Genomic DNA, 219891 nt, shown 5'->3' with positions numbered 1-219891 from the left:
CTTTCTTGCCAAACTATCTTACAACTTTTTGAAATAAGTTGCATAATCTCTGATAATGTTATTTGATTATGAATTTCTATTTTGTTTGATAAAGCTTTTTTTGCGCAGGAGTCTGCTATTTCATTTCCTTTTATTCCACAGTGACCAGGGATCCACTCTAGGTATATATCTAAACCTTTATATTTGAGTCTTGTAGTAATAGTCAGAATTTCTGTGATAATAGGATCGTCTTTCCGATTCTGTAAAGATAAAAGTGCACTTAATGAATCACTGAAAATAACAACACCTGTATATATATCTAAATGTTCTATCCATTCCAGTGCAAGAATAATCGCAATCAATTCCGCCCTGTAGGAGGAGGTGAAATTAGATAACCTTTTGCCTTGGTAAAAAGAAAAATAAGGTACGTAGAAAGCGGCTGAACTAATTCCCTTTTCAGGAGCTTTGGATCCATCAGTGTATATATGGAGTTGGTGTGACCATTTTGTATGTATCAATTCCAAACTCAGTTGTTGCAATTGTATTGGATGGTCCGATTTCTTAATTTGTGAACTTAATTCAGTAGATATAACTGGTGGACAAAATAACCAAGGGGGAAAGGCTGGAGAAATAATATTTTCAATACTAATTTCTTTTCCTATCTTGGATTGAAGCCTATAACCAAACGGTTTACTAACGTTCTTACCTTTGAGATAATCGAACTGCCAACATGGTTTGATACGTGTTATTAATGGGTGATTACTATGTCTTTCTATATTTTGTCTGTACTTGCTTGATAACATTTGCCTTCTTAAATCTAAAGGAGGTTCTCCCATTTCCACCTGCAGAGAAACTAGCGATGTCAACGGCAGCCCGCCAGCACATATTCTGAGTGCTTGATATTGCACCGAGTCTAACAACTTTTTTGTAGTTACTGGAGCACTATCATAAGCTTGACAACCATAATCAAAAATTGATCTAATAATTGCCCTGTAAACCATGAGTAAGGACTTAGATGAACTTCCCCATTTAGTTCCTGTTAAACTTCGCAATATATTTAGTTTCCTTTTACTTCTTGAAACTACGTTCTCTATATGGGGAAGCCAAGACAATTTACTATCAAATATCATTCCTAGGAAACGGTGATTATTTTTATAAGTGAGTATACTCCCTTCAAACTTGACTGTTGGAGGTGTAACGTTTGTAAGCTTAGTGAAAAATACCGGAACAGTCTTCTCAATAGAAAAATTGAATCCCCAGTCTTTAAACCAGGTACATAATATATCTAGATAAGTTTGTATCCTTAATCTAATATTCTCTACATTTTTTCCAGAAAACCATATTGCACAATCATCAGCATATATGGATATTGTCACTTCAGGATCAATTGGAATATCTCTCATCATGACATATAAAAGGGGGCTCAGAACACTCCCCTGGGGGAGTCCGTTATGGATTTGGAATGTTCTGGATTCAGTATTTGTAACTCTTACCTGAAAGGTACGTTCTGTTAGATAATTTTCTAAAAATTGTAACATATTTCCTCCTATACCACATTGAGCTAGTTTGTACAGTAATCCATCAATCCAAAGACTGTCATAAGCCTTTTCGACATCCAAAAATACTGCAAGAGTGTGCTCACTGCAATTGATGGATTTTTGAATGTCATTTTCTAATAAAACAATATTGTCAGTTGTACTACGACCTTTTCTAAAACCGCTGATGAAATTAGGCAATAAGTTATTTTTATCTATGTACCACTGCAATCTATTTTTTATCATACGCTCTATAACTTTGGCAAAACAAGATGTAAGTGATATTGGTCTGTAAGAGATAACGTTTTTTGAGTCCTTACCAGATTTCAAGATTGGCACTAAAATTGAGTGTTTTAGAGAACTCGGGATATCCCGGATTCCCATATTCTATTAATAATGTTCAACATAATTTCTTTTGTGTTTTTTGGCATATTTTCGTATACAATGTATGGAATATTATCTTTTCCTGGAGCAGCAAATTTAGTAGATTTAACTGCTTTCTCAAATTCATTCATCGAGAACGGTTCATTAATGACATGTTCATTTTGGTAGAAAGAGTTTTGTACTTCCTTGGTTAATGTTTTATTGATATCTTGTTTTTTGTGTCCTAAGGATTGGAAAAAAGTTCCAAAAATCTCTACTCTCTCTGGTAAGGACGTAATGGCTTTACCTTTCTCAATCAAAATAGGCATATTTTGTGATTTTTTGACAGGTACGCCATTCAAACGTTTTATACATGACCATATCTTTGTCTCTGGCATGAATCTGTCTAGTCTTCTGCAAAAAGCTTGCCAATATTCTCTTTCCGCTTTCCGGAGAACTCGTTGGGCTTCTGCCTTCTTTTTTTTGTATTCGTTAATTCTATCAAGTGTAATTTTTCTTGATAGATGGTTTCTTATTCTATTTCTTTCTTTAATCTTTTCAGTACATTCCTTGTTCCACCATGGGACAGGATTTTTTCCTGTCTTTCTTTTTTTTGGAATTGCTTCATGAATACATTCTTTCAAGCGTTCCATAAATGTATGAAAAATGTTCTGAATATCATCTTCAGAATTAATTATTTCATTTTTTATAATATTTTCACATTTGTATGCAAATATGGGCCAGTTAACATTCTTAAAAGAGATATGTTCATGAGACATGTTATCTTTGGCCTGATTACTTAGATTTTCATGATTTTTTTCTTTCTTTCCAAGTGTTATTTGAATAATAATTGGAAAATGATCACTCCCAAAAGAATCTTCCATAACTTTCCATATCGCCTTACCGGCCAGTAATGGGGAGGAAATACTCAGATCTAAGCACGAAAGCTTTCCAGTACAAGGATCAAGTCTAGTTCCTGTTTTATCATTCAATACTATGAAGTTATTCTCATATATAAATTGCTCAATGGCTTGTCCATTTCTGTCGGTTTTGTCACTGCCCCAGAGGGTACTATGGGCATTGAAATCACCTAAGATTATTAGGTTATCTGTTTCATTAACATTTTTCAACAATGTGTTTAGAATTGATTCGTTTAATTTTTTGCATGGATTATAAAAGTTGATAATAGATATTATTTTATTGGTGACATATATGTTAACTTGTTGTAATTCTAGACTTGGATCATTGATTGGATCTTCGTACTTAATCCTATCGTGGATATATATTGCACAACCCCCTCTTCGCTGACCTTCCCTATTTCTTGGAAGGCATGTATAATTTGGAATACAAAGTGAACTATTATCATAAAACCACGTTTCTTGAACACAAATTAAATCATATTCTTTATTTGTTTTTAAATGATTAAGTAGCTCTTGTCCGTGCCCTAATAAGCCCTGAGAATTCCATTGAAGGATGGAAAGTAGGGCAAAGAAAGCGTTAGTTCCTGCGTTGTTGAGTTATGATTTCCTTTTTTTGTTGCCGCAATCTTCTTGCAGCAGTTAAAATTAAAGCATTTATTTCTTCTTCTTCTCTACCTTCAGTTAATGACATAATTAATTGACATATAAAAACAACAATTTGTTCATCACTGGCTAAACTTATGAAATTAGGTGTGGTATTCTTTGTCGATGTACCAGCTGACCTGTTAGCCTGATCTTTAACTTCAGACAGTGGTGTATCCCTTTGTTGGGTGTTGACAGGAAAGTTAGTCTCCATAGGTAGTTCGCTTGGAACCGTTGCTACCGGTGGATTTGTAACTTTACTCTGGTTATCTGTTACATATGTTTTTACTCTTACCTTAGGTACTGATTGGGAAAATCCCTTAGCATCATCAGTGACTGTCTGTGTGACTTTTTGTTCACTTTGTGTTTTCCAGACCTGGGATGCTTCAGCATATGTTAGCTTTCTTATTATCTTTATTTCTTGTACTTCTTTTGCTTTTTTGGCCTGCTGGCATCCTTTGAATGCTGCGGAGTGTTCACCTCCACAATTGGCACATATTGGTGTCAATTTCTTCTGGCATTGATCAAAATTATGATGATCTCCACACCTAACACACCTAATCTGAGATCTGCATATGTCAGCAGTGTGACCATACCTTTGACACTTAAAACATCTGGACACAGGAGGGATATATGGTTTTACTGAAAACATCTGGTAGCCTAGATTGATATTCTGAGGGAGATCTGCCAGACTGAAAGTAAGAATCACACTCCTCATAGGAATAAAAATAGGCTGATTATTATCAGCACCTTCTCTTTCTTTGTCATTTTTGTTTCTCTGGTCTTTCTTTACTATTCTTTTTACTGCTGTCACTTTCTGGTCTCTCAATTCTTCAAGAATATCCTCTTCTGATGTTTCAGTTGGGACACCATATATCACTCCTTTAGTTCCCGACCTACTTTCCGTGACCTTTACTGGTATATTGCCTATGTTTTGAATCTGTGAGATGGATTTCATCTGCTTTAGGTTGATACATTTTACCAGCAACCCGGTGCTAATGGGTTTAATAAACTCTACTGGTTGTGAAGTCACATCTCTGATCGCTTTTTTTACTTTTAAGGGATCAATATTCCTTAAATTCAATTTCTTCTGTCTATCTATAGGTGCTATAAATAACTTGAAATCAGACAATCTTTTGGTTGAAGTAAAACCTGGAGTACGATATGATTTATTCGAGTCAGAATCTGACGATGCGTTTTGATTGATATTTTCAATTGTAATATCGTCACTCTTTTCTCTTTTTCTTTTTTCTGGTTGGTACGAAGTGCTTTTTTTTCGACGTGGTCTTTGTATCATCCAGATTTCTTCATCCGTACTCGTTATTGTATGGTCCGGCTCGGATGTCGCCGGCCCAGTCGCCATGATTGGCCTTTGGTAAAAGGGCGGGAAATTTGAATGTTAGTACGGTACGTATAGGTGCGACCTACGACATAAAGTAAGTGTGAAGTGCTCAAAAAAGCCCACAAATGCTCGCTTACCCTGTCACTTGACCATAGGAAGGATGTTCCAAATGCACAATTTAGTCTAACAGCGCGATATTGGTAATTTATAGAATTTTTCTGATATTTTCAGAGATAGTGAGTTGCACGTCCTACTATAGTGAGTTGCAGTGCGAAAATCTCAATCAATTACAAAATGTAATTACGGTATCTTCAAGTACCGGTACCTGTGGAAATTGATACGGTTTACTCCCTGTAGGCCTTTATGTAATTATAATATTGCTAAACCTTTGTACGTGTAATATGTTTAAGCCTATATTTGGCCCATGGAGCTAAAAGGCGTTCTTTCAATAAAGTTCAAAATTCAAGTAAATTCTACGTCTTAGTCACCTTGTCAATTAATATAGTGTAATTTTCGACCAGTTTAATTTTCCTTCGATCACCAATGCACATTTTCTACACTAGCTGGCAGTTTTGTACAAATAAAGTAATAAAGAAAAAAAAAACAAGAACATAAAGAAGATCTACAAAACAAGACAAATCAAAATAAAACAGATTAAGAAAACGAAACAATTAAAGTTAATATGGTAAGCTAATTAATGCTATATAGCATAGCTAAACTAGACTGAAATGAACTAAAAACTCTGTTAAACTAAAAAAACCTAAACCTTAATCAAACTAAACTGCTACACTAAACTATTTTTTAAAATCAAATTGACGCACGTGCCGTAGGAAGAATTTTTGTACATGCCATTTTTTCAAGAAAATTGACAGCAAGGGTGCAGACGAGCACTGTCTGAGCCTGCTATTAGTTCATGCTGGACTATACTTTTGTGAATATTTTCAGTAAAAAAAATAATAATGCCCCCCCCCCCCTGCGTACGACCAACCATGAATTGACGCCATATAAAGATCAAGTCCGCCCCAGACACTGAAATGTTGATTTGAATTACAGAAAAATCAAATAAGCATAATGTTGAAAATTTCATAAAAATCGGATGTTACTGACATTTTAAAATTTAAGTTTAGGCCTACTAATTCATGCACAAAACAGTATGCACAACAAAGTCGATGTCCCTCACTATTTTTGTTTTTTATTGTTTGAATCATACAAATTCAATTTTTGCAGATTCACTCCAATTCAGGGAGAAACTTTGATTTGTTTCACAGGACAGAGAAAATTAGAATATTTCCTATAAGTGAGTGACGTCATCAGTCCCCTCGTTTGCATACAGGCCAGCATGTGCATAAATAGTGAAATTAAGCAAAACTTCAAAAATGTATAACTTCTTATTATTTACATCCGATTTTGATGAAATTTTAGTGAATTATATACCCGGAATTGTATATTGTTGGGATTTTTCTCATAATTCAAATAAACTTTTATTGGGGTGGACTTATCCTTTAACTCTGTGAAGGGGACACATACAAGAAGTGGATAAGTATTTCACCTCACAGTCTGTACCCCCCCCCCCCCCCCGTTCCCCCCATAAAAAATAAATAAATACTGAAAAGTGGGCGTGGCTCTTCCGAAGGAGTTTTCACTTTGATGGCGCGGCTGCATGCCCTGAATTATGGCGTGCCAAGTGTACGCCAGTATATTCTGTGCAATTCAAGCAATTCCGTACACAAAATGTGTTTTTATTCAGACGAAAATCTTTTTGTCATGACGCTTTTCTAATTTCGTACACGAAATTTATTTTGTGTCACACAAAATCATTTTCGTCTCGACGAAATGCACAAAATAAATTTCGTTTAGACAAAATGTAATTGCGTCCACAAACTTCATTTGGCGTGCCATACAAAATGGCGCACCAAATGTCCGATGGTAAATTCCGTCCAATTCACGTCATTCCGTACACAAAAGTTTTTTTTGTTCGTATGAAAATGATTTTGTCATGACGCAGTTTTATTTCGTATACAAAATTATTCTTGTCACACAAAATAAATTTTCGTCGAGACGAAATGTAATTTCGTCCACAAAATTTATTTCGTACACACAAAATGAATTTTGATCTAACGAAATAGCACCCCAATTTTCCAAAGGAAAATTCTGTAGGAAAATATGTGTTTCACTCCAACGAAATTCATTTCGTCATGATGCAGTTTGATTTCGTATACGAAATTTATTTTGTGTCACACTTATAATCAATTTCCTCGAGACGAAATAAAATTGCGTCCTCGAAATTCATTTCGTTGCGATGCAAATATTTATTCCGTCAACGAAATGATTTTGTGTCACATCACAAAAAATTCCGTCGACGAAATGATTTTGTGTCACATCACAAAAAATTCTGTCCATGTAAAATAATTCTGTCTCCTCTTTCTGGCAGGGAATATGAGATCGTCGCTGATTGGCTGCACCTTGCTCAAGCCGATATCTTCGCTCGATCGATATCCGGGCGCGGGACGGTCACACTCACAGGTCGGCATGTTGGTGAACCTTTCTTGTTTAGCTTAGATTTCACGTTATTCATGTCAACGAGAGCTGCAAACAACTTCTCTAATTGGTAGAATGTGGACGGACATTGCATTCGTAAGTTTAGCTATGTTTTCGACTTCAAAATTACGTTGAAAACAAAATGGGAATTCGTTAGTCGTTGCCAAACTTGCATTTGCAAGAAGCTGTGCAATTTATAGTCCCGTGTATTCAAGTTTGTGTAGGGTCCTACTGTAGTCGACCATGCCCATGCCAGGCCAGGGGGGATTGGTCTTTTGTGCACAGCTAAAATGGTAATGAATTATACAGGCTGATATTTAGGCCTAGATTTTGATAAATGGTGTAAAATTCATACTCAGACTGACTCAGAGCAAAATGCATGTTGAAATTGGAAACTTCATTGGATGACAAATTTTATATAAGTATTACTATTGACTGTCTGAGTCAGTGATTGAAGTGATTTTATTTTTAGATTATTAAAAACAGCTTTAGCTTGGGCACCCACACGCATTGCGAGGTTAGTATTAATACTGGTAAATTAAACCATTGAACCATGTTTGGCAGTGGATTTCGAATTGACAGTTATTAAATGAGTTAGTGGGTCGCGCATGCTGGCTTGCTGCGATCCCACTTCTGCAAGTGATGTCCACGTCCATCATGTCCATAAGGCATTAAACACACCACTTCTAAGTAATGGCTTGGTTTTTCTGTGCGCTGTGGCATGTCGGGGGCGGATCCAGCTTTTATAAAGGGGGGGGGGTTGGGGTGGTATGTGAGGGAGCGTAGCGACCGAGTCCAAGCGAGCGGAGCAAGCGAGGGTGTTTGGGGGGGTGTCCCCCCTCCCACGTAGGGAAAATTTTTGAAAATCTGTGTGTGAAAATGGCGTTTCCTTGCATCTAAAACACCACTATTTTTGATATAGAGGTCGTTGCCAAATTAACCCCCATGAAAATTTGTAAAATTAAGTTGCAATCCCCCATTTTTTTTTTTTTTAATGGGGGGATTTTTGTTTGGGGATGAGAATCGGCAACCCTGGCCTAGATTGTCACTTCCGCGGTGGCCCGTGTCCTCAAAAAAGCTGATGGGGGGGCAAAAAGGACTATGTGACATTTGTTCGCCCAACCCTCCCCCCAAATAAATAATAATAAATTAAATGAATACATAGAAATAGAATAAAATAAAATTACAAGTTTTTTAAAAAAGATGAGATTTAAAAAAAATGGTCCCCAGATTTTTTTTTTTTTTTTGGGGGGGGGTTGCAACCCCCCCTCTAGATCTGTTTCTGCATGTAATGAACCCTTGACTATGAGTTGGGCTTGTCCGTAGACTCTAATGTTAGAGTCGAGGCCTATCTCGGCTCGGGCCCAAAGATGCGCCACCGCGCACAGAAAAATCATGTGGTATGGACACCAGAAGTGAGAATGAGATCCCATGCGCGACCCACTGACTTAGATATCCACTGCCAAAACGGTTCATGGTACAGGGTATAGGGCAAGTCCAAGAAAAGGTCACCCTAGAAGGTAAAATTTTATCTCCAATTTAAGAAGTTATCTTTGGAGGGGTAAGAAAGCCTATCGCCTGTTGTGGTAGCCTAAGTATGTTTGGCCTAGGTCCTAGCCCCACTCATTACTAGTACAAGTTTAGTTACTTCGAGCGATGTTTGTGCCGGCTCCACTTCACCACCACTACTATACGCTCCATCTGGCTGAACATCGTGTCCGTTAAGTCGATCTGATATTCCGAGTGACAAAGGTGGGATTTTATGGGGAAATATAAAACTCATGGAACATCACGATCTTTAAAAACAAAACTAATATAGGAGGGGGTCCAGTGTCCGGACATGTTATCTTTTGGTTACACTTCGTAATTCAGAAGGTTCGTAATTCCAAAACACGTGAATTCATTATTGCCTGAACCACAATGTTCGTTAAATCGAAAAAGGGTTCGTTAATCCGAACATTTGTGGCGTAATTCCGAAGGTTCGTTAATCCGAAAAGGAATAATGAGTGATAATTCCGAAGGTTCGTTAGTCCGAAAACGAAATGAGGTTCGTTAATCCGAAAACGAAATGAGGTTCGTTAATCCGAAAGAACTAAATGAACAACGAACCTCATTTTTTTTCGGACTAATGAACCTTCGGAATTATGACTCTCATTATTCCTTTTCGGATTAACGAACCTTTGGAACAACGAACGTCATTTCAATTTTTGGATTGTCGGACCTTCGGAACAACGAACCTTATTTCGCTTTCAGATTAACGAACCTCCGGAATATCCAAACCTTCGGAATAACGAAGCTTCGGAATTATGAATGTAAACAATCTTTTTGAAGCCTTCCTTTTTGTCTTTGGATTACACTAAAAATATGAATTCAATACTTGTAATCATCTTCTATTTTGTTCTTTATATTTCCCAACATTTTGTACTAAAATTTGATGAAACTTCGCTTCTAACTTTTTTCAAATGACTTTCTAACATTGATCGTGTGGACACACAACCTGTACGGACACACAACAACTGAGTGACCTGAAACTCAGGCAGGACGTTTAGCAATACTTGATTAACCTTATGCCCAAATTTCATGAACTAGGTTTCTAAGTTTTCATTTAAAAAACACAACCTTTTGTTAAAATTTGGTGTTGATGCCGCCACCGTCAGAAAAACAGCGCCTATAATATAATTTTACTCTCCTATGCAGGTGAAACAAAACGGAAGGAAAGAAGGGAAAACACAAATTTTGTGCATTTTCATGTATTTATTTTCAATAGTCTCGGCAGTGCAGCCGTCCTTGCATGGTAACTATTATATAAAGATTATCCAGCAGCTTGCAAAGGAAAGTCAGTTTCAAAGTAATTTCTTCAGTGCACAGATGAGGCGAGGGGTCTTCGGGCGCTTGCTCCCTCTCCTCTCCTACAAAAATAAATTATGACCAAGAAAGTAGAAAAGAAAATGGTGAAATATATTTTTTCTGAATATTATGCTTTCATTGGATATTTATAAAGTTAAATATTTTTATTTTTTTTGCTCGCTCACAAAAAAAAGATCTGCCCAATTATTCATATCTAGCCCCTTCAAAACTTTGGCTCACTTCGCCACTGATTTGTTTCATCACACTTCTATGCAAATACTTACGCCTATAGAATAGAATACATTATATCCTACAGCTTGTTAGAGTAAATCATGTATAGTACTATTGGTTCAAGTAGCATCATGTGACCGAATATATTTCAACTCTGACGTCATACCTCGATATATTTTTGGATACTAGTATATCGAGGTCTGACATCATTATTTCACAAAACTGGATCTAGCTAAACTCTCAGGCACACCGGCCAGCGCGCTCTCTCTCCTGGGCAAGTCCAGCGATGTGTCGGCACAGGCACTGATCTGCGTTCTGCTGAGCACGATGGCTCAGAGAAAAGTAGGTAATTCAACTCAAGTAACCGGACTTTGCAAGCTCATCACATAGATTTTGGTTATAAATTATAAAAAGTTGGATAAAAAACAAATATATCAGGCGTTTCATTCGAAAGCATAGTGGGAATTATTAATCCTCGGTTGGACTGGCAAAACTACTATATTTCCCTCGGGGCTTCGCCCCTCAGGAAGTAATTGTCAGACCAACCTCGGATAAATAATTCAACTATACTTTCTCAAAGCCTGATATATTTGTTTACTATTTCTCATAATTCCATATGGCTTTGTGTAATTATTTTGTGTCCAGAATTACTTCATTAATATGAAATTTTATTCAGAATCACAAAAACTGCAAGCTCTCTTTTTCTCCTAATAATCAGAGACAAAATGAGCCCAAGATTTTGAGGGAGTCAGATGTGTCATATCAGGCAAAATTCAATAGAAGTTGTGAGCGAGCAAGCTTTTCATTAAAAAAAATCACATTTTGTAGCTTGACATAAAAATATTCAGAAAATGTTATATTTCATTTTTCTTTCCCTTTTTTTTTTTGGGGGGGAGAGCATCCCAAGCCTCCCCCCCATCTATGCACCTCTGTCTAGTGTCTATATTACTGTTATATTGTTATTTCAAGACTAATTTTCATAGAAACAGAAAAAATATTAAAAACACATGCAGCCTTTCATGGAAAGTTCCCCCGGTTGTCCCGAAAAGGTGTGTTTTGTTTGACTTTCCTCCTCAACCCACCCTTTCGAGAAAAGCTCTCGCGGCATATCTCAACGTCCGTATGACATATTTGTCCTGCCCACCAGAGGTGAAGGCGAGACTAAGGGATCCAAATGTCGTCTGTCAGTCCGTCACAAACCTGTAATGACACATAACTCCACAACCGTAAGTCGCTTTTAAACCAAACATGGATGGTAGATGGACCTGCATGTTGAGCTGCAGTCAGAGGTCACATGGTAAGGTCAAAGGTCATTTTCAGGTCAACGTTAAAGTTTACATGCAACACTTTTATGACACCTAACTCCATAACCGTAAGTCGCTTTTCAACCAAACTTGGATGGTAGATGGACTTGGGGGACCTGCATGTTATGCTGCAGTCTGAGGTCATATGGTAAGGTCAAAGGTCATTTTCAGGTCAACGTTACAGTTCACATGCAAGACTCTTATGACACCTAACTCCGCAACCGTAAGTCACTTTTCAACCAAACTTGGATGTTGGATAGACTTGGGGGACGTGCATGTTATGCTGCAGTCAGAGGTCACATGGTAAGGTAAAATATCATTTACAGGTTAAAGTTTACATGCAAGACTCTCTTATGACACCTAACTCCGCAACCATAAGTCACTTTTCAATCAAACATGGATGGTCGATGGACTTGGGGGACCTGCATGTTATGCTACAGTCAGAGGTCACATGGTAAGGTCGAAGGTCATTTTCAGGTCAACGTTAAAGTTTACATGCAGGACACCTAACTTCGCAAATGTAAGTCGCTTTTCAACCTAACATGGACAGTAGATGGACTTGGGGGACCTGCACATGTTACGCTGAAGTGGGAGGTCACATGATAAGTTCAAAGGTCATTTTCAGGTCAACGTCAAAGTTTACATGCAAGACTCTTATGAAAACTAACTCCGCAACCGTAAGTCACTTTTCAACCAAACTTGGATGTTGGATAGACTTGGGGGACGTGCATGTTATGCTGCAGTCGGAGGTCACATGGAAAGGTCAAAGGTCATTTACAGGTTAAAGTTTACATGCAAGACTCTCTTATGACACCTAACTCCGCAACCTTAAGTCACTTTTCAACCAAACTTGGTTGGTAGATGGACTTTGGGGACCTGCATGTTATGCTGCAGTCAGAGGTCACATGGAAAGGTCAAAGGTCATTTACAGGTTAAAGTTTACATGCAAGACTCTCTTATGACACCTAACTCCGCAACCGTAAGTCACTTTTCAACCAAACTTGCAGACTTATGCTGCAGTCGGATGTCACATGGTAAGGTCAAAGGTCATTTTCAGGTCAATATTAAAGTTTACGTGCAAGGCTGGTATGACAAGTGTTATTCCATCCCAGTAATTTCACAATGAAGTTTTGATATAATTCTTGCGTGCCCTCGCAAATCACAATATTTCTGGTTATTTTCATAAGTGGGCGAGACAAAAATTGCTTTTGCCTTGTTTTTTAGTCATGTTCAAAATGAATTAGTGATGATTTCATTTTTCTCGGCATTTTAATCCCCAAGTCTGCATGGTTTAATTATGTTTGATGCATGTTTTGCCTTTAGTAGACAGCTGGCAGCCCTCTGTCTCGAGGAGTATTTTTATATCTTTTTCTGTATTTGGTGAGTGAAGCCAACGAAATTCAGCTGAACAACCAACATAAAGGCGTGGTCACACCGGCCGAGCGTTGTTGGAGCGGTAGGGAAAGAGGGTAGAATTTTTCTCTCAAAATGGGGGAAAAAATCGAAAACAAAAAAACTAAAATCGAACTTGAAAATGGCAAACGGTAGCGAGCGGTGATGATTTTTTTTTCTCTCCGCTCCACGACCGCTCCAACAACGCTCGGCCGGATGCCTTTACACTTAAGGGGAATCCAGCCTTGGTCATAAAATATAGTGTTGGAAAGGAGAAAATTAGATAAAACAGAATGGTGAAAGTTTGAAAGAAATCGGACCAGCAATAAGAAAGTTATGGCTGCTTTAAAATTGAAATCCCTATGATTATGTAGATTTCAAAGTGGCAACTGGGTAAGTAAATTATGACAAGAGGCAAGGACAACTTTCCCATAGGCCATGTACTTAATTATCAGGGATTTGTGTTTTTCTCCTAACTGCCCTTCCCCTGGGGCAGTAATCTAAATATAACCCTGGTAGTATATTGTTTTATGTCTTCATGTGAAAGAAAAATAAAAATTTGAAGTAAAACATTTGAAAAAATGACATATTAGCCATTTTATGTATTGGAGTACATGGAAGAGTAGTCCTTGCCTTACATCACTGTGACATCACATATGTGGCCAATTTGCAGTCTCGTGGATCTAGGGATTACCAATATTCACAACTTTAAAAATAACTTTCTTATTATTTGTCAGATAGTGTTCAAACTTTCACCTATCAACTTGACTGATTTTTCTTATTGTCTCACCTGCGAAGCAAGTGAGACTATAGGCGCCGCTTTTCCGACGGCGACGGCGGCGGCGACGGCGGCGGCGGCGGCGGCGTCAACATCAAATCTTAACCTGAGGTTAAGTTTTTGAAATGACATCATAACTTAGAAAGTATATGGACCTAGTTAATAAAACTTGGCCATAAGGTTAATCAAGTATTACTGAACATCCTATTAGAGTTTCATGTCACATGACCAAGGTCAAAGGTCATTTAGGGTCAATGAACTTAGACCATGTTGGAGGAATCAACATCGCAATCTTAACCTGAGGTTAAGTTTTTGAAATGTCATCATAACTTAGAAAATATATGGACCTAGTTCATGAAACTTGGACATAAGGTTAATCAAGTATCAATGAACATCCTGCATGAGTTTCACGTCACATGACCAAGGTCAAAGGTCATTTAGGGTCAATGAACTTTGGACGAATTGGGGATATCTGTTGAATTCCCATCATAACTTTGAAAGTTTATGGATCTGATTCATGAAACTTGGACATAATAGTAATCAAGCATCACTGAACATTTTGTGCAAGTTTCAGGTGACATGATCAAGGTCAAAGGTCATTTAGGGTCAATGAACTTTGGCCGAATTGGGATATCTGTTGAATTCCCATCATAACTTTGAAAGTTTATGGATCTGATTCATGAAACTGGACATAATAGTAATCAAGCATCACTGAACATTTTGTGCAAGTTTCAGGTCACATGATTAAGGTCAAAGGTCATTTAGGGTCAATGAACTTTGGCCGAATCGGGGATATCTGTTGAATTACCATCATAACTTTGAAAGTTTATTGGTCTAGTTCGTTAAACTTGGACATTAGAGTAATCAAGTATCACTGAACATCCTGTGCGTGTTTCAGGTCACATGTCCAAGGTCAAAGGTCAATGAACTTTAGCCGAATTGGTGTATCTGTTGAATTACCATCATAACTTTGAAAGTTTATGGATCTGATTCATGAAACTTGTACATAAGAGTAATCAAGTATCACTGAACATCCTGTTCGAGTTTCAGGTCACATCATCAAAGGTCATGTAAGGTCAATGAACTTTGGCCATGTTGGGGTTTTTTGTTGAATAACCATCATATCTCTGTAAGTTTATTGGTCTAGTTCATAAAAAGAGGACATAAGAGTAACCATGTATCACTGAACATCTTGTGCGAGTCAGAGTAGTATGCAAAGTCAGCACTGCTGCTATATTGAACCGCGTGATGCAGGTGAGACGGCCCGAGGCATTCCACTTGTTCCCCTAAGAACAAGTTTTTATTTGGGTTGGATTCCCCTTTAACAGAGACCGAAGCTTTTGTTCTAGTTTTGGCTCTGCTATTTTTTTGATTGGATGTATTTCCTGATTTATCACAATAATTGCAAGTTTTATCATAATTTAACTTTTTGAAAATTATGCTATTATGTGATTAAGGCTACATCTCTTGTACTTTCTACCGATAGTCTCAATATAACGTTATTAATGGATTATTTCTTGTTAAAAATCCTAAAGATAGGAACTAACTCTGTGGTTGGTAGATAAATATGACTCACTTGTCCAGGTGTTGATAAACGGGCCGCTGCTGAGTAGGCCTAGAGTTTTCTTAATTATATATAATTGATTTCATGACATGTGTTTACATTTGCTGCAGATTCCCATTCAGCCGTTGGACTGAACTGGTACTGTAACACAGTATGGATGGTCAATATGAAGCAAGCTTCATCGAATTCCTCCAAGAGCTCTGTACTCTGTTCTGATCATTTTGAAGATGCTTGCTTTGACAGGACTGGGCAAACGATTCGTCTAAGACAGGATGCTGTCCCAACCACATTTAATTTGCCGCCTCGTCATCAGAAGGTAGAGTAGATCTATATCATACGTGTTTTAAAGAAATATGATCTCTGTATTATCTATCTACCTTTGGTTTGACAGAACAATGTTTTGAATATTCCATTCTCAGTAGCCAAAGAGAAATGAAAATTATCCTATTCGGAGGGTCACCATGGACCTCGGCCTATACTGTGTACCAGGGGACTGTGTATTTTAAGTTAACGCTTACTAAATGATCAAACAAATTAAAAATTTGGTTTAGCCCTACATAATTAGCATGAGCTTCTTTGAAATTGCAAAGCTAAGGGTGTATTGCTGATTTTTCATAATTTATTAAAATTCATTTTTGATAAATTATTTTATGCATAAATAGAGAATTCTCTGCTGTACAGTTAAGTAAATCTCTAAATAAGTTCCCAAGTTCTACAGTGCGTATGAAAAAATGGGATAGATTTGAAAAGTCTATAAAATTTTTGTTTCAAATTATGATCTCAATATTTTGGTGTCAATATATGCTATGGAGTCTTATCCTTCAAATGCTATTAAAATAATTTGGTTTTGTTCGTGCTTACGCAAACACAAATTTTGTTTTGTCTGGGGTAAAAAAGGAAGCTTGCGCCAAAATGGCATAATATGATGGTCGGACTTCTTGCTATCAGCAGAATTCCTCTTAACCTTTTCATTATCTTTGCCATAATTTTCGAATTATGCAGTCAAAATTCATTTCCAAATCTACTTATTTATTTGGATAGTTGTGGTGTTGTTCCTTTTTAATATGTTCTCTTTTAGTTTTGAATATTCCTTCCTTAGGCAAGAACATTTTTTTAAACCAAATTATGGTAGAGCGTGTTTTTTTTCGAATCCTTTCATTGTGTTCTGCAAAGGTTATGATGCCTTTGAACAGTGGCATACTGAGGGGTGGGGGCTCGGGGTGCTCCCCCCTCCCAATACAAAATTATGACCAAGGAAAAAAGTGGAAAGAAAAATAACAGAAAACATAGAAAGTGAAATATGATATTCTGAATATTATGTCAAAATCACAAAATTGGATATTTTAGTAAAAACTGGAAATTTTTGCTTGCTCGCTTCACAACTTTTTAATGCATTTTACCTGATCTGCCACATCTTGCTCCTTCAAAATTGACTCAATACACCATTGCCATTGAAAGACATGAATATTTTCTTGTTTGTCCTGTCAAGCACATAATTAAACTTGGTGAAGGATTCAATGACCCCTTGAAAATAGGATTCATGTCTTTTATAGGTACCATTACATAAATTGTTTCACATAATTATTATCAAAGGTACCATAACATAATTTGTTTCACATAATAAAAAGGATTTGAATGATTACAAATTCTCCCAATTTAAAATGCAAATCTTCTCACTTGGGTTGACAAGAAAGTCTCTTCTTACTTATGAAGGAAAATTCAAAGGTAAAAGAAGTTCAAATTAAAACCAATGTAATTCAGGTAAATGAATAAATTTATTAGTGAAATTTGACAGCATTTTTCGAAATTAATGGCAAAGATAATGAATATATTATAAGTCTGCTGATTAGCCAAAAGTCTAAAAGTATAAAACGTCCCCTGTTCGCTCAAGCATGAATTTACTTTTTAAATGCCATTTCAAAGATAAGATCTTAGAGCATCTATTAATATCAAAATATAGATATAATATTTTGAGACAAAGCAAAGATTTTATAATTTTCAACCAAAAAGTGCAAGAATAATGATGCATTTGTCATTTATGATTTAAAATAGAATTTCCATTGATTAGATTTGTAAGAAAAATAATGTTTTTTGAGCAATTCTAGGTCCGACATGAACTCATACATTGTTGCATTTAAAACATAATAGATGGAGACCAGCAGCATGGCAGCAGGAGCTAATGTTGGTCGTGATGAGGCATATACCACCATCAACAATGCTGCAATTGCAGTCACCACCACCAAGTCTGCTTCTGTCACTGCCATCACCATTGCCACTGCCATTACCAAGACCACTCCTGACACAAAGCCCCCAAGTCCTCAACTGACCAGATATTGCAGCTGGAGAAGGATATACCAGGAACTTCAAAGCCAGGGCTTGCCAGTCTCCTACAATAAGAAAAATGCCATGGGCCCATCTAATGAACTAGTAGTAGAATATTTGGCCACAGTTGTAGAAATGCAGAGACTAACATACTGCCACAGGTAAAAATCAATGTCAGATATGATGGATAGTCTTTGAAATATGGGTTGCAGAATGAATATCAGTAAAACCCATCATGATGTGCTATCTGATTTAACCCTAAAAAGGCGGTGGGAGCCCAAAAATTTTCACGATAAATCCACAACGTGAAAGATTGTGCCGCGTCATTATAAAGCCTTTTTTAAAAAAGTTTATGAGTTTTCAGACAAAATTTGTGACACCTGGGTACCCGGTTCTGCAATTATGCAACATTGTGCATTGTGTAAGTACACATGTCAGAATTGCACTAAAATGTGATTTCATGGACAAATCCAATGCAAAATCTGTTTCTAGCCAGAATTCATAATTGTATCATACCGGTTAATGTTTATTTTTACTGATTAAAATCAATTAATTTCATTGTGCTTATGATCAGAAAATTTTGTCAACAATATAAAAAAAGTAAAAAAAAACAAATACTTAAGAAAGGAAAAAAATACATATGAAAGGTATTTGATATCAATTAATTTTTATGTGTCTGAACAAAAACTTCAAGGGCTGTGTTTATAGATTTCCAGCCAAATTCTAATTTCATGCATGATTTAGTAAAATATATAATTCTAAATAATTTTAGAATGATCAAATATACAATTTTTTCATCTGTGGCAGGCATTTTGCATTTCTTCACAATTGCGCAATTAACGGTCAATCTTGAGGGCCCCCACTCCCCTTCCGCCCATCTTTCCTGCCTCCAAAATACCCTGGCAGTCTTATTAGGGTTAGATTAAGTCTACATTAAGCAAACATAAAATTCTTACAATTGAATTCAGTGGCGTAATGAGCCAAATATTTTGAGAGGGCTAAATATGGCGAATGGAACAAGTTCTCCAAAGAGAGCAAAGGGAGTGTGCAAAATTTTAGAACTTTTTAATACAGAAATCAAAATTTGGAAAGATTTTGACGTAATAATATCCAGTAAATACTCTCTATTTCACCCTTTCTCGTTCGCTTTCTTTCTTTTTTTCTCTCCTTTTCTTCTTGGTCGTTAAACATTGGGGGGGGGGGGGCAGTCAGACCGCAGGTCCCTATGCTAATGAGCAAAAAGTCCAGATACATCCAAATCATCTTGTGGCTGAATCCTTGCAAAATCTTGTGATTCGTGAGATTTTCTTTCTCGAGTCTAAGAATTTACCTGTTTTAAAGAGAAATTCCAGTATTGGTAACGATCTCAAAATGACTTTTTACAGAATCTAATATAATGACCACCCAAGTGTCTGTTTGTATGAATAAAAAATATGTGCCAAAGGATTCTGGAAGAAATTGTGTAATTGCTGAGAAATAAGCAAAATAAGCTCATATTCCAGCAATAATAATACACTGTCCCACGTGTGCCTATCTGTGTTGGTGATCTTCAGTGTGAACATTTTTCAGCGTAGATTTCAAGATTTCACAAAGTTCAGTTTATGTAACTTTACCAAATCTAGATCCTCGATGATATACTGACAATTAAGCCAGACTTTCTCATGAAATCAGTGTTTACTGCAACTACTGGCATTTCTTTTTAACCTCAAGTTAAATTAAATATTATTGCACTATCAGATAGAGTAAAAGTTACTCTTTCATATTGGTCATTTATTTTGTATACAATATTTTGTTAAATAAGTAAATTTCTGGCCTGAAAGTGTGCCTCAAAACTTAATTTTCTTCTTCCATTTTCTTTTGCACATTGTGCAAACTTTTTATTTTGAGCCTCAATGATATCCATATCACCATAAAGCTGAACTTCTTTTCTTTCTCACAATGCCACTCTTGATATGCGGCACCTTTTAATCGGGTCAAGATCACACTTTTCCCACTAAGGTACAATACGAGATTTCTGTAATTTTGTACTTGCATGAAATCCAGAGTTCTGATTGGCTGGATAAGGTTCACAGAACAACAGGCACAGGGTATTTGAGGAGATTACCACATGGGAAGTGTGACCTTCCTACGAACCCTGGCACTGGAACCGTTGGAATTTGCCACTGGGTGGTCTATTTGACCAATCAGAATGCAGTATTCTTGTTTTCAAACTGCTTTATGTACTTGGCAAATGAAAAGTGTGATCTTGACCCGATTAAACCAATTCTTATTTTGAAACCTATATCGTTTCAAAGCATACATATTCAGCTTTATCATGATATAAAAATCATTTGGGCTCAACACAAATAAAGTGTGAAAATAGCAACTTTTGTCAGGTGAAAATATTTATTTTATAGCATATTTTAGATCAAACTTTGAACCTATATTACAAAATCTTTGAATAAATCCAAACATATGACATGAAAGAATGATTCTTCTTCTTTACAATGGTACCAAATTCATGAAATTCGATGCACAGTTAGAGCAGCAATGACCGAATGAAAAGGTGTTATGGTCCGCGTCAAGCTCATTAAATATACAAAACATCTCAAGTCATGAATATCATTTGGATGAAAGAAGCCACTCTCTTGGGACCTGCAGTCTGACTGGGGGCATGGCCCCCATCTATACATCAGTGATGGATTTAATACTTTTTGCATGTACGATGACGATGCTCGCTCTCTCTCACCCATCCTCACTATGTGTATATGTGTGTGCAAGATGAATTATGAGGAATAATTGCATGAAGTGACGTTTTTCAACCAGAGATTGATCCTTATATATTATTTACTATTGCATTTTTGTTCATCATATTGACCCATCTTGACCCCTTTACCCCCCCCCCCCCCCTGACAAAAACCTAATAGTCAAATGAAGTTTCCTTTTTTTCTTTTGATATACATGTAATGTATTCATGTGAGAAAAAAAATTATAGTGCCAAACATTTTTTGAAAATTTTAATTTATTCCTTCAGGTGAGGTTTTGTCCACAGTTCCAGAAGGACACAAAATAGTATCAGAAAGTCATGCCAGAATCAACAACTGAAGGGTTTGAAGAGCCAGATAAAGAGCCTAGAAATGTGATTTAAACGTAAGTTAAACTTATTTATAATTCTGATTCATTTTGGCATAGAAAGTAAGTCATAATAACAATTTGAATGATTTTTGTCTTCTTGATTTGCTCTTTGTCAGGAATCCAAATTTTAGAATTAAACTCTTAGTTTGAGGTGTTGATGATTTTTTTTTCAGCTGCAAAAGTAACAAACCAATATCAATCATTGGTCGATAATGTGACTTGCTTTCTCTTGCCAAATTGGTACATGTACATGTATATTCTGCATTTCTATAATGATTGACCCCACCACTAGCACATAAGATGCAACATGTCAAATAACTGCCAAACTCACTTCATCATGTATTTAATTATTAATATTTCATTAAAGGAGTAAAAGGACTCAGAAAGATTACCCGAAAAAGCTCACAGAATTTTTTTACTGGTAGACCCTTTACATTCATTTGATGAATTGAGTTCATGCAAAATCAACTGAATGTTATGAGTACAAAATCCTGTTAATACACCTTACTGTGAGGCTATTCTGGTAGGTCATCCCGGGAGTGCCTGAGGATCTTGTCCATTTGGATAAATCTTGCAAAGTACCAAGAGGTGCCTCCACCCCCCCCCCCCCACTCTATTAAGGTTAACAATGAAATTGAAATTAGGAATAAGTTTAGTATCTTGCTCATATGCATTATAAATTAATTACTATTTCAGGTACTTCAATCACATGCACAGTAGGAGCAAAAACAGCAGCAAACACACAGGAGATGTAACACTACATTGACCAACAGCAACAACTACAGCAGCATCAACAATTTCTGCAGGAGATGCAAAAACCACACTGGCAACCTCAACAACATCAAGGTGTCCAACAAGCACTCCGGGAACGTTAACAGCAACCACAGCTTCAGCTGGAGTTTCAACAAACACATCAGAAAAAAACCAACAGCAGCAAAAAAAACACTTATGAATAATGAAATGAATCTAATTGAAACTCAAAAGCCAATGACGCAACATCTTTGACAAACTGAGACAATTATTCATTCTTTACAGGATAAAGAAATACTTTTTTAAAGTGTAAATTTGCAGGAACACAATGGATGTTCCTATGTATCTATTTAATGAAATAAATTTGACTTTAATAAATTCAGTAAATTCAATTCAATAAATTTAGTGATTCAATAAATATCTACTTTTATTTGTCAATGAGTGAAAATACCTGTATTTTCTATTTAGAATGACAAAAAGCAATTTATCAATTCAATATCATCAAAAACTTTAGCAATATGGTTGTTAGGCCCTCCAAATTGTTGATATTTTGATGAAAAAGCCGTTTCTGCTGCAATATTTGACGCAACTCAAATAGATCAAATATTGTCGCAGAAATTGTCATTTGCCCCTGAAAGTATCTGCGGCAAATATTTGACGCAGCTCAAATAGCTGCATCAAATATTGCCGCAGAAATTGTCATTTGCCGCTGTTTTGAGATTTGCCGCAGAAAATGGGAGTTGCCGCTGCGGCAAATGTTTTATGAAACGGGCCCCAGGTCAATCAAAATATTTTCGAATTCGTGCTGGTGAGCAACACGTTCACTCCCAGCGATAGGGACTTGTTTAAAAATGGCATAGGAAATATGCATTTTCTAAGTATGGTAAACTCATAGTAGAATTTAGGTGTTGCAAGAATTAAATTGTGAATGATCTGTATTGGTAGGTAAGACATGCGTAGAGGATTATTTGTCTTTATCCATTTCTATTTTCCACATTTTTCTTTTGTTTGACTTTATTTTCTAGGGGGAAGCCCCACTCCCCCATTCCTGTGGATGCCAATTGGTTGGGGGCTTGGAATAGTGCAAGTTAAAAGGGTGAACCTGAACTTTATAGATATCAAGAGAGAAAGAATTGGAAAGTTAAAATGAATAAAAACAAAGATGGAGAGAGTGAGAAAGATGGTGGACTTTCAAGGGGCATTAAAAAATCTCATATTAAAATTTTTGTTTTTGTAATTATTCTATTTACCCAGGGTCAGTCAAAATATTAGCATCCACAGGAGGGTGGGATCCTTCCCGCCTTAAAACTGAAATCTAAAGAAAAGTGTAGAAATGGATAAAAGACAAAGATCCTCTGCGCATGATTTACCAGCAAATGCAGCTCATTCAGAATTTAACTCTTAGAGCACCTAAATTGTACTATAGGCCTACAATATGTGTTTACCATGCTTAGGAAACACATATTTCCTAAGCTATTTTAAAACGAGTCCTACTGCTCGGAAGTGAACAAGTTACTTCCTTACTCATATTCAAGAACGTTTTGACTAACCTCCTTTTTTAATTGGTTGCTTTGCTCCCTCACATACCCAACAATTTGTTGTCCTCTACATTTCTTCTGCTTGGTCACTTCGCTCCCTCTTACATATTCCTCAAATCTCTTGGCCCCTGCATTTTCCTTCTGTCATTTTGCTCTCTCGCATATATCCCCCCCCCCACAAAATTCTGCTCTGTCGCATTCGCTCCCTCGCACATATCCCAAAATTGTTTTGCCCCACCCTGCATTTTTTTTCTGCTGACAGCCATGTCCTGCCCAACCTCTCTCCAATACCTTGAAATGATGGGGGGGGGGGGGGTAACTTTAGATATGAGAGTGGACCGAACAATTGTAAATCAGTGAAATATTTGACTTTTCTTTTGATTAGTTAATATTTTCTGTGAGAGTGATTATTGCAAAGGATTATACCCCTTTCTGTACACAAAACATACCAGTATTTTGAGAAAAAACAACAGAAAAAAGACCACATTCTTCCTGACTGTTCAAATCCTTAAAAAAATAAAATATGGTAATTTTTACTTTCTCAGGCATTCATCACAGGCTCCCCAATTCCTGTCTCTATTTCTCTATCACCCCCATTCTTAATTCATCTTTTTGTCTCTATCCAACAGCTCATTTATAACTGTGGCCTTGTTCTATCCTACATGTATTCTATTCTTCTGTCAGCTTGCCGTCATTCCTACTTTTCACAAACTTTTTTCTCTTCTGACATTCAAATCAGAATGAATATACTGTAAGACATCTTCAAATTCAATGAATTCATTTTTGTTACATGCCCAGTGATAAACGTTTTCATTGAGCTATTTTAAATAATCAGAATCCACACAGCGTAAATTTTTTGTTGTAAAGTTGTGCAAATCAATGTTTGTCCAAACTTAAAAGCAAGTAATGTATAAGGTAGGACTTCTGTGTGGTTTTCAGCCTCTTCTCCAAGTTTTAATACAGTCCATTATTGTTGTTGACTTCCACTTTACCCCTCTTGGACTTTCTGGTATTCAGTAGGAGTGGTCTTCGAGAAATTAAGGTGCTGAAGACTTTGGCACTGGTGTCTTTGCAGTATCTGGGAGGTTGTTTGCTGAATCGAAAAGTCTTTTGGGAAATACCTTGGTTTGGGTGAATTCTGTAGGAGACGAATTAATAAAAAAATAAGAAAAAAGAATATTGAACAAAAACAGATACAAGAATGAAAAGATAACTATTCAAAGATAATTTTTCAATCAAATATTCGATTATCCATGAAGAACAATATTCGTTTAGAAATCAAACCTTTTGCAGTGACTTGCAACAAGATAATTTTTTTTAAAATATACATGATGATATATAAACCCTATCAAGCCCCGGGGGGGGGGCTTAATAAGCTCCCCTCCCCATCCACATTTTTCATGATAAGTCCACAATGAGAAATGAGGTACCATGATTACTTTTGGTCAATTCTGCAGAGCTTTTGAGACACCCGGATATTCAGTTACGCAACATTTTATGAGTTTATGTCCGACCAAAAATTGCTCAAAAATATTATTTTGTATACACATTTAATCCAATGGAAATTCTATTTCAGTCATAATTGACAAATTTATCATTATTCTTGCACTTATTGGTTGAAAATAATCAAATCTTTGCTTTTTATAATCAGAATAGTGCCATGAACAGATCCCATTAAAAAAACTATAAAATACATAAGGCCCCAAAACAAAGAAATACATATGGAATTATAGAAACAATAAAATACATAAGATTAGAAATGTCATTTACCATTTATTTTTGAGCAACTTTGTTAGAAATCATAGAATTTCGGGAATTCTTTAGAGATTAACCTTTTAAAACAAAGAATTCTCTATTACGCATAAATTAGCATTACTAATTTATTAACAATAAATAATTTATTAACAATAAATTTTAATGAATTCTGTAACCTTTAGTTCCATGCTTGCAGATTACATTGATGTTGATGTGTGCATTGGTTTTCGTTTTGATCAGAGGCAAGATCTGAAGAGGGGGACCAAAAAAGCCCACCTCCCCCTCCCTGGGCTATGCAATCTCAAAGTAGCCCAGGATTATGAGTTAAACCAAATTTTAAAAAATATATTTATTTAGTAGTTTACTGTAAATACACAGTATAGGCCCCGGTCCATGGTTATCCTCCTGATTAGGATAATTTTCATCTCTATTTTGCTACTGAAAATTGAATAATTAAAGCAATGTTCTATCAAAACAAAGGTAGATAAAACAGAATATATATTTCTTTAGAACGCATGTATGATATAGATCCACTGTACCTTCTGAAGACGAGGCGGGAAATCAAATATGGTTGGGACAGCATCCTGTTTAAGACGTATCGTCTGCCCAGGTCAAAGCAAGCATCTTCAAAATGATCAGAACAGAGTACAGAGCTCTTGGAGGAATTCAATGAAGCTCGCTTCATATTGACCATCCTTACTGTGTTACAGTTCCGGTCTTGGTACCGGTTCAGTCCAATGGCTGAATGGGAATCTGCAGCAAATGTAAACACATGTCATAGAATCAATTACACATAATTAAGAAAGTTTGACGTGTCCAAAGGAAACAGATGCCCCCGCAGAATTGTAGTACAAAATGTTTTTTTATTGTTTTATGATGCAATTTTCTGTAAATCAATTAAACTATACACTAAATAAAATAAGATTTCAGTTCTTGATGTTTTAATAAGAGATTACCACAATTTTGTTTATGAATTTTGAACAGAAAAGTTGATATTTCCCCCCAAATTACTAAATCATGGAAATTGAATGCCTACAAAAAAAAACACTTTATAAGTAATATGACATTTCATTCCTAATACATGATTATATACGTGTTGTCCCTAGGTATCTTGAGTCTTGTCAATCGAGGGGGGGGGGCGAGGGGAATTTGCACAATGGAAAAATTGATATACATTGGGTTTCAAAGCTTAATTTCATTTCGGGTAAATCAATATGCTTTATTTCATTTGAATCAATTATACCAATTTTAGGGCATAAAATACAAATTCAATTCAAACCTATAAATATAGCCCTTGAACTACTTATTTTTTTAATTCAGGAATTCTGATCAAATGTATATTAAAAACAATCAGTAGGCCTATATAATGTTTTTAACCTTATGAGACTGGGGGCTGATTTACCCCCTTGTCATATTTTGCAATAAATCCACTGCGCAATTTTTTTTTACCGCATCACTCACAGACTTACAGCATCACTCACTCACTTTTTCGAGTCTCGCGCAACTTTTGAGACCAAAATTGCGACCCCCTGGTATGTGTTTTCGAAATTACACAACATTTTGGAAGTGCATGCAGACCAAAAGTTGCTGGAAAAATGTGAATTTGCGTACAAATCTATGGAAATAGTGTTTTTAGCCATAATTCATAAATGTGCCATTATATTTCCTTTTACTGATTAAAATCAATTAATTTCAACTTTTTTACGGTCAAATATGGTCCCCGACTATTTCCATTGAAACAACAATAAACACATAAGAAAATAAGTGTGATGTTGAAATATATTGAGTCTGTGAACCAAAAGTGATCATTTCAGGGGCATTATTTAGTTAATTAGAGCAAACTTTTGATTTTACGCATAAATTAGCAATGAGATTTAGGCAAAATTTGATTATAGTTTTTTAGAATATACCATGGGTAATGCGTTTGCCAATCATCGCTGTGATCCCATGATTGACTGCCCAGATCATAAAGCCCCCCCCCCCCCCAGTCTTCTTAGGAAATGAAATAGCCCAGTCTATGTAGGTTACTGGTAATGTTTTTTTTTTTACTTTTTCATTTTTCTTATGTACAGATTTTCAAATTTATTACCAATAGAAATTTTCAGCAATTTCTGAAAATAATGATACAGATACAAATTTTGGCAATGACTCACATTGAGTTGTACATGAAATCAAGTTTTTAAGCAATTCGGGATCTGATAATATGCACTTGTGTATATCATAACTGTGTAACCATGCATGCATTCCAAAATAGTCTTGAATGTTGTGTGGCCCTGCCATGTTTACGAATTTATTGTAGATAAAAGTGAGCTAATTACATAGATTTGTTTGTTAAAATGATATTCTTAATATTGATTGCTGTGCAAGATTGAACAGGAGAAGAGGAACATGACAAAGCAATCAAGAAAGAGTAAAGGGGGAAGAGAAAGAGGATTTATTTATAACACACAAGTAAAAAAAATGTGTTTTAAAACACACTGGTTAAAACGTGCCAACCCGGGCCCCAGTTAACGCGATCAGAAATCCATTCAATATGATTGAACTTAATATCATGCAGAAATCAATACGCATATAAATATAATCAAAAAAATAAATTTTGAACCAACTTGCATAATGAGCTGTGAACTTAGCCTGTATTTTGGTGACATCTACTTACACACCAAATTTTTTAAAATCCATTGAATGTTTTTCAAGTTATTGCGCGGAAACCAAGGGGGGGGGGGGCTGACAGGGGCAACACTTAATGCCCCCTCCGGGCTTCATCTGCAGGGGCATAAAAACTCTAGGCCTACTCATCAGCAGGGGCCCGTTTCTCAACACCTGGACAAGTTAGTCCTATTTATCTACCAAACACAGAATTAGTTCCAAAATTACCCAAAAGGATTAACTAGAATCCATTAATATCATATTGATACTATTGGTGGAAAGTACATACCAGACGTAGCCTTAGTCACAAAATAGCAAATTTTCCAAAAGTTGCAAAAAATAGAGGCAAAATATGCTTAAAAAGTACTTAAATATGCAGACATGGGCATTAAATTTCTGAGGAAATGAAATTAACACTAATTCATATCATGATAAAAAAAATCACATGTAAGTGGACATTGAGATATTTATCCCAAGATATAAAATTTGAATAGTTTACGTAAGTAAACCATAAGGCTTTCTTCCTAACATGATGGTTTCTAGTGTTGCTGTTGGATGTTTGTGGTCTATATCATGGTTGTTCCACTTTATATGTTTGTCATTTTGCCTCCGACGAAGATTCTGCTAGGATCGAAAGCTTAGGCCCCCTTTTGACTCTCTAATTTACTCCATTGGCTCTTTTTTTTTTAGATAAGCAGTTTTCAGCAGCTTCTTTTTGCCTTTAACATGATGATAATCAAACAGATTTTCAGGATTCCAAACATCATCAAAAAATATATTATCATGGATTGTTAAACTCTTTAGATTTTATGAATGCTATGCGTATATTAGAGGAAGAATTTATTAAAATTTTGATAAGGGTCTGAAAACGAGTCCAATTATGGATGACCTGAAGTGGTAGAATCTTTGTCAATTCAATTATTTTACTACCTTAAATTAACACTTGTTATAATTTCTGTGCATTACAATTACTATTGAATGATTTATCCCACTTGTTTGCTATATAATTCATTTTTCTTTAAATTATTACGTAATAAAATTTTCAAATTTCGAGGCTCATTTGAATGTCACAGTCTATCCACATGATATCACTACATAAAGGACAAGTCCACTCCAACAAAAACTTTATTTGAATAAAAAGAGAAAAATTCAACAACCATAACACTGAAAATTTCATCAAAATTGCATGTAAAATAAGTTATGGCATTCTAAAGTTTCGCTTCATTTCACAAAACAGTTATGCACATCTCGGTCGATATGCAAATGAGAAACTGATGACATCACTCACTATTTCTTTTGTAATCTATTATATGAAATATGAATAATTTTTATTTTCTCGTCATTGTCATGTGAAATGAAGTGTCATTCCTCCCTGAACACGTGGAATTACATTATTTTAACATTTTGTGCTTCAGGCAAGGAGGTCCTAATTGTCAAATTTGTAAAAAATGAAATATTGTATAATTCAAACAATAAAAAAAACAAAAGAAATAGTGAGTGACATAATCGACTCATTTGAATGTAACTGGCTCGTTAATATAACTATTTTGTTCAAAATAAGCGAAACTTTGAAATGTCATTAATTTATTATTTTACATCCGATTCTGATGAAATTTTCAGCATTGTGCTTGTCTGGTCTTTCTCCATTGATTCAAATCAACATTTTTTCTGAGGTGGACTTGACCCTTAAGAAAGAAGTTATGACAGGTTTGGAGATGTCATAACTATTTGGTCAAGTTGTCCCCGATCTTGGCAAAGAGGGATTCGTGAAACAGTTCGCTAACAGGTAGCTAACTATTTCCAATTTAGTTAAGAAGTTAGAAGACTTAACGGTGTTGAGAAACGGGCCCCAGTCTACGCAAGCAGAACCAAACAGAATCAGTTTGCCACACTCAAATTCCCAATTTGCACTCGCATCAATTATTTAGTTACGTACCTATCATTTTATGATCTAGTGCATAGAACAAATGACCATTTTTTTTAGGTCGGAATGTCAACAATTTTCAACTCGTGCTTCGCATTCCCATTATTGAAATATGTACCATCCTCATGGTTAAACAGTCCTTAACAGGATCATGCTAGAACACTTATTAAAAATTATGTTCGTGCTTGGCATTCTCAGTAATTATCTAGAACACACACATCTTGTTCAGGATCACAAACGGTGCCTAGAATGTTAAATTTTCAGGACAAAATACATCCTAAATACATATATAAAAGTTCCAAAAAAAGTAAGAAAAAAAATTGCTTGCCTTTGCACTTTTTATATAAGGCCTACGTGATTATTTCATATTGATGTTATTTTATAAGAATAAAGCTAAGAAGTGACTGATCAGGGAAAATATAGACCTGAAGATAATTTTGGGCCCCATCCCCTATTGGCGAAAGTCTGATCCACCCTTGTGACACATATACACACACAGAGAACAAAATGGTGCCCCCCTGAAAAAGCAAGGACCCCAAGTTGACCCCCTCCCCCTGAGAAAAAAAAATCTTATACCCCTTTCATAAACCTATCCTCCAATTAGCCGCCTAAGAGTAATGCGGATAATTCAATAAAAATTGTGTTCATAAACTCTGAAAATAATCCGTACTATTTTTACAAGCGCCCGTCCTGAAAAAGGAGGATAATCTTCATGGCAATTGCACACACACACCCCCTCCGATGCGGTTGTTTCGGAAAAGGGTGACCTTGTGACCGCTCCATGGCAATTATCCGCATTTAGAAATGCGTTCATAAAGTCAAAATCTGGTCCCGATGCTGCTGCAGATAATTGCAGCATCAAAATAAAGCGGATAACTCTGGTCCTCCTCCGATTTTACGACCAAATTATACTGCTATTAGCAAAATAATTGGGTTTATGAAAGGGGTATTAGTTACGGCACTGGTCTGATCCCTTCATCCCCAAACCATTACAAGACAAGCTCATAATTTCTATCCAGGATGTAATTCAATTCTTGAAAGAGCATCAATCTGGAAGTCTTGCCTCTGGCCGGGCCAAGTAGAACAATAGGTGTTAGTGCTTAATAGGCCTACATGTAACATTATTCCAATACCAACATGATTGCTCCGGGTTGAAGATATTCATAATTGATTATGTCTCAAGAAATAGAGTAAAATTCACAGAGAAAAATGCTGGAAATTTGATCAAAATCGGAAAATAGCACAGTTGTTGAATTTAAAATATATTCCTGTGGAACAGTTCTGGGCATGCATGAATATTCAGTGAGCAAACTGATGTCATACCCCCACTTGTTCTTTTGCATTTTGTATGAAATTAGGTTTATTAAAAAAAGTAACAATTGGATCACAGCAACTTACTTAATTAGAATGGAGACATATCAATTACACATGACAAAATGAAGCAATTATAATTTTGTGTACAATATTAACTATCAAGGAAAAGGAAAGTGGGATGTGATATCATCAGCCCATGTAATGAATATTCATGACAATTGTGACATAGTCCTCGGGCTAGGCCACTCAAGGGTACTTTTTATGCCGCCGTGCAGCAGAAAATCAAGGTACATGTATGACACATGCAACTCTCTTTATGAGCTGATCTCGCATAGCCGTTAATTAGCTTCGACCGACTCTTAATTCGATCTCAGCCTGTATTTTGGTGTCATCTACCTAAACACCCATTTAAAAAAAATCTGTTGAATATTTATAAGTTATTATGAGGAAACCAACTCGCATATTATGACCCAGTGTAGTGGTCCACCTGGATACCCCCAACCAGTAATTGGGAGGAGATACCTGCGGGTCACAGTTCTGTGTGCGCACCCTTGTAGGCGACCCAGATTGGCTGGCTCCTCCAATACGCCTTGGAATGTCTTTAACAGATATATGGCACTATATAAATGCTGTGCATCATCATCTACCAACACACCCAAATTTAAAAAATCTGATGACTTTTTGATAAGATATCGTGAGGAATCCAACTCGCATATTTAATGAGCTGTGATCTTTGACCAGCATATTCCGAATTCGAACTTAGCCTGTATTGGTATCATCTACCTACACACCCAAATTTGTTCAAATAAGTAGAATATTTCATAACTCATAAAAAAGACATCATGCGGAAACTAAATTGCATATTTAATGTGTTTTGACCTGCCGACTCCAAATTCAAACTTGGCCTGTACTATCAGAGGGTCGTGTGTTCGAATCCCGCCATGGACTAGCGTCCTTTGGCAAGGCGTTAATCCACTTTGCCACTCTCCACCAGGTGTTAAATGGGTACCTGGTAGGATGTGAAAGCCTATGTATAATGTAGTATGCCTAGCAATTGAGTCTTGGAACTCTTGTTGGAGTGCTCCCCAGGGAGTGGAGAAGGTGCATACATTGTACGCAGGCATACAAGGTTCTGATGACCGTGGTAATACTGAGTCTGGAAAGCGCTTAGTCTCTTAGAGACGTCGTTCCGATGCATTAAGCGCTATATAAATATGTGGAATATTATTATTATTATTACTATGGTGTCATCCACTCCTATGGTGTCACCCACTCCAAGCTGTGGGGAAGTTACACATTGATGCAGAGGTTCGAGCCCTGATCACGTCTTTCGGATTGTGACATTAAAGGTCGGTCCCAGACGTAAATAATCAAACCTGATTGATATACGTCTGTCAAAAACTCAAAATACACACACACACTCCTAGTACCAATGATTAATGTTAATGTTTGGACCTCATAGGCGACATTACCCAAAATATGGGTTGCCGGTTGGACAATGCTGTTCTGAATCTGATTTCAAACCCAAGACTTTGGTAAATGTACGCCTTAATACAAATTGGAGTTATGCGATATGACTTTCATTTGGTGGGAAGACATTTAATACTTTATAAAATTAGTTGAAATTAAAATGGATTATATTAATGCTCACTGTTGGTGAGCATTTCTACACGATCCCCCTATTGAGATTTATAGTAAATATTTTGGAATTATATTAGTTATGCGACCCCTCCCTTATGATGATCACAGCATTATTTGTAATGGGGATATATTTCGTTCATATTCTTGTCTCTTCTTTCTCTTTTTAGCCTTTTTTTTGCTTGTTAAAACCTTTTCATTTTTTTTTGGGGGGGGGCTTGCCAAATTTTATGTGGGTCAAAATTACATTCATTTTTTTAGTGACAATCTTATTTTTCATTTGTCAAATTTTACGCAAGACAAAATTACCTTCGATCATTATTACAGTTAAAACCTTTTTTTTAATTTTAATTTTTTTTTGGGGGGGTTGCCAAATATAACATGGACAAAATGACTTTCCCTTTTCTTATTTATTTTTTTGGGGGGAGCTTGCCGAATATCACGCGAACGAAATGACTTTCATTTTTAGTGACCATCACTTCACGTGAGACAAAATGACCGGTTTTTTTTTTAAGTGAGAACCTTTTTTGGGAGTTGTCTAATTGTACTTGAGAAAATTCACCCCACTCCCCCCCCCTACTTTGGAAAATCTTGGATTTACCTCTAGTTTTAATCATGATTAACCCTAAATAGACTGGGCTATTTCGATGCCTAAGAAGACTGGGGAGGGGGCTGATTCAGCGCCCCCTTATGATCTCGGACGTCGATTGCGCGATCGCGACGAAAATTGGCACACATTACCCATGGCATAATCTACCAAATTATCACATCAAATTATGCAAAAAATCTCATGTTTCATTAATTATGCTAATTTTTGCGTAAAATCATTAGTTTGCTCTAATTAATAAAAAAATGCCCCTGAAATGCTAATTTTTGTTTCACCTACTCTAGATAGGCATCTGATCAAATTTATTTTTTAAAAATTTCAACATGTTTATTTTCTTATGTATTCTATTGTTTTCTAAATTTCTTATGTATTTCATTGTTTTTCGACTTTGTTTTTCATTGTTTTTTCAATGGAAATTGTCAGGGACTTTATTTTGACCATGAAAAAGATAAAATAAATTGATTTTAAGCAGTAAAAGGAAAAATAATAATACATTTATGAATTTTGGCTAAAAACACTATTTGTATTGGATTTGTACACAAATTCACGTTTTTGAGTAATTTTGGGTCTGCATGCAGGAACGAAATGTTGCGTAATTTCGAAACTGTGTACCCGGGGGTCACAATTTTGGTCTCAAAAGTTGCGCGAGACTTGAAAGTAAAAAGTCAGCGAGCAACGCGGTCAAAAAGATTTGCGCGGCGGATTTATCACGAAAAATGTCGAGGGGGGGGCTGATTCAGTCTTTTTAGGGTTAAGATCATGCGTATACCACGGCAGAGGCGTAAACCGCTGCAGGGGCATGCAGGCTGGCCCTTGATCCCTAGTGGATTTCACCGGAAAAAAAATCCAGATAAGAGAAAAGGAAAGAAAGAAAGAGAGAGGGGGGGGGGGAGAAAGGGAAGACTGGGAAATAAACGGCCATAAAAAAGCAAATGAAAGAAAAATTCATGCGAGAATCATCCCAAATGTAGTGTCAAAATATATCACAAAATTGATATTTGTATTGGGTGACAAAAGTTTTGCTCGCTCGTCTCTTTATTTGGTGGCGCATGGCTAGGGGTGGTGCCCCCCGAAAAGGTCCCCCCCAAAAAAAGGAGGGGAAAAGAGAGAAGAAAAAGCGAAATCATTAAAGGGGTGTATATTATAACTTCGTTTATAATTGTTTTTCCTTCTTTTATGGGGGGGGGTCAAAAAAATAAAAACCTTAACGAAATGTTTTTCTATAATTACATTTAGGTCTACACTCGCGATTTAATAAAAAATAGTAGCCATCTATATACAAATGATGCGTTAGAGTGGGTCAGTAGGAACTCTGTGTACAAGGTAACCACATGCACACAGTTCCACTGACCCACGAAAGAAACCCATGCATCATCTGTTTTATAGAATGGAATTTTTTTTTAATAAACCACAAAAATTAATGATTTACTGGATGCATGATAATTTCATGCGTCCGGTAAATTTAATTTACCGGACACATGATTTTTTTTACCGGACGCATGATTTATTTACCGGACGCATGATTTATTTACCGGATCGATGCATGAAAATTCCAAAATCTAATGCAGCATGCAGAGCGCAGACACTTTGATAACCCTGGACAACATAAATATGGGCTTAACTGGATAATGTTGCCACAAAGATATTGTTATACCCAAAATGCCAGATACATACAGCTTTGCATTGACTATATCTTGAGCAGTTGAGGCAGCCTCCGACCTCCAATACATGTAGCTGTGTGTGTGTATGCGGGCCGCGCCGGGGGCCAGCGCCTGCCTGGGCCTGCAGTGGATATTTGGCTGTGCACAGCCAGCCCAGGGCAGTATAGATCTAACGTTAGATCGTACATGTATGTCTGGACTTCTCAACTAACGAGTATGTGGGCAGTTTTAATCCCAATGACAATTTACGGTACCGTATTTGTACTTACAGATCATTTTGCATCCTTTGATTCATTCTGCTTTGATCGAAATTCAAATTTTGACGTAAACAAGTGACGGTAACAGTACATGCGCGATGACATCACAATGACCTTTTCGGGCGATTTTTTGGAAGAAGAATCTGGTACTCCTGACCCAGTTCCTAATGCTAACCAGTCCCCCTCCATCATCTCTCCAGTAGAGCAGTTAGAGCCAGAAGGGGAAAAATTACTCAAGAAGAGTAATAATGTCAATCAAAGTCAAGACTCTTCAGATTCTACAGGTCCCTGCACTCATTGTTTCAAAATGAAAAAAGAAAAAGATCGATTGAGAGAAGACCTCAAAGTTCAGAGATCACTTACTAGCCTGACCATGAGCGAAAATGAGAGTCTTCACAGGCAGATGGGGGAGTCTACCAGAGAAATCAAGCAGTTACAAGATCTGCGTTTTAATGATCAGAATCTACTTAAACAGAAAGATCACTACATTCATAAATTAGAGAAGGCTGTAAAAGATCGGGATGATACAGTGTATGACTTACAACTTCAACTCGACTTCATATATGCACAGTGCCTTCAACAAGGAGTTGATCTTATGATGAATGAGAATCCTCCCCTGCAACATACCTCAAAGTCAACTTCTAGAGTCAGAAATGAGCCTAAAGGTCAGATGAAAAGGAGAACATCTACATGTAATACTAGAGATAGAATACCCATCAGGAACTCATTTTCTCCATTGATTGATGAATGCTTCTTATCTGACGATACCAGCTCAGACAAGGCTTCTAACTATGATACTAGTATTCAGGCTCAACCTCCCTTCAGTGTGAAAAAGAAACACCCAGAATTCATCAGAAGGAAACCAAACCATCCATATGTCAGCAAAGGAATAAATAATAATAACAGGAAGAGTCAAAACACCAAGTTCCATTCAAATGAAAGAAGGCAAAGTGCAGTCAACTATAATGAACAATGGCCAGCACAAACAAGTTATGTAACATCAAAAACTCAACAGGATACAGCAAGAGAGATAAACGATATGCAGGCACAGTTTGTATCTTATGCAGACAAGGTTAAAGATGGTCAAGAGCAGAGTAACTCTCGTCATGATACCAATGATTCAGATCTACCTCAGAGAAAGAAAAATAGAAACAGCCACTACCACACCTCTAGGCCCCTCAGCCCAATATCTCTTCAAGAATGCCTTGAATTACAACAGCCCAGGAAACAACAGGATAACAGCATCACGAAAGATAGATCATCAGTCACTCAAGAACTGAATCAGGAGGCCTCCAACCTAACACCTTCACCAAAGCAACAGGATTTTCGGCAGGGCCGAGCCTCAACCGCCGACCACAAAACTCTAATGGAGAACACTTACCAGGCAGTGATGTATACAATAAATCTTCTAGCACTACCCCTATCCACTACAGACCCTGTCATTCGCCAAGCACTGAGAGCCCAACACCAACAAATACTACACTTAACCTCCACAAGTCTCCACTTACTAGAAAACAACAAGGAAAACAACTAAGAATGGGAACCTTCAACTGCAGGGGGGCACAGTCTAACAATGCTTTCATATCACGTCTATTAGAAGAATTGGATATCCTATTAATTCAAGAACACTGGCTTTACCATTGGGACCTTAATGAGCTTGCTAATATCAATGATAACTTCCAAGTCTTTAGTATATCACAGCAAAATAACTCATCGTTACCACTACCAAGAAGGAGAGCAAAGGGTGGAGTAGCTACATTCATCAGAACATCAAGCTCTTGGAAAGCAACAAAGATAGAATCTCAATCACAAAGATTAGTCATTACAGATCTACTCCATGAGCCATCAAACTCGCATTTAATTATCTGCAATGGATACTTTCCGTGTGATGTTGATGCCAATAGTATTTCTGAGTATCATCATATGCTCTCTACCATATCCCACATCGAAACAACTCATAAAGAGGCCTTGATTATACTTGGTGGAGATCTGAATGCTGATCTGACAAATGCATCGTGCAAGAAACCTACAAAACGTATTCTAAAGGAATTTCTGATTAGTGAGAACATGATTAACTTGTCATCTCTCCAAAATAAAAAGGAGCTGTACACCTTCCAATCAGATGATGGTTTACGACATTCATACATTGATGACTTTATAATACCTGCAAAACTAGAAAACTGCTTCTCTGACCTTCTTATTGAGCATGATGATCCTCTAAACACCTCTGACCACACACCGGTTAAAGTGACATTTTCACTACCACTTTTAGCCAATTATCAAGTAGATCATGATATACCTGATCGCATTACTGGAGGATCTGGAAAGTCTATACTTCGTCCTAAGATATTTTGGCATCAGTGCAGTGCAGACCAGCGGCACCATCTCTATACTCTTCCTATGGAACAAATATCAAAGAAACTTTTCTATAATCTTCCTACAATGTGTTTGGATCCGACTAAAATTGACTTGTTGCTTGATCAACTTAGCAAAGAAATGCTGAAGGTATCACTAACTCTACCACACTCAAAGGGCCGTCAGAAAAGAAAAAGGAAAGGGAAAAGAGAGTGGACAAAAAAAGGTAGAGGCATGTTATAAACAATCTCAACATTATTGGCGTCTCTGGAGGGCCAGCGGGAAACCAAAAGGCAAGGACCCTCTCTGGATCAAGCATATATATACCAAACGTCTTTTTAGAAGTAGCATCAGGCAAGCACGGAGGATGTGTCACAATAATCTCCTTTCAGAAATTGAGGATGCTAAAGGTAGCAATGACAAACTCTTCTATAGGCTTGTCAAACGCACCAAAGGATCTCGGTCTACCGACACACTGTCTTATAGGGGTACAACGTATGAAGGAGAGGCAGTTTTAGATGGCTTCAACACATATTTCTCAGATCTTGCTAAACCGGATTATATAAATGCCTCTTCTCCGCCTGAAATAGATGAAGCCTTCCCCACTCGCCCGTTCCAGGACAATCTGAATCAACCACTTCAACCCTCTACTTCAAAAGATCTAGATGAAGCTATTAACTCTCTCAAGAAACAAAAAGCTGCAGGACCTGATAATATATCTCCTGAGCATCTTATATATCTTGGCCCAATAGCTCGGAAATTACTCCTCGCCCTCTTCAATCGATGTATATCCCTAAAGTATATTCCTGAACCTTTGAAGTCCGGCCTTATAGTCCCAGTTCACAAAGGAAAAGGAAAAGATGTTAAAGATCCTTCAAACTACCGAGGCATAACAGTTTCTTCAACAATTGGTAAAGTTTTGGAAATGCTCATCAAATCTCAACTAGAAATTCCACTTGCAATAAATGATGTCCCAGACCAGTTACAATTTGGATTCCAGAAAGGCAAATCTTGCCTCCTTACTGCATCCTCACTGGAATTAATAATCCAACTGAACTCTGCCAAGAAATGCACAACATATCTTGCTCTTCTTGATGCACAGAAAGCATTTGACATCGTTTGGCATAAAGGCCTATTTTCTAAGCTTCAAAACCTAGGCCTCCATGAATCTCTGTTATCTACACTGGAAGAATTCTACAATGGTAGTACCAGTAGAGTCATGTGGGAAGGAAAAGTCAGCTCTCCTTTTCAAATCCTTCAAGGTGTAAAACAGGGAAGTGTGCTCTCTCCCACCTTATATACAGTCTTCATCGACGGCCTGATCAAATCACTAAGGAATGCTTGTCTAGGATGCTCTATTAACGGTTGCTACATGGGAGTGATAGTACTAGCAGATGATGTTGCTCTTATCAGTACATGCCCTCGTGAACTCCAATCAATGCTGGACCTCACCTTCAATTATTCCTGTGCCTGGAGATATAAAATTAATCCACAAAAAAGTGCCGTAGTAGTAATAAACAAAAAAACATCAACCAGTGTAAGTTCAATCGAGTGGAAAATGGGAGGAATGACGATCAAGGAAAGCAGAGAGCACCCACACCTTGGCATAATAAAAAGCAATTGTAATATTGATCACACCAATGACATCATATCAAAGGGATATAACACCTTCTTCTCGCTTACTGGAACAAAGCAAGGAACTCTACGCCTGCTGCCACCAATATGTACTCATCTTTGGAAAATGTTCTGTATACCAAGAATGCTGTATGGGATTCAGATTATCCAACTTACCAACTACATGCTGTCCCGTCTGAACAAGGCTCAATCTTTTCTTTTTAAAAGAGTGCTTGGTTTGCCAAGGAGTGCGGCTGACGAAATTGTTTATTTATTGCTAGATATCCTTCCAATGGATAAGCGAATCGACTATGAAATTCTTCTCTTACTTGGGCAATATGCAAGCCTTTCAGACGAGCGCACTGAAAGAAGAATCCTATTGAATGGTATAGCAAACAATACACCATTGGTAAGACGCTGGATAAAAATTCTCAATAGTTATGAGCTTCCAAGTCTCACTAACATCCTTAGAGAGCGCATTCCATATAAAGTATGGAAGAAGCTAGCAATGGGAAAAATTTATAAACAACACTATGCAGCCCTTGAAATTGCAGTTGCTAAAAAATCTTCTCTAAGTCTATGGTCGGGCATGACCCAACGTAATAAAAAGAATTATTACCCAAAGCAAGTCTCCAGCGTTCTCTCTTGAGGGAAGCTATATCCATCAGAGCTCAATTATCCTGCAGTACATACCCAACGAATAGAAGATTATTCTCTCTGAATCAAAGTACCACAACGTCCTGCAAATTCTGCCACTCCGAACTGGAAAGCGTTGTACATTTTGTTGGAGAATGCCCAGCGTTTAGCACACACAGGAAAACACTTCTACACTTAATAAAAGAAGACGAGGAACTGCAGTATTTTTCTGTGTATTTCAATGATCAAGAACCACAACAATTTACCACTTCCGTCCTGTTTCTACCTGACGTCGAATTAGCAGATTCCTCCAGAAACGACCTTAACCTACTTGTCTTAAATTTCTTGCATAAGATTCACCTCTCTCGATCTACCTTACTCTCACGTCAAAATATGTAACGCTACCATTAATGCAGTATCAAACTGCGGATCTCCGATACAGCGGAGGAAGGATACAGAAGAAGAAGAAGAAGATTGCTTGTTTACAGTGGATATCGTTGCGTTTTGATTATCGGGATATCGTTCATGCAGCCCAGTAAAATTTTTGCATTGCTCTCAACCAATCAGATTGCAGGGATTTTCTCATCCATTCTATAAAAAGTTTTAAAATTGCTAAATATCCAGAGATATCAAAACCCACCTGCTGATTTAGCACTGGGGTACACAAGCCAGGGTTATGCCCAGTGCATGCCCCCCGAATGTTCTACGTACAACCAAGATATAAAAAAATGAAGGGAATTAAAGAAACCAAAATTAGGAAAAGTGTAAGGTAAGATATCTGTCTCAAATTTAGATTTGCACGAAAGGTTTTTTCTCGCTTGCTTCATTCGCTTGGAACATATAAAGCAACTTCATTCCCACGTGCCATATGTTTCGGCCTCTTTCTTTCTACTATTTCATTTTTTTTACTCATCATGCTCCTGCCACACAGGGGTTTGCCCTAATGCATGAACAATCATTAAAAAATATCATTTTCAATCCATGTGACTGGGAATTTTTTGCTCTACCCCTCCCCCCTCCTCGATCCCTGTATCGATTTGACTTGACATGGGCCTATACCTGATGTATTCTGCTTCAATATAAAATCATAACGGATAGAACGCCTTGAATACAGGCCAAACAGCCTAACGACACACACACATTGCCGTGTCACGTGACAATCAGTATTAAACAAGGATGTGTACAACCCTATGGCGACAAGGCTATTCGCAAAAGTTGAGCAAGTTCTGGACGAATAGGCTTCAATACCCCAAGAAAAGAAGTAGTATCTAGGGACTAATTAAAAATAGTTTTCTTAATGGAGTTCCATGTTAAAATCTAGTAATTTAAGTCCAACTTTTAATTCGCGTGCACTCACTTTTTTAACACAGGAATTAATAGGCACGGTGCCTAGAGTGTCATCTACCAACACACCTAAATTAAAAAAAAAAACAATCAAATATATTTCAATTTATTGCACTGAAACCAAGTGGGGGTGGGGGGGAGGCAGGCAAATCAATGGACAGGTGGAACGCTTTTATATGCCCCCTCCGGACTTTGTCTGCGAGAGCATAATTACAGAGGAGCTGAATTTGAAGAGGGCCTGAATCAAGACTGAAACATCGCAATACGTGTAAGTGGAGTAGCCTAGGCTAGGGCACTCACACTAGTACGAGGCCCGGGGGGGGGGGCACTCAGTATATAATGCATAGTGGGTATGTGCCGCGGAGGGGACCCCCATTTTTACACCCAAATTTCCGTTCCAAGCCAAGGCATAGCATTTTTGTCTTATTGAGAAAAAAACAAAGAAAGCTGCTCCAAGGCAAAGCATTTTGTTATCTAGAAAAAAGAAGAAATTCGCTCCAAAGCTTCGCATATTTTTCGTTACGCCATTCCGGTTGCATTGATCTGCAATTTTGGTGAAAAGCGGCCACAGAGCGCTGTCCGACCATCGTCTCTGAGCGAGCGCACCCGGCGGAGGCTGCGCTAGCTGCATCACGGATGCCCGTTCCATAGGGATGCATACGCACGTACTCACACGCTGGCGATCGATCCGTTCCAACTTCCAAGGACCCCCATTTCACAAAATTTTAGTTCCAAAGACCAAACCCCGTTCCGAAGACCCTCCTTTTTACAATACGCCCGCTCCAAGCCCAAGGCCCCCGTTTTTGTCTCTCCTGCGGCACACCCCCACCACTTTTTTGTTCAAGTGCCCCGGCCCCGGGGTACGAGGTTAGTGAGGCTGGGTAAACTTGCGCCAAGTTGCGGCCAAGCCCGCCCAACATGCCCAAACTGTTGAATAAATTTGTTCTTTCAAATTAAAAAAAATATATTTGTCATCTGATTTCAATGAAATTTTCAGCATTTTGCTCTGTATGAATTTTACATTATTTGCTAAGTTCTAGGCCAAAATATCTTCAGCCTGTATAATTCCTCACCATTTTAGGTGTGCAGAAAAGACCAATCCCCCCCCCCCCCTTTGTCTGACTACAGTACACAAACTTGAATACATGGGACTATAATTTTTACAGTACACAGCTTCTTGCAAATGAAAGTAGCAGGTATGGCAACCACTACGATTTCCCATTTTGTTTTCAACGTAATTCAAACATAGCTGAACTTACGAATGCAATGTCCGTCCACATTCTACCAATTAGAGAAGTTGTTTGCAGCTCTTGTTGGCATGAATAACGTGAAATCTAAGCTAAACAAGAAAGGTTCACCAACACGCCGACCTGTGAGTGTGACCGTCCCGCGGCCGGATATCGATCGATCGAAGATCGGCTTGAGCAAGGTGCAGCCAATCAGCGACGATCTCATATACCCTGCCAGAAAGAGGAGACAGAATTATTTTACATGGACAGAATTTTTTGTGATGTGACACAAAATCATTTTGTCGACGGAATTTTTTGTGATGTGACACAAAATCATTTCATCGACGGAATAGATATTCGCATCGCAACGAAATGAATTTTGAGGACGCAATTTTATTTCGTCTCGACGAAATTGATTATAAGTGTGACACAAAATAAATTTCGTATACGAAATCACACTGCATCATGACGAAATGAATTTCGTTGGAGTGAAACACAAATTTTCCTACAGAATTTTCCTTGGAACGCTTGGGGTGCCATTTCGTTAGATCAAAATTCATTTCGTGTGTACGAAATAAATTTTGTGGACGAAATTACATTTTGTCTCGACGAAAATTTATTTTGTGTGACAAGAATAATTTCGTATACGAAATAAAATTGCATCATGACGAAATCATTTTCATATGAACAAAAAAACTTTTGTGTACGGAATGGCGTGAATTGGACGGAGTATGGCACGCCAAAAAAAGTTTGTGGACGCAATTACATTTCGTCTAGACGAAATTTTTTTCGTTGAGACAAAATTAATTTTTTGTGACAAAAAATAAATTTCGTGTACGAAATAAAACAGCGTCATGACGAAATGATTTTCGTCTGAATAAAAACAAATTTTGTGTACGAAATAGCTTGATTTGGACGAAAATACTGGCGGACACTTGGCGCCCCATACTGAATGTGCAAGCACGTGCGTGCAGGCTCGCTATCGATCTCGGCGCAACCGCGCTCGCACTCTGTCGCGCCGAGCTTTCGGGCAGGTTATCAATATCAGTCAGCACAGACTGAGCTGAGAAGTATAAAGTCGCATATCTTTTTTGTAATGATGATAAGGTGTCTCATCACCGTCATATCATTATTTTCTGTCTAAGAGTCTGAATAAATCTTTTTTGTTTTTGTTTTAGGTGTCAATCCTTCCCTATCCCCTCTCTTATTCGAGTGACGGAGCGCTTTTTAATTTTTTTTTCTGAAGTCCCTGACCGCACCCTGGTGCTACTTGCAGCTTGTGCTTTGACACTAGTGGAAGCCGGAATTCTGGGCCGGGATTCATCATTGAGATTTGAGGACTGCCACAATTACTGCATCACTGATCTGACAGTAAAATGGCAGCAAGCAATCTATTGGCTGGTAGAGTTGCTATAATAACTGGTAAGAAGATAATTGTCATGATTGTTGGAGTAACTGCAAATCCATTCTCGGTCAGTCTGCATCTGCAAGCCCAGGCCGTGGCCATATGTTAATGAGCAAGATTTATCCTAGACAGCTGGCAGCCGTCTGTTTCGAGGAGTTTTTTACATTTTTTTTTAAATTTCTCCTTGTACACAGACGGCTCGCTATCGTGCAGCCACCATTAGGGGACTTGCAAGTTGCAATGCAAGTAGCATAAAAATCTAGAAAGCAAAATTGTCACTTTTCAAAAGTCACAAGCCAAATATCCTGATTTAGATTCCACTTTTTTGGAACGAATTCCATATTCTCATCCATAAAAAATAGAAGGCTTGTCTAAGGTACATTCTAAAAGACGATACAAGTTTTTTTGCTAAATTTCATGGTTGAATAAACACGTGTTAAAATTTGCTATAATTGGATTAATTTCTATCAATAAAAATGATCGATTATGATGACGGTTATTTTTGGGAAGAGTATCTTCAACTGCATACATTCATAATTCCAAAGTTTCGTTATTCCGAAGGTTCGGATATTCCGAAGGTTCGTAATTCCAAAGGTTCGGATATTCCGAAGGTTCGTAATTCTGAAGGTTCGTTAGTCCGAAAACGAAGTGAGGTTCGTAATTCCAAAGGTTCGTTAATCCGAAAACGAAATGAGCTTTGTAATTCCGAAGGTTCGTTAGTCCAAAAACGAAATGATTAATGAACCTTATTTCGTTTTCGGACTAGCGAACATTTGGAACAACAAACCTTATTTTGTTTTCGGATTAAAACTTTCGGAACAACGAACCTTATTTCGTTTTCAGATTAACGAACCTTCGGAACATCGAACCTTATTTTGTTTTCAGATTATCGAACCTTCAGAATAACGCCACAAATGTTCGGATTAACGAACCCTTTTACGTTTTCGGATTAACGAACATCGAGGTATAGGCAATTTACTTGTTTCGGAATTACGAAGTGTAACCACCTTCAACAATATTCATCATTTCACGAATCAATGAACATTTAATGAAAGCAAAAAATACAAATTTCAATTATCGTAGGCAAGTATTGTTTCATTTTGGTAACTGAAATGATTTTTTCTCAACCTTTTTTGTTATGATCATGACCAATTAATATGATTCAAATGCGTTTAATTAAACATTCATGCTTGAATGAGGAATGTGATTAGCTTTTTTTTATGTTTGTGAAAAAAATGCAATTGCTAACTATTGATAACTGTCACAAACCTTGCATAGTTCATTTGATTTGATTTTTATGAAAATCCTGATATCTAATGCTCAGTGAGCACACAATATTAAAAAATTATGCAAATGAGAAGAAAGTTTAAGGCCTTGGCCCCACTCTGCCATATCGAATAATTATTTAGGTGTGCACGCCTATTGGATAGTGTTAATCTAAAGTCATGTGCGAAGTTTAATGAAAAAATTGTTAGCAGTTCAGTAACAAAAACCATCCATGAAACAAACCATTTCATTTTTGTTAAAATTTTGACTTCCTGGATCCACCCCCTCCCCCTGGTCTATTAAACCCTATAAGCTTTCATGAAGTCTCAATTTCCACACAGGTGGAGGAAGTGGAATAGGCCGTGCAACCTGCCAGCTTTTTGCCAAGAATGGAGCAAGCGTAGCTGTAGTTGATCGGACACAGAGCAGCTTGGATGAAACTATTGCAAGCCTGCCATCGGACATAGATAATCAGAGTCATGAATCTTTTGTGGCGGATGTCAGTGATGGGGGTGCAGTACGGGATCTTGTTGCCGGGATAGCGGACGCCTTCAAGAAGCCTGCCACCATTTTGGTGAACTCTGCAGGAATCACGCGAGATCAGTTGATGCTGAAAATGAAGGAAGAGGATTTCGACGAGGTTATCAAAGTTAACCTGAAGGTAATCAGAATTTCACACACATTGTCTCTTTCTATTGAGTTGCTTGAGGATCCATTCTATACTTTAGAATGGGGTTGAAGATTTTGACCCTTTAGGCGGTATATTCTTTGTCCAACGTTTAGATCATTAACCAGAAAAGATCTAACTTAAAAACCAATTAATGCTCCAAGGCTTCCATTTCCACTTTTTTTTCTAGGGATATCATAATGTTAAAATCTCCATAATATTAAAAATGGTGTGTGATACCTTGGGTGCCATTTCTTGAGACCATGGGAGGTTTTTGAGGCATCCCAATCAATTAGCTGTTCTAGTTTTCAGTTGTGATTTTTGTTAAATGACATTTGTTTGAAAAATTGTTAGTTGGGAGTGATGGAAGTTTACTGATACTAACATGACCTTTGACCTCTGATTTTGCCTAGGGCACCTTTCTGATGTGCCAGGCAGTTAGCCAGGCTATGGTGAAGAGTAAAGTTACAGGAGGAAGTTTCATCAATATCAGCAGTGTTGTAGCAACGGTGAGTTGAAGTTTAACTTCACAACAAAGTTTGCATTTTTGGTGAGGGTCCACACCACGGGGACTTGGTTTTGGTGGATTATTGTATTACTGGGAGTGCTTAGCATTGTCAATGCACCCCAACGAGTAACAATAGATCATCCTCCTCGGCCAAGTTCTTGCTGCACCAGTGTATTTTGATGAGATGGGCAAGGTTCAACTACAAGTCTTCAGACTTACCACTCAGGAATATCTTCCTACCAGCATTTGGCCCTGGGAGGAGGAGGGGATGAAGACACGAAGTATGTTAATTACATTTGAGCATTACATTTGCTTCCTAGACGGATCAAACTCTGTCTTGCGTTTGCGAAGTCTATGCAAATCCCCACGTCTAAACTGCATCATCTTCTACCTCAAAATAGGACTTGTCAATATCAGACCAGAAGCTCGACTGGAATAGTAGAGATGCGATGTCGAACTTCACGATATAGAAATAGCCCCTTGCCCTCTTTGATTCGTCACCTAAACTCTAAAAGAATTGATTACAAGGAGTAGTTTTGTTTATATATCTTCCCCTATCGTTACATGTATAATAATATCAAGCTATTCAACATTCATTGGACTCTTTAAATAGGATATCATTAAAAGATTGTTGCTTTTTGTAAAATGCAGATTATATGTACATAATAATTCTAATGTTGAGCTCTCTTTATGTTGGAGAACTCAAGTTTTATTTCATCTCATTTTACTTTGTTAATCAAAATATTTTTCTTCCATATGAGCAATTATTCACTGATATCTAGTCGTGAACTTAATATTTTAATTGAAATCACAAAAATCTGCCAAAATATGTATCATTGCAAGTATGTATGAAAACATGTGACCTAATTGCTTTTTCGCCCTTTTCTCTCAGCTTCCCTTTCACTATCAATTTCTTCTCTTCTCTCTCCCCCTCTCTGCTTCTCTTCTCTCTTCAACTATTTCTCTTCATTTCTGCTTTCCATTTCATTTCCTGTATCCACTCATATTTACATGTATTTTGAATATTTTCCATTTTTGTTTCATTTATCAGTGAGTATTGATTTGAATTTCTTTATGAAATACTTTGTTACACATATGTCTATATTGAAATTTGTCCGTAGTACTCTAAGTTATTTTTACCTTGTTATTGATGATTTTGTTTGAAATGTAAACTTTCGCAATTCGGCTTTGGCTGCAAAGAAAGGATTTTTAATAAACCATTTTGAATTGAATTGAATTGAATTGTTGGAGGTGGAGGAGTTTTCCCTCCATGTGGACCAAGAAAGCTATTATAGTGGTGTTAGACCATTTAATAATTTATGATTTAATATTTGATCTGCTTTGCATTTTTTACCCCTGATTGAGCAAGTTCAAAATGAATTTCCCTTTTATGAGTATAAAATTAACATCAGCTGCTCAATAGCTGCAGTGAATCATCTGTTTTACTTTTGTTAAAATCATGAATCTTTAATTTAAGAATTATGATATCACAATATACATGTAGCATTCTCTTTTTTTCCTACCCCTACACCGGTACTTTATTTTCAAAATGCAGATGGGTAATATTGGCCAAGCCAACTATTCCGCATCGAAAGCTGGCGTTATAGGAATGACCAAAACCATGGCCCAAGAACTGAGCAGGTAAATTGGATTTTAAATTGCCACTTGTTCTACACCCACTTTGTGTACTTTCAAGTCTTGGGATTATTTAATCAAGATACTAGTACTTTGCTGGATGTTAGGAATTCAACTCTAACTTAAAATACAAGGTTTATAATTCTTACAGATTGATAATTGAAAAGTTTGAATATTCTGATCTAATTAAAAAAAATAGACAAAAGTTTCCATGGAAAATATATCACTTAGTATATAATTTATTTTCTTAAAAATCAAGTAAGACTTTTCATGTAAAACAAATATCCCCTATAATAATTGCCTTTTTTTTAATTAAAAAAATGTACATTAAATTCCATTTGTTCAAACATTTTTCATTTAATTTAAATTTTTCTTTTTAGATTTGAAATCCGATGCAATAGTGTTTTACCTGGTTTCATTACAACACCAATGACTGACAAGGTTCCAGAGAAAGTCATTAAAATGGTAGGTGAAAACTGGGCCACAAATTTGTATCCAGTTTATTTTTTTTATTTTATTATACTACTAGAATAATTCCAACTTAACCAGAATTTGCTCAAATGATTGCGATGGAAAATATGACAGAAAGCTCTGATTGTTTCTTGGTCAGTGAGTAAAAAATCATAATGAAGTAAAGTGAAAAATCTACCCATCAAACCTTTTTGCAATGTTTAGCATTTGTTTGCCAAGCTGCATGGAAACTTCTGTTTTCCGTGAGACTTGCTTCACATTTTTTTTTTTTTTCACAGAAGAACAGGGAGTGTGATGTAAGGAATAGTGAATAGGGCTTCCAAATATTACTAATTTTCAGTAATTAGTACTGATACATGTGAAGAATTCAGATGGTTTCATGCAATATACTGATTTCTGAAGGGGTATTTGTTGTCCTCTGGTATTTCTTTGAAAATACTGATTTCCTTACCAAAATACTGATTTTTTTTATGCCTTTGAAATACGAAATGTGCTCGTTCAGGTCCGCAGCTCTGACTGATGAATATTGAATTAGCAATTTAAAAACAGAAATCCTGGGCCTCTAACCTATATTTATTTTCCTTGTAAATTCTTGTCGACCAGATGTTACCCATGATCCCTCTTGGTACCCTTGGTGAACCCAATGATATTGCAGAGACCTGTCTCTTCCTGGCCTCAAACAAGAGCAAGTACATCACTGGGGCTAGCATCGATGTCACTGGTAAAAAGCTTTTATTACATGTATATCCTACACAAGTTAAGCATATTTTACAGCATCATGTGACCAAACATATTCTAGCAATGATATTAATAACGTTGAAAACAAATCACACATGACGAAAATTCTGCAATTTCTCAGACGTGCCAAAACAGCAAACCTTGTGATACTACAGTACAGACACTAGTGAGCTTCTGCAGGTTAGTCATCACATAATTTAATCAGCAAGAAATCCAACTGCAATATCTAATTAGGATAGGAGCTAAAAAACATTTCTCAGTTGAAAGAACAATTTATTAACATGTCAGCAATGATCCCTTGTTAGCAAAGATTGTAGCAGTTCGATTAATGGCACAATAGTGCATGCCAATGATTATTTGTTTTATTCCTCCAGTGGAGTAAGTTTAATTGTGGATATGTATTTCTTTTTTTCTGTAGGAGGGTTATGAGATGGAGATTTCGAACTATAGGTAATCAAGGAGCAGAGGTTCAAATGGATCAAGACATCTTGGTACATCTACCTGGGAACTGCTTTTAAGGGATTGCTGTAACAATTTCAAGACATCTGATGATTCTAGTCACCTGATGGATCAAGATACATGTAATAGCTAATGTCTGAAAATGAGCTAATGATATTGATGATGGTGGTGTATGGGATGAATTTACTGATGCTGCGGATGTTGAACATGCCAGTGAGAAAGATTGACATGTGTATGGAGACCAAATATGCCCTACACACTACAGAAGGTGTTTAAAATTTGGCAAAATATTATGAGAAAGATATTTTATATTGTACAAAAGTTTAAGAATACATTTAAGTGACCTTTTTCTTTGGTGTTTTAGATGAAATTTTTTATCTCAATTTTTTATATCGTCTTTGACTGCAGAGTTCATGATTAAGAACTTCATGTCTTCAATCCTCTTAGCCGAGTTAACTCTAGATTTATAGAAATGTCTGTGAACAACAGTTCATAAAGATAATTTTTTCTATTTAATATAGCACGTAATACATTACGATGGCAGCTCCGAGTGCTTTTATTACCCCAATCATGGAATCCTAGGTAGCCTGCTTACAATGTACTTATATGCACTTCTGCATTCCCTTGGGAGCATTTCCACAAGAGTTTCCAAACTAAATTGCCATACTAAAATATTCTTTTGCATCCTATTGGATAACCATTTCACAACCGCATGGAGAGTGGCAAAGTGTGCCTTGCCAAGGATGCTAGGCTGCAGGGGAATTTGAACACGCGACCTTGCGATTATAAGGCATGAGTCAGAACCGCTATGCTGCGACGCACCCAACTAGTCTACTTGCCCAAGACATTTAGCAAACACACATTTACATTGGATTGCCAGGTATACATATATCTCGTGCTGATGTAATGGAGCAAAGTCATAATGTCCTCTACCACTGGTAAAAGAAACTAGTATTCTATTTCATGTTGAGATTTGAGTTTGAGAGATAATTACAAGGATACCATCAAGTATGCGTTGCTACATTTTTTCTAGAAGGGGTGGGGGAGAACATTAGATATTTTGTATGTTTTGCTGTGCTTATATCTGTTTTTAAATTCATATCATAGTTCATGCTAATTGTGAGAAAAAGCTCATGCGTAGTTGTGAAAGCAAGTCTAATATGTAGCTCCAATGCCTCAATTGTGTTTCTCATTTTGTTTTACTTGAGATTTCAAACTGTGGCTGTATAACACAGATCGATAAAGACACAGAGGAAGTTGCCTTTACCAGTAATGGCTTCCAAACCTTTGTTTTCACATTCATTTGACCAACTCGATTTCAGCAGGGGGAGGGGAGCATATTGTATAATGCTTTGAGTTTAATTGATTTTTTGTCCGTCTTCTGTCTTATCGATTGTTTGATCATACAGGCGCAAATGATTGGCAAAGATGCTGCTCAACTTCATTACTTGTATTGAAAATTAATTTTCCCCTCCATTATTTTGAGTCGGTACACCACTCTTTCCCAATCTTGAGTAATTGGTATTGAGAGTCATGGCATTAGCTTCTGGTACAATGAAGTGATGCATCTTAAAATGTTGCATTTGTCTCTGATCGAGGCTTTGTCTCTGCTTCCTTCATGTAGGCTGCCGTGCCATTTCTTGGCATGCTCTCAGCCACAGTTCCAGTTCTGAATGTTAGTCTTTTTCCAGTTCTATTGGTCAGTTTAGTTCCAGTACCAGTTCTGATCACAACCACCTGTCATCTATTAATAGTGGTGGTATGTTTCAACTCGATTTTAATTAGATTCCATACAGGTGAGAATCACTATGTATGTGATTAATGTGATATGGCTGCAGCATATTGTATTGGTTTTGTTTAAACAATAAACAAATATATATTTGTGATCAGTGTGGTAATGCTTTCAGAGCTTTCAGACGGCTTCTTTCAATCTCGCCCTTCTTGAGACGGACTCTGCGAGAGTCAGTAATAAGGTCAATGACCGCTTTATCTGTGTCTTTTCTCCTCGATTACTACTCTTGAGCGTTCAGCTCCCTCTTCAGCCGCTTGATCTCTTCATTCTTCTGGGATCAAACATCAACCAAATTACTAGTTTTCTTCTCAGAAACCTGTCTGCAACTCCATTATCATTGCATCTTGGTGGTCTATAGCCTCTCTAAAAGACTGCCGTCTTTTGTTGACTTCTTGTAACAAAATAAACAAATCCATGCAAGTGAGAAACTCTTATGAATGTGATCAGTGTGGTAAGGCATTGTGACAAAGAAAACCACATTGGTAAGAAACCCTATGTATGTGATCAGTGTGGTACGGCATTGTGATAAACAAAAGAAAACTGGTAAGAAATCTATGTATGTGATCAGTGCGGTACGGCATTGTGATAAACAAAAGCAAACTGGTAAGAAATCTATGTATGTGATCAGTGTGGTAAGGCATTGTGATAAACAAAAGCAAACTGGTAAGAAATCTATGTATGTGATCAGTGTGGTAAGGCATTGTGATAAACAAAAGCAAACTGGTAAGAAATCTATGTATGTGATCAGTGTGGTAAGGCATTGTGATAAACAAAAGCAAACTGGTAAGAAATCTATGTATGTGATCAGTGTGGTAAGGCATTGTGACCAACAAATCCAGATTGGTGAGAAACCTTATGTATGTGATCAGTGTGGTAAGGTATTGTGACAAATCCAGATTGGTGAGAAACCCTATGTATGTAATCAGTGTGGTAAGGCATTGTGGCCAACAAATCTTTATTGGTGATAAACCTTATGTATGTGATAAGTGTGGTTAGGCATGGTGACAAATAAATCCACATTGGCATTGTGTTGAACAAATCCTATGTATGTGGTAAAACATTGTGACCAACAAATCCACATTGGTGAGAAACCCTATGTATTTGATCAGTGTGGTAAGGCATTGTGACCAACAAATCCATATTGGTGAGAAATCCTATGTATGTGATCAGTGTGGTAAGGCATTGTGATAAACAAAACCACATTGGTGAGAAACCCTGTGTGTGATCAGTGTGGTAAGGCATTGTGATAAACAAAACCACATTGGTGAGAAACCCTATGTATGTGATCAGTGTGGTAAGGCATTGTGACAAATCCATTTTGGTGAGAAACCCTATGTATGTGATCATCAGTGTGGTAAGGCATTGTGACAAACTAATCCACGTTGGTGAGAAACCCTATGTATGTGATCAGTGTGGTAAGGTATTGTGACAAACAAATCCAAATTGGCGGGAAACCTTATGTATGTGATTAGTGGGGTAAGGCATTGTGACAAATGAATCCACATTGGTGACAAACCTAAATGTATGTGATCAGTGTGATAATAGCGGCTACCAGACATGCCAACCATTCCCTTTTTAGAGTATTTGTTCCTCTTGGTATGAATATGCCAATAATTTTTTTGTATGATTTGTTACTTTTTTAAAAATTTCCAATCATGGAGTATGTATTATACACAGCGTGCGACACTAGTCCGACGGTCCCAGACTGGTAAAAATCACTGTCGGGCCAGTAACTTGTTGCATGAAAAGAACAAGTAAATTCTTGCCTACAAACCAATGTTTAAAACAGTGAATTATGAAGTTTTCAAGTAGAGTCATTTTACATGTTTTTTCACCGATCTCACTACAACAGGCTGGCGATTGTTATGTTGAGATAAATTTTTAAAAATACTTTTTTTTTCTTTCTGAGAATACTTTTGTTGTTGCAGAAGGTTGGCAGGTCTGGGCTACTATGCTTTCCCCACTTTGTCAGTTTAAGGGGGGCTGAATCCAAAAAACTTTGGTTCCATTTTTTTTTCGGCCATGTCTTGGGTGGCCTTTTGACATAGACATTTGACCAATTCCATGAACGCCTTTGGTGCTGGAAGAACTCCAAACACTTGATTTCACAAAATGTTCCGTCTGGGGAGAGGTCCCATCCATTTCTATCTTGAGGGGGCAGCGCTGGTTTTGGAGCTCTGTGTCCCTTGTTGACTCTGTCTACAAAGTTTGCTCTCTGGATGCTAGGTGTCAATGATGCAATCATTGGTGGGAGGTTTTCTGGCTCAAATATCTCCCATCTTAGCTCACTTTTGTGATTTTACTGTTTCTTGCAGATATTATTAAAGCATTTTAAGTCTGATAACACACTTTCTTAGTTGAAATCTTTGTCACTAAAAAGTCTGGAATGCATAAACTATACCGCATTCTGGATCAAGGATTAAGTACTGCTTGATCCATCTGCCTTTTGAGATGCCTGCAAATTTATCACCTCAATTGAGAACTGCTGAATGCTCGAAGACCAAGCAAACCTTTGCTTCTTTCACAACCATCTACAGAACATCTCTCCGCAATGTCGATTGTACGTTTGGCATTTCCTTTTCCAGTGATGAATCAAAGATGACCTAAGATGTTGTAAGAAGAGCAAAGATCCATCAGTGTCTAGGGAGTAAACATCAAAACTATAATGATCTCTGCTGACACTGAGGTACATGTATCCTGTATATCCAAATGAGTATGTTTCCTCATATGTGTGATGGGTGAATTCTGGATCAAACACATCTGGCTTGTTGGAATATGTGTCATTTCTGTAGACCACTACATTGTTCTTGCCACTGTTTTATTGGTATACCGGTATGCATGCTGAAGAGCCTTTCCAAGATACTCTGTCAGTTGTGACTTGGTGTAATTGTGAGACAAAAGAGTCTTCATTGAGACAAGCATAAAGTCAGTGTTGTCCTTGATATCGAATTTCACAGGCTCAATACCTGCAGACCTTTTCCCTCTAGTCTGTGCCTTGAGGGAGTGATCAATGGATCTATCAAAGTCACAATATCCTCTTTCTCTAAGAGCTTCCTATGCAAAGTGGCAGACTTGCAACATTGCACAACTTGATATCTATGTTGATTCTCAAAATAATTTCCAAAGTTGCATCCTCCTGATGAAGTCAAGCTACAAACTGGGCTACATTTTCTCCCTCTTTCCGACAAGTCTCGAAAAATACATAGTGCTGGAAGGTTGAATTTCCTCTCACTACATAATGATTTTTTAAGGCCCTCACAGCTTTAGGATGATCAGCCTTTCCTCCAGTGTCTGGCAAGTTCTTGAAAGTCTTCCAGGCAGCAGCTTGGGCAGTGTATAGTAACAATACCTTCCAAGATCACGTCACTTGCTCTGGCATCGCCACTGCCCCGGCCTCATTACCAACAAACAACCCTAGACTGAGTCAAAGTCCTCATGTCATATTCCCATCGCATGGATCAGAATAAGAAACGCTCTTTGATTCTTTGAAATTCAAAACCTTCAGTTGCCATTCTGCCTCAAAATGGCTTTACACCACATAATACATGTAGTTCTCATCGTGATATTAACACATCTCTTTTATTGCTTTACATTCATATCGCGCACACCCTTGCATAGTGCACATGCTATTCGACACAAAGGTCAACTCGTTCATTTGAATATTCATGACATCACTCCCTCCTCTCTTCTTTTTCCTCACTGCATTTTTGTCTCTGCCAAACCTTCAATAGTTTAATAAGAGGTTGTTCCTTGAGGTTTAGTAAATACGGGAACATAAAAAATGTAACAGAAATAAATTCAATGACTTTATCACCATATTTGACCCAATACCACTGTTGTTCAATCAAACAAAACTTTGGGAAATACTTACAAATACTTCTATTGCAAAAAAATTACTAAAACATCTAAAAGATAATCCAAAAGCCATCCATAAACAATTGCTTTTAAAAAGTCGCAAATGTAACAATTGCGATTTAATTTACAAAAAAAAACATTAAAAGCACATTTATGTTAGAGGTAGCTAAACCTGTAAGATTATTCATAACACAACCAACAATCACAGAATTTAATCGAGAGGATCTTCGGCGACATTCCCTACTGCCTGACAGAGGGATGACATACTGATAGGTGGGAAGACGCTATCAGATCACAACCAGACCCTCCAACAAGTACTACAAAGAGCTGCAGACTTCAATGTCACCTTTAACAATGACAAATGCCAGTTCGCTGTTGAAGAGATTGAATTCTACGGATACATGTTCACGAAAGATGGTCTGAAACCGACTGAGGACAAGGTGAAGGCGGTAAAAGACAGTAAGAGACCAGAATCGAAGGGAGCAGTAAGGAGTTTTCTTGGGATGATTGGATATCTGTCAAAATTCATACCCAAATACTCTAGTCTGACCGCACCACTGAGAGAAGTGACTAAGAAGGATGTCAAATTTGTCTGGGGAGACAAAGAGGAGGAGGCATTTCAGAGATTGAAGGACAGCATCACGAGTGAAGACACAATCACATACTTCGACCCTTCTAAGGAGATTATCCTTCGTACTGAAGCTAGTTTCCATGATGGACTGTCAGCAGGATTGTTCCAATATACCAATCGAGGGATTCAACCGGTGCACTACATCAGCAGAACTATGACGCAAGCTGAGAAGAGGTACAGCCAGACGGAGAAGGACGCCCTTGCCATCCACTGGGCTAAGAAAAGGCTGAGAATGTATCTTCTTGTGCACACAAAGATTCAAAATAGTGACAGCCCACAAACCCATTGTACCCATGTTTAACAAGCCAACAGCCAAGCTACCACCAAGAATAGAGAAATGGGTAATGGACATGCAAGACGTGGACTATGAACTAGTATATGAACCAGGCAAAGATGAAGCAGATCCACTTGACTTTCTGTCTAGACATCCATTGCCAGAAACAGGATCCGACAAGACAGAAAAGATGATCAAGCAAATTGTCATGGATGAACATGCAGTTATCCTTGACAAGATCAAAGATGAAACTACACAAGACCCACAACTGAGCAAACTCAAACAAAAGATCACCAGAGATGACTGGGAAGAATTCAGGAAAGATGATGACATCAAGCCATTCTATCCTCTTAGACATGAGCTATACATTGCTGAGGGTATGATCTTCAGACTGAATTTGATTGTCATACCAGCCAAACTGCAAAGAAAAGTGATCAAAGCTGCTCACAAAATGGGACATCTGGGCATGACAAAAACAAAACAAATGCTCAGAGAGAAATATTGGTTCCCAGAGATGAATACACTGACAGAACAGATGATAGGCCAATGCTATGAATGTCAAGTCACCACTAAACAGCACAGGCAGGAACCAATCAAAATGACCACAATACCAGACAAACCTTGGGATGTAATCGCAGTAGACTTTGGAGGTCCATATCCAGATGGCCACTACAACCTAGTTGCTGTAGACAAAAGAACGAGGTATCCAGAGGTAGAGACGACTCATTCTACTTCCTTCAAGGCAACAAGAACCAAGATGAAAAAGATGTTTGCCACCCATGGGATACCCAACAGAGTGGAAACAGATAATGGACCACCTTTTAATTCCAAGGAGTTCAAAGAGTTTGCAAAGGAAGAGGGATTCGAGCATAAAACGGTCACACCAGACCATGCCCAAGCCAATGGAGAAGCAGAAGCTTCCATAGGCTGGGCATCGTTGACCTTTGACATGTTTGTCATATCCACAGTATGTGCATCTTGTCTGCTTTCTCTCATCTGTTGATGCTGTTAGTTTCTGATTCTTCTTGTCTGGTATCCATCTTTTCTTTTGCAGCTTTGCTACATGTTTATCATTTGGGGTTTCATTCCTCATTTCATTCATTTGCATCTTGACATCTTCCAGTTATGATGCTTCACTAAGCAATTGTGAGAGTGTCCACTGCTTCCCAATAGCTTTCTGAATTAGTACTGGATTTTTGATTGTTTGGATAAGGTGTTCCATTATTCTCTCATCTGTTGTTGCCCCAAATTCACATTCTGCTGCTTTTTCTCTCTGGCAGCATAGGCAATCGTGGATTCCCCTTCATCCATTCTTGTTTTGAGAAAGATGTATCTGGCATGGTGCTTATTTCTCTTTGGTTTATAATAGTCATCCAGTTTATTCTTGATTTTACTGTAGCAATCTTGACTAGCACCGCCTTCTATATCTGGCAATGATTTGGCTAATCTGGAAATTTCCTTGCCCCCGTAAATCATTAGTGCATCAGCTTTATCTTGAGCCTCAGTTATCTTGAAATATCTAAACTCTCTTTCCAATCCCTCAATCCAATCCTCCCACGCCTTACCCGTGGTCATCTGATTATCTGTATGGACAAACGGACCAGTCTTTAGGTTTCTCGTCTCCGTAATAATCGTAATTTGTTCTGCCATTCTGATAGACACACAAAACTCAATGGATGGGACTGTATGGTACTCACAGTGCACGTCACCGAGGTTCAGGCCAACCTCCGTCGGGCAAAATCAGTCAAAACACCAAATCATCATCCTTCCGTAGTTTGCAAGGGTCGCCAATGTAACATCTGACATCTCAGTAGGATCACTATTCGCATAGTTAATCACACGACTAACTAATAATGACTCTGCAGACGGTTTCTTTACATGATAACTCGGTTCACTTGTATAATCTGTTCTCTCTATTGCACAACATCCAAACATCGTACAATACCAGTGGCACTATTCTCGCTAGTCTAATTCCAAGACACTACAATATTGATTCCATTATGATTGGTAAAGTTATTGACGACAACAAAAAAAAAATGTATATGTAGTTGAAGAGTTCAATATGCCTATTTTATTCAAATTCAAACCCTGTACTAATACATTACCCCATAATGCACCACACATCTTATGTTATTCCGATTAGTGAGTACACACTTATGTTATTTTCAAAACCGTCATTGAAATATCTTGCCTTTTTCATTGTAATATTGCATGATTATTGATCAAGATTAACCCAAAATGAATTTCCAAATATGTCTTTCACTCTTTGTTTAACATAAGTATCAATATTCATCTTTCCTCTAAAAATTCTGCTAGACTTTTTCCATTTACCGGTACTTAGAATAAGAACATTATTATCAAACACAATTCTTATATCTACTGGTACTGCCAAACGTTTGAACGCTTTTGTCAGAAGAAATACACAAGAACTGACATATTATAGATCAAATAGAACATTGAAAACAGTCTTACTAGAATACACTCCTTATACGTATGAATTATGCAGATTCCATTTTGTCAGTAATTACCCCCCCCCCCCATCCTCCACCCTCAAAGTAAATAGAAATATATCATTGGATAATGGAAATGAAAAATTACATCAGTGCTTGTTTTGATGCTGTTCCAGACTCAGTTTTAAAAGATAACATCAGCAAGCATCTACATGTACATATGTGCAATATCCAATTTATTTTTTCCTCACAACTGGGACGGCCCCAGATAATGTGAAGATTGCTTACTGTAATTGTGCCAAAAATAAAGTTTTTGATGATCGCATTGTTTCATTATTTATGTTTCAGAGATTCCCACAGCACACCGTCAAAAGGAATGTCAATTATCACATAAATGCCATTTCTGGTGTAAATGACAAAGTCACAACTATCAACTGCGAGAACTCCCATCTGTAGTTGGGATGGAAAGTACCAGGATGATGTCTCCTTTAATCGAACCTCTCCATTAGAAGATTCCAGATGATACGAAGGGTCCATCACTGGAATTTCTGCCATAGACAAATTCTTATGCTTCAAAGCACATTGATCTCGACTACTTTCTTTGCATGGCATGTACATGAAGATATGCCATCTGGAGATGCTCCCAGAAATGGTGCTTCTGGTAGGACACCTGTCGTGTTGCATTCAAAGTCCTTGTGTTTTTCCATTTCACTAGAATATATCTGTCGAGCAACACTTTCATACACATGACCATAAGCCATCGCTTTTGTCTGGATCCTTGGTGCAGTACCCATGGTTCCCTGTATTACTGTCTTCCCTTTCTGAAGTGTCTTTCAAACTGGGAACGTCAGTAGCAATGATACGACCCATTCTGTTCATCCAACCACTCTTCATCATCTTGACTGAGGCTGCGGAAGTAGTCTGATGTTCATCTGAGGTTGCTTTACTGATGAATGCAACAATGCTTTCATCATCCGATGAATAAAATCGAGCACACAATTCTGGCATTGATGGAGGCGTGGTCCTAGGTGGTGGTAGTAATTTGGTTAATACAATCACATTATGTCCACTTGTCGCACAATAAGCCACAAGTTTCTCCCGTATTTTCAATATTGCTGCATTGTCAATCGCCGAGACTGGTTAAAATGATGTGCAAGCCTGTTTTCGTGGTTTATCCTTGTTGTGACGATAGTCCAACTCTATTCTTACTGGCATAGATTCATGTCAAGTCTGGTTCCACTTGCATTGCTGATCAGTGCCCACTGATTTCTAGCGGTATTCTTTCTGTCCGCAGAAGCAGTTCCTTGCTTCTTATGAGGATGTCGATGGAATGCCTTTGGAGAAAGTCTAAACCCAAGAACATCTCATCGGCTATTTGGGCGGTGTAGATAAGAACAATCTCAGCTGACAAACCACTAGATCCTGCAGGGAATTTTCTTCCAATTTTAGATCCTCTAACTGGGTGGGAAGAATATTAAATTCCTCCTCCCCTCCAAGGAAATCATTGTTTAGGGACTGGTTCCGGCTCCTTAATCCCCACTTTGACACAGCCTGCTGGTTCCTCTGGCTGGTTGGCAAGAACGGTGCATTCCTCTACCAGGGAATTACCATCAGCTAAGGACTCTGGTTCCAGCTCCATACCTTCTTAGGCTATGCCAATGTAGTTTGATTAGCCTTCAAACTCAGATACAAAGATATATATATAGAGCTATATAACTCAGTAATATTAGTATATTTTATAACAGCGATAACACTCACCTTCAGGCAAATATCAATAATGAAAAAAATACAGTCAAATTCAGCACAATGATAATAAAATGAATCCAACAGTTGTCCATAGATTTAGTTCCAAGAATAAAGTCAAGTTGTCTCTCGGTGTGCCGCTATAACTACATAACTACACGCAGCGCTAGCGCATTATACTACATGTACTGTACGTAATAACCGGAATACGAAAACGAACTACCTGAACATGAAAACTGGCTTGTTTTCCGACTCCTGGACAAGGTCCCAAATATGGTACGTGGCCAGGACCAACTCTACATCTCAGCACACAACAACCTCAACTTATCCAACTCCTAAGTCACCCCAAACCCTCACAATCGATGACACATCTTTTAAAGACAGGGAAGCCGTGTTTGTGTATTTGATCTCTAGCTGCGAACTCTTTATTACTGCTAGTCTACATTCAGACCTGGGTGCGTCACACACGTGCCGAGAAGATTGCGCCCCTCCCAGTCAGCATCACATGGCACCAGATCGCCTCCTCATAGGTGCATCCAGCCAGACGGACAAATATATTATCCCACAGGGGAGGGCAGAATGGCGGACTATACCAGTAGTGGACCTAAGTAGCTGAAAATTGCGAAAACCATAAGCCATTTCCACAACATGTAATATTTGTATTAACAAATAAAAAAAGATCACTTCTGGTGTACAATAACCTGTGGGCACTTTGATATTTCAGACGTTTTTTATGCTAATTTTTGTAAATGTATTTCTTTTTAACAGTATATTTTGTTATATAATGTTTGGTTCTGTTTGCTGATGTTATTGATAGGAGATATGACAGACCATCACAAAAGAGAAACCGCTTCCAAGGATTACACTATCCCCAGTTTTCAAAAAGCAGACTGCACATTTGACGGGACCTTCGGAGAAAAAAAAGATATGGCTTTACAATGTTTGTATAAAATTGTAAGCACAACTTATTGTTATGCAATAAAAGTCTATGTTGTCACTCACTAGCTATTTATTTTTATATATGAATTGATGGAGCCTGCTATTCCTGCCTGTCCAATAGATCCTTGATGAAGAGGACTGCATCAAGGACTTCTCCTTTGAGATTAGGAATCTTTTCTGGCAGCTTACATATGTCCTTATTAAGACTGCACCATAAGAAAATCATAATCATTCAGGATATCTTTTTACAGAGGTGTTCCTAGGTTTTTTTTATGAATCATAAAGGTTACTTTTTTACAGAGGTTTACCTATTTTATATTTATTGTGATTTTTTTTTTAATAATTTTTGACCTTGCTAATGTTTAAAGACCAATAAAAGCTAATTTGATCATTATTCACTTGTCTAATTTGCTCATTTCACTATGGATTTGTTTAATATTGTACACTATAGTTAGTTGCAATTGGTTAATTGAAGTTGATATCCTTTTGCTGATTGGTTGCTTTATTTATATGTAGTTTTGATGATAATTTTGTGATTCATTGATTGCTGTTACAATGTATCTACTATCGATTTACCCATTCTCTTGGTGACATTCTATTTTAATGACTTAATTTATATAAATGTATCAGTCCCCTTTGTAGAAAAGTCAACAGTATAGACTTTCCATGGGTGTTATATGTGGGGCCTTTTCACATGTGAATCTTGAATCATTGTAATAATGATTGCAATTCACACGCTTTCAAACGCTCACTCGAAAACTGTGATTTGAATTCGAATTCCCGAGCGAAGGCGGTATGTGTCCTTAGCTTGTCAATCTAAGCACCGCATCGCAAATACAAACTACGATGAGTTCATTTCAATTTTATTTTCTACAGAATTGCTTGTTTAAAGGTCACATAAGCTCAGCCCCCGAAAAGATGTTTTGGTGGTTAAGCCTTTGACACAGAAAATTTGTACCGTAATTTGAGTAGAATTTGTGATTCTAGTTTGGTTTCACACGTGCTAAAAATTTGTCACTAGCCTTATTTTTCACTGGAGTCATCATTCAAATTACGATTTTTTTACCATGTGAAAGGGCAGATAGTCTCTTCAATTAATAATATAACAGTGTAAACTCATTATTCCATTTTGTGTACGTTTCTTTGTTGGGAATTAGGAATAGGGTTTTCATAAATGTTTTTCATGGATACAATTCTCAGAGTCTAGTTTGAATAATTCTTGCTTATGGCGCAGTCACATTCCATCTACTATATGGGCCGTACAGCGAGTTGAAAACGGCGGTTTTTGTAATCTGCACCAGCTTTCATATGATTTGGTTTGTATAGAAAACGACTGTTTTTTACTCACCGTGCGGACAACATAGGGGTATATGACTGCAGCAGAAGTCAGTCTAGCCATGAACATTGCTTCAATGTTTAAAGTATTGAAGGTCATTCCCCAACAGCAAAGTTAGCAACAGGTACAATGGTATGTAATACAGATAAACAAGCATGTAAGTTTCAAAAACACAATTTATTGGTTTTCAAATATTTTTTTTGTTCACATCGTTATCGATCCATTCATAATTTGTATTCATTACAATAATTATATAAAATGAAGAAATTTATTAAATGAATTTAGTTTGTAAATATTACCTACACATGTAACAGTAAATACATATATTAATCTTCCTCTTCCTAAAATCCTCACCCTTGGAACAAGTTAAAAACTTAAAATAAAAAGAAACACTGTAAGTTCTACAAATGGACAAACAATTGACAGGCGATCAGCATTTGAATGTCAAGATTACAAATGCTTTGGGGATCCTCCCAACGGCAATGCAATGAAGATTTGTGGTGTTACACATGAACAACTCTCCCAGTTGCACATATGGAAAATATACCCTATTTAACATCCGTTTGCTCATTTTATATTTTGTAAAACCTAGATGTATTATATTATATTACATCTTGCAGACCTTCTATCCAGTAAAGTGGAAAGGGGTGGGTTTACATAAAACATCTTGGTCCATAACATGAGTGATCCACAGATATGTTCCTGACTACATTGTATCTTACTATTTGTCCAATTGTTTTATAAGTTTCCTTTTATTCTTTGATTTTTATGTTTTCACACAGGCAACCTGTAACTTGTTCCGCTGGTTTCATTACCTTTTACGGACCCATGTAGTCCAGATTTTAATTTGCAATCAAAGCTGATCAAGAATTGATACTGATTGGTACACAATGCTGAATACACCAAAGCTGCCATTCAAAAGCATTCAAATTTGTAGATTTAAAAAAATATAATTTCAATTGTAAGATCAATCCTTTGAATCAGAGCAATGCTAGTGACCCCCCGGGACCGGAGGATGAAGCTTTGCCACGGCTGACAACTTGTTAAGTGTCTCATTGATAAACAGGTGCAATGTCAGGCATGAGGAAGCATCACCAGCCATGCAAAGCATGTTATTCTATAAGCCAGTTCGTAGTTACACTCTGCGCATGATTAGAATATTCTGCGCATGATCAGAGGAAGGTCATTGGTACTACAGTGACATGGTGGTTTAAAATTCAACGAGATAAGCAACAACTTTGATGTCTTAATTATGCATATATTCTTTTGAATTGTGTTTTTCATTTACATCCACAAAAAACAATGATGCATCCATGAATGACTGGTATTTTACAGTTTGCCAAGTACATTGTACAACAAGCTCCATGTATGCATTTAAAGTAGAAATGCAACAAATACCTTCATATAGTATTTGTTGGTGTGGTATTCTAGTCACCTTGTCTATTCAATTTCATCCTGCTATGTAAGGCAAGCTTATGTAATATCTTGCTTTTGAAACCTGCCTATCACAATGAAAGAAATGAAAGGTCAGTTGACCGAAATTGTCCATGAAGTAATTACGAACTGGCCTATTGCTATCATGTGCTGAACTTTGGGAAGTTCCATACCATTTGTCTATTGTAAAATGTTAGTGATTCTAATTAGAATTGACCGATGTTCATATAGCAATTAGAAAAGTATTCAGAAACTTGAAACATGAGTTGTAGACACTGTGGATCAATAGGATTAATGGAATCGTATCAATGATAGCACAAGAAATTTAAGGTACATGTACTGGCTTTTTTTCACACCGAGAAAGGCAGTGGCTATCTGTCCATTGAAATGGAGAGAAAAGTTTAAAAATTGAACAACAAAGCACGTATAATGAGCATTTATATTTGTATGAAAAAGTATTATCTAAGGCCTGAATAGAGAAGTTGCTACATGTAGGGCCTCCATTGCTAAAGGCATGTGAGCATTTATGCAGTAAGCCATGTACATGTATTAAAACAGATAAGGCATAAGCACATGAATTATGATTACATAATGTTTACAGGGTGTACATGTAAGCTTGAAACAGAACTGAAAATAAAAATCAATGTCAACTTCAGCTCGGCTCCATACACTGTAAAAGGAAAAGCTGTAGCTGTAGAATTCAGACCTATATACATGTATGTTTTTCAAACAAATATAGCGGCAGCCAACCAACATTACACATTTGGAAACTAGCAAAGGTTAAGTTGTTAGGCTGGTTCAAAGAGTGCATACATAGATATATTCAAGTTATTCAAAAGAAGTGAGATTCTTTTTCACAACCACCTTTATACCTATTGCAAAAGGCCCCTTTGTTTTACAAGCTCAAATTAGGAAGACATATTAATGCCAGTGATAAATGTTTCGAAGCATTTTGATAAAAATCTCCATTACCTCACACACATAAAGAAATGAAAACAAATAGCACATTTTAAAGATCAAACATAAAAAATAAACATGATCATAGGATGATAAAATGGAATAACAGAAAACACAGCAACATTCTGGTCGCCTCAGTTAAGTGTAAAATTCTCAAGAATAGCCCCCCCCCCTTCTTTACAAAAAAACCCTCAATTTTCCTTGATTTTCTTTTAAATTGTTAAGTGATAATCACATCAGTTTATAAAAACCCATATTTGGCACTGTTTAAACTCAATACTTAAATAATATAAGGTGAACCTCATGCAATGGTTCTGTTTTATAAACAAGCATTTTAGGAAAGGTGTTGTTTTCATGAAACTGCAAGTCTGGACTCGCAACATTTCAATGCCGTACGGCCATTTTGAATACATATTCTCTAACCAAAAATCGGTACATGATATCATTACATGTACAATGATTCCTTGTATTAAAGATCCTGTGATCATATTTATTAGCCATGTAAAGTTTAAATAGCACATATTCCATAACCAAACAAAAAATATATATTATCCAGCACATTAGCAAAAAAATGCATACAATATTATGTGGCTTGCACTCTATCACAACTACATATCTACATGTACTGTATGCATGCAAGCTATATCACATTATACAAACTATGCGGTATGCTATTTACACAAGCCATTCCATAAATTTCAAACAAAATTATTGCAGTGTGCGGTAGTCTGGTGCAAAAATCAAAACTGGTCACATGTACATTTAAAATGACCAGGGGGTGTTTCACAGAGATTTAAGTATGACTTAGAGTCGCACTTAAATGTCTAGTTGCCCGCTGTAAGAAAGGCATGACCACATTGGTCAGATCATATCAAGAGGACGTGCACTACTGCGTATTGATCAATAAGATTGCGCGTTGCATATCGTGTACGCTTTGCCATTTAAGTGCGACCTAAATCATACTTCAATCTTTGTGAAACACCCCCCAGGTAATACTTCTGTAGTAACTTAAAAAAAACAATGCCCTGTTATTTATTCCACTTTGTGATAAAAGATGCATATGAAGATCTTTGAATACTGTATGTAGTATTTATAACATGCTTAAAGCACAGTTTCTATGCACTGCATGATATTATCTCGGCTTTAGCATGGCTTCCCTGATCTGGCGATCAAGTATTCCTACATCTGGGTGAAGGCCAATGAAGACAAATGCTGAAGTGGGTTTTGAACCATGGAGCATGTCGTCCAAAGACATCAACTGAGCCACAAAACCTCCATATTGACATACATTGCTTTCTTTTGGTTTGTTGGCTGTATATGTTTCTGCCTTTACTTTTATAAAAAGTATCAGTAGAAATTCATCCATTTGAACAGGGAAAAGTGATCTGGGGTTTCCAATGCCTGTTAGTCTTAAATACTGGAAAAATAAAAGTTAGTGAAATATTGATTAGAGCCCCACCCCCAAAAAATGTATTAATAATTGTGATCAAACAAATTGGTGATAAGAGGAATTTGGTCATACCCTTTTGTTCTGATCTGAAAAAAACCCCACCTCATACCTGTTACTAGTACATCAATATTGCCAAAATGTTTTGATAATACTGGACTCATGATAATAATACTAAGATCAATATAGCACACTGTATGTTAGAATACGAGGCCCAAAGCGCTTAAAAAAAGACATTACATATTCAATAACTTGAGCATTGAATGCAAGTCAACTGGCTAATGTGGTGTCCAACTTTTATCCATCCACATGTGGAGGTTACAAACGAATTGAGGAGTTCATAGTTTGAACCCAAGAGACACTTCCTGCTGTTAAGGGAAAAGTTAAGTGATTTACAAACTTCTGTTTAAAATCTCAAATCACACACATATCGATATGAATATGCGAACACAAATAAATACATGTAACTTTGCAGCAAATGCTTCAATATTGACCAAAAAATATATGATTGGTTTATATAAGCCTGTTCACGTTTGTTAACTGCGCACAAGCAGAAAAAGGTCATTTGAGATAAACCATGAAGGTGGCTTTCAAATTCACTGACATAGGCATTTGTGATTTGATGATTATTCATGTATTCCTTTCAAAATATTCATTTTATCACATCCAAGCTGAAGAGTAATAAATAGAGCCTTCATAATCACTGGTATTTGACAGTAGCCTAAACAATAGTCAAATGTGCCAAAGGCAGACAATAAAGATTTCCAAACTTTATCCCTGATGTACTATTCTAGTCTGGTCTATACAATGCCTTTGTTCTTAGAATTTGAATACTCTACCGGTAAAGCTTACGCAACATCTACATTTGAAAATGATAGTGCTTATCCTTATAAAAATCACAAAGGTCATTTAAGAAAAGTTGATCATGAGCTAACCGTGAACTGGCTTATTCACCTGGCCTATAAACAGTTGGTCTCATTCTAAAATAGTCTTTAACCACATGGGCTAAACCAATTTGGTTTACTCTCAATTTGGTCTGATTACTCTTTGGTCTACACTACACTTGGTCTAGTACCCACTTGTAGTCTAATTCTCATTTAGTCTAATAGTTTAGTCTAATGGCTAGCTGGTCTAAATTTTCATGTTGTCTACTAATTATTTTGCACACTGCCAAATGATCATTTGATTTTTAATCAAATTAACCATATTCACTAAATGTTGTTAGGCCTAGTGGATAGGAGACCAAATTGATAAAACCAAACTTAATTAAAGACATCTTAATCATTTTTATATATTTTTCTGGCATTGTGTAAACATCTACAATTCAGTCTGTGACTGCCATTCATGTTGTTTGCAATAAACCTGGATTGAATTGAATATTTGAATTGCACATGGAAAATGGGCATGATGTCAATTATACCTGGGGCCCGTAGCACAAAGCTTAGCAATGATCGTAGAACATTTTTCTACAATTGATTGCATTGACTACAATGTACAATTAATCGTAAAAATCAAGCTTACGATTAATCTCTAACCTTTGTGTTATGGGACCCAAATGGTGACAAGACAAGTTGTACCAGCTGCACAGAATCATTGTAAGCTTAACAATGCACTAGCAGAGACCTGTTACAACCGGCGAGGTGACAACAATGCCTGATGTCACAACAACATGTTATTTACATCTTGGATCAACATTTGACATCACAATATGAAAGAATGTGACTGGGCCTACTGTTGTGGTTCTCTGCGTGGTCTGTACAGGATGTAGATGAACTAGTCTTATGCCATGTGGTATTAGACAAAACGGAAAGTACATAAAGTGGATCTAAACCAATCAATAATTTAATGAGATGTTCCCCAAGTTCATGATAACATTAATATTTGCATTAAAACAATATGATATTTGCAATACCATATAAATCTTGCCAAATTATAAAAAGGGGAGAGAAAACTTTGCACAACACGATAACAGGAATGAATAGACCATAACACAACCAGGAAACCTATTTGAAAGTATTTTTTTCTTTCCTTATTTTTAAAATATATTCTTTATATTTTTTATTGATATTGATGTTTTTAGAGTAAAATTTTGTATTTTAGATTCCACTTCTGCAGTGATATGTAGGGGAAGGCGGGGTAAGTTGAGCATAGGGGCAAGTTGAGCCACCAGCCCCAGGCTAATAATGAATGAGTCAGACATTGTGGTGGTGTCATATATTGATGACCCATAGCATAACCCCAAACCCCACCACATTGTTTTCAACTTTGAAACAAAAAGTAGTTTTTTAGAGGGAAAAATATGAATTTCAGCCAAAAAAGTAAAAAAGTGTGTGAAATAGATAAGTGCTTTATGAACACACACGTCTTTAAATATAATAAAGACATGATAACAACATTATTAGTCCAGGTATGGATCTTCATTCTTGTCATAGTCTTTTATATGATGGATGCATAATAAATGTGTGGATACAAAATTATCGCACTAAGTTCGGACTGGGGTAAGTTGAGCCAAACAGCATGGGGCAAGTTGAGCCATGGTAATTCCTATGGTAATGTATTTTAAAAAACAAACAAACCATAAAAATCGATTGAAATGCTGGCTGAAAGGAGCAAATTTACATGATTGCTCTTTTCCTTTCAAAGGATACTAGTATTTATAGAGAATGAGCAAGTGAAAAGACTTTAAACAAAAAATTGACATGCTGGTTCTCCCCTTATACATTTTGTACATAGTTTTTGTGGCTCAACTTACCCCAGAAGGCAGCTCAAACTTACCCCATATATGGGGCAAGTTGAGCCATTTGACATCGTTTTTTTTCAAAGGTCACAATGACTTTCAGTGTGGGGGTAGAAAGTTATGTATAGGTGGAAAATATTTCAGAAGAATTAAATTTCAAGGCAAGGTACTTATTTTGACAAGATTATTAATCATATCAATTCTAACATGCAAAAAGCAAAAATTGTCACAACTTACCCCGCCTTCCCCTACTTATCTTTCAATAATTCATTTGTTTTTTTAAATAGTTTGTCAAGTCTTCAAAGCGTTTTGTACATTTCATAAAAATCTAATGACAATCTGTACCTCATAGGTCCATACAATATAAATTTGGGTTAAAACAGGTATGAACAATGCAGCATGTTGTATGAGACACACAGAGGAAACATACATTGTACTTCAAGTGTATACCAACAAGAGACACTTTATCTTTTCTTTATTTCAGAAAATTCTGCAGCTCTGCAAGGCCCCTTCCTATACATGTATCAATCACATAACGATAAACCTTCACGATATATTCCAACTGTTGAACTATCATCCCACAAGTTTTCTGCGGTAACGTTCTCCAAAATTCTGTTTGGAATAGATCACTTCTTCCGTTATGACTTCAGTTGGATTATGACTTCTGTTTGGAATAGATCACTTCTTCGTTATGACTTCAGTTGGATGTTGTTTCCATAACAAGTACCAAAGAGATGGAAAATCCTGCCAAAATACAATTAACTTCACTTTCCATGATGGTTGAGGAGTACAGGGAAGTACCCCTAGCCATGAAACCTCAAAGTGACCCATCATATTTCAGCCTTGAAAAGAGTTCCCTTCAAAAGAAAATCTTGTCTGTCCAGAACTCTTGACTCTAATATTTTCAAAAACAAAGCAGGATTCTCCTATAAAAGTTCTCTTCAATTTCATCACTTTTAAAAAATGTTGGAATACAAAATATTTCCATCTCAAGGCAGGCTCCAATACCCATTCTTACTCACTCTAATTGCACTTTTCTTTCCACAAATATATTAGTTGTAATTGTTGCTATGACTTCCAGAGACTCATCGGAAGCTCTAACCTTTGTCCAAGCAGCTCATGAATTTATGCCCTAAAGCCTTTGAACTACTCAATTACTTGGCTCCAACAGACTTCACCCATTGACATGAGGAAGCAAATTCCGTCATGTGTCTTTCTTTACTTCTTTCTTGTTATCAATGATGATGGTGCTTGATGGTAAAGTTGTAATGTTAACGATCACTTTGGCTGCTATAGTTACTTGAACGAGATGGTGAGGACACCGAGATGCCGCAAACTTCATACTTCTATATCAAAGGTCAGATGAGGCTGTAGTGAGAGAAAGAAAGAAAAAATAGTTTTTGAAAATATTGGAGTACTACATTGTGCCAATATTCTTTGTGCATTTCAGCACTTTCATTACCAAATTTATGGTAGAGCATGATGAAATCCCTCCACACATCAAATTTGAAATGAATTAGATGGGGTGGACCACAAAGTATGGAAAGTATAAGAAGCTGTAAATTTTGATCTCTGCAATCACAATGAAGATTTTAACAATAGTTTATAAGTTTTTATGAAACGGGCACCTGGTATCCTTCGGGCAACATTTAACCCACAAGCTTCGCTTTTTAGTTCCCCCCTTTTTCCTCATCTACTATATTATTGTACATGAATTATGAAATGCATTTTTTTTCTGCTCTCTTTATGTATGTAAATATTTAATGCCTTAAAAATGCATTTATAATTTATGTGTTGTAAATATGAATTTGATTTTTACTGATATGAAAATAAAGACATTGAACTTGAACCTGGTATCCCATTCTGAGCCATTCAACACAAAATACCATTATGTAAAATATCTTACATTATTTTTGCTAAATTTGAGTAGGAATTCGTCATCGGAATCCGATTCAAGGTGACTTTCATCTAGTAACATGGATTTCATTTCAAGTTTGGTTCTTCTAGATGATTTCTTATTATCTTTGCTTCCAGATGAGTTGTCGTCTTCATGGCCCACTTGTTGCTTGGCAAACGTCACAAACACCTGCAAAAGATAATTTTTAAACTCATTTGTTGTTCTTGTTATTGTTGCCATTTATTATAATTACTATCATTATCATAATTATTCTTTTCAACATTATTACCATTAGTCCATATTTTTGAAGTAATACCTTTTATGAGCCGACCTCAAAATATCTCGGATTTTGACAAACAAGGTTTTAACATCCCAGTGACAACAGCAAATACAAGATTAGTTTGATTTCAAAATAAGTAAAATAGTCACAGGGACAAAAATAGACATTAAATTGTATATCAATTTAAACTTGGAATTCAATCACATCCAGCCAAAAAAAAAAACGCCGAGATGAATGTTTAATGAAGCAAATAGTAAGTAAATGCTAATTCTTAATTTGTGCTGAGCCAATCAGATGCAAGGGTTTTAGTAGCTTATAACAGCTATTAGTGTAAAGATCCCACATTTTGGAATATGTATAATCTCTGTCATTAAATTGAACAGGAACATTATGAATGGCCAAACACAGTATATTAACCCTATCGAGGCTGGGGCATGTCGGACCCAAAATTGCTCAAAAATATGATTTTGTGTACAAAGTCAATGCAAATTGTGTTTTCAAGCAAAATCATAAATGTATTATTATTTTTACTTTTGCTGGTCTAAATGAATTCATTTTATTCTTTTTATGATCTCAATAGGGTCCCTGACAAAGTTCAATGACAAAAAAAAAAAAAAAGGTAGAAAAAACACAGAAATACATCAGATATTGCAAAAAAAAATAATACATGAGAAATTGATCTGACATTGCAATATTTTCATGTACATTTGCAAAGAACACCAAAAAGAGTTTCTACACCAAAAATTACAACTTTTGGACCTTTATTTAGGGAGTTAAAGGAAAGAGTATGATTTTGCATACCAATTCAGCACTTTTCATGATATATATTATAAAATTTGTAGATCATGTCTAAGGCAATGCCAATTTTCGGCACCATCATGCAGTCAACATCAATCTATTTTCATGACATTTTTCTACAGAAAATGGCCATTAATGAAAGAAAAAAAAATTACATGACTTGAAGACACAGACAGAGTCAATAATATTGAAATACTTACATCATCCAGTGTTGTTTGACTGACGGAGTACTCCTTGATGTTGAGTAAGGCTCTTACATCTTCTATTTGACTGAAGATAGCGGCTAGATCTACATGCTCTAGCTTTATACTATATTGCACCATATTAAAATGTTCCTCCTGCAAAATAAAGTTGCACATAATTTCAATAAATATAGCTTTACTCATCCATATTAGTTACAGAATTTGTTTACTTTGAAAAAAATTGTATGATTGTTGATTTCAATGACACGGTTAAAATTATGGAAAATTAGGGACAAGGAAGAAAATCCATGCAGCCTTACTAGCGGATCTGTGCAAAATAGGTTTAACACGTAAATAAATATTTTCATAGATAGCTTATTACTAAAATATTTTTGATGGGATATAATAAATATGTACAATAATGATAAGTTTTACAGAATACATTCATATCTACTATAGATGATATTAGAAGGGAAAACGAAGAGGGAAAGACACACATAGGCAATTTCATAAAAGGATCAGCCTTTTTGTAAATCTAACCCCCCATTTTACTTCACTGCATAACCTGACCAAGTCATGATACAGACTGTCATAAGAACCAGAAATCAGAGTCAGTAAATTTCATGAAGGTCCCACATATGGGGGGTCAGACGTATATATTGTATGGAATTGCCCACATACAAACCTTGCACTCGGGTATTTAGAAGGAACAACTCAGAAATTTTTAAGGAGCAAGATACAATCGATAGAAAATAGATACACAGAATAGTAGAGATAAAGACATAGAGACAGAGGTAGAGAGGAGAGATAGGGAAAGAGACATAAAATAAAGATAGGGCAGACAGATGGGGGCAATTCCATAAAATGATTAAGCTTTTTGTATGTCTAACTCCCATCTTTCTCAAGTCTTACTTTACTTCACAAAGTGATCAAGCCATGATCCTTTGAGAACATTACAGACTGTCAAAAGAACAAGAAATCGGAGACAAAAAATTTCATGAAGGTCCCACAAGTAGGGGTAGGACATGCATATTTCATGGCATTGCCAATCGGTAAAGGTAAATACATAGGGACAGAGAAAGAGAGGGTCAGACAGAGAGAGAATAAATATACCTTGAGGTCTGAATGTGGGAAGGTATGGCTAAACCACCTCGTAACCGGTTTAACATTGGGCCTCTCCCCTCCCACCTTCAGCGTCACAGTGTATCCGTCGCCATAACGATTCTTCAGATGCTGGGCGGATCCAAGGCACTTAAATTTACCATTAACCATGATGGCTAGACGGCCGCAGAGGACTTCGCACTCCTCCATGCTGTGCGATGTGAGGATAACTGACCTTTGACCTTCCTGCACGATGGAGAGGAGACAGTCCCAGAGGAAACGTCGGGAATGCGGGTCCATCCCTGTTGTAGGCTCGTCCTGTGTTGTACAGAGCAATGAAAGAGTGATCGTCAGATTTATTAAACTATAAATTAACTCACTGACTCATTAAGTAATTCATTTATTACACAATTCATTCATTTGTTTCTTTGTTCACTAGCCTGGGTCATGCAAACATGTAACAAGTGGAATGCCTCTGGCTGTCTCAACTGCATCACGCAATTCAATATAGCAGCAGTTCTGACTTTAAAAACTACTGCAAAATAACTATTCACAAAAAACAGCATTCATATAATTATACGATACTACGTTCATTGACATTTGACCTTGATCATGTGACATAAAACTTGTCAGTGATACTTGATTACAATTCCTCAATATGAATTTTGAGATTTTCATTGAGCTTGAGATAGCACATCTGAAGCTTTCAAATGATATCTAACTTGTCAAAACTGATAAGAAAAATAACTCTCACAAGTGCTTGTTTGAAAGTAGAAGATATTCAGCATGAGATACCCAAACTAAGTAGAAAACATGGTTTGGAGTCAAAGAGTTAACTAAAACATGAGATCTCTACAGTTGTATTTCATTCAACTTTGGACAGTACAAAGAATTACAAGTGGAATGCCTCTGGCTGTATCAACTGCATCACGCAATTCAATATAGCAGCAGTTCTGACTTTAAAAACTACTGTAAAATAACTTTTCACAAAAAACAGCATTCATATAATTATACGATACTACGTTCATTGACATTTGACCTTGATCATGTGACATAAAACTTGTCAGTGATACTTGATTACAATTCCTCAATATGAATTTTGAGATTTTCATTGAGCTTGAGATAGCACATCTGAAGCTTTCAAATGATATCTACCTTGTCAAAACTGATAAGAAAAATAACTCTCACAAGTGCTTGTTTGAAAGTAGAAGATATTCAGCATGAGATACCCAAACTAAGTAGAAAACATGGTTTGGAGTCAAAGAGTTAAAGGTAAATGCTAGTTTTGGTAACGATATCAAAATGAGTTCGTACAGAATCCAATGAAATGACCACCAAAGTGTCTGTTTGTATAAATAAAACGCATGTGCCAAAGAATTCTGGAAGAAATTGTGTAATTGCTGAGAAATCAGCAAATAAGCACAGGAATCGGGTAGGGCGTCGGGCCCGACGCCCTAAGCAATAATTATACATTGTCCCACGTGCGCTTATCTGTGTTGGGGATCTTCGGTGTGAACATTTTTCAGCGTAGATTTCAAGATTTCACAAAGTTCAGTTAATGTAACTGTACCAGATCTAGATCCTCGATGATATACTGACAATTAAGCCTTGTTTTACAGACTTTCTCATGAAATCAGTGTTTACTGCAAATACTGGAATTTCTCTTTAATTAAAGCATTAGATGTCTACAGTTGTATTTCATTCAACTTTGGACAGTACAAAGAATAACAAGTGGAATGCCTCTGGCAGTCTCACCTGCATCGCGCGATTCAATATAGCAGCAGTTCTGACTTTAAAAACTACTGTAAAATAATTATTCACAAAAAACAGCATTCATATAATTATACGATACTACGTTCATTGACATTTGACCTTGATCATGTGACATAAAACTTGTCAGTGATACTTGATTACCCCTATATCCTCATTTTATACACTATATCTATAAAGTTTGAAAATAATGACAGCAATCTAACAATTACCTCTAAAATGGCCAAAGTTCAATGACATTAAAGGACCTTTAACTTTGGTCATGTGATCTGAAACTTGCATGAGATGATCAGTGATACTTGATGACTCTTATATCCAAGTTTTATGAACTAGACCAATATACCTACGGAGTCATGAGGGTAATTCAACAAATACCCCTAACATGGCCAAAGTCCATTCACCTTTGACCTTGGTCATGTGACCTGAAACTCGCACAAGATGTTCAGTGATACTTGATAACTCTTATGTCCACGTTTTATGAACTAGACCAATACACTTACACAGATATAATGGTATAGTGTAATTCAACAAATACCCCCAACATGGCCAAAGTTGGGATTGACCCAATCAACCTCAACTATATGGAAATCAATCAATATCATAAGTTTTCCTCAATGAAAATTACACAGTGTCCCTTTGTAAACAAAGAGGAGTATGCTGAATTGTCAAGAAAACAGATGTATGAATATATACATCATATCTAGAAGACATTTTCAACAAACATGAATTTAGATGTTGACATTGCTGGCTTTCTATAGTTATGGTTGATCTGGGGAGTGTTTCATCAACATTTTCATCCGACAAGTTGTCAGATCTGACATCTTTCTCTGATGTTGATTGGCTGAAATGTACTGTTAATATGGTAACTGTCGGATAAAATGGGACTTGTCAGATAAAACGTCCGACAAGTCCTTTCATGAAACGCTCCCCAGATCAATCGCAACTCTTTGTAAAACACCGCCCAGATCTCCATCCTACCATGAATATGATCTGAGGATTGCCTAGAAGTGCGATGGCAGTCGACAGTTTCCTCTTGTTCCCTCCACTGTACGTCCCGACGGGTCGGTCTGCGTACTGCATCAACGCCATCTTGCGTAATGCCCATGTTACAACCTGAATCAAGAGGAAACAAGAAGAGAAAAGAAAATATGAATTTTTTTTTGCAACAAACCATTCAGATCACCAGTCATGCATAATTTACAAGCAGTTTCATAAAGTGGTCATCATGGTCCTGTAACACAAAGGTTAGCCATTAATCACTAATTTGAAAGAACAATTCCGATTGGTTCCTAGTCAGTCTACAGAGCAAAATGCAGATGCAACGACGATCCTGATAGGCCATTTCATTTAGTGATTAATCGCTAACCTTTTTATTACGGGTCCCTCGGTGGTGTTTCATAAAGCTTTTCGTAAAGTTACGCACAACTTTACGCACGACTGGAACCTGTTCTTAGGTGCTGAATCAGTTACATAGGGATATCATGTAGCATAAGAAAGGGTAACCAGTCGTGCATAAAGTCATTTGTAACTTACGAACAGCGTTATGAAATGGGCCCCTGGTCTATTTCTTCAAGACACCCTTTTATCAAACATGTACCTGTTTTTCATCTTTTTGCTGGACCCCCTTTATTCTTGCATAGAGTAGGAGATGTTCTCTCGCTGTGAGCTCATCAAATAGTGCATCAAACTGAGGACAGTATCCTATACATTTATATGCCTTCATCTTCTTCTTGAATATACTGTAAAGAAAACAACAAAAATTATGTTTATTGATAATAAATTATGACATTTATTAATTATAACATACAACTTAGCAATCTTTTAAAATACACTTAAAAGAGAATTGATCTGAAACATAACAGACAACTTAACAACTTGTTTTAATATACGCTTAAAAGGCAATTTCAATCTAAACTAGAACAATTGCCCTCTGCATGTAACAGGAACTTTCCATTTGATTTTCATCATTAAGCACAGTTTAGAAAATGAGAAAGGCCTTCACAAAAAAATAATTATAGGCATTTATACGATACTATCTATCTAGAAATACATATTCCAAGGCACACTATTACTGTAACATGGACTTTAGCTTGAACTGCAATTTTCAGTGCTTCATGCATTCAAGGAATTAACCATTTCCGGAACCCATTCACCCTGTTTCAAAGTCTGTAGACTAATCTACTGGACAACAATGATGTGCTTAGACTCACCTATCTTTATTTATGTACGCATCTCCCCCAGTGATTCCTAAATCACCACAAAGCATTTTAAATGTAGTCGTCTTCCCTGCACCGTTTACGCCAAGGAGACCAAAACACTAGAAAACAAAAGAAGCAATACATCATCATTTCAAATTATTTCAATGATCGTTGCATAAAGTTTCAATAAAATTATTGTTTTTCAATCTTTTAGGATACCAATCATCACTATAATAATTAGTCATTGTTATCACCATCATGATCAGCACTATTTCAACCACCATCATCATTCTAAATATCATCATCATCACCACAACCACAATCATCATCATTATCATCATCATTCTCAATATCATCATCATCATGACCACCACAACCACCATCATCAAAATCATCATCATTCTCATCATCATTCTCAATGTCATCTTCTTCATCACCAAAACCACCATCATCATTATCATCATCATTATCATCATCATTCTCAATATCATCATCATCATCATGACTACCACAACCACAATCATCATCATTCTCAATATCATCATCATCACCACAACCACTATCATCATTATCATCATCATTCTCAAAATCATCATCATCACCACCACAACCACTATCATTATCATCATCATTCTCAAAATCATCATCATCATCACCACCACAACCACCATCTTCAAAATCACCATGCTAACTTGTAATCGTTACTGCCATGATCACCACTATTACAATAATCATGATTTTTCTCATCATCATCCTTTCTATCACAAATTACGAGCTTGGCATAATTACCAGCAAAATGCTGTTCTGCTAAGTTCCTACAGGAGTTACCATAAACAGAAACAGAAGTTTAAGATTCTTGATTATTATGACTACTCTTACCTCTCCTTCCGGCACTCCTAAACAGAGACCATCCACCGCTAAATGGCTCCCTAATCTTCTAGTTTTATATATCTGGGGGAAAAATGGAAAGAAAATTAAAGAATACAGTATTTACATGTAGATTGCACATTGCACCCCCCCCCCCTAAATTGCAACACCCTCAACTTTCTAGACACATATTCTGCACATTTCAGAAACTCTCAAAGAGAATTATTATTCAATATTTAATAAGATTGTAGAATGGTTTGCAGGGGATATCAAATTTTCAGAATGTGTGAAATTTCCAGAAGTATTTTTTAATTGTATTACTGAATTGAACTATGCAATCAGAAACAGACTAATATTTAACATATATGAGTAGAAAATAATATTTTGAAAAGTAAATAATTATGTTCAAGATATTGTTGTTAACTTTCCACTGTGTCCATGGCTCTTCTCCCCAGTACCTCATTCACTGATCAAAAGTTATACCCCTTCAAGATCCTTACGTTCCTCCTTTTCCAATTCTCTTGTTACCCCCAAAGTTTCTAAAACCTGGGGGAAAGATAATTTGTTTACTCATCCTCTAAGGTATGGAATAGCCTCCCTGAAAACATCAAACAGTGCTTGACATCTGAAACTTTCAAACATTACCTTAAAACATTTATCTTCAATTCTTCTTAATTTCTTTTATTTCCTAAAAAGCACCTTGAGCACTCTACAGAGTGGATTTGGTGCGATAAAAGTCAAATTATTAATTATTAAAATACCATAGCACAAGAAGTATATTTTTAATGAAGTGGTTGAATTTTGGGCAATTTTCTGTTGGTCTTGACAGAAATAACCATTAATTTTTGGACTCGACTTCTATGCATGGCAGACAAAGATCAATGCACTTACCTTTGTAAGGTTTTCTATTCTCAGTAAATCTTGGGACGCTTCTCCGACTAATACTCGCTGTCTCTCCCTTAAAACATCTTCGTCTTCGCTGAATAGAAGACTCTTATCAACTTTTTTTCTTCTACAGCATGGCAATATTTCTCTGTGAAACGAAAGAGATGTAAGACAACGATGTTGTCATCCCACTAAATGTGCATAAGGTTTCTTGGATGCTATAGACAGGACTCGATATTAAACAAAAGCTATGTAAATATGCGCTTTTAACAATCCATTACATGTACGTAAAATACGTAGACTTTTTTCCACCTTTTGCCATGTAACTAAACACAAAGAAAATTTTGACGGAGTTAAATGAGACCTATGCCACATCTGAAATCACTTCTATTTCAATTAATTTGATAATAATAATGTCATATTTCACCCACGGTAGCCACTTCAGTTCTGAAAACTGTTCTACCAGTGGGCCCTGCTTAAGATGATATTGTTATTATACGCAAAACAAAGAAGTATCACATATTGCCATGTTCCAACATATTACAAATATATCACTTAAATTTTTCAAAAAACTGTATTGTTATATTTACATTCTTCTGATGATGTATCCATATTCACATAGGACGGTAAATGCAAATGCCAGGACGCCCTCTATGACCATCACAAAAAACATTCTGTTAAGCATATCCCATCTGAACGGTGACTGAACTTCATCAACGGCACCTATATAAAACAAAAACAGTTGAAAACAATATATACATCATTGTGGCTAGCAGGAAGAGTTTTTTTATTTGGGCCCTTATTCAGAGAGGTGGGCTTAGTCAACCTACATATTAAAAGAAAACATTGCATTGATGATCTAATGTCAAATGAAATATTTAATCCATGGATCAGCTTAACATAGTCTTCTTTTGTAAAACTCAAATACTAACACCTAGGATTTTATTTAGCCAATGAGTTAAATGACTTCCAATGACACATTTTAATCATTGGATTGAAATTAACAAAATGAACCAACTTTGGGGAATTTAGGTCTACGTGCTTCCCTTCCAGTGTACCAAGTATACATTTCATATGACCAACAGAAGTGGTATCCTCCAAGTATTTCTTTTTTCATCAGGATCTCACAAAAATAGAGAAAAAACAATTCTTGCTCAAATTACAATAGATAAAAGTTGAAGAAAGATAGAACAAACAAATGTTCAACCAATTCTTTACCTAACAGGGCTGTCACAACCAGACATGCTAGCCAGCATAGTACGTTTGAAGAGCCGTTTTCTTATTCAACACTGTTTTGTATATCAAAAATTGCCTTTGGTTATACACAAATTTAATTGAATCGATGGGTGGTGGTGATTTTTTACCTGATTGCTAAGAAAGCATGAATGCTTGTAAGCAAGTAACCAGAGGACTGACGGCTAAAGGTCCTCTTCATGGGACCTGGAAATGAGGATAAATGCCTTACCAAAGGGTGCTAGCACACCAAGTGGGAATCGAAAACAGGACACTAGAATCTGAAATCCCCACTCTACCGACTGAGCTATCGCGCCTCCTTTCTTTTATTTCTTGATAATTATAAAGAATTTGATTTGATATTTTGTGTCATCAATAAAAGGGAATTCTTGAAATAAAGAGTAGAATGCTTAATATCAAGAAAGAGGATTAAATGAGATGACATTCTGCCACATGCATGTCAGCATACAATGGCTTAAAGGTCCACATGTGGCAGCCCTATAAGCAACTCTGACCACATTAATGTTCTGACTCACCTATTTTGGTGTAATACTCATTCATGTAGTCATTATAAGCAAGATCCATGAGCCCACGTCCAAGACAATAGTTAGGAAAGATGACAAAGACAGAGTACATTGTATCGTACACCTTCTTTAAACCCTGTTCAAGATTCAAGATTGTTTTATTGGTCCATGAATGCAAAGCATACAAAGAAATTTAGTTTCCAGTGGCTTCACATAACATATACACATAAATGCAAAATAAAATATATCATAACAATCTAACTCTACATAAACAATACAACTTAGCGATAACTCTTCTGCAATAGGTTGATAACCCTTAGAATTCATAATTCGAAATTCATGTATTATCAAAAAAAAATAGGTGATAAGATGTCTGCATATTGCCAACCCCACCCGCCCCCCCCCCCCCCATCCTAGTATGCAGTATATGATCATCATATATTGTGAGATAAAACGATAAACAGCGAACACTCAACCTCATGTTATTGTCAAATAAATCTCAAATAAATGGGCTAGGTGTGATCTGAAAATCAGACTAAAAGATATCATATATACTGTAGTAGATATAAAATACTTGTTCAACACAAGTTAATCAATATTTTGAAGAGAAAAAAAAGCCCCCACCCCTAGTCTATTAAAAAAACAGTTAATTAGAGATTTAATAATAATATCCACAAAGGTCCTGTGATGCAAAGCTAGCGATCGATTATTAAACAAAGTTTCACGATTGATTGTACATCATGGACAGATGCAATTAATCATAAAATCTGTTCTATGATCAAACACAATGGTTTGTGAAACAGGGCCCAAGGCTTGGAGCAGAAAAGACACATACCTCATCATCAAGATTGAAGAGTTCAACGAGGAAACTTCCACAGATTGTTGTGATACCGATGAAAAGATTGATAACAATGAGGCACACGTAGGCAAGACTAGACTCCTTGAAGATGAGTGAGGCTGGGTACATCATTGGTGTGATGGAAAAACTAAATCAAGGTAAAAACACAATGAAAGTATAAGGGCAAAAAAACATGTAATAATAATAATACTAACATGCAACATGGATATAGGGCTTAATACTTGAAAGTGCTGCATACTAAATTTGTTACCGTCTTCTGCATGGCTACCTTGATCAGTTGCTCAAGCAATCAAAGAATTCCTTCCTACCGAGTACCTATGTAATTGTACTACACCAGGGGCCCGTCTTTCAAAGAGTTGCAATTGATCCAATCAATCGCAACTATGGAAAGCCAGCAAAGTCAAAATATGAAATGCATGATTGTTCCAAAAAAAATTCTAGATATGAATGTATATTCATAAAGTCATTGAGTTCTTGACAATTTTGTGTGATTTCCTTTGTTTACAAACGACAATTTGCAAAGTTACTGTTGATAAAATGACACTGATGGATTACCAGTTACGATTGATTGGATCAATCGTAACTGTTTGTAAGACGGGGCCCAGGAGGGAGGGTGCCATATGTAGAGGAACATCTTGCAAGAGCTGCAGTGGGAGGAAAACAACATTCAATTACCACCAAACAAAAAACGAAAGGTGACAACACTACCCTTCATCCTATTGTGATTTTTGCTTACTACCAGATAAATTCTAATTTATTAACATTGCTGAAGATACCATACCCATAAAGCAAGAAAAGGATCACAACAGCTGGAAGGTTGGTGGCCGAGGAGTAAGCTGGAATATCAAAAGCTTTGAGGATCGTCACACAGCAAGCTGCTGGTATCAAGTAGTTCATCTACAAGAAACAAAAAAGTAATAGGAACAATGAGAATTGTGTTATTTTGGGCAAACTATTCACGCAGTCAACCATGCGGCGCACAGAAGGATACATATATTGCTTATCACTTGACTAGAACTTTATGACGTCACAGTGGTTATTAGTAAGTATTTTGCTTAGAGTTGGCCTGATAAAGTTAAATAAGTAATCAGAATACGAGTATAATCATTATGCTAAGCCAGTACAATACTAAGTAAGTTACTTAATAAATCAATTATTTTAATTGAATACAGGCCCAGGACAACAGCCATGATGGAAGGCTAGGAAGGTTTCGTGCCACTCACCATGTCCCAGAAGAAATTGGAGAGCCAGTAGACGAGAGGGTTGACCCCACTGACAAACTGGAGATGCTTGGCTTTGGATGCCCTCTCCGCCACCACAAAGACTACAAAGCTAGCTGGTACAAAGGACATGGCTACGATGATGAACATGGCGATAAGGACTTGGGATGTTTCTTGAAGTCTGAAATGATAAATAAAAAAGAGAATAACAATCTCAAATCATAGCACTTAATAATAAACAATATAAAATGAACAATGAAATAAGTAAGAGAACTGTAAGCTTTTTGAGCTCTTTAGCAGACAGATCTAAAGGCAAATTCTTGGATGTCATCTCTGCTGCAAGACTACAAAGCTAACCAGTACAAAGGACATGGCTACAATGATGAACATGGCAATGAGGACCTGGGATGTTTCTTGAAGTCTGAAGAATGGGATGGTTAAAGTAGACAACCGAAGAATCAAAAGTATTTTATAATGTCTTTTTGTGGTCATCATTATAAAGGGGAAGTATTACTAATCAGATATATAACTTCACTTTTTAAAATAGTGATTAGAGTTTGCAGAAATCAGCTCTCAAAAATGACTTATTTTCATGGCATATTTCTGCCTTCGTCCGTCCTCTGGCGAGCTCCAGCTGAGTGACGTCACACCAAGAGCAGTGAGCAGCTGAGCTGACAGCAGCCCATTGAAGACGATCTTTCCAATCAGCGTTTTTTGCTCTTAGAATTGTTTATTCCTCACAAGATTGGTCTTATTACATAGATAAAAGTTTGAATTTTCTGAACAGTAAAATGAAATGCACATTTAACATATTTTGGTAACCGATATTTAGCTTAGAAAAAATTATTTGTTTTCAAGAAATATACGTGAATAAACAAAGCATATTTTCACTTAGAAATCATGCTTGCACCGCATTGATATTATTATCAATATAAAACATAGACATTCGTCTTCACGACTGAATAAAAATTATGAAATTTAATTACGTAGCAAGTTCAGGAACCACAAAAAAAAAGCAATATCCATCGCGAAATGATTGGAATTGCAGTTGGATTGCCGAAGCATTGCGAGGCAACAGCAGCGAACGCACTTTGTATATATATCATTATGAACCCGGAAACGATATAGAGACTCTCTGTGGACAAATCTGTACGCACGTAGTTTTTTTTGTGAGTGCGGGGATCCTGGTTCGAAACTCTTTGATTTTTTTTGGTTCGGGATTTTTTTTTTTTCAATTATATTCCTTCCCCGTTCCTACCAGCTCTTTTTTCTCTTTTTATTTTCATGTGAGATTCTGTTCAGTCCTGTATTTATTAAATCTTACTTCTTAATTGCTGCTTTTTATTTTCAAGTTAGATTCTCTAGGCCTACTTTGGGCAGCGACTCCCTCACGGTAGTCACTTAAGAACCAAGTTTGAAAGGACACTCGTAAAATTACGTCACTCTCGCCGATGAATATTCATTAGATCGTGGTCGTGCGTGTTCAATACAAACTCTCTGCATGCATGCACTCAGTGTGTATTGAACACGCACGACCACGATCTAATGAATATTCATCGGCGAGAGTGACGTAATTTTACGAGTATCCTTTCAAACTTGGTTCTTAAGTGACTACCGGTACCCTGATCACTCACTGACTGGAGTGGAGCAACACAATGACGAATGCAGTAGACAAAATCGGTCTTTACAGTCCACAATTCAATAAAAACGGGCAAAGGAACACAGTTCTGATTCACGTTTGGTCTGAAGTTGTCGAAAACAGAAATTGAATGTCACATAACATGAAGAAAACGGTAAATTCGGAAGATATTGAACAGGTCAGTAAGGTGATTCAGTGCATGATGCACAGAGAGCTGATGAGCTCGTCGATTGTGTGACGTCATTATTCTCGACCGTTTTTGGCTGCGTGATTGTCGGTCTGGGGGGCTGAGAAGGGTGTCTAATAATTTCATTTCTTGCATTTCCACGACATCTATAAGACTTTTTAGTGATATATTTGTGTATAAAAAGACAATACCTTTCCATCCATATATAATTTGTCTATAATCATCACTTTCGTGAATTTTCTTCGTGTGTATCCTTTAAAAAAAAACAGTAAGTTTTTAGAGATCTTTGACAGATCTTTAAGCAATGTCTAATGGATGTCATCTCTGCTACCACAAAGGCCATAAAGCTGGCTGGTGCAAAGGACATGGCTATGGCGATGAGCATAACAAAAGGACTTGAGATGTCTCTTGAAGTCCGAAGAATAGATTGATAATAATGAAAGAATGGTGTGCTTTTTGTAGTTCTCTCACCTATTAGAAACTGAGCCGGCATGTATGTGGCCTGGGGTCTAGGAAGAATGTGTGTTACCTATCCTTTAAAAAAAAATCTAGATGGAAAATATTCACAATTTTCTAGCCAGTTTTCAAAAGGAGATATAAAAAAGCAAGTTGCTCACTGAGGAGAGATAGATAGAGGTGGAACGGAAGATATTATGTTATGTAAATGCAATGAAAATTGGTAAAACTACAACTACATGTATGATTTAATAGCAGACACATGTACCAAATTTTCAAGACCCAACACCATGTCATATCAGATAGGACTCCAGTGCTTGTAGACTTACGTGTAATCATCCAACATGGTGGAGCTTGTCTTGTTCATTGGTTGGTTGATGACAGAGATACCATAGGCTGATGGGTTACCATGTATCTGTGGGTCAAGGTTGGCTCTCAGGATCGCATTGTTCATCACACTGAGATATGTTGGCAGGCTGTGAAATCCTTTATGATTGTGCCATGTCTAACAAGAAAATTGATAACGATAATGGTAATTATAATGATAGTTCCATTTTCATGCAAAACAGTTGCTGCATGCATATACTCAGTCATCCAGGTTTTAAATCCAGTTTAGTCCCGGACTACGGAGGTGGCCAGATTCTCCTTGCATTCATCGAGATCTTCATCACCCTCTCCCTCCACTTTACACTATTCAGTGCATCCTCCTCCCTCAACCTAACACTCATACCCTCCTCCACCACATACGTCTTCCATGTCTTCTTTTGTCACCCCCCCCCCTTCCCCTCTGACCAGTCATCTCAAACTCGACTCTACTGTGTACTGAACATGTAGCTGGTCCACCATCCAGGCACATATTAAGCATTCAAGGAATAAATCCTAATAAGTACCATTCATCTCACCAAGGTCAAGTTATTAACACATGTTGGATATCAGGGGGGGCGTTTCATGAAAGGACTTGTCGGACGTTTTATCCGACAGTTACCATAGTAAGAGTGCCTCTCAGCCAATCAAAATCAAGGAAAGATGTCAGATCTGATAACTTGTCAGACAAACTTGACAAAATGGAAATCTAGTCAGTTTCCAATTTGAAGACTCACCATTGCAGCGTTGCGCACAGCGATCTTCTTATAGATGGTGGGTACATCGTCATTGAACTTTGGAGGAACAAAGTTTCTAACATTGCCAAAAGACAGAGCTCCATACCTGTAAAATGATGAACGATATCAAGGGAAATTTCACTCATCAAATCTGATCAAAATTGTAATTTTAATATTCAGTTGTTGTTTTCTATGCTTTGAGGAGCACTGGAATGCAAGAAATGAAAACAAAGAGTCAGTCACTTTGAACGATAACAGTTATTATCTACTGAAATCCTTGCTTTATGAAACACTCCATCGATACTATACACAAAAATGTAGTACAAACTCATTTGTGCAAAATATAATAAACTTACAAAAAAAATATAATACATTAAAATAGAATCCAATCTATGTAAAAAGATGTTTGAAAAGAAAATACAATAAGAAAAAAAGCAAATTGGTCAATATTTGAACCAAAGCCTACAAACAAGGAAAAAGTTATTACCTTAAATATTTGTAATCACTATACATTATGGGGAAATCAAATTGGCCACATTCACATTTTTTTCTTGGGGTAAGGAGAACACTTATATTTGTTGATGACCCCCCCCCACTCCCAGTGTGTCAGCCAAATCAATGACCTTGGGGACTATGAATGCTGATGATCATATTTTAAGTTCTGACTCGACCACGACCAGACAAAACATGACAAATAACGCAGGACAAAAAAGAATTTCCTGCTTACCTATGAAGTCTGAACCTGTTCGTCGTGTAGAGAAGATATTCAGAGAGATTCCTTCCACTGACGTCCATAAGATTGTCACTGGTGATGACCTGCAAGAGCGGAGGGTCAGGGGTCCCAACGTTCTTGGGGCACTGGAAGTTCTTGCGATCCTCGGAACATGAGCACTTCACTTCTTTGATGTGGGTCCCACCATGGGCTTCTGTATTCATTATTAAATAAATACATTTTGCATTATAAAATGTAAGCGCATCATTACAGCCATGGTCAATGAACTATACAAGGCCTTATATGCTATGCATGGATTTAAATCTAAATCTCTATTTGTCTTCTTTGTACCCCAAAACTAAAACAGCCAATGGACTCCCATTCAATTTTATCAACCAACATTTGTCCTGATCCCCTGTTTTAATGGCGATTATTCCAATCAATCCTAACTTTTAACAAGTAGAACGTCTCTGGCAGTCTCGCCTGGATTACGCGATTCGATATAGCAGCAGTGCTGAAATTAAAACAGCTACAATGTATTGAATAATTAATCACATGCCCAAGTTCATTGATCCTAAATGACGTTTGACCTTGGTCATGTGACCAGAAACCAAGGCAGGATGTTCAGCATTACTTGATTGCCCTTAAGTCCAAGTTTCACAAACTAAGTCCATACACTTTCTAAGTTATGATGTCATTTCAAAAACTTAACCTGAGGTTAAGATTTGATGTTGACACCGTCGCCATCGGAAAAGCGGGCCTATACAGGAAATACATGTACACGCAATCTTTTGGAAATAAAAAAGATCAAACTAATTTGGAGCATATCAGTCCTGAAAACATTGGATAACAAGTTATGTGATGTTCTTGTGATAAATAAATGAAAGTGACTTGAAAAGTTGAACTGTGTCAATAAAATATTAATAAGATATAAACAGAAATGGATCCTCTTCCTTGGCAACCTTGGCTTTCCATACATGTGATTGAAGACCAATCGCAACTCTTTGAGAGACATGGCCCTAATAGAACAGTTAAACAAAAAAAACTTGTTCAAGGTGGGTGTTTCACAAAGATTTAAGTATGACTTAGAGTTGCACTTAAATGCCTATTTGCTTGAGGGATAAAAATGTTACCGCCATGGTCAGATCATGCCAAGAGGACGCGCACTACTGCGTATTGATCAATTAGGTTGCACATTGCATATCATGTATGCGTCAGCATTTGAGTGTGACCCTTAAGTCATACTTAAATCTTTATGAAACACCCCCAGAACAATCCATGCATTCTTTCAAATGATACATTATCGGTTAGTCAAGAGTTGGATTTGTTATTGTGACTCCTATTCTACTCTTGTCAGGGTACACAATTAATAAATTTACAAAATTGACTCTTTCCATGAATTTCCAGAGCAGAAAAGTTGAAGTTCCCAAGAATATCCATAAAGGATAAATGACAATTTCTTTTTGCCACAATCTATAATAACAAACATCTTAACTACATACTTTCGTAAAAAGCAATTTGCTATTGAAATTAAAATCTAAGCAGGAATTTTCTAGATTTATCATCAATGTTAGAGAAAATGGTGACCAAAAAGCCTCATTGCTTCTCAAAGCCAAACATACAATCTTATTAGCTGATTGCAAGTTAAGAATGTATTTTAATACATATCTTAGATTTTAATTGGGAAGCCTTTGATAACACTCCATTCTGTTAAAGTAAAATCAGAAGAGCTGAGGTATTTATATCTGCGGCACGGATCATTATAATGGCCTAGTGGTTAAGTCACTGCCCAGTGAGCAGTAGATTGCAGATACAAATACGGCTGGTTCAATTTTTTTCCGACTAATTATGTTCATATCTCACATGCAATTCATTTAACAAGTTTGTAAAGAATTCTGTTTCACTCAATGTATTCAAGAAAAATCTAAAAACACATCTTTTCCGCTAACTCCCGCTTGCCAGCACTGGTCTTTTATTGCTTAAATTTTCATTTGCATTTATATGTATTTCTATGTTTTATTTCTCCTCTCAATATAATGCACTTTGTATCTTGTATTAGAAAAGGAGCTATAAAAATGTATTATTATTATTATTAACAAGTGCGATTCAGAAATATTTCTACATTTGAAATAAAAGTATATCAAATTGCAATTCCAGAGGCCATTCAACAATGTATTTGTGCAACACTTTAAAGAAACATTCAATGCTTTGAAAAAAGGGTATGAAGCTACAGTTTAATTTAAGGGAATGTATATACATGTCCAAGCCAAAAGATGGTTTAAAGACACTACATTGATTTTGATCGAGTGACAATACAAGCTTTTGTGCAGCGATTAACCAAAACCTTTGTTACAATGAAAATCATACCATAGGAATTTTGGAATGGGTATTAACCTAATTACAAACCAACAGGAACATTTATAATGATTATATTAACTGTGATGAAATGAAGTACATGCATTGGTGAAGCACTTTTGGAAAGTGTTGAATTATCATTTGGTGTCTTGTACCGTGTATGAATCAAAATCGTATCAATTGTGATGAGAAGAAAGTGCAAGCGAAAGTGTTGAATCAAGAAGTTTTTATGACTGGAGTTCCAACAAGCAGTTTATTCACGCAGCTGTTAATCTTTAAAGTAGACAACCGAAGAATCAAAAGTATTTTATGATGACTTTTTTTGGTCATCATTGTAAAGGGGAAGTATTACTAATCAGATATATAACTTCACCTTTTAAAATAGTGATTAGAGTTTGCAGAAATCAGCTCTCAAAAATGACTTATTTTCATGGCATATTTCTGCCTTCGTCCGTCCTCTGACGAGCTCCAGCTGAGTGACGTCACACCACGAGCAGTGAGCAGCTGAGCTGACAGCAGCCCATGGAAGACGATCTTTCCAATCAGCGTTTTTTGCTCTTAGAATAGTTTATTCCTCTCAAGATTGGTCTTATTACATAGATAAAAGTTTGAATTTTCTGAACAGTAAAATGAAATGCACATTTAACATATTTTGGTAACCGATATTTAGCTTAGAAAAAATTATTTGTTTTCAAGAAATATACGTGAATAAACAAAGCATCTTTTCACTTAGAAATCATGCTTGCACCACATTGATATTATTATCAATATAAAGCATAGACATTCGTCTTCACAACTGAATAAAAATTATGAAATTTAATTACGTAGCAAGCTCAGGAACCACAAAAAACAGGGCAATATATGATCGCGAAATGATTGGAATTGCAGTTGGATTGCCGAAGCATTGCGAGGCAACAGCAGCGAACACACTTTGTTCATATATTGTTATGAACACGGTCCATACAAGGACATGGTCTGTGGACAAATCTGTACGCACGAAGGTTTTTTTTATGAGTGCGGGGATCCTGGTTCGAAACTCTTTGATTTTTTTTGGTTCTGGATTTTTTTTTTTTTAATTATATTCCTTCCCCATTCCTATCAGCTCTTTTTTCCTTTTTTATTTTCATGTGAGATTCTATTCAGTCCTGTATTTATTAAATCTTACTTCTTAATTGCTGCTTTTGATTTTCAAGTTCTTGATTATTTGGGCAGCGACTCACTCACTCACTGACTGGAGTGGAGCAACACAATGACGAATGCAGTAGACAAAATCGGTCTTTACAGTCCACAATTCAATAAAAACTGGCAAGGGAACACAGTTCTGATTCACGTTTGGTCTGAAGTTGTCAAAAACAGAAATTGAATATCACATTACACGAAGAAAACGGTAAATTCGGAAGATATTGAACAGGTCAGTAAGGTGATTCAGTGCATGATGCACAGAGAGATGATGAGCACGTCGATTGTGTGACGTCATTATTCTCGACCGTTTTCGGCTGCGTGATTGTCGGTCTGGGGGGCTGAGAAGGGTGTCTAATAATTTCATTTCTTGCATTTCCACGACATCTATAAGACTTTTTAGTGACATATTTGTGTATAAAAAGACAATACCTTTCCATCCATATATAATTTGTCTATAATCATCACTTTCGTGAATTTTTCTTCGTGTGTCTACTTTAAAGCAAGAAAGATTGAGCAAAGTGCATGCCTGTCATATTCTCTGCTGGCAGCTTCAAAAGTGGTAAGAAGTGGTTTCGTTTGCTGTTGCTCCATCTCATTTAAAAACTTCTTGGTTGAATTACCACATTGTGTCTTATACTGTGTCATAATCAAAATTGACTGTGATAAGATGTATGGTTGGACTACCTTTTATTAACCACCTAATTTTCTAAGCATCGTATCTGCAAAAATATTTATCAGTTTTACCTAGTTTTCGTCTCATTTGTGGAGAAAATTAAGCAGATGAGAATTTCATGTTTTAGATCGACAACTCAGATTCTATGCGCATAGATATCGGCGACCAACGAATGCGACGATTTTAAATTCTCTCAAATGCACCCCTTTTTTTTAGGACAGACCATCCGCTATACGCTCATGTTATGGCCAATTCTTCTTGCGTTGTTGAAATATTTTTACTCTTCCAAATCAATTCTATGATGTCATCATGCTGGTTGATAGTCTCGCTACTTCAATCGCCACCTCCGGCACATGATGACAACTGACGACGAATATTTGTTCTAAAGCCATTTCCAATCTGATTTCTTGGTATGGACAGCCATTTTGCAGTGGGGTTCGGGTCTGGTCAATACAATTTTGATAAATTCTATGAAATTTCTAACTTTTCATTCCTCTTTTTCTCTCGTGAAATCAATTCTCATTGTTCCTATGGACACTGCGCCTACGCTCCTTCGCGTAGTTTTTGTAATACGCAATAATCCTAATGCGCGCAAGGTGGTCAGTTTCAAAAGAGGTGGCCGATATGTGGTGGTCTCCTGGTTTTCATGCATCACTTCCCAGAGACATTTGAGTATTTTGGACAAGGTTATTTTAATATTTGGTATCTCCTACGGTGTATTAATCCAAACTACAGCGCGTTTAAAAAAAAAAGTAATCCAAATCTAGAGGGTCGATATTCAGATTTTAATTTTATGACATTATTTCTGCATGGATATGAAAGAGAAACTTGTTAGCTTTCCATTGGTACCCTATTAGTACCATTTGTGCCACGCATGACCAAATTAATTGTCGTTGAAGACAACAGGTGCAGGTACCACTTTTTTGGTAAAGTGGGTAAAATGTGTGCTTGATAGAATAAAATGTAAAAAAAAGGGGATTTTTGGAAAGAAGTGTCAAGGCATACCTCTGAAATGATGATTGAAAGGTTAATGTCTTGTTCACCTACACCTTCAACATGTCCTCTTCTCCTTTGCACACAAAAACGGTAGCGTGGAGGAATTAAGGATATCTTGGACAGCTCGTCTTACCATTGCCGGATCATTGCACAAAAAGCATTCACCTCATGTCGTGTTCGGCTCTGCAAATCATCAAGATCTTGAGGAGGAATTACATTAAGTGTCCCGATAGGAAATAATCACAGGAGCGCGAGGTCAGGGATCTTGATGGCCATTCTACGTCATGGTTGAGGACAACAACTTGATGTCCAAAGACTTCTTTGAAACTATCTCCAACGATGTTGGATCGAAGGACAGGAGTGCTCGTCCTGAATCCACCAAAAATGCAGGTACACTCCTCCTCGAACCTGCCTCTCAAAATGTTGGTCCAATGTGGTACGATCTCCTCATTAATCATTTGCAAGTACATTCACCCACTTTTTAATACACTCCTTTGGAAGAAAAATATTTTTGCCAGCTCAGGCATCGATGAAAGTATTCACAGCGTCATCTGCCCTTTTATAAAGTTTTCAAAAATTTGGAAAAAGTGGTATCTGCACCTGTTGTCTTCAACATCACTTAATTCGGTCATGCATGGCACAAATGGTACAAATAGGGTATCAAAGGAAAGCTGATGAGTTTCTCTTTCACATCCATGCAGAATAATTTCACAAAATTAAACATAATTCGAATACCAATCCTCTAGATTTGGGTTATCCTTTTTTCTGAAATGCACTGTATATTGACTGTGGTGAGATAACAGTTCAGTTTTCAGTGCAGCACTTCAAAGAATTTAGTGTTTTGGAAAGTGTCAAATGCACACCCACTGGCAATGTGTGAAGATTACAAACTTTCATCAAAGAGAAGTAGAGACATAAATTGTAAGAGAATTCAAGGAAACATTTGATACAGCAAAAAAGTCACAGAGAAAAAAATAAAGGACACTTCCTATCTATTCCTATTTAAATAAATTATAATGTTGTCTTTTGACTGCATTATGTAATTCTAAAGTTAGGAATTAAATTGTCTATCATGTTACTCTTTGAATTGGCAAACTATGTCAACCCCTACGACCTCTGCCCCCCTCCCCTCCCCCCCAAAAAAAAATTAATAACAATAATAATAATAGAAATAAAATAAAAATGAATAAATAAAAATAAAAACAATATAAATAAACATCAATTATGAAGAAAAAAATACAGGCCAAAACATAAAATTTATGAATCACAAATAACTGTGCAGGTTTTTTATCACTAATAAACCAATGAGTGCAGAGAAAATATTTTGCAACAATGAAGAGAGCAAGAATAAAAAGTGAGAAAAAATTGCTTAGGACTAAACACATCAAACTATACTTACTCTCCTCATCTAAACGTAAATGGGAACAAAGCGAACGGGATGCAAAATCAAAATAAGAAATCTGGTAAAGGTAACGTACATGTACATTCATAAAAAAATCATGGGCCCATTTCATCTAAACTGTCATCGGTCACCCTTCTAGCATCTTGTTAACTCAATGACTGATAAATTCTCTCATTCCCATTGTATTGGGATTAATGAGTTACAGTGTGTAATATGTTTGATGAGAATTTTAGAACCAAGATGCATGTCTATGGGTGTCCATGAACTTTGACCTCTGAAGCTTTGGAAAAATGGGCCCTGAGACTCAACTGGAAGGGGTGGGTAGAAGGGGAGGAAAGGGGAAGGGGGGGAGAGTGAAAAAGAAGGAGGCAAACAGATGGGAAAGAAGAATGGAGAGAGGATAGACTTAGAGAAAGGAAATATGGAAGGAATGGTTAAGGGAGTGGAATGGGCATCAGGGGGGGGGGGGGTAAAGAGGGGGCAAAAGAAACGCCTGCGGGGAGAAGGAGATGGGAAGTGAAAAGAGATAGGAGAGGGGAAAGTTGATTAAGGAAAGGGAAAGAATAGGGGAAAGGAAAAGGGGGAAAAGGATGGGAAAGGAAAAGGGGGAAAGATGACAGGAATGGAAAAGAGGGAAGAGGAGACAGGGGGAAGTGAAAAGAGAGGGAAAGGTGAGGAAGGAAAGAAGAGGGGGAAAGTAGAAGGGAAAGAGGAGGGGAAAGGAAATTGGGAAGAGGAGGCAGGGGAAGAAAGGTGAGGAAGGAATGAAGAGGGAAAAGGAGAAGGGGTAACTGGGTAGAAAAAGGAGGAAAGATTGGAGGAAAAACGGGAGGGAGAGGAGAAAAGAAGTATGAAAAAGAAGGGAATGGCGATAAGTTGAGAGGGGTAAGGGGAGGGGGAAATGATAAAATATCGGGGCATGAGAACAACCAAAAGAAGGGGAAAATTATAAAGTAGCAAAGGAGAGGAGAAGGAAAACAAGAGGAGATAGAGATGAAGGGAAGAGATATAACTATAGTAAGGGGAATTAAAAAATAGTGTGACGAAGAAGAATGAGAGTTTAAAGAGCTAATGGTAAATGAGAGGGGAAAGGAGAGAGATAAGAGGTGGGGCAGACAAAAGACAATCACCATGCTAAATAAATTTCAATAGATGCAAGGTTAAAATCATTTACAATGAATGTCAGGGGTACATTCATACACAGTACAATGGATCATGTATCGTAGCATTAAAATAAACCATGCAAATCTATTCACATGTCACAAATTGGGATGCATTTGGGGTAAACAGGGATATCAATGGATTAATATAATGTTTTGTTAATTGTTTGCATGGAATAATTTCCAAAAAGGAATTCTATTAACAGCATTCTGAAAGGTCAATGATGCATGCACTTTATCGGACTCTCGCCTTACTGAAGTTTGTGGGAATAGTCATGTATTTAGTAAAAATCTGCTTTATTTCAACATCATTAATTCTTCCAGGATGAGAATTATCACCATGTTTCTATTTATGATATGGAAACTTCTTTTATTTCACAAGGGATGTCCTGTTAAAGACTAATGTCACGTCTAGCTACCCATAGTGTTAGAACACTGATTTCTAATATGGATATAATGATACAGGTTTACATCATATTTGGCTTTCCATAGCTACAACACTGATTTGGTAAATCAAACCACAGTACAGGCCAACATCATAAATGCTCACCGTCTATCTCTTCCTCTTCATGAGGGTTGGTGCTGGGCGGGGTGGGTACATAGTTGGAGAGGGGTTTCCCCTTTTTGAACGACTCCTCACACATGTGATCGTAATACTGTCCAGTCAACCCGACGCTGTGGGAGTAGTTGGCCGACTCCACCAGCAGGTCCAGGGTTCCGTTGAAGGGGGTCTTGAGGATGCAGCTGGCCCCGATACCCGCGGGGAACTTGAAGGTCTCGGTCAGCTGCTGGGGTCCGGCGTCGCCGCACTGGGAGTGGTAGATTCGGTAGCTGCGTTTGTCGTTGAGGGCTTCGTCCGTGTAAGGTATGAAGTTACCTGCATCGGAATGGGATACTTGACATGAAACTTCACGTAATAGTGAAACCTGAGATATGGCGGGAGTGCTTCATCAGCATTTGTCAACCAACTAGTATTTCAGCACTGACTAAATATCAGACCGTTGATTGGCTTGTCTCTGTTACCATGGCAACTGTAAGAGAATGTCTATTTGTTAGTGCTGACAACTTTCCCTGCATTATCAGACTACCGAAGGAAGACAAGAAAAGTAATTTTTACTAACAGGTACGTGGACAACTATTCAATATATAATCATAGCAGGGCCCGCTAGAAGAACCGTTTTCGGAACTGAAGTGGCTACCCTTGGTAAATATGCCGTTATTATTATTATTAAGAGAGACAAAATCGTGGTCTATATAGACAGATTTTACTTTTACAACAGAGGTCATTAAAGCAAGTTTCACTGAAATCTGATGAAAACTAAATGAACAAATATTTTTTTTTAAGTTAAGCATCTGAAAGTTTCCTTTGTATCAAGATACAGAGGGATATCACCATAAGGACTGTATTCAGTTCAATGAGCTGAAGATGTCAAAAGATCAGACTGCATATGTGCTAAAGAGGCTCTGACGGTAACTGATTTCTTTTTATAAATCTTTAAAAAACCCACCTTCTGGGTACTCAAAAGGATGATACTGAGATGGTGACAGGATGAGAGGCGGAAGATCACCGATATGAGGAGCCGAGAGAGCCACCGTCATCGCTATAGTAACAAAGAATGCTGGCAGGAGTAACTGGGAGAAAAGTCCCTTCCGATTCCTTTTAACGTGGTGTAGCCTCTTCTTGATGAGCGCGATAAAGATGACTAATTGACAGAGCAAGCCCGTTTGCCGAGTGAAGGTGATGTCATTACCCACCTGGGAAGCATCTTTATGTATGCACGAGAGAAAAGCAGTACAGAGATATGATGATTTGTTTATTCATGTAACATACAAAATATGAAAGGATTTATCTGTTCTTTGTTCACCATTATGTGGCCAAACTTTCTCGTCGTTATTGTTACCACAGTAATGATGTCCATGTGCATGAATATTCCACTTGTTTTGTGCTTAATTTGGACTGCCCTTGTAATGTAACAACTGGGCTGTATGTACGACTGTGACAGACATTGCAATCCATGGGAAAATTCTTCCTTTTGGGGCTCAAAAAAATTGTGAAAATTGGGGGGGCTACTTTCTTAACTATAGGGGGCTCCAAATTTAGCAAGGGAGCACCTTGCTCAAATAGCATAAAATTCTTCAGCTGCTAACCCATTTCTTTATATTTTGTACATTTCATATTGACATGTATCCAAAGATAAATTAATTAAATTTCAGGTACCTTCTTGTTGAGCAGTGTTTCCATGATTACTGGGCTGTTCACTGACACTGATGAGTGGAACGTCCCCAGCGGCACTGCTCCTTGAACCACCATCTCTCCCCCTCCTTCTCCATAGTTTGGTGAAAGTACCCCCTCCCCTTCCTCCTCCTGCTCCTCCGTCACCAACCTCCATTTCATCATGCTCCATCCCAGCTTGAGATGACGAGTACCGGTCGGATGACGATGCCGATGACGATGTCGATTGGCTTCTGAAAAACGAAGGGCCAACAATCTTCAGTGTAAACTACATCATTAATAATTGCATAGTTACGTTTGGAGATTTCTCAATGTATTATTCATACCAGCATTATACATCTCCTTCATTAAACTCATATTATTGGTCGTCTTTTTTTCAACACCCATCATAGTATTATCATTTTTAACACTTTAGTTATCCCTAATATCTAAAGGGATTAAAAAGGATAAAGCTACATATTTACACGTCATTTCTGAATTCCCCAAATAAATTTATTACCAACTTCTTGTTGGTGCTATTCTTTTACAAGATCATTACGATACAATCACATTACAAGATTCTTATATCACATTTGAAATAAAAAGATTTCTATATCTACATTTGGAATATAGGATCATTATACAAACATTTGGAATACAAAATCTTCATATCTTATTTGGAATATAAGATCATTACATCACATTTGGAATATCTTAAAGGTCTTTATGGATACTCTAATAGAGGCCACAAAAGATAGGGTAAAGGCTAAATTTAATGATTAGAATTACCTGAAAACACTAGATCCTGAGCTACTCTGGTTGTCCTGAGAGTCTGCAAAGCTTCCAAATCCAGAAGATGAGCTCGTCCTTGATGAGGACAGTACATCTGAAAGGGAATAAGAAGAGCAATGTCAGGGATGTAGTCCAGGCTGGCCTTGAGGCCATTTTGCCAGACTTGGCCTTGGGCTAAATCATAAGTACGAAATATACAGAAGACGTTTTCTCAAGCAGCCTTGTGACCAGGAAGTACCAGCCAGCCTTGTTCTGGAGAGCATTTCAAAAAGATTTTTGTCAATGATTTTCACAGATGGAATTACACGTTTTCTACCAGTCCCATATGTTTTGTTTTATTTTCAATATGTTTATTTACATATGCAAACACTGCTATATTTGGGGAATACTGTTTAGACTTAATACTTTAAGGATTGCTACGCCTGGCATCTATATTTAATATGCAAAGGATCCAAAAAGTTACTGTCTGTGGAGCAAATGACAATAACTTGATGAATCAGTGACATAACATAATGCTCTGGGTTTTACTTCGTCAAAGATGTAAGGTTAGGCTTGGGGTTGCAATACTTAGGTTTGGGGTTAGGTTTAGGATAGGTTTTATGGGTAAATCCAGGGATGAAGTTAGCCATTTGATAAGTGTGTGGAATTTATAAAGGAGCAATCATCATGGAACAGATGAATGGACCTACCTTGTCTATTGGCACCAGTGTTCTCGGCTACCTTCAGGAAGACTTCCTCCAAGGTAGTATCCATCAGGCCATAGCTGGAGATGTACAGCTTGTCTTTCTTCTGGTCCAGAGCCGTGAAGAGCTTGGGGAAGTGTCCGCAGGCCACGCTGTCGAAGGGCAAGGTGTAGGACAACTCCCTGAGGTTCTGGTTGGTCAGGTAAGCACCGGGAACCAGATCCTGGATGAACTTGGTGACAGTGCTCTCGCTACAGAGGGTGCGGAAGGAGGTGCCAAGGGTATCGTCTGGTATTCAAAACAAACAAGCATCAAGATTAGCTCAGGAAAATGATCAACAGGGTGTCCGATTACAAAGAGTTTCAACTGATCCGATCAACCACAACTATGGAAAGCCAGCAACGGCAACATCTAAAATGCATGTTTATTCATAATGTTTTTTAGATGATTCATCAGTATTTTGACAATTCAGTGTGGTCCTCTATGTTTACAAAACGGTAGTAAAAATTATGGCAATAATGGATTTCCAAATAGTTGAGATTGATTGGATCAATCATGACTCCTTGTAAGACAGGTCCCAATTAATCAAAACCTTTCCAAACTTGATCAACAATAACCTACACAAGTGCTTGATTAAATGTAGAAGAAATACAGAGAGCGTTTCAAAAAAATAAGGAGAAAACAAAGTTTGAAGTTCAATCAAGCATAAGATACTTATAGATACTTTGCATACTTTGCAGTCCTGGAAACTTAAAGCAATGAGGAAAAAATTAATGTCAAGAAACTCTTCTACATTGTCTTTGATTCAATTTTACACTTCGATTTTTGACGTTATAAAGAAGAAGCACTCTTTCAGATAAGCTAATTTTCTAACTTTGACTTTTTATAGAGACCAAATTATTATTTTTGCTAGTTAAGGGAACCCCCACCTTCCCCCTACCCCCTACCTAGTGGCTTATTGTTGGTTTGGGAGGTGGCAGGTCATAGCAAAGCAAGTTCAAATATATGGCAAGCAGGCGCAGATCCAGCCTGATTAGACACAATAGTTTTGTTGAGAGGCCGACTATTATGCAAAGACTATATGGCCCCTTGTACCTCACCCGGATGGATCCATGCCTGGGAAGGTCATATAACGTAAGGACTGAAGGATATCATTTATCAACACTAATTGAACAATAAAAGTGAAAAGTATCACTACAAACTTGTCAAAATATGGATAAAAGGGGGTAGTTTGGTTAATATAGAAGTCCATACTATCAAACTATGAGGTAAGACTTTGTTCACCTGATTCGCTGCTACCTTGACTGGGCTGTCCGGCGGGTTTCTTGACCACTGTGAGGTGATAGCCATCTCCAAAGGAATTCTTGAGGAACAGAGATGACCCAGCACACTTGACCTGACCGTGGGAGATGATCGCGATACGATCACCCAGGAAATCAGCCTCATCCATATGATGGGTGGAGAGGAGGATGGTACGACCTAAGATGAAATAAAGAACAAAAAGAGAGTAAGATGCAAAATCTGTAATATTGCTCAGCGCCTACAAGCAAATACAAGGACATGAACTATCTTCGAAGAAAACATTATAGTATCATAGGGTGGGGTGGGTGTGTGAGTGGATGATTGAATGGATGGAAGGATGAATGAACGAATGAACCATTTGACATATGAATAAAGAAACCATTAATGAATGAATGAACAATTTGACATATGAATAAATAAACAATAAATGAATAAAATATATGACAGCATAAAAATAGGGAGTGGCATAACCTTACCATGTTTATATTTGAGAAGCAGGTCCCAGATTGCTCTTCGGGCACAAGGATCAACTCCAGCAGTGGGCTCGTCCAGGATGACAGTACGGGAGTCTCCAACAAAAGCGATAGCTACAGACAGACGCCGCTTCATTCCTCCAGACAAACGGTGGACAGCTGTATTCCTCTTATGGGTGAGGCCAATGTCACTGATAAGTCTGAAAGAGATCCAACAGGAAAGTATTTTTTAAGGGGTTGTTGCAAGAAACTTGCAATCAATTACAAACCAATTTAGGTCCAAAGATCAATCACTGGTCTTTTGGTCAATTCACAATTCGCAATTGATTGCTGGTCCTGTTTCTTGCCTCAACAAGTACAAATTGATTTGCTTTAGTTTAAATTGATCTGTTGCTTATAAATTTGCAACTAAACTCGCAATTGATTGCAAATATTTTCTTCAACACCCCCTTAGACTTGGCTAATCATCATCTTCTTCTTCTTCATCATCAACATTATCACCAATATCACCATCATCAGCAGCATCAACATCATCTTTATAGTTGTCCTGATTAATAATTCTTACTTATCAGTATCTTGTTTTATCTGCCATTTAGGTTTTCCTTTCAGCTGAGCATAAAACCAGACATGGTCCTCAACTGTCAATCTGTGAAAAGAAACAAAAAGTAAATGTATTAATAACTTCTACATTAATAAAATATAATTCTTAAAAAAAAGCTAATACTCAATTCACACATACGTGTAGATTGAAAAAAAGTTTGACATTGTTCTAAATTCCAAGATACCATATGCAACAATTTACAGGGATAGAGCTTCTTTGTCAGTAGCTCCTCATCTTTGGAATTCTCTACCAATCGAACTTTGTGATTGTAATTGATAGCTTCAAATCTGAACTAAAGGCCTATCTTTTCCAGCAACTAAGTCAATAATGTGTGAATTATTTAGGAAGGCAGTGCCTTTGAATGTTTTTACAGATAAATGGGGCTATACAAGAGCTGATCATCATCATCAATCTATTTGAGTCCTTAATTGGGAATTTAACCCAAGAAAGGGTTTGTGAAAATACTTCAAGTTCAGTTTATGTAACTGTACCAGATCTAGATCCTCGATGATATAGTGACAATTAAGCTTGGTTTCACACACTTACTTCTGAAATCAGTGTTTACTGCAACTACTTTCATTTATCTTTAATATCATATATTATATTAAAGGATCATCATTATCACCATCATCATCATTAAACTTATTTACTTGTCAAAGAGGGCGTTGTGCTGAGGACACATCCCCAGGCTCTTTCTAATGGAGGTCATGTCCGTTCTGATGTCACTGCCATAAATCTTTGCAGTCCCAGATGTAGGTGGGAATAATCCAGTCAAAACAGACCTGTGAACGGGAACAATAGAAACAGTTGAAAATATGACAAAAGAGGGGGACAGGGAAATAACATGATTGTCAAAGATCATATTTAGCTTGAAAAGAGGCCTGCTAGTCCCAACTGTGACCAACTGTGACACAACTGTGACAGAAACCTGGGGCACGACCGTGACAAAACTTTCACACAACTGGGGCACAACTGTGACCCAATAAGGCACAACTGTGCCACAACTACGACCTTTCTGTTCCACAACTGGGAAACAACTGTAACACAACTGTGACACAACTATGATACAACTGTGATGCATTTATAACACAACTAGGCACAACTGTGACACAACTATAACACAACTGGGCACAACTGTGACACAAATGGGATGCAACTGTAACCAAACTGTGACACAACTGGGGCAAAACTGTGACACAAATGGCATGCAACTGTAACCAAACTGTGACACAACTGGGGCAAAACTGTTTAACTGTCACCCAACAGTGACATGATAATACTGATAATAAAAAAATAGGATATTTATATTGTGCACATATCCAATATGTTAGGTGCTGAAGATGTACATGTACCTCCATGTATAATACTCACATCGTAGTTGTTTTACCAGCTCCATTATGACCCAAGAAAGAAGTGATCTGTCCCTCGTAGAGATTTAGACAAAGGTTGTTCACTGCCAACTTCTTCCCTGTACTGTAAATCTAATGAGATGAAAATGAATAAAAATAGTGACTAAACTAATATGTACATAAAAGAATTACTGTTTCTGTTTCTGTTTGTGGTAACTCCCGTATAGGAACTCGGCAGGACAGCATTTTGCTGGTAAACACCAAGCTGGAATATGACCAATTACCTCGGAAACATTTAACGTCTAGGTTAATCAGTCATAGTGGCTGACATTATAGACGACAGATATCACTCTCTGGTAAGCTTTTGTAATATATTATTATCAGCCCAAGATACAAAACCAGACTAAATAAATCTACATAAGCATGAAAACTAGACAAAAATGAAGCAGGGCAACATTTTGAGTCTTTGAAAGTTGTTGGGGGTTTTTTTTTTGAGAGAGAGAGTATGGACATGTATTTGCATGTTTCTGAAACACACGTGTTGTAATTACAGAAAAACAGTTCCCGGTATTTTCCCATCCCTGCAATATTTTTGGACATTTGATGGGTAGGAATACCGTAAACAGATGTATACTGTGAAATAAAACAGTACGCACCATTGCAACACTTTTTAATAACAGTAGTCAACAATAATGAATTTGAATTTTGGCTAGAAATCTGTATGTTATGAATGGGATTCATTTGAATACTTACTTTGGTCAGGTTTTCAATAGAGACACCCAGTTCCAGATCAATAGGCTCCGGCTCAAAGCCTGGCTCTATAAAGTAAGAACACACAAAAATGCATATTCATAAGTATATTTATGTATTAACATATTTATGTGTGTTTCTGCGACCACACACCTTTTCTACAAAAGTACAACAAATCTATAAGAGGGATGTACTGAAATTAATGGAAGGAGAACACAAGAAATATGCATTATTTGACATTGCATTTTTCTATTTTACCTATTCAGTCTAATGAATCGGCATTCAAATATGAAACATATTTATAGAAATCACTCAAGTGACACACAAAATATGACCCTCATAACTCCAGGTTTTTAAAGACATGATATACCTCAGTGAGAATCGGTTTTAGTGGTCTCTAAAGACAGGTTGCTGCTAGAGAGAGGTGGCCACTAAAGTTTGACTGTATATCCACACTTTGCCACTCTAGACCCAGGTGCTAAATGGGTACCCGGTAGGATGCGAAAGATATCGTATGTTTGAATTTGCCAGCGCCATAATGAGACTGTGATGAATGCAAGGAATGCTCCTTAGGGAGTGGAAATTGTACACTTTTCGTGCGAGATTAAAATGAATCCAATGACCGGGGTAATAATATGCTGTAACATGCTTTGAGCCATTCTGGGAAAAGAGCTATATAAAAAAATGGCTATTATTATCATTATCAGCATTATCATTATTATTATTATTATTATTATTATTGTTATTATTATTACTATCATTATATAATTATATTATCATTATCATTATCATTATCATTATTATTATTATTATTATTATTATTCATGATGAAGTAATCAATCCAGGAATACATACCATCACCTGAGTTTGACATGGCCATTGCCTGATCATCTTCTATGACGGATAGGTGGTTGTATCTCTTGGGTTTCCAGAAGGTCTTTGACATGATGCTCCCTTTGAACCGATGAGTGCCGAACCAATAAGACGGCTGGACCGGAAAGTACCACGGTCTAGGCAGACCATATGCACCTGTAATAACATTCAAATAAATGGTCAATTACTGACTTGTCATCACCCGCTTTGTCTACTCTTCATTTCTTATCATCCCACATGGTCAGAGTTCATCTTGAAGACTGTCTAGAGGCGACCGCACACCTTACGACTGGTCTGCGACCCGATTTAAGAACAAAACATAGTAGAATTTGATGCTAATATTGAGACTTGGGATATCTTACTGTGTAATGTTCTAAATCATCATAACCGAATACCTACGTTCAAATCTGTGACTATGCTCTCATCCTTCTTAGAATAAAACCGAATTTAATATCTACTCGTAATGACGTCATAGCAGTCGCACGATTGGTTACGATTTGAAATTAACTTGGCCTTTACTTCAAAATAAAGGCTTGCGATCTTTCAAAGTGGTTATATCAGTATTCTTTCAATTAATTTTAACCTCAAATAAAATGATATGTTTCATTCACTTTTTCAGAAAATCAGCAAAATATCATTAGTTCCAAAATCGGATCACGAACAGTCGTAAGGTGTGCGGTGACCTTAATATTTAGTCTGTCTAGCCATTTAGCCTATTCCAATTTCAACTCGTTCACCATTTCATTTGGTTACGAATGACCCGAGTGACAATTGAGGTGATAAATCAAACCTGTACTGATTAAGATCTGTGTCGCAATTGGCTATCCATAGTTAAGCCACAACTTTAGATCAGGGACCCATTTCATAAAGAGTTACACTGTTGTGACTTTACCATTATGGCAACTACCATGGTAACCTTGATCTTGATTGGCTGCTAAGCCCTGTTGCCATGGCAAAGATACAACAGTTGTGTAAAACTTTAAGAAACGGGCCCCAGAGTTTAAATTAAACCTGAGTTCAGAATATGGGACATAGCATTTACCTGGATGGACGCCTTCTATGTACCAAGTGAGAAGCAGATAGAGCACTATGTCAATTATCAGCATCACGAAGATCCGTAGCAGGTTGAAGTCATCATGTTCCACTGGGCTCAGGTTGAGGGTGTGCCACTGCACCCCGACACCACCGATCTCGTAGAGGGCGAAGTAACGTGCCCCCAGGCCAAAAGCTGTAGTGCAGGACAACGACTGTCAAGAAAGAAAGATTAGAAATTGAAGGTAAGACGTAGCACCTAAATTCTGGACCAAAATTCTCCTTGAGGGAGCAGTACCTGGCCCCTACACCAAAGGATAAAGATAAAGGAAGAGAAGGGTAGGGTAAGTCGCTGCACCCCAACACTACCAATCTCATAGGGGGTGAAATAACGTGCCCTCAGGACAAAGGCTGTGGTGCAGGATAATGACTGTCGAGAAAGAAGGAATGAAAGATTAAGGGTATGAACAAGCACCCAAATACAAAAAAAAATTGTTGAGGGCGTAAGAGGCTCCTACACCAAATGATGTGGGGCAGGATAGAGAATGTCAAGATAGAAGGAATGAAAGTGTAGGGCAAGTCACTGCACCCAAACACTACCATTCTCATATAGGGCATATGATCCAAGGCCAAAAGCTGTGGCACTGGTAGGTGTTTCATAAAGCTGTTCATGAGTTAAGAGCTACTTTAAGAATGACTAGACATGACAATGCAGAGTGATTCATCAATAGTTTGGAATATACTCACTGCTACAGATTTGATGATTGCTGAAATGGTGGTATAGGCCCAAGTCTCTTCTCTGATTTGGATGTAGATACACGGCACAAAGCTGGTGAAGTAGATGATTCCTGCGCATGCGGCCGCTACCTTGGCCTTAGAGAACAGGGAACTCACAAGAAAGCTGAAAATAGAAACAATACAGAACATTTATTATCAATAGTGTTGTTAAGTTAAATGGGCTTATCTAAAAGTTCTGAAGCAAGATCAGATAAAATCAATGTTAAAGGCTGCTGTGAGAAGTCAAAAAATTTGCGGAAAAAAGAAAAATTCCAGTGGGTTGAGGACAAAAGTTGAATTTTCAATATCTTCTACCAACACAAGAGGAATGTTCATGATCATAATTTTGGGGCCTGTTTCATAAAACGTGTTATCATAACAAATTTGAAATATCAGTGTAAAGCTACTGAAATCCTTTGATTTGATTGACTGATAGTAAACTTGTTATAGACATTGTGAATTTGCTAAGGCTTTATGAAACAGGACCATGGAATGGTTGTGTTGGCTCAATTGGTAGAGCATCCGCCTCGCAACCGTGAGGTCTGGAGTACAAGCCCCAGCCATGTAAGACCAAATGACATCAAAAGATGGGAGTTGCTGCTACCATGTTTGGCATTCAACGGTTTAAAGGATAGAGCAAGATTGATCTAGCACTGCTCGGTAGCTGCCGGGCGAACATTCAATTGGGCAAAATGAATTTTCAGAGGAATTCTATTTCAAACAACAAAATATGGATTTCTTTTTTTCCTTACCTGAAGCTGATCACGCTGACAGAGTAGACGGTAAGGAAGAGCCAGACAATGACCGGATCGCTGTTAGCAAGTACCTTGCCAGCGATCAGCATGGCCGTCAGAGCTCCGGTGGTCACAGAGAGCTGCAGGAAACTGGTGATGAACCAAGCTACCCAATGGACGGCGTTGCTAAGCCCCATCATCTTCATGACCTGCAGATGGGTGGGGATTTGGGAAGATTTCACATTTCAGCCTATATACTAAAAAAAAAAAAACCTAGAATTTTACCATGGTACCAAACCATGGTTTATGCAGATATCATGAATTAACACTTCATTTAGGCACCCTTTGTTCATTTCTAGGCAATTACACTCTTTTCCTAAATCATTTGGCACATATTTGAATTTGAACAGTCTAGGGTGGCCATTTCAATCTCAAATCTTTGTTTTAGTACATCATCAAAGCTAATTTCTCAAATCTATGTGCAACCAAAGATTCAAACTGCTTACCTCCTTGAGTCGCAATTCTTTCTCATAGACGATACTTTGTGTGAGCATGGCTACTGAGTACACCCAAGAGATTACCATCACCATCGGCATCACTTGCTCTATGGTAAATGGGAACCTAAATGAATGAAAACAATAAAGAATATTTTATATAATCAGTGAAACCTGTATTAAAGGACTGCCATGGGAGACAAGACAGTAGTCTTTAAGAACAGGTGCTCTTAATAGAAAGGTTCATTTGAATCGATATTTTATTCATTAACCCTTCACATAAGCTATAAAGTTACATGTAGGTAACTCTGCCTAAGTCAAATCTTTGGGACTACTGAAATTTGTTCAACTTTGGAGAAATTGATTTAAAGGGGTATGCTTTTGATAATCTGGTCTACAAAATTGCTTTGACTTAGGCAAATATTTGACTTATGGAAGGGCAACTTAGGCAGAGTTATCCATGTACTTACATATCTGAGACATAGCAAGGGTATGGGAACTCCTGGGCATAGCTTCCTGGCTCGATGACTGTCCTCCCAACCTTCTTATCAATTATGGCTCTGTCAATGATATCCTGTACCCAGACGAAGCCATAGGTGTAGTACCCAAGAACAGGGTGGTGGTTGGCACCAGGACGCCAGAACCGACGTCGTACAAGGTCAGTGCGGTCAGTGAAGGAAGAGTTCTGGCGGATCTTGTAGACGGTGTGGGATGGAAGCGTGCCGTCTTTGTTGGTCTGGAAGGCAACACCTGCGAAGAGAGTAGGAGTGGACTGAAGAAGTCTTCAGGAACCATTCAGCATACAGGGCTTTCTAACAAGACTGCACCATCAGACATCATCATTTATTTCAGTCAGCAATTACCCTCTTACTAAGGGGAACTGTCTCTCAAACCATGATGACATTCCCTCCTTCTACTTCTTACACCAAACAGATAATACATCTTCTGTATATTAAATCAATCTCTTGGTAGTCTAAAAATTTATTTAAATATATCAATGATTCTTCCTCCGGAGCATTTCATGGAAGACTCGGATTATTATCTGACAAATTCTGTTTCATCATGTTTACCATGATACTAGCAATCCGACACCTGTGCTTCTTAACAATGCAAAATGCCAGGAAAAGTTGTCTGATCTGACAACTGTACAGACGATAGATGTTGATAAAACAATGCTCTGGGGTACATTGTAACCAGGAATGTAGTCAAGGCCGGCCTTGATGCGACGGTCTTGGCCTCAGACTTGGCCCGAGTCACATGTACGATGGCTATGAAAGTAGGTTTCTCTAGCCGTCTTGTTACTCAGAATTACTGGTCCCAACTACATCCCTGATTTAAACATGGCATTCCATTAACCCAGGTGACCATTCTATAAAATAGGTCACTTGAACGGTTCTACAAATACTACACAACACTCACTTGCAAAGACAGTCCGTCCATCAGCATGGGAGTCCTGGAGGGCGTACTGAACCATGGATGCCTCGTCAGGGAAGCCAACAAACAGATCCCACTTGATGGGTCTGGTCAGCTCCAACCACGCACAGGCAGCATTGTCGATGACGTCCAGATGGTTCCGGATGTAGGGAACAGACACCAAGGAACTGTTGGTGATGAAGACCTGCAGGTCGGGACTCAGGCTGGAGTTGCTCAAGAACTCCGGGTGTTCACTCAGCTGTTCTTCCATCTGCAACACACACACACAAACAAAATAATATTAGTTGTAGGTGCCCCAGACAAAATAAAACAACTACAATCACTATTCCATCCTTACCCTACAATGAATCTGAATTCTTGCATTGACATAAGGGTTGCTTAAGAACTCTGGGGTGGTATTCCGAAAACGTTCTTATCTTCGTTCTTATCTTTTATCTTATCTCACTGAGATAAGAAGACGCTAAAATCATTGCAAATCGGTATTCTGAAAATCTTCTTAACGTGTTCTTATCTCTGTAAGGACTGCCCCCTTCTTATCTCCAACACGCCCATTTTTAAGATTTTACCAATCAAAATGCGCTTTATATTGGCAGTTTAACCAATAAGAGCGTTCCTTATGTGAAGAGAATATCATGGGCGCTGCGCGTTCACTCTTTCTGGCGCATTGCGCGAAATAGGCATTTTATACGCAATGACTCATTTTATTATTTCGAGACGTCCACGTGCACAAAAAAAGAAAGAAAAGTAAATAAAGCAGGTACGAATAAAGAACAAAATATGAAGAAAGAAAGTAAGTAGGTATGAAAGTAAGAAGACAGAAAAGGGTCAGAATGAGGCAGAAAAAAAGATGAAAGGGACAAAGCAGAAATAATGAAAAAAAAAGAGTAAACGAAAGAAAGCAAGCAAAAAGAACTTAAAAATTAAAAAAGAAAGAAAATAGAATGAATAAAAGAAGGAAACGGAAGAAAGAAATAGAACAATTATCAATGATAAAGTGAAGGAACAAAAATGAAGAAAAAAAAGAAATTAACTAAAATGAATACACACAAAAATAGAAAAAGGTCAAATTAATAAGATAAAATAAAGTAACAAGGAACCAAAAAAGAAAAAAAGTCTAAAAAAAAGAATGAAAGAAAGTTAGAAAGAAAAAAAAAGAAAAAAGGCAAAAAATGTAAAAAGTGAAGGAAGAGAAAAAAAAGAAAATTAAACAAAGAAATAAAGATGAGAGAAAAATAATGAAAGGAAAATTAAGGCAAATATGAAGACTACAAAAAGATAAAGGAAAGAAAGGTAAATTCAAAGAAAAAAAGAAAGAAAGAAAGAAAGAAAGAAAGAAAGAAAGAAAGAAAGAAAGAAAGAAGGAAAGAAAAAGAAAAGGGAAAATATAAAGTTGGGAAAAGAAAACGAAAAAAAATCAATGGAAAGAATAAAGAAAAAGTTAATAGAAGAAAGACAGAGAGAAGAAAGAAAGTAAAGAAAAAGAGTAAATAAAGAACGAACGAAAAAAGAATGAGCAAAATAAAGAAAAAAAGAAAGTAAGTAAAAAAAGACACAAAAGTGTCAGAAAGCATAAATAAAAAAAATAAGAAAGAAAAAGTAAAAATTATTAAAGGGAAGGAAGAAAAAGGGGGAAAATAAAATGAATGATTAAAAAAGGAAAAGCATGTATAAAAACGAAAGAATGGAAGAAAAATAAAAAGATTACAAACAAGTGAAGGAAGAAAGAAAGAAAAAGGAAAAGGAAAGAAAAGGAAGAGAAACGGGGGAAAAGTAGACAAAATACTCAGTAAAGAAAAAAAAGGGATAAAACGAAAAGGGAAAATAAAAAAGGAAGAAAGATGAAGTCACCCAAAGCAAAAGAAAAAAAAAGAAATTAAAAGATTCAAACAGAACAAAAGAAAATATATAAATGAAGAAAGAAAGAAAGAAAGAAAGAAAGAAGGAAAGAAAGAAAAAGAAAAGGGAAAATATAAAGCTGGGAAAAATAAACGAAAAAAAATCAATGGAAAGAATAAAGAAAAAGTTAATAGAAGTAAGACAGAGAGAAGAAAGAAAGTAAAGAAAAAGAGTAAATAAAGAACGAACGAAAAAAGAATGAGCAAAATAAAGAAAAAAAGAAGGTAAGTAAAAAAGACACAAAAGTGTCAGAAAGCATGAATAAAAAAATAAGAAAGAAAAAGTAAGAATTATTAAAGGGAAGGAAGAAAAGGGGGGAAAATAAAATGAATGATTAAAAAAAGGAAAAGCATGTATAAAAACGAAAGAATGGAAGAAAAATAAAAAGATTACAAACAAGTGAAGGAAGAAAGAAAGAAAAAGGAAAAAGAAAGAAAAGGAAGAGAAACGGGGGAAAAGTAGACAAAATACTCAGTAAAGAAAAAAAAGGGATAAAACGAAAAGGGAAAATAAAAAAGGAAGAAAGATGAAGTCACCCAAAGCAAAAGAAAAAAAAAGAAATTAAAAGATTCAAACAGAACAAAAGAAAATATATAAATGAAGAATGAAAGAAAAGAAGAAAGACAGACAGATAGAAAGGAAGAAAGACAGACAGATAGAAAGGAAGAAAAAAGGGAAAAGAAAGAAGGGGTAGAAAAAAGAGACGGGCAAAATACAGGGTGAATGAAAGAAATTGTGGGAGGAATACTTGTGGGTATTTGTTACTACTAGAGGCCATCGATTTTGAGCAAGAAAAACGCGGACATCGTGAGATGTGATAACCTTCTAGCTATCTTAAATATTATCTTAAATATCGTGAAAGATAAGAACGAAAAAAGATAAGAACGTTTTCAGAATACCACTTATCTATATTCTGTTCTTATCTTTTAGCGCGCTTTGGTATTACATGCGCGAGTTGTAAATTTACGCGCTCGGCATTGGATGGAAAGCAAGATAACAACAAAGATAAGAACAAAAGATAAGAAAAAGATAAGAACGTTTTCAGAATACCAATTTAAGAAAGTGACGTAGATAAGAACGTTTTCAGAATACCGCCCCAGGACACTTAGTCAACTCTGCTTTGATCTGTATAAGAGAGACTAGAAGTAGTTGAGTTCGTCTAGTAAAACTGACCACATGAACAATGTTATACTGTTAGGCCAGGATTCTGAACTCTATTTCAATTTAAACTCTGGTCTTAAAGATAAATGCCAGTTTTGGTAATGATTTCAAAATGAGTTCGTACAGAATCCAATGAAATGACCACCAAAGTGTCAGTTTGTATAATTAAAAGATATGTGCCAAAGGATTCTGGAAGAAATTGTGTAATTGCTGAGAAATTAGCAAATAAGCACAGGATTCGGGTCAAGCGTCGGGCCGACATTCAAAGCAATAATAATACACTGTCCCAAGTGTGCTTTTCTGTGTTGGTGATCTTCAGTGTGAACATTTTTCAGCGTAGATTTCAAGATTTCACAAAATTCAGTTTATGTAACTGTACCAGATCTAGATCCTCGATGATATAATGACAATCAAGCCTCGTTTTACAGACTTTATCATGAAATCAGTGTTTACTGCAACTACTTTCATTTATCTTGGTGTAACTATAAACAGTCAATTATGGCACAAACATTTAACAGTACAGTTTCCATTCATCATCTCATCCATCACTTACATCATTCATTATTATCTGAGAATAATAATTAACATATCGTGAGTAAAATGCATAGTAAACATAAGAAACATAAAATGTAAACATAATCTTGACATTTTCAGCTTCTTATAATTAGCATAGAGTTAGGCCATGGTCCAAGTTAAATTGGACAACAGAATACAAGTTTAAGTGTAAGGGTATAATCTTACCTTTCCTAGATACTGTAACGCAAGCTGTGTTGTGTTCATATCAAGGTACTCTCTGATCGTCTTAGATATATTCATCCATCTTTCTGCACTATGTGAGATGTTCTTCGCAAGGTAGATGAAGTCACTTGCCTAAAAAAAGTTACAAAGATAGAAAAGGGATACCATTCAACTTTTCTATCTTAATGATAATATGTAACAAGCATAATACAATGTTTCAAAGCCCTGCATGCTATTACCCCAGCTTTAACATGGCTCAGAGGCAGCGGAACATCAGGCTCGGACAAAGAAAGTGGAGGGGCACCTTTTGTCTGCCAAACAATAGGTGCCCCTCCACTTTCATTGCATGAGCCTGACGTTCCGCCGACTCTGACATGGCTACCCTTATCATGTGTTCAAGCATTCAAGGCATTCCTTCCCACCAGGTACCCATTTACTACACCTGGGTGGAAGATGTAATACATAATACATGTACATGTAATACATAAATGGGGCGTTGTGGTTTAGTGGTTACGAATCTCGTCTTTCAATGAAAGGGGCGTGGGTTCGAATCTCAGCCACTACGTGTTTTCCTTCAGCAAGAAATTTATCCACAGTGTGCTGCCCCAACCCATGTGGGGTGAATGGGTACCCGGCAGGATTAATTCTTTGAATGCACCAAGTGCCTTTAGCAGCTGAAGCTACAGCCAGGGTAATATATAGTGTGCCATTGAATGGGAAAATAGATAAATCGGCGCCTCATAAATGCTATATATTATCATTATTATTATAAAACATATTAAAAATCACAATTTTTAATGGTTCATGATGAAAGAATATTTTTTTTTGTAATGGATTGTAATGAAGTATCAAATGATATATTGAAAGCAAAAATAAAATCACATTTATTTTCTTGAAAAATGGCATTATATGGAATTTATATCACATGACATACATGTAAATGTATGGGTGAGCTGCTCGTTTGTGACATCACAAAATCAAACCTTGAAAAATTCACAACTGTTATTCTTTGACATATCTTTGCAAACCTACACTAATGCATTTCTTTTCTTTTTCTGCTTTTATTAAAACAAAATTTATGTGAGAGTGAACCTTCCCTGATAAAATCATCATTACCTTATCGATGACGTCTCTGACATCAGGCGTGTCCGGCGAATAGAGGATTGTGGGTCGGCTAAAGAGGACGTGAAGCAGGAGGCTAAGACTCTTCCTCTGGTCGTGGGTGAGTTTTAACCCCCTCACGTCACCCCTGTCAAGGAGGTGTTGATTGACCTTCAGTTCCACACCACACACGCTGTGAGTGAAGATTGTAAATGGCGAATTACAAGGGGTGATATTCTGATGATGAAACCCAGGTTCCACCCCAATAAAAGCAAGAACTTTTCAGTTCACACTTCTATGGTGTTCCCTAGTGTTCCTCTTAACTATTGTTAGTCCAACCTTCCTCAGTTTTTTTTATCTTTCTCTCGTTTTTTTTTTATTTTTTTTCTTTCACTTTCTTTTCTTGTAATATATTGATATTAAAATAAGTTGACAATAACTTATAATTTATTAATAGGGAAACTAAAAATTACAAGCTCTGCTTTTTAATAGTTTGTCCTCCATTCCCTATCTTATCGATATATCTGACTCCAATCTGAACGTTCAATTGTATAACATTTGTCTTATTCATTATGAATAATGGTGATGCATTGTGTTATTTTATCATCAATGATTTACTGTATTTTGATGGACATTTAAAATTGTATTTGATATTTTGCGAGATATGAAAAACAAACCAAAGTGAACTGAACTGATATGGAATTCTAGGTTTATTATTATTTCCTCAATATTCATGAAATCAATAACGTACAAAATAAAATCAATAACGTACAAAATAAAACTCATATTACATATATTTATCTGAAATTGTTTAAGACTAGCTATTAATATCACAAAGTCAATGAGAGACGACACACAAGAGTTGGGTGTTGTTTGAAGGTTTGCATGGTGGCATGTACAATCGCAGATGTGGTTTACGGTACACCATGTGGAGTGTTATAGAAACAGTGGATACAAGAAGAAAGAAATGGATAGGCGAAAAAGTGGAAATTTGAGAGTAGAGTAATCTTTCTTGAATGTAGTCCTGAAAAGGACTATAAGCCAGAAGAGGTTGATGAGTCCTGAAGACGGACAGTCAACCTGCCCGAAACGTTGAGTCTCTCTACTGCTTCTACTCATCATCTCTACTCGCCGACTCAAGCCAAGATCTCCTCATCCATCCTACTACTCATCAATCTCTTCTGGCTTACAGTCCTTTTCAGGACTACATAAAAAAAAAGATTACTCTACTCTCAAAATTCCACTTTCTCGCCTATCCATTTCTTTTCTTCTTCTATCCACTGTTTCTATAACACTCCACAAGGTGTACCATAAACCACATCTGTGACACAAGAGTTGGTTTGCTCCCAATTTAAGAGAGGCTTTAGCCATCGACCTCCTGAAACTTCTGCTCCAACTGTGAACAAACTCATTTCTTGTCAGGTACATATAATTACCTATACTGTATTTTAGCCCAAAGCTTGTAAAGAAGGGCCACTTTTTCCTTCTGTTCCTCTTGCTTCGTCTTCGGTCTGGGCGGAGGGCTGGGCTTCTTGGTTGCCTTTGGGGTGGGCGTGGTCCACAATGGAGTGGGCGTGGTCCCAGACACCGAGGATGTCGTCACGTTGAACCATGATCCGTTAAAGTTGGTGGAGAGATTCGTGGTGAAGTTGGAGATTAGATCGTCCGCGAAGGTAGTGTACGGAGCCTCCGTGCCGAGATCCCCCTCTTGGGGTTTATCCTGGCTGGGAGAGGGAGGGGTCATGGAAGGGGATTGGGGGGTGAGGATGGGGGTCAGGGTGGGGGAGTAGGAGGGGACCTCTGTGGTGGATGGAGACTCGCTGGGTGGGGGAGGTGTTGTCGGGGCGGGGCACGCATCCCCAGGAAGCTTTTGGGCAAAGACGTACACATCTTGAAGAGTCTGCTGAAAGCGAGCAAACTTTTGAACCTGAAAATAAGAAAATACGAAAAACAAAGATTTAATGTTTAAAAACATAGGGCTCTATTTTAAGCAAACCTATTGTCTGGTGTGCAAACCCTTCACTCGAGTTAAGTGGCCTGAATAAACAGCCTACAATGACTTGCAAACAGAAGGCTCCTGAAGCAAGTTGTAATTGTGCTACATGTAGTCTTCTGCGAAGACCCACTTGTTGATCAAATTTTCAATCAGGGTGCATCCTAGCAGACCTGCATGTAATCATCATCAAGATATCTTAAGATATATCTATACTAGAAATTTGACGTGTTCAAAGGACACAGATGCCCCCACTTGTCACGATCAGAATTTCATTCAATATGGTGCAGAAACCAATATGCATAATATATAATAAACAAATTTAGACCTTTGAACCAACTCGCATATATAATGAGCTGTGACATTTGACCTGCGGACTCCGAATTCGAACTTAGTCTGTACTATGGTGTCATCTACCTACACACCAAAATTTGTTTTAATCCATCAAATATTTTTCGAGGCATCATGTGAAAACTAACTTGCATATTTAATGAGCTGTGACCTTTGACTTGCAGACTCCGAATTCGAACTTAGCCTGTATTTTGGTGTCATCTACCTACACACCAACATTTTTCAAAATCCATTGAATATTTTTCAAGTCATTGCACAGAAAGCAACTCGCACATTTAATGAGCTTTGTCCTTTGAGCTGCGGACTCCGAATTTAAACTTAGCCTGTATTTTGGTGTCAACTACACACCAACAATTTTCTAAATCCATTCAATATTTTTTTAGTTATTGCTCGGAAACCAACTCGCATATTCAATGAGCTGTGACATTGTTGTGTCATTGTTGCTTTATTTTATTGCATTAATTCACAATGTAATGTATCCTGTTCTTATAAGAGATGTGAAATAAATGAATGTGAATTTGAATGAAGATCATACACTCACCTCTTTTGAAGCAAGGATTGCCTCAATTCTGCTATTAACTAGATCAGTATCTGTCAAATTCAGCTGTTGAGAAAAAAAATTGAAGGAGTATATGAGATCTACACATGTAATTTGTGATACACATATAATTTTTCTATGTAAACCAAAAGGAATAATAATAATACTTCATATTTACATATCATTTTTTCTGCAAGATACAAATAGGACAAAGTTTACTAGATTCTCTCCTAATCTTGATAATAAACCCATTGAGAATGAGACAACAAAATCCATCATATTTCTCATTTTTTAATTCAAATGTTAATAATGATCAACATGAAGACATTCGTAAAATGGACTTGGTAAATTTAGAAGAGTTCTGGTAATACATAATCTTTGTTGGGTTTTTCTTTCTACTCCTTATAACTAAATAGATTTTCAGAAATAAATTAATGCATACCTGCATATATATATATATATATATATATATATATATATATATATATAATGTATGTATACTCCTCCATGGCAAATTATAAGTTTCATGATATTTTGTTTATACATCACAGAGTTTATTTCAGTGTTTACATTAATACACTTCTACATGTATGTTCAAATTAATTACATGGTTTCTTGTGAATGCAACATGAAAAAGAACTTAAATATACATGTACACATATGAGTGTACATGTATTATATCCCATCGGCATCTCAATTCATACCAATACTTGAAATAATAAGCATCTGTCACATTACTACAAACAAAATTATCACGAACAATCGTGCTGTAGCAATATTGATACATGTAGGCTTGATGTATTTGATTTTCCAGTTTATTGTCACAGTGCTTTGCACTATTGTATTCTTATTTCTCGAGATAAACAGATGTTCTTTTCACATACCTGTGGTATGTTCCCATCACTGTTTCTATATACCCTGTCACATACATGTATATGTACAGTATACTTTGAACTCATGACAGATTCCTCATTTACACACTTTTTAGGAAATTCTATTAGCAGAGTTGAACTTGAATTGAAAGAACATAATAGCACAGGAACTTCTTTAATTATTCTATAGATAAAATTTGTAGTACATTTTTGGGGGGAGGGTATAAATAGGAATAAGAAAACATGTGTGTATATGTTTTCAACACTTAGGAATGATTACAACTATTGGCAATTTTAGTTTCATCATTTATCCTTTAAATTTTGAATTTTAGCATCAAGGTACATGTATGATCATTATGCAGAATACATGTATATTGGTGCTGTTAAAGAAATAAATATGCCTCCCCAGTACACTGTACTTACATGTACTTTTAAAAAATACATGTTGCTTGAATACTACTGATACATGTACATATATGTAATTGTTATAGATACAAAGTCATGTACATGTATATCAAACTTCGGGTATCTCTAAGTCACCAATTGTTTGATTGTTATATTTTCATGTGTTTCTACACCTACATGTATACACTGTACATTTAATATAAAATCAAACTTTAATAGGTACATAATGATTAGACCCCCCCAAAAAAAAAAAAAAACATGAAAATGAAATAAATCTGCATTCAAATTTCAAAATCATCAAAACATGTACAGTATTATGAATGAATGCACTGTAGAAATAGTCAATCATAGGCCAAAACGAGGAGAAAAATGGCCCATTGAAAAATATCAAATCAAGTTTAAATTATTTTTAACTTATGAACTAAAATGAATATTTTTTATGAAATTAAATCAAACGAAATAAATTATGAAATTAGACCGGAGTTTAAATTAAAATAAACTGCAGGATATGGACCATTATCTCTGACATGTGCGCAGAAGATTCATGAAGAATAAAAAAGTTCATAAATGTACATGGATAGTTGTATACACATGTGTAAAGTTTATTTTAATTGGATGATGAGAATAAAAGATGGAGGCAGGGTCATGCTCTTTGTATGTTATGCACAATTTAATGGGGAGCAAACTCACCACACTGTGTGTAGCTTGTCATTGACTGTACGCAGTGGCGTACCTGGGATTTACCACAGGGGGGCTAAACCGGTCAAAAAATTTGACAAGCCCCAGAAAAAAAAGGTCTTCAAGCTCGTCAGGGGGGGCAGGGATATGTATTTTGTATGGGTTGTGACTCATCAAGGGGGGGGGGGCAGACTGCCCTTTCTGCCCCCTCCCCCCCCAATCTCATAGGTCACTGGTTGTGTAACAATGGCATAAATTCAACCAACTGTAGGGGGGACTATTATCTCACCCCCCCATTGAATAACATGCGAATAAGTATATATGCCCATGGTGTGTAAAGTTGTGCATAACTTACAAACAGCTTATGAAACTTTGCCCCAGTTGGGGAGATATACGCCATCAGATACATGTAGACAGTGTTTGATGGTAAATAGAAAATACTACACTTTTATGTACTACAAACATAGCATGTAATGCAAATATAATTTCACTTAATTTGATGTACGGTAAAAGTCCTCACAAACCTATGCTGTTAAATATAAATAAAATCAACCCGTTTATTGTAATGAATAAATTACACCATGTGAAACTTCTCTAAATATCGTTCTTCACAGTTTGTGTTATTGTTATGTATTGGTAAACAAATTATTTACAGGTACATAATGTATACAGTATAGTATATACCATATCTTAAACACAAACACAAATACATACAAATACAATATTCAATTATTTTCTCAATTTCAATATAGTATGTTGACTAGTTTTAATGATCATTTGGTCTTGCTCTAAATGTTTTCACCAAACATGGCAAACATGAATATTTAGCTGAGCAAAGTGTGCACTTTCTAATTGCAAAAATACCCCCCCCAAAAAAAAAAAAAAAAAACCTCAATGGATTTGATTGAACTGGAAGAAGATAAGACCAAACTGACTTTGAATTAAGCTTCTTCACTTTCTAATTTTTCTTTGGTTCTTGAGGAAAACACTTCCCTGAGTTCTCAAGGTGGACAGACAGACAGACAGACAGACAGACAGACATAGAGACAGTTAGACAGACAGCCTGAAGGCATGATCACATATTGTAGTTCTGGGTCCCATTTCCTAAAGACTTGTTATTATAGCAAATACAAAATATCTCGAACAAATTTCCAAGTTTATTGATTTCAGTAGCTTTCAACTATTATTGCAATATGAAACAGGCTCCAGGCTAGTACAGGGGCCTTCAGACCTGCCAACCTCTGGGAATGAAAAATTGTATTTTTTAATGAAAAAAAATGTATTTTTCCAATAAAAAAATGTATTTCATAATAAAATGCATGGCACGCACGCTCATTGCGGCGCCCAATCTGCATGCAAGCTAAAATGCGCACTGGTTTTAACAAAATGATTGAAAAAAAAGTTACCTGAAATTACATTGATCCAATAACCATATTTGTGTTTTGTTTTTTACAAAATCACATTTTTTAAAGAAAAAATGTACTGTCATATTTTGCTTGCAAAAACGTACTAAATTTGTCAAAACGTACTGGTTGGCAGCTCTGGTCCTTCTGCCTTCGACACGATGGGAACCTTGTCATTATGGTAATGGTATATATCAAGACAACGTGGCTGAATAGCCCATCAAAATCAAGGCTACCGTGGTAGTTTACTAAATGAAAAAAGATTACCATTATCATATCGTTATGAATCAGGCCCCAAAACGTGGTCATGCACAGAAGGATTCATCTTAAAAATCAAATCAATTAATTCTCATTCAACCAAATCCATTCATGTGATAATCTGCATACAATTTACAAAGGATTTTACAGGTAACAAGAACAAACAAAAAACAACATAAAAAATATATGGACAGATTAGTAAACAGTTTAAATAAATATGTGAAAAATGAAGTACAATGTGCATGTATATATAGTTTGATGTAAATATGTGAATCTGGTCATGTCCTTCCTAACACTGCTTGGAAATTCCATATAATATGTACGTCCGACCCCACGTTTGTGAAACCTTCATGAAATTTTGACAGTCTGTAATGCTCTGAAATAATCATGACTTGGTCAGTTTATGAAGTGAAGTAAAACTTGAGAAATATGGGGGTCGGATGTATAAAAAGGTTATTTTATGGAACTGCCCTTCTATAAAAAGCAAAGAAGAAAAAACAAGCTTTGTTGAATTAAGGGGGGTAAAGATTTATATTGTCATTATTTCTAATCCGCATCGTACATGTATGTGATACTGATAAAAGTTTAAAATATCTTGGTGAACAAAATGAGAAAATTGACCTTTAGAAATATAATTTCACAAAACTTGCTATCAATAACAATTACTGAAATTCTGCAGGTATGGAAAATTAGCTCTTGGCCAATCACATTGATCCATTTTAGTAGCTTATAACAGTAGCATGCATTATGCTATTGACAGCAAGTTTCATGAATAAGACACCTGTATAGCTAACCCGTAACCAATATGAAATAATCTAATGCCAAATTCATGTCTACTTACAATGTTTTGTAACGTATAGTCAATAATGATCTTAAATCAATAAAAACAAGGAATAACAAATACATTTAATAATGATAATAATAATAATACTTATAACTTATTTGTTATTCTATGTACTTTCTGTTGGATTGTCTAATGCCAAATAAATAAATAACAATAATGATGATTGTAATAATAATGAAATTTCAGTAATAATAATAATGAAAATGAAAAAATGAAAATGAAAATCCATAATTTATGAAAATCCATAATAATGATACTACTACTACTACTAATTATAATAATAATAATAATAATAACAAAAATACTCATAATGTTAATCAATGATATCAATTCCATAAAGAACACTGGATCCAATTCACTTGAATAATATATTTATCATCCTTGCTACAATTTTTAAATACTTATGAGTTGTATCAAGCATAGATTCAATACAAATTACACAAAGGTGCATATATAATGTTGAATTGGTAGGACTGAAAGTTCATATCACTGAAGCAGTCTGTGCAGGATTAAACTGGATCAGACTGGAGTGAACCAGATTAAAGTGGTATGCATGAAACCTACCTTGTCAACCAACTGGTCCAGATCAATCTGGTCATGCAGCTCTTGCGAGAGACTAACAAACAAAGGGTAGCTCTCCTCGTGGTTGCACACTCGTTCTCTAAAACTGTCCTGTTAAAATAAAAAACAAAAAGAGAAAGAATCTTAATTGGTTTTCACCAGTGTCTGAGAGGCGACAGAACACATCAATCATTGTAACCTTCAGTTATCTCCTCACAATATAACTGACGAGGAGTCATCATTGTTTAAAAATTAATGTTAGTTAAACGAAAAATTAATTATACATCAGTATATCTCTTTTAGATTGTTGAATATGGAATTAATGCCTTTTGCTATAGATATTTATTCATCCTCAATGTGTGATTATTCTTATATAAAAACGTAACATTAAAACACTTCACATATATACACAAGTGATTGCTATGCATTGCTTGTATTGTCTGCTGATATTTTACCAAATTAGTATGAATTTCGGTAGATAAAATACTGAGAGTCTATTTGTACAACAATGTTATACAGTTATGGACGCAGCTGAAATTCAGGTGATATATTCAATGAAAATTGGTAAATCAAAATTTTGTAAAAATTACCAGAAATTCCATTGTTAAAAAAAATAAACATTAAGTCTCGCCACAAATAAATGGATGAGTGGAGTCCATCTCTATTGCAAATACATGTACATGTAGCTGGCCAAACTATTTCTTTTGGAAGTGGTTTGATTGACAAATTATTTTTCACAAAGTTAGTAAGATTATCACCATCCAAATTTTTCATTTCTATCAGTGTTTTACAGAAGATCCAAAATAAATCTCAACAAATTGGACTGTTTTCTGAAGTCAGGTGTAACCTAGGCCATGGTCTAACCCTGTGCTACATTTATAGGAAGCCGAAATTTTGTTAATGTTGTATGTTTCTTTATAATTATATTCATTGCGCTCTTGCTAAAACGGCAAAGAAAACTAATTCAAATATCCCAGATAATTATGAATGATTTGACAAATCAAAACTGAACTGAATTGGAAGATCTGTGTCAATAATTGGCTATCCATACTAAACAATAACTTCAGACCAAACTTTGAATCAAATTCAGCCCGAACACGGGCCACAGAATGGTAAAATCTCTGATTCCTATAGGCTTTGCACAGGGACCACTAGATCCAGTAGGCAATAGGTAAACATAATAACTTACCGTAGCATTTTCTCCTTGGCCATTTGAGGCTGTGTCATAGAGAGAACTTCCGAGGTGGTCGTTGCAGGTCAAGTCCTGAAGCTCATCGGGATCTAGAAGACGATCCTGTGGGCACCATAATCAAAACACAATTAACAAAATGAAAGCCAGAGAGGTGTTTACATAAAAGCTGTCTGCAAAGTTACGCACGATTTTATGCATTGCTAAATCATGTTCTTAGGTGCTAAGTCGGCAACACAGGGTTATACATTTATCACTTAGCGCAAGATAGGGTCATTTAATAGTTGTGTGTAAAGTCATGCGTAACTTAAGAATAGCATTATGAAATGGCCCCCTGGTAAAGAGCAGCAATAAAGCAAACACTTGTTCTAATAGATCTTGGTAAAAGAACTTAAGACTAAAGTTCTGTCCGAAGGATCCAGCTTCAGGTTTTGAATGTATGGTCTTAGTCTGAGTTTTTAGTCCAAGGACTTGGACAGAGATCCTTGTCTAAGGAATTGGTATGTAATCTTGGACTAAGTTTCAATCGTCAAAATGGAGTTTGTAGAGTATTCTTGGTAAAACAGGTCTACGCAAAACATCTTGAATGAAAAGATTGGCACGGTCTGTAATATACACAAAATTCAACCATATTTGCAATAAAATGTATTTTTTGTACATTTAATAATACAGAGCGCATTGGTTTCATAAACCAGTTCTTAAGTTATGAGCGAATTGGTAATGAAAGGTCGCTTGCAGGATTCCCATGTAAAAGACATGCCTCTGACTTTTGAGAAGGTACATGTACCTATGACATATGGATACATCATTTAGCACAATTAAGGGTCACCATTCAGCTTTTATTATCATTAAACACCAAACAGTGCCTTGATTACTCTGCAGAGTGAACACATGCACTCTTTGATTAGCATGATTATAGTTCCTCTTTCTGTGTAGGCAAAACAGAGGGTGATCGGGAAAGGCCACAAGAATTCCGAAGGAGACAACAACACCTGGGGGCCATTTCATAAAGCTGTTCGCAAGTTAAGAGCGACTTTAAGAACGACTGGTGATCCTTCCTTGGGGATACAATAATGTTCACCATGTTCATTGGTGATTATTTAGCAAGCGCATGAGAAAGGTTCACCAGTCGTTCTTAAAGTCGCTCTTAACTTACGAACAGCTTTATGAAACACCCACCCGGATCATGACCTACCTCAAAGTACTGCGCTAACTGCATGGAAGCAGACATGTTTCCTCTGGACTGGTCAACCCCTCCTGGGGAATCGGACAACCCAGGTGCCTGGCTGAGGATGTCCACCAACCCGTCCATGCTGTACAGATCACCGGGATCCGCATTCCGGAAGAGGGCGCCATTCTTAACATGGCCGAAGCGACGGTCTAAGAAGTCGTTGAAGTCCGTGGCATTGTCTGGGTAGTAAGGATTGCTGGCATTGCGGGGATCGCTGCCATACAAAACTTTGAACAACTGAAAGGTGGGAAACAGACAGAAAATTAAACAATGGTATATTTTCAATGTTTGATTGTCATGATATTCATTTTGAAATTATCAGTGCATGTGCATGTACTAGTAAACAACATTAATATTGAACATAGAGGAATTCATATGAAATAAAATGGTCATGGGTTGCTTCATATTAAAAGTTATCCACCAAAAAATAAATGGAAAATAAAACATTTAAGCAAAAAAATTTTAAAGCCTTTCAGCTTAATGATTATTGCTTTGTCTTAAAAGAACGATTATCTGTTGTTTAACACTGTATATAAGTTCCTACAATGTTGATTAATACTGAAGCTCATGCAGTTACATGTACTGAAATACAGTCCGACCTCTCTTATCCGGCCTCCCCTTATCCGGATCTCTCTATTATCCGGACGCACACTTGCCGAGATTTTTTTTTTTTTTTTTTTTTTTTTTTTTTAATCTAGTACAGGTACGTGAGGAAATGAGATTTCAATCTAAAGTCAATCCTATACATAAACTCACTTTGATTACATATATTTCCCAACATAGTCACCCTACACCAAACATATTTTTCATGAAAATATCTCACCCAAATCACCAAAAGAACTTTAGGAATGATAATTTCCAGTAAATCAGGGTGCAGCGCAAACATTTCATCACGTTTCTCTTTTTGCTTCGCGGGAAAAACAACACATGTCTTGCTAGCTAACTTTAGGCCTCAATACGGACAGCGCCATCTATCATGTTTGAGCCTACAGTCAGTGGAACAATGGCTGACATTGCGAAGCTGCGATACCCGCCGCGATGATCTAATTTTAAAACTTAGTTTCATCGAGTCATTCACTTTCTTTCGAGGTATGCTCGATGTATACCTCAGTCATTTTAGCAGGTAAATTATCCAAGAGTTTTGGCCATCGATCGATTTCATTTCAATAAAAAACACTGCCTATAATTTGCACTGACTCTGCAGTGATTGTCTTTACCGTACGCCCACTACATTAGTGCAGTGTAGCTACTGCCGATACTGGCCGGCAACGCAGCTGCGTGTATTTAATATTGGGTCTCCCAGATCCGGATAAATCCCTTATCCGGATTGGTGCTGGTCCCAACGTGTCCGGATAAGAGAGGTCGGACTGTATGTGAATGCAGGCCTACCAACCTGTAAAACATACAAAATAGGAGTAATTTAATTACAAAATAGGAGTAATTTAATTACAAAATAGGAGTAACAGCATAATTTCCATAGATGACTCTACATAATATCTGGACAGAAAAGGAGTTTTCTTTCCCTATATGATATAATGTACAGTACCAGTCAAAAGTTGGGGTACACCTGTAATCGGAATTGATTTTTTTTACAATCATTTACGATTTATTCACTTATGCTCTTCAAATACAGTGACAATTTAGTATCAAAATAAAAGGTTATCATCAGGCTTCAAACTGACTTTATTTTTATAATGGAAATCGTTTCAGAAAGCACTCAGGCATGTCAAGAGACCCTCTCTCTCTCTCAAACTGTCAATTTAAGTCAAATGACGATTTTTGTCATTTTGTGTTTTTATGGTTGACTCTGTGCGTTTCATAATATTTTATTGGTTTTTAGTGAAGAATCTTTCAAAATTTAATTGATCAGTAAACAACAAACATCATTTCTGAAGCAAACTAAGATACCCTAGTGGTCAAAGGTTTAATGTTACAGATCAAAGGTTAATGTCTCTCTTTTATTTTCATTTTTCTTCTTTCATTTTATCAATAATAATTCGATTGTATGGAAGATGTTAATCATCGTGGTAGGTTGAAATCGGAGTAAGAGATAATCTGCTGTCTCACGATGTGGCAAACTGTAATTGCGACATTTCGACTGCACCTGCTAGTCTTCATCAGGCAATGAAGTGGACACTCGCTGCGCGTGCCTTTTATACCGTAGGCTGCGGGCCATAGGTGCCGGAACCGCCCTGATATGATTGGTCGACTTCATTGCCTGACGAAGACTAGCAGGTGCAGTCGAACTCTTACGTCCGAATAATTCAATTATACCACTCAAATTGTCCCTGAAGTTAAGCATAACCTTTCGGTGAATACAAAATAATAAGAGAGAAAACATTTGTGATAATTGAAATCGAGATGAGACCAGACATAGAGGACGAGCATACATGTATTACCTTGTAAACAAAAAAATGCTATTTCTGTATCTGCAATATCTTGACATTCTTGAAAACTCCCAAGGAAACACCTTCCTTAATACCTCGGTCACATTTGCTCTACGGCGGCCGTACGGCGAGTCAAAAACAGCCGTTTTTAACATTTTTTGTACCAGCTACATATAGGTGAATTGAATAGAAATAAATAAAACAGCTGTTTTCGACTCGCCGTACGGCCGCCGTAGAGCAAATGTGACCGAGGTATAAAACAGATCACCAGCAAATCATCTTTGTTGTGCAATCACTATAAAAGCAAATCAATGAAGCAGATCATTTGATGTTGACATCCCAGGTCACACAATAAATGGGGGAACTGTACCTAATGATGTACATAATTACATCAACAGAACGGCCAGATATTGTAATTGTGGATTCCAACAGAAAATCAGTGGTAAATGGAGAATTAACTCCATCTTTCAAGCCCAATATCGAGAAAACATGTACTAGGAGACGGAAATGTGAGAAATATATGCCCCTCTAATTTCAGATATTTGGGAAAATGGCTTTTCTTGCTGTCTCAATGCTTTGAGGTCGGATCAAGGAGACACAAAGACAACAAATACCAGATAAGTGCACTATTTAAGTCAGTCTGCCATTCCGTGAAACCTCAAAAGTATTTTACACTCATATCCAAGAAAGCCATTTTAACATACCTGAACCATCGTGGGTAAAACCTGCGCTGCTCTACCCATAATACTAATAGTTCATAAGTGGTAGTGTATGTCATAATGAAGATTCTATCAACTACTCAAAAGTCATTAATCTTATTTTGCTCTCGGAAAATTTTTATAATTTATATATACCTAAACCACGCTATTCTGTTTCACTTCACAAGCATGCATATATTTCTAAACAGCATTCAGACATTATAAATTTATATTCATTAGCATTGAAATACTACTCTGTTTAATGATCTCAAGTATAATGAACATGTACATACAGTATAATTATATAATTGTTTATTTTGAGGTACCTGGCACGTACATGTACATGTATACTTATCATTCTCTAAACACCATCTATTCCTATAAAATTATCTGTGTTATACTTGATTTTATTATTCCATTATTTCAAAAAAAAACTTTACATACCAGGCCTACCAATCCACTAAATCCTCCTATGACTGTTTACCCTTACCAGGCTTTATTACCTTTTAATTAATTAATATTTACTTAAAGTCTCTCTTCAAGTGCATGAACTCCCTTTATCAGTTTTACCACTTTTCTGTTTTGTTCTTTTTGTTGAATTAAGTATTTCTCTTGCATTTCCACATTTGTTATCTACTATACCTTGTACCTTTCTGGCTACACAGAAGGTATCCTAGGTTATGTATTGTAAATTTATGCTGGTATCAACCAATAAAGTATATTTGCTTGGAAAAACCATTACACAAAATCAATAATACAAATCAACTGATATGATCTATTGCTAAGTTTTGCTGTGCCTCCTCCCCCTCCCCCCTCCCCTCAATAGTCAATAAATAAAAAGGGCAAAACAACCATTGAAGCTTGACCTTCTTCTTCAACCTTTAAATAGCCATCAAAACAAATTCTCTGATCATCAACAAAAGACCAGAGGAGAGCACTTTAAAGTGCTATTTCAGTGCTCACTGAAGTGCAACATAAAAGTAAAAGTCCACTTTAAAATCAATGAAAGAAAGGCAAACATAAATCTGTTTGCAGTAGTAGCCTGTCCAACCCTAATAAAACCTCAGTGACTTTCAATATCTATGTAACGGAGGGAAAACAATTATACTGGTACTCTATGCTCAAAATAATAACATCAGGGCAAGTAGAGTAAGATTTTATGAGCAAAATGCTGTAAATTTTCATTCAAATGACCAAATCTGAATACAAATAATGAAGTTATTGAGGCAATATTCTGTCCATTTTTTTTTGTGTGTATATGCTGTCATGAATATGTAGTAGTTAAAGGCTGGTGATACATTTCCCCACTCCCCTGGGGGGCCACTTCAATTCACGAGTGGATACCATGCGCCACCATGGGGTCTCGAAAAGCACCCTAAACACGTAATTTCCATATTCTGAAAATGCACCCCTTAACAAGTATTGGCGTGTGAAACCCGATGCCAGGTAAAAATGGCAGAGGTGAAAATGGCAGAAGTAAAAATGGCAGAGGTAAAAATGGCAGAGGTAAAAATGGCTGAGGTAATAATGGCAGAGGTAATAATGGCAGAGGTAAAAACGGCAGAGGTAAAAATGGCAGAGGTAAAATGGCTGAGGTAAAAATGGCAGAGGTAAAAATGGCAGAGGTAAAAATGGCAGAGGTAAAAATGGCAGAGGTAAAAATGGCAGAGGTAATAATGGCAGAGGTAATAATGGCAGAGGTAAAAATGGCAGAGGTAAAAATGGCAGAGGTAAAAATGGCAGAGGTAAGAACAGCAGAGATAAAAATAGCAGAGACATAAATGACAAGAGTAAAAAAAATGGAAGATGTGATAATAGCAGAGGTAAAAGTGGCCGAGGTACACTATTGGAAAAAAACAGTAGATTCTACAGAAGAAAAATAAAAAAACAGGTTTTACAGAAAAAAAAATAATTTTGAAGATTATAATAACAGGAGGATTTTCCATAATTTTGCTACAATTTTACAGAACAGGTATGTTTTTTAAAAAAGGGGAAAACAGTTTTATTACAATAAATTTGTAAGGGTACATGCACAGAATACCAATTTTCTGTAAGTTTATACAAATGCATGCATGTAGGATTACACAGTGCAGTAAGATTACAGGTGTTCTCCAGACTCTGTTGCAGCAATTTTTTTTTCTTAAGTATAAATTCTCTAACAGTGTAAAAAATGGCGGAGTTGAAAATGGCAAAGATAAAGATGGCATAAGCAAAAATGAAAGAGATATGGGGTGCTGGTTTGTTAAAAAGCCGAGAAGAAAAAAGTTTTCACTCTAAAATCAAAGGGGATTTGGTTAGGGGGGAAAATGACTCAAAAAATTCTTTTGGGTCAGAAAAAAGAATTACAACAAAAATAATAACAATCAGATAATAAACAATGTTTTTTAGCATACCAAGCTAATTACCAAGAGGGTGCTGCTTATGGTGTACAAAATACCCAACAGCACTTCCGCTTCCAAGGGTAATAACCATCAAGCCGTCTATATCATATTGGATGCAATGGTAAAGAAGGTTCAGGGTCTTCTTTTATGCAAAGAATCTGAACCAGACGGTCCCCCTCGATCGACCCAAATTGGTTTACCAGTCAAAGCAAGATTATTAATTTCCATAATCAGTTACATATTCAGTGCCAAGTCTGGGAACGCATGCTTATTGTCATTCAAATATCTAAAAAGAATAGTACAGACGACAATACAAATAAGGACATAATATTTAACCACAATCATTCGTGACAATTTCAACGTCTAAGCTTTCCCCGCTATGTTCTCTATGTTTTTTCCCACCCCTAACCCTCTCCGTCTCTCCACCTCTCTTATGTCTACTCTTCCTCCTCTTTGTATCGGTAAACCTGGCAAAACTTTATAAAAAAAAGCCAGACAAAAAGAAATGTCATAAAATGAATTGAATGAAAAAATATTTCTCGTTTGATTTCTTTTTAAAAAGCCTTCACGGTACACCTCCAACGAATTCGTAGCATTGTTAGGCCGATAAAGACATAATGATATGATGAAATGCCTAACCGTTACATGCACTTCTAATTTAATCTATGTACATGCGGGGGCTTTTTGATTCATTGCATGGGGGTTTACGGCTGGCCATATTTTACCTAGAGCTGTCATTTTTACCTCTCCCATTATGACCTCTGCCATTTTACCTCTGCCATTTTTACCTCTGCCATTTTTACCTCTCCCATTATGACCTCTGCCATTATTACCTCTGCCATTTTTACCTCTGCCATTTTTACACCGAGCCTGAAACCCTACCCTTAACAAGTATTGGAAACAAAACGATACTCTTGGCAAATATTCCCTGAAATGAACCCCTTAACAAGTACAGGAATGTTTTATTGTTACGGGTCCTTCGGTCGTCGGCTTTACCTTATTTGGTTTAGTACGGCGACCACACCTCACGCAAATCCTTTATAAAACATTTTAATTTTGTTTTATCATCAACACAAATTAGACCCTAAACACGTAAGATACCCTTTTTTCCTTATTTTTGTGTTTTTGACACCCTTATCACGTTAGGTACGTAAAGTGCCCTATCGTGAAAAGGATATCCTTTTTACGTGTTTTTTTGGTCGCGCATGGTATCCACTCGTCAATGTAAGTGGCCCCCCCCCCCCATTTTTCATTTAATTATATGAAATCAAATAATTTCATATTTCAATATGTGTGGCAACTGCTATAAATCCGTATTAAAAGATTTCAAATCACACATGGAATATGGTAAAAATCCTCCCGCTCATTGACACATCAAAACTTAACAATATCTGAATTTGATCTTCAATCGTTATGAAATAAAACAGTATATACTTCCTTGTTACATTGACATTTTGAATTAGATACCCTAACCTGATGGTAATTTGACCCCATGTACATTTCATTAAGCATTCTAGGCACACTGTTGTCGCCCAAACCATGTAGTGCAGAGGCAATTGACAAGTTATAAACTATTAAGTGGCTTCACTGGCTAAATTCATACTATCCCTCTTATTATCATTATCATCACAATCATCATCACCGTCATTTTCATCATGATTCTCATCATCATCAGCGTCATAATTTTCAGCATCTTCATCAAGCATCTTCATCATCATCACCATCGTGACCTTGACCATTATCATCATCATTCATCATCATCATCACCATTATCATTGTCATCATCATCATTATCATTACTATCATCATCATCATCATCATCATCATCATCATCATCATCAACATTATCATCATCATCATTATGATCATCTTCATCTTCATCATCAACATTATCATTTTCATCATCATCATCACCATTATCATTCTGATCATCATCATCATTATCATCATCCGCCTCATCATTATCATCATCACCATCATGATTATCCTCCCTCTCCTCCTCCTCCTCACCATAAACATTGCCATCTTCATCATTTTCAAAGAGCAATGATCAGCAACAGAGCAACTTCATTATACATTGGGGTTAATTTTCAACTTGATGTTTGCTCTCCAAACCACTATCCACCAACTCCAGTGATTAATCGCTAATATGAAAGAACAATTCCTATTGGTTCCTTGTCAGTCTACTGTGCAAAATGCGCATGCAACAACGATATTGATAGGCCATTTCATGTATCAACTAATCACTTATTTTTGTGTTACGAGGCCCAAGTATTCTTCATCCACCTACATGTAATCTAGAGGCTATTATACCCAACAAAATCCCTCCAATATACATGTAATTGTTCAGCATAGACGGCAGCCAGGGAATTTAATTTGAAAACCCAAGGAGATGATTATGAGAAATTGAGAAAATGCATCTCGCTAAAACCTAGAGGTCATAAATTTAATGGAATTTATTTATTCGATGAGAGGAGTGGTACATGTAATAGCAGTAGTTTATCCCTCAATTGGAATGGTTACTGAAATATTGAGCTGACATGTGCAGTGTAGTCCATGTTCAGTCATCTTCCAATCCAGAAACAAGCATGAATTACGATTCATCATCATTGTCAGCATCATTTCTATCATCTTCATCATCAATGTTATTACATCATCATTGTCAGCATCATCATCACTGTCATAATCTTCATCATCAATGTTATTACATCATCATTGTCAGCATCATCATCACTGTCATAATCTTCATCATCAATGTTGTACAACGCCTACTTAGCTTGTTGTACGCGATCAAATGGGAGGCTGAATGTCACACATTCGTACCATTGCACACAAGACGTACCATCCAAAATGTACATATTGCACGGCTTTAGGAGGTGACGTCACAATGCTATTTCATTGATTAAATGACAATGCGCATACAGCTCGCTGGCTAAATGCGCAATGTTATCCAAGATCATGTGCACTTGTGGGCCCGGCTTGTGGGATTTTGCTTTTCGCTTTCAATATTTTTGCTCCCTTTTCATAGATTACTGGAGGGAAAAACTCGTTTTTATTCATATTTTTGCTAGATTCCGAGGCGTTGTACAACACAAATAGCGAATATTCTTATTCGTGCAATGGTGCGAGATTTCGCATTCGGTGAAAGAAAGAAACGCTCTATTCAACTCGGCTATCGCCTCGTTGAATAGAGCATCTTTCTTTCACCTCATGCAAAATCTCGCACCATTGCACTCATGCCTATTCGCTATTTGTATATCATTACATCATTATTGTCAGCATCATCATCAATGTTATTACATCATCACCATTGTCAGCATCATCACTGTCATAATCGTCATCATCGATGTTATTAAATCATCATTGTCCGCATCATCATCACTGTCATAATCTTCATCATCAATGTTATTATATCATCATTGTCAGCATCATCCTCACCGTCATAATCTTCATTATCAATTTTATTACATCATTATCATTGTCAGCTTCATCATCACTGTCATAATCTTCATCATCAATGTTATTACATCATCACCATTGTCAGCATCATCATCACTGTCATAATCTTCATCATCAATGTTATTAAATCATCATTGTCCGCATCATCATCACTGGCATAATCTTCATCATCAATGTTATTAAATCATCATTGTCAGCATCATCCTCACTGTCATAATCTTCATCATCAATGTTATTACATCATCATTGTCTGCATCATCATCACTGTCATAATCTTCATCATCAATGTTATTACATCATCACCATTGTCAGCATCATCATCACTGTCATAATCTTCATCATCAATGTTATTACATCATCATTGTCAGCATCATCATCACTGTCATAATCTTCATCATCATTGTCAGCATAATCATCATGTTCTTCAAAGAGGACTTTACAGCAACATAGAAATAAAATCCACTGGACAACTTCATAATGTCAGAGTACTATTGTATTAATCTTCCACTGTCTTGCTTTCCAAATACAATTAATCTCCCTAATATGGAGGCCATTATATTCCTCATATGCTCTCCTATTGTTCAGGGTAGAAGGCCGCCAGGGAGTAAAGTTTGAAGGAAAAAAATGCACCTCGCTAGACCCAGAGGTCATTAATGTCAGAAATTTAATTACATTTTCTTAAGGCGCTGTCACACCTTGGCGTTTTAGACAGCGTATGCCCGACGTATCAAAAATTCTCTAAAACGTCGGCATACGCTGAACTTTGTTGTTGTTTTTTTTCAACTCTGGGCGTATACTTAGCGTATTCATAACGAGTTGGACGTATACATAACGTATTAGTAACTTATATCGAACGCTTCGTTAACTTATAAGTAACGTATTCCAACGAATGCTTAGCTTATTGCTGGCGTACACAACTTATGCCCTACGATAGCCTAACTCAGGCGCTGTCACACCTTGGCGTTTTAGACAGCGTATGCCCGACGTATATGAGGAACTTGGCGAATACGCTGGCGTACGTCGAATACGTTACGGGTAAGTTTTGCATACGTTAAGAGTACGCTAAAACACGCTGGTTTACGTCGTCATACGGCGAGGTCGTCGAAAAATTTTGTGCAAGCACAAAATTTTTCGACGTATGCCAGCGTATGGCTCATACGTCCCGCATACGCGGGCCATAAGTTGTAGGCAAGTTACGCGATCGTTGATACACGTTGACACACGTTACTCGTAAGTTACTCATAAATCGATGTACGTCGAGATAATGTCCAGCGTACCCTAAAACTTACTTCTAACCTATGAGTAACGTGCTTTGAACGTATGTGTAACTTAACTCCAACGTATATTGACGTATGAAGACGTATGAAGACTTACTGAACGTGTTTATAACTTACAGCTACCGTATAATGGCGTATTGACAACGTTTATCATGTTTATAGGAATTGGTATATAAAGGTGGGGTTCACAGGAGTTTTCTTCGGCATGGCGGTGGTGTTGATAGGTGATGTATCGTGCGGTTATGATTTGAATAGTCGAGCGGCAGCCTTTTTATAGGCTACGACACGTGTTCGTCAGCAATACGCTGCCGCGCGCTATGCGTAAGTTAGGCTATCGTAGGGCATAAGTTGTGTACGCCAGCAATACGCTAAGCATTCGTTGGAATACGTTACTTATAAGTTATTGAAGCGTTCGATATAAGTTACTAATACGTTATGTATACGTCCAACTCGTTATGAATACGCTAAGTATACGCCCAGAGTTGGAAAAAAATCAAAGTTCAGCGTATGCCGACGTTTTAGAGAAATTTTGATACGTCGGGCATACGCTGTCTAAAACGCCAAGGTGTGACACCACCTTTACATGTATGAGTAACTTACGAGTAACGTGTGTCAACGTGTATCAACGATCGCGTAACTTGCCTACAACTTATGGCCCGCGTATGCGGGACGTATGAGCCATACGCTGGCATACGTCGAAAAATTTTGTGCTTGCACAAAATTTTTCGACGACCTCGCCGTATGACGACGTATACCAGCGTGTTTTAGCGTACTCTTAACTTATGCAAAACTTACCCGTAACGTATTCGACGTACGCCAGCGTATTCGCCAAATTCCTCATACGTCGGGCATACGCTGTCTAAAACGCCAAGGTGTGACAGCGCCTTTATTAGATGGGAGGAGTAGTACATCTAATAATAATAATGTCTATTTATATAGCACAGTTACTAGTGCATACATGTATACTCAACTGCGCTTTGATACTTGGTATCATATTATTACCCCAGCTATAGCTGAGCCGCCATATTAATAGGTATACAGTAGGCACTGTTTTATAGACATAGATTCAAACCCAACTCAAATTGAGGATGATCTCTAATTCATATCATACACAAATTAATATTGATTGCAATTTATGATCGATTCAAATCTATTGCAACTCTTTATAAGACAGGGCCCTAGAGTTTGTACATAGGAAGGCTTTAATGGAAACAATGGAAGTATCTCAATGGCATGTACAGTGTGGCCAGTGCTGATGCATCGTCTACATGTAAAGTCCAATCTTTTAACCAATATACAAAAAACATGGCTTAATCCCTCCTTAATAAGTGCTTTAACAATATCCTTAAATCAATGAAACACCCTTCTGGCCCTAGAGAGTAATGCAAGGAACTTGTGTACTTGTAATTCATTGCAAAAATTTGACTAATAATTTACCAATTTTCAACTTCGCAAATCGATTCCCACTTTGAGCTGCATGAAGCAGACCAGTAATCACATAGAAATCTGCATATAACTGCAAGTATCATGATTCATAAAGCTGACTGTGATTGATTGCATGTTTTAATGCAACATCCCCCTGCAAATATCAGACCAAAATGATTGAAGAGTTTCAGTAATTACCTGGCTGGTACTGATATTGCTATCCACTATGTGATCGGCATCGCGCTGGCTCAAGCTCAGGTTCTGAACCAAGAAATCCTTGAAACCTTGGTCATCTTTTAGTATCGATGACAATGGGAAGTCTGCAAGAAAGGAGAGGAAATTCAATAAGGGAAAATGATTTTTAAAAGAGTAAAAATAGAATATGCATGTAGCTCAAATTACATGGAGGCTTGGGGAGACTTTGCCCCTAAAATGCTTTCAAAAACAGCCCTGAAATATACCAAGTGTACCAGAAATTCCTCATTTTCTGCAATGTTAAAAGGTTATACAAAGTTGCAGATTTAGGCAATCTGTTGTGAAAGGTAGTCTCTGAAAATGGAAAAGTAATAATTCATTTGCCTGCTAAAAGTTGGTAGATTGTAGATTGACATTTATATTCAAATTCATTCTATACCAAGACAGGAAATTTACCTATCACTGGTTCTTTACAAATACAAGCATTTACAAAAGAATTTATGACAGATGATACAAAAAATAAATCACATGTCAGCAGAAATAATCAACTGCATAACAGGACAGGGGTAATGATTTGCAATTGTAAATGGTATCAATTATCAAAATTAAGAATAAAAATCTAAAAATAAAGTCTACATTACATGTTCTTCCAAAATACATGTATCGTAAAAAAAGAAAAAGAAAATAAGAACTGTGTCTGTATCGTGCAAGACTAAAAACAAATACTTGAGCTAAAAATGCCAGCTTTACCAGGCACATTCTGAGAAGACAAACAAATTCTAATAATGAAATAAAAATATGTAATGGAAATATAAGTACAATTCATAGACTATACTGAAAACCTATAAATAAGATGCCTGTAAAATGTCAGTTTCTATAAAGGTACATTTACATGTATGTAATTACAGTTAAACAACTGTTTAAATCAGCTAAATTGCCCGGGACAAGAGACGCCAAACAAATAATAATATTATACAATAAAACGATAATATAATGACAATATCACAATTTATATATTAAAATGAAAGCTTGAGATGCCTGTATTATTACAAAAAAATTGTTTTGCAAAAAAATCAGCTTTTCCAGGCACAGTTGAAGCAAAATAAATAATAATGATACTACATGACTACATGTAATAATGTGACAATTCATATAAAAAAAAATTATGATGAAATATATATATATAATGAAAACTGGAGATGCCTTTAATTATGTACTGTATTAACAACTGTTCGAAAAAAAGAATTACTAGCATATCCCCTCCAAGTGCAGGTGATGCCCAACAATGATAGTAAAAATAATGAAGTGATAGCAATTTAATGACAAGACTATAGAAATCAATTTTCTTCCAATTTGAAGTTATACTGGGTAGTAAAACTAGTCATAAAACTTATATTAGTTTGATATCACTTTAATCCATTAGAGCTGTAATGTAGTTTCTCATGATGCATATATTGTGGTTGAATGAAAGTCCTAGGTACCTCACCAAACGGTACAATGCTGCCATGCAGATGTTAGAATGTGTACCCAGAGCTCACTGCTAGAAAGATACCCAGATGCTACTTAAAGGACAAGTCCACCCCAACATCCGATTTTGATGAAATTTTCAACACTATGCTTGTTTAATTTTTCTCTATTAATTCAAATCAACATTTTTTCTGGGGTGGACATGACCTTTAACAATTTACATGTACATTGTACCTACAGAGTTTGTTTAAACAAGTGAGAAAAGCATTAATAGGTGAAGAGAATTAGTTGCAGAGTTCATAGTTTGAGTCTAGACTACCATAAAATTTCTGTTCTCTGATAAATTAAACCAACACTTATATATCTTTTACATATTCATAAAAAGTCATTGGGGCACAAAGTTTGCCCCCCAAAATCATAACACTCTTTGACATATAAACATTATACACGTTATAATCCATTAGGCCTAAGGCTATACTATGTATGGTTTGTCATACAATTATTTTGTAGTTTATAAAGACCTCCTCAAATAATAATGCTGCTATGCAGATCTGCTTTCATGTTTACCAAATGTGTCCCCACTGCTAGAAAGTATGCGATATTATCAATCTGAGACCTGAGATTGGACATGTCCCTAAATATAGTTTTTGCATGAATTTGTTTGAAGTGAGAACAGGCTCTATACAAAGAAAGCAATTTGCAGAGTCAACTGTCTGGACTATCATAAGGTGCCCTTTTCTATTAAACTAACCCTTTTAAATTGTGGTTTCTAATTAAATTGACGTCTGCACTGGGCAAATATTTAACTGCAATTTTTTCCTAACTTTACACCCACTGGAAACATGGTGTACAGTACATGTACGCAAATAAAGTCAATCAAACCTTCCTATCAGAGCTTTCTTTCCCTGAACTCCCACTTTGAAATTGTGGTTTCTGAAATTGACATTCTATATTTTAGGAAAAGTGTTATTACAGTTTCTTAATTTATATTACAGGGAACTTTAATGCTGGCAAATGCACTAGGTGTAGAGTCAATATTACCTGATCAGCATACTGCCTATGCATAATACCTTTCCAATACCAACCTTATTTAAATTGACATATTTTTGGAAAAGAATAAAAGTTTGTTATACATCAGAGGGAAAAGAGTTTGGGCAAGTATTTTCATAACCAAATAATAAAATTGAAATCATATCAAAATAGATTTTCAATTTGAACACAAAAAAGAATCAGACCAGATTCAAAGTTACCAGTGCCATTTTACAAACTTTGGAAATAAAAACAGAGTGGATATACACTTACCATCGGCAGAAGCAAACTTGTACTCAACCGAGTCTTGGTTCCCGAGGATATCCTGAAAGACATCTGGAAGAACGCTGATATCACTGACGGAAAACTTGCGAGTGAAGATCGTGTTTGTGTTGACAAGCTGGTCAAGCTGCTCCAAGAATTTGGTCACCCTGAACAAGAAAAGAAATAAAAAAGGGGACTTTTTTTCGTTTGATTTTTATTGATCAAATAAAAACAAAATTGCAGAAGAAAAAGATAAAATACAAGATTGCACAAAAACAGGATTAAATATTTTGATTATTTTTATCATTGTTGAAAATATTTTCTCAATATTGACACTGCATGAAATACACGTTTCCACTTTTAATTATCTAGAATCTGTAAACCATGGTTCTGGTGGTGCTTGGCAGCTAGTGAAGTTGCTCCAAAGGTGGAAGATGAAGAAGAGGGTGGGGGAGGAAGATAAGAATGGTGAATAGAATGTAGCTAAAAGAAAATATGAAAAAGAGAAAGCGGAAGTGAAAAATAAGGAGGAAAAGGAGAAAAAATACAGAAAAGGAGTGGGAGGAGGCGAAAGGGGAGGAGGAGGAGAAGGAGAAGAAGGAGGAGGAGAATAAGAAGAGGAAGAAGGAGGTGAAGGAGGTGGAGGAGGTGGAGGAGGAGAAGGAGAATAAGAAGAAGAGGAAGAAGGGGTGGAGGAGGAGGAGGAGGAAGAGGAGGAGGAGAAGAAGAAGAAGAAGTAGAATTGGAAAAGGAAGAGGAGAATGAATAGAAGAAGAAAAAGCAGAATCAAGTAGAAGATTAATTCTGTTTCTTGATTTTGTTCATCAAAGGCAAGCGAGCATTAAAAATTGTTACATTTCTGTTTTTAATAATTTTTTTTACTTCATTTGCATTAAAATTTCATTTTACATATGAAAGAGTATCATTAGCTCCCTATATCATTGGCTTTCATTTCCTATAATCATTACACCTCCATACATAGCTTTCCTAATGAAATTGAAAGAGTACATTGTGGAAGCACATTAAAAACCATTATCATCTTTTTAACACACTTCCAGTGTAAAGGAAATATATCATATTTGTACGGCCAGTTTCTCATAATTAAAGCAAATCTCCTAACAAACCAACTTTCATTTCAATTGCCAGCAATTTGAGGTCAATCTACGCTACTACAATGTAATTTGCTACAATCTCTAAATATCTCTCAATAACCCGTTAATATTGTAAAAGCCTGTTAATTTGACTCTTCAAGCAGAATAATTGGCTGGTAATCACCAAATATGCATAAAACTCAATAAAATTAGTTCCGAGGTCTGTGTCTTAAAGAATATCAGGAAAACAACTATTAGATCGGCATGCATTTCCTGATACGTGTTTATATCTGAATATGTGCTTGAAATTTAATTGTACATGTACAAATTCATATTCTCTATTTCAATTGCCCCCCCCCCCCCCTCAAAAAAAAAACATTGGTAAAATACATGTACATGTAGATGGGCTGTATATACATGTATATATGGGCTTGTATATGGGCAATTCCATGGAAAATGTTCACTTTAGAGAAAAATGAAGTTTCAGATTTCACTTAAGCAGTCAAATTTTCTTAAAAAGTAATCTATAAAGTCTCAATTTCCAATAGAAAAATCACAATATTGATAAAATGTTGTAGTTTTTTCCATCATCCAAAAAATAAAATAGTAAATGGCAAAATGTGAAAAATGTGGCTATTTTTAAACAATTCATCTTTCCTGTCTCTACTAAAAGCAAACAAGGTCCCAGAGGTCTCTTTTTACTTTTGAATAGTTGATTAATGTTTAAATCAACAGAAAATAATCGTTAAATGTCATGCTATTCATCAATTTTAGAGAAATCTGCCTTCAGATTTGTGTGATTTCTTTACCATTATCAGTGTCATGTCCGTTACGTTTTTCACTTAAAGTTTTCACAGCTTACAGGAAATTTGTCTAAAGGTACTGCAGATTCAGATTCTATGTTAGAATTAAACCCCCTACCATGTGTACCAATCATTTTCTCTTACCGCTTCTCATTTTCATAAAAATGGCGTAACGGACATGACAATTCGCGTAACGGACATGACGCCTTATATATGGCAAAAGGCAGCATTCACAAAAACAAAATATTAGGCTCAGTGTCACAGACTGACACAGACTGAGTTCAGTCTCAATTATTTTAGGATAGCTGAATGTAATATTTCCTAGAATCTGCATGTCATTCAAGCTATTTTTAGAAGTTGGTGAATGATGAAAGCTCAGCTCTTGTTCTGGTAGATTTTTCTGAGAATTAATGGTATGCCACATAATATTAGGATAAGATGAAGCTAGATCTGGCAACATACTCAGATCACAATCTGCATCATTTGTGTTTGAACAAACATTTAATTAATATCTTGGGTTTCTGCACTGACAGTTTGGAGCATGATAAAACTTCAACTTGTGAATTCATGATCATTGATGATATTACTTAAAAGTATCTGACTTTCACCAACCTCTACATGTACTTCTTCAGTGATGGCACGGGCTCACATTTAAAAGCAAGTTTGTATTCGGATATCTGTGTTACATGATGTAGCTCTATATGAATCTACAGTGGCACTTCTTTGCAGTATCACAAAGCAAAGGGGCCATGGAAAGAATGTGGCGCGATCAATAAATTATGTCATCATAGTATTTTGGTCAGCCATAATCACGATTTGAATGATGTATCTTCAATTGTACACAATCAGCGCGGACAATACAACGAAATTAAATACAACCACATTTGTCAGCAAGCAAGATCGTAAGATTTAGAGCATCCAAGATTTGATGAAAGGATGATTATACTCAGGATGATAGTTATTTTGAATGAAAAAAAAATCTCAGAAGCTATTTACAAACATTCCGATTGTCTTTCAACTCATCCATAATCGATAATGAAAGACCGGTTTCCAGGTACTGCTATTAAATTTTTATTAAAATACTTTTTAATACCATTTTTTGTAATCTTAAAGCTGACATTAATACTAGTACGTGTTCTTTATCATACAATACATTCCATAATATGTTCATCTTGGATTTATACAGGTCTGGTACATTTTGTTTTCTTCTCACAAAAAATGAGATTTGGTCTTCTCAGTGTGCCTTAGTGGTATGATAAACATTGCATTCAATATAAAATTATCACTTAGGCTATAGCTATTAAATTAATGATACCTGCCAATAATATCTACATATTTTTCTTTAGAGTGTTAGCAAAGGTACTTTGCTGTTACATAATTACATTCATTATTCATATTTCTTTCATTTTCAAACTAAGAAGTGCTGATGAAGTTCACTTCATAAGAGTGTCATGTCCGTTACGCTAGTATATTATCAAATATTGAGGCATGAATAAAAAATAATCTTTTCTATCAACTTTTTCTCCTTTAATTAGGTGCGGTGGATGGTAGTAACTGGAAAATACTCATCAACTGTTGTTAACCGGTGTAAAATAATTTTTTCTAAATATTTTTGGGTTTTATAAATATTGTACAAAAAGACCCTCTCAAATTGCAAAATAATAGGAGATATTACAGATTACCAGTTATAATATGTGTCTCTAACCTCTAGCCTTAACATGTAAACAATTAGACATGTACCATATCTTGTAATAAAATAATTATTTTTGCTTACAAAAAGTGGACGAAACTGTCATGTCCGTTACGCTTCGTGTGTCATGTCCGTTACGCTACATTTTGAGCTAGGAATACAGAATGCACTGCAAAAATGTTTTTAAACACCATTTTATGGATAGAGCATGATCTTAAGGTTAAATTAACACCAACGTCAGGTGCATGCAATCTAAGAATTCACAGGAATTTTGATAAGCAATAGGAGGTAAAAATGCTTCGTCCATTTCGTGTCATGTCCGTTACGCTCACAAAGAGTGCAATTTCTCCGCAACTGTTCAACGAAACGATTTGAAATTTTATGTGTATGTAACTGATACTTAAATGTGTCTGATAAGCTTAGTAACAATTATCAAAAGACTGCTAATTCTACTGTATAAACCTTTGAATTACAAAAATTTGTCTGAATGTCATGTCCGTTACGCTGGAATTGACCACATGTACTGGTACCCTTTATTTATGCAGTTTTAAATCTTTGTATAGGAAATTCACACAAAACTGAACAGACACGAACATGTTGAAATGGAAGACGAATAACCTCCCACATGTACACCATTCTTCCATTAAGAGGGTACATTAGCACTGTGACACTGATCTATGCCAGGGGCGAGTCTAGTGATGACTGATGACATACCTCAAAAATAAAACTAATACTACACTGCACTACATTATGTACATTTCAAGAACCAATTTAAAAGTGGCCCCTGCTACATGTAATCTTCATTATATAATGGTACAAGTATAAGATACACTGTATGTTTTCTATTTCTTATAATTTTTCTTTAACACTGTTTTTCACCCTTACATGTACAAATGGTTTTTTATTTCTTTTTCTTTGTTTAATTTTCTTGACTGTATAATTTGTGGGTTTTTACAAGTTTTTATGTATTTTCATGAGAAAAAAATTGGTACATGTATTAAAGTATTAAGACACCCCCCCCCCCTCCCTTCCCACTAGCCTCATGACCACACACATATTCATTTATATGTGCAACACACTCGCCATACAATGTAAATGCTCAGAAAAACATTGTACATGAAGATATGAACCATGAAACATGTACATGTAAAACTTAGTCTAGCATTCAGATATTCTATCAAAATATTACTCTACCCAGAATTATTTCTTCCCAGGCTACACAAGCATCAAATTACGGAGAACAGAAAAATAAAGTACAGTAAGTCGGGATTGAAATCTAAGGTCTTTAACAGACAACCAAGGAGATGATATTACATACAGATCGATTCCAAAACCTACCCAGTAAATCTCTTATCTGGAAATCTACATGTACCCTATCTACCCCCATCAGAGAATACTAAGAATTTTTGCCTACAGAACAGCAAATCACTTGTATACATGTATTACATAATGTGTGAAAGCAAATACCAGCTACAAGAGTACAGTGTGTAATAATTAAATTCCTTATTTTATCATTATCATTTTGGAAATATTGATATGGACTTTTCAGAAGGTGAAAACTGAATTTAACAAGTTTACATTGCCAGCCCCAAAACTGAACCAACGTACATTTATAGGGACAATGACTTTCCGCGATCGCGGAAAACGGACGGAATTCACGGAATCGGCTGTTTGAAACGGAAAGTGGCTTTTCAAACGGAAAATCACGGAAAATACGTTTTTTCTCAAGCATGACAATCAAAACATCATAACTACACTCGAGCCTCTCCATCACTCAATCGTATCCAAATTAGTTTACACTCACGGCCGCATAGAAGGCAGAATCCGGCCGTGTGTTGCTGCCCTCTGCGTTTGGTAATAATATAATGATCACGGTGATTCATCAAATAAAAAATGGCGGATATTCGGAAGTCGTCGACTGCTCAAAACAATGTCCGAAAAGTCCCCAAATCAGCGATAAAATCCCATTTAACAATAAAATAATGCTAATAATATGAAAGGTGAGAATACATTCATGTTGATTATGTTTCGCTAAATATTTTTTGAGCTCAAATCTCTTCGATTAAAATGGATCTTAAAGCAATATTAGTACATTGGTTGATGCAAATTTTGAGCAGCGCTAGCATTTTGACATCGCTACTCGTTGCGTATTGGTTTTCTGTGTAAACAGAATTGTCAATTTTTCTTGTACACAAAGTCTATGGGGAAACGGAATTTCCGTTTTCAGACGTGCTGAAACGGAATTTGAGATTTTCTGAAACGGAAAAGGCAATTTTTAGAAACGGAAAATCACTGTCCCTACATTTATATAAAAAAAAACCTGCCGAACCAAACAGAACCCAAACTTGGTGTACATGACAAGATTGCAGAACTAGTTATACATGTACAGTATATGTTTGTCTGCTGTGAAAATGTTTACTTCAAGATTATAAATATGTGTTCATTCTTTGCCCATTCTAAATGTTTAGGGACAAGTTCAAGTAATTAAGTTCAAGTGATATTAATCATTTTGTTCCTTCTGAATACAAAAAGGATGTGCTCCATTAATCATGTAGGCACTGATGTCACAGGTTGAAGCACATTCATCCCACACCATTAAAATTTCACCAATTTATGCTGGAATCCATTGCATCATTCCTTCTTTAATGTAGCAAGTTTGCACGACAAAGGAAGGAAGTTGCAATGTACACAATATGTTCTACATGTAATAAGGCATCCTCTGAAACTGACGACTTCCTGGGCCTTTGTTATGTTCCAAAGTAAGAGCACATCCTAAAAATGTAGTTCGAGTGTGCATACAGGGTGTACCCAAATTTAAGTTCAAGTTTATCCCTTGAAATATACATCCAGAAAACAAGATGTTGCACAAAATTTGTAATAAATTCATGAACAACAAGCATTTCAAAAGCATGGACATACTGTATACAGTGGTGCTAAAACGTTAGTGAACCCCACCCGAAATGGAACATTATTACAGTATGTAAAAGTGTTCAAGTTCTGCTATGTTCTAGATGTTTAATTGTGAAATCAGGTCATAAAATATAACATTCAATAAAATTTGTTTCTCTAGGCTTGCCTGACAGTGTAGTGTTGTTGTCTACATTCAATACTTAGCATTAAAGGGATGGTCCGGGCTGAAAGTATTTTTAGCTTTAAATAGAGTAGAATTCACTGAGCAAAATGCCAAAATTTTATCAAAATCGGATAACAAATAACAAAGTTATTGAATTTTAAATTTTAGCAATATTTTGTGAAAACAATCTTCATGAATATTCATTAGGTGGGCTGATGATGTCACATCCCCACTTGTTCTTTTGTATTTAGGGCATAGAGATTACCAATATTATGCGCTATATAAGTACAATATTATTATTATTATTTTATTATTTGAAATTAGGTTTATTCAAATTTCTACCTCCAAGAACTAGAAAAATTGGATTGAAAACTGATTTATTGCATTAGATATTTAGTGCTGCAACTTATGTCATTATAAGGGAGACATATTTTTCACACAAGTATGAAATAATGAAAAAAATATGATTTTATGTAATAACATAAGAAAACGGAAAGGGGAGATGTGACATCATCAGCCCACCTAATGAATATTCAACACTACCGTTTTCACAAAATATTGCTGAACTTTAAACTTTAATAACTTTAGTATTTTTTATCCGATTTTGATGAAATTTTTGCCATTTTGCTCAGTGAACTCTATTCTATGTATTATGATATAAAGATTTTCAGCCTTTAAGGAGTGCATTTAGTGGTAGGGTTCACTATTACTTTCTAGCACCACTGTACATTGTTTGGAAATGAGGTGGTCTGTCTAAAGGTAGGATGAGCAATGTGAATGACATAAAACATTGCCATCTGCATGTGTTAAATGTAGTCCCTATTGTCTGTATCACTTTCTTTCATAAATTGATACTCAAAAGTACAGCACATTTATATTGGAACTAATCAGAGGGTGTGTTTATGCTTCCATTGCGAGGACAGAATCAAAAATCAATCAATGATTTCAAACGTCGATTCAAAACGCCGATCGTAAACGTGGTTCTGGGAGTGCTGTTTATGCTTAACTTTTCAGAGCAAATCATGATCTCCAGCTGGCTTCGCATCGTAAAGCGAGGTCAAATTGGGCGCGCCTTTTTTCGAAAGTTTTTTTTCCGATTGTTGTTATTACGTGGAGATAAGCATGGAGCAGTACGACTGTATTGCCCGCGGATTTTCATCTCACCGGAAGCATGTACCAAATGACGTCATTTAAACACGTTTACGATCATGGTTCTGTTTATACTTCCCCAGAAAGCCTGATTCTGGTCAAACGACGTTTACAAACGCACCTTTTTGTGAGTTTACGATCGGCGTTTTGAAACAGCGTTTAAATGAAAGTAAGCATGGACGCAACCGTGTTTTGGACTAACCACGTTTGGAAACGCTGATTCTGGCCTGAAAAGTGGAAGCATAAACACGGCCAGAGTTACATGTACATGTAAGCAACCTCTCAGTGATGTTTTATTTAATAAAAACCCTTCAAACAGTCACATATTAATCTTTTAAAGGGGGAGTGAACTGTGTGTGGCTTCTCATTGACTGTGTGTTATACTTATACATAGTCTTAAAACATATGTTTTCAAATATCAAGTACATGTATAAACTATAGAGAATAAATTAACGTTATTGACCTATAATTGTATCTGTAGAGAAACTAAAAGGTTTGGGGAGGAAAAGAAATTGTTTTGCTACTTGGTGACATAATTATTGCGGTATAATTGTAGTTAATCAGCATGTTATTATTCAAGTGGGTCTGTATTACTAGACTACACTAGCATTATGGGTCAGGAAACTGGACAGGTATGAGTAGTTGAGGACTCGAGATGGCGCTATCGGTTCGTATCTGCTTTAATACCGACTGAGTGGCAGTGAGTGCCCTCTCTCATCTTCTTTTCTAAAAAGAGAACCTTCAAAATACGATACAAAATGATGATCATCAGAGAAATATATGAACATCCAAAAATGTTTACTCCATTCTATGGTTCAAAGGTAGTTTTATACCAATAATAAAAATTACCATTATTTTTTCCTTTGTTCTTCTTGGGGGTTAAATGTCTGCTTTGCTTCATTTTGACATTTGAATATTTTTCTTGAATCTACTATTGTCTTTCTTACTTTCATCTTCACATAAAAAAAAAGGTTGTATTGCCAATTTGATGATCAGTCACTTACTCTGAATTTGGGTGGTCCGGAAGACCAAAGGGGTCCCTTACAGCTGTAGGGCAGAAGACTTGCATGACCGGTATGACACCAGATGAGGGTAAAGGTTGTGCCATGTAGTATTCTGGAGAAAGATAGCAAATAAGGAGTGTTGTTATGTTCACATAAACACTTGATGTGCTTAATGACCCAGACCGAACCCAAAAATGAAATTGACAAATTATATACCAATCGAAAGCTTATAAGCTACTAAATACAGCAATATAAGCTTTATGCATTTTCACCGCTTCCCAGCTGAGTATTTTGCTTAAGAATATTCCAATTATCGGGCTTCGAACCCGGCTTAGAAAATAGGCTTTGTGCTTTTCACCTGCCTCGAGACCGTGACGTAACGTTGTGTAAGAAGCGTCGTGATTCCATAGGTTTGTACACAGAAAAACTGGGTGATTTTTTGCTTTCAAGATTACGCATTTCATTTTCTTCACTTTTATCACAGAAGGATATGATATATTATTTCAACAAGCTTGAATTTATGAAATCTACAGTTCTGAACTAGTTTTTGCCATATTTTATTTCCTGCTTATTTGGCGCAGATTTCAATTCTATCTGCATTCAGATTATGTCTAAGAACTTTTCCTGACATAACAATTTAGGCTCAATCAATTAAGAGCTAAACAAAGAAATCACAAAAAGGTAATGAATACAGTGTAGTTGTAGGTTTCCATCCATTTGAACAGTGAATAATTGTGAGTGCCCTTTTTGTCTGAAAACGAAAAGAAAAAATTGGATTCATAACATGGCAATGGAAGAAAATACCCAATGCTTTTGTACAAAAACCTATGGAATCGCAACCCTCCAGACACAACGTAACGTCATCATTTCCAGGCGACTTGGGGGTGCTCAATCGAAGCGTACTTTGGAGGAGCAGGGGTCCGTTGCAGAAAAAGTTGCAATCAATCGCAACTCTAAAAATAACGCGCAACTTGATTTTCAACCAATCAACAGCGCGCATTTGGGACTTGCGATTGATTTTTTTTTCTTGCGTTTAAACGAAACTATTTCTGCAACGGACCCCAGTTTCTTTGATTTTTATCTAATATTTTAAGAAATGAAAGGAGATATATGTATTAAATATTTTTGGTATATTTGTATTCTATGAATCATTACCTTTCTTTTGATATATTATGATTGTTTTACACCAGCCAGAGTCTTTAAATTTGTGTTCTTGTATACACCATCAAAAGGAAAAGGAGTGTCGTTAGGTTCACACGACCCTTTATGATGCACTTATGTTTGTTTTTTTATACTGGAGAAAGATGCGAAAACAGATACTATCTGTGTTGTTATGTTGGTTTGTACACAAAGGGGAAGTTCACCCTGGTAATAAGTTTGTTTTGATAAAGTAAGAAAAATTAGAGGAAAAAAATTGGAGAACGCTTGATGAAAATCCATCGACTAATAAGAAATTATGATTTTTTTATGTGTAACATCATATGCAGGCAGCTCCACCACATCATAATAATATAGCGCATATCACTGCCAAATGCGTCCCTACATGTATGCGCTTAATTGGATATTATTACCCTGGCTTTAGCCACGCAGCCTTTGACAGCACGGTGGCATTTCAAGGATAAATTCCTGCCAGGTACCCATTTACCTCACCTGGGTCGAGTGCAGCACAATGTGGATAAGTTTCTTGCGGAAGGAAATCACGCCATGTAGCTGGGATTCGAACCCACGACCCTCTTGTTTCAAAGTCCGAAGACTAATCCACTGGGCCACAACTTATCACGTACAGTACATGTACATTTGTAAATGTACATACAGATTATTTACTTTAGAAAAATTCTTCAAAACAAAACTCAAAAAGGCATTTTATAGATCAGTACAGTATCAGGATGTACATGTAATATCTTGCATTTTTGTGATGTCACAAAAATATGTATTATTAATGAGAAAAAGAGCAGGTAAAAATTATTAAACAAATGGCAGTTTACGGAATACAGCTATGACATCACAGAAATAAAGTAATAAAATCTCTTATATTTTCGCAATTTAAGTCAAATTTTCATTGATAAATGTAGTTTGTAGGCTTACATGTAAATGTACATAACCCAAGCTGCTTTCTCTCAACCTTCATACAGATATATTTTAAGTTGAGCCTCAGCCTCAGACAATGCACATTAGACCTCTATACCTCAGCTTACAACTGAAAATATGACCCATGGCCACTTTTTATAATCTTCTACAAGTAAACAGTTTTTTATTCCACATACAGTGTTGACAGACATTTTTAAGCATTTTTTGATATTCCAAATAAAATTATTAGGGACCAGTCTTAGGGACAGTGATTCATTCCAAGAAATGGTCTTTCAATTTACGTACATGTATGAAACCCCATAGTTTTCAAACTTGATCTACATGTAAGATTTACACTATAAACAAAAACATCTCCATTTTATGAAAAGTAGAGAACCAATACAGAGTTTCTGTTTTGATTTAACAGTAATATGGATATAACTGTCATTACTTGAACGGTCTCTTTCTAAATTTGCCAAATGAAATGTCCAAGTCTTCAAACTTTTCATCAACAAAATGGTTTCAAAGCTATGGTATTACAAATATAAACAGAAATAGATCACCGTCAATGACTCTCTATCATCCGAGGGAAATCAACCTTGGTACTTGCGGATTTTGTATTATGCAAGTTCAACGATCGAAGAGAGAAGAAAGAAATGTGAAAAGTCCATCCATTTCATGAAAATAAAAGTATTGACTGACCAAATGAAAACTGATTGTTAATAATCCTCTGACTATACTTTAAAAAGTGGCCCTTGAAAACTGATTATCTCTTCTCAAAATTTAAGCTTGATCTACAAATATACATACAGTGTACTGTATGAACAGTATGGGAAGGTAATGGAAAAGTGGTGAGCTTTTTAATTCTTTAAATTTTATTTAAATTATGTAGGAAACATGTACCGGTACTCCGGTAGTTTACATGTGATGTAATAAATAGAAAATGGTAACCAGCATGTGTACTGTGAATCTTGCATCAAGAACTTGGTTAATTTCTGTATGTCAAGAATATAATATGGAGCAGAAAAGTTATCTTCATTGAACTGTTATAAAATCGACCAATTTACACGTATTTTATCTAGTTAATTATATTAGTATCTGTGGTTGAATTGTAATAAACCCCTCATTCTGGGGGGGGGGGTTCGTGGGATACACTGTATAATGCATCAAATTACAGTGTGTTATTAGGGCATACCATTTTTATTACAGGTGCGCCTGTAATCCAAGCTGTGGGGAAGTTACAAATTGATGCAGAGGTTCGAGGTTCGAGCCCTGGTCACGTCTTTCGGATGGTGACGTTAAAGGTCGGTCCCAGACGTAAATAATCATATCTGATTGATACACGTCTGACAAAACTCAAATACACACACACACACACATACATTTGTTTATTGGTTTAATTGCAATACTACATGTATTACCTAGGAACTTGTAATAGTACTTCAGAAGATTGGAAATGGCAGAACATTAACTTCATTCAAGCATTACTATATTGACAATTTACAAGTGAGATGTTTAATAGCACCAATCAAACATTATTAAGTTAAAAGACAAGTCTACCCCAACAAAAAGTTGATTTGAAAAAGATAAATATCCAACAAGCAACACTGATTCATCACAATCGGATGTCATATAAGAAAATTATGACATTTTCAAGTTTCGCTTAATTTCACAAAACAGTTCACATCCTGCTCGGTATGAAACTGATGACATCACTCACTCACAATTTCTTTTATATTTTATTTAATGAAATATGAAATAATCAAATTTTCTCCCCCTTTTCCTTTAAAAGAAATTTTTATTCCTCCCTGAACATATGGTATTACATGTACCATTGTTTTAAAAAGTTATGATTCTGACTTGTTGGTTCTTATTGTCAAATCTGTAAATATTGCACAATTCAAACAATAATAAACAAAAGAAATAGTGAGTGAGGGACATCATCGACTCTCTCATTTGCATTGAGTTGTGCATACCAGTTCCAGTTTTGTGAAAAATAAGCAAAACTTTATAACTTTCTTATTTTACATCCAATTTTGATGAAAATTTCAGCGTTATGGCAAGTTTGATTTTTCTCTCTAGATTAAAATCAACATTTTCTGGGGTGGACTTGACCTTTAATAAAGCATCAATAACTACTGGTGTTTGCTTTTTCTTGGATCCACTGTAACAGATTACACTGTGTTGTGCACACAAATTCTGTCTATCATTTTAATGCAATGTTTATATTGAGGCTCTTCACAATATTGTACAGAGCAGAACCTATCAGTGTCAGTACAAACAAGCATTATCATATAGACCAATTTATACATGTACAAGTAAAGATATCGTTGTATGCGACTATGCGGTCTCTCTTATCACTGATACTCGGCAACACTTGACCTACAATTTTGTGTACATGTACATGTATATACTTCCACTCAACTGTTATCCTTATTATGACCCACATTACAAGAGTCATCCTGATTCTGAATCTGGAATATAAATGAACTTTAAAAGAAAAGTAATATGAACAATGATACAAGGACACCATTAAGTAGACTTAACACTAAAATGACCCTATTCAATTTTTACCCAAATAATCAAATAGTAATAGTAAGTAAATAGTAGTAAGAGCAGTAAAAAAAAGACATCAAAATAAGGGCAGAGTTCTAACAATTATTGTCATTGAAACAACCCGGGGGGGGGGGGGGCTGCACTTGTCCAGTGCAGCGGGTGAGACAAAAAACGGGGGCCTTGAAGCGGGCTTATTGTAAAAAAGAGGGTCCTCGGAATGGGCTTCGGAACTAAAAATGTTTGTGAAAACGGAGGTCCTTGGAACGGGTCGCCTGCGTGTGATTGCGTATGCATCCCCATGGAACGTGCATGCAGCTAGCCCGGCAGCACGGGTGCGCTAGCGCAGAAGCGATGGTCGGACTATGCTTTCCTGGAAACAACCAGAACATTTTGCCTTTATGTAATACAGTAGTACAGTACATGTATGTTTGACCAAATGGACAGGTCTTTTTATACACAATATATGTTTAAACATCTAACTAAATAAATCACTTTGACATGAAAATCATAGATACATAAATGCCAGTTGCAGTAATGTAGTTCGAATAAAAACCAATAAAATGGCCACCCAATTGTTAGTATGCATAATGAAAAAATATATGGCAAATGGCTCAGGAAAAAATGTGTAATAAAAGTAAAGTACAGAGTTCCATCAAATGTGGAGGGGGTGTTACCTGGGGGGGGGCAGTCAAATGTATTGCTGTACACAAATTATTTCCAAACACCCCCTAAACAAATTTTTCTCTTTGTGCAAAATAACCCCCTAAACAAGTTTTTTTTTTGCAGGCTAAATTTCCACATTTTCGCTGCTAAACAAGTTGTCACCTGAATATGACCCCAGGGAAAAGGCTTGGGGGAAGAAACATACCCTAAACACGTTTGGCTAGTCTTTATAGAAAAAAATTTGGAAAAAAAAAATACCCTAAATACATTTGACCACGCAATTGACCATTGACCAGTCTTTCAAAACCAGCCTTTTTTTAAATCGGTGTTTTTGATACCCTAATAACGAGTGCACGACAGCCCTCGTCCATAACTGACCCATACTGGCCCAGGGGGGCGGGGGGGGGGGTTAATACACTGTCCCACATGTGATTATCTATGCTGGCGATCTTCAACAAGATCTGTTTTTACATGTAGATTAGATTTCATGATTTCACAAAACTGTACCAGATCCAGATCTACAATGATCTAGTTACAAATGCCCTTGAGTTTACAGACTTTTTCATGAAATCAGTGACAAAACCTACAATGCATTACTTTCAAATCTTTAAACAACCAATGATATTACACAATTTGCCATTATGTTATATGCTTGACCATACAATAGATAGGCCTACATGTACATATATTGTTTAAAATAAAATTAATCTTCATGATGACAATATTTATTAAACAGACTTTCTTTTACAGATGTATCTATGTTTTTAATAAAAAGATTAAATGAGAACAAAGTTTGAAATTTAATATTTATTTTATGAGTAATTTGGAGGGAGAGATTACAGGAGATCCCGCCCACGCATGCGCAGTCATCATTCAAAGCATCAAATATGACTCCTGATAAAACAGCAAGAAAGATTAAACTAAGATGAGAACAAGTTAGAGCTAATTTTGTCCTTGAGTAATGGGAGGGAGTGGGGGGCCTGTAATCTCTCCCTCCAAATTACTCATAAAATAAATATTAAATTTCAAACTTTGTTCTCATTTAATCTTTCTATTTTATTTCGTAATTCTCCTGGAGAAATTACAGGAGATTTCAAAGCTCAGGAGGCATATTTGATACCAAAATTACACCAAGTCACAACCCTGGTGTGAACACAACATAACCTCTACAACCGAGTATGAGGCACTGCCTAACAAGGAGGCTGAGAAGTCACTTTTCTGATCCAAAGCGTATGATAGAGTTGTTAAAAGTTTTCTCATTAGTCCATCCAGCCTGTCTGAGGTAATAGCAGCGCTGGGAACTTCTGACCTCTCAGCTTCTGACACCGACGCAGCCCTCGTGGATTGCGCCTTATAGAAATCAGTGTCTACCCCAGCTGCAGCTAGATCTACTCGTATCCAAAGGGAAATGGTTTGATATAAATTAACTTATCCTCACATGAGGCTTCTGACAGCTGATAAAAAGGAACTTTTTATGATCCACTCAGACGTTCTGTTCTTCGAATATAATGTTTTAGATAATCAAGAACACACAGTCGCTTATCTAGAGGGTATAAGCTTCCAATGTCATATCTTCATATGCCCTGGTCTGTCTTGTTCAGTAGTTGACCAAAGCAAAACGTAGCTCCACTACTAGTATCCTTAAGAGTCATATGCTCAATGTTTAACTGATGAAGCGACTGCACCCGCTGCGCTGAGGTTAGTGCCAAGAGGGTGACAATTTTCAGGCTCAAGAGCTTGAGGCTAAGGGTTCTCTCGGGTGCTGGCTTCCTTAAATGGTTCAACACTAATTTAACATCCCAGATATGTTAGTGTACCTGGGTTTGGGTGGTCGAAGTTGAAAGGTTCCTTTCATAAAGTGGTGCACTAATGAATGAGTTCCCACTGTTAAAGGACCATCTAAAACTAAAAATTTAGACAAGGTGCTTCTGTAGTGTTCAAGGTACTATAACCAGCTCGGTGTTCATATAAACTTGTAAAGAACTCCAATTAATGTCTTGATGATTGAACATAACTCCAACCTTTGTCTAAATAAAGTTTTTCCATTTTCTTATGTAGATACAGCACATAGGGACATGCTATGCTATATGCGCTTTACAAGAATTGAGCATTATTATTATTATTGATTATAGTAGAGTCTCCCCGTGAAGACCTTATGATCTCCGTGGTCTTTTTATTCAGTCTCTTGAAATGTTTCCGGAGATCCTACAACATAATAGATCAATGTGATCTCAAAAGGGGTGAAATTTGAGAAGGGTAAAGTTAGTAACCCTTTCCTCTTTCCTATAATTTGGAGCAAGGAAAACCGAAATTGTGAGGGCCAATATGGGACAACTAGTAAGCCCGTATATCCTTGTCATTCAGAAATTTCTGCAAGCAACTTGGCATGAGACAAAATACGTGGGAAGACATAAAAATTCAACTTGGCCCAGTTTAGAAAAAAAATGTATCAACCAAGAATGCACTAGGATCGGGTTGCCAAGAGACATACCTAGGCAATTGATTATTTATTCGAGATGCAGATAAGTCAATATCTGGTGAGCCAAAGTAAGGAGCATATTGGTTAAAAGCTTGTTTATCCAGTGTCCACTCTGTCCTATCATTGAATTTACGAGACAGCTTGTCAGCTACTACATTTAGCTTGCCTGGAATATAAGAAATAGACAGCCAAATATTTCTCTCTAAACACCATTTACAGATTGCATTTGCAATTTCATTACAACTACATGATCTATGCGTAGTAGGATATGATATTTTTCATAGATGTACAAAAGGACTTTAGTCCGAAAAAGGCTGCCAGTAATTCAAGATAATCAATCTCACTATTCTGAGCTTTGACAAGCTCCTCGGCATTCCATCGCCCACCTTTAATTTACTAGAATTTAGCTCTATACATGTAGTTTCCCATTCCGAACAGCTTGCATCGGAGTACAACTCCAGGTCCGGTTCTTTACTCTCAAAGACGAGTATACAATGTGCAGGTTTGCTATCCACCATTCAAGATCGTACCGAGCTGCCTGCGAGAGTTGAATGGGTCTATCAAAATGACCTTTGTTAATTTTCAGTGCTACAATTTTGTCAAATTCCAAAGCCCGATAGAAAAGAGGGCCATATTGGACAGCAGGGAATGATGGTACAATTTTCCCAATTGTTCTGGAGATCTAGACTGCTCTAATACTAGGCAAGTTAGTTTGGAGGAGGCCTATAGGCAACACTTTTTAACTTCATTTACCTTGTCAGAAGGGAGTGTAATGGACATATTCACTGAATTAAGGGCCAATCCAAGGAAAGTAATTTCCTGTAATGGTTTGAGTACCGACTTATCAGGGTGAATAATAAACCTAAGCTCTGATAAAAGGCCAACCGTGGCATCAATTGCCTTCTGTACTTGGGCCTTATTGTTACCAATAATGATGGTGTTGTCATGATAACCCACTAAGATGTGGTTTGCTTGGTGCAGTGTGGCAAACACTGGTTTCAAAATTTTGGTAAAGAGCCGTGGTGCAGAACTCAAACCATTTGGTAAACATCTGAAGGGTGAACTGGGACCGAAAAGTAAGCATCCCGGAGGTCCACTGAGGCAAGAAAACAAATTTTCTGACATTGTGTAGCTGTATGTATGCTATCCATCTTAAAATGCTGACAGCCATACTTTTTCAGGTCAGAAAGATCCAGAATAACTCTTAATTAGCCCAGTATTTTTCTTGGGCCGAATAAAAATGTTGGACACGAACTCTCCATTCTCATGGGAGCATTGTTCAATCACCTTTTCCTCAAGTAAGTGTATAATTTCTTGATTTGAATTACTTCAACTGTTCTGATATGAAAACAGTGTGGGGGTAGTGAACGGTATGGTTTAATAGATAAATTTTCAAACTCTAATTTACCCTTCAACAGTTGATAAGATGACGTGATCAGAAGTAATATTTTCCAATTGTTTACAAAATGCCTCATTCGGCCACCAATAGGAAACTTTGAATAATCATTGAGTTAACTCGTCTCTTCAATAGAAGTAGTTACTTTGTTTTCTTCCAAGATGCACCCTGCTTTGGGGGGAAAGGGCCTGTTGAGAGGCATTCTGCTCTGCGAGCCTGGGTTCTGCCACTGGTCATGACCCTTGTTCTTGTGTCGTTTCCACTGGGGATGCCCTAAAAAAGGACCCTCTGGTTGCCTGACCACAAATCATGTTGGGCTGATTGAGCCCATCCAGATTCACGAGTACTGGTTTTATTCCTAGCATATGGGTGATATGTGTGAGACTTGAATTGCTTGTCCTTCAATTGGCCTCTCATCATCCCTGCAGCTGCCCACTCAGGTCTTTCACTTGCTTAGCAAGATCATCTCCAAATAAGAACTTGCCCACTTGGGAAGATTTGCACAATGGTGTAAATTTCATATTCATATCAGGTCTGATAAGACGTTTCCTTGTGCAATTTAGCTCAAAATTGGTATTGCTGAGCAAAGCGAGGCAATCTTGTTGAGCTTCAGAAATATTCTCTGGGTCTAAAGATTGCATGAATGCTGTCAAACCTCTGGTTAGTGAACGTTGAATTTTTTGTAGTTGCAGGTTTCTTTGTCTAGTTAGGCCTACTTGTTTTAGTTTGTCCCAAATGGGAGCATTAACTCTTGGCATATCGACCAAGGTTATCAATTGCCGTGCCCCATCTCTTGGGGCTGGGCAAACTTAGCGGCTAGTAATGCCGGTATGCCTGGGCCTTAATTGGCCCACATCACATTCACCTTCCCCACTCTCGAAATCTGGAGCTTGTGAATTGTCATCATTGACATTGGTCACATGGACCTGACCTGCGTGGAACTGTATTTAAGAATTCTGATCATCATAACCATTATTATCATCGTAAAAAGACAGCCTCAGAATACTATCTTGATAATGGCTGACCTATGCCTGGGGAGTAACTGGCTCCCTGACTGGTTCTGAAAAGCCTGGTTCTCCAGTGCTTCAGTCAAAAGCGATTCTAATTCAGTCTCTCCTCAAACTCAGAGTTTGAAGTTGAGGGGAAGGTTATTCTTTTTGGGCTTGGCTTTGTTCGTGTCATATCGGTTCCTATGCCCGAAGAGCCCGACGGAGATTTAATATCTCCTTTATCTTTATGTTTTTGACAATTTTATTGGGCTTGGCTTTCAATAGTGCCATATCGGTACCTATGCCCGAAAAGCCCGACGGAGATTCAATCATATCTCCTTTATCACGAAGTTATCTATAACTGTATTCGAGTAAGTCGAATACGAAGACTGTTGATGCGACGCTGGTTGCTGGCTCGTGGAACGGGTCCCTGCGCCCGGCTTCGCCGGCGTCTGGCCCGGTGGAGAAACCGCACTCCGCTGCGACTGAGTCGCCGGCGGGCTGGTACCCACATTCAAGAAATCACGATTCATAATCGTATTTTCGTCATGAAGTACTCCAACTCGAACCCAGTGTCGATATCAGAAGGAGGTTGTAATAGAAAAGTTTAGCTCTAGCGCATAATTTCCAGCAACCAACTTGAAGAAGGGGAAGAAAAAGCAATTTTTATCTTACCCCAAATGGCGGAATATGACTGCTAAATCAATGCTGCGAACGTAATGACTGCGCATGCGTGGGCGGGATCTCCTGTAATTTCTCCAGGAGAATTACGAAATAAAATAATAAATCATCAAGAATCATAATATTTACAATAGACTGATAGAGAAAAAAATATATAAAATGATTAAATATTATGAACCAAAAAGTAAAACTGGCAAAACATACATAAAGAACAAACTCCAAGACTGACAAAAGATAAATTAAAAGAGACTTTTAAGACTTACTCTGGCTTTCTGGAATGGATGGTTTATGGTGTCTGAGAGATACTAAGATGAAGAATAATGTGAGTGGAATCAAGATCTCCAACAGAAGAACAAACTGGTGGGGAAAAGAGAAAGAGATATTAAAATAGAAATCCAGTAAGCACAACAATACCAATGCATGCAGTTTAAAGACAATCTTCAGTTTCATTCAATCCCTCCAAAATTTGATGATACTATTTGTGTAAAATGTGTTTCGATGAATGATTTACTGATCTTATCTCAAAATTGATTTCAATTAGCTCCCAAATCAAATAAGATAGGCATATTTTTTGTCTTGCTAATTTAAAGCCCTTTCTCAAGCATGAAGAAGGCTGCAAATGTCAGGATATAGTCTATTTTTGTAGCTTAAAGATAAATGCCAGTTGTGGTAACGATCTCAAAATGACCTTTTACAGAATCCAATATAATAACCACCCAAGTGTCTTTTAATATGAATAAAAAACATGTGCCGAAGGATTCTGGAAGAAATTGTGTAATTGCTGAAAAATAAGCAAAATAAGCGTGGATTCTGGCACTTCTGTCGGGTTATATTCCAGCAATATAATATGCACTGTCCCACGTGTGCCTATCTGTGTTGGCGATCTTCAGTGTGATTGTTTTTCAGCTTAGATTTTATGATTTCACAAAATTCAGTTTATGTAACTGTACCAGATCTAGATCGACGATGATATAGTAATACTTAACCTTGGTTTTACATACTTTCTCACGAAATCAGTGTCAATTAGCTTTAAAGTAACTGCTGAAAGGGATATTTTGAATTTAAAAAACAAACCAACAAGAGAGGACAACTGAAAAAACTTTTAACAACCATATTTCTTTGTAATATTGTAACGTGTAATTTACATTAATTACTAACCTTTCACCATAACTTAAATTGGGCTTTAATATTCCAGTGAAAACAATTAAATTCAATTATGGTTTTGTTGGGAGAAAAAAACATATATCACAGCAAAAATGAGGAATATGCATTTTTCAATAACTTTTACATAAAGTATGAAGTATATAAAATCATCTGAAAATCATTGGACTTGCGGGGCCCTTGTAGCATAAAAATCACAACCAATTGAAGATTTTTGTAATGCAGTTTGCTTTACAAATCATAATTTATTTTTATCTTTAATGCTGAAGTGCCTATTAAATTGGAAAAAAAAAAGTAAAAACAATACTTACAGGACTTCTCCTTTTCAAAGTCCAATTCTTCCAGAGAAGAATAAGGAGCTGGTGCATAAACCCCATTATGGCTCTAATGGGTTATACGAAGGTGGCTCTGGTAAACCTGAAAACCTGGTACCAGTCTAGAGAAACTCACTTGGCTACAGACCTGCAAGACAAGATAATCAAAGGCATGAATGGCCCTGGCTTTATGTGTTCAATCAATTCTTATTCCCACTAGAAGCACAGCCTTTAAAAGACACAGCGAATAAGACATTACATTCAATCCAATGTTTGCATTCAAGTGAATTTGTATTTATCATGAAAATGTTTTTTTTTATAAAACACAAACACAGAATGCTGCAAAGGACGCTTGCGTCGCGTAACATGGGTGAAGAACAATAGAAAACAAGATGGCGGCGTAAACATCGGGCAAGTCTCTTCCTTCTTTTCATGATATTTTTGTCATTTCTTTAATGAATTCTTGTCTAAAAATAAAATCCATAGCATAGAAATGTCGGCAATTAAGTTTTATCCCATGTACATGATTTAGGGCTAGATCTTTTACATCACTGTCACACCTTGGCGTTTTAGACAGCGTATGCCTGACATATGAGGAATTTGGCGATTACGCTGGCGTACGTTGAATACGTTACGGGTAAGTTTTGCATACGTTAAGAGTACGCTAAAACACACTGGTATACGTCGTCATACGGCGAGGTCTATGTATATTAGAAGCCCTGGCTTCGTATGAGAGTAAGTTACGTTAGTAAATGATTTTTACTCTCTAGAAAGAAGCCTCCTGGCTATCTCAGCCATGAAACATCAGTAGAGGCGCACGGCCGATATCGGAGACCGTCTCCCGAACGGGAGATACTCTCCGATACCGGAGACTGCTTGAATCACGCACTCATCGCGACCGCGACTGGTCTCCGACTTCGGACACTGTTGCCGATATGGAACACTATCTCCGTATTCGGCGACCCGACGAGAACGCGATCTAATAAACTTTTTGAAGTCTCCAGTTTCGGAGAGTGATCGCGGTCTCCGTACATGGCGACTCGGTACTTGATCTCTAATTTGGGAGACTCTCAGAAAACGCGATCTAAACAACAGTAACCAGTCTCTCGTACAGGAGACTGTACTGTACTTTTGCATTAAAATAAATCTCCAAACTCGGAGACTGTGATCTCGGCGATTTTATTTCAAAAGCTGATCATGCAAACTTACTTGATTTTTATTTTACAGAAGATGCATTTTATTTATCTACACGAGGAGATTCAGTCAGACGCACCCAATATTTTCGATATTAGTATAGATCTATGACTATGTGAAGATGCATGATTCATAGGTAAATACAATAAGATTATTTTTGTTCCGTATACTTACGTATCAATGTATTTTAGTTATGTGGTTGAATACGATGAATATGACGAGTGGAGCCCTAACTTTGTTGATTCATTTTGGTCGTTTGTAGATGGTGCAGTGCCCCATGTGTTCACTTTCATGTTTGCTTTTAGGCCTATGCCTTATTTATATAGTGTGTGTGGTCGATGTGCGTTTCCTTGTCATTGTTTGCTGTATTTTTGTTGACATGGTTGTTGATGAAACAAGGGTGGATCCAGGGTTTTCTAAAAAGGGGAGGGGCACATCTTAAGAAAAAAAAAATATTGCGTCCCAGAAAAACAATATAAGGCCAAAAAAAGTAATGACTTTTTTTTTGCTTTAAGGGGGGGGGGCACATCTGGCTTAAGGTATTTTACATTACAAATTCTAATTTTGTTTCTCAAGGGGGGGGTCACTGCCCGTTTGTGCCCCCCCCCCCTGGATCCACCAGTGATGTTATTTGATGACAAAGGATAACAAAACCATTTTCTTAAGTATATTATTTACTCTATCAGTTTCGATGCAGGGATAGCGATATTCATTATTGAATTGGTAACTTCTTAAACTTTCTTTATAAAGGTTCCTGAATTGAGCTAGAGCATTCACCTGAATATTCATCATCATGCCGAAGCTTAGGTCAAAGAAGTTATCCAGAGAAGGAGGACAGTTCAAGAAACAATGTGGATGCCCATTTCACAATGGAGATTATTCACATCTTGTTCGGGTTAATGACTCTAAAAGGATTCTCTATCATCAAAAAGAAGAACTAATAAATACAGGCTTCATCAAGAAGTGGACAACTTACATATGTGACAGTTGCATTGTAAAAGGAACGAGAAGAATTACAAATCAAGCCAAATCCGATTCACCTGTGGAAAGCGAAAGTTCAAGTGATCAAGAAGAAGAAATGTTTTCGGACAGCAGTGAAGACGAATTGCCAGAACTGCCAAGAGAAGACAAGGACAAATGCAGGGATGTTGGGAAAATCCTTGGAAAATTGCTAGGAAAGGACACAAAGAATTTGTACAAAAACAGGAAATCCCTTAGCGTCAATGATCTGTTAGAGTATAATCCAAGACAGTTTTTGAATCAGAGGCCGGATGAACTCTTGATATTTTTGTGCGAACTGTGCAACATCAGTGTCAACAGTATTACAGATAAACAGACATATCTTCTTGCTAAGGCTGTGGAACAGCTTTACACTATTCGGAATCCACAATTAGTTCTCCCTCTCTCCATGCGGGAGAACATTGTCATGTACTCGTTCACAAGCAGTAAACTTGGGGCTAACCTAATGAACCATGTTTCGCCTGCAGGTTCATATAGAACACTTATCAGGTGCTTGGACTCATCAGCTGAGGACCCCATAGCTATTCCAGCGGGTACCAGCAGGTGTGTGTTTGACAACAATCAAATCATTGGAAAGACATACACAATTAAAGGAGACAACAAAGTGCCCACCAGTGTGATGTGTAGTGCTGCATATATCAGCCTCAACGAAGGAGATGAACAAAAGAATGGAGAACTGAAACCATCAAAGTGGATGTGGAATTCACCCCCAGAAAAAGAAGGAAGCGATCTTCTTGTATTTTCATCAGATTACGATGATTTCTTTCGAGATACAAGAGATAAGTTACTGAAACAACAGATCCAAAAAGTGTATGATGAACACAATGAACAAAGTGAAGATCACATAGACAAATATGTGCAGGAAATAAAAGATGCTCAAACTGAAAAAATATGTATCGAGTGTGGAGGAGCAAACGATGTCACTTACAGGATTTGTCGAGCTTGTAAAGGTAGTTTGGTAAAGCCTCCTGAGCCGGAACTCCATCTGGCAGGAAACGTAGACCCATTTCATGCTTTCGAAGATGTGACTTTTACTGAGAATGGGGCCACTGTGACTCCAGGCGAGCCGGAGTTCGTAAACCCAAATAGCTTCGACACTATAGTCACCGTGCTTAGAGGGCTAGGGAGAAGGGGCGGCATCAGGCAGTATGGAGGAGAAGAGCGGGAATGGATGTTTGTAGAATGCGATGGATTGCCGTACACGATTATGAGGAGCCTCATCGACAATGTGTGGTTCTGCAGAAGATGCAAAGAATGTCACTATGGCCAAGAAAAACTTGAGGAGCACCCGTGCAATTTGATCGGAAAGGGAGATGCGTACAGGGAGTTTTCCTGGGTTGTCCCAGTTATGGGATTACTGCACCTGGAAATGAATGTTTCCAGATCCTTCATCAAGCTGAACTGGGAAACATTTGTATCTACCATCGCGTACAACTTGGGATTTAAATCTGACAAAGCGCAAAAGTACTGCCAAAAAGGGTCAGATCATCACAAGACATTCACCCTCCTTGAGATTTGCTACCTTGCATTTAGCAAAGAGTTGGTCACCCCATATGTTAAATGCTGTATCCGCAACAATGTGCGACCAACAGTAGAAGGATACTGGCAATGGCAGGAGGATTCAAGCTGCCCTAACTACATCTACATTCAACAGATGACTCTCACTTATCTGCATGCTCTCATGCTGTTCCGAACAGGTGTTCGGAGAAACAACACCGAGAGCATTCTGGCAAGCAGAGTGAAATTTACTCCAATGATGTATGGCCAAAACCACCCAAAGTACCAGGAGATACTTTTTCGAGATATGCTTGATCAGGTAAATAATATAGCTAATTGTTAATTACATTGTAAACTGTTGCACACTGTGTGTAGTACTTAGTGGATCCAAATGCCACTCTAATTTATTCTTAAATGTACGCCTATTTTTTCATGAATATTATATTTTTAAAATGACAATTACGTCAGTGAGGTATGACCAAAGATAAATCATGTCAAGAAAATAATTCACTAAATCGGACATAGTTCATTATCAAGTAATCCAAATTAATTAAATTGCATGCAATCATACTTGCTTTTTTTCCCCAGGTACTCATGCCTCCTGAACTGAAGGAGTTAATGGCTTCATTCTGTTCGGTCAGCCGAACTGGGAAAGCTTGTGCTTATCAAGGAGGAGATGCTTGCCTTGAAGAGATCAACAAGGATGCGAAGTCTTGGATGAAGTTGACTGGTGTACCCAATGATGAAAGGTGGAAACGTGTCTTCAGAAACTTAGAAAAACTGAAAAAGGTCTTGTACAATTTCCATATTTTACGATCAGTAAGAGAAAAAATGAACTACTCGAGAAAGTGAATTTCAAAGATGATTCAACATATTTATTAACAACAGACAGGAATGTAAATATAAATGTGGACATCTTTTCCACAAAACATGCATAACATAAGTCTTGTAAACACACTAGCATATAAGATATCAGCAAAAATGATAAGCTTGCACATGTATAAAGTTATAAAAATAATGTAAAACAATCTTGCAACTTATAACAGCAATATTCATGTTAAACTTACTCCATCAATCCACTGTAGGAAAGTAGCTATACATAGTACTTTTTTATAAGGCACAAGATGAGTACTGTACCCGTTATGCAGTTTTTTTCCTAATGGGAGTGTTTCATAAAGCTGTTCTTAGTGACTTTAAGAACGATTGAGGAACCTTTTTCATGAATCTTTTTTTTTAAAGCAATCTCATTTTTGCACGAGCTTCTTGTGTGTACAGTGTAGTTCCTTTAGAAATCTGTAGAAGGACTCTTTCATGACTGCAGTATTTCGAACAGCTTTATAAAGCACTCCACAGTTTTTTAGGCAAGTATAGATGTTACCCTTTTTTATGAATACAAAAATACGTACTAACAGATATATATGTAAGTCTAAGAAAAGGACATTAAAACATACTGAGTTTATGAGGCAAGTTATGGTATAACTTCTTTTTACAAATACACATGTACTAATAGATGAATATGAAACGCTATAATGCTACGATAAACTAAATGAAATCAGACTTTGGTGTGTTCTTTTGAGGTAGTTTTAAGGTCTTTGCTCTAATGGTTAGGGCAAACGAGCGGAATCTTCTCTGCATCTTTCTTACTCTTCACTTTTTTGCCTACACAGGTGGCATGGGCCCACTTGTCGCAATTTTCTTTGTCACATCCAAGCCAAGTGGCTTGTAGTCCTTTGGTTTTCTTGACATCTAAGTCTTTGCGACTTCCATATATTACTCTGCACACATAGCACCGATTTTGGTTTGGCGATTTTGCAGCTGCTTTTACCGACTTTTTCTGTTTCCCAGGCAGGGAATGCACGCGTGGTGTCACAGGTGTTGTCACTGTTCGTTGGCTAGTGGAACCTTGTCTTCGGGGTGTCTTTGTTGGAGTATTCACCTTAGAGCGGAGCCTTGGTGGATGTCGTGGTACAGAGGACTCCCCAACCTGCACGGCAAAAGATCGTTGCTGCCTCTGTTTGGGATTAGTTTCAAAGACGTGTCTTCTCCCAGATTCTGACTCCAAGACAATGCTCACATTAGCATTTGTTTGGATGTGAAGCATGATTCCCTGCATAAAAAAACAATGAGAAATGGTATACATAATCTTGTATCTTAAGTGAAAATTTGTGCATTTAGAGATAACTTGCATCACTGAAAGAAACGTTACATAAATGCATTGATGGAAATTAACAATAACATTAACTTTCTATGTTTCTCCAGGTGAGAGGAGCAACACTTTCTGATGTCATGATGAGTGACACTGGAGCAAGTCAAGCTACAGAGACCAAGGTTTCCAGCAAAGAAGTTGAAAGGACAAGGGCATTGATCCGTAAAGCAAATTATCTGATGACTCCGAAATCTGAAAAAGTGCACACAAGTATGGATGGGAAGACCAAACTAAACCCTGACCTAGTCAACTTTTCCACGACGGCAAAGGAAATCACAAAGAACTATGTAGAAAGTGCAAAAGCGGGCCATCCCCCCAAGCCAACTGTCATTCCTGTCACACTTAGCGATTTAGAACGAACCAATGCTGTAGAAAGCATGAACATCAGTGAAATCAGAAAGAAAATACTGGAGATACTAGAGGGCCTGCCAATGGATGTGGCTAAGCGATATCAGTCAAGCTACATGAAATCTACCAAGACTGCTTCCAAAAAACAGTATTTGAACTTATATTACTCTTTAGTTGAGGAACTAGAGCAACAAGTCAGTGAAGAAGAAGAAGAAGAAGATTAGGTAATCATAATAGGCCTTATTCTAACACTTAATGAGCAGGAAAAATCAACTTACACTGTTGATGATCGTCTTTCTCCTTTTAGAAAAGCTTTGGGTTCTTTGTCGTTTTGTCTGGAAGCATCGACCTTCTAACACCTTTCCAACTGTTAAAGACAAGAGTTAGAATGCATTATTGGTTATTACAATGAAATTATTGAGTTCTTAACATTTTGTATTAAGAAATTTACATGTATATGTGTATATATATAAACTGATTTATGTGCATGTGCTTGCATATAATGGAATAACATACTTCCTTGAATTCGTCGTATGGCATCTCCCTTTCCACTTTGATCATTTGATCCCTCATCTTCCTGTCCGGTCTCCACTGGCATTTCATTATTGTCTAATATTTCCAGAAAGAAAAAAAGGAAAATTTTATATTTCACACGTCATCAGAAAGAATTCATGAATAAATAATGTTTTACAGTCAAGCATTTCAATTCAGATGGATGAGATTGAATTAAACTACCGTATACCACAGATTTTTTTTTTTTTAAGATTGCATGATTTTTATAATCTCAGTAAAATACAAAATATATGTACCACCACCATCTCCATTTGTTTCTTCAGCCTCGGACTCTTGATCTGTTTCTTCTATAACATTGTCACTGGTATCTCCGTCAGAGATATCCATGTTCACATCCCCTACCGTGTCTTCCATCATGTTCACTCCCTCTTCATTGCTTTGTCCAGTTGACTGATCATCATTACCTGCATGATTAATAACAATTAAATTCAATTATATAACTGGTTCATCTGTCTTGACAACGAGATTGGAAAAAGCATCGCCCCTTCCACCGCTTTTTATAATTATTCATAGATGAGTACATCGTCTTGTCCGTTTGTCTACGAAAAGCATGTTGAATACATTCCTGAGAGTAGACGGAGGATCAAAGACTATCGTACAGCCAAGTAAAAGTAAGTTAATTTTCCTTTATTCCCTTGATTTGAAGGTCATTCTACATTTCTTAAAAGAATATTGCAACTGACAAGAAGCACTCAATTTGTGAAAATATGAAACATAAATGGAAACCTGAAGACGCACGCACATCTCGTCGAATATATATGTTTACCCCCCCCCCCCCGGGTCTGGTTAGGCATTTTTTTTAGTGAAGGAGGACATCATAAATGCGTCTGAAGATCGAGAGGAAACGATATATGTTCAATCGTGACAAAACTTTTTTTTTTGAAGGGGGGGGGTCTCCTGTATTTGCTTTGCCGACAAGCAGACCTTGTTTCAGTTTTAAAACCCCTCCTTATTAAAACGAAAGATTCCCTGTTTTTAATCACCTCACGCAACTTTATTCCTATCCCACCGTGCACATCCATTCACCTCTTGTTTCGAATTCACGTCCACTGTGAAGGCCACCGGCAAGGGCACGGGGTCCCGGCAAACTGCGCTTCCCTCTCGTTCATTCACCCTCATTCAGTCATTGCGTCACAGGAAAATCAAACACCACGAACATGACATAAACACACAAAATAACAGCACAATATTGCTTCTACAAAGACTACATTTTGTAATTTTACATACCCAAGTTCAATGTATCGTCCATCAACATTCCGGCCATTATTCCCGCCCGTAAGGCCGACGGTAAAGGTTGATTTTCCATTTTTTACTCGACTTTTTTCGTGAATGTGCATGTGATGAGCGCTGTGCATGTGGAAAGTTAAGGCAAGGGTAAAAGAAGAAAGTGTGTTGGTGTGAACGTGCCGCTCATGTGTGTTGATGTATTATTAAATGTATTGGTTATGTGTGTTCGTGTCGACATAACTTCATTGTAGATGAATGTGTATAGATTTCCCATTAGATTGTGTGGGTGTAAACGTGCCGAGCTGGCCTGGATCGAAACTCGGCAAACAAATCGCGATTACGTAACAGTTAGACGGTGGATTTTTGAAGTAGACGGTGAAAAGGGGTATTTTGACACGAGGAATCCGATAATCACACTTTCAATCGCCGCCAATGTACCCCTGAGACCGCAAATGTAAATAAAGAAATTCAGTCTCCGATACGGGATATAGTTGCTGAAATTGGAGACCCCGCAAGTCTCCCAAACCAGAGACGATCTCCCGCTTGGGAGATGGTCTCCGATATCGGCCGTGCGCCTCTACTGAACATGGCGATACATTTCAAGATTTTATAGATTATTGAGATGGGGGCTGTTTCATAAAGCTGTTCGTAAGATACGAATGACTTAACGCACAACTGGTGACCATTTCTTGTGCTAAATGATATCACTATGTAACTGATACGCCTAAAAACATGTTTCAGTCGTGCGTATAGTTCAGTTGTGCGTAACTTCACGAAAAATCAGCTTTATGAAACACCACCCTGGTGGCTGGCCACTGCACTGTCACTGCCTTGCCGGTCTTCTTGGCGACTGAGGAGGCAGAGCAAGTGCACTCACACATTGTACGAGGTTAGTATGTACTAACCTCGTACAATAGACTGTGTTTGACCCTGGATTTCGAAGTAGTCGGCAAACATCGCTTCATTGCTGAAGTAATATTTGCCGAAGCTCCTTCTCGCTACGCACCGGGGCTCTTGCCGGTAAGTAGCAAGAGTTTTTTGAATATAAAATAATAATAAAATAATAATCCGATAAAAAAAAGCACATTTTGCTTACCTCGGCCTCGAAAGTGACTTCGCTTGTCTCTTCCACGGAAATACAAGGAAGCCCGTTGGTGGCGCTAATAATTTCACAACCTTGATTCAGCTCCTCGGTAATTTTATAACTGTATCTAAATTCTTTGAATGCGCAATCCTCATGATTAATTTACTAATTATGGGCACCAATTAATGAAATGCCTTCAAAAAACATAATTAATGATTATTATTGGTGATGATAACACTCATTTGCATTAATTTAAAAAGATGACTGATAAAAAAAAAATGAAAATAATATACGTGCCTGGAAAGAAACCAGCAGTACAAGCTTTGACGAACGTCAATAATACGTATACGGTGTACCAAAGTCTATACAATGAAAAGATTGGACACTTCACGGACTTTGCGTAATGCCTTGCGTCGATATGCGTGTAAAATAGTGTAGGTACCTATTCTTTCCCTTGTCGTGTCTTTGATATGAATATAAATCGCGCGCCCTCTTCAGGAGAAAATTGATATCAACGCTGTCTGATTTCTATCTCCGTAAAATCTTCACTAAAGATCAAGAAAATATACATATTTTTAGAAAGAAACTTCAAGGAGAAGTCACGGAAGGATCTAAATGATTCGGTAAGTGTCATAGCAGGATGTGGAATGTTTATTTAAACAAAATATTTTATGTGGGCAAAAGCCCACTGTATTTTCGAAGTGTAGTGGTGTGTCGCGTGCGTATGACTGATAATCCTTCACTCGCGAGACGATATGAACCCATGGGTGGAGCAAGTGCAGCGTCAGAGCAGAGGCCAGATCTGAGCTATGTACCTGTTTTTGCAAATATATACCAAACTATTTATCTTACCTAATATAATATGGTACTGTACTGCACACTGCCGCATCTACTCTCTATCTTTCCTCTGTTTTTGATCTTGATGTCTCTTCCATTTCGTTATCACAGGTCCAGTCACAGCCGTCACTTTGTAGACGACATCTCGCAATGTTTTCTGTCAATGGTTGATCAGAAGATGGCGCTATATAACAAAGTGCAGTTTTGCCTGAAATCTGCATCATCAGGTGGATCGGGGGGGGCGAGGGGCCCGCCCAAAGGGCCTGCCCCCCCCCCCCCCCTATTGGCGGAGCAAAAAAAAAAGAAAAAAAACGAATGAGAGGTAAAAGATAGGAGAAAAAAAGAAGAAGAGGAAAACGAGTGCATGGAATAAGATTAGGGGAAGACTTGGAAAATAAAAAGTACCTTACTATTCTAAATTCTAAATTTTCGCTTGCGCTTTGCGCTCGCATTAGCAATGCCTGTTAGCAGATTTACATATCTTGTTGAATATCAAGTTTGGAAGTCAAAATACAAAAATATATTTCACCTCGGAGATCGAACTTTCATTATTTTGTATGATTTGCAAATTGATTTTCAAAAAGTGCTCTGTAAAAATGTCAGTTTTATGGCTATATCAAAATTTTCTGTTCGCGCTGTGCGCTCGCAAATTTTGATTTATCAGGTACCTTTTATACAACAAACTAGGCCCTTTTATGTAAAATCCCCTTTTCATGACAGTTTATCCAAAAATTTAGCAAGCGATTTTTGCTCGCAAATGGCCAAAAATATGTTAACTAATGCATCCTATTCATAATTACAAAAGTATTTGATATGGCAAATTTTCAGGCCATCATCAGATTTCGCACCCTCATTAGGCATTAATAAATAAGATTTTGATTTAATAATTGAATTGTCCCTTTTGTTTTATCTCGCGCTTAGCAAGAGGAATGTGAAGATAGTCATCATTTTCATATGATGACATGTCCTAAGGATGTCCCGGTCCTATGTCAAAATTCAAAATGATAATAATGAAAAATATCAGCTCTTTTAAATGCGATCCATATATCAACCTCACAATTTTCCTTCGAAGTGCTTGAAATATACAGCTGAAATTGACTCTTTTTTCAGATCGGAATATCAAATAGTTTAAGCTCGCGCTTTGCGCTCGCTTTGATTTTCATGATAAAAGATTATTTAGAATGCCTATACATTCTAGGTCTAAATATGAAACGTGCGCGCATGTTTATTCAGATACTCAACTTGTTTTCTATTTAAATCATTATCCAGTTTCAGATCACAATATCAAAGATTTTCTGCTCGCTCTTTTTGCTCGCATTATTAATATAGAAAATCCCCTATTACTCATCCTTTTCATTATTTCCAAAACATGAATAGAGTGGCCCATATTTAGGTCTAAATCTCGAATTTTTCCGCTCGCGCTTCGAGCTCTCATCAATAATTTTGTTTAGTAATATAGCTTTCCTATTTACGATTACAAAAATTTATCAAAATTTTCCATTCTTTTGCATGGTAGAAATTTCAAAAATGTTCAGCTCGCTCTTCGCGTTCGCATTATTTGATTGTTGAAATACGTAACGTCTTCACATGGCTAAGTGCAAGCATTATTAATGTAAGGAAGATCCCCAATTTTTTCATGATTTACAAAACATGAATATAGTGTCTCGTTCAGGAGGACTAAATCTCCAAAGTTACCAAAAAATACTTGTAACGTGCGACCCTTGTTTGTAATGTATAAATTTTGCTTTTGTTTTTATCAGTAGTATTTCCCCTAACAGGTAGTCCATAATCGATGCAAGGTTGTATTGTATATTATATAAAGGGTGTTTAATAATAAAGGACTTAAAATTTTCTTGATTTTCCAAGGGAACGGATCTTGAATCCAATGGATTTGATGTATTAAAACATCTAAAGTATTTTCAATACTCATGGGAGCGTGTTTTAAAACATACATTTGTTTTGTCGACATTATTTTTATCTTTAAATGGTTTAGTTTATACCAGTCTTTAAGGGGATCCATATTTGATTGCAATTTTGAAGTTATTGTCTCAACATCTTTACCAGTCTCAAGTATAATAACATCATCAGCATAAACTGCTATAACACCAGACTTAATTGATTGTGAGATATCATCTATAAACATTCAGAATAACGTGGAGCAAGTACTCCCCCTTGAAGAATCCCTACAGAAAGTTCTTTCTTTGCAGAAAGCTTTCCTTAATTGTGAAAAAACCCTGATTTCTATTCTTAAGGTAACATGTAAACAACTTAAGCATATTTCCTACTATACCATATTGTTGCATTAAAGAGTAGAATCTCATGGTCTACAAAATCGAAACATTTCGATGTTTCTAAAAAAAAAAACATGCTCCTTTTTTTTCTTTTTCATACATCAATGACTCTGTGGAGACACGTAGTCGTTGGTTGGTGTGGTAGGAACGCATGTTGTTCAGTATTGATGAGCTTTTGTTTAAGAAGATATCGGAGCAATTGCTCTTAAATTTCCTTTTCTATTATTTTAGAGATATGACTAAGGGCAGATATTGGGCGATAATTTGCTTCTTCATTCCTTGGGCCTTTCCCCTTATAGAGTGGAGTGGTTCTTGTCAATTTTTAGTCGTCTGGTACATCACCACATTTTATACTTCAGTTAAAGTTTGGGGTAAAGATTGATGAATAAATTGTGCTGCTATTTGAATTAATCTTGAATCAAGTCCTATATTACTTGTTTTATCTAAATGATAATAATAACAATAATAAAATAATGTTTTATTTACCCAGGGTATAGCCACTTCAATCATAAGACCGCTCTTCCAGCGGGCCCTGCATAACATAATATGTTACTATTATACCGGAGCGCCAAGCAAGAAGGCAGAAGGTCCCATTTTTATAAGTCTTTGGTGGTATGACTCTGCCGGGGATCGAACACACGACCTCCCATTCATGAGGCGGACGCTCTAACGCTGAGCCAACATGCCCCATCATGAAGTAAATGTTTAAGGATTCTCTCCTCTTTCAGAGATTCAAATTTGTAAATACAGGAGGGATTTTTCCAATTTACACATAAAGTTGAGGAAAAGATTAATGGGATATATTTTTACCAACATTGACCAAAAAAATCATTCATTTTATCACTATCTATACAGCAGGATGATGAATTATCGTTCTTAGACATGCCTGTAACTTGTTGCATTTCTTTCCATAATTTCTTACCCTATCATTGAAATAAGCACATTTTCTTTCATTTTGAATTCTGTTCACGTGATTCTTGCATTTAACAAATTCATAATGATCATCTTGAGATTTCGTTAAATCGGCTTTACTCTGACTTTAAATGGTCACACTTATACATGAGCTGCATAATATCCGAAGTATTCCAAGGGAATAACGATCTCTTACTTCTTTGAAAGATACATATAACAATGACAACGCCTGTGAGTTTCCTTTAGGTAAATTAAAAATATTACTTGTTTTTAATTCTTCTAAAAATTTATCTTCATCAATCTTTATTTGTCAAGATGGCGTCATCTGGCCTGGATTTTGACCTTATATTGCAAAAATGAAAAAATAAATGAATTCTACACACCCCAAACCCCGGATAAGAAGTATTCCTCATCGTTCTGGGGCAAGGGGTTCAAACGTTAATTTTAAAAGTGGCGGACATTTTGGATTTATGCAAATTAGCGAAATTGCCCAAAGTTGCCGTTCGGGCAACCAAGCAGAATTTGTTTTACCATAGGAACACAAATTAAGAAGAAAAAAACTTCTTCGGTTAGAACATAAGGTTGGTGTATTGAGCCTATATGTGACTGCCAGATCAACTACATAAACATTCAAATGTACAGAGGCTTGTGTGAACATAGTCATGCGGATATCTTTTCTTTCCATTTGTAATGTAAAAAAGGAAGAAATGCATGCCTGACATACTTTCTGCTGGCGGCTTGAAATGTGGTTCAAAAGGATTTTGATTGATATTGCGCCATCTCATTTGAAAAATCCTTGATTTGACAAAGTGGAGTGAATTTCCTATAATCTTAGCCATCCCTATATCTTGTGAGCAAAAAAAATGACACCTCACAAATCATGACCCATTGGTACAATAGTACGTATACATTCGTAATTCCAAAGCTTCGTAATTCCGAAGGTTCGTATTTCCGAAGGTTCGTAATTCCGAAGGTTCGTCAATCCGAAAACGAAATAAGGTTCGTTAATCCGAAAATTGAATAAGGTTCGTATTTCCGAAAATTAAAATTATTCATTTTGGTAACAAAAAACGGTGTTGTCATTACAAGATTACACGATATTATGCAATGAGGTAATAACGATCGATGATACATGCGTGTGTTGTGGCTAAAAGCAGGCGCGCCGGAACACTTTCAGTTTTTTTTTTTTGGGGGGGGCAAAATCCCGAAGGGGGCACAATATATTTGACAGCGTGAGATACCGAAGCGATCGTGCGGGAGAGGGGGTTGGACCCCCCGTAAGGACTTTGTGTAAAAATGGAGTATAAAAGTTGCGTTTCTAAGAGAATTCAAAAATAAATTTCTTGAGAATTAAACATAGAATTCACTACGAAAGACTATACTCAGAGTTTATGAGAACCTATAAAATATACGCGCAAAATGTGGTGTTTGTGTCTGATCAATTAAATTACGTAATACGCTTATATTGACTCAAAATACCAGAAATTTTTCATGCATTATTCTTTCAGAAATATTTATTTATGTACATTAACATACACGGACGACGCGAGAGAGCACAATTATCATAAGTTTAAAGGAGTGTATTAAGCAGAAGAACCGTAACAACAGAAACAACATACATTCTAATGAATGTATTTTCAAATTCAAAATGTTAAACTGTTCTGACGTGGCAGACGTCGATAAGCACTTATATCCCCACTTTACGCAAATCATTTCTGAACTCAGCATTGGAGATAGTCAGTCCCTGATTATCCATGCATAGGCAAAACGTTTCATATTCTGTAACTGGAGGAAAAAATAAATATGACATGCTTAATTATTGTCTAACAATTTTAAATTTTTCTGAAAATTTATAACATTACTCGATTTATGTGTTTCCTTTGGCATGATTTGTATGGCTGGGAAGCACTTTTGGATGACCCCTTCAAAATCTTCTTTTTCTTTACATATTTTCTGGGGAAAATGTGACCATAACTAGGAAATGATGAATGTCAAATTCCAGGAAATATTCATTTGTAAATAATCATGAATTAACAAACTACGGCAGTTAACATATCAATTTGTTTGCGCTCCTTTTTTGCAGTGCGTAGCGTGTTAAATTATTTCCCTATGGAGAATAATAGAAAAATACGCCTTTTTTGACGGATTTGCTAAGATATCTCCAAAACGCGTCAACAAGGTGATCTATCAAAACAGAATAGAATAGAGCAGATTCTCACCTTGAACATGATATGATTTTCATTTAATTTTAGTCAAATTAAGTTCTGTCACTTTTGAGGTTTTTGGAACCTTTCTTGATGATTTTGGAAATCCATTTGTACATGAGCCAATGGGCAAGTGCAGGAAACGAAACGTTTGGTGCGACTTCACATTGTTGTAAAAAAATATATACGTCACAATAGACCCTATCAAAAAAAGACATTTTGCAGAAAATGCTGTAGATTGCGAATACCTAAGAATTATTTTGATTGGATAAAAAAAACCTCTGTCACTTTTCACATTTGCAAAAGCTTTTGCAATAATTGGTCACTATAGTTTGGCGGGTTCAGCCGATGGCATTGTGTGTACACAGTACACACGCATAGCTAGGCAACGCAACGCGTTAAGAATTTTGCACGTTTTCATTATATTCGTACAGCGACGACTTGAGTGTATGTTGGATAGGACCGTACCATTTTTGACCGGGGGGTGTGCCATGCAATGAATGCAAGTGATCAAGAAGAGTTACAAAACTGAAGGGAGTGAGAAAACAAGGAAAGTGAGAGGGAAATTTATGAAAACAAGTAATGCGAGGAAAATGACAAGAAAAGGAGAGAAAGGAGAAGTGAAAACACGCAGCTGAGTGCGCTCACGATATGTAAGTTGAACACCCCTGCACCGCAATGTAGCAGCCCGCCACTATACACGTAGATTGCCTGCACGATGCGAAGACAGCGGCGCGTATTAGTGACTGTGCGTTAAACGTCCCATTTCTATGCCTTATAAAAGGAGCGTTTTTTGTACACAACAAATTGATAAGTAATGTACATTATGTAACATTATTTAGAAGACAACAATTACATTCCAATAGCGGATGTGGTTGACGGTACACCTTGTGGAGTTTTCGAAAAAGTGGATAGAGGAAGAAGTGAAATTGATAGGAGGAAGTGGACAGTTGATAGTCGAGTATTTTTTTGTTCAAATGAGCGTAGTCCTGATAAAGACAGTAAACCAGAAAAGGTTGAAGACTTGAAGAGGCTTGATTAGTTGATAGATGAGTACTCCTGCTCTGCACTCCATTCGCCGACTCAAGCTAGCATCTTCTCATTTATCCAATAAGCAACTACTCAAGCCTCATTTCACTCTTTAAACCTTTTGGTTTTACAGCTATTTTCCGATTCCATATGTTGCTCGAGTAACTAGCGTTCACGCGCGTTGGTGATATCGGGTCCGGGGAGCATTTCATGAAAGGACTTGTCGGACGTTTTATCCGCCAAGTCCTGTTTTATCCGACAGTTGCTATGGTAACAATGCTTCTCAACCAATCAGAATACAGGATACGAAAGTTGTCAGATCTGACAACTTGTCGGACGAAAATATTGATGAAACACCACCCCGGTCTGAGCGTTTCTGGGCGATCGCGCGTTTGTTAGCCGACGCATTGGTGAACCACTTTCAATTTGCCATTCGGTTTAAGTCTGAAATGTATTCATTAAAAGGTTAAACGTTATCACACTGTAATAAGATGGAAAAGGCGCTTATCAAAGGTATGTTTCACAGAGGGACATATTCGTCAAAAGACGTAAGGCTTACTATGATGTGTAATTGCCCCGTCAGGGGCGAAATTTTTTCATTTTTGACAATGGAAATGACAATTCTTAGGCAGAAAAGTGCCTTCATCGTTACTTTTGTCCTTAAATGATACAATTTCTTTACTTTTAGGGGGGTAACATTGGGGGGGAATCTCGTTTTGCCCCCCCCCCAAAAAAAAAAAATCGCTGGAGGGGGGCAAGTGCCCCTCTGCCCCCCCCCCCGCTTCCGGCGCCCTTGGCTAAAAGTACGTATTTCATTAAGAATATAGGCGCCCTGATCAAGCATAGGCTAATTTCGATTTTACCTGAGCAATTGCTACCTAAGCAAATGGTTTAAAGATGCAGGGGATCAAGTGTGTTGGTCGCGTGCGTGTAACCTCTAGATATAGGTTTTCCCGTCCAATTTCGTCAAAATTTCAACCGATTTAATGATGTAATAGTTCAGTTTGCAACTAATTCGAATGACCTGTGAGATCAGCATCTAAATACCCAAATACTTTATTTAATTTAATCATATTGGCACGCGATTTCATGGTTATTTCATTTAAACAAGTATAAAGATCGATCAAATTCAAATAGCCGAAGAGGTGTTTTCAAATTCGCAACGGTACCCTCCTTGCGAAGGTTTATGAATTCAAAATCATTAATATGCGATCACTTATAGGATATGCACAGTGTTTTTCGTTGTTTTATTTCTTTTTTTTACTTCATTTGAATGATTATGGAAATGGGTTTTACTACTTAATTGGATGTTTACCATTATACTGAAATGTATCATCCATCTGAAAAACCATCATCGGAACAACAACTCGTTTTTCCACTTTCATAACTATAAAACGTGGTCAATACCATCCCTTCCCCACAACGATATAATTTACAATAATATGAAATAAAAAAAAGAACAAGATGATAAAAAAACCTACCATTGGCATAGGTCATCCACCCACTCACTGACGGATCCAGGGGGGCACACCCGGCTCGTGTCCGTGCCCCCCCCCCCCCTTTGAGAGCCACAATTAAAAAAAATTGTGGACCGTCCCTTATTCTTTGGTTAAAAACCTTCTGTTTTGCTCGTCAAATTCCTTGGGAAAATGCCCCCCTTTTTTTTAGAAATTCTTGATCCGCCCCTGCACCCACTCATTAATCACTAAAAGAATAACCGTTCACAACCATATCCTACAAGTGTTGCATGAATTGCGTCTTTATCAAACATAATGATATAAAATTATTCTAACTGAAAGATCAGAAAAAAAGATTGTAAAACGTTATAAAAGAAAAATGAACACAGAAACATATCTGAATTTGGACGTTTAAAGTGCAAATATGTGTGCCGATTAATGAAATTGAAAATGGTATTTTGGGTGAAATTAAACGATCAGTTCGTCGTTGCGAAATTAAATGACAACTTTCGGCCATTAATTTGAACGAATTTCTCCCTGAATTGAATTTTTACCAAATTCAAAGGAATGATATAGAACGGAATTAAATGATGAATAAATGAAAATGAACCATGTGTGCAGAGGGTTGACAAAATATTTCGAATTTGAAAGTCCTTTCATTAATCTAAATGCAACCCTGATGAAATTGGACGGGAAAACCTATAATAGGATTTGTATTGGAGGGGATGTCATTTTTAATAACAGCTTCTGCTGGTAATAAAAATAATACTAATAATGATCCTTGTGAGATGTTGAAAGCGCGAATCGCAAGCTCAAACTAGTAGACATTTCATGTAACAAGACGTGAACTTAAATATTCTGAGCATTTTTGTAATCGTGAAAAAGATGTGTATCTTTCTAAAGAATTAACTCGAGGGAGAGCTGTAATTTGTTTATATACTGACCTGGGCCCGTTGTATAAAACTTTTTACCTGAGAAAACTCGGGTTGTTTTTACCGGAGTTTTTGCCCTGTGCTAAAGTCAATGGCGGAAATCAGACTAACCTTAGTTTTCAGTTTTTACCACAGTTTTCTCAGGTAAAAAGTTTTATGCAACAGGCTTCTAAGTAATCTTTTAAGGACTGCATTTAGTGACTCATGAATAGAATACATAACTCACGAACTAAATAATGAGAGCGCGAACCGCAAGCTTAAAGTTTGTGATATTCCACCTGAAAACTGGACATTTTATACTTTTTTGTAACCAGGAATAGAATGAGTTCCTCATTAAAAAATACCTGATGCGAGCGAGAAACGTGAGCCAAAATTTTCTGATTTTCCAACCTGAAAACTGGACATTCTAAGCATTCTTGTAAAAAAAATAATGATAGCTGGGAGAACAGTTTTCAGAACTAAAGTGGCTTCCCATTATCATTCTAGGCCTCATGAAATTTTCAAAAGTTAGAGCACGTGATTCGCTCGCAACATCTCACAAGGATGCCCTTTTAACAGTAATTGACCAAAAAGGCGAATTTTACATCTTCAGATTTGATTTCTTTCCCCCAAAACCGCTTGCTCGCTACGTTCGCAGAAATGAAACGTAAATATATACATGTAATTTATCAATCAGTGATCACTTAAATTTTTTTGCTCAATTCAATTACTACAAAACACACAACCTCTTTACACAGATGATAATCTCATGGTGAAAATATATGTTTGCACCAAATTGCCCCTATTGGCCCCTTTTTTTACTTTGCCCCCCCCCCCCCAGGAAAATATGTCCCGCCGCCACTGGTTGAAACACGCATCGTCTTCATGGCTAGCTGCAAAAAGTTCTTAAAATGTCTCCTTTAGATCAGGTCAGAGCTTATATAATTAAAATTTCTGTTTGCGCTTCTTGTTCGCAGTTATTATCTAAATTTATTTACATAGGTATCTCGTTTTGAAGATCACAAACATAATTGCCCATCATATTAAAAAAAAATATATAGCTCGCGCTCGCATTATTTGAAAAGGGTTTATCACGTTATTACATATTTACTTTATTTTATAAGTATAAAGCTAATTATTGACTGTTAGGACTACCCTTTCAAAATGCTTTCTAAATGCTTTCTTTAACAGGTTCCTTTTCTGGTCAGTATGTTTAAGCTCGCGTTTTGCGCTCGTGTTAATTTATTAGTTAGACTCACATATTTTTAATGACAGCAGAAATCTGCTCGGATTTTTAGAAACTTGTTTTTATTTTTTATTGAAATATCCTATAATTATAGCTTGTGATTCACGCTCGCAACACCTCGCAATAATGCCATTTATAGAATAATTGACCCCAAAAAACGTTTTACAACTTCACCTTTGAATTTGTTATACCAAGCCGCTCGCTCATTATACTTTCTCCCGAAAAATAAAGCCTAAATACACGTTTTGCCATAATAAGAAATCACTTCAAAAAAGGTTTTTCTCTACTTAATCACTATCAAACACACAATGACTTCAAGCAGATGATAATCTTAAGGTGAAAATATCACCAAAGTGTCCATTTTGACGTATGAGTTTCATATTTTTGCTTTACCTCCAAACGAAAATTCGTTCGGCCGCCCTTGCCTTCCCATCCTTATAACAATTGAACGGCAACAGTGTCCCCCGCCCCCTCCCCCTTGCCTCTGCCTCTGCTTTCCCGGTTTTTATTTTTCGGATTAACAAACCTTATTTTTTTGTTTTCGGATTAACGAACCTTATTTCGTTTTCGGATTAACGAACCTTATTTCGTTTTCGGATTAACGAACCTTCGGAACAACGAACCTTATTTCGTTTTCGGATTAACGAACCTTCGGAATAACAAACCTTATCGAACCTTATTTCGTTTTCGGATTATCGAACCTTCGGAACAACGAACCTTATTTCGTTTTCGGATTTTCGAACCTTCGGAATAACGAAACGTCGGAATAACGCCACAAATGCTCGGATTAACGAACTCTTTTTCGTTTTCAGATTAACGAACATCGAGGTATAGGCAATTTACGTGTTTCGGAATTACGAACCTTCGGAATTACGAAGTGTAACCCAATAGTACACGGGCCTTTGTCCTCCTTTTTTTCCCTTGTTCGCTCGAGCGACTGAAATCGTGTATATACAGTGCGTCCCACAAAAAACGAAACCGAGATTTATCGATGATTTATCATAACTTAATCACAAATACAATAGACAAATGGGGATTCCAAAAAGTCACTTGGCGGGCCGTATCTGGGTTTTGAAAAGAAAACCACATTTCCAAAAAGTTAAATATCTGCTCTTTAATTTGATACCACAATTACAGAAAATGGTCAAGAAATAAAAAGTTCTGGTTATTTGAAATAGGGCTTGAATTTCAATAATTTCCATAGAAGAGGTTTTACAGGCTAGCGTTCAAACTCACTCGACACTCCGTTTTGTTGACGATCAGCCATGCATTAAAGGGGAATCCAGCCTTGGCCATAAAATGTTATGTTGGGAAGGAGAAAAATAAATTAAACAGAATGGTGAAAATTTGAAAGAAATCAGACAAGCAATGAGAAAGTTATAGCTGCTTTAAAATTGAGATCACTAATACTATGTAGATTTCAAATTGGCAACTGTGTAAGTAAATTATGACAAGGGGCAAGGACAACTTTCCCATAGGCCATGTACTTTATTAGCAAGGATTTGTGGTTTTCTCCTAAGTACCCATTCCCCTGGGGCAGTAATCTAAATATAACCCAGGTAGTATATTGTAGTATGTCCTCATGAAAGAAAAATATAATTTGAAATCAAACTTTTGGGAAAAATGACATTTTAGCCATAATATGTATTGGAGTACGTGGAAGAGTAGTCCTTGCCTTACATCACTATGACATCCCATACGCGGCCAATTTGAAGTCTCCATGGGTATAGTGATTACCAATATTTACAACTTTTAAAAATTCATAACTTTCTTGTTGTTTGTCCAATTTTGTTCAAACTTTCACCTATCAACTTGTCTGATTTTTCTTTTCCTTATAAAAACAAGTTTTTATTTGGGTTGGATTCCCCTTTAAGTATTTGTTACCGTGCGATAGCTTCTGTGGGAAACCGGTAAAAACACGTTCATTTAATGAAATTATGGAAATACAAGCATTTTTTCGAGGGATCATAACTTTTTTACTTCTTGATCATTTTTTGTGATGAAGGTATCAAAGGAAAGAGCAGATATTGAATTTTTAAGTCATGTGATTTTCTTTTTGAAATTCAGATACACCCTGCCAATGAGTTTTTGGCATCCTTTCTTCGAATTGTTTTTGCTCACTCATCCGTGAATGAGGAATAATCTTAAGTAATACCAGATGAAAGAGGAGATTCTAAGCTTTACATTGGTAGGTCATTTGTCTATTTCATTTATGATTAAGTTATGATAAATCATCGCTAAATCTCGGTTTCGTTTTTATTTTTTATTTTATTTTATTTATTTATTCATTCATTGCAACCATGACAGTTGGATTATTGACAATTCAAAGAAGTACAATTAAATTCACAATTACATATCAAATAAATATTTAAAAACCAGTGAGAAATTTGTAACAATATACACTGTACATTAATACCAAAAACAAAAACAAACAGGAAATAATCAGTATAAGAAGGAAAACGGAATATGAAGAATAAGCAGGGAATGAAAACAAGAATATAAATTCAAAGCTGACAAAATATTCACATGAAAGAGGGTATGGGGGTAAACAACCTGAACCGCAATTCCTAATAATGGTCAAACCAGATCACTCAGAATAAATTAGGATAGTTAATAGATAATTCGGATGGGAAGGAGAAAGAATTGGGGGAAAAGTAATGAGGAATAAGAGGAAGGAAATAAAAAGGAAGAAAATGAAGAAGAAAAACATGGTGAATATGAAGAGAAGCAGAAGAAGAAAAAAAAAAAAATACAGAGAGGAGGAGGGATTACGAAAAGGGGTAAGGGGTCAAAAAGGAGAAGGAATGAGGAAAGGCATAAAAAAAATATAAAAAATAGATGAGAGAGAGAGAAGAGGAGGAAATGGAAACATAGAAAATGAACCTGGGAGATATTGTACATTGCATCACTTTCAAGTATACAGACTCAACACTATAGCGAATCCAACGCAATATTTAGATATAAAAATGTATTAAATGTATGACATCGAGAGAGTGCTTGATCCTTTCAACCAGGGTCCATGATTAAACAAACTCATGTTCTAAAGCGCGAGAGACTATTCTTGCTATTGAAGATTGTACAGACACCAGGGAATAAAACTATGTTTGTACCTCTTTGTTTTACACCTTGGCAAGGGAAATTGTTTTTTGTTCCTAAAATCATACTTATACTCTTTCTTTGATGGAAGGAGGTTATTCAAGATATGATCTGAATTTTGTGATTGGAGGAATAGCTTTTCACACATGATTTTCCTAAGTTTAATTCTTTGAGTGCCTCAGTGTACGATAATTGTGGGTTGATTATACGTATTGCTCGTTTTTGTACAGATTCCAGTAATTGCGACTGTTCGTTTGTTAACCCCCCATGAAATACTTGGCAGGCATACTCGAGAACAGAACGTATACAGGCTTTGTAATACATACATAATTCATTACTAGAAAGGCCGGCTCTGCGTAACTGAACCAGGAGGAATAGTCGTCTTGCAGCTTTGGAATAAATTGCATCAGTATGGGTATCCCACTTCAACCGATCATTTATCCATAATCCTAACAACTTTGTTTCACTTACACGATCTAGCATTACGCCATCAATGGTTAATGCGTGTGTCAAATCCATCTTAGTAAAGTTAATCACCATTTCTTTAGTTTTCTTTGAGTTTATATGCATGTCATTCTTATTCGACCATAATACCAATTCATCTAACGCACTCTGGAGTGTATCTTGGTTCCTAACGTTACACACATCATAGATAGTAGTATCATCTACATATTTGACTAGGGGAAAATTCAGATTCAAATCAGACAACATAATAATAAAGAGGAGGGGGCCAAGTTTGGTCCCCTGGGGTATACCTCCATGACAGCATGACCAATCAGATGTAATTTGACCTATATTTACTCTTTGTTTTCTTTGACACAAAAATGAACGAATCCAATTGACAATTTTGTGACTTATACCAATGTTAACAAGTTTATCGATAAGAATCTTGTGGTTAATTCGGTCAAAAGCTTTTTGGAAGTCTACTAGTAACACTCTAATGGCTTGTCTCTTAGCATCCGTTTCCTGGTACCAGTGATGACACAGATCAATGAGTGCTAAGGTGGTAGATGAGCTTGGAACGCTCCCAAACTGGTTCTTATCAAGATTTGGTGAATATTCTTTCCAAAGCCATTTATAAATAAAACTCTCAAGAACTTTTCCTAAAACCGGTGTTAATGAAATAGGCCGTAAATCATTTTCGATTGAGACTGGAGGGTTCACTTTTGGAATAGGTATGATATTAGCCGACTTCCAAATAGGGGGGATATACGCTTGGGCAAACGACGCATTAAAGATAGAACATACTGGACCAGCTAATATACTGGAAAAATCTTTAAGAATCCAGGAAGGAATTTGGTCAGGGCCGGGCGATTTGCTCGAATCAATTAACCTTAATTGTTTCTCTACAACCGATATATTAATAATGTACTCATGACTGGGCGGATCCTCGTCATCGTTGAAGGGGTTATCAAGATGATTTAATGGTGGCAGATCCGCTGAGATAGACGCGAAAAAAGTGTTAATCATGTCGGCAAGTTTTGACGAATCACCATCAGCTAGACTATTCAGGAGGTTAGACAAAGGGTCATAGTTGGATTGCTGACCAGACAAGGACTTCACCTCTCTCCACCAATTGCGGTGTTGTCCATCTCCTAAGCTATCCACGAAGTTTTGATAATGTTGCTTGCGAAGGGTCTTCCTCAACCGATTAACTTTATTTCTGAAAACAGCGAAGAGAAGTTTGTTGGTGCGAAAGGCTTGTTGGCGTTCACGAATCACTTCACGGAATCGATCGGTTACCCATGGTTTTTCAGATTCAATTCGGGTTACTGTTTTCATCGGGAAATACTTATCTATAAGCGTAAGCAATATTTTTTCAAAAATTTCATATTTATGTTGGCAAGATTAGGCTCTGTAAAGTGTAGACCAATTTACTCTCTCAAGCTCATTCGCAAAAAGAACCTTCCGATTGTGACTGTAAGTTCGCGTTACTTTGCTGAACTTCCTCGGGGTAGGGGCAGAAAAGGACGGTTTAGGTTTACACAACACTATCTGATGGTCGGAGAGGCCAAGGGCTCCTTCAACAGTTGGCTCGTTGTAATACTCTGCCATATTGGTGTACACAAGATCGAGTTTAGCATTCAAGCGTGTAGGTTGCTTAACAATTTGTTTAAGTTGATAGTTCACACGTAAACGATTATCAGGCATATGATTAAAGTCTCCCATTAATATGATTCCAGCCCTGGGATGACGACCCATAATGCTGTCTAATGATTTGAAAATGTGTTGTATCATAAGGTCGTGCTCTTGTTTAGTATTATGAGGGGAATACAAACAACCAACAACTATCGGGTTAAACTTTCTCGGCAAGCGCTGTGGTTGAATTTTAACCCAAAGAGATTCGATGAGATCTTCAGTCAAATCACTTAACACGGTAACAGGGACAGAAGAATGGACGTAACAAGCCACCCCACCCCCGACTGTATGATCTCTGTTGCATCTGAAAGGGGGGTGGTAGTTATCAATTGAAAGAGAGCAGTCCGGGATGGACGATTGGCACCAGGTTTCTGTAATACATGCCACATCAACTTTATGTTCATGGAGTAAGACTGAAAGTTCGTCAAGCTTCGGTATTAAAGATCTGGAATTGGTATTCATTAGAGTTGGCATATTCCATCTATCACATCTAATTCGGATCAAATTATCATGTTCAATGCGTCTCGTATCTGGGAGACGGGTCTTACTATGGTTACCAGTTGTAATCAAGACTTGAATATTTCGTTGTTTTCTAGAACCACCTCTACTTCCACGATATTTACATGGTCTTCTGGATATACCGAGAGATTTTATCAATTTCCACGTATCAGAAGGAAGTCTTGCACTTACAGTTACATTAGAAGAAAGAGTAATGCAGCAGATGTCATTTACTTCGAAAAATTGGCTAAGTCTGATTTTTCACTTTTATGTGATTGGTGACATCACAAGGAACAACTTCCAACTTGGTGACAAATTTCTAATGGTCATCTTGACCATGTGAGGGGTCAAAATTGGCTCAATAGGGGTCAATTTTTGGAATTTCCCCGATTGTATTGAGTCATATATCAAATTGTTTGTCTGGCTATACTGAACAAAAGAGTGTACACAATCATATACTCTTGACCTCCCATTAAAAAGTTATGCCCGGAAATGTCAAGAGGTCAACGAACTTTCGTTACATTGTATATTTTTATGGCAAATTACACTGAAGGTGATAAAAAGCTAATATTTTCGTTTTCTCTGTTTTGCATGTGTGTACTTTTTATTTTTTATTTTGATAAGTTCATCTTCAGAAGTCGTTATCCAGAAGATATTAAGGGTCAAGACAAGGTCAGGGAAAGGTCAAGAGGTCAACAAACTTTCATTGGTAGCCAAAATAAAAGCGGTTTGAATTTAGAAGTAGGTTCTTCATTTTGAAAAGTCTCTAAGAAGACATTATCCATTAGATAAAAAGGGGGTAAAATGTGCTCATTTAGGAACAAAATAGATAAACAGTGATAGACGTCGAATAGTTTTAGTGTGGCCCGTATCATGGTTTATTGCAGGAATACCTTGAAACGACTTGACAAAACCTATAAAAATCATATCATCTTCATGACGTTATAAGTGCAACCAGCTCTTTCCGAGTTGCTTGATTTAGCAACTCAATTCAAGTTCTTTTCATTTCCAATTTACCGGTCTTTGATATGTAAAGAAACATTTCATCCATTTGCTTTGTACAGAATATTTTAATCAACAGAAAATATTGTAATGTACTGGGGTATATGTGTAATACTATGCTAATAAACACATCTGTTGATCAGTGCTCCCAACTCCAAAGAAAGATGCCCAACATCTTATTTGACTTAACATACGAATAAGATAATGAGGTTAGGATTGAGGATGATATGATAAGTTGGGCTCCAATTGCTCCTTGATTAATTGGAACGAGTGACGGTTATATTATTTCTAACGAAAAGGCAACATTTTTCAGGCATGCTCACTGTAGTCGTTAGTGTCCATTATGCTGATGTGATATATTCTGACCATTTCTGGAGAAAAAAAGAACTGCACAATATTTCTGATTGTGCTGTCATTAACACGGATTTTAGGCCTACTTTTTTATCATGTGTTTATCAAGGTTTTTTTTTTCAGAGCATACAACGTGAATCTAAACTTAATACATGTTCTCACGATAGTGATATGCATAGATGCTGATTGTTCTTTTGTCGTTTTTTTTTCTCCTACTTTGTGAACTACCTCGATGTTGCCAGAAAGAATAATCACATCAAATTTCATTGAAGTAAACCACTGCCATGCCGCAGCGGGCGGAGGTTGCAGCGGTCCCCAGAAATTGTGAAAACTTGCATATTTTTTTTACTGAAAGATACATAATAATTGACCAAAAGTATGCACGAAATCTATAAATTTCTCTTTACAATATGCAAAAGCGGCCCCGATGATTAGCTCAGAACAGCACAACACCAGAATTGTGTAGTCCTTCTTGGCTCCAGAGATCGAGTAATGGTCAGAATATATCACATCAGCATAATTGACATACACTTCTACAATACGCATGCCTGCATGATGTTGCCTCTTTGTCAGAAATAATATAACCGTCACACATTTTGAATTAATTAAGGAGCAATTGGAGCCCAACTTATAATATTATCATCAATCCTAAGTTAATCCAAATGAAATGTTATGCATCTTTCTTAGGAGCTGGGGCACTGGTCAATCGATGTTTATTCTGTTAACATAGTATTACACTTATACCCTACTACAATACAATAATTTCTGTTGATTGAAATATTCTGACAAAGCAATGAAGGAAATGTTTCTTTACATATCAAAGACTAGTAAATTGAAAATGAATTGAACTTAAATTGATTTCCTTAAAAAAAAGAAACTCGGAAAGAGCTGGTTGCACTTATTACATCCTGAAGATGATAAGATTTTAAGGGCATAAGGGTTTGTCAAGTTGTTTCAAGGTATTCTTGCAATACCATGATACCACACTAAACGCATTCGACGTCTATCTCTGTTAATCTATTTTGTTCCTAAATAAGCATCTTAATTTATTTAATGTTATAGATACAGACTTTTCAAAATAAAGAACCCATAAAAAATGAGACTTCTACGATTCTAGTCGCTTTTAGTGTATTTTAGCTACATGTTGACCTTTTGACCTTTCCCTGACCTTGTCTTGACCCTAATATCTTCTGGATAAGGACCTCTGAAGGTGAACTTATTAAAATCGAAAATAAAAAAGCACAAACATGAAAAAGAAAAGAAAGAACCCCCCGGAAAATAGCTTTCTTAACACCTTCAGTGTAATTTGCCATATATACAATGTAACGAAAGTTCGTTGACCTTTTGCTATTTCCGGTCATAACTTTTTTACGGGAGGTCAAGAGTATATAATTGTGTACACTTTTTTGTTCAGTATAACCAGACAAACAATTCGATGTATAACTCGACACAATCGGGGCAATTCCAAAAATTGACCCCTATTGAACCCATTTTGACCCCTCACATGGTCAAGATGACCATTAGAAATTTGTCACCAAGTTGAAAGTTGATCCTTGTGATGTCACCAATCACATAAAAGTGAAAAATCAGACTTAGCCAATTTGTCGAAGTAGCCGGTAAATCATGACATATGCTGCCTGACTAAAAGATTATAAAGTTCGGATATAGAATATCTACGTCGATCATGACCTAAAGGGGTGGGTCCGAAACTCCGCGTCTCATTAATGGGACCTGGGTTGGGCTGAATGTCGCCGCAAAACAGAAGTTCCGTATTAAAACATGCGCAAGAGTTCGAGTAATACGGGACTTTAGTTTTCAGAAATCCAATACGTCTTAGTTTTGGTGCTTTAAGTTTCAGGCCACTATCACTTTTCAAGGGTATTTTAACATCATATTTGTGGGATGAATACGTAAGCAAGCCAATGGTAGAAAAAAGAATTGGCACCCACAGCTTCATTTTCACACGGCTGTACAGACGCAAATTCAAAGCAAAACAAAAGCACGGTATTCAAGGTTCGATGAACAGTTATGGGACGCAGCAAGAAATTGTGCATTAAGCCATAAAAAAAACTTATTGTTTAGGCGTAGTGGTATGTATGCAGTTCGACGAGAGTCGGGTCATGATTTGACTTCAGGTAGGCTTTCGATTCTCTTGTTGGGTTCCAGATCTATAAACCATGCTGGAATTCATTATGGGCGTTGATCCGCTCTCACTTTCTATTCATTAGGGGGATGGCGCTTTGTATTAGTACGTAAGATTCCCAGATGAATTTAGAACAATTTCTGCGGATCGACACCATTGCTGGAATTGGACACACTTTTGGTGAGGTATGTGGTTGAAATTTACTTGAGTCTTCAATAATTTGATCATGCAGGAATACACATAAGGCTGCTGAAAAGGACGCGCGTCTAACAAAAAAATCTGATGCTATAGCGTTGTGTGTTATCGTGCCTCACCACTGTATTCAGTACAGGTGTGAATGCAGTTGGAAAACACTCCGTCCATCGGAAAGGACGCAAATGTTGGTCCCGTGTATAGGAGAGTCACAACCTATGCACGTTAAAACCAATACACTATTCGTCAAAGAGTAGGGTGTTCACCCGGTGTATTGCACCTGCCGGTCCTGGTAAGTCAAGTCAATCTTGACGTTCATATGCCATAATAATCAATATAATGATTGTGGGCATTAACGGAAAGACAAGACAAGACATGGTAATACAATATGAGCAGAGTGTGTTCAATGGACTAATGGGGTGTTGCAAGAAACTTGCGATCATTTGCAAGTCAATATTTGGTTCCTATATAAATCAATCATATGTCTTGCAGTATAATTAGTGATTGATTGCTAATCTGCTCCTTGAAACAAGAAATTTAATCTTATTTGCGATAACCAATGTTGATCTATCAGTTGTAAAATTGCAAGAGAATATGTGCGATTGATCGCAAATATTTTCTTGCAATTAACACCCCTATAAGCCTGTGTGAAATATTCACGTATGTAGTGTTAACATTATTATGCTCAAATTAAACAGTATCAAGCTATCACCCCGCTGTGCACCTCGACACTGTGACTGTATGTGATTCACGACTGAAATGCTGTGTGAAGGTGGTTATTGTTGTGTTCCACACTGTGAACACACTGTGGCAAACACTGTAGTTGTGTGCTTTCCAGCATGGACCTATTACAGATGGAAACTCATCGAATGGTTATAAGATATTGTTTTATGGGGGCGAGCTTTCGTCCTCTCCTGTAGACTTTCTCAATAGACCAGTTCGTAGTTATACCTTGGTCACATTTGATCTACGGCGGCCGTACGGCGAGTCGATATATATATAACAGCCGTTTTATTCAAACCACCTATTTGTAGCTGGTTAAAAAATGTTAAAACGGCCGTTTTCGACTCGCCGTACGGCCGCCGTAGAGCAAATGTGACCAAGCTATTACTTCATGTACAATTTTGGTCAAATGACCTTTCATTTTTTTCATTATGATAGGCAGATTTCAAAGCAAGATATAACGTAAGCTTGCCTTACATAGCAGGATGAAGAAATAGAATAGACTAGGTGACTAGAATAGCACACCAGCGAACACTTAATGAAGGTATTTGTTGCATTCCTACTCTGAATGCATATCATAGCATACTTAGCAAACTGTGAAATAACAGTCGTTCGTGGATGCATTTTTTTTGTGAATGTAAATGAAACCCTTATTCAAAAGAATATATGAATGATCAAGACATCAAAGTTGGTGCTTATCTCATATTTTAAACCACCATCTCACTTTAGTACAAATGACCTTCCTTTGATCATGCGTGTAATCTTTTGATCATGCGCAGAAAGGAACTACGAACTGGCTTATTAAGCCAATTGGTCAGTCACAATTAAAGCGGAAGTTCACCCTGAAGAAAACTTTGTTGTAAAAATAGTAGAAAAAATAGTAAAAAATATTGGTGAAGGTTTGAGGAAAATCCGTTAAAGAGTAAGAAAGTTATTAGAGTTCAAAGTTTTGGATATGTGACGTCATAAACGAGCAGCTGCCCCATGTGTTATGTAATATAAAATGCATGAATTTCAAATTTTGTATGGTTCCTGATGACTTAATTTTGTTTTCTATTCATGATCGGGTGTAAAATAATTTGTCTATAGATAAACAAAAGGTAGAGTGAAAACCATTTTCAATTTTCTAAGAAAATGACATTTCATTTAAATTTTACCATTCGCTATGTAGAAATGCTGCTCGCATATGACGTCACAAATCAAATAATTGAAATTCTAATAACTTTTTAATTATTTGATGAATTTTTCTCAAACCTTCGGCAATATTTTTTATTATTTTTTCTGCTATTTTTACAATAAACTTTTTGTCAGGGTGAACTTCCCCTTTAAAGTTTGCTGCCTGTGCATGCTTGGTCTGTTTCTTGATCACCTCTGCTGCATTGGACCGAAGATTGGAGACAATGCATGGTATGTGCATGGGTGTGTGTATGTGTGTATGTAATGTTATGTTGAAGCTTGATTTAAAATGGGATGCAATGATAATACATTTAGGTTGATATCTGTTTTCCTGCAAATCATTTATGTATCCATTTAACATTAATTATTATTAAAATACATAGAGGGTTGGGGACTTTCTTTTCTTTCTTTCTTTTTCCAGATATAAACGTATAATTTTATGGAGTTTCATTCCGTCCTTATTTGCTTCAGTTCTTGGTAAATATATATATGTACTTTTTTGCATATCCTTGTTGATATGAAATGAAGATTTGTACTTTTTTGTATTAATATGCAGTTTATGTCATTCATTTGAATGAAATCCTTAATAAAAACATGTTAAAAAAATATCTTCGGTCCTGCATGGACCTATTATGGACACTCATCGAATAGTTCATGAACTTACTAACATGTGACCGTCATTGTGATCTGGATATAATATTCTCTTCATAATTCTATTTTCATCCTACCGTGTTCTGCCGTAATAGGCCTTGAGTTTAAAGAAGCAGTTATATGTAATAGCTCCATGATTAGACAATGATATCGCACAAACTGTAAGCGTACAATGTAGATAGAAGCTGATAAATCTTTTAATCCTGGAAAATCGATGGGCAGTTTACCTATACTGGTTCTATGCGTTTTACTTGGGAAAATGTATGCATAGGCCTCTTTTAAGATAGAGGCAATGTGATTGATTGCCTTTTATGGCGCCCATGTTTTCAATTTTCCTCTTAAAGATACATGGCTTGTATCGTGGAGAGAGCGACCATCTCTTCATATATGCGTGCGGATCAAATAATAACACATTTTATGTCACAAAATCGTCTGCTTCTTAATTTTGCTGCTTCAAAAATACAGCATGTTGATTGAAAAGCATTTTCTAACAAATGGCATCAGCCAAGAAAACCAAAACCAGGAAGGCTGTGCCTGATCATATACGCCTTGGTACAAAAGACTATGTTCTCTTTATCACAAGGAGGCGGAATTCGTTCGATCAAAGAAAGATAGCGTTGAATGTCCAGCTCTAAAAGGTCCAAAGTTCCAGTAACCCATCGATTTGGGTTTAATTGCCGTTTCGTCGAACACTACGCTATAGGTCTCATACAAATTCAATGCTTATTTGGTCTCATTTTCCATCTGTCTTATTCTCTTTTTACTTTATTAACTGGTTATTATTTTGATTCACAAACAGCTTATCTAACCACATATAACTAGAGTAGGTGGTGCTAGACCAGTTGAATGCTGATAACAAATATATGCAAAATTAATAAATTACGATACAATTAAAATAAATTAATACTGTGTTTTCTGTAGTGTTGGAATTGTTCTTTTTCGCTTCTCCTTCTTTCTTCTTCTTCTTCTCTTCTCTTCTTCTTCTTCTTATGTTTTTTCTTCTTCATCTGCTTCTTCTCCATCTTCTGCCTCCTCCTCCTATTCTTCTTCCTCTTCCTCTCCTTTTCTACCCGTCTTCTTATTCTGCTTCTATTTCTTCTTCTTCTCCTCCTCCTTCTTCTTCCTCTTCTTCTCTTCTGCTTCTTCTTATGCTTTTTCCCAATCTGCTTCTTCTTCATATTCTTCTGCCTCCTCCTATTCTTCTTCCTCTCCCTTTTCTCCCCGTCTTCTTCTTCTCTTCTCTAAGAGAATTGATGCCTAAAGGACAAGTCCACCCCAGAAAATGTTGATTTAAATCAATAGAGAAATATCAAACGAGCATAACACTAAAAATTTCATCAAAATCGGATATAAAATAAGAAAGTTATCGCATTTTAAATTTTCGCATATTTTTCACAAAACAGTTCTATGCACAATTCAGTATAAACATGCAAATTATGAGAAAGTGTGCAAAGCTGGATAATGAAGATTTGATTTACTTTCATTTATCTTCAAAGATTTGAATTCGAGCATGCCTGAGAGGAACCTGACCATGCGCCAAGCTGTCATCATGGCCTCTGGATCCATTTGCATCTATGAGATCTTGAGACGAGTTGCGTCGTGGGTGTGGTGGACGACGCCAGATAAGCAGGAGAAAGTCCCGGAGAAAGTCGATGATCCGGTCCATGGCAGCGGCCCTTTGCCGGAATTTGGAGAGAGCCTGCGAGCTCGAGAATATTCCTTCCCAGATGGTACACATACAGTGAATAATGGCGCGTATGGCTGCGTCCCGCAGATTGTTCTCCGTGAGCAGAAAAGGTTTGTGGTACCATAATGACACAGGGATCGCTCAAGAATATGGAAGTCATTGACCTTTCAACGGAAAAAAAAATAATAGAAGCAAAAGATAAAAATTGAGGCCATGTAAAAGAAAAATCGCTAGCGCTTCGCGCTCGCATTGCCTGTTGAGGGAGATAATGATCTTTTTAAGAGGAAAAATGGGGCTAATATCCCAATTTCAAATCAATATGCACAACTTATTTTGCTCGTGATTCGAGCTTTTATTATTTTGTTTTTGCGACATGCTGAATACAAGAATATAGCTAAAATAATTCACGCGTCGTGTTTGCATAATGTTAGTGAGTGAGTGTTAATTAGTGTTTTAAAGGTTACAGTTTTTGTCATTTATACCTTTAAAATAAACTCGCACTTCGCGCTAATACAATTGTTTATTTTATTTTTTAAAATGCTTAAAATATTAAGTTTTCAGATTGGAATTAAAAAAGATAATCAACCCGCATCATTTATTTGTGAAGAAAACAGACCCTTCATGATTAAAAAAAGTGCATAGGTCTAGGATGTGCCATTTTTAGGTCTAAATCTAAAAAAAGATACATGAATATTTAACCTTGTCTTAATTCCAGATTGATGGATGAACGAGAGACCAATCCTGAAATGTGGTACCGTTATCTTAGTCCAGCTATGTACAAAGATGCCGTCAAGAATGTTGCCGAGTTCGTGGGAGCAAAACCTGAAAACCTGGTCTTGGTTGAAAATGTTACAACTGGTAAGCACAAGCGTACCTATGGGGGGGGGGACGAGTCACAATCCATGCAAGGGGCGTATCCCTATCCCCCCCTGACGAAGTCGTAGGCCTTTTTTTTTTTTTTGCTTGTCTATTTTTTTCTGGTGCAAAATGTCCTTTATATCCTGTTGAAGACCTTTTTTTTGGCTTGTCAACTTTTTTGGGGGGATACGAAATCCTTTATTTGTGGTTAAAGACCTTTTTTCTTTTGCTCGACAAATTCTTGGGCGGACTATTTATAAGAGAAGACAGGTATGTCGTACCCCAGATGAAAAATGGGGAAAATGCCCCTCCTCCTCAAAATACCCTGGCGCCGCCCCAGAAATGACATACAATAATCAAAAAACAAAATGATCAAACGCAAAATATATTCGTTCTTTAAACAAAAAATAACGCGAATTCATTTAAAGTGACCTGATTTCTACTAAAATAAACCGATTTACTCTTACATAATTTTATTCTCTTTTTTTTTGGTCATCTTGCCAGCAACAAACGCCATCGTAAAATCTTTCAGGTTCAGAGCTGGTGACCAGATCTTAGTGACGAATCATACATTTAAGGCTGTGTTGACGACGCTTGACTACTGGGTTACCACTCTCAATCAACTTGACCAAGGTACATATGAATGGATAGTCATATGATTTCTCAACAGTGTGGGAATAATTCCCAACCCTTTCATCGCTTCACACTTTATGATTTTATTCAGAATACAAAAATAGGAAAATCAATAGAAAGTAAAATATAGCTATAATTCCATCATAATTTACATACATACATACTTAACAGGAACTTATATAGCGCTTTACCAAAAATATGATCAAAGCGCTTTACAATAAATAACTAATAATAATAATTACATTAAACAACACTTAAAATATATCTACGGGACTGGTGCCTGATCTTAATGCCCTGTTCACCCGCAGTTTAAGGAACGTGCCCAGAAGGCAATCCGGCAGGTACATAACTCCCAAGGGCTCTAAAAACACCAGGCCTACGCTAAACCCTAACAAAGAAACAACTTACGAAAGAGAACTAAACATGAATATTTGAACCTATAGTTACACAAAAAATCATATAAGGAAAAAAAAAAGCAATGAGCAAATAAATTGGTTTTAAGCAGAGATGTAAAAGTTTTTAACTTGTCAGCAGATCTTACTGTTACAGGCAGTTTATTCCATAATTTGGGCACAAAATTAGCAAATGCTTTATCACCATATGAACTAAAACTTCTTCTGTGTTTTAAGGAGGTATTGGTCAGCATGTGATCTAAGGAATCTAGTATTGCCCGTATGAATATAATTACTAATTATGTCTGATAGATAACCAGGAGCTTCCCCCATACGTGCTTTAAAAACAGGAGCAAGAATCTTAAAAACAATGCGTTCAGAGGCTGGAAGCCAATGCCACTGCTGTAATAATGAAGTATGTTCCCTACGATTTACCTTAAAAATAAGTCTAGCTGATCTATTTTGAATGGTCTGCAATTTTTTCATGTCTTTAACAGTAATGCCGTATAGGAGTGAATTACAATTATTACAATAATTTGATTACCTTCTAAATAATCTCAGTAAATCTTTAAAAAGGGATTGCTGCTCAGAAGTCTTAAGGTATAACATACGTGCATTGTGAAATTATATTACTTTTATAAACATGTTGGAATCAAGGAAGTTTGATGAGGAAAGACATTTTAAAGCCTCATTTCTTATCCGTTCATCGACAAATAGGGAATGTAATATTCCAATAATTCTGTCACAATTCCATTTGGACCCAGTTTCATGAAGCATCTTATCAATATATCCCCTTATCAATCACTGACATCCTTGTATCCGATTGGCCGATATAAACTTTATCTTTGAATACCACTGAAAATACCACTTCATGAAACGCTTCCCATGTCAGATATCAGCATTGTACCTATCAAGATTCCAGTGCAGACGACAGCCAAGGAGATCATCGAACACTATTCCCGTGCCCTCGATGAGAACCCCCGTATCAACCTAGCTATGATTGATCACATCACATCTTCCTCAGCGATTGTTATGCCCATCAAGGAACTGGTTGACCTGTGCCACAGCCGTGGAGTGATGGTAGCAATCGATGGTGCGCATGCGCCAGGACAGATCCCGCTTCGGTTAGAAGACCTTGGGGCTGACTTCTACTACGGTATGTCATGGACGCTGAAAAGTGCCACCGGGGTCTTGTAACACGAATGTTAGCGATTAAATTGTACGTTTTTTTACGAATGATTGTACATTTTAGTCAATGCAATCAATGATCGTATAAAATGTTCTACGGCGCGGGGCCCCAGATATTAAGGTTCTAATTGTCTTGGGACGTCGACGTCTGAGCGAAAGATCAGATGACGAGATCTTGGATCTCATCATGAAGACATCCCTTCGGAGAGTGGTCCCCGTTAAGACTATCGTTTCATACACAATTTGCTCAGTATACTGACTAGGAACCAATCAGAATTGTTCTTTCAAATTAGTGATTAACCATAAACATTTGTGTTACGGACCTCCATTAATAAAGAGATGATCTTTGATTTTATGTCATCGTCCTTTAGAAGACGAGATGATAAGATCTCGGATCTCGTACCAGTTTTAGCAAAGATGATCTGAGCAGCGTTTATGATAGAACTTGATTTATCCGACAATTACCCTAGTAACAGTGCTTCTCAGCAAATCAAATCAAGATAAGTTGTCAGACCTGACAACAGAACGGACAAAAATGTTGATGAAATGCTACCCAAATGACAAGATCTCGGGTCTCGTCAGGTCTTCATCCTTAGACAAGATGATCATATGACCTGTCAAGCCTGTGGTCTCGTTATGTCTTCATCATTTAAAAGAGATGGTCAGATGACGAAATCTCGGATCTTGTCATGCCATCATCCAGAAGAAGAGATGATCAGACGACCAAATCTTAGATCTCATCATGTCTTCATCTTTTAGAATAGATGATGAGATCCTGGACCCAAGATCTTGTTATCTGATTGTCTCTTCAAAAAGATTTAGACATTATAAGATACGAGATACTGCTATCTGGGTCCCGTATACACAAAGGTTAGCAATTGATCGTGCGGCTTTCCAAATGTTACATCCAACCTTGTACAAAGCCGAATCCAACATTTTAAGTGTTGTGTAGAACCATTTAAAGTGGTAAATGCAACATTTAGAAAATGTTGTCACCCCTCCAACCTTTCAAATGTTAACATTTCTTGTTTTTAGAGTGTTGATTTTCGCGTTTAATTATACATTGTATATAATAAATCGTAAAGATATTCTACGATGATTGATAAGCTTTGTGTTGCGGGCCCCTGATCATCTCTTCTGAAAGATGAAGACATGATGAGTTCCAAGATCTTGCCATTTGACTATCTCTTCTTAAAGATTGTAGACATGATGACATCTGAGATCCTGTAATCTGATCATCTTCAGCAGGATGTCGACATGACAATATTATGATTATCTGTTTATCTGGGCGGCACTGTCAAGCTTCCATATTTAAGTTTTAATAATTTCCTCGAAAATGTTCAGTGAGGATATAATCATTAGATAATTTTTTAAGCGAAGCAGACTGTCTTTACAAGAACAACACATTTTCTCAAGCATTTAAGGGAAGAAATAATGTGCTAGTCATCAATTTACTGGAAAGTGAGATAATTAATTGGCATACATGAGATTTTTATTCAATAATGTATAATACGAATTCTTATTTACCAGGTTAGCCGCTTAAGCTCTCTTGAAGTGTTCTCCCAGCGGGCCGTGCATTATGATTAGTTTATCACCCTTCCCTCTTCCCTCTCCCTATTACGACGAGCTCCTGATAAGAAGGGGGAAGATTTTACATTTTAAATCTATGCTATGAATTTACTGAGGGTCGAACCTATGACCTCCCGCTCACGTGGCGGGCGCTCTACCACTGAGCCACCATGTCCGGTGACAATATGAGTACATTAATGCTTCAAATTCGATTCATCGCTGTCTCTCCGGTTCTGACATTTTGCCGTTTTCATCGGTATGGATATCGCCATCTGATCTGAGAAGAATGGATCTTACAAGATCATGATGGTGTTAACCCGATGACCACTGAGTTCTGGAATCCCCATAGTTTTTTTTATTTAATAGAGTCCATTCTGTTTCTGCGTATTGGGTTTAGAAAACGGGAAATGGAAATACAGGGATGGAATCTCTGATTGTTGTTTTTTTAATTGATAATACTCGTTGAATTTATTCAAAATCACGCATCAACCGTAGTAAAATGAGAGTCGTAGATATGATTGCTGTGTAAATTGGAGAATAAGTTTTCCCCAGGGATATATCATGTGACCGCTACTATTCTGTAAATATTCTTTCCTGACTTCATACTTTGTATTTCTGTGCAGACTTACATATAGTCTTAGATCGCTGTTTTCAACCTTATGCAGGCATGGTGGTTCAATGCTAGAGCTAGAGCGCCTGCCTCATAAACGGGGGGTCGTGAGTTCGATCCCTGGCCGAGTTACACCAAAGAGTCTATACTTATAAAAATAGGACATTCTGCCTTCTTGCTAGGCGCTCAGCATTTATATCGGAGAAGGGTTATAATAACATAGAGCCCGTTGGTAGAGCAGCTTCCAAACTGAGGTGGCTACCCTGGGTAAATAAAACCTGATTATAATTTTATCATTTTTTTAATATCAAGTTATCGGGGCAGCTTAGACAATTTGATGTAGATATATGAGCGATCTATTCATTATTTTGACCCACACTTTCCACTAAAATATCATTGCTGCAAAGACTGCAAACTAATGTAAATTCACATGTTGGGATTCCTACTTAACTTTCCTAGGCAATCTGCACAAGTGGCTTTTTTCACCTAGAGGATGTGCCTTGCTCTACGTCCATCCCAAGCATCAGCGTTGGATCCAAACTCCTGTCTCCTCTTACAACACGCTTGAGGAGAATCTTCAAGAACGCTTCCAGGACAACGGAACCAGGGATTCGATCCCTTACTACACTGTTAAACATTGCATCAACTTCCTGAATTACCTTGGTGGCTTGGCAAGTTCACTTTTTACTTCTGTTTTTAGTCGATATAAAAAACTCTTGTTTTAGTAATTTCATGAAATTCAATATAGTTTATTGGGGTACAAATACGAACACATTTGATCGCACCATGTAGTCAAATTATCAGAGTTTTTAAGAATGAACATAAATATACGTATCTCAGGATGGCAAAATATGATATAAAAAAGAAAAAAAAATATTATTATTATTATTATTTATTAGACCAATATAAAAAAGTACATACACATTACATTAGAAAATTTACAGTACATTAACATGCAAAGAATGCGGGAACGGCATGTGGGTCAGGGGACACAAAAGCGAAATTCATCACTGTTGCCCGAAGGCATGAGCCCCCACACATGCCGCTCCCAAGACATAAATAAAAATATATAAATACTATTACACAAAATATTGCACGTTTAAAAAGGGAATACTGAAAAGGGTGCCAAAATAATTAATTAGATAGTATTGAGATGCATAAAAAAAATATTAAAAAGAATATAAAAAATATTAAAAAAATATCTTTATCAAAGTTTCCATTGTTACTGTCATCGAGAAATACGATTTCCATATTTTCAACAAAAAAAATGAAGAAATCTCGCATTTTCCCTCCCTTTCTATTTCTTGTTCTTCTTCGATCTTCTTTGATTTTCTTCGATCTTCTCCTTATCTCCCGGCACCTCCCTCTCTTCTTCTTTCTTTTTTTTTTAAATATCTCTTCTAATTCTCCACGGAAAATCTTGAATCAACCTTTAAAAGATTGGAGTGACAACCTTTTCTAGATGTTGCATTTATACCACTTTGATTGGTTCGACCCAACACTTGAATTGTTGGATTCAGCTGTATGCATGCAAGAATGGATATGGAAAAGATTGTCAATCCTCCTTCTCCCCCAACCTTTCAAATCTTGATTTAACATTTCAGTTTTAGAATGTGATCCAAGCCAAATCTCTCTTCCCTCTAACCACATTAATCATTTTCCTTCTATCCCTTTTCATCTACATTAGGAACGGGTGACGGCCTACAATTCTGAGCTTGTCCAGTGGGCTGCTGAAATGTTGTCCAAAGCTTGGGGCACAACCTGGATTGAACTCGAGGAAAACCTGAGGGCGCCCTTCATGCGGCTCATTGTTCTCCCGCAAACCAAGAAACTATTAACTTTTAAGACCAATCGAGAACTGGCTTATGAGGTTTTGAATCAGCATGGCATTGTTACTGCTATAACAGGCGATGGCAAAAACACCTACCTACGTATCAGCGCTCAAGTTTATAACTACAAAGAGGAATATCACGCCCTGCGTGATGCAATTATTGATATTCTTGATATATAAGATAAACATGTTCTTTACTTTTAGATTAGGAAATAACTTTACAGTTTGTATTTTTTGTATGATCACTCTTGTAGAGAAGTGATCTCATTACCTGGAGATTATTTTCAAAAGCTGTTCGTAAGTTGAAGGTCAAGTCCACCCAGAAATACGTTGATTTGAATAAATAGAAAAAATCAAACTAGCATAATGCTGAAAATTTGATCAAACTCGGATGTAAAATAGTAAGAAAGTTATGACATTTAAAAGTTTCGCTTATTTTCACAAAACAGTGATTATGCACAACTCAGTGACATGCAAATGAGACAGTCAATGATGTCCATCACTCACTATTTTTTTATTGTTTTGAATTATAAAATATATCATTGTTTACAGATTTGACATAAGGACCATCTTGACTGAACCATGTAGTATTAAACAATGCTAATTACACATGTTCAGGGAGGAATTAATTGTTGTTTCACTTGAAAATGAAGAGAAAATTAGAATATTTCATATAATAAAATACAAAAGAAATAGTGAGTGGATTACGTTGTCAGTCTTCTTTCTTATTTTACATCCGATTTTGATGAAATTTTCAGTGTTATGCTTGCCGGTATGCTTGCTGGATTTTTTCTTTTCATTCAAATCGACTTTTTGTTGGGGTGGACTTTTCCATAACGAGCGACTTTACGAACTATACTGGTGATCCTTCTTTCCCTTTCTTAGGAAGTATATGTGAACAACAATGAAATATGGTGTTTATATCGTTTACCACTAGAAAGGATCCATAGTCGTCCTTAAATAGAACTGCTGAATATAGAACTGTTTCACGAAAATAATAAATGCTGATGCGGGGCTAAAGCCAGAGTAATAATACCCGAGTCTTTTCATAAAGACCGCTATACCATGTATACAGAGCGGCGCTATTATTATTATTATTAGTAGTAGTAGTAGTAGTAGTAGTAGTATCATCATTGCTATTAAGTTAATTGCTATTATTATTATTATCATCATTATCGTTACTATTACTATCATTATTATTATTATTATTACTGCTACTATTATTATTACTAATGTTATAATCATTATTATCAATGCCGAACTTATTGTATCACAAGAGATAATGTTTTACTCACACGTACATTATCATCATCATCATTACTATTATTATTATTATCATCATTATCGTTATTATTACTATCATTACTATCATTATTATTACTGCTACTATTATTATTACTAATGTTATAACTATTATTATCAATGCCGATATATTATGAATTGATCAAGGTAAAAACCGAGGAATCTAGAGCAGAGGAATTTTGGAGTAATACGTTAGTATTTGACTGTTTACCAATTTGGATAGATGTCTGGTTATTTAAGTTAAAGTTGGTTAAGGACAATATATTGGTCAATTCTAATTTAAAATTCATGTATGATATTTTGGCAACACCCGCTAACCTTTTTAAATGGAAATTAAAAGAAAATGATCAATGTTTTTACTGTGATCAAAAAGGTAATTGCAGTCCTATGTTTTTCTCTTGTAACATAATGATAATATTTTGGAAAAAAAGTTGAAGAAAATATACAGAAATATATTTTGCCAAATTTTCATTTCCAGCCATGTCATATACTATCAGGAATTTCATTTAGATCAAAAGAAAAAAATGATGTAGATATAATTTTGAATTATGCTTTATATACTATTTATAAATGTTTCGCTGGAAAAGAATCTAATAGGAAAATAACGATTCAAGGGCTGTTTAATATATTGTTTTACCTATTAAGATATCGTTTACAGATAGAAGAAAATGTGAAATCCAGAAAACCATGTATTTCCCTCCAGAAATGGAGGCAAATGTTAGCTCTGTGAACATATTTTGTTTGATGAATAAAGAAGACCAGCAATGGTTATTTTACAAACAAAAAAAAATATTATCAATGCCGAACTTATTGTGTCACAAGAGACAAGGGCGCGGGGGGGGGGGGGCAGGGGGGGCACTTGCCCCGCCCCACCAAAGAAAATTTTTGGGGGCAAAACGAGATTTTGCCCCCCCAATGTGCCCCCCTAAAAGTAGAAAAATTATATTATTTAAGGACAAAGGTAAACGATGAAGGCACTTTTCTGCCTAAGAATTGTCATTTCTTTTGTCAAAAATGAAAAAATTTCGCCCCTGATGGGGCAATTACACATCTTAGTAAGCCTTGCGTCTTTTGACGAACATGTCCCTCTGTGAAACATACCTTTGATAAGCCCTTTTTCCATCCTATTACAGTGTGATAACGTTTAACCTTTTAAACCCCCATTCCACAGAGAACAAGACCGCTGGAAGACCTTTGAAAGACCATGAATTTTGGTTGATCTTTCAGAGGTCTCTCAATGAACCTACAAGGTCTTTGAGGTCTTACACGAGTCCTGACCAATCTTTCAGTGGTCTTCGTGGTCTTCATGGGCCCCGGGGGGGGGGGGGGCACTTCCATTCACGAGTGGATACCATGCGCGACCATGGGGTCTCGAAAAGCACCCTAAACACGTAATTTCCATTTTCTGAAAATGCACCCCTTAACAAGTATTGGCGTGTGAAACCCTACCCTTAACAAGTATTGGAAACAAAACGATACTCTTGGCAAATATTCCCTGAAATGAACTCCTAAACAAGTACAGGAATGTTTTATTGTTACGGGTCCTTCGGTCGTCGCGGCTTTACCTTATTTGGTTTAGTACGACACCACCTTCTACACCTCGCGCAAATCGGACTCTAAACACGAAGTTTTGGGGCAAAAAGGACATCCATAAAACATTTTAATTTTGTTTTATCATCCCCGCAAATTCGACCATAAACACGTAATTTTCCTAGCGAAATAGATACCCTTTTTTCATTATTTTTGTGTTTTTTACACCCTTATCATGTTACGTACGTAACGTGCCCTATCGTGAAAAAGACATCCTTTTTACGTGTTTTTTTTGGTCGCGCATGGTATCCACTCGCCAATGTAAGTGCCCCCCCCCCCCGGGTCATGGGCTCCAAAACTTTTTGAAACGGTTCAAAATAGTACAACGGTCTTAAAGGAAAATTGTCTTTCAGTGGTCTTTCAGCAGTCTTTCAGCGGTCTTTCGATGAACTTCTAAAGGTCTTCATAGTCTTTCATTGATCTTTCGGCAGTCTCAAGATTTTTGCGGAGATCACTGTAAGACTCATGAGAGATTATTGAAAGATCATTGAAAGACCATTGAAAGACCAGGCAAAGTCCATGGAAAGAATTCAGAAAGATCACTTATTGCATAAAAGATCTCTGAAAGGCCATTGAAAGATCTCGAGAGGACTAGTCTAAGACCAGTACGACAAGAAATATCCATCAGTCTTTCAGAGTTCTTTGAGAGGTCTTTCTGAGCCATTCCACAGAGATGACAAATTTCATTGATCTTGAAAACCGCTGTAAGACCTCACCAATTTTAAGTCTTTCAGTGGTCTTTCAATGGTCTCCGTTCTGTGGAATGGGGGCCTATTAATGAATACATTCCAGATTAAAAAATTTGCATGCTGGCTGTGTCGGCTAACAAACGCGCGGTCACCCATGCAGAAACGCTCAGACCGGGGTGGTATTTCATCAATATTTTCGTCCGACAAGTTGTAAGATCTGACAACTTTCCTGTATTCTGATTGGTTGAGAAGCATTGTTACCATAGTAACTGTCGGATAAAACGTCCTAAAAGTCCTTTCATGAAACGCTCCCCCACCAACGCACGTGAACGCTAGTTACTCGAGCAACATATGGAATCTGGAAATAGCTGTAAAACTGAAAAGTTTAAAGAGTTATAGAGGATTGAGTAGTTGCTTATTGGATAAATGAGAAGATGCTAGCTTGAGTTGGCGAATGGAGTGCAGAGCAGGAGTACTCATCTATCAACTAATCAAGCCTCTTCTTCAACCTTTTCTGGTTTACTGTCTTTATCAGGACTACGCTCGTTTGAACAAAAAATTACTCGACTATCAACTGTCTACTTCCTCCTATCAGTTTCACTTCTTCCTCTATCCACTTTTTTTTCGATAAATCCACATGGTGTACCGTCAACCACATCCGCTGTTGGAATGTAATTGTTTTCTTCTAAATAATGTTACATAATGTACATTATGAACTGCCGTAGTTTGTTAGTTCATGATTATTTACATATGAATATTTCCTGGAATTTGATATTCATCATTTCCTAGTTATGGTCACATTTTCCCCAGAAAATATGTAAAGAAAAAAGAAGATTTTGAAGGGGTCATCCAAAAGTGCTTCCCAGCCATACAAAACATGCCAAAGGAAACACATAAATCGAGTAATGTTTTAAATTTTCAGAAAAGTTTTAAGCTGTTAGACAATAATAGGTCATATTTCTTTTTCCTCCAGTTACAAAATATGAAACGTTTTGCCTATGCATGGATAATCAGGGACTCTCTCCAATGCTGAGGTCAGAAATGATTTAAATAGAATGGGGATTTAAGCGCTTATCGTCGTCTGCCACGTCAGAACAGTATGACATTTTGAATTTAAAAAGACATTCATAAGAATGTATTTTGTTTCTGTTGGTACGCTTCTTCTGCTTAATACACTCCTTGAAACTTATGATAATTGTGCTCTCTCGCGTCGTCCGTGTATGTAAATGTACATAAATAAATATTTCTGAAAGGATATTGCATGAAAAATGTAATTTCTGGTATTTTGAGTCAATATAAGCGTATTACGTAATTTAATTGATCAGACACGAAAACCACATTCCGAATTGTTTAGCAACTCTATTAATACACTTCCTGTTGATATTATTTTGGATGGAACTCCCTTGGAAAAAGTATCCCATATTAAGTTTCTTGGAATAACAGTCGATAATAAGCTCTCATGGAAATTCCACATAGATAACATACGTAAAACTATTTCACGCAACATTGGTATAATTAACAAGCTTAAATTTTGTTTACCATTATCGTCCCTGCTTACATTATATTCATCCCTTATATTACCGTATTTAAATTATGGAATTTTAGCGTGGGGCAACACACATCAAACACTCTTAGACAAATTACTCCTATTACAAAAGAAGTCTCTTCGTGTCATATGTCACAAAGCATATTTGTCTCATACTGACCCATTATTTTTGGAACATAAAATATTGAAAATTAAAGACTTGTATTTGTTCAATCTCGGTCAGTTTATGTACAATTATAACAATAGCAACCTCCCAAATGTATTTCATTCAATGTTTCCAAAAAATCAATCCATTCATAACTATCCAACAAGGCGATTGGGCGAATTCCATTTACCACTTCTAAGAACTTTGCTGGCTCAGAACACATTTATATATGAGGGACCGAAGTTATGGAACTCACTTCATAATGATATAAGAACTGCAAAATCTTTGAACTCTTTTAAGACTAAATTCAAATTATCTCTATTAAAATCTTATAATGTATCCTCAAATTAAATCTTATTCATCATCTCTGTCAAGAGGTTAGTCATCATTTTTACTATAAAGACTATAATTAAAACATAAATCATCCCTTTTTTTTAATTGAAAAAAAAAAATCTGACACAAGGCCTTCCCAATTGTGCTCGGTTTTTAACCTCATATTTTATTTGTGTCTATCCTCTCATCTTTTTTCTCTTTCCTGTCCGCTTATCCGCCTTCCTACCGCTTATTTATTTACGGCATCAATCACATTTTTCGCGCATTTTATTCTTTCCAGGTCATTTTATATATTTTTTTCTCCTTTTATACACATTGAATCCAGTTTGCTTGAGTCCATGATGGCATGACTTGTGTTCTACCTACGTTTAGCAGCACCCATCCATCTTCTCAGGGCATTCTCCCCTTTCTCTTTTCTTTTTTTTTTTGGGGGGGTGGGAAGGGTGGATATATTTTTGGATATATTTTAGGACGGTTTGTTTTGTCCTATACAAACTATATTTTTTGATATCTTCGTATTTTATATTTTGTGAGTATTTCTCTCTCATTTATTTTTTTCTCATTTGATTACATATGTCTGTATTTGTACTCTGTTAATGGTTTTGTTATCTATTTTTGAGGGGCCCACATTGTACAAGCATTGCTTTTTAGTGGGTCCCTCCATTTCCATCTTAATTTAATTTCTATTGAAAAATAGTATACTTATTTAAAACCTCCAATGTGTTGCCCAAATCGTGTAAGTTTTTTTTTTTCACAACATATGTATTATTATTTTTGTTTCTTTGCAATGGATACAAATACTTATTTTTTATATATATGGTATACAATTTGTTTTTGTTTGATGGAAGTGAAATAAATAAAATTGAATTGAATTGAATTGAATTAAGCGATCGTTTTGCGCGTAGATTTCGTAGGTTCTCACAAACTCTGAGTATAGTCTTTCGTAGTGAATTCTATGTTTAATTCTCAAGAAATTTATTTGTGAATTCTCTTAAAAACGTTACTTGTAAACTCCATTTTTACACAAAGTCCTTACCGTGGGGGGGGGTCCCACACCCTCTCCCCCTCGATCGCTTCGGTATCTCACGCTGTCAAAAATATTGTGCCCCCTTCGGGATTTTGCCCCCCCCAAAAAAAAAAAAAAAAAAACTGAAAGTGTTCCGGCGCGCCTGACAAGAGACAATGTTTTACTCACACGTACAAAAAATAATTTGCTTTTGATGTCTTATTTCAACACGGTAAAATATCCCTCGATCAGCCTGTTTTCAGAGAACTCGTGCATCTCGTGTACAAAGTTAAAGGTCAAGTCCACCTCAGAAAAATGTTGATTTAAATAAAGAGAGAAAAATCAGACAAGCACAATGCTGAAAATTTCATCAAAATCGGATGTAAAATAACAAAGTTATGACCTATCAAAATTTCGCTTATTTTCAACAAAATAGTGATATGAACGAGCCAGTTACATCCAAATGAGAGAGTCGATGATGTCACTCACTCACTATTTCTTTTGTTTTTTATTGTTTGAATTATACAATATTTCAATTTTTACGAATTTGATGATTAGGACCTCATTGCCTGAAGCACAAAATGTTAAAATAATGGTATTCCACATGTTCAGGGAGGAATGAAACTTCATTTCACATGACAATGACGAGAAAATCAAAATATTTCATATAATAAAATACAAAACAAATAGTGAGTGAGTGATGTCATCAACTCTCTCATTTGGATGTAACTGGCTCGTTCATATAACTATTTTGTTGAAAATAAGCGAAACTTTAAAATGCCATAACTTTCTTATTTTACATCCGATTTTGATGAAATTTTCAGTGTTGTGCTTGTTGAATTTTTCTCTTTTTATTCAAATCAAGTTTTTGTTGGGGTGGATTTGTCCTTTAACAATAATGATAATAAATCATAACAAATTAAACAATAGTAAAACAAGAACTGTTACCTTTGTATATGACTTAAATATTTTTAATTCGCTCGGTTACGTTTCATGCCAGTGACGTATAGATGGGGAGATTTGGGGCGCTTGCCCCCCCCCCCGGAAAAAAATCACGACCAAGGGAAAAATGAGAAAAGGAAAGAGAGAATGGTGAAACATTATATTATTTTCTGAATATTATGTCAAAATCTATCACAAAATTTGATTTTTGTAATAGAAATGTAAAAAAATGCCCGTTACGCCATATCTGGCCCCTAAACTTGTGCGCTCATTACGTGACAGTTGCACGCTATGTGTTTCTTTCGATTATTGTAAATTAGTATCAATCAATGAATGCATGAACAAAGAAATAAAAGTGAGATATATATAGACTTTGACACCGGCGGTGATGGATCGGTTTTCTGTATTAGCAATATCAACGAAACCGACAGTACCATAAACGTTCACATTCAATGAAGCCCTTCGGTATCTGTTTTAAAAAGAAAATACCAAACTATGGAAGCTTAAAAGTGCCACCGAGATGTTGAGATAATTATCTTGGGAAGTCGACATCTTCATAGCAAAAGATAAGATGACGTGATCCCGGATCTCATCATGTCAACATATTTTAGAAGAGATGATGAGATGACAAGATCCCGGATCTCATCATGTCAACATCTATTAGAAGAGATGATGAGATGACAAGATCCAGGATCTCATCATGTCAACATCTTTTAGAAGAGAAGATGAGATGACAAGATCCCGGATCTCATCATGTTGACATCCTGTGGAAGAGATGATGAGATGACAAGATCCCGGATCTCGTCATGTCGACATCTTTTTAGACGAGATGATGAGATGACAAGATCTCGGATCTCATCATGTCGACATCTTTTAGATGAGATGATCTGACAAGATGCTTGCACCTGCACGCATTAACACCGGCAGGAAGTTCGTTGGATTTTGGATATTCGATATTCAAACTGTGAAGTTGGATCGATATTCAAACGCGTGTGAATTTGGTTAATTTTCGATATTCAAAAATTAGGGGCTTTCAAAGCTAAATAGGGGGTTTAACAGGTGCAGCACATCTCGGGCAACCATAAATACACTGGCTTGCCCTATTACGAGGACATTTAGGGGACAAGGTCAGTGAATAAAAGGGCATGAAATTTTTAATTTTTGATTTTTTTTTCGAGGGACCCCTAGGGATATCCCAACGGCTTAACCAGGGTAACCACGTATCTTAACTTGTAGAACTCGACTCGGGCAACCAGATAAACACTAGCTTGACCCGGTGCATGCACATTTAGGGGGCTCAAATTAACAAAATTAAAGGGAATAAAGTGCTATTTAGAGCATTTTTTAATGAAAAAAAGTAGTCAAGGGGCCCCCAGGGATATCCCGACGGCCTAGCCAGGGTAGCCACGTATCCTAACTTGTAGAATTCGACTCGGGCAACCAGATACACACTAGCTTGACCCGGTGCATGCACATTTAGGGGGCAACTCAGTGAAGCATCTCATGGGCAGATACTCAGTCCTAATTCCTCCGCAAATAAAATATTCCGAAAGCTGAGTGACACATGTATTTTTCTTTCATTTGCCCAAAATGTGGTCAGTGGTTGCCCATTCTTTGTTTTTAGAATCAGTCTAATCATTACACATATTCTTTTTTGTAATCAGCTTACAAAATAAAAAAAATGAGAATGGGTTGGGTCGAATGAATATATTTAACCTTCTGTTTTAGATCGTCATATCTTGGAGAAAAGATGTGGACGTATATCGATAAAAAACGTATTGTCAAAATATGAAATATGAGTATAAAGCTCCTCTAATCTTTGAATGATTGTCATGAGACATTTTCTTTTGCATGTGTAGTTTTCAATTCAATTAATCAGCAAGGAGTTATACCCCTCCAATAAAACTTTCATGAACGAAAATATCTCTTTTAGACAATATCTCGTGACTAATTTCAAAGCTATTGATTGATTGATTGATCGACTAAATTTCCAAAGCGACTATCACATAATTATAATTTAATTTCAAAATCATTTTAAAAGGCCAAAATGTTCTGGCTCGCTTCGCTCGCTGGCAACTTTTTCAAATTATTCCACATTTGCTATGTTGTGGTGCCTTAACATATTTCGTTTATTATCCGCAACTGCGTTGAACTTAATTTAATTGTGGTGTATGTACCCGCGATTTGATAAAACAAAATTGGCCATCTGCAATATTTAAAAATATCACGAGGTTCCGGGGGCTGCGCCCCAGACCAGTGGGCGCCACCGAATGGGGAGGCCCCAGTGAGTTGCCCCCCCCCCCCCGAAATTTGAAGAACAAAAAGTGTGTTGTAAACGTCATAATTCTCTAAAAATGTTTTTTGTTTTTTAAATTTTAAAAATTTTATCATCCATTCACCGTTAACATTTATCTCCCAACAATTTTGGTCACTATAAAATAAATCTTTTAGGCCATTTTATAATATTCAAAATGTTGCTCGCGCTACACGCTCGCAGTTATTAATGATTGAGATAAGTAAATTATCTGTTCACATGGGGTTTAAAAATCATATGTTATTAGAGTTTTCATTATTCGTTTTAGCGAGATACATATCCTGCGTATTCATAATTTTCATAAATGAAATATTTTCAGCTAATTAGATAGCTATTCAGTTCATGATTAGTATTACAAAAAGTGCTTAGAACGTCCAGGTATCATCCCGGATATCAAAAATTTTCAGCTCGCGCTTCGCGCTCGCATTTATTTGGTGAGATATCATCTTCATGACCCAATTAATGCAAACAGCTATAATCCTTAACAGGTCCCTTTTCAATTCAGTAGGGACAGCATTTTCGAGCTTCTCGCTCGATTTAAAAAAAAATGCGTGTCACCACTACCGGCCCAAAATGTTCGTTTTTCCTCCTCCTAGGTTAAAAAACTTGGTGCCGTCATTGCCCCGGACCCGATCCGCATAGCACTCCCCCCCCCAAAAAAAAGTTCTACAACCGAAAACAAAAAAGAAATGATTAAAGAGAAGAAAGGAAAGGAAGAAATATGATGTAATTTCGGCATACCATGTCAAAATCAATCTCAAAGTTAAAGGTGATTTTTTTTCTCGCTCACATCGCTCGCCTGAGATTTATTATTACGCAAATTATTGCTGCGTGCGCCATGGTGTGTCCCAGGCCCCCGAAGCTACCGCCATTTTGTTTAATCCATTAGAAGCTAAAATAAGCCCCCATTAATATTAATTTCGTACGATGCTCCCTCGTCAACTGTGGTTTTGTACATGTATTAGACAATACGCACACCAGCGCAATGACAAAGGTCAACTTGGCAAATTTATTAATGTATTCATTTTGTTACGCGCTCGTGACGCGAAGGATTCAGCGAATCAAGCAAGCGCAAATCTGAGACGATACGTTGCGCTTTATAAAGTATCGATATCACAAGCGATATCACTTAAAAACAAAACAATGTTTGTATTGCGTCTTATAGGCCTATGCTAATTCTAAAAGGGAAGATGAAAAGAGTAGATCAAGTCGCGATTAGGTAAAAAGGTGGAGGTGGGGTGGGGCAAATCATGGTTATTACAATGATGGTATTCATTTTCACTGGTTGAGTATGAATACTGAAAAAAATAACTTTCACCACTAAAAGAGTCATTTCTTGTTACAAATTTAATTTGGAGAAGTAAAAAAAAAAAACTTCATGGATCCCCGTGCCTGCTTTCTTCTGGCGTCCGTTTTATAATGAATTACACTGAGCTATTTAAACATCGCTATTATTGTGATAACCGTGGGAACCTTGATTATGATTGGTATTATTATTATTATTATTATTTTATTCGGCATTTCAACGAAAAAAAGTTTACAATCAATTTACAGGAGAAAATACAATTACAGAGTGGAAAGGGATGTTTGCAGAACAAGTCCAGGTTGCCTGGAAAAGGAAAAAGTTAAATAAATAACTGTAAAAAAAGTTAAATAAATAACTGTAGCCCGCAGTTATTCGTAGTTACCATACTTGTAACTCATGATGAAACGGGCCCCAGTTTTCCTGTCCCCTTTATTCTCCAGCATTTCTTACTGTTTTTTTTCCATCTAATCATTTTCCCACTCATGTTCTTTTGTGCCGCCCTTCTCCTACATATGAAGAGCTCACTTTTAAAAGGGGTTAGGTCCATTTTTAATCAAATTTGATTTTTATGTCTTAATTGATTTTTAGTAGCTCTATAAGATGATACCATAGAAAAGTTGAAATTCCCATAAAAAAGTGAACTAAAAAAAGAAAATTCACTTTTTTCAAAAGGGGTTAGGTCCATTCATAATTTTTCTGGAAAATAATATCTTTAAAAAATATGAAGATAAGTAGATTTCTTTTATACCCAATTTTGAATTTCTAATGGTAGGGTATCATGAAAATTCATTTTCGCATAAGAATATTGCAATATGGGAGAATAAAAAAAAATGATTTTCTTGGAGCCCTAGCCCCTTTTGCAACTTAACTTTTCATATATTTCCTTCTTATTTTCCCACTTGTTATCTGTCTCCTGGTTTCCAAAAATCTCGTCTTATTTCTCTTCCACCCCTTTTGTTCCTACTTCCAACACCAGCTCTCTCACCACCCCCTCTAAATTATCTCTTCATAATTATGTGCCCCTCCATTTCTTTCTCATCTCTTTTCAACCCACTTCTCATCACTCTTTCCCTCTCTCGATCTCCGTCTCACTTTGAATTTTGCCAATTCCAAATCCCTTTCATTTTAGCTCGGTACAAATACTATATGAACACAAATGAAAGACATGAAGGAATTTTCTGGTTAGTGGTGAATTTTATTAATTATCCAGAAAAAAAATCACATTATCAGAGGATTAAGCTTTACCTTTTTCTTAAGCGTATGTTAATAGTTTGAACCAAAATAAATGTTTTTGTATGCTGGGGGGGGGGGCACAATTCCCCCTACTTTTTGAAGCACTGAAAAGTGCCTTTTTATGCAAGAAAATGCCCCCTCACGAACGTGTACTGTGTCCCTTTCACCTGATGAGAACCTGTTTTAGGTAATACCAATAAGTGCTCTTCCTTATATGCAATTTTTCACCCCAAAATGCCCCCCACGTGTTCTGTGCCCTTCTTCCATCTGAGAGCCCGTTTCATGTAATACAAAGTGCCCCCTCGCCTTCTTGAAAGTGCCCTTTCTTGAATCACTGCCCCCTTTTACCCAAGAAGAGCGCTTCTAAAGAATTTGTTCTGTGCCCCTTTCACTTGAGAAGGATCTGTTTTATGGTCACCATGACGAGTGCCCTTTGAAACAAGAAAACAATATTTTCATTTCTATAATATACTTCTGAAGGAAATCCTGTGTGCATTAAGTTTAATAATTCATGTGAGTGGGGTATATAAGCAGGTTCGTACAGATGGAGGGGGGGGGGCTTGAAGGACTCTTGCCCATAGGCAGTGGAAGCGGTGGGATAGGGGGACCTGTCCCCCTAAATTTGAGGTGGGGGACAGTCCCCCCTCCTAAATTTTTTGTTGAGAATCATTTTTTTTTTTGCTCGTCAATTTTTTTTCCTGCGTCCCCCCTAAATTCAGGTAGACCCCCCCTTAAAATTGTTGTGCCCCCCTAAAATTGTGGTTGACAACCTTTTTTTTTGCTGGAAATTTTTGTGATCCCTTCTAAGATTTAGGTGGATAAATTCAGGTGGACCCCCCTAAATTTTTTGCCTTCCGCTGCCAATGCTCTTGCCCCCCCCAAAAAAAAAAAATCATGACCAAGGGGAAAGAAAGAAAAAGGAAAGCAAAGGGTGAAATATATCATTTTGAATATTTTGTCGAAATCTATCACAAAATTAGATATTTGTTTTTAATATGTCAAAATTTTGCTTGCTCGCAACTTTTTAAAAATTTCACACAAAACAGCATTTTCCCTGTGCCCCCCCCCCCCCCACTTTCAAGCAACTTCAATCCTCTGCTCCTATTTGTATGTTTATAGCTTCTCTTTTTGCAACCAAGTTTAATGAAAATCAATAAGAAATTTCATACGTCATGAATTTGGGTTGTGATAATAATTTTTTTTTTTAATTGGACTAGGAAAAAAAACCTTTTCCATCTTCATCACGTGGTTCCTAAGTCTTCAATGTTCAATAGTTGGATTTCTTGAATGAAAACATCTGTTACACCAGTCCTGCAGATTGAAAAAAATAGATAAAGAAAATCAATTAAATTGTCATGATTTATAAAACAAATGTTCTAAGAAAAGTGAGACTATGCATAGGTATATATGTTTCTTCAACACATACCATTGGAAATCTTACTTCTAATTATAAAGTTGTACTTCTATAAAGCATATCACTTAAACATGTTCTCTGCAGTTTACATACCACTCTCCATTCTAACTACATGTACTCTTCGAAAAAATGACAGAGATTTCTTGTAAATATGAATATATAAATTAACATATGTAAATTATATGAATAGTCAGAATTAAAGTTGATATGTTTTGTTGCACAGAATATTTTGATCTGTAATTAAAAACGACACTAACTATAATCTAGAAACAAAATTGAAATGGGTTTTTCAAAGGCAGGTCTATTTGTTGCCAAAAAAAATGTGAACCTCCATTATCAAAAATAATCACTAACTAACTCACTCACTCACTCATATAACTGCTGTAGTTTGTATTTCTCTCTGTGGTCCAGGCACTGTTCTATTAGGCCTACTTCACCAATTATTTATCATCATCAATCACCTCCATGGAAATTGTCAAATTGCATCATCCTATTAGACAAAATGTAAAACAAAAAAAAAATCGTAAATCTACAAATATGAAATATGAATATCACACTAAAGAATGAATAAAATGAATTTTATAAAATATAACTCATGAAAAATAAATATTGCTTTGTTTATAAACAAATAGGAAATAAAAAGGCAATTTAATTACTAGTAGATCAAGGACATGTCCTAATTTTATAAATTTGCCCAAAGTACATAACTTTTGACATTGGTTCTACTTTAGACTCGAGAGCCTGTATATTTAAGAAGTGTATGTTCCGTACAGATCCTACTCCTTTGTGGCTCAGGTTATTTTTATTTAATGTAAACATGGTTAACATGCATGTAATGTATCTGTAATTTTGAATGGGTTAGTTTAACTTTTATACCTGGATGAGAATCTGCAAAATGATGCATGCACTTATGATCATCATCTTGAACCATATAGGTAGACCTCTATACTGTTTTTCTTGTCCAAACTCAACCTGTTGTTCTTTTTCTTCAAACTCAACCTGTTTGTGAAAGAAAAGAGAGTACAATAATAAGAAGTGATATTTTTCATGGCCGTATGTATAGGGGAGGGATTTGGGTAAGAGATGAAATGTGAAAACCTTCATCAAAAAAAGAATTGCATGACATCCTTCAATTTTATTTTAGAAAATGCACAAAACGGCCATAGGTAATATTGGTTACTTCTGGCCCTCGCTTTCTGAATTTTAGGTTTCTCTAAATTTTTTCAAATGTCTGCCCTCCCCCCCCCAAAAAAAAGAAACATCTGCATCTTTTTATTTCCAAATCTTATTTCATTTGACTTTAACATAATTTCATCTCATGCACTAGGTCTAGATCTATTTGTAAGAAAGTATAGATCTAGTCCAAGACTCGGAGCTGTGCAACAGCATTCGCGTATCTAAATTACTCGTAGGTCTAGATCTAGATAGTAACGATGGACTCTCGATCTATCTAGACCTAGAAAGTAAAGCTTTGGTTCTAAACTGAGATCTAGGCCTATGTGGATTTGATGTCTTTTATTCCTGGCTAAAAGTTTAAACTTCATTGCCATTATTGACCAAGATTAGATCTAGTCCTTGGTCCACTGACACTGACAGGCATACTCGTACATGTAAATGGAGTCGTTTAGGCCCAGACCTAGATCTAGGCCTAAATTACAGACCTAGATCATAAGCCCTGGGCCTGGGTAAGTGTCGCGGGTTGGGAAAGTATAATTTAGATGACTCGATTTGAATTAGGTTGGCCTAGAATTAGAAAGCATCGATGAATAAAAGTGAAGTACCGTAGGCCTAGATCTAAGTCTAAAATAATATTAAGAAGCAACAGTAACACTAGGCCTAGATCCTCTGTTAACCAAGTTAGAAATTAGATCTAACGTTAGGCCTATCTAGATCTAGGTCCTAGATCTAGCCTATTGATAATAAGACAAACATGCATGCAGAGCAGCATATTATTTCGTATACAGGAATAACCGTCGTTTCTGGGGATTTATTCAACAATTTCTGACATTTTTTTTACTATTCGTGAGTGAGCCAACACAGTTCAGCGGAACAACCAAAATAGAGAGACTGAAGCTTTTGGTCTAGGAGTCTAACTATAGACCCTATTTATAAATAACAATAAGTTAAAATGGGTGGGGGCTAAATGAAGAAGCCTGAAGTTATGCAAAATAAATTTGATATCTGAAACTGAAAGTGAGGATTGACACAATGACAGGCAATATATATCTTCATCCACACTCCACTTCACAGTTTATTCCTGACTGGGTTTCGATCTACTGAAGATAGATGCAGATCTCCCTCTAGATCTAACGTTACAGTGTACAAAAAGAAGCTTCATTCTTCTTGCTTTAATCAATCGTGGGTTGGTCCTTGTTACATGTAATTGGAGGTGAACCAAACCGGCCCGAAATTCTCTCGATGCCCGATCGGCTAGGAGCCCGTACAAAATACATGTGGTTAACACAGCGACATAACCGCAACACTGCAAGCAACATACAGGCTGTACTGGGCGACGATGACAATCTAACTTCAATTTCAAAGACCAAAGTCTGCTTTCCTTTAACAGAAGAATGATAGTAAACTCTCTTATTTGGTAGAGAAATAACCTAAGATCACAAAATACAGTGTGAAATTTGTAAATAGTCCACTGAATTCATATGGTTATATCAATTTATACGTACTCACCGGAGTGTTCGTAGGTCCTTTTTTTGTGTGGAAAGAAAAGTTTCAGAATGAATAAATTAGATGACGTAATGAGGTCAAATGAATAATTACTTCTGTAACACGATACCACTAGTATCGATGACAAAGAATCGGGGAAATCGCGTATTAATGACGCTCTTAGCCAATGACAAGGCCGGAATATGAATATATTTACGCTCATGAATGTCAATGGGGGCTTATTTTTGTCTTCAAATGATCGCGGTAGGCGGAGTCTAATCTCATTTGTTTTGTGCTGAACGCGCGCGCAGCTTTCGGTCTAGTAATATATTATAAGGTCTTTGGTGTGTCCCCTCTTTTTTGTCCTTATCACGCATTGAGCTTCGCCCTAATGCTCGGGGCATGATTATAAAATATCCTGTTCATACAATGATACGACCCATCCGTTCTCACTTTTTCCTTCTCTCCCTTTTCCCCTCCTTTTCTTTCCTATTTCCCCCTTTCGCTTCTTTCTCTTTTTTTCTATCTTTCCTTGTTTTTTTTACTGTACCCATTGGCGGCACCAAGGGATGGGGGGAAAAAGTCAGGACCGTGGTTCCCCATGCTTGAAATAACCCTATATTCCTTTAATTTTGTTAATTTGAGCCCCCAAAATTTGCATGCGCCAGATGAAGCTAGTGCAAATCTGGTTGCCCGGGTCAAGTTCTACAAGTTAGGATCCCTTGTTGCCCCGGCTATAGGCCGTTGGGATATCTTGGGGGGGCCGCTTAAAAAATCACTTTGTTAATATAAAAAATGCTTGATATAACCCAATGTTCCTTTATTTTAGTTAATTTTACCCCCCAAAATGTGCATGCACCTGGTCAAGCTAGTGTTTATCTGGTTGCCCGGGTCACGTTCAACAAGTTAGGATGCCTGGTTGTCCCGGCTAGGCCGTTGGACATCTCTGGGGGCCCCTTGAAAAAAATACTTTTTTAAATTAAAAAAATGCTCTAAATAGCACTTTATTCCCTTTAATTTTGTTAATTTGAGCTCCCCAAAAGTGCATGCGCCGAGCCAAGCTAGCGTTTATCTCGTTGCCCGAGTCGAGTTCTACAAGTTAAGGTACGTGGTTACCCTGACTAAGCCGTCGGGATATCCCTAGGGGTCCCTCGAAAAAAAAATCAAAAATTAAAAAATCTCATGCCCTTTTATTCACTGACCTTGTCCCCTAAATGTCCTCGTACTACTAGTACGAGGACATTTAGGGGACAAGGTCAGTACTACTAGGGCAAGCCAGTGTATTTATGGTTGCCCGTTAAACCCCCTATTTAGCTTTGAAAGCCCCTAATTTTGAATATCGAAAATTAACCAAATTCACACACGTTTGAATATCGAACCTGAATAGCGAACCAACTTCACAGTTTGAATATCGACTATCCAACCAACTTCCTGCCGGTGTTAATGCGTGCAGGTGCAAGCATGTTGTCAGATCATCTCAGTCATCTATAAGATGTCGACATGATGAGATCCGAGATCGTGTCATCTCATCATCTCTTCTATAAGATGTCGACATGACGAGATCCGGGATCTTGTCATCTCATCATCTCTTTCAAAAGATGTTGACATGATGAGTTCCGGGATCTTGTCATCTCATCATCTCTTCTAAGAGATGCTGACATGATGAGATCCGGGATCTTGTCATCTCATCATCTCTTCTAAAAGATGTCAACATGATGAGATCCGGGATCTTGTCATCTCATCATCTCTTCTAAAAGATGTCAACATGATGAGATCCGGGATCTTGTCATCTCATCATCTCTTCTACAAGATGTCAACATGATGAGATCCGGGATCTTGTCATCTCATCATCTCTTCTAAAAGATGTTGACATGATGAGATCCGGGATCTCGTCATCTTATCTTTTGCTATCAAGATGTCGACTTCCCGAGATAATTATTTCAACATCTCGGTGGCACTTTTAAGCTTCCATACCAAACACTTTTATTATCAAATTCATAGACTACTTTCTGACTCTCTCTTTCCATCCCATCCGGTTTAGTTTTTTGTGTATTTTTTTTTCTTGGGGGTGGACCTGTAACCATGATTCTGTGTTTCAGTTCTTTTTTTTTCAATAAGTTGGTCTATCCATAGGCGGCGGAAGCTGGGGGCGGGGTTGATCTATCCCCCTAAATTTGAGGTAGAGGGACGACCCCCTAATTTTTTTGTTTTTTATATCCTTTTTTGCTTGTAAATTTTGTTTCCTGCGCCCCCCTTTATTCCGGTGGACCCCCCTAAAATCTTATGGTCACCCGCTAAAGTTTAGGTTGATAAATTTTTTGGGGGGTTATCAAAAAATTTTGTTGTCCCCCCTAAAATTTTGGTTTGTGACCATATTTTTTTTATTTTTTTATTTTTTGCTTTTCAAAAAATGTTGGTGGTCCCCCTAATTTTGTTGGCTTCCGCCGCCAGTGGGTCTATTACAAGGTATTTTCCTTTTTTGGCCAGTTTCCCTCCATTTTTTCTATAACTTATTTGATGAACATTGATATTCATTGTCTGTTTTATGGATTATGTGTTTTATCTGATCTCTTGAGGAGAAATAAACCAAACTTGAAACCATAATCGTTTAGACCAAATAGGCCGTAGGGGCGTTTTCTCAACCCAAACGCTGACGCTTTCTGTAACGTTGAGAATCTATTGTCAGATCGAAGCCCTTCATGACAAGGCAGTCTTTGTCGAAAATAGGTGAATCATAACAGCGGTGTCCTGGGGAGCATTTCATGAAAGGACTTGTCGGACATTTTATCCGACAAGTCCTGTTTTATCAGACAGTTACCATAGTAACAGTGTCTTTCAACCAATCAAATTCAACGAAAGTTGTCACTGTCAGACAAAAATGTTGATGAAAAACGCTCCCTGGACTCTGGACAAACGACACATGTGCATTTTTTTTTCATCCGGTCCGAATCTTAGGACGATCTGCTGTCCCAGTCCAACAACATTCGACAAAAACCTATCTCAGCTGTCCATTCCGAATTGACTTGCATTTCATATAGATTCATCACGTTGCAGATTCCTCCCCGGTTGCAACTGTGAAAACTACATAATGACATGTAAATAATTATACTGTCATCGAAGGGAACCAGACCCCTTATGAACAATGTAATTGATAGATTAGCGACCTTAATATATCAATCATATTCCAATCGCATGTAGCTCTTCTGTTGACATAGAGAGAGAGTGTCTTATTGAACGACATGAGAATGAGGATGATAAAGAGGTTAAAGCTCTGTAAATAAAGGAAAAACATTTGTTTGTTTGAAGACTGAGTGTAAGTGATTCTAAGTAGCTCATGGTCTAACGAAAAAGAAAAGATAATAATGATAATAATAATAGTAGTAGTAATAATAATAATAACGTTTTATTTACCAAGGTATAGTCACTTTAGTTAGGTATATGCTTTCCAGGGGCCCTGCATAACATAACAATTTTTGTTTTCATTACCCTTCTCCAATCTAAATGCTAATCGCCTAGCAGGAAGGCAGAATGTCTCATTTTTATAAGTCTCTGGTATGAATCGGCCGTACATGTATATTTATTATTCAATTCAATTCAATATTTATTTCCAATTCATTAAAAATACAAGGCATGATCATTTACAAACAAAGAGA

The 219891-nt window shown here is 36.8% G+C and overlaps 8 protein-coding genes across 17 annotated transcripts; 5 read left to right on the top strand and 3 right to left on the bottom strand.

Moving 5' to 3' along the window:
* The first annotated feature begins 7189 nt into the window (after positions 1–7189).
* On the top strand, positions 7190–21780 carry LOC121428546 (THAP domain-containing protein 10-like). Of its 3 annotated transcripts, none has more exons than XM_041625241.1 (5): positions 7190–7415; positions 15546–15751; positions 17584–17918; positions 20771–20886; positions 21568–21780. In XM_041625241.1, the coding sequence occupies exons 2-4, from the start codon at positions 15593–15595 to the stop codon at positions 20772–20774; spliced, it is 498 nt and encodes a 165-aa protein (XP_041481175.1). In that variant the 5' UTR covers positions 7190–7415; positions 15546–15592; the 3' UTR covers positions 20775–20886; positions 21568–21780. The 3 variants fall into 3 exon arrangements, with proteins under 3 accessions (XP_041481175.1, XP_041481174.1, XP_041481176.1); XM_041625240.1 differs by lacking the exon at positions 7190–7415 and adding an exon at positions 8578–8839; XM_041625242.1 differs by lacking the exon at positions 7190–7415 and adding an exon at positions 10520–10739.
* A 403-nt stretch (positions 21781–22183) lies between these two features.
* LOC121428443 lies at positions 22184–35083 on the bottom strand. The gene is made up of 3 exons (XM_041625056.1): positions 34974–35083; positions 25454–25667; positions 22184–24297 (listed from the first exon to the last, which is right to left on the bottom strand). The coding sequence occupies exons 1-3, from the start codon at positions 34978–34980 to the stop codon at positions 24114–24116; spliced, it is 405 nt and encodes a 134-aa protein (XP_041480990.1). The 5' UTR covers positions 34981–35083; the 3' UTR covers positions 22184–24113.
* Positions 35084–43425: 8342 nt separating this feature from the next.
* LOC121429064 (estradiol 17-beta-dehydrogenase 8-like) lies at positions 43426–50743 on the top strand. Its single transcript, XM_041625969.1, has 7 exons — positions 43426–43561; positions 45152–45471; positions 45891–45986; positions 47541–47626; positions 48001–48085; positions 48695–48812; positions 49248–50743. The coding sequence occupies exons 1-7, from the start codon at positions 43516–43518 to the stop codon at positions 49256–49258; spliced, it is 762 nt and encodes a 253-aa protein (XP_041481903.1). The 5' UTR covers positions 43426–43515; the 3' UTR covers positions 49259–50743.
* A 5167-nt stretch (positions 50744–55910) lies between these two features.
* On the top strand, positions 55911–56843 carry LOC121428425 (uncharacterized protein K02A2.6-like). The gene has a single exon (XM_041625025.1). It carries the CDS (start codon positions 55911–55913, stop codon positions 56841–56843), a length of 933 nt encoding a protein of 310 aa, XP_041480959.1.
* Positions 56844–69177: 12334 nt separating this feature from the next.
* Positions 69178–169127, bottom strand: LOC121428939 (ATP-binding cassette sub-family A member 2-like). 2 transcript variants are annotated; one of them, XM_041625831.1, is made up of 49 exons: positions 168984–169127; positions 158980–159130; positions 157771–157864; positions 146677–146788; positions 137876–138033; positions 135110–135231; positions 123249–123521; positions 122054–122158; positions 120868–120975; positions 115847–115909; positions 114398–114888; positions 112977–113154; positions 111864–111992; positions 108051–108315; positions 107102–107381; positions 106644–106758; positions 106156–106346; positions 105374–105527; positions 104637–104841; positions 103577–103750; positions 102725–102789; positions 101994–102103; positions 101273–101404; positions 100587–100667; positions 100025–100221; positions 99531–99725; positions 98253–98534; positions 97561–97657; positions 96778–97025; positions 96068–96325; positions 95110–95436; positions 93397–93405; positions 86807–87005; positions 86080–86185; positions 85309–85484; positions 82701–82878; positions 82259–82374; positions 81454–81604; positions 80631–80754; positions 79452–79584; positions 78868–79009; positions 77989–78060; positions 77122–77228; positions 76509–76650; positions 75890–76024; positions 73154–73459; positions 72059–72196; positions 70790–70969; positions 69178–70251 (listed from the first exon to the last, which is right to left on the bottom strand). In XM_041625831.1, exons 2-49 carry the CDS (start codon positions 159043–159045, stop codon positions 70222–70224), a joined length of 7719 nt encoding a protein of 2572 aa, XP_041481765.1. In that variant the 5' UTR covers positions 159046–159130; positions 168984–169127; the 3' UTR covers positions 69178–70221. The 2 variants fall into 2 exon arrangements, with proteins under 2 accessions (XP_041481765.1, XP_041481767.1); XM_041625833.1 differs by lacking the exon at positions 93397–93405.
* On the top strand, positions 159801–166651 carry LOC121428940. Its single transcript, XM_041625834.1, has 5 exons — positions 159801–160312; positions 160927–163012; positions 163282–163482; positions 164953–165471; positions 166334–166651. Exons 2-4 carry the CDS (start codon positions 160970–160972, stop codon positions 165469–165471), a joined length of 2763 nt encoding a protein of 920 aa, XP_041481768.1. The 5' UTR covers positions 159801–160312; positions 160927–160969; the 3' UTR covers positions 166334–166651.
* Positions 164271–167622, bottom strand: LOC121428941. Its single transcript, XM_041625835.1, has 5 exons — positions 167048–167622; positions 166057–166224; positions 165764–165856; positions 165526–165614; positions 164271–164800 (listed from the first exon to the last, which is right to left on the bottom strand). Exons 1-5 carry the CDS (start codon positions 167124–167126, stop codon positions 164291–164293), a joined length of 939 nt encoding a protein of 312 aa, XP_041481769.1. The 5' UTR covers positions 167127–167622; the 3' UTR covers positions 164271–164290.
* Positions 169128–188199: 19072 nt separating the features above from the next.
* LOC121429106 (putative L-cysteine desulfhydrase 1) lies at positions 188200–200122 on the top strand. Of its 7 annotated transcripts, none has more exons than XM_041626008.1 (9): positions 188246–188432; positions 189942–189986; positions 190488–190569; positions 192486–192786; positions 193392–193534; positions 194039–194167; positions 195452–195715; positions 198386–198597; positions 199614–200122. In XM_041626008.1, the coding sequence occupies exons 1-9, from the start codon at positions 188370–188372 to the stop codon at positions 199935–199937; spliced, it is 1563 nt and encodes a 520-aa protein (XP_041481942.1). In that variant the 5' UTR covers positions 188246–188369; the 3' UTR covers positions 199938–200122. The 7 variants fall into 7 exon arrangements, with proteins under 7 accessions (XP_041481949.1, XP_041481942.1, XP_041481943.1 ...); XM_041626009.1 differs by having other exon boundaries at positions 189942–189992; positions 190494–190569; XM_041626010.1 differs by lacking the exon at positions 194039–194167.
* The last annotated feature ends 19769 nt before the right edge of the window (positions 200123–219891 follow it).

This window comes from Lytechinus variegatus, chromosome 15 (genome assembly GCF_018143015.1).
Source record: "Lytechinus variegatus isolate NC3 chromosome 15, Lvar_3.0, whole genome shotgun sequence".
Classification (NCBI taxonomy): Eukaryota; Metazoa; Echinodermata; class Echinoidea; order Temnopleuroida; family Toxopneustidae; genus Lytechinus; species Lytechinus variegatus.
Note: the sequence above shows the minus strand (reverse complement) of the source record. Positions and strands in the feature narration are given on the sequence as shown.

What these genes read in the sequence shown, in the direction of transcription:
- LOC121428546 (XM_041625240.1), top strand. Translation starts at nt 8,794, where the DNA reads ATGGTACAGGGTATAGGGCAAGTCCAAGAAAAGGTCACCCTAGAAG. An exon ending in AGAAAAGGTCACCCTAGAAG is followed by an intron (nt 8,840 to 15,545) that starts GTAAAATTTTAT and finishes CATTTGCTGCAG; the next exon opens with ATTCCCATTCAGCCGTTGGA. An exon ending in TGCCGCCTCGTCATCAGAAG is followed by an intron (nt 15,752 to 17,583) that starts GTAGAGTAGATC and finishes AAAACATAATAG; the next exon opens with ATGGAGACCAGCAGCATGGC.
- LOC121428443 (XM_041625056.1), bottom strand. An exon ending in TCCCGCCTCGTCTTCAGAAG is followed by an intron (nt 24,298 to 25,453) that starts GTACAGTGGATC and finishes CGTCTCCTACAG; the next exon opens with AATTCACCCAAACCAAGGTA.
- LOC121429064 (XM_041625969.1), top strand. Translation starts at nt 43,516, where the DNA reads ATGGCAGCAAGCAATCTATTGGCTGGTAGAGTTGCTATAATAACTG. An exon ending in TAGAGTTGCTATAATAACTG is followed by an intron (nt 43,562 to 45,151) that starts GTAAGAAGATAA and finishes ATTTCCACACAG; the next exon opens with GTGGAGGAAGTGGAATAGGC. An exon ending in TTATCAAAGTTAACCTGAAG is followed by an intron (nt 45,472 to 45,890) that starts GTAATCAGAATT and finishes GATTTTGCCTAG; the next exon opens with GGCACCTTTCTGATGTGCCA.
- LOC121428425 (XM_041625025.1), top strand. Translation starts at nt 55,911, where the DNA reads ATGGACATGCAAGACGTGGACTATGAACTAGTATATGAACCAGGCAAA.
- LOC121428939 (XM_041625831.1), bottom strand. Translation starts at nt 159,045, where the DNA reads ATGGGGTTTATGCACCAGCTCCTTATTCTTCTCTGGAAGAATTGGACT. An exon ending in CAATCATCAAATCTGTAGCA is followed by an intron (nt 104,842 to 105,373) that starts GTGAGTATATTC and finishes CTTTCTTGACAG; the next exon opens with TCGTTGTCCTGCACTACAGC. An exon ending in CACTGGTGCCAATAGACAAG is followed by an intron (nt 97,658 to 98,252) that starts GTAGGTCCATTC and finishes ATTCCCTTTCAG; the next exon opens with ATGTACTGTCCTCATCAAGG.
- LOC121428940 (XM_041625834.1), top strand. Translation starts at nt 160,970, where the DNA reads ATGCCGAAGCTTAGGTCAAAGAAGTTATCCAGAGAAGGAGGACAGTTC. An exon ending in TTCGAGATATGCTTGATCAG is followed by an intron (nt 163,013 to 163,281) that starts GTAAATAATATA and finishes TTTTTTCCCCAG; the next exon opens with GTACTCATGCCTCCTGAACT. An exon ending in ACTTAGAAAAACTGAAAAAG is followed by an intron (nt 163,483 to 164,952) that starts GTCTTGTACAAT and finishes ATGTTTCTCCAG; the next exon opens with GTGAGAGGAGCAACACTTTC.
- LOC121428941 (XM_041625835.1), bottom strand. Translation starts at nt 167,126, where the DNA reads ATGGAAAATCAACCTTTACCGTCGGCCTTACGGGCGGGAATAATGGCC. An exon ending in CATACGACGAATTCAAGGAA is followed by an intron (nt 165,615 to 165,763) that starts GTATGTTATTCC and finishes TGTCTTTAACAG; the next exon opens with TTGGAAAGGTGTTAGAAGGT. An exon ending in GAAAGACGATCATCAACAGT is followed by an intron (nt 164,801 to 165,525) that starts GTAAGTTGATTT and finishes TTTTTTATGCAG; the next exon opens with GGAATCATGCTTCACATCCA.
- LOC121429106 (XM_041626008.1), top strand. Translation starts at nt 188,370, where the DNA reads ATGAATTTAGAACAATTTCTGCGGATCGACACCATTGCTGGAATTGGA. An exon ending in AAGATTGGAGACAATGCATG is followed by an intron (nt 190,570 to 192,485) that starts GTATGTGCATGG and finishes TTATCTTCAAAG; the next exon opens with ATTTGAATTCGAGCATGCCT. An exon ending in GTTCTCCGTGAGCAGAAAAG is followed by an intron (nt 192,787 to 193,391) that starts GTTTGTGGTACC and finishes TCTTAATTCCAG; the next exon opens with ATTGATGGATGAACGAGAGA.